The sequence below is a fragment of the Capricornis sumatraensis genome, chromosome 13, assembly GCF_032405125.1.
Source record: "Capricornis sumatraensis isolate serow.1 chromosome 13, serow.2, whole genome shotgun sequence".
NCBI lineage: Eukaryota > Metazoa > Chordata > Mammalia > Artiodactyla > Bovidae > Capricornis > Capricornis sumatraensis.
The window spans coordinates 26,921,441-27,174,567 of NC_091081.1; the positions used below are offsets into that span (position 1 = coordinate 26,921,441).

Genomic DNA, 253,127 nt, shown 5'->3' on the forward strand with positions numbered 1-253,127 from the left:
TTCTGCCAAAGAAAACATGAAAACAGGACCTCATCGTTAAGTTGCCAGTGTAATTTGTACAAGCCATTCATGACGCGTTTTAGCAACTGTTCATTATTGTATATAGGTTATAAGGTTCATCTCTTTTTTTTTTCTTCCTTTTTCAGATTATCCACAGGCCATATTAGTTAATATTCCATTTTTTCCCTTTTAAATACTATTTATAGGAACAAAACACATTTTGTTTTACTGGTATTTCAACCCCCTTTAACAGCCTACACTCCCTTGCCTTTTAGTCTCTAGAATCGCCATTCAATCACTGATTATGCAGGAACTGATTACGCTGGGTTTTTAGGTAGACCCCGAAGGCTGAGGTAGGCAGGCTGCCGTGACAAAGCCGAGTGTCATGACCAAGCACTTGAGAAGGTCTCATTTCATTCTCATGGTCTTTCCAGCATACTAATAAAAAACAGAAACCTTGTTTCATAAATGAGGTAGCCTCCTATTTTATATCTGTCAAAAAAAAAATAGTACCATGGGAAATTTCCTTGAATGTATAGAGGCCAAGGTAATTAATGTTTATGTTTTAAAATTATTAATTTTTAAAGCTAAAGTAGGCTACTGTATCCCAAATATCAAGGTTTGAGTGATTCAGAGATGTGGCAATGAATTGTTTCATGGGTCCTAAGCAGTCATCTGATAAAAATCCCTATTTATGGTAGTTTGGTAATAATGAGTCTTATGTTGTATGCAGGCTTCACAGTTAGCTATGGGGATTTGGCCCTTTATTCTTGAAAATTGTAGCCTATCACTTGCAGTGTATTTTTGAAACAAAGCATGAGTCTCTGTCAACAAGTAAAGTGGTGAAACCTGGCTGCGACTGTCATACACTCAGTGAGCCTGGAGCTGTCTGTTGCTGCTGTCTACCTTGTTATTTGCTCCCTCCTTGCAGCAACAGTGAGGTTTTCAGTTTGAAAACTCGTGAATAGTTTTTAAATATGTGTTTAAATTATTCACATATTTTTAAATTTTAGAGCTAATTTGCTCATACTTTCCATCCATAGCTCTAGACGCTGGGAACTTACTCTTAATACCATTCACCGTAAATTATAACCCAGGCCTAAAGCAGATTCATGAGAGACTGCATCCCAGAGGCCTACTAGATTCCCAGGCATCCTCCAGGGTATGTTCTCAGGGCTACAATTTAGCAAAACTTTAATGGAATATGAAAATCAAAGTAAAAAAAGTATGCTCTGAAAATATGTTAAGAACTTGACATACTTTCCTCTCAAAGCATTTACCTGAAATATTTAAAGTTTTATATGTTAACACAAAAGTTGACAATTATATGAAACTTCTGACTCCCCCACCCATTATAATTTTTTTTCCAGTGTACCATTAGAACTCTAAGTTGAAAGCTGAGAGCAAGCCATTCTCTAGGTTACACAAAGTTGGATGGGGTTCCATCCTCTGAAATCACCAGGACCAGTAGGTACTGCAACTAAGCAACCAGTGGAACTAAGCAAGGATAGTCATTGACTCTTCAGCAGGTTTTTGAAGGATGCAGGGAAGAAAGGGCGAAAGAGTGATAAAGACAGTATAAAAAGAGGCATGAAAGGGCATGAAAGTTTGCCACCAGGAAGTCTTCAGTCCCACCCATACTATAGGGTGCCTACCTCTATCTCTTAACACATTTTCTGTTCAGCCTTATTTATCATCAGGTTATCTGAACATGGGACAGCTTACAAGTAACAGTGGCACATATTTAAATGTTAAGTGCAGTTAAAGGAGTATAATTATCAGAAGTAAACATATGTTTACAACTAAGTGTCCATTTACTTTAGAAGTGTGGGAAGTTGAAGCTGATGGCATTTTTTTTCCCCCTTACTTGGACAGAGTCCATGGGATCATCTGCAAACATGTATAAACAGATAATGTCCGATCGTGAAATACAAATGAAGTCTTATTTCTATTTATGAACAGAATCTGAAGCTCAGTGTAAGCACTGTGCAGTTTTCAGGAGAAATTACAGGTCTTGTGGTAGGGCTATAGACTAACCATCGCAACTGTGACCAAAGAGATAAATTTTGAAAATGGTATCAGTAACCTGGGTGGCTCATGATTACTGACATGCACGCACCCCAGCGACAGGCACTGCAGTAACCTTGACCGGAAGTTTCTGGAGGCTCCGTGGGCGTCCTGTTACAGTAACATCCCATCCGGACTGTGTGTGAAGAATGATTGCTCCCCTTCTTTTATGCTGTTGGCCTCAAATGCCAGAACCTTTTTTAAATTTGAGAATTTGCTGAGTTCTTTAAAGATTTTATCTATTCTTTTAAAAAAGTGTCTTGGATTCAACAACAACAACAACAACAAAATGGATGTCCATCAGGTCACTTTACTGCAATTAAGTAACAGTCTTTAGAAATTAGGCCTTAGTTTGAAAGATTAAAGTAACATTCCTTGGCCTAAAACAAATCTTTGTGAATACCGGTATTTTTTTCTTAGGTTGTATATTTTAGACTTTTAGAACTTTTTGTACCAAACAACATATTACTAAATATGCATTTTATGTGGTTTAGCATCTTATCTTCTATACTTTTAACTTTATATTATTACAGCACAACACTCTCTGTAAGAGTCTGTTTTAGTGGAGCCTTCTCAGTGTTATAGATCCTGTTTGATTCGTTCCATTAGACTGAAGCTATATATGTGTAATATTATACACAAACACAATAGTCTGAGACCTAAGTTATATTTGTCATGTTGCTCTTTTACTATGGAAAATAAACAAGATCAAGTCTGAGTTTCAGGTAATTACTTTTTCCCCCTAATATCAGCCAAATAATGAAAGGAAAAACATTCTGAAGGTCTTTACAGACTAAGTTTTCCAGATCTATTCTTTCTGTAAAATCACAGGGTAGTCAGGAGTTTGTGCTGAAACTGTAGAAAAAAATAAGTATTTTATAGCGGCAGGTTTGATGATTGTTCATAGCTTTTGTATATGAAATGCAGAAGTGTTGGAAGTAGTAAGTTGCAGCTGTGTGTTTGGTGTAGTAAGTTGCTGAATATCTCTAAGATCAAAATTGTTTAAAGCTCTATTATAAATAAATTACATATTTAGTGTTTATACTGAACCTTCAAGGTTGCAGATGAGAAAGCTGATATTGAAGAAGTTACTGGGTTTTCTAGTTGTTTTTACTTATCAGCCTCACTTTGCTCTTCCTCCTGAGTGCCCTCCTCCCCCACCAACAACTACAAATCCATTTGTTTTACTGGCATCTCCATCCTCAGCTTGAGACAGGAGGGGAAGGACTTTACCCTTCACAAACGATCCAAGCTGAAAAGAAAAGTAGGGAGACTGCATTTCTCTCAGCACAAAGAATTTAAGAACAGGTGGATCCTGAAGGGGCTTTATAAAAAAGATGGCATCTTCCTAGGTTAGCAAGCCACATTTGAGGAGGATCTAATATACGTATGTATTGGGGCTTTAAATATGAGTTTGTGCATCATTAACTTTTAAGGACCTAAATACGAAACAAACGTACTAAAATATAATTTCAGGATGAGGGACCCATTTCTGTTTTTTTCTTTTAGTGGAGTTTAGGTCATGTCATGACTTTGGTTTTAACTTTAAATCTTTAAAACTTTAATTGCTTTCTTATATTTATATATAAATAGAAAAAATACAGGCAGTGTTAAAGGGGAACACACTAGGATAAATATATATGAATGCAAATTTTTGCCAGAAAGTTTTACCAACTTGAGCAATTCTTTCTAGCAGAAATAGATATTTTCTTCATAAAGACTTTTTTTTTTCCCATTTATGCCTAAAACTGCAACTTGATAATATGCTTGTTTAAATATCAGGTCCTAGTGCAACAAATTCAGAAGTCAGAAAAATTCTAAGCTAAAATTGCTAGAATATCTTTCAGTCATTCTATTTTACTGTTACAACTTAAACAATTCAGAAATCTGAGGTGTTTCTGGCAACTTGAGTAAAACACACTGCAAATCCAAAGGGAGAAAATGTAAATGGAAGAAATGTCTGATTTCTGAAGTGTTTTGCCCTTATGAACAGTATCCTGTTCATCTCACATATTGATTCTGAATATCTTGTGAGCACCTGCTCCAAGAAGGTCCCTTGACACTGGAGCAAGTCAGAATAACTTACTTTCATAGCTTATTTAACAGCAGGCAAACAATTTTTACACTGGCTTAAAATCTGTGTCAATCTGATATTGTCTAGAATCCAGGTTTAAATTTTGTAAGAAGTTTCCAAATACCAGAAGAAATTAAAACAGAGATACCAAAACTAAACACACCAATGTGAGACAACAAATAATATTTCCAGTCCTAATCAAACCGCAACCCTTTCAGTATAGCTTGAGGTACTTTTAAGTATTTGTACAAGCTAAATAGCATTCACAGTTTCGGAAGCTGCTTTTTTACTGAGATAGCTTCATATTCTCATGATAGTTGACTTTCAGACAGATTTTCTTGTATATGAAAACTGAGTCTGAGTCTCTGCCCTCAGACTCACGGAAACAGCGGACAGCTAGCTGTTCACTGGCAGCAAATGGTTCTTGTAGTAATGAGGGTTCTACTTCCCAATTATTGTGCTACTAAGATGTGATTAAAAAAATAACAAATTTGCAATTCATATATAAAAGGAAAACTTGCATCAGTTTCTGAAAGCAAGTCCAGTCTGGTGGAGGTATATAAGACATTAAATAACAGAGTCAGATTCCTTCTTAAAGATTGCAGATGAGCTTGACAGAGAGTTCTGGTTCACCAGCATTTTCTCCATCTTTTCTCCTCCAGTGGTTTTAGTGACCTCTCTTTGCTTCTTACTGTGGACCCATGGGATAAAACAAAGGACAGCACCTCCAATAAGGGGAGGGATTCCAGCGAGGTAGAATGCCACATTATAGGAGCCCAGCTTGTCACGGAGTAACCCTGGGAAGAGAAAAAACTGTCACCAAGAGAGAATAAGTATGACCGTTGGGGTCTTAGATTAGTCATACTACTGCCAACCTAGTATCTTCATCCCAGCAGGCTAATGCAGACACCTCAGAGAGCAGACATTGTTAAGGAAATGGGTCTGAAAGATAAACCTTTTCTGATAGGAGGAAAGAAAAGATGTCATTTCTTTAATCTTGTTGCAAATCTGTGACAGGCTTCTAGGTTTTCCTACCAAGATGTTACATGGACAGAACACGTGCAATCAAGCTATGGCTTTCTCAAAACCCTGCAGAGGCCATCTGGGTATTCTGACACATGGTGTTAAGGTTCTGTTTCGGCTGAAGGTGGATGGTCCACCAAGCTGAAACCTCTGTCATTCGCACAGGCTTCAAAATGTTCACATTTTCAGACTTTTCTTGGGCCTGTTTATGAAATAACATGAAGTTACTTAAAATTATAATCCAAAATCATGAAAAATTATAAATCTAAGAGGATGAAAAAGTTACATTGTTAAATACATTTTGGAAAGATACTAAGGTTTGTCAGCACCTGAGGGGAAAATGTAAGAATACAGATGTGGTATTCTAAGAGGTCCTAGGGCTCTGCTTCTGAAAACTGTCAGAGTACTCCTTATTTCTATTTTGCTAACAAAACCCAGATTTTAAAAGTTATCTTAGTGCTTCAGACTTTTACTGTACAACCTAAGTGACCAGAAATGTTCCAGGAACACATTATAATGAGTATCTGACTCTGCTAAATAAATAGCTGAGGATTTGTTCAGGTAAATACCAACACACTGGGAGGAAAAAAAAAAAAAAGTGTACAGTCATTCCAAATAGAAACCTAAAACATACAGTGTATCTACGTATATGCATTTCCTATCTGAATGAGACTATTCCATGTATAACTGAACCTTGCATCCTTATGAACACAGACTACGTTAGGCTGACATACTGTAATCCCTAGAACCTCCTGGTGTTTTTCTGCCCACTTTGGGAATTTCCTGTTACCCCCTTCATTCTTGATCTGTTATAGTCACTTCCAGTGGCAAACAGAAACACCACTTCTACTAAAGTGCTTCCTATAACTTGCTGTGGACTTGGAAACCCTAACTAAGCATGTAAGATGTAAAAACAGGTTGTTAACTGGGAGAGAGGGGAAGGACTGCAGGGTTCTCCTACAAGGAGACTGTGATTTTTAGAACTGATATTTCACTTCGTCTGCTCAGTAGTGGTTCTGCTTGCTTGATTCATGACTAGGTTCCCAACTGGCAAATTTGCTGATATGTGTGGTTCTGAATCTGAGAATGAATTGAACTGAACTTTCACTGAGCCACTCACATACAAGACAGATGCTAGTACATACATTTAAATTTCATAATATTTATATCAAATCTTATAATTTATAGTAGTACCCAGTTAGTACTGAACATGAGACAACTTTATACTATCATTCAGATTTCTAAAGGTAAAATTCACATAACATTAAATTAACCATTTTAGTGGCATCTGGTATATTTACAACGTTGTACAACCACCACTCTCTCTTTAGTTCCAAAATACTTTCATCACACCAGAAGAGAAGTCCACACCCAATATGCAGTTACTCCCTAATCCCCCTTCCCGCCATCCCCTCCCATCTGTTCTGCCTCTGAATTTATTCTGGCCATTTCACATAAATGGAATAACACGTGACCTTTTGTATCTGGCTTCTTTCACACGTAGCTTAAGGTTTGAGGTTCATCTACCTGGTGGTGCGTACCAGTATGATACTTCGTCCCTTTCTGTGGCTGAAGAACCCCATTGTATGGATAGAGCACATTTTGCTTACCCATTCATCTACTGACAGACATTTGGGTTCTCCTGTTAAGTGTTACTTTTCATTTAACTATTTCTCAGGGAGGACTATGATCTCTTACACAATTCATACATATTTAGAAATCTTTCAGAATCTTCACCTCTTGATAGAAAGAAATCACATTTCCTATTCCTCCAAAACACTAACATAGGAACTCTTAAGTCTTCAAGTCTAGAAGCTAACTGCTATACATTTCAGCGGGTGTTTAAGATATCAATAAGAGTAAGAGGACTCATCAGCAAATTTTTCCAACATGCCATCTGCTGGTCTTGGTAAAAACGTTATAGATAAGGCATATACAAGAGCAAGACACCAAAAACCAATAAATTGTAATATATTTAACATGTGAGACTCAGGACCGACAGTAGACAATGCTAGGACAATGTTATTTACCTGCGATGGGTGGGCCCACAGTCATGGGTATAGACATGAATCCGAGCAGAAATCCAATTGCTTGGGAGACGTCCTGGGCACCAACCAACTCAAAGGCAATGGGGGCCATAATGGAAATGAAGCATCCATCGAAGAGACCCATGATGAGGCAGACAGCAATGAGGCCCCCAAAGACTCTGCACAGGGGGATCATCATGGACATCAGACCGATGAAGAGAAAGGACAGGACCTGGGACAGGCACACAGTGTCAGCGCCGTGCTCGGAACAAGGCAGCATCACAGTTACCGCGCGACATGCGTAGGGCTTTTAAGCGGTTACCGGTTAGTCACCTCCCCAGCCCACTTCGCCTTGATTTTATATACATAATCAACTCCCACAGTCATCTTCCCTGAATTCCCCTCACACTTTCTCAGTATTTCCATTAAGGGATAAGAAAAATGTAAGGGTTTTTATATACTTACTTTCCTTTCCCGGCAGTGAGCTCTGAGATCAGAATCTATACAAAAGTCATCTTTGGCCCTACATATAATGTTTAAGGATCTTGTACCTGGTCAGTGCTCATTATGTATTTGTTCTTTGAATATCAGCTCAAATTCACTCATCCAACGTATGATTTAGAAATTTTACCTTTGAAATTATTTGCATTTTACTGGCATCAGTCCTCTGCACAATGAAAATATGCCAGCCAGACCTATCCTTCACCTCACAGAGCTTCCAGTTTGTTAGAATAACTAATAGAATCAAACATTGGATTTTCCCTGCCTTTGGGCAGCTCCTGTGCTCTGTTCTATGCACTGTGCTATGTGAATAAAACCTGGTTCATACCCTTGGGTTATGAAGAGGTGACTATGTAAATAAATAAGTATTCTAGATGTTCTAGTTGTATATTCAAAGCATGGTGGGTACAAAAAAGGAAGGAGTGGACAATTCAATTTTTTAGGCAAATAACTAATTAAAATTGTATCATTCACTCATTAGCTGGAACAGATGTTTTAAAAAGAATCAGCCTTTTTGAAAGTATGCATATAACAGAAACTATCACTTATTAAATGCTTATGAAATGCAGGCACTGTTCTAAGGACTTTGGCTGGTGACTTTATGAGGTGAGCCCTAATATTTTCCCCATTTTACAGAGGAAGCGAGTGATGCTGGGAGGTTTAGTAACCCCGGGTGGAGCCAGCCTGGAAGCCATGGCCTGCCTGGGCAGTAAGTAGCAGGGGAATGGAACAGTTCCTAGAGGGCTCCCTCTGATGACAGCGGGGCAGGGAAGGAAGGGAGAGGCCCCAGAGAGCAGCGCTCTGGACCTCCACCTTCATCTGTTGCTCTGTTTGCTCAGGGCTCACTGGGGGACACCAAGCTTGGCAGGGCCTCGGGGCAGCCCCCACCACCGCAGTGCACAGCAGGATCACCTGAAGACAAGGGACCCCCAACGGTGGTTTTCACAAGCTCCCCAGGTGACTCTGACACACGTCATCCACTGACCGCACAATCAGAAACGTTCTTGAAGACTTCAAACCCCATGCTGGGACTCCTCTGGCGCCCTAGTGGTTAAGGCGCTTGCTCCCGATGCAGGGGACACAGGTTTGATTCCTGGTCAGGGGATTACGATCCCACATGCCACTCAGTGAGGCCAGGGGCAAAAAAAATCCAAGTTGGTTTCTTTTCTGACACCACCGTATTATATAGCTGAGTAAATATGGCTTTATGGTAGAATTAGTTTAAGACTCAGAGTTGGCTATTTGAAAAAGAAGTCTGGCACTTCACATTTTTTCCTAAAGAACTTGATCTCCACATTCTGATGGTTTATGCTCTACTTAAACATCTTTTCCTCACATCCAATTTCCATTAAAGTGGAAGCATAATTCCTTAGTGCCACTTAGTGCTTTGGGCTTCCCTGGTGGCTCAGGTGATAAAGAACCTGCCTGCAATTCAGGAGACCTGGGTTCGATCCCTGGGTTGGGAAGATCCCCTGGAGGACGGAATGGCAACTCACTCTAGTATTCTCGCCTGGAGAATTCCATGGACAGAGGAGCCTGGCGGGCTTGCAAAGAGTCAGACACGACTGAGTGACTAACAGACACAGACTGGCTAAGCACTGGGCTTGCAGCCTTAAGGCTGGAAAGAACTAAGGCCCAGAGGACAGGCCCGGGTCCAGACCTCTGTGACCCTGGCAGAAAGATTTCCCGATGCTTCCCATCTACCATCTAGAGCTAAGGAGCTATTGTTATTGAAAAACTAATTAGACCAATCCTAATATTATTTATTAGATACAGTTTTACTCTATCTACAAACACAAAGGAGATAAAATTCCAGCAAACCTGGAATAAAATGTTAGGACATCACGGGGCCAGATTCAATGGGTTTAATGCCAACCACACCACTGTACTTATACTAGGTTAGCTCAGAATGCACTTCCTGTTCTTTTCATATTTTGTTCAGTACAAATCTCCATAAGATGACTAGAGTGAATGTTGAGAGCTTATAGCACAAGTCAGTTTCGCTGAGTAAACAAATGTTTTCTTGGACCGGATTCATTTAACACAAGACCCAGGCACTTACAGTGCTTATCCTGATTTTTCTATTCATTTTTGGCCCCTTCAAATTTTTCTTCTTTGTTCAGTTTTTTAAGAAATCATTCATATAAGAGTTTCAAGTTTATTATTGTATATTTTGAGCACATTATTACATCTTAATACTTTACCTGACTACAAGCTTACCTTTTCTCAATTGAAATTACATTAATTTATATTCTCTTTTTCAACTATTTGACAGTATTTAGAACTGTTAAATTTTAACAATAATTGTTAAATAAAAATTGTTTGTTATTTAAAGTAAAATTTCTTGGTTTTTCTTTAAGAATTGAATTGATAGAAATTTACACACTTATTCTTTAGTATCTCTCAGAAAATACCTGGCTACTTCTGCCTTATTTGCAGCTAAATAGTACTGAGAAATGCTGCTGTTTCTCAGCAGGTGTAATTACCCTAACTGTAGCTAAGTTCAGAGGTAGCAGGCTAAGCGGACAAGGACATACCTGTTCCCCACACTCAGGAACACTCCACCCACAAGTCGCACAGACCAAGGTTTAGCACACTGTGTGTGTAGGAAGCTCATCACTTCCCCAAATATCTACTGATCTGTAGATACAAGCCCCCAGTGTGAAAGGTGAGTAATTTAGTATTACAGTCTTTTTTTCCACCCCAAACACAGTAGCTCTGGTTAGATTTTAAAAAGAGATTCAAAGGTTCCTAACCCTTTTCTAGGCTCCGGCACTGAGCCTAGAATGTGTCTCATTTAATGAGACATTGACTTTTGAGAAGTCTTTCTTGCTTCTGCTTCTTAAAACTGTACAGGAAATATCTTCTGTCATAATATTACAATCTCTAGAAGAATAACCCCCTGCCTTCAGTTAGTTTATGTACCTAAGAACAACAACAACAAAAGTCCTTGCTATTACAGTTCCCATTTCTGTCACAAAGAACATTTTTGGAGGAAATGTCAGTGGAAGTTTTGCTCAGAAATCTAAGCATAATGACGGAAGAGGAAAAAATGAGCTGCGCCTGAATAAGCAGAAGGCACTTTCAGAGGCAGATGCAAATTATATTAATTTATATTCTCCTGTTGCTCCTATGAGTTTATTCAATATAAAGTTTGCAGACTCTCAGAGCCTCTGGCTAGAAACCCACTAGTTGGCAGCAGTGGTCTTCAGGTCCATCACACCAAAAGGAAGTGTTTAGGGCACAGCCGGGCATCCGGCTTCTTCTACAGCACGCAGTCCTGTGGAAGTACTTCGCCCAGAAGTCTGTTCGGCTTTCCTACTGCACATAAACACCACCATTTCTGCCTGGAGGAGGAACCAGCCCCAGTGCCACAGCCCAGGTGAGAAGAGAGAATCATAGTCTGATTCCTTGTTCAGGCAGAGCAACTGCGAAATATCTGGATACCATTGTAGAAGTAGCTTATGTTTGGTAAAGCATATACCTTTTATCCCAAGGTATCTTTCAGAAAATATAAAATACTAAAAGGGAACAAAAACAGCACCACCACCACCAAAACTGGGCAACGCGGCTCCGTTCATTCTACTTCAAGCAGAAGTGACTTCCAGAAGAAGACGGATCTAAAAGTGCTTCGTTTTTCTAAATTACAAAAAACAATTCTGCATTTCAAAAGTAACTCATGAATATATTCCTGACAAAATTCAAACTGTAGAAAAATGTATACAGTAATAAATGAAAGTCTTCCTTCAACCCCCTCCCACCTTCAACCCACACTCTCCTGGTCAGGAATAACCACTCAATAATTTGATGGTCCTCCTAGACCTTTCCTGTGCACACTCATCGAGGTTTGTCTGCTTACATACATGGATATGATGTCCACACTTTGGTATGTGCATGGCACAGAGCAATCTGACACAATGGGAAAGTGATCTTAACCCAAAGCTTTCGATTCTTTTCATTAAGAGTTACAACTTGCACACCTGTGAAACATTCACACTGTTGAAACAGGTACACAGTAAAAACAGAAATCTGCAGTAATGTACTGGTGACTAGAAAGGCCTGTGAAGCTAAGAGAGATGGCCAGGAAGATGCCAGGACACAGTCTTCCCTCTCCTAGTGAAGTACTCCGGGAATCTCTGCAGAGATTCTCTTCACCCATCATTATTCTATATAACACATTTCGATCACCTCTTCGCTCAGTATTCAGAATTGTTAGGCTGAAAATACTCGGTTACCCAAGACCTTGCTGGAAGTTTAAATTCAGAACTCTTTAGCAAAAGTGTAAGATATATTCCAAAACTCTGCTACCTATAAGGAAAGATCCCCACATCAGAAAAACCAAGGTCTCCTTTCTTGAGACCTGTTTCAAATCAGGATCTGCCTCAGTATTCAACAGAATATTAAAATCTCACAAAAGCAAGGATTTACTAGTGATTCCCCCTGGGCAGGCAGTTTACATAAGCTGTCACCATGAATCCTCACACAGCCCTCTGCAGGATCTGGAGACAAGCTGTATCTCACTTTAGAGTCTGTGCTTTTCTGCTCTGCAGCCTCCCCAAACCCAAGGTGACTGTGCCCTCAAAGCAGACCACATGGGATGCTGCAAACTGTGTCCCAGGCCAGGAAGCCACTCAGAACTGGTGTCACAGGGACAGGGAGGGAGGAGAACTGCCCCGACAAGGCTGAGCTGTAACAGAAGCAAGAAGCAGGCGTGTCTGAGAAAACCCAGCACCCACGAAAGGAAGGAGAGGAAGGTAAGCTACGGAAGCATTCCAGCCCTTAACGGCGGGGCCAGAGGGCAAACAGCCAGGCAAGGAGACAGGGAGGGGAGGAGGAATAAGCCGACAGGCAGAGCTGGACTTGATCACAGCAGAGAAGAGCCAAGAATCAAAAACCACACAACATTCGGGAGTTGGGGCAGGGGAGAGAGTGGGGAGGGCTGTTGGCGGCTCCCCGCAGCACAGGACGCTAATGGCCAGCCTTCTGCTCCACGGGCCTCTCTGGGCTGCAGCCACCTCGCCTGTGACTCAGCACACACTACCAGGTGTGACACTCGCTGTGCCACATTTGGATGAAGAAAACTAGATGCGGCTTAAAAGCAGCCAGGCTGTGGCCAACCTTTCATCCAAAATGAAGCTACTCATTCTGCACTCACTCCCGTGTAACTAGGCCACACGTGGGCCAAGTCAGTGCAGGCTGTTTTCCTTCCTCAGTTACATGAACTACTAACGTATCTGCCCCGTTACGTTGTAGATGACCCGACTGTCCACCTCTAGAGGGGAAACCTTTCTAAAGTCAAAGTTGTTTTGGAGTAAAGCGCTGATGTATAAAACACGCCGTGACCTCACCCATCATGTCACCACAGTCTGGGCTCCATCCTCTCTAACCTGGACTCTGTATTGTCGCCTCCCTGGTCTCCCTCCCTCTTGCACTCCCACTTCCCTCGCAGTCTTCAATCCTCCACACACGGAGCAACCACGCCGACTTCAAAATGCAAGATCACGTCATCCTCCAACAAGGCCTACTATGCTTAAAGTAAAATGTCTCCACTGTGTATTCCAAGGCTCTGTTTAATCTGGCCCCTCCTCTTCCTTGCCCTGCTCCTTCCAACCTCTTCCCAGGCCACTCTCCCTGTCTTCTTGAGTTCCCAATCACGCCCAGCTTTTCCCTGCCTCAGGTCTTGCTCTGGGAACTCAAGGACAATGTCTGTATCATGTTTGTATCACCCACCAGGGTTGGGGCTGGTGCTTGGGGCACAGTTCAGTTCAGTCGCTCAGTCGTGTTCGACTCTTTGCGACCCCATGAATTGCAGCACGCCAGGCCTCCCTGTCCTCTCTTTTAATAAATGAAAGGAAGCCGAAAGGCTGTAAGGCAACAAATGTCCACTAGAGGGCTCCCTTGACACTTGAGAGCAAGACTGTTCTGTTAAACGCTCGACAGAGATACCCACAGTTAAGGTGTTAATAAAAAGAGGAATGATCGTAACAGAAATACTTTCAAAGGTAGTACTCTCCCAGCCTTCCAGCTATGTGACCAGACTCCTTACTGCGCTGACCGCCTAGACCTATAGAGATACCCACAGTGAGGCAGCCTCTGTCTCCCCCCCGCCCCCCCCCGCCCCCCGAGTTCGCATCTGTAAGTGTGGTAGCACGCACCTTGAAGGGCAGGGCAAGGAGGAAAGGCGCACTTGGTTCACTGACCGTCACAAACTACTGTGTAGTTTTAGAATATTTATATCACCCCAGAAGAAACCCCACAGCCAGTAGCAGTTACTCCCCAGACCCTCCTTCGCTCAGCCACCAGCAACCACTGATCTACACTTTCTGTCCCTGGATCAGCCAATTCTGGACACCAGGTGTACAGGGAACCACACAGTACGTCGCCTTTTGTGGCTGGATGAACCCTGGCCCCGCCTCCTCTGTACTCACCCTTCACAGCTGCTAGGTTAAGCTTTATAAAATACAACTCTTGTCACGCCTCATATTAAAAATCCTTAATGGCTCCTGGCAGATTCAGGACCGAGCTCAGCCTCTTCTGTGCTCACAAAGGCCCTTCCCAATCTGACTCCTGCCTATTCGCCAGCCAGCCAACCTACGATTCTGTCTCTAGTCCACTCACACGCTGTCTCCTGGGCACAGCACACAATGCCACCTCTCCATCTCCTCGCTCATGTGGCTTCCTCTGCTTGCAGCTCTCTTCTCTGGTTTCCTTATTTATCTAACTGTCACCTCTCAACAGTCCGCCAGCCAGGGGAGCCTGCTCAGACCTCCTCTAGTGATTCAGCTGCTTCGTGCCTGTGTTTCTGTGGCCCGCCTAGCCCCGTTATTCCACTGTGCTGCAACACGGCTTTATCTGTCTCGCCCAGAGACCGTTCGTCACAGAGCACACAGATGGTGTTTCATCTGTAGCATTTAGCACAGTACCGGGCGTGGAGGAGTCACTTAAATACTTGTGAAGTGAACAACGGTATGGTCTCGGGACAGCACAGCCCACAACACCCAGAAGGCAATCTGCAGTGAAGAAACTCAAAAGACATGCACATCCCTGAATTTCACAGGGTACTGCAAAAGGCACATGACCATGAGAACTACGTCAAAAATAAAGCATTCTTAGAAAAAGCAAAAGATAGAGAACCATTCTGGTTTGGTGCAGTTCCATGACAGAACAAAGAATATTGTTTGTTCGCCAATTTCTCATGTTGAAAACCCCAAACTCTGGACTACCCTGGCAGTCCAGTGGTCAAGACTCGGAGCGCCCTCTGCAAACCGGGGCACTGGTTCAACCCCTGGTCGGGGAACTAAGATCCCACATGCCGTGCAGCACAGCCAAAGAAAAAATCCAGACCTCATAACTGATTTTGCCCTTTAAAAGCTGCTTGTTAAAAGGTCTAGAAAATAGTTCTCACGTTTACAGAATAATTTAAGTAAATAAGTACATATATGAGCCATTATGTGACAAGGATAAATTTGCTAGAGGAAGAAAGGCTTATTAAGGAAGTCCCTGTAAGGGCTTCCCTCGGGCCTCAGTGGTAAGGAATCCACTTGACAACACAGAGGGGACAGGTTCAAATCCCTGGTTCAGGGAGATCACACATGCCACAGAGCAAGTTCTATTGAGCCCACGCTCAAGAGCCTGGGAACCACCACCACTGAGCCCACATGCCTCACCCTCTGAAGCCACACACCCCAGAGCCTGTGCTCCGTGACGAGACATCGCCGCAATGAGAAGCCTGCACACCTCAACAAAGAGCAGACCTCACACAACCAAGAAGACCCAGCACAGCAAAATAGAAGAAAAAGAAGAATCAAAGCAACACCACAAGCCCATCTCCACTCGCAGAGGCTGACCTGAAGGCATTTCCCTTATACTTCTTAGCTCCCTTGGAAATGCATGCAATAGTGCTCGACACTGTGGGATGGGTACATGGGAGGTTCATCAGTGAGGTTTTAGACTTTACATAGTACAAGATGTTTAAAAAAAAAGAGAGTACCTGGAGATAAATTTTCTTCACTCCAGGCACATAATCCGCGATCCGGCCGAAGAGCAGCCGTCCGACTCCTGAAGTGACGCCGATGCACATGAGAACCACCTCTTTATTCTTCTCATCCTGAAACCTTTCATTCACATGTTTCATCTGTGGGCCAAAGAGAAAGAAGCCACATGAAATGCGGTAGGGAAACGTGGCGCGTTTTGAGGCTTTGTACAAATGCCTTTTTTTGTACATGTAATAGACTCTCTTTCCAAAGTCAAATTTTTATAAAAATTTGTCTACGATAATTTTTCATGAGAACACCCGAGGAAAACGCAACGTGGTTTAGCTTGTATAAATCAGAATTTTTATAAGAGGGCTTTAAAAACATTTTTAATAAAAGGTAACCAGCACACCCTTTATCAGTTATCACTGGGCCATGAGCTAAAGAGAAGAGACCTTTGAACACACCACACCACAAGGTCACCCAAGGACCCGGCCCATCATCTGCTCCCCTGAAAGCCAGTTTGAAGGCTCGATTCTGGAGTCTCATCTCTTCTAGGAGGACCTAACCCAAACTGAAGTTAAGTTACACTGGAGCTTCCAGGACAAAGGCATAAGGCTTCTCTGAGGATCTGCCTATTTGTGTGGCATTAGAACAGACAGAACTACAGGAGCGGCTTAACACAGTGGTTAAAAGAAAGGCATGAGAGACTGTCTGCATTTAAGTCCTGTTTCCACCCCTTATTAGCCCTATGACCTTAGTCAACTTCTTAACCTCTAGGGCCTCAGCTTCCTTGTCTGTAAAATGGAGACAGCACTAGTACTTCAAGAAGGTGCTTGTAAGGATTAAATAAAATATCTATGTAAAGAACTTAGGGCCTGACTCACAGTTAAGAGTGACATTAATTTTAGCCTTCTTGCTAAAGAAGCCTGCCCTCCATGTACTGTCTACTTAGAACAGTGACTGCCAATCTACAACCGACTGTTTGAGAAGGAGTGTGACCAGCAGGCGCTACACTGGGAGCTATACAGAGCCCGTGGCTCGCACCCACTGTCTAACACAAGCTTTGATCCCACAACCCCGAGTCCCACGCGTCCCGCTCCTTGCGCAGCACCACCACTTTCTCACGCTCACCTATCTGTGTTCATGGCAAGGAGAAAAGGCGTGTCTGTACTTCCACTGCTTTCTCTGCAATCACAGAGCGATGATATCAAACAGTTGTTTCAAACAATCAGACTCACTGTCCCCTACACCAAACACTGGCCTGAATTCTGACAGCCCGCAAAGCCGGTTTCCCAGAAAGCACGCTGGCCCAGATGGCCTGCTTGTGGCACTTGCAGCCTTTCTGGACGACACTGCCTGAGAAGACCTCCATTTTGCAGTTTTAGGCCTACGTGGGTAACCAGCACCATCACATCTCTCCTTTCCCTTTCAAAACTGGTTAACTGTTCTCCCTCACTTTTGTATTTTCACAGTGGTCCAGGATAACTCTCCAAGGAGATGGTCAGTGGCTAAGATGCTGTGTTCCCAACGCAGGGGGCCCAGGTTCGATCCCTGGCCAGGGAACTAGATTCCACATGCTACACAGGGACCTATCCCACATGAAGATACCACATGCCACAGGTAAGACCTGGCGCAGCCAAATAAATAAATGCCCAACAGCCAGAACAGAGCAACTCTCCTAAACACGGCGTCAGTCTCATCAGTCCCCCATACATCAGCTGACTACCTTTATACTCCTTACTTTGGTATGAAAAGCCCTCCATAATCTGTCACTGATCTATCTCTATAACTATGCTACCTACCAATCCTTGACTCAGAAAACTCAAGTGTCTACAGGATTCGGGTAAACAGCAGAAAGGAATAAAAGAGACTTGCTGGAGAGGGGCCGCGTACACTCTGTCCCATCATTACCATATAGCACCTCCTGTGCTGCCAAATCAACCTCCTGGCTGCCTTTTAAAGAAAAGTCAGAAATCTGGATTTTTTGTGTGGAAATGTTGGCATCTATCTTAAATTTAGAACACTACGTGATCCAACCCCATGTGTGCCAAACACAACACGTCTACAGCTTTGATCTCATCTGGCCCCGCAGGAAGGTTTAATCACGGTGTCACTGAGACACATCCAATACCTTCTCATCTGTCTGCATTTCTGCTGCTGCTTCTCCTGGTTCTCCAAGACTCTGCCCAAGTCCCGCCTTTTCTATAAAGCTGTCTTTGATTACCTAACCCTTACATCCCCTTTGGGTTTCTGCCTAGCCTTCATGGGCACCTTAAGTACTGAGTGCCTTCCCCAGCCCTTCTGGCGTCATAGGTGGCGCTAGTGGTAAAGAACTTGCCTACCAATGCAGGAGACAGGAAGAGACCTGGGCTCGACCCCTGGGTCAGAAAGATCCCCTGGAGGAGGGCACAGCATTCTTGCCTGGAGAATCCCATGGACAGAGGAGCCTGGCAGGCTCACAACCTTCCTCCTTCCCTTTCAGCCACCACCACTGCTGTTGACCCAGCCACCCAGGTAAAAACTGGACGACCATCCTAGACCACTCCCCTCCCGTCAAATCCAGTAGCCACCATCCAGTTCCCATGATCTGTCCTCCCAAACCTCTCAGACAGCCTCCCCTGGTCCACGCTCCCCACACTGTTTTTACTTTGGGCGATCACTCCTTCCCTGGATCCCTACACCCGCTTGAACGTGCCACGGGCCAGAGCCCTCACTCCTAAATTTCTAACCTGCGTTCCCTGAGACCACCAGATGAAGTTCAACATTTTAAAAAACACTGCTCCACCACTGTGGCCTTGCAGCCTTCAGGGTAAAGCTCAGACTCCTGGTTTGTCAGATGAAGCCTCACCTCCAGCTGCCGCCTCATGCACCCACATCAGAAATGTGGCTAATTTTAACTGAGATGTGCTTTAAGTGTAAAACACACAGAAAATTTAGAAACCTTAGTGGAAAAAAAATGTAAACTATCTCAATAATTTCAAAATACCAATTCTTTGTTGGAATAATACTTTGGCTATATTGGCTAAATAAAATATACTATGAAAACATTTCATTTCTGAGGTCTTTTTTCTTTTTTTTAACTTTTAAAAATATGACAAGAAAATTTTAAATGACATGTGTCTTGCATTATATTTCTATTGAAGAATGCTGGTCTAAGAAATTCCCTTGTGGACACAAAGATAAAACAGCTGTTGATAAAAGTGACTTCAAACTGGCAAATTCCTCCAGGTCCTTATCAGAGATGGATTCCAGCTCAGTTCTGAAAAAAATGAATAACCTGATCTGAGGCAGATGAGATATAATTACGGGAATTCATCAGCTTTATTTGGAATCTGAATTCAGAATCTCATGTATTAATCCACTTTAGGAATCACTCAAAGGCTCTCAGAGACACTCTATAGTATTCAAGCCAGACTGAATATGCCAGTCATTCTGATGAAACTAGGAACACATGCCTGCCAAACTATCATCCTTTATTAGTGGTTTATTTTTCTTCCCCCTGCTCTCACTTTGTAATCCTTAAAAGGAATAATGAGGATAAATGTCTGGGGGGTCTCGCGAAATAATGGTAAATTTGGTAAATTCAAATTATGCTTAAGTGGAAACTTACTTCTTCAGCTATAACGGGCCTTATTTCATTGAATTTTGTTATTGTTCTTGAAATAAAGCAAGAACTTCAGCTTCTAATACCTCCTTTCCTACCCTCAGCCAAAATTTTCAAAGTTAAGCTGTGGTTTATTTTGTCTTTTGGTTTTGTTTGGGCAGGAAGTAGGGAGCTGGAGAACAGCATGTGGGGAGGCGGCATCTACTGGTCCGACAGATCCTTCCTCATTGAGGAAATAGCCCGCGGGAGAGCTGGTGTATTCTACCAGCCTGGGCCCCCCACTACTGCTGCAACTATTCCCGGAATCCCCACCCATTCTTCATCCTCTGGAGACTGGCACACAGTTGAGTTTAGCAGAAGGCACAAGAACTGGCAAAACTGGTATTTCCAATGAAAGTCACATGGGTAGGGACATGAAAATGTTGACCAGATGTTCCCATATTTAACCTAACTTATTTAAACCAATACGAAGCTCTTATTAGAAGCCATTACCTACACAGGGATGCGCTTCGCCAGTGGCTTCCGCCTGCAATGCTAGAGACCTGGGTTTGATCCCTGGGTCAGAAAGATCCCCTGGAGGAGGGCGTGACAACCCACTCCAGTATTCCTGCCTGGAGAATTTCATGGACAGAGAAGCCTGGCAGGCTATAGTCCATGGGGTCCCAAAGAGTCGGACACAACTGAGTGACTAACACTTCACTTCAACAGGGGATAACATCATTTTTAGAACAGTGGTTTTAAGACCAACTTTATCCAAATGTGGAAGTGCCTTTAGGGCAGGGACTCGTCTTCTGTTTCTATTCTGACATGTTTACTCCAGGGCTGCGCACCTCTCAGGGATGACCAGAGCCTGGGTGCTGCCTGCTCTTGCAACATTTTCCATCATTCCAGCAACAACCGAACTTCATCAGTCACAGAAGCCATTTCTGGACTGGGTGAAACCTTCTTTTTGTTTTGTTATCCAAAGATAACCAAGAACTTAAATCCCATCCTACCTTCTCACTCCTTATCCACGGGTGAAAGAAGGGAACAAGACACGCGAGCTCACGGCTTACCCCCTTCCCTCCTATCCATCCCCACTTCAAGTACAGGGCAATTCAGCCTCTCTCCATGGAGGACACTATTCTGATCGGCCAAGTGAAAGGAAAAGTTCCTCCCCACTCGCTAGAGCCCAGAGCCAGTGCCTAAGAAAGTGACCCTCACACGGCGTTGGCCTCAGCCTGGCTTCTCCCCTCTCACCTCTTCCCGACAGAGAAGCCACAGTTACAGACACTGGGACATCACTGAGAAGCCAGGGTGAGTCTTCTGGCTCAGAGAGTCAACTGTGCAGGAAGCTCAGCAGGCAGCCATCGTGTGAAACCAGCTCCAACACAGCTGACGCAGTGCACTAGAAACTCAAGCTTCTCCTTGACGAATTGTTTCACGACAGAAGATGGCCCAACAGAAGGGAACCTCAACTCACTTTATCTACGGAAGCCCCTGAAATCCAGGGACGCTACGCGGCAGCAAAACAAGGAGCTCACCGGTCCAAAAGATGCAATAACTAGGGAATTCCCTGGCAGTCCAGTGGTTAGGACTTGGTGCTGAGCGCCTGCGTTAGATATGTGGTTGGGGAACTATTAGTAAGATCCCACAAGGCTGGCAGTGTGGGGAAAAAAAGGAAAAGTCCAATAATCACCTACAGTACTGCTTTCTAAGATTGCGTGTTATCTGGCCATGTGATAAATAGTTATTAGGCTCACTGTCCTCCCCTCCACCAGCACCATTTTAAGGGGATGGGTGGTCTTCATTTAATATCTTTTACATAATTTATTACAAAAAGATAAAACTTTGGTACATATAAGTTAAATTATGTATCATTAGGGGATAGCAGTTAAAGGAGGAAAACTACTGAAGACGTAAAACAAAAACAACTTCATTTCTGACAGCAGACTTGTAGTAACAGCTGACTGACTCAAGTAGCAAGTGCTAACAAAGGCAGTGTTTCAGGAAGGCCAGGAAAGCAGGGTAAAAGCAGGCCCAGGAGAGGACTGCAGGCTATGGCGCTAATGGAACCACCGCCTCTGCAGAACGGAGGGGAAAAACAAAACCCTGTTTATCACCCACTGTTGTTGCAGTTACTATGCCCTTTGGGAGAGAACAGATTCCAGGCAGCAGTCATTACCTGTCCTTGTCTGTGGGCATCTCAATCCCCGATCCTCTGCCCTCGTCAGATCCACACCGTCAAGCCGAGGAGGAGGCAGACAACAGGCAGTCCTGCTGCACTCCTTCTGGTGGGGACAAGGGACCTGTGTCGTTTACATTTACACGGTACCTTCGAAAACGGGATAATAAATGCTGCACCGTATTTTCAGGGGCTGTGGAACTCAGAATTTCCCCAGCTTCCTCCTTCCCCACAGGGATTCTGAGTTCCGAGCACTTCTGTCCTCTTGCTCTTCCTGAGCAAGCTAATCTCTTCTAACCTGAGGTTAGCAGGTTCAGCTTGTTGCTTCTTCCTTGCATGCAATTTAATTTCTAAGAACACATCCTTTCAACACCCGAAAAGCTACTCCATAACTCTTTAAGATGGAGTATTTAAGTGTATTCTACTTAAATATATACTTTTTTTTAAAGGCAAACACGAAGAAAAAGCCTGGTCCCTTTAAAAATTGCATGTACATCTGAAAGGCAGTAGAAGGCTGCTAGAGTAGTTAATGGATAATCTCAGATTTTGTTGCAAATCAAAACTTCATACTACCCTTTGACTTCAAAGAACGACGAACAGAAATCTGAATGGACTGAGGGTTTGGTTTGTTTTTTTCTTTCTTTTTTACAATAATTGTGTTTTCTCCATCTTTGTTTTTGCTAAGAAAGTAAGTCAGCACTGCAGGGCATTCCCTGAGAAAGTTTTACATGAGTACAGTACACCAGCAAGTCCAGTGAGGTGACTATAGATAGCAGAAAACTAAGCCTACAGATTTGGGTACATAAAATTAATCCCTTTACATCATTTAATATTGAAATAGGACTTTACAACCATTAAGACAAGTGCTGATTAGGACAGCCTCAAAATATCATTTTAACATGTTAAATCTGATCAACTGTGCTTTGAAGTAAAACAGCTCTAAGATGTACTTGAAGTGAAAACACAGAATCTCCTTGCCTGCCAACATTTTTAAGGACTAATATCTTAGGCAGCCCACTGTCTCTAATAAGGTTCCTGTTGCGATTAAAGCGTGGCATGGGTACTGCCTGCCTCCCCAGCAGCTAACCCAGCGGAGGGCAGACCTTTGGCCTGCCAGCACTCTAGGAGGCATGGGCAGCTGGCTCTGTTTGTTTTTTTAAACGGCCAGTCTTTCCATTTCATTGAGATGGGTTTCCATGGTGCCGGTAATCACACACGGCACTACTAAGACACATAAAAGTCAAGACTGAGAAAGGGTAGAGTTTCCAGGAACTTATTTAACAGCCACCAAGGGGGAGAAAAAGACGAGTTCTAAAGGAAGGAAGGGAGCTGATGGCTTGGAAACCCCTGATTTGGAAAACATTTTCTAACTCTAAAAATTCTTAAGACCTGATAATTTTTCTCTGTTTGTTTTTTCCAAAAATAATTTTCCTTTGATTTAAACAAAGTTCATCCTTGACACAGTATTGTTTAGATGAGATTTGGCAAAATGTTTCAGAGGAATTATCTGTCAAAACCAATCTGGATTTAGATGCTTCCCTGGTAGCTCAGAGGTTAAAGCATCCGCCTGCAATGCAGGAGAGCTGGGTTCGATCCCTGGGTTGGGAAGATCCCCTGGCTGAAGGAAATGGCAACCCACTCCAGTATTCTTGCCTGGAAAATCCCATGGGCAGAGGAGCCTGGTGGGCTATACTCCATGGGGTAGCAAAGAGTCGGACACGACTGAGCGACTTCACTTTCTTTCAAATAACCCTAAATTATAGAAGTCAAAATGAACTTAATCTTAAAAAATAAATCACTAGGGTTTTTACATAACTTGAAGTTATTAGTGACCCTGACAATAATATCCATGCCAGATAGTTCTCAAATTATCAAAAATTATTCTTGTCCTTCTTGAACTATGAAAGATGTTTAATCTGTTGATTTAATGTTTATTCATTCCACCCAAATCCAAATATGATTCTGAACAGCTTTCTTGGAGGCTCATTCTTGGCACACCAAGGTCACCACTCCCTCAGACCCCTGGTTCCTGGCTAGGTTGGATGAACACAGTGGACTGTGAACTGTTAAGACCTGGCCCATCTCTGAAGGACGTAGACTGCCTCTACTCTGGCCGGGATGGCTCGGGAAGGCTCCGCTGGGGTCCCTAGCATGCCTGCATGGCTGCCTAATGCTTCAGGACAGCACTTTGAAGGTACAAAGCAGTAGCAAGGTCTCCACAGATGCAGACCCCTGGTTGTGGTTAATGCTTTTCTGAGGAATCATTGAGTTTCCATGTTTTCATTTGTTTTTTTTTTTAAAGGGAGGAGGTGATACATGCTCTTCTAAACTTACTCCTGGATTCATCTGGTGATAAAATCACCCATCAGCTGAATGTACATGCAGATAGACAGGTGTGGGTTATGGAGTTTCTAGTCAACAGCTGAACTGCATGAATTTAGAAAAATCGTCCAAAATAAACAAATGCACCCAGCAAAAGGCTAATTCAATTAAGGCTGAATTTCTGAAGTTTAAGATAGACTTCGTCTTAAAATAGGAAGGGATAACTTCAGAAAGTATTTAAATCACTAGGATTCTGGGTAATTTGATAATGACCCTGGAGCATTATTAGTTCTTACATAGCTTCTTGATTTTGCCCTTACTTTTAAAGTGATAAAAGACTGATCCTTCCATGGAAATTCTACCTTCTTCTAACCTCTCCTCACGAGGATTCTTTAAGGCTAGTGATGCTGGCTAGAGAACCCTTTTACCGAAAGGCTTCTGGCCTCCTTTCTCCTTCAGTCTTTCTAAGGCACACCATAGAGCTTGTCTTTTTTCTAAGAGTTATCTCTTAAATTCTCTCCCTAGGATCACATCACATTTTTAAAAAGTTATCTGAATAAAGATCAAAAATCGTTGGGATTAGGGAATTCTTTGGCAGCCCAATGGTTAGGACTCCATACTTGCACTGCAGTGCGCATCAGTCTGACCCCTGGCCAGGGAATTAAGACCCTATATATGCCTCGTGGGAAGGCCAAAAAAGAAAAAGAAAAATAGGGTTAAGCTCAGGTCAGTCTCCCTTCCACTGCTGTCACCTTCACATACTCCTGAAACTGTCTATCCCAATTGTGTATCCCCTCTTTAAAGAATAAGACTGCTTCAGAGTCGGGGAGAAGTGGTGCTGACTAACATTATTTTAGCCATGTTCCGTCCTGTCTTGTGATTTTAAAACGTTCAGGAAGAAAAGGACCACACCTCTGTAGGATAGATAAGAAAGTAGAAAGCCTCACTGGTCTGGATTAAGGCAGCTGGCATGACTCTCAGTCTCTGTACAGTTGGAAGGCCTAGGCAGAGTAGATAAAAAAGTCTTTGAAATGGTGAGCTCTGTTCCTTATAGAGTCTAGGATCTTGGACATCACTTCCTTGGTTTCAGGTCGACACTGCACACTGCTTCACTCCCTTGGAGGGATGTTCTGGAAATCTGTGGAGGCTATTTTTATCTGATATAGTTGTGCCCAAACACTGCCTTTTTTCCAATCAATTTTTTTAGTTTAACAAATTTTTTTATCACATAACATTTACCATTTAAGCCATTTTTAAGTGTATACAGCAGTGGCATTAAGTACAGTCACGTTCTTATGTAACTATCACCACCATCCATCTCCAGAACTTCTTCACTTTCTCAAACTGAAACTGCAAACCCATTAAATAATCTCTCCCCTCTTCCCCCTTCTCAGAGTCCCTGGGAGCCCTCACTGTACTTCCATCTCTCTGAGTTTGACTCCCCTAGGTGCTTCATCTGAGTGAGATCACACACTTTGTATCTGCTTTATTCCATTTGGCATAATGCCTTCAAGGTTCCTCTGTGTCGTCACATATATCCCAAACATTACCTTTTAAAATACGTATTATTTCATCCAAAAATCACTTTTTATTTCTTTTTATGTTACAAGTGGGGCATTAATGATTTTTTTTTAATTGTGTGTACAGGTAGGTTTTATGACCTAGGAATTTGGTTTCAGGAGAGAAAAGGAGGCACCAGGTCTGACACACTACTCTAGATGTGTGACAGGGCAGCTGTGAAGGCGAACGTGACCCTGAACCTAGAAAGCACCTCACGAGGAAGATGCGGGACAGGGACCCCAGGACTGGGCACCCCGACTCCAGGACTCAGGGCGGCCCCGAAAGCTCGAGACCAGGAGCCAGGAGACACCAGCAGGGAACTGTGAGAAGTCCCTAGGACAGCTCCCGAGGAGTCAGACACGTAAAAGGAAGCTGCGTGTTCACAGGAGCAAACCCAGGGATACCCGATTTATGCTGAGGTTTTAACAACGCTTCATAAATTAAATAATCAACACATGGGAGCACTCTACATTCTACAGATGTGTGCAGGGGTCACGAGGCTGCGGCAGAATCTGCTAGTCTGTGTGGTGGAGGTCCACTCAGACATCCCATTCTCCTGGAAGCACACGGTACAAGGTATGAGAGAGGGTATTCCACCTTAGCAGGGCCAACTATATACTGACTATGTACCTCTAGCCACCCATTTCCATATCTTTAAATTACTCCACATCGACACTAGTCTAGATGAACATACTTTTATTTCTATTATTTAAGGTTTAAATGACACCTTGTCACTAATTACACGTGTGATCAGAGAAAGTCTCAAAACCAATCAACTCCTCTCCACAAGAGCTGAAGAACACAAAGCACAATTAGAATGGAAAAACTGTCAGGAGTAGGGAAGTTAGCACTAGACGTCATACTCCAGCAAGTCAACCAACCTATAAGCTCAGCCTCAAACTGGTCAAAACTATTGGCGTGCTGGGGGCTGGGATTCAGCAGTGAAGAGGAGGCTCTGTCCCTACCCTTGTCCCGCCTGCCTTACCTGGTTCTTCTTTATCATTTCACGAGGTGTTAGGACCCTCCCCACACAAAACACCCCAGTGTATGTTCTAGATAAATGCACAGTCTTCACCAGCCTTTCCCATACTTACACTGAACACATCACACAGTACAAGGGCCTAACCAAAACACACTACTGCTGCGTTCCAACTTAACGTAAAATCAGATACTCTTAAATGTTTGAGAATTTCTTTCTCCACCACAAATCTTAAATCTTTCAGCAGTATGGGGTCCACATTCTAGGGATAATTTTCATGCCTGAATAAACCATCCATCACTTCTAAAAACTAATGTTGAATTATTTGTAAATACATATTATTGTTTGTAAGTACATATTATTTTTGGCTAATTAAGAACTCCGGGAGTTGGTGATGGACAGGGAGGCCTGGCATGCTGCGATTCATGGGGTCACAAAGAGTCGGACACGACTGAGCGACTGAACTGAACAGAAATATAATTTGGAAGACATGACAAGCTTACTCTACCTTACTAAAAGCAGCAGCTCTGTTTTCATTTATCTGTAAATGATTCGTTTTCTAGATTTCTTATATATTAATTATGTATTGTCTTCCTGTCATGTTCCTATACTGCTGCTGCTGCTGCTAAGTCGCTTCAGTCATGTCCGACTCTGTGCACCCCCACAGACAGCAGCCCACCAGGCTCCCCTGTCCCTGGGATTCTCCAGGCAAGAACACTGGAGTGGGTTGCCATTTCCTTCTGCAATGCATGAAAGTGAAAAGTGAAAGTGAAAAGTGAAAGTGAAGTTGCTCAGTGTGTCCGACTCTTAGCGACCCCATGGACTGCCCCACCAGGCTCCTCTGTCCATGGGATTTTCCAGGCAAGAGTACTGGAGTGGGGTGCCACGACCTTCTCCGGATCCTATACTAGTGTACTACAATTCAGAAGAAAAAAAATACTCAAAAACCCAGCTAGCTTTTTTTGGATGAAACTGTTCTATAGATATGGAACTTCACCATTAATGAGTCACAAGTGGCCAGAGAAGTAAGGATCCTTATTCATCTCAAGTAGGAGAATGCTGGTGAATACTGCCTAAGGCACAAAACTGGTAAACGGGCAAATTTTCACTAACCTGAGTAGTCAAATTGCAGCAGATGGTGAGATCTGCAGGGAAATAAATGCAAGGTTAGAAAAGCACAGACACCACTGAAAAAAATCTGAAAAAAAGTGGTGATAAAGTGATGGTGAGAGGGTATCTACTCACTCATGTAATAACCGCAGGGGAACTGAGGGACTGCAGTTAGAAGATGTAAGTAGTGAATGAAGTATCTGCAGAAAAAGCAATGCTTGGGTCCTGTGCAAGAATTTTTCATTTCTAACATGCAGATTTTAATATAATACATCAGATAAAAATAAGCTGAATGAAAAAATTCATTGACTGTTGGCCGGCCTTAAAGACAGAAACTAGAGAATTTCCAAGCCACAGGCTTCTATGGGCAGCAGGAAGCCATCTCATTTTTCTGTCTTCTGAATACCTACTGCTGCCCTTCACCCAGAGAATGCGCCTACTAGCACCTCCTCAAAGAGGTCGTCACCGACTTTACAAACTGAGGTTACGTCCCACCATCACCTTCCACCTCATTTTACTGCCTTCAAAGAAAATACCACTATTTCGAAACTACCTTGTTTATTCACAAGGTTACTGTTTATTGAGCTCCCTGAGAGTAGAGACTACATCCTTTCTCAGCACTGCAATCCCACATCTAAAGGCACCCGCAGGTGCCCGGTGAGTATCAGGTATGCACTTGAATCTGCTCAATCTGAATCTGCACAACCGAGTCGCAATTCCTGAGAGGGAGGTCACACACATGCGAGAAAATACAGCAGAGACAGGAAGGAATAACTCACCCAGCTCGATCCTAGTAACACCCCTGCCCCTTACTGTGAAACTCTGAGCAAAAGAAAACCTCTCTTTTGGTCCAGGTTCCCATCTATTAGTAGGAGAGACCAGTATCAATGCTGCTTTCCTCATAAAAGGCTGCTGTGAGAGTTGAATCAGAAAATATATCTGTGAAGTGAATTCCTTCATATTCTTTGGGAAAGTCCACTGGGATGGGAATGAATGAATGAAATGAAATGGAAATAAATGAACAACAAAACATTTCCAGACCACATAATAGAGAAAAAATTTAGCGGGTGTGTGTGTGTGTGTGTGTGTGTGTGTGTGTGTGTGATCAGCACACAGTGAATCTTAATGGTTAATTCTGATATTTAAAACAATACACTATACAAAGAAATACTCTTGTTGTCAAGGAAATTTTATAAGCATGCTTTTAAATGAAAAAACCAAAATTACTTAAATTAGAAAATCTTGGTGAAAAGTCTTGATTATTTTTTATTCTGCAAAGTACCAAAACATTCTGCATAGCTAATAAATGTCAAAGTAACAATAAAGATAATCAGAATAAAAATCCAAAATCAAGAACAAAAAGAAGGGAGGAAGGGAAGGAAAAATGAAATTTAACCCCTAGTATTTAGACTTTATTGTTTAGCATCCAGGCTAAAAACAAAATTAAAATGTCAACTCTGCCTCTTTTATCTGGTTATAGTGCCAGAAGACTGAGATAGGGCAACTCTTCAGATTATATAATCCCATTGGAAGTCATTTTTTAAATGTTTCCAAAACTCTGCAATCACCATCCCAGGGCTGAGGACATGTAATGGGCCTCCAGGCCTTTCTCCTGTCAGAACCTTACAAGAAACAGATACACAAAGCAGGTGAGGTCAGCTCAGCTGCCCAGACCTGGCCCCATATACAGTAACCTTTGGTTTAGATGAATTCGGCTATGAAATCTGCATTCTCCGGGCTCAGCCACACAATAACTATAACTTAGAGCTCTAAATATATCCATGAAAGAAAGATGACAAAACCAGTACAATCGCTGCTGGCAACTTTGAAGACCTGGACTGTGTCAAGATGGTGAAGTGACCTCCAGATTGGGAAATGAACCCCATAAACTGATGAGGGTTGTGTTGGATAAGCCAGCTTCATTCCTCCAAAGATTCAGTTTCCACTACATACACATTTCAGGCTAGGATAAGCTTCCATTCATTTTCCATGGATATTCTTGCATGCTATGGGTGCCAGGTTCTACCATTTTTATAACTATGTGACTTCTGGCAAGCAACTTAACCTTTCTGTGTCTTAACTACTTTACCAGTTTTTTTTTTTTAATACCATTAAATGACCTGTACACTCCGTTCGACTCCTAATTTATTGTCATACTTTTTTTAAAAGGCATTTAAATATTTATATTTTACTTCAAAGCCACACATTTAAGAAGACCAGGCTCAAGCCTCAGCTGCACCAGGCGACCAGCCTTACAACCCTGAGCAAGTTGTCTTAACAACCCCAAGTCCAGTTCCTCTCCTGCTAAATGGAATCTGATCCTGCCCATCTCGTAGGGTGGCTCTGAGGCTCCAGCAAGAGATAATACTTCTGGGACAGTCTTAGAAAGTAAATATTAGTACAAGTGTGGGAAATAAAAATACTACGTTTAAAAGAAACTTAAGAGTTTAAAATAAACCCTCATGTGGCTATGATGACTGGGCATACCAGATGCTAAACCATGCTCTGAAGATTGAATGCTGCAGTTGTTCTGGCCCTGTTACTCTGAGAATAAATCAGCTCAACTTGACATGAATGCAGACACAGCTGGATTACGTAACTGCACATCAGTTGTCCATGTCTGCAATTCTGCCTCCAAACTAGCTACCGTTAAATGAGCTTTTCTCCAATTTGTTATGAGGGAATGTAAATTTTCTGATGATAAGTGAGTTGCCGAAAGGTAGAGGAGTGAAAAAACTAGATACAGATAATGGGGCTGGAAAGCAGGGAAAGCAAAGGGGAAAAGGGACAGATACATAAGAGACGTGCACCCCTCAAACTTTCTTTGGATCTAAAGACACTTCCCTACATCATGAATACGTAAGTTACCTTCTACCCTGATATTCTGTAATCACTGGAGTTAGTGTCTGTGAGAGCTTTTCCAAGGAGATGTCCCAGAACCTAGAGAGAAGGTTAAACTAGCAGAAGGTACTCTCAATTGATCAGACAATCTCTCCACCCACCAGAGCCACCTGGTAAATGCAGGGTGAAAGGCAATGTCCAGGTTTACCCTCATACCTTTAAGAGTCTTCAAATTAAGATTTCTATTGTGTTAATTCTCTATCATAACAATTTATTTTCTAGTTGACAGAAAAATCAGGATAGGACCCCTTATCAGCTAAATTCAGGGTCCTCAAACTTGAAAAAATTTTGATATTAATCTGACGAGTTGAAGGATAAAGCAAATATCCTTATTACAGTTAAAATTTGAGATTATTCCACAGAATATTATATTTTAAAAAATAAAACATGAGACAATTAAACACAAAAGACCTGGTGAAATTTACATATTAACAAGACAGGAAAACAGATACAGAGGATAAACTAGTGGCTATCACTGGGGAGAGGAAAGGGGCGAGGGGCAAAACAGGGAATAGGATATGAAGAGGTACACACTATTACACTTGAGCAAGCTGCAAGGACATACTGTACAGCGTGGGGACTAAAGCCAGTCTCTTATAATAACTTTAAATATCTTACAATAAATGTTATTATAGATTTATAAATAAATTTATATAGATTTATAATAAATGTATTTTAAAATCTATACAAATATTGAATCACTATGTTATATAACTGAAACTAATATAATATTGTAAATCAACTACACTTCAATTTAAAAAAAAAGAAAAAATTACTATAGATATGGGGAGGGGACAAGAGAAGGAACAGTTTCTCCAGTGCTTTTTGGGCCTTCTCAGGACACTTCAGTGTCTCAGGACACTTCACAGGGCTTCCCAAGCAGCACGAGTAGAAAAAAACACCCGCCTGCCAATGCAGGAGACATAAGAGACGCAGGTTTGGTCCCTGGGTTGGGAAGATCCCCTGGAGGAGGGCAACCCACTCCAGCATTCTTGCCTGGAGAATCCCATGGACGGAGGAGCCTGGTGTGCTACAGTCCATAGGGTCACAAAGAGTTGGACAAGACTGAAGTGACTTAGCACACACACACACACACACACAGAGGATACTTAAAGACCTATCAGGGTCTTCAGAGTTTCTATGTAACTCTAAAATTCAAGCAGTTTGTTTCTTCGCATTTTCCTATAATAGTACTCTCTTATCAGTCAAATACATTTGTACATTTTACTATAAATTTGTACATTTGTCCATTTTTTCTTCGGCTATGCTTAATGTTTATTGTATAAAATCAAACTGAACAAAAAGCTATGCATATTTCATGTTCCGCTTGTCACAGAAAAGCAATTGATTTTCTCATATTCACAATGTCCTAGAGACCAAAAGAGGAGACACAGGGGCTGAACAGTTACATGACACCCTGTCATTCACATCAGCCCATTTGCTCGGAGTCCTCTCCACGGCTATGCGGCATGCTCTGAGTGCCTGGATGGTCCAGCCCTGCTTCTGTGCTTAGTTCTGATAGAACAGAGGGGAAACATGCAAGCCAAAGAAAATCCTGGTCCCGGCCCAGTGCGGCTGAGGGTAGGCAGCACTCCACCGCTCAGGTGATCCAAAGAGGGAACAAAACTCTACAAAAAGAACACAAGACTCAGAGTCTGAGACCCATGTTCAAGTCCCAGCTCTGAGCAAACTCAGTGCGTGACCCTGACTAAGCATAGCTTATTTAGCGAAGTGGCTTCCTTGGCTCCAAGTATATAATTATTTATGAGATTTGTTACCCTCACCCTTGTGATGGTTGTGTGAGATTCTGTGGAGATGCTCGGCACATGACAGATTCTTGACAAATGTCACCTGAATCTCTGTTTGAGGAAGCCACACGGAGACAAGAGCAGGTCTGCTATTCCTATTTACACGGCTCAGCACCCTGAGCTCTACCCTGCGGTGATATTCCTGCTGTGACTACAACGTGGCCAGTGGTAACCTGGACAGTGAAGTCTAACAGGTACATTCCAGCACTGAGCCATGGGGCACCTGGCGTTAATCAAAGCCATAAAATCTCTCCTGAGGTTTTACATGCCCCATGGATTGGCTTGTTTGCCTACAGATTTCATTTCTAATTTAAAAACACAACTTGGTTGTTCCCAATTACAATTGGACTTGGTATCCACTGAATTGCCCTGTCAACAGGCAAATAATGGTGCCTTTAATAATGGTCTCAGATAAGTGGGATGTTCATACCAGATCAGAGTTTCTTTTGAGGACAGTTACTATCTGCCACAAAACTGACACATCTTATGGAGTTTTTTGAAAATGAGCTAATAAACACAAATTTCAACACATGAGTCAGTCATCTCTCTGATACAGAACTATGTGGGTCAAAGCTTAAAACCTAAAACTTCACTGCCGTATGTTCTGGACTCAAAGAACACAAGTGATGCTTTTCAAGGCGAGTAGTGGTGGAGAGACGTAAAAGCAATAACAACCAGGTCACCATTCCCATACTGAGCATGGGACGTTCTATGCCGCTGAGAAGAGGTGCATCGCTGCTGCCATTCACAGGCACTTATTGGCATCTGACTGAGGTGGCCCTGTGGCCAGTGCTCTGGGCCTGTATCCCCATTCTGTTCTCACTCACACCACCCAAGGCTCGGCAAGATTTTCAGCTGCTATGCAGGAGAGCACACACCAACTGTCTAGCTTTCCTTGTTAATGGGCACAGCCATTCCATCCTTCCACACACTCACAACAGGGACAGAGACACACAAAGTTCTTCCATTCATAAATTTTCAATTTCAACATGTATATAGAGCTATAGATCAAAAGCAAAATGCATCAACTCTTCTCTCCATCAACAGATGGCATTAGTGGTACTTAAGTCTGAGGTCTGCTGAGTTTGAGCTTATTGATTAACTGTGGAGTGGATATGAATACCATCATGTCCTATAGGCATAACATGTGAAACATCATTTTAGTATCATAGTAGAGAATTTTAAAGATCGAAATGAAGAGAAGATGAACAGTGCTTATATAGTGTCACTTTTGATTAATCCATAAGATATTTAGTCATTCAACAAATATTTGAGCACCCACTGCTGAGTTGGGCACTGTGCTAGGTGCTTGGGCTCATTCATTGAATAAGACCGAGAAGGACCCTTGGTTGGCCTCGACATTTACATTCTAGCAGAGGTATACACACAGAGAACAAACAATCACCATCACAATTAAGTTTCGTAACACATTAGAGGGCATGACAAAGAAGCAGCACGGCGGGGGAGTTTGGGAGTGTGTGGAGGGGAAATGGATGAAGGGAGCTTTAGCCAGGGGGTCAGGGCAAGCCTCATTAAAAGGCGAACAGGAAAGCCAGCAGAGTGTGTGAGGGGGATGGGCCAGATGGGGTCAGTGACAGGAGGGGACAGACCATCCAGGACTCTGAGTGAAGGAAAGTTAGGCGCTCAAAACAGCCTGGAGTTAAAACTCCCCTCTGGGTCCTCCCCACTATTCTCTACAAAACAAAGAACTCTCTCACCCAAAGAAAAAAATGGACATTAAGACTGATTGCGCCCAGCTCCCAGCCGGTCCCAGCCTCTGGCCAATCTCCAGAATTCCTTGCCCCAGCTGTTTAGGACATAACTACTCCGAACAACCTTGGAGAAGAACAGGACCCCTTAAGACAGTAGATTTCCACATATATGCCTATATACACTTACTCTTTTCTTGGGTTAGTGTAGCAACTCACTAATCTGACTGCTGCCCCCCTCCTCGCCTCTTTAAAGGTGATTTGTTCTTGTAAAGTGCAGGTTTCGTTCTTTCTCCAAACCTCACTTTCTCTAATTTCCTTACCCTACATTGAGAGCCTCCAGAAGGACATTAGTTTTTACTCTCAGAGCAATGGGGAGCCACTAAAAGATTCTGAGAGACTTATGTTGAAAGAACACCTGTGGTTTCTGCATACCACAGATTGCACCAGGGCAAGGAAGGAGGTGGGGAGACCAGATAGGAGTCTATTACAGTGATCCAGGCTAGGGGTGATGCTGGCCCAGTCAGAGGTATAGTAATGATGATGTTGAGAAGTGGACAGATTCTAAATGTATCTTGAAAGGAGAACCACCAAGATTTCTGGTCTGGATCAGGAGTATGGTGTGAAAGAAAGAGGCGCCCAGGATGCCTCCAAGGTGTGGGGTCTGATGGGATTGCCACTTCCTGAGATAAGGAAGGCTGAGAGCAGAACAGATTTGGAGGACAGGAGATAACCCTCAGGGCTCTTCATGTTAAATCTGAAACATCTAGCAGTCCTCCAAGCGGAGATATTAAGGAAGCAGTTGGCTATAAAAGTTGGGTGAAGAATTCAATCAAGGGGTTTAGACTAAATTCATACACATTTTGAGCCACTGGCACATACATGATATCTGAACTCGGGAAATTAGAAGAAATCGTCATTTGGCATTAATGCAGGAAACGATCAAGAGGCAAGTCCCTTGCTATTCAGAGTCAGGGTGAAAAGGAAGGAACCAGAAGAAACTATTAATAAGGGGAATGATGGAGAGGTAGGAGGAAAACTGAAAGCATGCTTCTGGAAGCTAGTGAAGGAAAACTGAAGAAGCAGCAGCCATAAAACCTTAATCCAGGTGACCTACAAGAGATAATCTCCAAAATATGCAAACAGCTCATGCAGCTCAAATTTAAAAAAGCAAATAACCCAATCTAAAAATGGGCAGAGGATCCAAATAGACATTTCTCCAAAGAAATATTAATATACAAATGGCCAAGAGGCACACGAAAAATGCTCAACATCATTAATTATTAGAGAAACGCAAACCAAGACTACAATGCCGTGTCACGTCACACCAGTCAGAATGGCCATTATCCAAAAGCTGCTGCTGCTGCTGCTGCTGCTAAGTCGCTTCAGTCATGTCTGACTCTGTGCGACCCCATAGACGGCAGCCCACCAGGCTCCCCCGTCCCTGGGATTCTCCAGGCAAGAACACTGGAGTGGGTTGCCATTTCCTTCTCAAATGCATGAAAGTAAAAAGTGAAAGTGAAGTCACTCAGTCGTGTCCGACTCTTTGCAACCCCATGGACTGCAGCCCACCAGGCTCCTCCATCCATGGGATTTTCCAGGCAAGAGTACTGGAGTGGGGTGCCAAAGCAATAAATGCTGGAGAGGGTGTGTGAAAAGGGAACCCTCTGGCACTGTTTGTGGGAATGTAAATTGGTACAGCCACCATGGAGAACAGTATGGAGGCTCCTTAAGAAACTAAAATAGAACTACCATATGACCCAGCAATCCCACTCCCGGGCATGTAACCAGAGAAAAACATCCTCCACAAGGATACCTGCACCCCAGTGTTCTCGGCAGCATTGTTTACAACAGCCAGGACATGGAAGCAACCTCCATCGACAGAGGAGGGGATAGAGAAGATGTGGGACTTGCATTCGATGGAATATTACTCAGTCACTAAAAAGAATGAAATAATGCCATTGGCAGCAACACGGATGGACCTAGAATGTCACAAAGAGTGAAGTCAGTCAGACAAAGACAGACAAATATGCTGTCACAGAATCTAAAAAAAAGTTACACAAATAAACTTATTTACAAAACAAAAACAGACTCACAGACTTAAAGAATGAACTTACAGTTACCAGAGAGGAAACACAGCGGGGAAGGGGTAGGAAGGGAGTTGGGGATTAACACGCACACACTGCTATAATTAAAATGGATAACCGACAAGGACCTGCTAACTAGCAATATGGAATTCTGCTCAATGTTATGTGGCAGGCTGGACGGAAGAGGAGTTTGGGGGAGAATGGATACATGTATATGTATGGCTGAGTCCCTTTGCTGTTCACCTGAAACTACTGTAACATTGTTAATCGGCTATGCTCCAAGACAAAATAGAGTTTAAACAAATAAAAATTAAGACAAAATGGATAACCAACAATGACACAGGGAACTCTGCTCAATATTATGTAACAATCTAAATGGGGAAAGGATTTGAAAAAGGATACATGTATAACTGAACCACTTTGCTGTACACATAAAAAACTAACACAAATTGATAATCAATACAATACAAAATTACACCAATACAAAATTAAAAGTTAAAAAAAAAACACCTTAACCTAGAAAACAAAACAAAGCAACTCTCAGGAAAAAAAGGGCAATTCAGAAAAGCTAAAGCAGCTGCTAATGGGAATGGTTATTTGGAAAGTTATATCTCATCAAAATTAATATATAAGATTTGTACCCTTACTCTATTTCTTTAATTTTCTATCTATGAGATATGGGATGTTTACTAGACTTGTTATGATATTCATTTCATGATGTATACAATTCAAATGATTATGCTGTATACCTTAAACTTATTACGTGCTGTAGGACAATCATATCTCAATAAAACTAGAAGAAAAAAGATTCATACCCTCACAGTAGAGATTACATCTGGGAAGGCTTAAAAGAGAACATCTGACCCCTTCTAGGAAGCAATATGACTCTTCATTTTTAAAAGTCAACTACTAAAAGAAAACTTTCAACCTTGCTCTGCGAGTAAGAATGCCACAAACCATATATATTTTCTCTCAAATCATCACATATAGTCTAATAAGCAAGTGACCTTAGAATTTTTAACATAACCATGAAAGCACTTCACTGTATTTCTGAATCCTTCAAAGGAGACCTAGATAGAGAAATTAGGGAAACTAGTTCCCTAATTAAAGATGCAGTTTTTACAGCAAAGCTCATGATTAAGGACCAATTCCAACCCTATGAAGCGTTTACTAACCACTTTCCCAAGAAGCTACCATCTTTCTTCTTTGACTCACCCACTACAACCAGACAATTCACCATCACATCATGTTAAATTTGAGTAACTCTCATTTTTTTACCAGAACTAGAGAGATGTTTTACATACATTTTTTTTTTGTCATCCTTACAACAATTCTGCAAAACTGGATTTATCCCTATTTTATAGATGCTGAAACTGATGGCTAGAGTCTGTAACCTAAGGTTACCCAAGTATAAAGGAACAAAACCAGCATCTGTTTTCCTCACTATGCAATACTGCCTCTTGCATGAAAGCAGGACACTAATAATTACCAGTCGCTGTGCCTTGTGACCCTGGATGAGTTTCCACACCTCTCAGTGCCTCATTCATGAAATAAGGATGATACACTACAGGTACTGCGCTGCGGAGATTATATAAGGTGATGTCTGTAAAATTCCTTTATAAGCTGTAACTGTCGATATTACTACTCAGAGTAGATTTTATGCTCCTAAAGCACAGGTTCTTATGCCTTACAGGCATTTTCCCTTCAGCATTCAACATGAATTGAACACCATCTTACCAGTCCTTGGAAAGAGTTCAGACACCTTTTCCCCCCTCTAAGGAGGGAGGTGGTGTCCCACTGCATGAAGTCTGGACTGAGTATCAAATATCCCTAAGTCCAAACCTTAAACTACATACAACACAGTGACAAACTCAGCGTGCTCATCAAACATGAGATTTAAACCACCTGCCCGGCATGTAACTGCTTTCCTCTCCACCACAGCTTTAGTGCCATAAGAGTTCAAAAGGGAGAAAAATCCCAAATGAAAAAATATCATATTTTGTAAGAAAACATGCCTGGAAGGAGGTAGAGCAGAATAAGGCCTGGTTTGTTATCGGAGTTAACAGAGACCTTGTTGTTCTGTGTACAATCTGATTTACAGCCTCCTGATGACAGTAGTAACTATAACACTGTCTAACTCATTACTCATTATGAAATTTCATTTGCTTTAAGAAAAAGACCAATAACATATTTACGAAACTTCTTAGGGAACACTCACTCCCCCTTCAATACAATGGAGGTATTCAGTGGTATATCTGAGGACGGGAGCTGGTATGCCCCGGAGGAAGACCATGCCAGGTGTGTTCTCCAGGTAAACACAGCAGGAGGGAACCAGCCCCTGCTCTGCCATGATTCTGAGGAAGCTGCTCAAAATCTTTGTTAATGATGGATCTGTTTCCCAGCCTGTAAATCATGAGCTAATATTATTTATTCTGCCTACCTCACAGGTTTACTGTGAAGGTCAAATGAAATAATATATGTAAATTAATTTACAAATTACATTACTAGAAATTACCAGAAGTAACTAGATAATCAACTACCACTTGTCCTTTGGTAAATGTCAGGTACTAGCGACTTAGCAGCAGCAGCAAAGCTGAGATATTGATTTCTCTAAGGGTTTTCACATCATAGTAACAGACAGAATTTTTTAAAAAAAATCTACTCATCTCTAAAAAGGACCCGACAAATGTTTTCTTATCTACGGAAGCTATGGAAGAAGTAACTGGTAAGGTTGATCTTCCCACAGTGGATCTATGTGTATATATGTATATATTCTAAATTATTTTCAGATGGTTTAACTATGTCTTCCTAAAAGAGTGAAAATGGACTCAGGTCAAGATGTAGCCACAGACTTCATATGTGATAGGCGTGACATACCAGGTCATTTTACCTAGTAATTCTGTCTCTGCAAAATGCCTGATGGTTCAGGGTCCTAAAAACTAGTCCTCTCCTTGTCTCCCCATTGTTCATCCCAGCTGCCTCCTTAAAACCTCTGGCAAAAAGAGAATAGGAGAATTAAGAATTCAAATTGTCTTAGATCCACAAAGGATTGATGATGTCATTTACTAGCTGACCCCCTGACCCCAGTAATTCTCTGAACTACCCTGCCAAATTGCACCAGAATTTTAACTAAAGAAAAATTGCACAAGCGTCCAAAAGTAGACTGAAAGGTAGAAAAATTCCAAATCACACAGTGTACACATAAAAGAAAAGCTTATCCTAGTACCATTTTTGTTTATCATTTATCAACTATGTTGAACTATAAATATATTTTCAGTCATAACAACAAGAATAAAGGAAGAAACATAATAATAAGCACTTTTGAGCAAATTTTGCCAGGGGCAAATTTAGACACTGCTTACTATTATAAAGAGGTTGAAATTTGCCTTTGCAATGTAGGTAAGCAATATAAAGTGCCCGAGCACTTGAAATCCTAATTTCCTATGAAACCCTTGCTCTCTCTGGTTATTTGGAACTTGCTAACATTTCTCAAATAATCCTGCAAACGGAATTCCCATTTTCTCAGAAGTATCTCACAAGTAGACAAAGTGCTTCTTTGTGTCAAAGTCACTGGCTTTTACTATTTACCTAATTTTTGCACCCCTTTGTTGAAAAATAATTTATTGGTGTTGACAAAATCATTGCACCATCTTTGTCCCTGATTATGATTAATAAGCCATTTGAACAAAAAGTGACCTGTCAACTTTTTTGTATAGATGACATTTGTTCCAATATTTTAGTGTTCTTTAAAAAAAAAACAAAGTTGGTTTGGCGATCTGTTAAATACCAAAGCATACCATGAAACATATTCTCTATGTAATGATCGGATGACTGTGCTGACCTTGTCTTAGGAGACCTGGACTTGCAAGGGTCCCTGAATTACAACCAGGATAACATTTAAGGCCAACTTCAATCTGAGCTCTCCTGCCCTTCTGAGAAGCTTTTCTGTATGAAATAATAATATCCGTTACCAGCAAAGCCAGAGAGGCGTACTCACCAAGTGAACATAAGGCACAAAGTACCCAAAAAGTGCAAGTGGTATTCCAACGGCCCACACTGCGTACGCTGTCACCTTGAAGATGGCAAAATTGAAAATTTTTTTTGGAGGACTGAACTTTCTCCTGGAAAAGAGGGAGAGTCGGTTGCCTCCTTTGGTTGTACTGTCTTTATCTTTGGCACTGGAAGCAAGAGGTCGGTAAGTGAAGCCAGCCAGAAAGAGGACAAACACGAAGATGCAGAGGACCCGGAGGGTGTGGAAGAGGCCCACGCTGTCGGTCAGAACCCTCAAAAGGAAAGGCAGCAAAATCGTGAAGATGCTGCTGCCAGCGGTGACGATGCCGTTCACCAGTCCAAGGCGCTTCTTGAAATAGTGTCCCAAAATGACCAAGGAAGGCTGGTAGGCGAAGGAGCAACCACAGGCAAACACGATCCCGTAGGTCAGGTACAGAGGCTCGATGGAGCTGTGCGAAGACGAGAAAGACGCAGAGCAGCTTTCAGTACTTTCATCACGTGCTTGGAAGAATAAAGCCTTACGGTCAAAGGGGGTTTCAGTTAATCAACATATTTTCTACAAATAAAAATTAACCAAAAAGAAGTTAAAATCTTAATAAGAATACAACACTACAATATTTTAATTTCATCTGAATAGATAATAAAAAATGCCTTAATATGTGAAAAATGATCAATAAGGTCCTCAGTGATTTGATCCCTCCTCCTCTTTCTATCGACCTTCAGGTGAACCATGCAGCACTGGGTAAAAACTGTGATGCTCTCCAACTCAGACATAAACAGTGGTGCCAGGAAGGGCCTCAGTGACACTGACAATGATTAAACTACCAAAAAAAAAACCTAGTCTCAATAAAAGCTTTTAAAAAAGTAGAATTTAACTATGAAAACTCTTTTCCTTCATGGAATTTTCCCAGGGACTTATTAATCAGCAATCTACTCAAAGAGAAGGCTACGTTTGATATTTTCTCCCCAGGCTTATGCGAGGAATGTTTGCACGGACAAGCAGTTGTGTGTCTGCTGCATTTTGCTGGCCTAAGGGATGCAGACCAACCTTCGCCCTGCGCTGCACTGTTCTCAGAGTTGTGCAAGATAATGAGAAATCATAGCCTGACTGCAGGACTACTAAACGAGGTGCATTCACTACTGATCCCAGTCTGTAAGCTTTCAGGCCAGGCAGGTCTCGACAAAAATAATCAAAGGTTGAGAATTCTATATTTAACCAAATAACTTAATTACACACTTCTGATGAAAGTAAAGGAATTCCCTGGCAGTCCAGTGGTCAGGACTCAGCACTCTCACTACCAAGGGCCTGGGTTCGATCCCTGGTCAGGGAACTAAGATCCCACAAGCTGCACAGTGCAACAACAACAACAACAAAAAGAAAATGAACAAAAGAAAAGAGAGGGCTAAAGCAAGAGGAGGCTGCAGAGCGGAGGAAATTTTTAAAAAAAGAAATTAAAGAAACATAGCATTACATTCTTTGAAACAATTAAGGAGTAAAAGAATGCTGAAGTTTTTTTCTTTTGAAAATTCAGAAGGCTGTGTATCAGTAGTAAAGGCAAGCTCTTTATAAAAAACTAAGATAGATAAAGTTGGTTAATAATTAAATTTTAAACAATAATTGTAGCCTAGCAATATGCTGAGGTAATCACAAGGAACTCTAGAATCTGATAAAATTAAGGCAGGCTGGCAGTCCCCTCACTCTGAGATGCCCTTTCCCCGCCTATTAATCTACATAAAAACCATCTTCAAATCAGGCTCAAGAGCCAGTCCCTAATTCTCCTAAATTAATCTTATCTAACTCTGATCACTCTTTACCAAAACCCCACTCTTATTCAATAAACATATTTAACAGCTACTATGTTCCAGATACTTGGTGAAAAAAATATTTTAAGTGTGGCTATGCCCTACTTCTCGTCTGCTTAGTGAAACAAGACACCTACCTGAAATAACAAGAATGTAAAACACAATATAAATAATATTTCACTCATTCTGCATCAGTTTTTTCAGATAAGTATTTTTCCAGATAACTGCAACAAATTTCTTAAGGTACCAATTTACTTTTACTTAACAATTTTAAAGGAAAAATCTAAATACAGTTTTCTCTGCCTTCTTCAAAGTGTATGTTAAAAATAGTAATGACAGCACAGTATTGTCATAAACAACGACAATATCTATAGTTACACTACATTATTGTAAAGCTGTCAGTTGGAAAACCAGAGAGCCACGGACATAAATCGAGACATTCTTTTGCACACCATTTAAATACGGAGTGCTTGTTAAGATTAGCCTTGGTATCTCTCCTGCAGAGTAAAATACATCAGCTTTGTGATGGCATTTTCACTGCTGCTGGATCCTTCCTCACTTCTGATTTTCACTTTAGTAACAGATGGTTCAAACTGTTGAAGTTTGACAACTGAGTAAGTGCCGTGCAAATCAGTAAGATACCAAGTATGTGTGGGAAAAGTATTCAAAGAAGAGACACTGATGCAGCCATCTGGAACTGCTAGAGAAGGCTTCCCTAAGAAGGCGGAATTTGAACTAGAGGAAAAGAAGGTCAGTCCACTGTCCAACACTTGGAATTTCTACCGCATCTCCCCTTGTTCCTCTGCATGCTCTCAAAGTACAGCAGCTTTGATCAGTGGGTTAAATAATGAAGCTGAACAGAAGATTTGAGAGCATTATATGGAGTAAGGTAAAGATCCCTTCAAGACAGTTTGTTTTAGTCAGGGGTGGGGATGGGGGAGGAAGAGAGAGAAAAAGAACTAGGTCACCACGTAAAATACATTTTATAATTTTTATTTCTCAGTGGTCAAAAAAGTTTGAGAAACACTGCTTGCTGTAAGTTGGTCTGTGTATATGAATTTTGTCTACTAAACTAGGTAATAAGTTCCATGAGTTTTTTATCTCTTAGTTTCTCTCTCCACCAAAGCCGGAGTGTTAATAATACTCCAGCACATGCTAAGGTCACTGACTGACAATGGGCATATGAGGCTTCCGGACCGTGCAGGGATCTCATGAGGCAGTAAGAGCACAATATTGTGTTAGAGATAAAGAAGAACCGAAAGCAAACGATCTCACAGGATCACCTCAGTAGAACCTTATCCCCCCAAAAAACTGGTTTTTTATTTCTTTAAAAAACAACTTTAGATTCTATAAGGAATGAGAAGGCGGTGTCAGTACTAATAGAGACTCATTTATGTATATATGGTCATTTTTACCAATGTTAAATTAGTTTGTTGTGGGCTGGCATGGATTAATTAATAACTACCATCTTGTATCAGTATCATCAATCAGGAATTTGGTTTCAAGATTCATGTAGTGACCACCAGATAAACTTTTTCTGTTTTTTTTGTATGCAAGGGGAACTTGGATATCCTGAAATAAAAAACTGTTGGGTTTTGCCTTTTGAAAAATAAAAATAAAAAATAAAAAACAGAAAAAAACTTTAGAAGACAAGAACGAAGGCAACTTTAAAGATGGAATATTTATCTTCTAAAGAGGAATAAAAATAATTGTTTAGAATCCAAATAAAATGTCTAAGGTGAAAGAAAGAGGCTCACTTTAGAGTTGAGGAAGGGGTATGTGTGGGGAGAGTGAGGGTAAAATCAGTAAACCAAGGATTCTGTTGATTCTGAATATTTAAAAATAAACAGGGTGGGACGTCCCTGGTGGTCCAGTGACTAAGGACTCCGAGTTTTCACATAGGGGCCTGGGTTCAATCCCTGGTTGGGAAGCTAAGCCTCCTCACGCTGTGTGGTGTGGCCAAAATAAAGATTAAAGAAATAATAAATAAACAAATGAACAGGGCAATGGCCAGTGAACACATGAAAAGATGCTCAAGATCATTAATTAACAGAGAAATGCAAACTAAAACTACTATGAGGTATCTCCTCACAGCAGTCAGGATGGCCAGCACCAGAAAAATCTACCAACAATAAATGCTGTAGAGGATGTGGAGGAAAGGGAACCCTCCTATACTGTTGGAGGGAATGTAAACTTATACAGCCATTAGCGAGAACAATATGAAAAAACTAGGAATAAATCTACCATATGACCTAGCAACTCCACTACTGGGCATATACCCTGAGAAAATCATAATCAAAAACAACACGTGTACCCCAATGTTGATGGCAGCACTGTTTACAGTAGCCAGGACAGGGAAGCAACCTAGACGTCCACTGACAGATGAGTGGATAAGGAAGACGTGCTACATACACACAATGGAATGTTCAGTTCAGTTCAGTTCAGTCACCCAGTTGTGTCCGACTCTTTGCGACCCCATGAATCGCAGCACGCCAGGCCTCCCGGAGTTCACTCAAACTCACGTCCATTGAGTTGGTGATGCCATCCAGCCATCTCATCCTCTGTCGTCCCCTTCTCCTCCTGCCCCCAATCCCTCCCAGCATCAGAGTCTTTTCCAATGAGTCAACTCTTTGCATGAGGTGGCTAAAGTACTGGAGTTTCAACTTCAGCATCATTCCTTCCAAAGAACACCCAGGGCTGATCTCCTTCAGAATGGACTGGTTGGATCTCCTTGCAGTCCAAGGGACTCTTGAGTCTTCTCCAACACCACACTTCAAAAGCATCAATTCTTCGGCGCTCAGCTTTCTTCACAGTCCAACTCTCACATCCATAGATGACCACTGGAAAAACCATAGCCTTGACTAGACGAACCTTTGTTGGCAAAGTGATGTCTCTGCTTTTCAATATGCTATCTAGGTTGGTCACAACTCTCCTTCCAAGGAGTAAGCGTCTTTTAATTTCATGGCTGCAGTCACTCAGCCATAAAAAGGAACGAATTTAAGTCAGTTCTAATGGGGAAAGGTTGAGGATAGGAGGAGAAGGGGACGACAGAGGATGAGATGGTTGGATGGCATCACTGACTTAATGGACGTGAGTCTGAGTGAACTCCAGGAGTTGGTGATGGACAAGGAGGCCTGGCGTGCTGCGGTTCATGGGGTCGCAAAGAGTCAGACATCACTGAGCAACTGAACTGACTGACTGAGGTAGATGAACCTAGAGTTATACAGAGTGAAGGAGGTCAGAGAGAGAAAAACAAAGTATACTAACCATATATATGGAATCTAGAAAAATGATATTGATGAAGCTATTTTCAGGCAAGGAATGGAGACACAAATGTAGAGAATGGACTTGTGGGCACAGTGGGGAGGGACAGGTTGGGATGAGTGGAGAAAGTAGCATTAGCAGACAGAAACTACTAGGTGTGAGATGGACAGCTGGGGAGAAGTTGCTGTGTACCGCAGGGAACCCAGTCTTGCGCTCTGTGATGACCTGGAGGGATGGGATGGGGGTGGGGGGGTAGGGAGGCTAGAGAGGGAGGGGATCTAAGTATAATTACGGCTGTTCTGCACTGTTGTGTAGCATAAACCAACACAACATTGCAAAAAAAACATTTTTTAATTTTAAATTTAAAAAAAATAGAAAAAAATAAACAGGGCAAGCAATGTAAGTTTGATGTTTTTTTTTTTCCTAGTTAACTACAATAATGCTTTTCAACTAGAGCTCGAAGATAGCTAAGGAAGAGAAAGGGACAGGAAATGAAGATAAACCACAAAAGTAGACAGAGGATGGAAATCATCTAAGGGTTTTCCTGTTAAGTGCAGCCTGTTAGCCAGAGCTACCCATTAAACCAGGGTTTCTCTATCTGGGGATTATCCTGACAATGAAAGAGGATTTGCAGGTAAAACAGGAGCTGGAGGGAGAGGTGCTTCCACGGTTACGGTGCCTCCCAGCTATCTGCAGTTAGCTCCTCTGCAGGGCTTCTAACAGACACAGGGAACAATGTTTTGATAGGAAGCTTTATTTTAAGCTGCATTTGATCACTTCATTTTGTCATGATCTTTTTAAATTTCAGCACTGTTCTTTCCCCCTCCCCACCCCCACCCCCAAAAACAGTGCAGGTAGGAATTCTCTACCTGGGTTGAAATAAACAGCAAAGTCTAGATCTCATTAATAAAAATATTTCACATCAAGCCTATGAACAACCACTTCAAAATATTATCTCTTGTACGCTTTGGAACTCAGAATGAGTTGATCTTAAATTAAGGCCATTGCTTTAGACAACTTTACTGCTAGAATTTGAGTCTTTGGGATTTTTCTGTGAATGGAAAAAAACAAAAGGAGAAATTTTTTTTTTTTTTGGCTCCAGGGAACACATGTACCCTGACTTGGCATCTCACTCTGAGGCACTGCAAGCAAAAGCATTCAAATTTACAAGCTCTGATTTGCTGCTGCGGACAGTTGCATAAGTGACATGCTTCAAGTTTTAAGCACTTGAAAAGGACTTTTTTCCCTTGTAAACAGCAAAGTTTCTGAAAGGAAATCTAGAAGATAGCTCACAGATTTTGAAAACATGAAGAAACCAAGTCCTTACCTTACAAAAGAACTTGATAAGAGTCCAACAAATCCAACAGCAGCACCCACGACAGCTGTTTTCCGACAACCGAATATGTCTGTGAAGACACTGACAATCGGGCAGCAGAAGAAAATCATCCCCATGGAGAGAGAACTAACCCATGCTGCAAGAGAGGGGGAGATGGGGGACATTATGACACGCGGAATTCTAGTTGTTCTTATCTCACAGAATGTAAGACATATTGAGAAAAGTACCAGTGCAGGAAAGATACTACTCAGATTGATGAATGGGAGGAAGTTAGAATAAGTAACAAATCTGAATCATAGATCAAAGAATTGGCAAGTACTCATTATAATTAGCAAAGCAATTATTTGTGTTCAGTGGAACTTCTGAGAAAAGTTTGTATCCTTAAATAAATCAAACATTCTCCTGGGACCTAATCTCTGTCCTGGTAACTATGGTTTTAAGCAACTTCTAATCTGTGGAAAGAAACCTGTCTGAAAAAATTGAAATATATTTAGGAACCCATGCCCAGGTGATCAAACTGCAAAGAAACGACCACCGAACTAAACAGTGGTGAAGCTTGAAGAAAAGGAGTTATATGGACACAGTAGTTAAGAATCAAACATCTGCCTAGAGTCTGGGCTTTGTGCTTTCGTTAAAGGAATCAAATCCACACAGGCAATTTGTTGACCTAGATAAGTTACTGTATATTCACTCTATTCATAAAGCCATACACACAGTTTATCTTCTTTTTTGAAAGTATGTTATCATTCACAATAGAAAAGATTTAAGAATCAGGTCATAATTTCCTGTCCTGATACTGTAAAGACAAAAACAAAAGGAAAGCAAAAGAGAGACACACAGAGTACAAATGATCACAAATTTGTGCCAAAGAAATGAGTGATCTTGTAAGACACCGAGTCTGTAAATTCTTAAAAACTATAATGAACCTAGGGAGCCCTGAGTGAACATGAGCTATAAAACAAACAAATCCCTCAAGTCCCCAGCTCTGGAACGATCCAACAAATTCTTGGGCAAATCATTTCCTCTGAGTCTGTTTTCTCACCTTGAGAGAGGATGGAACACAGATCTTTCCAGAATTATTAAAGATTAGAGAAAACGTGTCTAAACCTCCACATCTAGCACAGAGTGCTTAACAATGCAGAGTTTTAACAACAAGTTGTCTTACAAAATGAAATGATCTCCAGCATTCCACCCAGCTCTGACAGTCTTCTAGTAAACCGCTCTATTTCCTTAGCAAAGGAAGTTAAATCCAGACAGACCCTGTACAAATGACTATTTGCTAATAATGGTATCCAAATGGAGCTTCACCAGTCTAACAATTTCATTTAACTTTTTGCCTTCTTACATTTTAAGTTATTTATGTATATTTTATCAGCCACAATTTCTTTCCTTTCTTCCCTTACCAGAAAGGAGACAAAAACACAATGAAGAGACTGTACAAACAATGCAGGCTTAGCTTAGGTGTTGGTGGGAGGGATTTAGAAGTGGACAGGCTCAGGAAAGAGGTGATGGGCCAGATACCAGCACAACCACAGCCCCGGACGTACCCGCTCAAGGAGAAGTGTGACTTTTTCAGTCCATGTTATAGAAAAATGTTACTGATTTTTAATCATTTAATCTCATTCAAAAAAAATTTAGTCATCTATCATGTTGATGAAACAATCTAAACCAGTCTAGTCAGACTAGAAGAACAGCATCCTAACCTTTATTTTTGGATGAAGGTACTTGACAATTAAATGAAACACCAACACTTAACAGGAAATCACATTAAGAAATTCAAGAGCAAATATTTATATTGCACTAATGTTCAAAAAAAGTCAAGGCATGTTTCAAGAAGAAAAACAAGTCTTTACGCATTATCTAGGTGTTGGTCAACCATAACACCAAATGTGAAAAATTTTTACAGAATCTTATGTCCACTGAACAAGCACTAAGTGCAGGATATAATCAAATACAACTTTACTTTTGTCTCGACTATCGTCTTAAAATGTAAGCGTGGAGAAAATGTTCCCCCGCCACTGCATGAGCACTTCAGCAGGCCCACCTTGTAGCCAGTGCTGAGTAGCAGAAAGGCCTCAGGTGCTTTAGGTTACAAACTAACCTTCACTAGGTAATCAAATCTTTTTTCCTCGGGAGGAGAGGAAGATCAGCTTTGTCTCTTTTCCGTGGCCCTTCTTCCCCTCCCTAGCTATTGCTCTCTGCAAAGCGGGCCAGCATGAGACAGAGGGGTAACTCGGAGACAAGGCAAGGAGACTCCTGCTTCACAGGTCCTGCCAAAAGGCCTGAACGGCGATGTCCGAAGCGGACGCTTTCCCTCAGATGCACTTCTGTGGGTTCTTCCAAGTCTCACCTCAGAGTTCCTTCTGGCTACAGCTCCACGGACAAGGACAGTTCACTCTCCTCCTGGCTTTCTGGCTGTCACTTAAAAGACTCACTGTTGGAGCCTCGTTGCCCTTCTAGACGGTTTATTTGGGCAGGGATCAAAACAGCTCCTCTCTGCTCCATTCAGCCTGCCTCTGCTCTGCAGGAAATATTCATGTTTCCTCTGCCCTGACAAACACTGGGGTGTGGGCAAATTCCACAGAGCCCTCCTCTTGCTGTGGGAGCAGCTGGCTAGATGCAGTTCTCTCCTTGCTGGATTTCTCACGGGATTCAGACCTCAGTCCTCTGTATCCCCTAACTGAAGAGAATTCTTCAAACCTCTAAGTGGTCCCTCTAAAGCTCCCCTCACTAGGTTATCAAGTGAAAGGATGTATACCCCAACTTTTCCCATGAGGGGTGGGGTGGAAGGAAGCCACAGCATAATTTCATAAAAGAATCTTCACAAAATGCTCTTCCTTGACCCATAAATATCCTTCTTGTGGGTTTTAGAGCCTCTAACTGATCCTTGAACATGAACTATCCCACTTTTGAATTTCACACTTCTGTACCTTAATGCCTCAGCTAAATTCCCAACATCTTTTTTTTTTTTTTTTGGCTGCACTGCACAGCTTGAGGGATCTTAGTTCCCCTGCAATGGAAACAGGGGAATCCTAACCACTGGACTACCAGAGAATTCAAGAAATTCTCTTTTTAGAAATTTTTTGTTGGAGTATAGCTGACTTATAATGTTGTGTTAGTTTTGGACATACAGCAAAGTGAATCCGTTATACATATATTCACTTTTTTTTTTTAAGATTCTTTGCCCATATAGGCCATTAGAGAATACTGAGGAGAGGTCTCTGTGCTATACAGCAGATTCTTATTAGTTATCTGTTTTATATACAGCAGTGTATATATGTCAGTCCCAATCTTCCAATTTATCCCCCCATCCCCTGGTAATCCTAAGTTTGTTTTCTACATCCCTGACTATTTGTTTCATAAATAAGTTCATTTATACCCTTCTTTTATATTCCACATATAAGTGATATCATATGGTATTTGTCTCTCTGGGTCTGACTTACTTCACTCAAGATAATAATCTGTAGGTAAATCCACATCACTGCAAATGACATTATTTCGTTCTTTTTATGGCTGAGTAACATTGCACTGTATATAGGTACCATATCTTCTTTAACCATTTCTCTGTTGATGGACATTCAGGGTGCTTCCATGCCCTGGCTATTCTAAGAAGGGCTGCAATGAACACTGGGGTGCATATATCTCTTCAGATTATGGTCTTCTCTGGGTATATGCCCAGGAGTATGATTGTTGGGTCATATGGTAGTTCTATTTTAAGGAACTCCCATACAACATACTGTTCTCCATAGTGGTTGTACCAATTTACCTTCCCACCAACAGTGTAGGAGAGTTCCCTTTTCTACACATGCTCTCCAGCATTTACTGTTTGTGGATTTTTGATGATGGCCATTCTGACTGGTGTGAGGTGATACCTCACTGTAGTTCTGATTTGCATTTCTCTAATAGTGATGTTGAGCATCTTTTCACGTACTTTTTGGCTATCCATATGTCTTCTTTGGAGGAATGTCTATTTAGATCTTCTGCCCATTTTTTAATTGGGTTTTTTTTTTATATTCAGCTACATGAGCTGTTTGCATATTTTGGAAATTAATCCCTTGTCAGTTGCTTTGTTTGAAATATTTTCTCCCATTCTGAGGGCTGTCTTATTGTTTTGTTTATGGTTTCCTTTGCTATGCAAAAGCTTTTAAGTTTAATTAGATCCCACTTGTTTATTTTTACTTTTATTTTCATTATGCTGAGAGGTAGATCAAGAAAGATCTTGTCAAAGAGTGTTCTATGTTCTTCTCTAAGAGTTCTATAGTGTCTGATCTTACATTTAGGTCTTTAATCCATTTTGAGCTTATTTTTGTGTGTGGTATTCGGAAATGTTTTAATTTCATTCTTTTACATGTAGCTGTCCTGTTTTCCCAGTACCATGTACTGAAGAGACTATCTTTTTTCCATTGTATATTCCTGCCTCTGTCATAGATTATGTGACCAAAAATATTAATTCTTGAATGAATCTATTACTTGGCACTGTTTTTGTAAAATTTTAACATGGCATAACAAAGAATCCAAGGTTTTACGGATCATGCTATACACCATAAAATAAAAGAGCCTGTTGTTCTCTTCTGACCCTTCCAAGTCTGACTATGGTTACTATTAATAATAGAAACTGAGAAACTGAAAGACATAGTCACTCTATCCAGCATGGTAAAATTTTGTTTAAAAAATGCAAACTACCACTAATCCTTCCACATAATTTGACCAAACATCCACACAGGGTTTCCTAATACTGTTGAAGAGCAAATATTTTCCAATGGAAGAGATACTATCTAAAATATGGAATAACAACATTCTCTCCATTCCAAGTAAAAGCGTTTATTATGTATGTTCTCGGCACGATCATAGGCTCCTGAGAATATTAAAAAAACTAAAATATTTTTCTATCTTCCAATAATTTCCATCTAGTAATACACATATGGAAATAGAGGTCCAAACAGAACACCCTATACAATGAGCTAAATGTCTTAAGAGATATAGATTTCAAAAAATATATAATAAAGAAGGGATTAAAAATCTCCTGAAAATGTACCAGCTTAGAATCCCTAATCAGCAAAGCTTGTTACATACTGCTGTATCTTCTTCTCATTTGCAATACTGTTTTTAAAATGGATGTAGATGTTAGTAATAAAATTCAGATATTTTGAAATGCTAATGACTTCATAGTAGACCTCCTTGGCATTAACAGTACTTCTCAATGAATTGTACTTTTATATATTTACTGTTGTTACAGAGTGGCATACCTATGTGTGTAATGAATTGATTTTGAGGTTGTTGGCACTTCTATAGGATTCAAGTTAGCTATTACATAAAGTCCATTTTCCCTTAAAAAAAAAAAACAAGAAAGACAGACTTTAGAGTGTGTTTCTACACTCTTATTTGAATGTGTGTGTTTGATGTTAACAGAGAGAAACATCCAAAAAAAAGACCACGTAGGAAAATCTTTTTTATAAACTAACAATCAATGTGGTTAGCATAAATACAAATTCAATTCAAATCCTGTGTAACTGTTAGCAGTTATAGTAAGGTGATCATAAAAGTACAAATTAAATACAAATTTAAAAAAACAATAAACTACACATACACACACACACACACACACACACACACACACACATATATATATATATAAAAGTAACAATCAGCTTTCCAGTTTCCCCACTCAGACTCTCTTTGTTCACTACTCCATACTAAGAACAAATCCTCATTTCTCAGCATGGCCAAATGAAAATGCAAATCACTTGGAAGAAGTGGTTAGGTTTACTAAACAGTTTCCTGCATATTAAGTAACACAAAAATAAATGTTCTAACTATGTGGATATAAATGACTACAAGGACAAAATGTTTACAATTGAAAACACCCAAAGGGAAGACTTACTGTAGTTAGCTGAAGGCTGATAAATACTCTTTCACCCTGTTTTGAGAGTTCCAACCCCCATTTCCACTTGATCTTGGCCTTTTCACAACAGCTTTGCTCTATAATAGAACATTGGTCTAATAGCCTCAAATAAACATCTAAATATTATTTAACAAAGTTCCAATGACTTTTGGAGTGTGGTGTTGTCTGACAACCAAACAAAAATTCAGAAATGAGTAAATTGTACTTGATTTGACCATTTTATTGCCAATTGAAAGGTTATTTGGTAGGTATATTTCACTTAGGAGTGGTTTTGAAGTTATTTGCTATCAACTTCTGTTAGTGGCAGCAGAGTGAAGTGGTCAAGTAAGTCCTCTTACAGATAATAACTGTGTTGGGGGAAAAAAACTTATTTAAACACAATATGGAAAATGTTTTAAAACAGACAGAAGTTGGAGGAGAGTTTTCTTCCCTGGTGGCTCAGACCAAGAAGAACCTGCCTGAAATGTGGGAGGCCAGGTTTAATCCTTGGTTTGGGAAGATTCCCTAGAGAAGGAAATGACAACCCACTCCAGTATTCTTGCCTGGAAAATCCCATGGACAGAGAAGCCTGGCGGGCTACAGTCCATAGCGTCACAAAGAGTCTGAGAGACAAGCGACTGACCCTTCCTTTTCCCTTCTACACCTGGAGAAGCTGAATCTGGAAGAAATAAAAATTACCAGTGTGCGGGCCTTCTTGAAGATCAACAAGCTATGCAGACGCTGGGTGGACTATTAAGGGCCAGACTAAAGAAAAGCAACAGCTGGAGAGGAGAAAAAAAAGCAACCATTGGAAACTACATGAACTGAACAGAGACATCAGCTGCTACACACCACAGACAGAGAGACTCTGCAGTTTGAGTCCAGGCAAGGTAACTGCCTCCTAGGAACAAAAACTCAATCATACTTGGAAAAACAAAGTGGAATCAGAGTTGTTTCAAATATTATCTACAATGTTCAAGTATTCAACCTGAAATTACCAGACATGCAAAGAAACAGCTAATAAATATAAATGGACTCTGAATGGACTCAGATGTTGAATTCAGAAAACAAAAACTACAAAATGTCTATTATAATTATGTTAGAAGTATTGATATTAATGGATAATACTTTAAAAGTAAAATGCTGAATTACTGAGTGAAGAGATAGGGAATCTCAACAGTGAAATGTAAACTACAAGAAAATGGAAATTTTAGGGATGAAAAGTACAATAGCTGAAAAAAAACGCATTATGATACGCTCATACGTAAGAAAGAATCTGGGAATTTGAAGACCAAAATTACCTAATATAAGAAAAGAGGAAAATACTGAAGGAGAATGAACAAAGTCTCAGAGATCTTAGAATGGAAATCTAGGAGATTTCCACTACAAGAAATCTTAAAGAAAGTTCCACAACTTAGGTCCAAAGAAAGGACTGAAACATAGAAACACACACAACACACTGCTTTCTCCTATTTCTTTATAAGATATATGACTATTTAAAGCAAAAATTATAACAATGTATGTGCAGGAGTGCTTAGTTGCTTCAGGTGTCTGACTCTGTGACTCCACAAACTGCAGCCCGCCAGGCTCCTCTGTCCACAGAATTTTCCATACAAGAATATTGTGGGTTGCCATTTCCTCCTCCAGGGGATCATCCTGACCCAGGGATGGAACCCACATCTCCCATAGCTTCTGCACTGGCAGGCAGATTCTCTACCACTGAGCCACCTGGGATAGACGTATTATAATACATCTATGATACATCTATGATACATATATATGATACATGATAACAGCACTGAAGATGGAAGTAAATGAAAACACACTACCACAAGATTCCTACGTTTTATCTGAAGCAATTCCATCACCTTAAAATACATTGAGATATACGTTGTAATCCCTAAAGATGGCACTTTTTAAAAAATGCAGAAATATAGCTTGAAAGCCAATAGAGAAATTAAAATTGATTACTAAAAATTACTTGATTAATGTAAAGGAAGGCAGAAGAACAAGAAGCAGATGAGACAAATAAAACCAAATAGCAAAATGTCAGACCTAAATATGACCGTATCAGTAATGATATGAAGGAAAAATAAAGACTCCAAGCAAATGGCAAAGACTATCTAACTGGATTAAAAAAATCAAGAATCACTTATATCCTGTTTAAAGAGATGCAGTTTCAATACAAATACAAAAATAACTTAGAAATAAAAAAGATGGGGAAAGATATGCCATGAATTAATAACCCCAAGAAGACTGGAATGGCTGTACTAACACCAGACAAAACAGACTTCAAGGCAAGTAGTTTTACTAGAAATAAAGAGGGATTCTAATGATGAAAGGTTCAACACATCAGGAAGATATAACAATGACAAACCTATATACACCCAATATAACAGAACAACTAATCTCAAAAATATACAAGCAACTTATGCAGCTCAATTCCAGAAAAATAAACGACCCAATCAAAAAATGGGCCAAAGAACTAAATAGACATTTCTCCAAAGAACACATACGGATGGCTAACAAACATATGAAAAGATGCTCAACATCACTCATTATCAGAGAAATGCAAATCAAGACCACAATGAGGTACCATTTCACGCCAGTCAGAATGGCTGTGATCCAAAACTCTGCAAGCAATAAATGCTGGAGAGGGTGTGGAGAAAAGGGAACCCTCTTACACTGTTGGTGGGAATGCAAACTAGGACAGCCACTATGGAGAATAGTGTGGAGATGCCTTAAAAAATTGCAAATAGAACTGCCTTATGACTCAGCAATCCCAATGCTGGGCATATACACGGAGGAAACCAGAATAGAAAGAGACACATGTACCCCAGTGTTCATCACAGCGCTGTTTATAATAGCCAGGACATGGAAACAACCTAGATGTCCATCAGCAGGTGAATGGATAAGAAAGCTGTGGTACATATACACAATGGAGTATTACTCAGCCATTAAAAAGAATACATTTGAATCAGTTCTGAGGCGATGGATGAAACTGGAGCTGATTATACAGAGTGAAGGAAGCCAGAAAGAAAAACACCAATACAGTATACTAACACATATATATGGAATTTAGAAAGATGGCAATGATGACCCTGTATGCGAGATAGCAAAAGAGACACAGATGTGTAGAGTAGACTTTTGGACTCTGAGGGAGAGAGAGAAGGTGGGATGATTTGGGAGAATGGCATTGAAACATGTATACTATCATGTGAGAAACGAATCGCCAGTCTATGTTCGATGCAGGATACAGGATGCTTGGGGCTGGTGCACGGGGATGACCCAGAGAGATGTTATGGGGAGGGAGGGGAGAGGGGGGTTCATGTTTGGGATCGCATGTACACCCGTGGTGGATTCATGTCAATGTATGGCAAAACCAATACAGTATTGTAAAGTAAAATAAAGTAAAAATAAAAATTTTAAAAAAAAAAGAGGCAGTAAGATCTTGACGGGAAAAAAATAATAAATAAATAAAATATGCCACCAATAAGAAAAAAAAAGAAACACAAGAAGGAAATTTGATCTCTACTTTATACCATATTTTTACTTAGCTCAAAATGAATCATAAAAATGAAATTTGAAACTGAAAAGTATAAAACTTCTAGGAAAAAACATAGGAGAAAATCGTTGTTACCTTGGGTTAGGCAAAGATTTCTTAGACACAACATCAAAAACATAATCCTTAGAAAAAACTTCACTTCAGCAAAATTAAGAATTACTATTTGAAAGACACTTTTAAGAGAATGAAAAGGTAAGCCATAAACTGGGAGGAAAGACTAGCAAGTTATCTATCTTACCAAAAACAAAAAACAAACCCTGCACCCAGATTATACAAAGAATTCTCAAAACTCAATAAAAAACCAAGCAACCCAATTTAAAACTAGGTTAAAAAGATTTGAACAATCTCTTCACAAAAGATATACAAATGGAAAATATTCATTTTTGAAACGATGCTCAACATCACTAGCCATGAGGAAAATATAAATTACAACAATGAAAAAACTACACACATCTATTCAAATGGCTAAAATGGCTAATCATACCAAGTGTTGGTAAGGATGTTAGGATGTAAGGATGTCATAAACTGCTACTGGGAATTTAAAATTGGACAACCATTTTGGAAAACTGAGTAGGGATGTTTTTTCAGCTAAATAAATCCCTATTATATGATCCAGCCATTCCACTCCCAGGTATTTACCTAAGAGAAACAAGAGCATATGTCCATACAAAACTTACGTACAGATGGTTATGGTTGTCTTATTTCTAAAAGTCAAAAACTGCAAAGAGCCCAAACATTCAGAAATAAAGTGACTGGATAAACAAATCATGGTATGCTCATATAATGGAACGTGCAGGCGTATGTGCTCGGTTGCTTCAGTGGTGTCCAACTCTTTGCGACTCCACGGACTGTAGCCCCCCAGGCTCCTCTGTCCATGGAGATTCTCCAGGCAAGAATACTGGAGTGGGCTGCCACGCCCTCCTCCAGGGGCTCTTCCCCCACCCAGGGATCAACCCTCATCTCTCATGGTTCCTGCACTGGCCGGCGGGTTCTTCACCACTATTTCCACCTGAGATGCCCACATAATGGAATACTACCCAGCACAATACCAGGAGTGAACTACTGATAAATACAACATGGATGAATACCAAAATAGTCACACACAGTGGGAAAAAGGGAAAAAAGGGATATATAAAGCACGACTCCATTTATTAAAAATTTCCTAAAATTATAAGTCAACATACAGGACAGGAAGCGTATCAGTGTTCACCTCGTTGTGGAGAGGGGTACAGAGGGAGGGACTGTCAAAGACACAAAGAAGCCTGAGTGTGACGGACATGCTCATTATCTGGACTGTGGTGGTTGTGTCTCACTGGTGTATACATACGACAAAACGCATCAAATTACCTACTTTATTTCATGTAATACAGCTTATTTCATGTCAATTACACAATAATGTTGCTTTAAAAAAAAATAAGAGAAACCCTGTATTTATATGAGATGGTAGATGTTCACTAAACTCAATTGTGATCATCATTTCAGGATAAACTGGAAGGAAAAAATAGAAACCTATATGGAGGTTTTCAACAACAACAAAAAAATAGATGTCATAAAAAACGAACACACAAAACTGACAGAACTGAAGGGAGAACTAGACAAATCCACAGTCACAGTTGTGTATTTAAGCACATCACTCTCAGTAATTCATAGAACAGGAAGACCAAAGTATAAACGTCTGGATGACAACATCAAGCGGCTTAACTGACGTTTACAGAACACGATATGCAACACCAACTGCAGAGAGCTGTTTGCTCTGCCAGCGAAATTTTTAATCACTGATGAGGGTAGACTGGGGAGGAGGAAGATGGAAGGAGAACACATACACACAGAGTGCCACTTAAGCCATGGGTAGTGCCTGCATAAAACTGTCATCAGATTCTCAGGCAACACGGTGAGGCATTATGTTCATTTTAAAGATGGGGAAAAAACAGATGAGAGATATTTAGCAACTTGTCAAGGTTATTTATGCAACTCTGGTGAGATTCCAGGTGGAAAAGGGAATAAGAAAACATGCCCAAAGTCCTTCATTAAAAAACATCAACCAGACTTCCCTGGTGCGCAGCGGGTAAGAATCCGCCTGCCAGTGCAGGGTACACGGGTTCAATCCCTGGTCTGGGAAGATTCCACCTGCTGTGGAACAACTACGCTCACGCACCACAGCTTCTGAGCCCACGCTGTAGAGCCTGTAAGCTGCAACTACTGAAGCCTGCATGCTCTGGGCCCCAGGAGCCACAACTAATGAGCCGCTATGCTGCAACTACGGAAGGGCACGTGCTGTAGAGCCAGCAAACATGCTGCAGCTGCTGAACCTGTGCTCCACACGAGAGAAGCCACCACAATGAGAAGCCCACCCACCACGACAAAGAGTAGCCCCCACAACTAGAGAAAGCCCGTGGCGCACAGTAACAAAGACCCGGTGCATCCAAAATAAATATTAAAAAAAAATCCACCTGTGCGAAAGGAACCCTCCTACACTGTTGGTGGGAATGTAAATTGGTGCAGCCACGGTAGAGAACAGTATTGTTGCTGTTTAGTTGCTAAGTCATATCCGACTCTCTGCAACCCCATGGACTGAAGCACACCAGGCTTCCCTGTCCCTCATTATCTCCCAGAGTTTGCTCCAACTCATGTCCATCGCGGTGATGATGCCATCCAACCATCTCATCCTCTGTCGCCCCGTTCTCCTCCTGTCCTCAACCAGAACATTATGGAGGTTCCTTAACAAATGAAAAACAGAGTTGTCATGTAATCCAGCAATCTCACTCCTGGCATATATTTGGAAAAACAAAAACTCTAATTAGAAAATGCACCCTAATGTTCACTACAGCACTATTTACAACAGCCAAGACATGGAAGCAACCTAAGTGTCCACTGACAGATGTGTAATTTAAAAGATGTGGTGTCTGTATTTACAGTGGAATACTATTCAGCCATAAAAACTGAAATAATGCCATTTGCAGCAACACGGATAGACCCAGAGATTATCATACTAAGTGAAGTCAGTCAGAAAGAGGAAGACAAACATTAAATACCATATCACTTATGTGTGGAGTCTAAAATATGATACAAACAAATGTATTTACAAAACAGAAACACTCACAGACATAGAAAACAAACATGGTTATAAAAGGGGAGATGGGGTAGGGAAGGGATAAATTAGGAGTTTGGGATTATCAGATAAAAACTACTGTACATAAAATAGATAATAAGGTCCTACTATACAACCCAGGGAATTTTATTCAATATCCTGTAATAAACCATAATGAAAAACAGTATGAAATACATATGCTTGAATATATATATATATATATATATATATCACTTCACTGTACACCAGAAACTAACACCTTGTATATTTTGATTTTTAAAACAATTAAATAGCAAAGAAATGAAAGAATATGAAAGCAATATAAAAGATTAACAAAACTAAAATCTGGTTCTTTGGAAAGATAAACACAATTGACAAAACTTTAGCTAGCCTAACCAAAAAAAAAGAAAGGACTCAAATGAGTAATACTGTAAATGTATATGTACAGCATGGTAACTATCAGTTAACAGTACTATATTGTACACTTGGAAGTTGCTATGAGCATAAATCCTAAAATGCTTACCACAAAAAACATTGCAACTATGTGCGGTGATAGATGTGTTAACCTATTTGTGGTAATCATTTCACACTATGTATGAACTCCGGGAGATGGTGATGAACAGGGAGGCCTGGCGTGCTGTGATTCACGGGGTCGCAAAGAGTTGGACACGACTGAGCGACTGAACTGAACTGAATGTATTTAAGATAAACACACTGTACCCTCGAGAAAAAAAAAAAAAAAACCACCAGGAACCATACTTGATGCTGATAAAAACTTATCCCACTCTGGAGAAGCTCACAATCTAACTTAATTACATTATGGTTTTCTCCAGATATATGACCAGGAGTAGGACTGCAGGGTCATACAGTAGCTCTGCTTTTAGTTTTTCAAGGAACAGCCACACTGTTCTGCCTAGTTGCTGTACTAATTTACATTCCCAGCAACAGTGTAGGAGGGTTCCCTTTTCTCCACACCTTCTCCAGCAATTATTCTTTGCAGACTTTTTGATGATGGCCATACTGACTGGTGTGAAGTAATACCTCACAGCACTAAAGGAGAGAAAGAATTGTCTTAGCCAAATCAAAATTATCTCTACCATTCGGTTTAATTTCAAAATCAGACAGCTATTGAAAGGACAAGAGCGAAAAAGTAGACAGGTAACCAAGTAGGGCCTAACATGGGTGCGACGAGATGAGCTAGAGCCCCATAAGAGGGACCCCTGCCCTGGTCCCCCCATCAAACGGCACTGATACAGTGAGACTCATAACCCTGAACAGTCTTCCTCGCTCAGGCTTCAGAGAAGCACATCTCCACACCCGTCGTCCTATGTCCAGGAAGCAAAACAAGATTTCACCTAAACGTCATCAAGTAAGCTGTGGCTATGCCACTGCCAAACTCAGACTGGCACCAGAGCGGCCTCAGATGCCTGCAGAGTAGGCGCAGGCACTCAGCTAAGAGGTAAGAGAAAAGCAAATCTTTCCTCTTAGACCCAGCACAATCGATTCTTTCCTAATGAAGCATTACTCCAAAGCAGTGTTGCGTGTTCACTTCCTGTGCCATTCATGGCTCTGGTGTACTGACCAGCATGGTGGTTTTAACTGCTGGTGAATATGTACACATATTGGTGAACCTGTAATATGAATGACACATGACACTGCTTGTGCAGGGAATTAACAGACACTGAACACTAGAACACTTCTGATTTTATTAAACTATTTACTAAGATATAATACATTTCAAAAATAAATCAAATTCAGCTACGAAGAGTCTGTATTTCAAAATTAAAATTCTTGATATTCTGTATTTTGCCTTTTGATTTTTTTCTCTCGTGTAACAATTTAAAAGAGATATAATTCACACACCATAAAATTAGATCTCTTATAAAAGTCAGTGGTATTCAGTATATTCACAAAGTTATGCAACCATTATCATCCAATTACAGACCATTTTCCCCACCCCAAACAGAAACCCTGTACCGACTAGTAGTCACTCCCATTCCTTCTTCCCCAGAGCCCCTGGTGGCCAGTAATCTGCTTTCTGTCTTTATAGAATTGCCTATGCCATTATCCTTGCCTGGAGAATTCCACGGACAGAGGAGCCTGAAGGGCCACAGTCCAAGGGGTTGCAAAGAGTCAGACACGACTGAGAAATTTTTCATCATTCTGGACGTAAGGATTACCAGGTGGCGCTAGTGGTAAAGGATCTGCCTGCCAATGCAGGAAACAAGAGATGCAGGTTGGATCCCTGGGTCAGGAAAATCCCCTGGAGGAGGGCATGGCAATCCACTCCAGTATTCTTGCCTGGAGAATTCCACGGACAGAGGATCTTGGTAGGCTATGGTCCATAGGGTCCCAGAGTCAGACATGACTCAAGCAACTTAGCACACACACATTCTGGATGTAAAACATGTTTCCTTTTTTAAAAAAATTTTTAATTGAAGGATAATCGCTTTACAGAATTTTCTTGTTTTCTGTCAAACCTCAACCTGAACCAGCCATTCAGTTCAGTTCAGTTGCTCAGTCGTGTCCGACTCTTTGCAACCCCATGAATCACATCATGCCAGGCCTCCCTGTCCATCACCAACTCCCAGAGTTCACCCAAACTCATGTGCATCAAGTCGGTGATTCCATCCAGCCATCTCATCCTCTGTTGTCTCCTTCTCCTCCTGCCCCCAATCCCTTCCAGCATCAGAGTCAACTGTTCACATGAAATGGCTAAAGTACTGGAGTTTCTGCTTTAGTCCTTCCAATGAACACCCAGGACTGATCTTCTTTAGGATAGACTGGCTGGATCTCCTTACAGTCCAAGGGACTCTCAAGAGTCTTCCCCAACACCACAGTTCAAAAGCATCAGTTCTTCAGTGCTCAGCTTTCTTCACAGTTCAACTCTCACATCCATACATGACTACTGGAAAAACCATAGCCTTGACTAGACGGACCTTTGTTGGCAAAGTAATGTCTCTGTTTTTGAATATGCTGTCTAGGTTGGTCATAATTTTCCTTCCAAGGAGTAAGCGTCTTTTAATTTCATGGCTGCAATCACCATCTGCAGTGATTTTGGAGCCCCCAAAAATAAAGTCTGACACTGTTTCTACTGTTTCCCCATCTATTTCCCATGAAGTGATGGCACCAGATGCCATGATCTTCGTTTTCTGAATGTTGAGCTTTAAGCCAACTTTTTCACTCTCCTCTTTCACTTTCATCAAGAGGCTTTCTAAGTTCCTCTTCAGTTTCTGCCATAAGGGTGATGTCATTTGCATATCTGAGGTTATTGATATTTCTCCCAGCAATCTTGATTCCAGCTTGTGCTTCTTCCAGCCCAGCATTTCTCATGATGTACTCTGCACAGAAGTTAAATAAGCAGGGTGACAATATACAGTCTTGACACACTCCTTTTCCTATTTGGAACCAGTCTGTTGTTCCATGTCCAATTCTAACTGTTGCTTCCTGACCTACATACAGGTTTCTCAAGAGGCAGGTCAGGTGGTCTGGTATTCCCATCTCTCTCAGAATTTTCCACAGTTTATTGTGATCCACACAGTCAAAGGCTTTGGGTATACATATATTCCCTCCCTTCTGAACCTCCCTCCCATCTCCCTCCGCATCCCACCCCTCTAGGTTGACAGAGATCCCTGTTTGAGTTTCCTGATCCATACAGCAAATCCCCATTGGCTATCTATTTTACATATGGTAATGCAAGTTTCCATGTTACTCTCAACATACATCTCACTCTCTCCTCCCCTCTCCCGATGTCCATAAGTCTATTCTCTATGTCTGTTTCTCCATTCATGCTTCCATTTTTGTCTAGCTTCTTTCATTTAGTATAATGTTTTCAAAGTTCATCCAATTTGTAGAATATGTTATTACTTTGTTCCTTTTTGTGACTAATATTTCATTTATGAATATACATGTCACTTATCCATTCATTGATTGACAGACACCTAGACTGTTTCCTCTTTTCAGTTATTATGAACAGCACTACTGTGAATATTTGTGTACAAAGTTCTACGGGCACATATATTTTATTTTTTCCTTTGCTGCCTGTGCTTCTGATGTCATAGCTAGGAAATCACTGCCTTATCCAAGGTCATGAAGATTTATGCCTATGTGTTCTTCTGATAGTTTTACAGTTTCAGCTTTTTAAGTCCTTAATCCATTTTTAATTAATTTGTGTATACGGTATGAGATAAAGAGTTCATATTCATTCTTAATGTGGCTGTCCAGTTGTTCCAACACCATTAGTCTATCCTATCCCTCACTGAATTGTTTTGTCTTGCTTTGTCTTAATAATTTTTAATATTTAGGACAAAAAAATCATACAATTTTTTAAAAGTTTTATTTTTTACTTTTACATACATAACTGTTACAGAATAAATTGCACATAAAGTGTTCAGTGAGAAGCTCCGGTATGTATATGCTCATGCAACCACTTCCACAATCAAGACAATGAATATTTCTATCACTCAAAAAGTTTCTTCATGCCTCTCTGTAATTCTTCCCTCCTGTCACTTCCCATACAAACTGATTCATTTTCTGTCATGGTAGATTAGTTTGTGGACTTATTTACATAACTGGAATCATACAGTATCTACTTTGGTTTATACTTTTAAATTTATTATTTATTTTTTTGGCCACGCCGTAAGGTATGTGGGATCTTAGTTCTGCAACCAGGGACAGAACCTGTCCTCCCTGCAGTAAAAGTGCTGAGTCCTAACCACTGAACAACTGGAGAATTCCCACGTTTGCTTCTCTCTTTGGTTGCACTTGGGTCTTTGTTGCTGCACAAGGGCTCTCCCCGGTCACAGTGAGCGGGAGCTACTCTTCATTGCTGCGTGTGGGCTTCTCACTGCGGCGGCCCCTCCTGCTGTGGAGCACAGACTCTCGGCACTTGGGCTTCAACAGCTGCGGCACCTGAGTTCCGTAGTTGTGGCACAAGGGCTTAGCTGCTCCTCAGCAACGTGGACTCTTCCCGAACCAGGGATGGAACCCACGTCCCCTGCATCAGCAGGCGGACTCCCAACCACTCTACCACCCCTACGTTTACTTTAATTTACATCTTTGTAGAAAATTATTCAAAGGCTACAGTTTAATACATTATTTTTTAATCCTTAAATCATCATAAGACTGGGCCTTGTTACTAGAACACCAAAATATCTTGATAACAGTGGTTTTGCTGAAATATGGTAAATAATTTTATAGAATAATTACACAGTAAGTTTTGAACATCTGTCTTTATTTTACTTTATTACTCCTCCAAACATCACAGGTCTATCAAAAGAAAACACTTTAAATAATAACTGAACTGATAACTGAATTGATTGAATTCAATTATCTTTGATATTTTGCTTTCAGTTATCTAAAGCCACAACTTTATATATTTCCCAGTTTTGTTGCTATGAAGGTTGTCAACGTACAGAGCACAGCTTAACCATTTTCAGACATACGGTACGTAGGACTCCATTTGTACTTTAGAAGCAGGCTGGGTTGGCAACATTCTGTTTCTTCATAAGAGTGTTTATAATTATCTTTCAAAATATACAGGCAGGCTTTTGTTCTTTTCTGTACACAGGTTCCTTTGTGGCTCAGCTGGTAATGAATCCACCTGCAGTGTGGGAGATCTGGGTTTGATCCCTGGGTTGGGAAGATCCCCTGGAGAAGGGAAAGGCTACCCACTCCAGTATTCTGGCCTGGAGAATTCCATGGACTGTACAGTGAATGAGGGTCACAAAGAGTCGGACATGACTGAGCGGCCTTCACTTATACATAGGTTATATTTCACAGTAAAAGAAAGAGGAAAGGAAAACAAGAAAGGATCTCAGAAGGTCACAACACTGATGAACACTATATATCCTCCAACTAAACTTAGTATAAAGAATGGTGAACTTCCCTGGACGGTCCAGTGGTTGAGATTCGGTGCTTCCACTGCAGGGCGTGAGGGTTTGATCCCTGATCAGGGAACTAAGACCCATATACTGTGCAGCGCAGCCAAAGGGGGAAAAAAGAATGGGTGGAGTCACTATGTTCACTTTGTCTGCATGTGAATTCAGCTTTTTTTTTTTCCCCTACCACCTCCCACCCCATATCATCTCTCTGGATCATCCCCGTGCACCAGCCCCAAGCATCCTGTATCCTGTATCGAACATAGACTGGCAATTCGTTTCTTACATGATGTTTCAATGCCATTCTCCCAAATCATCCCACCCTCTCTCTCTCTCCCTCTCCCTCCCTCTATACATCTGTGTCTCTTTCGCTGTCTCGCATACAGGGTTATCCTTACCATCTTTCTAAATTCCATATATATGTGTTAGTATACTGTTTTGGTGTTTTTCTTTCTGGCTTACTTCACTCTGTATAATCGGCTCCAGTTTCATCCATCTCATTAGAACTGATTCAAATGTATTCTTTTTAATGGCTGAGTAATACTCCATTGTGTATATGTACCACAGCTTTCTTATCCATTCACCTGCTGATGGACATCTAGGTTGTTTCCATGTCCTGGCTATTAAAAACAGTGCTGCGATGCACATTGGGATGTGTCTCTTTCTATTCTGGTTTCCTCGGTGTGTATGCCCAGCAGTGGGATTGCTGAGTCATAAGGCAGTTCTATTTGCAATTTTTTAAGGAATCTCCACACTGTTCTCCATAGTGGCTGTCCTAGTTTGCATTCCCACCAACAGTGTAGGAGGGTTCCCTTTTCTCCACACCCTCTCCAGCATTTATTGCTTGCAGAGTTTTGGATCGCAGCCATTCTGACTGGCGTGAAATGGTATCTCATTGTGGTCTTGATTTGCATTTCTCTGATAATGAGTGATGTTGAGCATCTTTTCATGTGTTTGTTAGCCATCCGTATGTCTTCTTTGGAGAAATGTCTATTTAGTTCTTTGGCCCATTTTTTGATTGGGTCGTTTATTTTTCTGGAATTGAGCTGCAGGAGTTGTTTGTATATTTTTGAGATTAGTTGTTTGTCAGTTGCTTCATTTGCTATTATTTTCTCCCATTCAGAAGGCTGTCTTTTCACCTTGCGTATAGTTTCCTTTGTTGTGCAGAAGCTTTTAATTTTAATTAGATCCCATCTATGATCCACCTCCCAGAATACTGGAAATAAAAGCAAAAATAAAAAATGAATTCAGCTTTTGGAGGATTTGAACCAAACCTACAGCTCTCCAGGATGTCACTCGCTGAGGCAACCAGGGAGCGGAGCGACCTTCTACACAGACCAACTCCAATACTATCAGAAGGGCTGGGAGGAAAACCAAGGGAAAGAACATCCAAGCAGCACCGTGACAGGCCGGGCACAGAGCCAAGCGCTTTCCTCATACATATGTCATTTAAGCCTTGCAACAGCTCTGGCAGACAAGGACTACGGGCTCCATTTCACTGGAAGGAAAGCTAAAGCTCACAAAGATTACTTCTCTAAAAAGCCACAGAGCTGGTTAGTAGAGTGCTGGCTCAGGGCCAGCTTGCTGAGGATTCATTCACCAAATACATCAAATTGATTGACTCGTCAATGATGGAAGAAAGATCTAGGAATCGGAAAAACAACCAAACCATCAGATGAATAAGATGACCAACCAAGGGGTTCAAAGACCAGATTCTAGTCTCAGCTCCTTGACATCACACATCTCCCTGTCTGAAAGACACTCCTGCCTCCTGTATCCCATTTATTTATTTATTCCAAATCTTACTAGGTAATAATTATTTTTAAAAAAGCATTTGTTTCACTTTATGCTTATATAATGTGTACTCAGCTGGTAAAGAATCCACCTGCAATGCAGGAGACCGCAGTTCGATTCCTGGGTTGGGACGATCCCCTGGAGGAGGGCATGGCAACCTACTCCAGTATTCTTGCCTGGAGAATCCCCATGGACAGAGGAGCCCAGCAGGCTACAGTCCATGGGGCTCACAAAAAGTTAGACACAACTAAGCAACTAAGCACACGATATGTACTATAAGCCAGGTAGTTCTAAGTGTTTTTTTTCAACTATTAATCCATTTAATCCTCATAGCAACCCTATGAGGAAGGCATCATTAGGACCCCCCCTTTTACCTAAGGAAACCAAGGAACAGAGAAATTAATTTGCCTCAGATTGTGTGTGTGTGACAGTCGTTCAGTTGTGTCCAACTCTTTGTGACCCAATAACTATACAGTCCATGAATTCTCTAGGCCAGAATACTGGAGTGGGTAGTCGTTCCCTTCTCCAGGGGATCTCCCCAACTCAGGGATCGAATGCAGGTCTCCCACATTGCAGGCGGATTCTTTACCATCTGACCCACGAGGGAAGCCCTAGAATAATGGAATGGATAGCCTATCCCTTCTCCAGGGGATCGTCCCAACTCAGGAACGGAACTGGGGTCTCTCGCATTGCAGGCAGATTCTTTACCAGCTGAGCTACTAGGCAAGCCCTAAGATTACACAGCTAGTAAGTAACCTAGTCAGGATTCAAACACAAGCAGTTGGATTGTGCTCTTAACCACTATACATTGCTATCTATTAAAAAAGCAGATTATCCTGAAAAACAAGACAAAAACAAGATTTTTGCACCAGATTATCCTGGTGGGAAAAAGCTACTCTATTATCTTAGAGGACTCAAAACAGAGATGGGCAGGTGGCAGCATGGATGATGGCTAAATGGAACTCAAGTCTGGAGTCAGTGGACAAGGCTGCACTGGCAGAAAGAGAGGTCAACAATAGCAGCACACAAGAGTGGCCTCTCTGCCCAGTAAGACTGCAGCCTCCCTGAGGGCAGATGTAAAGCCTGTGTGTGTGTGCACAGAAATCTCAGTGTGCTGACTCCACTGCACTGCAAGTCATCTAGAACGCATTCTCCCAGACCTACACACACACACACACACACACACACACACACACACTCTCCAGTACCAACATGCACCTCATGTTTTTGTTGTGACAAAAGTAGAGAGCTTTTGTATACTCTATACAAAGAGGTGCTTTAAAGCAAACTAGATATTCTGATATTGTGATGTGTCTCATAATTAAATATTCCAGTTCATAACTCAAATGTTCAGTTCAGTTGCTCAGAGAGCATATTCAAAAGCAGAGACATTACTTTGCCGACTAAGGTCCGTCTAGTCAAGGCTATAGTTTCTCCAGTAGTCATGTTGGACTGTGAAGAAGGCTGAGCGCCGAAGAATTGATGCTTTTGAACTGTGGTGTTGGAGAAGACTCTTGAGAGTCCCTTGGACTGCAAGGAGATCTAACCAGTCCATTCTAAAGGAGATCAGCCCTGGGATTTCTTTGGAAGGAATGATGCTAAAGCTGAAACTCCAGTACTTGGCCACCTCATGCGAAGAGTTGACTCATTGGAAAAGACTCTGATGCTGGGAGGGATTGGGGGCAGGAGGAGTAAAGTGTGATGGTCTGAAATTAACATCAAACCTGATTTTTAAATTCTCGTTAAGTAAATTATTTCCCCTCAGGCAGATAGAATCCGATGTGCCAAGGTCCCTCTCTCTACCTCCCTCCCCTCCAAAAAAGCAAAATTTCAAAGTAATGATGGAGAAATGAAGACAAAATCTCTCTATCAATTCTCTCAGACCTTCTCCAAACAGGTTTAACAGGATTTCTACTGATTACTTTGTCCCATTGCTTTTCACTTACCTCTTGTCACATCCAAAAACCCAAGAGGAAAGGGGTAATTTGGATGGAGGAACTATCAATAAACATCCTGAATATGGGATTCCATCCTCAGGGTGCTTGGCTTTACATCCTGTAAGACTTGAGTCCCAAGTGGCTAGCCTGTAGTTATACAAATTTGAAACTGAAAAACCACTTTGAATTAAACTGAATTTAAATACAGAGTAACAGGTTTATCACTAAAATAGTATTTGTCAAGTATGTACTTTGTTCTTCCACTCTGATAAAACTGGCTTTATAAACAATAAGTAACTATTAAAGCCACCAAAAAAAGCAAAACATTGATAATTCTGACAAACCCTGATACACTGCCTGCTCACTAAAGCTTTACCCTCAATTAAAGCACCATATCAGGTAGGGATTATTTTTCCTCTTTTACAACACTGAACTTAACCATACTGTTAGTTTCACATGGCTCCAAATCACTGTATTTTTCCATTTCCCCTTGGCTCTCTTGGAAGCCTGACAGACTGCATGGAAAGATGAAGACTTTCCAAGGTCCAAACACACAGCTGCTCCTTCCAAGGCCGGCTCTAAAACTGACGTGGCTGCCTGGTAAGCATTATCCCAATCAATTATTAATGCCCTGTAGCCTTTTCACATTCCACTCTTCTCACTGGAGAGGCTTATTACTTAACTTAAAAACCCTGATAACATAATTTTAAATGAAAAATGAATACATTATAACTATGTACAAATTATACACAAATAAACACAAGAACTGGAAGTGAATGTGAAAAAATAATAACAGCTAATTTGCTAGGATAAAGATTTTTCTTGATTTATAAATTACTATTATTATATTGTTTCTGCAATAAAAACCACTAAAGAAGTAATAATCACAATCTGTCATTAGTTAAGCCCCCTTCTGTAAGGGATAACACATACTCTTTTGAAGAAACAGAGGTACTAATTTTCTCCTCAATAAACAGTGTTTTTTAAAATTTTTTATTTACTTATTTATTTTTGGCTCTGTTGGGTCTTTGCCGCGGCACATGGCCTTTCTCTAGCTGTGGCGATTGGGGGTTACTCTTTATTGCACTGTGTGGACTCTGTTGCAGGGCACCGAGCTTGCAACCGTAGTTGCTCCACGGCATGTGGGATCTTCCCGGACCAGGGCTCAAACTCATGTCCCCTGCATTGGCAGGTGATTTCCTAACCAGTAGACCACCAGGGAAGTACCAATAAATAGCCTTTCTTAATGGACTGCATTTCATATGCATACAGGCAGAACTCTTCAGAATAGAGACGCTTATTATATGGTCCATGGAATGAAGTTCTATATTCCTTCTTAAAACTAACTGGTATTCTCTTGATCAGCTAGTGCCACTCCCCCCGCTTCTTATCAGACCATTAAATAACCAATTAGTAACCGATAAATACATAAAAGTGTGAAGAAGCGATTAAGAGCATAGTCTCTACTCTATAGAGTTAAGCATGGGTTTGAGCCCTGGCTTCACCGACCTGCTCTGGGACCACAAGCAGATTAATTAAACTCTCTCTGCCTCATTTTTCTCAAAAATGGAAAGACCAGCACCTACCCTGGATGGTTCAGGGATTAGTAGAATAATGTAGGTAGGAAAGTGTATAACTAGCTTTCTATAAGCACTCAGTAAATGTTAGCGACTGTAATAATTATATATGATTGCAACATTTATTGATAATTATCATAGCTAAACAGATGGAATAATTCAAAGAAACAAACTTCTCAGGGACTAGAACCCTGTTCTGAAAAGAAAACACAGAAGTATGCCTGTGTCTCTGGCCTCGGCGGAGATGAGAAAATATACTGACGGAGCTTCAGACCACAGAGCCAAGGCAGCCGCATCAGGGTTGTGCTGCCTGAATTCACAGGGAACCTGGGAGAGAAGCGGTCCATGCAGGCTCCTTCAGGTCACCTCAAGAAGCCACAGTTTAAACAGCATCCCTCATCTCTGTGCACAAGAGAATCTTGCTTTTCCCTTCACTCCTGTACTTTCTAATCTCTACTTTCTATCCAGTGTTCAGAAACAGTCTCTTTACCCTCTCCCTCCACTCTGTCTCCCATTCCCTTTAGACAGCTTGTTAGAGACACAGGTAACAGGAATCCGTGGCGCTGGAGAGCTGACTGTGAGAACACACGAAAAACAGCATCCAGTTTCAGATGAGGGGTCGACCAGCTGAACACCGCGCAGTGCTCTAACTGCTTATCTGCTACAGACTAGTCTCACGACATAGAAGCCTGCCAGTTATGGGAAGAAAGAAATGTTTCGTCCATACCTTTGTCCCTTTCATAGCAGCTGGTCTGGGGCTTGCCCCCACGTGTACACATCCCTTCCCTGCTCAAGCCCCCACACTTCAAGACTCCCACATTTTTGTGGAGTGTACAAATAAATGAGTGACACCCTCTGAAGATGATAATGCCACCTACTAGTTACTGTCTTCTGCTTGCCCCCACCATTCTAAACACTTTGCACTCATTATCTCATGTAAACATTCCAACAGTCTTATAAGGTCCCCCATTTTACATATGAGAATACCGAAGCTCAGATTAAGAGGCAGGATCCTGGTCTGATTCGTAAATATAAGAACATATTCTTAGCCATGGTGCTGCACTATCTCCAAGTCAGAGTTCTTTGTCTGTAACATGATAATAACCATGTCATCTCACATGACTTAACATGTTTGTTTTGAGGAACAAATAAATAAAAACAGATTGGAAAACATTAAGTGGCTATGCGAATATATTACCATATCTTAAAATAGTCACAAACTGCATAGGATACATCTAACTAGGTCAAAAAGAAACTCAATAAGCAATAAAATTATTTAATCTCAAACTTCATCTCTGGCTGTCAGCAGCGGCATGAATCTGACACTCCAAGACACATTTTAGCGTCAGTCAATGCATGTTCTCTCCACTTACCCTTCAGCTGCAACTGCATAATCATGAAGTACGGGGAAGAAGCCAACCAAAGGATTAGTGTCCAGAAAAAGACCTATAAATACCAAGAAAATACTCCTGGCGAAGTCAGCTTCACCTTTATAAACGTAACCAAATACCAACACACTGGTTCCTCATTCATCATGTGGAGTAAACGGGATAACTGAAGCAGTCTTCAAAACCTTACTATCTCTGATTCTAGGACTCTAAGATAATTTTTCACTAAAACAGTAAGTGGTTCTCATCTGTAAATCTAAAACTAAGGCGCTACTGATTATAACTCTTAACATTCACAACAAACAGTATATACATATAAACATACGCCATAAAATGGGCATGTGTCTGTCGGATCCCAGTCATGATTGCCACGCGTGTCTTCACTAGGAATGTATGATCTAAGTCAATCTATACGGAGCAAAACAAGGAACAAAGAGTTTGGAGTCCAAAAATCCAGATTTATGGCCTAGGTTCTCCAGGTACCTCCTTTTTGAGCAAGTCTATCTGAGCCTCAGTTTCAACTGTACAGTGAGGATGAGGATACTGATGATAATAATAGTAACAATACCACCACCATCCTACGTGTTGGTCAAGCTAGGATTGAGGGTGTTATTTATGCGAAAATACACCAGAAAACCTAAAGCAGTGAACACACTTTACACTTTTTGTATAGTAGTTGGCAGTTCTAACAGCAAATATCCAGTAAAGATAAAAACTTTTATTGATACTCAGGAATGAAAAGAGTTGCAGGACATACTTACTTAACCATAGAAATATCCAAAGAATTACACTTCCTTATTCAGGCTATCTAGAAAAACTTAATAGAGGCAAAAAGATCTCAAGTACAGTTTGATGAGACATAGAGTAGTTTTTTAGTGAACTCAAGTCAGACAGTTTTTCAATGAGTCTTAATCCTAATATCTTCTTGTAAATATATCCTGGTTATCCAGAACATACCTTTCTAGCAATTTCAAGGAAGGTAAGAGAGAACCACGCCATGCCCATACACATTTATCAAAACATACTTCAGTATTCTTGTCTGGAGAATCCCCATGGACAGAGTCTGGCAGGCTACAGTCCATGGGGTTGCAAAGAGTCAGAAACAAGTGAGCAACTAAGCACAGCACAGCACAGCACAGTGCTACCAATCCTACAAAGGCTTGCCCTGAAGTACTTCCTTAGCCCTGGAGATGAAATAACACCCTGTAATTTAATAACACTGTTTTTAAGGTTGATAATGTGAGCGTTAAGTGTGGTTAGTTATAGAAACAGAAAGATCTTCGAATTAAAATACGTCTCTGCAGGTTTCATGATCTATTTAGATCTAGCTGAGGAATTTAGATACAAAAGTAAAGACTCATTCAGGGTTAAAATTAACTTCATTAATAAAATTTAAGATACTGTAATAAGACACTTTTATAGGGACTTCCCTGGTGGTCCAGTGGCTAAGACTCCCTGTTCCCAAAACAGGGAGCCTGAATTCTATCCTGATCAGGGAACTAGATCCCACATACCACAGCTGAAACATCTTGCATGCTGCAACTAAAAACTGGTGTGGCCAAATAAAGAAAAAAAAATTTTTTTAAGATACTTTTCTAACTGTATTTCATCTTCCCCACAAAGCAGTTCTAAGAAGTATGACTATCTTTAATATACTGCACTATTTAGCCATTAGCACTTATGAAGCCAAGCATCCCTAAAACTGATTTGCCTTACCAAGCTTATGATTGATCTCTCTATTCCCAGCTGGCTCAGACCAGTAAAGAATTTGCTTGCAATGCATGAGACCCAGGTTCAATCCCTGGGTCTGGAAGATCCCCTTGAGAAGGGAATGGCAACCCAGTCCAGTATTCTTGCCTGGAAAACTCCATGGACAGAGGAGCCTGGTGGGCTACAGCCTATGGGGTCACAGAGAGTCGGAGATGATGGAGTGACCAACACTTTCACTATTCAAAACTTTATTCCCTTTCGTGCCCTGTCTGACCTCAATCCCGTGCTAACTGAACATTAATCAACCAGAGTTTGATGACTAAGACTGCTGTTGTTGATAACATCATTAATGTACTAAAATTGCTGTTGTAGATATTATCATAAAGGTACAAACTCAGATCATCTCTCCAGGCCCAAATGAGCTCAAAATGTCCAGAGCCATGGACCACCTGGGCAAAGAACTGTAAACTGAGACACCCTGTCTCCTGAAATCACAACTAAGAAATGTCACAGAAATGTCAGAAGACGATGACTAACCCCAGATGCTTTGTTCTTCCATTTTAAAACATCTCCAACTCAAAGACCGAGCTGGAGTGGATCTGAGGCTTGTCTCCCACCCCCACGCTTAGGCCCCTGCACTAAGAGCTTCTGTTGTTTGCCGTCTCAGTCGCTAAATTGTGTCCGACTCTTCTGTGACACCACGGACTGTAGCCCGCCAGGCCCCAGTCCACGGGATTTCTCCGGCCAGAACACTGGAGTGGGTTGCCATTTTCTTCTCCGGGGGATTTTCCCAGCCCAGGGATCGAATCTGCCTCTCCTGCACTGCAGGTGGACTCTTTACCGCCGAGCCACTGGGGAAGCCCCTGACTTCACTGCACATGCCTCCTGTGGAGTTTGGCTTTCAGCGCCACGGGCACACAAGCACACTTTTGATTCAAAATCTTACTGATCAACAGAGGGGAAATTTTCCAGATAGTGCACAATGAACTGAACTCTGACAGTTATTAATGGATGAAATTGCAGAGGTAGGAAAAACAAACAACCGATAAGCAGGGTTTATAAATATTTATTTTTCCTATAGCTAGTCTGTAAAGAACATTTTCTACTACATGTCTTCAGAGACTTATTTTTACATCTTACTAAAGATCAAACTAAAAATTACCACCCTCTGCTACTCCCACTCAATAACTTAAGCCAGAATAAAGTTTTAGGGATTCAACGAAGGAAAAGCACTCTATTGGGGAAAATGAAAATCTTTTTTTCAAGCGTTAAGTAGAAAAGTCAGTTTCTCACCCATCAATCAATCCTGAATAATTAGGTTCAGAATAAGCAGATAAAAAGCCCAAACTTAAGAGTTGAAAGCATAGGATCCTGTATATTTCTATTACCAATCCCATCACCCAAAGTTTACTTGGGCTTCCCTTGTGGCTCAGCTGGTAAAGAATCCGCCTGCAATGTGGGAGACCTGGGTTCTATCCCTGGGTTGGGTAAATCCTCTGGAGAAGGGAAAGGCTACCCACTCCAGTATTCTGGCCTGGAGAATTCCATGGACTGTATAGTCCATGGAGTCACAAAGGGTCAGACACGACTGAGTGACTTTCACTTTCATTCACTTTCCAACTTTACTTACTTCGTGGCAACTAGGAAGCCCACTGCTAATCAAGAACCCCTCCACCTATACCTGGGGCTGAGATAACCCTGGACATAAAGCTCTGATTTTCTCTTAGGACTTCAGAGTGTGTGGCTTGCCCTAATGTTTCCTCTCACTGTGTCCTGGAGCAGAGCCCTGGAGCCCATGGGCTCCAGACTCAAAGTTGTCCTTTGAGCCCAAGTTATCCTCCAGCCCAAAGTTATCCTTTCCCACCTCCAACTGGATAACTTTCCTGCTTCTCTCATCCAGCCCTGATCCCCCGTTCCGGGCCTTTTTCAAGATTTAATAAAGGAAAAACGGAGGGGGGAGAGGGGATTTAAGCCAGAATCTCCCTGTCGATAACACAATGGAAATTGTACTGCTCTTTTTCTGATGAATGATTACCGCTGCCTTCTTCAGGAGGGCATTGACGTGAGAAAGTACCCTTTGAACTGAGGGTCACAGAAGTTTGTATGAAGTAGGACAAAAACAAATCCAGCACCCCAGGGAAACCACCTCTGATAAGGGGCTCCGATTCAGACTCCTATTTGCCTCTTAGACATAACAGCAGAATATTTAGGAACTTCTTCTGGTTGTTGGTCTACTGGAATACAGCAGAATCAGACGAGGTTACTGCAGCAGCTGCTAGCTGCTAATTCTGGGGCTCAAACAGTGAACCAAGTAACTGACAGGGCAGTAAGTCTCAGCCAGTAGGTTTCCCCAATTTAGTCCTCACTAGACACGGAGGGAGGAGGCTAAGGTCAGACACAGACCCTTCTCCAGCGGGAGCCACACCTGAGCATGGACATGAATTACACAAGTGAATAAATAATTGATCCACAGGCCAAAAGAGAAAGCATTCTTTTAGCTGTAGTAATCTGAAGAGACTTCTTTGACAAAGAAGAAATAAAAATCCAAAAGCGAAGTCACTGTGGAAACCAGGCAGAGATGACAGGTGGGAGGAACAGGCTAGAGTCTGAGCAAATGCCTGATGATAAGCACACACACAGAGGGAGTAATAAAATCCAGCTCCAACCGGCTCCAAGATCATGCTGATCTTTTCAGAAGGAAAGTTAATATGCAACATGTGAGTAAAAGGCAAATGTGAAAATATTATGCTACGAACAGGTGAGGCATGTTTATTTTCCAAATGAAATGGTTCTCAGCAATGATGAACTGGTAGTAAATAAAACCGGCAGCAGGATCTAGTCATTATGCTCAGCATCCCTCTCCCAGGAGATGGGCAACAGTCGGCAACTGAGGGTGAACTCCAATCCAGCCAACAGCCAATAAAGAACCCTCCAGTTCTCTCCAGGAAGCAGGAAGCAGAAGCAATGCTGAGTGTGCTAAGGACGTGATAAGAACCGGGCAACGAGAGCACTCACCTAAACCAAATGTTAAGTCTGCGTAGAAGAGCTGTACTTGAAGGATGGCCATCGTTTCCTGGAAGCTTTCAAGAGCACAGTGAGATAAAAGGGCCAGATTTCCTCCCTAGCAAGCCACTGTGGGGAAGGGAGTTCTCCCTGGTGTGCAGTCCAATGAGCATTAAAGTTTCTCTTGCTTGGAAAATCAGTGACTGAGTCCAGCCAGAACTGGAACTCCTTTCTGACAGTCAGCATATTGGGTTCCATCTGTAAAATCCCAAATCATCTCCTTTTTTCTATGCAACTGAGGTGGGTTTCTAGGGAATGCCAAGAAGCAGACTAAAGGGGCAGAGTCAGGCCCAGGTTCAGGACATACAAGAATAAGACACAGGAGGCTGTCAGTGAGTGGAGTGCATGAACGAAGGGCCAAATCAATCAAGACCAAGAGACTCTAAAGCAACAGTAAGGACAAGACATGGTCAAAAAGCTCAGGGGCTCCAAAAGTCAGAAACTATGACACTGACAGGCACAGGGACAAGAAAGAAACTCATTTTGGAGCAGAAATCATTCCTGGCATTACGTGCTCATGGTATAGACACCTGCTTAGTATAGTGAAGATGTGTTCCTGCGGAATTTACTGTGTATGGTAGGAACACAGTAAATTCCGGAGAATTATGCTTCTGACCAAAGAGCTTCACAGGTCCACTTTACTGCACATCAGATTTCATGCATATTTGTATCATCCAGCTTGAAGAGAGAGCTTCCCTGGTGGCTATCTGAAACAAATTAACAGAGGCCACTGAAACCATGCAGTTACAAGAAAAGAAAAATAAAAATTTTAATTAGTAGCATGAATTTTATCACTCTCTTTATGCTGTGTGATGCCAGTCTTAAATGCAAGTCTAAGAATGTTTAACTCATACACAGAATCACCAAGTTACACAATTCACACTTTACAACCCATCCCCAGAAGGAACCTGGAGCTAGCTAGAAGAGACAAATTCAAGCCAGATTCAGGAAGGCTGGTTGGTAGGAGGAAGAGGGGATGCCTTGGGCATGTAGCCAACCACCAGAAGCATTCCTCTGGGCACAAGGATACTCACGGAAAAGTGGGGACTCCTAAGGGGCGGGTGGTGCTCTAAGTATATCCTCAGGTCTGATGGTTGCTGGGTTTTCCCTTCTGATCACCGATCAGACCAAGGCTCTGAGGAAGCAGAGCCAGGCATCTCCCCTGCCCACTGCCCAGCCCCTACAAACCATGCTAAGGGATGCCCAAAGGTTGTTTAAACCTCCACACCTGGGTACAGTAGACACCTGGATTGGGAATGAGCTAGAGGTTGACCCACCAAACGTGCCAGTGTGCTTCCAGCCTGGGGCAGGGTTGGCTCCCACCACTCCCCACAACACTGCAAGACGTAGGCACCTGACCCCAACCCTCCCTGAAACAGTACCCAGGCCACACCAGGAGGTGCAGGGTGACAGCAGAACACAGGCCTCCTCCTCCCCAACTTGACCCCGTCACCAGCCCCAGGGGAAGGGTGGACATGGCTGGTGGCTGGGAAGGGGAAGCAAGGCAGGGCCTGGGGAGGCGGAGAGGTGGAACACCGCTCATGAGCCAAGGCCCCAGACCCCCAGCACAGGTCCAGTGTCCCACTGGGCCTCATTTACAAAACAAGATCAAATACAAAATTATCAAGAATTCGACATGCTGCCAGCAAAGCATTAAATGAAGCATGGAGCCCTTCTGAGCACAGAGCCCTGTGTGACTGCACAGGTCACATGCCCAGGAAGCCAGCCCTGCCTGATTCTCTGCTGTAACATGAAGAAAAAACTCTAAAGGCCATTAGTCTGTAGCTTTCCACGAAGTTCCTTTAAACTATGCTTTAAATGGAAATGGAAGAATAACATAGAATTTCTCTAAAAACTATGTTCTTCCAAACACAATGCAACCTTGATAATGCTGCCAAAGAACTAAACTAATAAAGGCCTGGACGGTAACTAGGCTGCTTCAAGTCCTCCAACCAAGTAAGGGGAGCATGTGTGTAATTATATCTTCTTGTCGCTGTTCAGTCCTCAGTCGTATCTGACTCTGTAACCCATGGTATGCAGCACTCCAGGCTTCCCTGTCCTTCCCTATCCCCCCGAGTGTGCTCAGATTCACGTCCACTGAGTCAGTGACGCTATCCAACCATCTTAGTCTCTGCTGCCCCCTTCTCCTTTAGCCTTCAGTGTCTTTTCCTATGAGTCGGCTCTGGCCCAAAGTACTGGAGCTTCAGCTTCAGCATCAGTCCTTCCAGAGAATATTCAGGGTTGGTTTCCTTTAGGATTGACTGGCTTGATCTCCTTGCTGTCCAAGGGACTCTCAAGAGTCTTCTCTGGCACCACAATTCGAAAGCATTAATTCTTCGGCACTCAGCCTTCTTTATGGTCCAACTCTCGCATCTGTACATGACTACTGGAAAAACTATAGCTTTGATTTTACGGAACTTTGTCGGCAAAGCGATGTCTCAGCTTTTTATTACGCTGTCTAGGTTTGTCATGGCTTTCCTTCCAAGGAACAAGTGTCTTTTAATTTCATGGCTGCAGTCACTGTCTCGATCCAATGAATGTTGGCAATTTGATCTCTGTCATTGTACCTTACAGGTCATTATTTGACACATGAGTCATTTAAACTGGAGGTTTAAGAAGACAGTTGTAATGCATACACAAAATCACTTGGCAATAAACATTCCAAATATATTTTGCATAAATAAATGAACAGAAATATTTGACTAAACACTTTATATTTTTTTCCATTAGGGAAATAAAATTCCTACTTGCTTCATATCCACACACACACACTCACACACACATAATTTAAAAATTATTCCCCACAAAATAAGCTTTATTTCAGAGAGGGTCAGATTATATCAGAAGTTCTGAAGAGTAAAAACAATCCTGACACCTAAAGATGGACTTTTATCAAATCTTTTTTTTTTTGGCCACATTACACAACAGGTTAGATCCCCTGACCAGGGATCTAACCCATGCCCCCTGCTTTGGAAGTATGGAGTCTTAACCACTGGACTGCCAAGGAAGCCCCATCAAATCAAATTTTTACTTAAAAAAAAAAATTAATCATTCTGCAGGGATTGCAACAACTCTAGTATCCTGTTCAAATAAATACTATTAATCATCACTATGACATGATGGTCATCCTCTTTTCAAAAGGATGTCAAGTAATGTACAGTCCCTGTTGGTACATAGCATAAGTTAAATTCACCACAACCAGTGCTTAAAATGGTCCATGGGTGAGTACTGGCCCATCAACTATTTATTAGAAACTCATAACAAGACAACTAAGGAAACAAGTATTTATAATTGTTTATACCAGCTTGAATGGGGAATTTTATGTCTGATAGATTTATAATATAAAATACAAACCCAACATTGTTTGTCTGCTTTTCCTTTTTTTAGTAATTTTGGACTGGAGATACACACACAGCAATAGATTCCTGTTGGCATTTTACTCCACTTCCATTTAAGGTGTGAAATATATACTGTGTCGAAATGCAACTATAGAAAAACATATGGAAAATGCAAAGACTGCCAGAGTTATCTGGCCCTAAGTAAGTCCACAGCCTAAGTTAAATCTACAACAGTGACACGTTGGAAAACTGACATTTATCAACTCTAACCTCTGGTGTAGGGGTCCATTTTTGTGTACTTATGTTTATTTTAAAACAATGTTAATGACCATTTTTCATGCTAGTGTTATGCCAATGATTGTAAGTAGACCCAGAGGAAAACGTCTTGATTATTTTTCCAAGAAGGTGAGAAAGTATTACACAGAGGAAAAGGAGAAATGGAAAAAAATGCTTCATGAAACCCAAACTAGAGCCGTGGGAAGAATAATGTCAGCATGTTTCTCTGAATATCAGTGTGATTCTGCAATATGAAGACATGTACTAATCACCTCTTACAGAAACAGATGCAAACAATACCATTATGATCACATTTTTAATATTTCTAAATATTTTGTTAGTTTTTATGATGGATGTTCCCATTAATACTACTTAATGGTTTAAACCAACTACATAGTTAAAAACTGCCCCAATCAGCTTTAAAAGAAATTCCTTCATTACGGAAACTATGAATGTGGATGCATAAAATATTTGGAGGAAGACATGCAAAATGATAAAAATAGAGACCAGAGTCCGACCAGGACCAAGTTTCCAAACTAGTAAGGTTACAGCGTTCTTTTGCAGTGTTTTTTAGTTTCCAAAATTCCAAGTCCTAGATAAGGCCTGGATATGATTAAGTTTCACACAACATTACATATATTCACTGTGACTGTTTTGGTTTTTTTTTCCTGACAGCCAAAGTTATTAGTAACAACCCATGGCACAGTGTGGTTGATGGAAATTATTTAAATACAAAATAAATGTATCTTACTTTAGAGGTGAAGACTCTAAGAGGTGAAGCTCTGCCTCTTTTTTTCTTATATTAGGGTATCTACCGATAGCCTAAGGACATTTGTGTATTTGATTATAAAATCCTACACAAAATATTCAAAATTTGTCCTGCCAGTACATCATGTTTCAAAATGTCCCAAATGCAAACAAACAGTAACAACAATTTCAAAAACACCATAAAGACAAAAAGCAAATGACAAACTGGGAAAAATAGTTTGCAACTCATATCACTGACAAATGGCTGAACTTTCCAACAAAGTAGAAATTCCTAAAAAACTGGCTTCCCTGGTGGCTCAGGTGGTAAAGAATCTGCCTGCAACGCAGATTCTTCCAGGGTTTGATCCCTGGGTTGGGAAGATCCCCTGGAGAAGGAAATGGCAACCGACTCCAGTATTCTTGCCTGGAGAATCCCATGGACAGAGGAGCCTGGCAGGCCACAGTCCATGGGGTCGCAAAGAGCTGGACACAACTAAACGATTAACACTTTCACTTCCTAAAAAAAATAAAAATAAAAAAACAAAAAAGCCAACATCCCAGTAGAAAAATAGACAAAGGATATAATAGGCAGCTCACAAAATGGAAATATAAATAAGTGACTGACTCCGTACACAGGAGAAGATCCTCAACCTTACCTGTAATTATTATTAAAATTACCCACATAAGATACCATAATGATTACCTACAACTGTCCATGATATAATTTTACCGAGAATAAGGAAAACATGTTATAATGAAATACCATTATTTCACTAACTGACTGTTAACTAACAGTGCTAGCGCAGCTAAGGGTAAACTGCACATGCATTCTCATGCGCTACTTTGGGGAATGTAAAGTGGCACCACCTCTATGAAGACAATATGGTAATTTTTATCAAAAGTAAAAATACATGCCAGAAGGCCTATTACTGGGTCAATGATGAAAATCAATTTGGAAATTAGAGAAATGTATCCATGTTCAATTTATTGAAGTTGGTAACTTATGGTTATATAAGAGGATATCCTTATTTTGAGAAAACACACATTTAAGTATTTAAAGGAAAGGGGCAATAATATATTCAACTTATACTTAAACAGTTCAGAAAAATGTACTTATATCTATATGCACATGCATGCAAACACAGAGCAAGAGAGAGGAGAGCAAATGATAAAGCAAATGGAATAAAATGTTAGGAGACGATAAAGGGTTTACAACTGTTCTTTATATTATTCTTATGCTTACAACTTTATTGCTAAATGTAAAATTTTTAACTGTGTGATAAAATGAAAAACCCTTTGACCCAGAACTTTCCCTTTTAGGATGTATCTACCAGTTTACCAACATGTGTCAATAATTTACATATACAAAAATATTTATAATAACACTGTTTGGAAAAGAGAAAGACTGGAAAGCACCTATGGTCCAGCAGAGGGGCCCGGTTAATTACAGGACCTCCATACAGTGGACTGCTGCTGAGATGAACTGCGTAACAGAGTGGCCACTTGCCACGTGTGGCTACTGAATGCTAGGAAATTAAACTTACACCTGATATGCACTTCACTTACTGGAAAACCTTTAGGTATGTCTGAAAATTTTTATTTATGTGAGTCTATTTTGTCCAACTGTACATTTTAAGAACTCTAAATACAAGATCAGCATCAAGCATTCAAAGTGAAATGTGCTATAACATGTTCAACACACGAATTTCAAAGACTTCATACAGGAAAGAAAAAGAATGCAAAACGGTAATCTTTTAACACTGATTACGTAATTGAAATAAAGTATTAGGACCTCTTCGGGCAGTCAAGCGGCTGAGACTCCACACTCCCAATGCAAGGATGTAGGTTCAATCCCTGGTTGGGGAGCTGAGATGCCGCATGCCACACAGTGCGGCTTAAAAAAAAAAAAAAAGGCATTAAAATTAGTTTCACCTGTTTCTGTCTACTGTGTAAAATACAGCTAGCAGAAGTTCTTGACTTACATTCATGGCTGTGTTATATTTCTATTGGCAGTGCTGCTCCAGAGCAGCCATCAACAAACTATTGCCTGAAGGCCAAATCTGCCCACTGTTCTTGTACAGTCCACAAGCTATGGCCTTTTACAATTTTAAATACCTAAAAAAAATAAGATAAAAAGAGTTGTTGTTTGTTATTCAATCAAGTATGTCATAACAAATGAAATTATATAAAACTGAAAGGGCAGTGGCCAATAAAGTTTTACTGAAACACAGCAATACCCATCACTTACATGCTGTGTATGGCTGCTTGTGCACAACAGCAGAGCGGAGTAGTTGTGAAAAACTCATTTGCTGACTCTTGCTACAAAAAATGAAATAGAGTGAAGCATCTCTGTGTGGTCAAAAGCAACACTTTTACCCTGTTTACTTCCAATTAGAATCTAAAGGGACCTGTTTGCGGGTCCGTAGTATTAAGTTCAATCCTCTTATCAGAACTCCTGGGCCCAGATAAGGTCTATGCAGATGTGGCCCTTGGTTACCAAGGACAGACAGCCCACTCATGCCCCTTAATCTTGGCTTCACTGAACCACACTTGCCCTCAGAGTCACAGCAATGTCCCGCCCCCATCTTCATCAGCAGGACACCCTCTAGTTACTGTGCTTGCCTTCGGCCCCACTCCTGTTTTGACGATTTTTATTCCCTGGTTTCATCTTCCTGGGGCCCTGTAGTATCTTCTGGATGGGCACGAGGACATTGCCTTAGTCAGATCTGAACCAGCTTCTCTGTGTGGGGCAGGGGAGGAACATAAAATTAGGTGTGGATACCTATTCTCAGGGGCTTCCCAGGTGGCACTAGGGGCAAAGAACCCATTTGCAGGAGAGGTTAGAGATGTAGGTTCGATCCCTGGGTCAGGAAGATCCCCCTGAAGAAGGGCAGGGCAACCCACTCCAGTATTCTTGCCTGGAGAATCCCAGGGACAGAGGAGCCTAGCAGGCTATAGTCCATAGCATCACAAAGAGTCAGACGCGATACACACACTCCTATTCTCAACTGCTTTGAGCGCTTCACAGCTTTCTTCCTAGTTGTCCACAGTCAGCAACTACCACCTGAGATAAATCACTCGCAGGTGCCAGATAGGACTAAGTGAATGAATAAAAAGAGGTGTAAAGCTACCGGAACTTTTATGAAATTCACATTCCAGGTTGTATTTTGCCTTTTACTATTAGTATCAGTTCTTTCTATTATAATTACATTTCCTAAAAAGAGAACAGACTGTTAGCAAGAAGCTGTACAATGTCAATGATCTGAATAATAAAGTTCATCTGTAAATGTTTCACCCTGAGGCAACAAGATGCATTTATTATTTACATTTCTTCAACAACGTTGCATGTTTTTTCATGTTATTGTATTTTTTCTTTGGTAAATTGTTGGCTGATGTCTTTTTGCTGATGTCTGCTGATATCTGTTTTGAGGTGCTAGCCTTTGTAAAAACTAACTTAAGATGAGAACGACATCATACCCAATGTTCTGTCCATCCTGAAAGAGTGGCCCCTAAAATGTCAATCATTTGGCTCTGCTCTCTCTCCCTTTTCCTCCTTCTCTCTTTGGGGAACAGCATAAACGACACTAGATTTGGAGCCCTAAGACATAGGTTCATCGCTAAGTCCTTGGGTCTTATCTACGACATATAAAGTAAAGGAACTGGATTAACTGGTCAGTAGGCCTTAGATGTCTAAAATTCTTTCAGTCTATTTCTAACCCTTCCCTGGTTATCACCAGCCTCAATCTACCTATGATGACAAGATGACTTAATTGTGAGTTAATTACAGGACTCTTTTTTTGGTAGCCATAAATCAATCAGCAGTGATGTAAAAATCAAAAGCAGGAAGTATAGAGAAAAAAGAAACGGTCTTTCATGCCCTCAGAAGTTTCAGTGTCTGTGTATACAATAAAATTAGTTAAGATTCTACCATCTCAGGGTCAGACTTTGGTTCTGTTCAGGATGTTAATGGCATTATTGCAAACAAATAGCTTCAAAGCAAATAACCAAATATTGACCAACCAGAACACAGTCCAAAATTTTGGTTTATTTGGTAGTGCAGAAGAATAAGTTAGTCACATTAGCTCTGATCCTCCCACTTCTTGTACCAATCCTCAATAATCTGATTTCCACACAATTGCCCTCAGCCAACTTAATTCTAAAAGACAAAATTTAAATAATCGATTTGTGCCTTGCTAAAGCACTTTTGGTTTAGGTTTTATTTTTATCATCAAAAGGGCCTCTACTCTGCATTTTTCTAATATCCCCTATCCTAACATCTGCCATTTTCTTAGAAATTCAAATTTTTCTTTAAAAGATCTGGCTTCCCAACTAAAACCAAAACAGTACACTTTTTTTTAAAACAAATACTGAGGGGAGAAATCCACTCAAAATTCTACTATTCTATTTGGGGGGGGGGGGGGCGGCATCCTGTATGGCATGCCAGATCCTAGTTCCCTGACCAGGGAATGAACACGTACCTCCTCCCAACAGTGGAAGCAGTCTTAACCACTGGCCCACGAGGGAAGTCCCTACCATTCTAATACAACTACTGCTTGTTTTCCCCTTATTTCCTACATCTTCATTCATATTCATGTAACTTTTTAGAGTCACATCATGTGATACATCCTGTTCTTCTCACAAAAAATTTTCCATGTCGCTACCCAGACATCACTATCATTATCAGTTAGCCGCAACGTAACACATAAAGTAGATCAACATCACTTATTTAACCACTTCTATATTTGAGGGCATTTGATTCCGAAGTCTTACTTTTTTACAGTAATGGTATGATGAAGATTTTCATGCATAATGCTTTTTTCTTTCTTAGGAGTCATTAGGCAAGATCCAAAGCAATGAGATTCTGGGTCAAGCGATGTGACTATATTTGGCATTTTTTAATAGACCCTGCCAAATTGTTTTTTCAGTCAAACAGTAAGAATTATTAAACATATAAGTCTGATGCTAAAAATAATATGAAGACTTCCCTAGTGGTCCAATGGTTAAGAGTCCACGCTTCCATAGCATGGGGGGACAGGTTTTGATCCCCGGTTGGGAAAACTAAGATCTCGCACTGCAGTGTGGTACAGCCAAAAAAAATAAATAAAACAAAAATGTTACAGGATATGAAAAATACTACCTTTTCATGGGTGTGGGAAGCTATGACCACTAAAGGCCGTATGATAAAACACCACACTCCTTCAGCTCTTGATTCCTCAATGCCTAGGGCATAATAAACAAACATCCTACTACATCTGCTGGTAAGAAGGGCAACACACTCCTTTTAGGATAAAAGGATAAAATGACTTCCCTTGTGGCTCAGCAGTAAAGAATCCACCTATCAATGCAGAAGAAATAGATTCGATCCCTGTGTTGGGAAGATCCTCTGGAGAGGGAAATGGCAACCCACTTCAGTATTCTTGCCTGGAAAATTCCATAGACAGAGAAGTGGGGTGGGGTACAGCCCATGGGGTCGCAAAGAGTCGGACACAACTGAGCAACTGAACAACAACGATAAAAAAAGTTTCATGATCTTATTTTGAAAGTACCTTTTCATAAGATTTAAATGTGGTAGTACTTATTTTTGTTCAGCTTGTATAATCATTTTTTCTTAACACCTGACTCTTCTCTAGACACCATGACTAAGAAAGAATAAGGGAAAATGTTTTCAAAGAAACAAATAATGGGAACACTTTCTTACTACTTATAAACACTAAGAAACAATGCCAGCCAATTCTATTCATCCTATAACATCTTAATCATTTACAACTATCTCCTTTTTATCATTACTAAGACAACACATGATACACCTTTTTAATTCATATACAAAAATGGAGATGTAGAAAACCCTTGGCTTTCCAACAACAGCAAAAAAAAAAAGAAAAGAAAAAGAAAAAATCCACTGCTGTGATACAACAGAAAGAACACAGAATCAAATACAGTCATCCCTTAGGATCTTCACAGGACTGATTCCAGGATGCCTCCTGGATACCAAACTCCAGGGATGCTTAAGTCCCTTGTAGAAAATGGTGTAGTATTCACATATAACCTATGCTCACCCTCCCATATACTTTAAATCATCTTTAGATTACTTATGCCTAATATAGTAATAGTTTCAGTTCAGTTGCTCAGTCGTGTCCTACTCTTTGTGACCCCATGGACTGCAACACACCAGGCCTCCCTGTCCATCACTAACTCCGGGAGTTTATTCAAACTCACGTCCATTGAGTCGGTGATGCCATCCAACCATCTCATCCTCCATTGTCCCCTTCTCCTCTCGCCTTCAATCTTTCCGAGCATCAGGGTCTTTTCAAATGAGTCAGCTCTTTGCATCAGGTGGCCAAAGCATTGGAGCTTCAGCTTCAACATCCATCCCTCCAATTCAGGACTGATCTCCTTTAGGATGGACTGGTTGGATCTCCTTGCAGTCCAAGGGACTCTCCAGAGTCTTCTCCAAATCACAGTTCGAAAGCATCAATTCTTCAGCGCTCAGCTTTCTTTATAGTCCAACTCTCACATCCATACATGACTACTGGAAAAATCATAGCCTTGACTAGACAGACCTTTGTTGGCTAAGTAAAGTAACGTCTCTGCTTTTTAATATGCTGTCTAGGTTGGTTATAACTTTTCTCCCAAGGAGTAAGAGTCCTTTTATTTCATGGCTGCAGTCACCATCTGCTGTGATTTTGGAGCCCAAAAAAATAGAGTCTACCATTGTTTCCACTGTTTCTCCATCTATTTGCATGAAGTGATGGGACTAGATGCCATGATCTTTGTTTTCTGAATGTTGAGCTTTAAGCCAACTTTTTTGACTCTCCTCTTTCACTTTCATCAAAAGGCTCTTTAGTTCTTCTTCACTTTCTGCCATAAGGGTGGTGTCATCTGCATATCTGAGGTTACTGATATTTCTCCTAGCAATGTTGATTCCAGCTTGTGCTTCTTCCACCCCAGCGTTTCTCATGATGTATTCTGCATAGAAGTTAAATAAGCAGGGTGACAATATACAGCCTTGACGTACTCCTTTTCCTATTTGGAACCAGTCTGTTGTTCCATGTCCAGTTCTAACTGTTCCTTCCTGACCTGCATACAGGTTTCTCAAGAGGCAGGTCAGGTGGTCTGGTATTCCCATTGGTTTCAGAATGTTCCACAGTTTATTGTGATCCACACACTCAAAGGCTTTGGCATAGTCAATAAAGCAGAAATAGATGTTTTTCTGGAACTCTTGCTTTTTCGGTGATCCAGTGGATGTTGGCAATTTGATCTCTGGTTCTCCTGCCTTTTCTAAAGCCAGCTTGAACATCTGGAAGTTCACAATTCATGTATTGCTAAAATCTGCCTTGGAGAATTTTGAGCATTACTTTACTAGCGTGTGAGATGAGTGCAGTTGTGTGGTAGTTTGAGCATTCTTTGGCATTGCCTTTCTTTGGGATTGGAATGAAAACTGACCTTTTCCAGTCTGCGGCCACTGCCGAGTTTTCCAAATTTGCTGGCATACTGAGTGCAGCACTTTCACACCATCATCTTTCAAGATTTGAAATAGCTCAACTGGGATTCCATCACCTGTACCAGTTTTGTTCATAGTGATGCTTCCTAAGGCCCACTTGACTTCACATTACAGGATGTCTGGCTCTAGGTGAGTGATCACATCATCTTCATTATCTGGGTCGTGAAGATCTTTTTTGTACAGTTCTGTGTATTCTTGCCACCTCTTATTAATATCTTCTGCTTCTGTTAGGTCCATACCATTTCTGTCCTTTATTGAGCCCAGCTTTGCATGAAATGTTCCCTTGGTATCTCTAATTTTCTTGAAGAGATCTCTAGTCTTTCCCATTCTATTATTTTCCTCTATTTCTTTGCACTGATCACTGAGGAAGGCTTTCTTATCTCTCCTTGCTATTCTTTGGAATTCTGCATTCAAATGGGCCTATCTTTCCTTTCCTCCTTTGCTTTTTCTCTTCTTTTCACAGCTATTTGTAAGGCCTCCTCAAAGAGCCATTTTGCTTTTTTGCATTTCTTTTTCTTGGGGATGGTCTTGCTCCCTGTCTTCTGTTCAACAATGTCACGAACCTCCATCCATAGTTCATCAGGCACTCTATCAGATCTAGTCCCTTAAATCTATTTCTCACTTCCACTGTATAATTGTTAGAGATTTGATTTAGGTCACACCTGAATGGTCTAGTGGTTTTCCCTACTCTCTTCAACTTAAGTCTGAATTTGGCAATAAGGAGTTCATGATCTGAGCCACAGTCAGCTCCCAGTCTTGTTTTTGCTGACTGTATAGAGCTTCTCCATCTTTGGCTGCAAAGAATATAATCAGTTGGATTTCAGTGTTGGCCATCTGGTGATGTCCATGTGTAGAGTCTTCTCTTGCGTTGTTGGAAGAGGGTGTTTGCTATGACCAGTGTGTTCTCTTGGCAGAACTCTATTAGCCTTTGCCCTGCTTCATTCTGTACTCCAAGGCCAAATCTGCCTGTTACTCCAAGTGTTTCTTAACTTCCTACTTTTGCATTCCAGTCTCCTATAATGAAAAGGACATCTTTTGGGGGTATTAATTCTAGAAGGTCTTGTAGGTCTTCAAAGAACCCTTCAACTTCAGCTTCTTCAGCATTACTGGTTGGGGCATAGGCTTGTATTACCATGATATTGAATGGTTTGCCTTGGAAACGAACAGAGATCATTCTGTTGTTTTTGAGACTGCATCCAAGTACTCCATTTCAGACTCTTTTGCTGACTATGACAGCTACTCCATTTTTTCTAAGGGACTCCTGCCCACAGTAGTAGATATAATGGTCATCTGAGTTAAATTCACCCATTCCAGTCCATTTTAGTTCTCTGATTCCTAAAATATCGATGTTCACTCTTGCCATCTCCTGTTTGACCACTTCCAATTTGCCTTGATTCATGGACCTGACATTCCAGGTTCCTATGCAATATTGCTCTTTACAGCATCGGACCTTGCTCCCATCACCAGTCACATCCACAGCTGGGTGTTGTTTTTGCTTTGGCTCCATCCCTTCATTCTTTCTGGAGTTATTTCTCCACTGATCTTCAGTAACATATTGGGCACCTACCTTCCTGGGGAGTTCATCTTTCAGTGTCCTATCTTTTTCGCCTTTTCATACTGTTCATGGGTTTCTCAAGGCAAGAATACTGAAGTGGTTTGCCATTCCCTTCTCCAGTGGACCTCATTTTGTCAGAACTCTTCACCATGACCTGTCCTTATCATAAGCCTCTTATCCTTCTCCATCAGAGGGCAGACAGTCTGAAAACCACAATCACAGTAATAGTTTAATACATGTAAATAACTTTTTACATGATTAATATGTAAATAGTTGTAAATACTATGTAAGGAGTTTCAGGCATGTGGTAGATTCAAGTTTTGCTTTTTAGAAATTATGGAGTTTTTTCTCTGAGTATTTTCGATCCACAGTTGGTTGAACTGGAGAATGCAGAACTGTCAACATGGAGGGCCAACTTCACTATACTAGAAAGTAAAACAGGATCCATTATACATAGGCTTTTGCAACTTTTTATGTAGCTTCTAAATATACCCTTTCATTATGAAATATATACAGCATGCAGAAAACTATAGGAACTCACCAACCAGCTTTATCTAATCTTAATGTTTTGCAATATTTGCTTTAGATTTTTAAAAACAGAATTGAAGCCCCTTGTGTAGCCTTCTATTCTCCTCCCCGCCTTCACAGAGATAAACTGCATGCTGAATTGGCTATATATTATTTCTGTGTGTTTTATATTTTTATTATAAGTATGTTTCAGTAAAATACATTTACCTTATTTAATTCCAAAATGAAAGCCTTTTCATACTGTAACATCTCTAAAATTGGAATATGTCTTACAATCCATAACAAAGCATTACATCACAATTTAATCTGCAGATTTTCCCTTTTGTCCGTATACCTAAAATAGGGGTATGTCTCAGCATCAATAGGGTTTTAGACTCTATGAAATGTGGTAGTATTTTTTTTCAATTTAATGAAACATAAATGGCATCAAATGAAACATTCTATTCATATTCATGAAACATTCATATTTTCATCCAGTACTACAAAGACTTCCTAATGTTGTAACATATATGCAGCATCTTTAAATGTTCCTAATTCATTGTTACACACCACAAAATCAGGAGTCCTTTAGGTAAGAATGGTAGCTAGTGGAAATGGCAACCATTATCGTTCAAATGTGTGTGCTTGGCTAAAAATCAGGGACTGACAAGATGAAAACAAGAAAAAAAAAGGGAAGGGAAAAAGATAAACAGAAAGGGCTTGCTCGATGCGTAAGTAGCGGGGACAGCTGACAACTGCATAATTGAACATAATGACTCAGAAATAAAAATGATGACAGGAGGAACTATTCCCAGGAAACCGGTGCTGTTGCTACTTCAGAGCCCAGATGGAGAAGCAGCCTGCTTGTGTCAGCCAGGCAGCACTAAGACCCCAGACCCTGCCTGTACACAGCAAACTCTTCTCACTCCAGCATCAGGTCAGGCCAGGCCACAGGGACAGAGAGACAAACAAGCGGCACCTACACAACAGGGACTGCAGCCTCGGTCCATCTCCTCCGCTTCTGCTCCTCCCCGCCCCTCCATCCCACCTCCTCCGCCCACGTCCCTCCTCGGCTCATTTGTGTTCCTCCTTTCAATTACTCACTTGAGGAAGTGCACTCGAAGACCTATGTCCACTGACTATCTGCTCTCCTGCACACATACACACACACAATCAGTCAGTGAAATGTCATAATAATCAATCAGGACTAAATTTTGCTGATGGGACATAAGAAAATTTCCATTACTGGGTCCTAAAGCCAAACTCTAGTTTTAACTTATTCTGAGTTTTAAAAGTAAGGAAATAATAAACCTAGAGTTCCTAATAACTTTTTCTTTTCTCTTTCCATATGACATAAAAATACCTTGATGGAGGCCGATTTTATTACCAATAAGAGCCTCAATGGCCAAATACACATAGAGAGCCCTTACCTTTATCAGAAGACATACTGCCATGATTCTTATACAGATGCAAATTAACACTTACATGTGTGTTTTGCCCCTTTATTTCCATTTAGCCATGAGCTTATGACACTACCTGATCTAACAGAAGCTGACAAAGCCCATATTTATGCATATTTCTTAAATAAAAATATTACTGAATTCTTAATAAATGGAGCTTTAAATGAAAAATAAAATATATTTTTTATCTTTAACAAAGGTTATATTTTAAACTCTAGTGTATTCTTTTTTCAGTTCAATGATGCTTTAATAAAATAGGATATAACAGAGAAATCATTGGGAATTACATGATAAGAGAATGGAGCCAAGCCTCTGTAATGATAGAAGGGACATTAGAAGATTACCCCAAGCATTCACAAGCAAACCAACTGCTTCCTTTCCCCCATGAGATGCCTGAGAAAGTTTAATTTTGCCTGAGTCCATCCTTATTGGGAGTCCATCTTTGTCAGCCCACTGATTGGGGGACAATTTACAGTGAGCAACAGAGGCAAGCGGTTTGTCTCAAGTGGAAGGAGGCCATCATATGTCTCCATCCAGACACTGTGAACATGTGTGTTATGCCTTCTCCAAACTCTCGACCTTTCTCTCCTCACTACTGGCTTCCCTTCCCCGAGATCTGTCCCCCCAGTGGACCCCCAGGAGGGTCCACCTCGGGATAGGAGACTCAGAAGCAGGGAGGACGGGGGGACAGCTGGATGCAATGGATCAAAGCCCAGGCTTTGGAGAAAGACAATCCAGGAAGAAATCCCAGCTTCTCTCTGGGTCTTGAGCAAGGGGCTTCACCTCTGTGAGCCTCCCCTTCCTCATCTTAAAAACAGAGATATGACTATCTGCCTCACATGTGGGAGCTTCATTGTCTCAGTAAATATTTGTTGGAGAAAGAGACAGACTTAGAGAACAAACTTATGGTGGCCAGGGGGAAAGGCATAGTAAAGGAGTTTGGGGTAGGCATGTACACACGGTTGTATTTAAAATGGATAACCAACAAGGACCTACTGTATAGCAAGGGAAGTCTGCTCAATGTCATATGGCAGCCTGCAGGGGAGGGGGTTTTGGGGAGAATGGATACATGTGTATGTTTGGCTGAGTCTCTTCTGTGTTCGCCTGAAACTATCACAACATTGTTAATTGCCTATACCCCAATACAAAATTAAAAGTTCAAAACATAAATACTTGTTGAAGGCCAACCATGCAGGAGCAACAGAGCCAGAATGAGGGTGAGGCAAGCAAGGCATTTTCTCTGAGTACAAAATTTAAAGGGGCACCAAAACAGTCCTCAAGATAGCTTCCTTTTTAATTAATTTATTTATCTTTGGCTGTGCTGGGTCTTCGTTGCTGCACTCAGGCTTTCTCCGGTTATGATGAACGGGGCCTGCTCTCTGGTCGAGGTGCACAGGCTTCTTGTTGAGGCGGTTTCCCTTCCCACAGACCACAGGCTCTAGAGCTCAGGCTCAGCTTTCTAAGTTGTGGGCACATGGGCTCTGTGGCCCCTCAGTGTGTGGAATCTTCCCAGGTCAGGGATCGAACCTGTGTCCTCTGTAATGGCCCTCGGATTCTTAACCACTGGACCAGCAGTAAGGTCCTCGTAGTAACTTTGTTTTTAATTGGAATATTTTATTTATTTATTTTTAATTAAAGGACAACTGCTTTACATCAACATGAATCAGCCATAGGTTTACCCACTAAACTCTAGTGCATTTTATTGCATACAAGGTAATAGAACCAAACAGTCCCCAACCATTTTATTTTCTTTCTCCAAAACATTCTATCAGCCATAAAATCCACATGTATTCTGGTATTTTAGAGCATTCTGCAACTAAAGTTCCTGTTACTTGCTGACATATTTGAAGTGTGTTTGAACATAAATTATCAGAACATTATTTCAACTTTGATTAACTCATTTTCTGTCAAGTTATCCTAATTAACCTACAGTCTTCAAGCTTTGGGATTACTGCTGCCAATTCTGTACAACCATTTGTTTAATGCACGGTCTGCTCCAATACCCTCCAAGGTGAAACTGCAAATATAAACCCTTTTTAATTTTTACTCATTAACTAGACATTGGAATGTGCCATGCCGTGTAATCTGTATTAATGTGTGAATACAAGTTTTGCCTACTTCATATGAAGCATTCAGAAAGAACTTATTAAACAAACTGTCTCAGCGAAGAAGGCCTCTCATTTGTTTAAAAACTTCACTGAACGCCTAGTATATGCCAAGAACTGTGCTGGGCAGCACAGATATAACTGTAAACAAGGCGGACACAGGTAGCCCCAGCTTTCATGGGCCTTACACTCTAGTAAAGAACACAAACATTAACAAACAATTACAGTCAAATAGCGAGAAAGCTACTGTCTCAACTGGTGCCTTGCATAGTACCTTCCAGAGTTAAGCTCAGTACATGCTGTTATCAGTACCTCAATTACTACAGTCTACCCAGTAAAGTTTCCCTATGTTAAGTTCATACGTCCAAGGGAAGAAGAGAGATGACAAAGTCGTGCTTCAGATTAAAACTGCGGCACAGAGCACTATGAATGTACTCAATGCCACTGCTGTGTACACTTAAAAACAGATAAAGGACTTTCCTGGTGGACAAGTGGTTAAGAATCTGCCTGCCAGTGCTCGGGACATGGGTTTGATCCTTGATCCAGGAAGATTCCACAGGTTGTGGGGCAACCAAGCCCGTGTACCACAGGTACTGAGTCCGCGAGCTCTAGAGCCCATGCTCTGTAACAAGAGAAGCCACCTCAAGAAGAAGCCTGCGCATCGCAACTAGAGAGCAGCCCCCATTCACTGCAACTAGAGAAAGTCATGGGCAGCAACAAAGACCCAACACAGCCAAAAATAAAATTAAAAAAAATTTTATTGGATAAAATGGTAGATTTTATGTTATATATATATTTACTACAATAAAAAAAACAGCACTTTAAAATCGTATTAGACTGATTAATCAGGTGAAGCCGATTCAACATTTAACAGAGACTCGGAACACGTGAGTACTCTGGCCTCTCAGAACGGTGCCTAAAGGGTGGAGCGAAGAGGAAGCCGTACTGCACACAGCTGAAAGCCGAGAGAAAATGTGAAGCTGGCTTCGCCTCTCTTCCAGCTTTACGGAACTGCTCAGTTCACCTGCTCTGCTCACCCCGCCTGGAGAACACAGCTGAAGGGTGGGGCGGCGGGGAGCCACACCCTTAGATATGGGTTTCACTACAAATGCACAATTTCTAATTTTGGTTCAGTTCTCAGAACTGTTCTCAATCCTTTTCCTTATCAGTAATCACCTCCCCAGTCTTTTTCACTCTTAAACCTGCTGCTCAATCCCACAGGCCATACTTCACACACGACTTCTCAGAGGAAGCACAGGTCGGTGATTCTCACCAGCCCCACCTCCATCTGCTTCCGTTCTGACTTTCCTCTCTCCAGGCTCTCCAGGTGCTGAAGAGATGGCACCTCTGGCAAATGCACGGCCCACCACACCAGCTGTGCTCTGGATTCCCCCATCTGAGTCCTGCTCGTGAACTTATTCCACCAGTTAGCCACTTGGTAACTTGACCTTCTCCCTCTCTACAGGTTCTCTCTCCTCAAGCTACTCCATGTTTAAAAAATTGTTATCCTTGCAACCCCCAAACCTAATTCGCTTCCACCAACCACCCTATTTCTCCCCTCCCTCCCTTCTTAGCCTGAACCCCCAGCCCTACCTCCCATTCACTGCTCCACAGACTACAATCAATCCCTGCTTCCTGCACACCCAGGCCAAGGAGTGTCTGCTGGCTGAAGTCATCAGTCATTTCCCACTGACTCATTTCAATGGACCTGTTTTAAAAAAGAAAAGAAAACCTCAGCCATATTTGACTCACTTGATTGGCAGTACCCCCACTCACCCAAAATCACCCAAGTGAAAAACCTGCCTTTCCAAAGTCCTTGCATGCTATTTCACCTCCTCATTCAGTCACACGCAAATACATATAAACACACAAATCATAGTATTATCTTCCTGTTAAAATTAAAAATACAGATAAGCATATAAAATAAAATTAAATAAAATAAGGTGCACAAGAGGCAAAAACATACGTCCATACAAAGACTTGCACAAAAATGTTCGTAGCAACTATTTAGAGCAGACATAACCTGGAAGCAACCCAAATGTCCACCAATACGTGAATGGATACAGGCAAACAATGGAATACTACTCAGCAATAAAAAGGAATGACCTGCTAGTACAGTCGTCTCAGTATGTGAGAGGAGTTGACTCCAGGACCCCAGCAGACACCAAAATCTACAGATGCTCAAGTCCCTCATATGAATAAAAAAGCAGCTACATATAACCTATGCACAACATCCTATATCCATGCATTAAACCATCTCTAGGCTATAACCCGCCCACTCCAGTGTTCTTGTTTGGAGAATCCCAGGGACGAGGGAGCCTGGTGGGCTGCCGTCTATGGGGTCACACAGAGTCGGACAGGACTGAAGTGACTCAGCAGCAGTAGCAGCAGCAGGCTATAACCCTGCAGGACTTCATGGGCCTTCCTGGGACAGACTCCTCCTGCATATCCTCTGCTTTAGCCCCTCTCTCGAGTGCACAGATAGCAGCACCTGACGCACGTCTCCTGAGCTGTTTTACAGATCTAAACCACTACCAAATGGAAGGAGTTAACTACTGGATGACCATAAGCACACAGCCTCCAGATCTAACTGGAGCCTAGGGAATGAAAATATTAACCCCTATGACCCCACCCTGTTAACCTCACCATCAGCCAATCGGGGAGCTGATCACACACCCTGGCCCACCCCCCTTTCACCTAGCCTTTAAAAATGCTTTGCTGAAACCCATAGGAGTTCAGGTGCTTTGATCACTAGCTCTCCTGGACTCCTTGCTCAACAATAAATGCTGCACTTCCCTTCACAATAGCCTAGTGTCAGTAGGCTGGCTTCATGGCCTGAGGCAGGCAGACCCAATCTGGTCCAGTAACAGGTTATGTATAATACCTAATGTACATGCTATGAAAATAGTGGCTGGCATGGGGTAAATTCCAGTTTTGTTTTTTGGAGCTTTCTGGAATTTTTTTTTCTGAATATTTTTTACATGTGGTTGGTTGAACCCAGGATACCAAAACCAGGGGTATGGAGGGCCAACTGCACATGCAACAATATGGTTGAATCTCAAGAGCATCATGCTGAGTGAAAGTTAGACACAAAAGAAAACACTGCAGGATTCCATTTATAGAAAATTTTAGAAAAAGCAGAACTACAGTGACAGAAAGCAGATCAATGGTTGTCAAGGGCAGAGGTGCAGGGGAAGACTGATGGAAAAGAGGCCTGCAGGAACATCGTGGGGTGATGGAAGGCTCGTATCATGACTGCAGTGATGGCCACCTTACTGTCAGAACTCAAACTGTAGACTTAAAACTGGTGAATTTTACCACGTGTAAATTACCCCTTAATAAAGCTGCCTTCTAAAGATTAAAGTGAGTCTTCTAAAATACACGCTAGTTAAAATCTCTGTGTCTACATTTATTTTCCATAGTCCTAATTCATATTTTCAGTTCTATAGTAATTCAGTCCTATACAGAGTATTTATAATAATGTGTTTCTTATAATAATACAAATCCTCTGACTGGAAATACAGAAAATTGTTTTATTTCCAGAAACCTTAATAAGGCAACAATTTGTTACAATGTGTGTGAACTTTGTTATTATCAAAATGGTAGTATCTTGATCATGGTAAATAAGTAGTAAGTCTCTGATTCCACTGGAATAGCAATTTTATGTACTCAGATAAAACGGTTCTTTGGGAACCTCTTAAATGAAGACCACAAATTCCAAAAGGTAAATACTGGCTGCCTTTCAGACACTGTACCCATGTGAAAACACAAAACAAGGACTTCCTCCTTAACTTTACTCCCTTGGGACTGAAATATCTCCTTTTCTTTATGCCCACCCCAACCTGAGTACCTAACATATATGATACTTTTATGTTGACTCCTTCAAAAAGCATTTAGTGCATAAATGGAATTGCTGTCACCGAAAGACTCACTTCCTAAACAATCTATATTCAAACTGATTTTATAATGATATCACAATTTCCCTAATCCTAGTAACCAGAAGTATACACACAAGTTGCAAGCCTTAACCAGTTAAGCCAACCCTATTAATCCTTACCTGGGGTCAACCTATGAACGTCTACTTGAAAACCACAAGACAGTGTATTACTGTATGTTCCCTGTGGTTCCACACAGTTTGCTGAGTTTCAGAATGATCACGCTATAATGCAAGGGAGAAAAGGTTGAAGGCAACTAATTTCCATTCACTTATTATTAGTCTTAGGAAAGCTGATTAACTATGACAGTTCTACTAACTCACCAACTTGCTTTCCAAAAAATTAAGGATATTTCCAGCTAAATACAGTAATTATCCAAAGATTAGTGGCCAGTGATTAATTTATCTTCTTAAGTGACCATAAATAATAGGGATTACAATGCCTTGACATTTTCCATAACCCATTCTCAGTTGCCACCAGACACCGAAAGTCATCATGATGAATTGGAGGAAGAAGACAAATTAATTGGATTAAGCATTACTTTCCGATTTTTTTTTTCCCGAAAAGAGTAACAGTCTGCCTTTTGCTTTAAGTGTCTCAATATTTGTTTCCTAATCAAAGCTACAAAAAATAACTACCACTAATTATATACCAACTCATTGTAATTTTGTTAGCATACACATAACAAATGAACACTAAATTACAGAAACCAGTGTATTTTGAAGTCGATACCAAAAAACATACACTGTTCTTTTGCTATTCCTGACCTTTAGTATTAGCAAATCTCTCCGGTGTGTTGGCATGAGATTTGAAAGACTATATGGCTCCTGTTTCTCAAACTCAGAGGAAAAAATACTTGACTTGGGACTTCCCTGGTGGTACAGTCAGTAAGAATTCAGCTGCCAATGCAGGGGTCACAGGTTCAATCCCTGATCCAGGAAGATTCTACGTGCCACAGGCAACTAAAACCTCTGCACAGTAACTACTGGAGCCTTCGCTCTAGGGCCCAAGAGCTGTGACTACTGAAGCCCATGCTCCTAGAACCTGTGGTCACAATGAGAGAAACCACTGCGATGAGAAGTGCACACACAGCAAAGAAGAGAAGCCCGCACTCGCTGCAACTCGAGAAAGCCCACATGCAGCAACGGAGAGCCAGCACAACCAGCACAAATCATTAATTAATCTTTTTTAAAAAACACTTGAGTTGGCCTCCCTTTTACCTCCCCTCCCTACGATTACTGGATATCAAACTGACTTGTCAGCAGACCAGTACTTCAGTTCACGCCAGTAAGCACAACAGCAGGCAAGCAAGGTCAAAATACTGCCTTAAATCCTGACACGTGCTTTAATACAGGCCTTGTAAATGAAGTCAAAAGGTACTAAAGATGAAACAGTTACTGGAAGGAAGGAGAGGGGGTAGGGGTGTCTTGGCTTACAAAACAGGCAGATACCGTCTTCTTGCACAACCATCAATTAAATTCCCTTTCACCCACCCCCTGCTTTTACTGGTTCTTCCTCCAGGGTCACTGTACTTCCAGCACCTTCAGCTGGGCTTCCATCACAAGAGAGCAATTCCCGGACCTGAATTCTGAGAGATTACAGCACAGCACGTGAGTCCACACACACGTCCACACACAGGGACTGGATCAACCTACTCAGTAACAACAGTGTCTGACCTATCTCAAGTGCGTTGTCCATCCAAAGCACTGTGACATTATCTTACCTGAGACTCACTGCTAGGCTGCGTGACAGGAAACCAAGGTAAAAACAGACCGGCGGGTAGCCAGGAATTCTTTTCCCTAAAAGCAAACTAACTCCATTTCTCGGCAGCAAGCACCACAAGACATATCCTTCTTGCAATCAAACCTCAGTTGTCTGGTGTTAGCATGCCACAGACAAGTCCTATTTCTTAAGAAACTGTATAATATATTCCACCCTAGTCCTAGTCAACAGAAAACTTAATTTCATTTATACTGCTTTTCTAGTAGCTTTCCTAGATGAATTTTTTAAAGAGTGAGCCTACACTGTTTTCATTATGAATTGTGAGAGAGGTGGCTGACTCAGTTCCTAGGCTCGGAAGGCTGATCTACAAGATAACACCTTTCTGTTGAACAAGTTTTCCACCACTATCAATACTTTACAATTAGAATTATATAAAGTAATGGAAATGATTCTAAGCTACTCTCACCACAGGCTCTTGGTCTAGAACATCTGGAAAGTAAGACGTAGAGACCAGCTTAATTCATTGTATCGTTAATGTAGAAACAGCAAATGCCAATAGTCTCAGAAGACATGTAAAACTGCAGGCGGGGCAGAAAATAAGTCTTGGGACTAAGTTTTGAAAATACTTCAGACAATGATAATAAAAAATACAATCTAAACTTTCAAAAGTTGCAAGTCTTAGAGAAATCTAAATGCTGAAAAGATTTTAAGGATGAAGTTGTGTTACTTTTAAATAAGATGATTTCAATGGAAACCAACCAAGCTACCTAGGAGCAGCCTCTGAGGCTTCTCGAGACAGAATTTCTAAGTTTCTATTACTATATCACATTCCTCTTAAAGACACAGGCTCTTTCCAAAGCTCGACCTCTGGCCTCAGCTTTGCTCTGAGGCTCCAGATCCACATTCCCAGTTGCCTGCTTGGCAGCATCCTCTGATGTCCTCTGGCATTTCACACTCATGTCTAACAACTTGAGTCAGCCTTTCCCTATCAACTCCTCCTCCGCACACTCCTGGTCCTATCAGTGGCACCATCCAGCACTGTCTACACCATTCGTAGGGCCAAGTACAAAACACAAACATGGGGCTCCTAGTTCAAAATTCAGATGCAGTCCCCAAGCAAAGGCATCATCTCAGTTTCCATGACGCTGTCCACACCCAGCACTTGCCAGACTACTTGATCTGTCTTTTCAAGTGTCTCGCATCTACCCTTCCCTGCCCACGTCCATCACTGCGCTGGCTCTCAGCCAAGAGCTCTGAAATTGATGTTCCTCTTTCCTTCCCTCAGAAACCCAGTCATGATTCTCAAGGCACACTTTTCAGAAATCCTTGGAATCTCCCCGTTGCCTATTAAATCACATCCAAACTTCTTAACTCGGCACTTAAATCTTCCCCTCCCCATTCTTTTCTGGTCTGATCTTCTGGGGGCTTTCCTCTACAAATCCTGGGCTCCAGCCAAACCAAATTCTTTGCCATTTATTTAAAGAGCCCAGTGTGTTGCTGAGTATAATGAACCTGGGTCCTGACCCCAGGGACTGAATTCAAATCCACCTTCAGTTGCCCATCTGAAACATGAGGCTCATAACAGCAATTATCCCACAGGATCAATAAAGCAATAACAAACATACAGTAAGACATTTATTATTAGTGTGTACCCATCCTAGGGATGCCTATTCTGCTAAATCTGCTGAAGAAAATTACCAATCCTTTGAAGTCTAACTTAAAAGCTACCTCCCAAATGCCTTCCCTGATCATCTCAGTCAGAAGCCATTTTGCCTTCCCCTAAAATCCAATACCGTGTTTACGCCACATTTAACACAGGCGGCATACTCTCTCCAAGTTACTGATGTACACAGCATTTTGTCTTTCCTCATAACCTCCCAAGAGTATGGAATATGCCAAATTCCTTTCTGTTTTGCTCATAGTTCGTGCTCAAATGACTTTTGCATCACTTTTAAAAATAAATCATTTTAAACATACAGCCAAATCAATGAATTAAAGCTAATTCCACAGAATTAGCTGGGTCTGGAAGAGACTGAGGCAAGGCCACAGCACAGATGGAGAATGAGACAGGGCTGCTTGTGCAGACTCGAGCCTCTCAAGGACAACATGTCACCTAAAGAAGTCACTAAGTCCTCATGGCCAAGCCTCCCAGATGGTTAATTTCCATCCTCACTCCCATCCCCACAAAAGGCCTTGATCAACACCTAGGCTGGGCTTAGAGCACAGAAGAAAGGGAACAAGGGCCTGCCTCACCTGCCAAGGTGTGTCACTTGAGAATCTAAGGACCAGAATAATCTCGGGCCTTTCTAGTGTTCCCACCTGTGGTTAAGAAAGCTTTACTCTAATATCTTCATTGGTAGGTGTCCTCTTGTATTTCCAGATGCCATTTACTGCTTCTAAAGGGCTCAAAAACTGGGAAAATACACTGCTCTAAAAGCAAGGAAATATGACCTCAACTAATTTTTAAAAATACCATTAGCAATTATCAAAGTAGCAAATATTAATAAAAATAAAACCTAACATTGGTAGGGTTTTCAGAAAGTCAGTATACCGCTGGGCACAGTAAACGGATTCAATTTCTCTAAAGACAGTTTGACAATGGGAGGGCATAGCAATCTACTCCAGTATTCTTGCCTGGAGAATCCCCATGGACAGGGTCAATGGAGTCGCAAAGAGCCGGACACTACTGAGCAACTAAGCACAGCCAACGTTATTATAAAGTTGTTCATGCCCTTTGAACGAGTAATCTCACTTTTGGACATATACGCTATGGAAGCAATTCGAAAAAGGAGGAAAGAATTTGTTCAAAGATGTATACAGATATGCCATTTACATTGCATAACACAGCCTGCACTTCAAACACCCAGCAAAGGAGGCTCAGCTGAGTAATCTAGGGTAGAGCAGTATGATAGCTGAATGTCACATTTACTGAAAACATGAAGCAGGTTTCACCATCTGATAAAGAAAAATGTACCTTAAAAGGAATGTCCACGGAGAAACAGAAACAAAATCTTCACATATAAATCTACAAATCCTTATTTCCAATTCTGAAATTCCAAACCCAAAGTCTTCAAGATAGATAGCATCAATACTCACTTGGAAGTAAAACAGGACCTGAACTGACATGAAGCTACTTATGGTCTCTATTTGTCCCAATTACTCTGAACAACCATACATTTTTTGGAAAAACATCTATTAGATTACAGGGTGCTGCCTCAGACTCCCAGAGGGGGAGGACTGTGTTTAAAAAAAAAAAACAAAAACACACACATGTGTATGAACCTGGTTTTTTTTTTTAATCCAAAAAATTCTGGCCCCAAAACACATATGGCCCCCAGAGTTCCAGATAAGGGATTGTGGCTCTGTATTAATGACATCAGTTGTAAATTTAAATAAAGAGTTCAGGTTTGGTATTCCTTCACTTTGTTGAAAAAAGTGTTTGAAAGGAGTGCATTCTCTCAGGAAGATTCCTTATAGTGCTATATCTGCAGGAGTGTATGAAAAGACAAACCATATCCCTCTCCAAATAATTACAATTCCAAACCAATCAAACTGAACTCATCATAATTTCTTTTTGCTTGGATTCCAGAAGATTTCACATTTCTGGAAAAGTGTCAGTCTTCTGTTCTACTGAGCATCACTTACAGACACAAGTTTGTTCAAAGAAATGATAAACACATTTTATAAAGAACACTGAGCTAAAATTTAAGTCAGTTAAAAGCATTACTTAAAAGCTTTTAGTTTAAATGATCATTTAATATGTAACCATTTTTCCCAAGTTTTTTTTTTCTGATGGCAACACATTTGTCTTTGAGACTTCTTTTCTGGTGGCCAGCAACAAAATGTGGGGAAATACTCTATTTGCCTTTGCCCCCATATAAGCAGCCTGTGTACCATATATATGTAAGAACCACCAAACAAGGGGATTTTAGACTAGTAGTTATATAATATTCTGGATAAAATTATGCATATAAACACAAAAATTCATCTATTATCTCTTCTGACCCTCCTCGAGTCCCCCTACAACCCCCGCCCCCCCAAAAAACGAGATACATTAATAAGAATTCCATGTGCCATATCTGTGTGGGGCTCAGGTGTGATTAACACTAGTCTTAGCAACTGTCCATCTGACATTACATATCTCCATTTTGATCCAAAACAAAACGTGGTCAAATAATGTTGCTGCTGTTGTTTAGTCACTCAGCCGTGTCTGACTCCTTGCGATCCCACAGACTATAGCCGCCAGGCTCCTCTGTCCATGGCATTTTCCAGGCAAGAAAAACGGGAGTGGACTGCCATTTCCTTGATGTGATTTGAAATCAGTTCTCTGGGACTTATCTGGTGGTCCAGTGGTTAAGACTCTGAGCTTCCAATGCAGGGGGCATGGGTTTGATCCCTGGTCAGGGAACTAAGATACCCCAGGCTGCAGGGCGTGGCCAAAAAAAAAAAAAACCTTTCCTCCTAATCTGTTCATATATGATTAACAAAAGATTTTCATTATAAAAATAAAATCAGTTCCAGTTATCAGTTCTAGACTATTTCATAATTAACATTTTTCTCTTGAGAAGAGACAAAACCTAACAATTACAATGAAAACTCCATTTATCTATCACTTATTCCTGTAAAACCACTTAATCTTAGGGCAAGTTTACTATTATAGTCATTAAAGTTAATATTCTAATGTTAATAGTTATTTTTAATATTAATATTTTTACTATTATAAAAGCAACACTTGTTCAACAAAGCAAAACTAAAAGCTACAGATAAAACAGAAAGAAACCTAAAAACCTGGCAGCGGGAGATAACTTTGGAGATGGGGAATTGTTGCCAAAGTTCAAGCGTTACACTACTATAGAACAACAACGCAACTTTCTGCCCCTATCTGCGCTAAAACATCAATTAACTGTGTGGAATGCCATTGTTTAAACAACCATTGACAAATGTGAATCCTTTGAGATGCTGCCATTTGAAATTGGAACGTAAACTCAAAACTAATAAAAAGGATAATTAAACAAGATGAAAAGGTTTTCACTATTAAAACCAGTCACCAGACTAACCCACCTGACTCTGGCATTAATACCTATCTAGTCAGAAATGTCAATAAATACATCTTTTAATGAGTAGTGGTTTTCTACTCTCATGAAACGTATTTCAGAACTGGTTTCTGGATCGAGTCTAAGTTGGTCACAAGACTAAATATTTTACTTTCTGAACACATGCAGAGCGCTGTTGATGCAATTTACTCCTCAGCCAAAAAAAATGGGTAACAGCTGAACCACAGATCAATGCGCCTTTCCCTGAGTTTTATACACTAATTTAACCGCTGACCTTTCATTTGGATTTAACTAATGATAGGAAAGCATGCCTTGAGCTCAATTCAAAACTCCAGTTACTGATTCTCAAGTTGGGGGGATGTAGGAGGAAGGCAGGCTGGTTTCCCCTTACTAATAAGAGCAGATCTAAGAGGCACACTTAGTTTTGAAAAGCATATTCACTATTATAACTTTGTCTTTAAAAACAAACAAACAAAAAAGAATCCTAGGAAATTCCCTAACAGTCCAGTGGTTAGGACTGGGCGCTTTCACAGAGCTGGCCCAGGAACTAAGATCCTGCATGCCTCGAGGTGCAACTAAAAAAAAAAAGAAAAAAGAATCCTAATTATAATAATGCAAGTAAAAGTAATGTGACAAAATCTTAGCTAGTAGAAAAACACAGAGAATGGCTTTATCTTCTGGGTATTAGGGAATCTCAAAAATTAAATTACCCTTGGAGGGGTGTATCAAAATTTTCAAGGGGTATGAGAAGAGTTTTACGTTTGGGAACAAAAGGGTTAGAAACACTGCTTTAGTACATGTACATTATTTCAAATATTTATTTCATGTGTTTCCCCATAATTAAAAGTTAGTGAAATGCAATAGCCAAGAAATGGAAACAGTCTATCAATAAACATCCACTGACAGATAAATGCATAAAGGAGCTGTGGTGCATATACATACTGGAGGACACTGGACTTCCCTGGGGGCCCAGCGGCCAAGACTCTGAGCTCCCAGTGCAGGGGGCCCAGGTTCGATCCCTGGTCAGGGAGCTAGATCCCACATGCTACAACTAAGACCCAGAGCAGCCAAATAAATAAGTAAAATTTAAAAAAAAAAAAAAAAAGAATGAAATAATGCCACTTGCAGCACCATGGACACAGCTAGAGATTGTCATACTAAGAGACGTAAGTCAGAACGAGAAAGACAAATACCACGCGATATCACTCATACGTGGAATCTGAACTAGGACACAAATGAACCTATCTATGCTAAAGCTCCAATACTCTGGCCACCTGATGTGAAGTTCTGACTCATTAGAAAAGACCCTGACACCAGGAAAGGCTGAAGGCAGGAGAAGGGGACGACAGATGATGAGACGGCTGACGGCATCACCAACTCAATGGACATGAGTTTGAGCAGGCTCCAGCAGACAGTGAAGGGCAGGGAGGTCTGGCGTGCTGCAGTCCATGGGGTCGCAAAGAGTTGGACACGACTGAGCGACTGATCAGCAACAACATGACACAGAAACACGGACATAAAGAACAGACGGCTGGTTGCCAAGGGGGGTGGGGGCGGGGCTGAAGGAGCGGTGGAGTGAAAGGTTGAGGTTAGCAGATGTACGCCTTTATATACAGAATGAATAAACAACAAAGTCCTATGCAACACAGCGCACTATATTCAGTATCCTATGAGAAACCATGAAAAAGAATACTTTATATAAATATATAAAGGAATCGCTTTGTTATACAGCAGTAATTAACACAACATTGTAAATCAACTATACTTCAATTTTTCAAAATATTAGTGAAATGAAAAAAAGACTTCCAACTTGGAATAAGGCAAGCCACCTCCTCAGTTCCCTAGTTTTAGTGCCTACAGGCAAGGTGGGATCTAGGCATTTTGCTGTTAATGAAGATGGCTTAGCTAAGAAGGTTTGCTCACACACATGTGGCACAGAGATGACTAACAGCACTGCTCTCCTCCATTGACCCAGTCCTGGGCGGTGCTGCTACCCAGTTCCCAGGAGGGCTGGACTTGCTCCTTCTAAAACGCTGCCAATAAAAACAGCCACAGTTCCCGCCTGGGTGGAAACAGGCTAGGTGGGTGCTCAGAGCTGGGGTGAGCCAATTGTCGGAGCAGTATCTGGGGTTTAGCTTGTTCTTGTTAAGGTTTATTTATTTCACTTCAAAATGAGACCAGATCTCTAGCTGGGTTATGCTAACTCTAAATGGGACGGACTGGACGACTTCACAGGATTTCTGGTAGCCTGGATAGGAAACACTACACAGGTCCTAGAGAAGATTTCGGTAAATACACAGAAAATAGCTTCAAGGGGATAAAAGGCCAAGACTGCACATCTCGAGACAACTTTAACAGAGGGACAGATTTTTGTCCAGCTAAAAAGATACTCTTACATTCAACTTAATGAATGTAAATACTGATATCACGTGGCCCAACCTTAAACTGTGCAAGCTGCGACTTCATTATCTATAGATGAGGTAACAACACACTACAAGGCCAAATAAAATCAAGTGATGTATATGAAAACCCTCCCTCTATGGTCTACACAAATTATCACTTGAACAAATATGGGTTAGCTTAGACAGAATGCTAGATTAGGATGGGCTGGAATTAGGTTGTCTGTCTTCCACTCTAAGCTGAATTCATAATTCGTTTGAATTCATGCTACCCCCAAAACATTCCATGTGCATCAAAAACATAACAACAGTTGTAAAAAAAAAAAAAAAAGCATTTTTTATTCCACAGCTGTGATCAAAGAAATAAAATAGCCAGGCCATTTCATCAGAATCTTATAACGACCAACAACCACACTAAAGAGAGGAAGTGGAACACACACAGAGGCAAAGAAGCAAGGCAGACTGGGGAAAGCGCAAGGCCTCCTCTAAGCCGGAGCGTAAAGTGCAAAAAGGGAGTGTCTTCCTTCCCTGGAGGTCCAGCGGTTAGGACTCAGCGCTCCCATTGCAGGGGGTCTGGGAACTAAGATCCCACATGCTGTGCAAGAAGGGAGAGCGGTGAGAAGCAAGGTTACAGAGTCAGGCAAGGGTCAGTGCTCAAACGACTCTGGTTTTCCCAGAATTAATGGGTATCACTGATGGCTTTTAAACAGAAAAATGATATGGTCTAATGTTCTAGAAAAATCACTCATGTGTCTAAACTGAGGACCAGCAGACCCATTAATAGGTTTTGACAGTAACTGAGGCCAAAAGTTAATAAAGGCACAAATTAATGCACGGCACTAAAGGATAAGATGGGGATTGACTTACGAGGCATTAAGGAGGTAAACACAAAAGGACCTTGTCTGATTTAACAAAATAGGAAAGAGAGGAAATAAGAAATTAAGATGGATACTAGGTGTTTGACGTGAGCAACCAGAGGTGTGATACACTAAGAGAATTCAGAAGGAAGGCTGCATCTGCCCACAGGTGACCTGATGTTTTTGATGGTAGGTGAAAACGCTATGTGGGGTAGCTAAAAAATGAGTTCATTTTAGTTGAGTATGGCATACTTGGGGCTTCCTGGTGGCTCAGTGGTAAAGAATCCACCTGCCAAGGCAAGAGACTTGGGGTTCGATCCTTGGGTCAGGAAGATCCCCTGGAGAAGGAAATGGCAACTCACTCCCGTTTTCTTGCCTGGGAAAGCCCATGGACAGAGAGCCTAGCAGGCTGCAGTCCACGGGGCTACAAAACAGTTGATCACAACTTAGCAATTAAACAACAATATACCTGTGCATCCAAAAGGAATTTTCCAGAAATAGGTAACATGGGTCCCGAACACAAAGAAATTTGGAAATAACAATCCCAAGATAGTGGTTTGAGCCACAGGGCATACGAGACACCCAGGGGAGGTAGGGAAAGTGAAGCAGGCACAGAGCCTGGGACCAAGTCTCAAGGAACTGCAACACAGATGCAATAAGAACCATATAAAATGATACAACAAACCACATCAAGAGTACAGGATACAACTCCTTACAAAAGACACCTCAAAATCTCTCCCGAAATAATCCCTACACTATTTCTGGTTGAGTTGGTTCTTTTGGCAGTTAATTCTACTGATAAAAATCCCATGCTAAAACACCACAGGAATACTCATATTGTTGTACTTAAGCAGAATTCATTTTACACTTTTCATGTTTTACACTTTTATGCTAAGGGCTTTATTTTGGTGGAAAAACCTGTCTGCATAACTAACCATTTCTGTGTTATAGGAAAGTTTCTAAATTCAGAAACATTCTGGAAATGGAGTATGAAATGCTCATACCATGCTCATTTCTTTCCAAAATTCTGAACTATTTTTGTGGTCTAACAACTTATTTTAACAGGCAGTCTAGATTAATTCATGGAATATAAAGTTGAATGTTTTAAGATGGAAAAGAATGAAGCAAATTCAAGCCTCATAACATCTGCCGTAAGAGAGTTTTCTTGGCTTTTCAACCTCTCTTTGAATGCAAGTAAGAGTCAGTCATTTTCCTTACAGTGAAAGATGTGTACAGTATGGGACCATGAATCAGATCATTTGTTCACTGTAACCATCTTAAGGACCACTACTAAAAAACTTTCCTGTAACACAGAAATGGTTAAGCAGACAGGCTTTTCTGCCAAAAACAAAGTCCTTAGCATAAAACCCAGACATGGAAGTTCAGTTCTGAACTACAGCCAAAACCTCCTGTAAGTTCAGGTGGAGCACACAACTGCAGTATGTATTTAAATATCAGCGTAATATCAGTACGTAAATGCAAAAACTTAAAAAAAATAAATAAACCTTTAGGAAAAACTGACTGACTTAAAAATGTCAGAGGTGCCAGTAAGAGTATGTTGAGGACTTCCCTGGTGGCACAGTGGATTAAAACCTGCCTGCCAATGCAGGGCACACACGTGTGATCCCTTGTCCAGGAAGATTCCAACTTGCCGCAGAACAACTAAGCCCGATCGCCACAACTACTGAGCCCGTGCTCTAGAGCCACACCTGAAGAACCCGTGTGCTGCAACTCCTGAAGCCCGTGAGCCCTGGAGCCTGTGCTCTGTAGCAAGAGAAGCCACCACAGTGAGAAGACCTCTCACCACAACACAGTAGCCCCCGCTTGCCGCAACTAGCAAAGAGCCTGCGCCAGAGCTGCACCGAAGCAACAGAGACCCGGGGCTGTCAGAAACAAATACATGAATAAAGACCAAAACAAAAAAAGGCTATGTTGAGAGGTGTTGCAAGATGCATCCATCCCTCAGTGCTACTAAAAATCCTACTTTGTGATTATGACTATCTAAAGGGCAATCTCCTTCCATGCAGGAAAGGTAGAGTTGTATTAAAGATGATAACCAAAGACCTTTTTGATAGCCCATTTTCCTTTAAAACTACTGAGTTTTTTTAATACCTTGATTTGTACTTGGAATATCCAAAAGAAGATAATGTGCAGCGTTTCCCAAACTTTTTTAACCACAAGCCTCTACGTTAAAGAAAGGCTATTAAAGAACACATTCTCGGAATTACTGGAAATAGTAGGGGTCTTTTTGACTCAGCCTCTGGACCAGAGTGACATAATTTCTTCAAAAGAATATCATTAGTGACCTTAAATACTGATTCTGAAAACATACTTGTTTTAAATAGATGTTTCTAAATATCAACATACCACTGAAGTATTTTTTCTTTTTCCAGGAAGAAAGCAGATAAGTAAACTAGACTAATACACTAGTAAGATCCCAGAGAGTGTCCTTTTAGAGCACTAAAAGAATCCTAGAATCTTTTTCAGTTTCATGAAAAAACTAAAAATAGGTTTTCCAATAATTATACTTTCTAAATTGTAAGTTGTAATTTCTACGGGAAAACAATGTTCCAGTTAACTGTAGTTATCTGTTTTAGTTTTCCCAAAAGTGTCTGATTTCCCCCACCTGGGCAAGAAGCAGGCACATATGAGCAGATAAATCTTAGATGAACAGAGACAACTCAAGCTCAACTTGCTCCCTCTGATGGACCTTTCTAACACAGCAGTAAGTGCAAGGCATATCTCTGAATGCCATGTCATCAGCAGCCAGGATAACGTGATGGGGCTGTGATGCACTCCACCGGAGTTCAGCTTTCTTCCCCTTTCCAAAGTCTTAATTTCACAAAATGAGATCTACTGCCACAGGGAAAGAGGCCATCAAATGTTTTTCCCAGCCTCCACCATTCATGGGAATTTCCTTAGACTTTCATCCTCTTAATCTCCCCAAGCCTGTGTCCTGGTATATTGCAAAGAGAAATATTCTATTTACTTTTGTATCCCACAGCAGATCAAAAGCTCCTTGGGGACAGTTGACCTTGTCTCTCTCAATTACCTCCTTCTATGCCCAGCACAGAGGGTGTCAAATACTGAGTAAACATTTGTAGAATGAATGAGAAGTAACATTAAGATGTGTAAACTCACTTATATCTTACTGTGAATGAATTTCTCCATGCCCGTTTCTGAGAAATTATGGGAGCATCATCAGTGGCGCAGAAAGAGATAAGAGAGCCTTGAAGAGCAGAAGTAAAGCCTGAGGAAGTCTCCTCTTCACTTAACATCTGGAAATACTGTCCTGCTATGGATCAGTCTAAAGGAGTCTGGTTCTTCAAAGGAAGCTCCAGACTCTGGCTTGAATGCCGTAAGAAATTACCTTGCTTTCCAATGAACATGTCCCTATACTTCAAAAATCTTTTTTTCTTTTTAAATTTTGGCTGCACCACTCGGCTTGCAGGATCTCAGTTCCCCAATCAGGGACTGAACTTGGAGCCACCGCAGTGAAAGCGCTGAATCCTAATCACCAGATCACCAGAGAACTCCCGAAAATCTATTTCAATGAGACATTAACAACTGGCAATTGCTTACTGACAGCCAAGTGAGATCAAGAAACAGAGATTCTGATCTTTCAGACTTCTTTTCTAACTCCAGAATTCCTATATAGTTATCAATTTCTAAAGCTTGAATTAATCAAACATAAAGAACGATGCATTACCAGAATGTTATCCAACCCGTGTAATATGATCAGTCATTAAAAACCTAGCTTCTGGAGTCAGATAAACCTGAGGTTGAACCCTGGTGTCCACTGCTTACTTAATCTCCATAAGCCTGAGTTTCCACATCTGAAAAGAAAGATTAAATAAAGCCTATCTCATGCAGTCACACTAAGGTTTAAAATAGGAAAACATGGAACGTGCTTAGCCCTGGGCCTGGCACATGGGAGGTTCTTAAGCACTGATGGTTATGAACCATCGTTTGGAAACCTAGGTTTCCATTCCACCACCACCTCCCTGTGTACCCTTGAGCTTATAACTATGAAGAAGCTAATGAGCACATGGAGACAGAATGAACTGACCTCTAATGGCGGAATTATCAATCATGAACAAGGTAATAGAAAATGGACCAAAACTTTGAAAAATTAAGTCTTAAATAATTCCAGATATGTTTTATGTTGTACCTGAAGCTAGCGCACATTTGATCACAGGTGACTCAGCATTAGAATATCAAAATAAAAAACCCGAAGAGTCAAACTTCAAAGCAAGCATTCTCAAACCCTTCAGTGCCTGTTGTTGATACAGACTTTATATGAAACACCTGTACGTATGTGTGTGAGAGAGCGCATGAGCAGAGGGAGATGGCGACGGCTGGGGGAAGAAGGGAGGGATGAGGGAAGCAAGAGAGACACAAAATGAGGGACGAGACAGAGAAAGGGAAGAAGGGAGGGAGAGACAGAAAATGGGGAGAGAGAGAAAGAAAAAGGAGGGAGAGCTTGCAGAAGGGAGGGAAAAAAGGAGGGAAAGACAGAAAGCGGGGGGGGCCAGGAATCTAAACATTAGTTGGCTTAAAGGCTATCCAGTCTCCATTTTTTCACCAATGAGGTGACCTCAGACCTTAAAGTTTATCTGCTGTACATGTTTCACGCATCAACCAAGTACAAGTACAGGCCGTTGTGCCATCTCGCTGGGGTGTTACACAGGGCCACTACAAGGGCACGGGCCCCTCTGCAGGAATTAGATAAACAGCACCCAGAGCACAGGCTGGTTCTCAGTCAGCACTGATCCTGAGCTGTGCACCTCTGTGCAAGGGCACAACCAACCACGTATGGCAGTCAGGCAGACCAAGTCTTCACTATTTAGCGTGCACACCTGCATACCTGTTTGTGTAGTACACACCCACTCACACACAAACAAAACTGAAAAGCCATCAAGGCTGAGTAAATGAAAATATTCATCAAAACTGAAAATACAGAGTTTCAAAAAGTTGAAGAGAATGGGTCCCTGTGGCCTCCCTACCCTTCAGCTACCCAGAATCGGGCTATCGTTGTCACTGGGAATCTTTGGGACCGAAGAGAGAGAGGCTTCGAGATCACAAAACTCTTGATTCCTGATGAAGCTACGGTCTCTCCAGCAACTGCTTGCTTGCTCACTCGCTCTCTCTCCAAAAGAAAGAGTTAGGAAGGAGAAAAAAATAAGACTTTCCACAAACAACAATGGATCTGAGTTTGCAAAACTTGTGGTGGACAAGTGAGTATTTTGTTTTGGTGTTCTGACTGCAATAAAAGTGTAATCCCAGGCAAGAATTTACTAAATGCTGAAAGAACTAGTGCTAAAATGTGGACTCTGAATTCTGCTTCAGTGCCCTTTTCTCTCCCAGATGCTGGCTACTCATAGAGAAAATACACCAAGTTATTTTTGTTTACTACTGCATATGCGTCTATCCTGCCAAGCAAGTACATGATACTATATTTTGAACACTTTTGTACCTAGCTCTGTGACCTGAAGAACACAACAGCTTTAAAAGCTATTTAAGGAACAGAAATTCCAGGTTAAATACGGTACCTGATTCACACGTGCAAAGAGACAATGTACAAGAATATGCACAGCAGCACTGTCTATGGTAATTTTGAAAGTAGCCTAAATGTTTATTAAAGAAAGAATGCGTATAAAGTATAATATATTCATACAATGGAAAACTAGGCATTAAAATGTAAAGAATTTAAGCTACCAGCTCATACTAAGAAGTTATGGGGATAAACTGCAAACACAATGCAAAATAGAAGAAAGCTGCAGAACAACGGTATAATACTCTTTAATATCAGTTTTTAAAACTCCCAACATTACCTCTCCTTTAGAATTTGTTATAACAGACTAGCTTATTTTTTTTTGTATGCACACTAAAGAGATAAGAAAAACACACTAAAAATAATTGAAAATTAAAGTTAAAAAAAAAAAGGGACCATATGTCACTGTTGTTTAGTCCCTAAGTCATGTTCTACTCCTGTGGACTGTAGCCCACCAGGCTTCTCTGCCCATAGGATTTCCCAGGCAAGAATACTGGAGTGGGTTGCCATTTCCTTCTCCAGCGGATCCTCCGAATCCAGGGATGGAACCCGGGTCTCCTGCATTGGCATGCGGGTTCTTTACCACTGAGCCACCTGGGAAGCCCTCGTTAACCACAGGGAGTTGCCCAAATGGCAAGGAGGGAGCATGTTTTAGTAATGAAAATCACTTGGCCCTTTAAATAAGATATGTTTCATCACCATTCTGGACTCATTAAAACACTTTATTTCAACAAGCTTCACTTTCCTCGCCTCAAAGGGGTTGATAACGCCTACCTCACAGGATGACATGAAATAATGCATGTAAAAGAGTTCTACACAAGGTCTTGGACTTGGTAGATCAGGTAATAATCATTTACAGGGAAAAAAATGTTGAGTCTGCACCTTTTTCATCTAATTTGGTATAAAATGACAAAGAACACAACAGGAAAGGGCAACCCTTCACCTTCCTCTTCCCAGTCCCTGATCTGGCTGCCTCCTATGCTTTCTATATTTAGCAGAGTGACACCCCCTTCCCCCACCCAAAAAAAAAAAACACCCAGCACGAAACCGTGTTTCCTACAGGGCTCCTTTCAGAACTCCCGAGTCCTTGCAATACAGATCTTTCATCTCGCCAACTCCGCCTCCCCCCAACACACACAGTCCTCTGCAGCGCCGGGGGCAGAAGAACAAAAACCCAACCGTCACGGTCACGAAAGAGATTGTAAAAATAACGGAGCGGAGTAACTAACTGGCTTTGGAAGGGTCTGTTTGTTTTCAAAAATTAAGAGAAAGTCTACCAGAGACTCAGCCTCTATCCTGCAGAAAGGGGAAGCAGGAAGATCTAGGCAAATAAGTTTTGTGACTTGTATCCAAATACAGTCCCTACGTCTGGATTCAACACAAAGAGAGGCGCACGGAGGCCCCGGGAGCCGCAGGGCTACTTTTGCAATTGGACAAACCCACCCCTCACACCCTTCACACAGAGGGACCCTCAGGGGCGCATCAGGCGGCGCAGAAGCTCGCTCCACACGCGGGATGCATCCCGCGCCCATCCCCCGGCGTGGCCGCGGCGGGCGCTGTGCCTCACCTGTCTTGAAGACCATCTTGCCATCGTCCTTGGACCCGAAGGTCTTCAGCATGGACACGAAGAGTACCCCGCAGGCGTTCTGGATGCCGAACACCGACCCGTTGCACCACATGGCTGCTAGCATCACCAGCCAACCCCAGCCGCCCTCAGGGGGCTCAAGGGGCTCGGCGCCCACCGACCCACCCAGCTCTACTTCCACCTTCTCGGCCGCCGCCGCCTCCGGGCCGTCTAAGGGTCCCGCGCCGGGCAGCGGAGCGGCCCCCGGAGGCGCGGAGCCGAGCGGCTGCGCCTCGCTTGTCCCCCGCGCGGCAGCGGGCTCCTCCTGGGAGGGCACCATGGCCCGGGGCGGCCCCCTCGGGAGCCGGGGAGCGCGAGGGGTGCGAGTTCCCGGCGGGCTCGCGGAGGAGCCGCCGAGTTGGGCGGGCGGGCGGGCTAGCGAGGCCGAGGCGAAAGCGGCGGAGCCCACCGTAGGCGGGCGGCGGCCGGCTTACGCGCGAGCCTCCGGGTCCACAGCCCAGCACCCGGACTCAGCAGGAGGCCGGACCGCCAGCTCTTAAAGACGCCCCCCGCCCCACCCCCTGGGGGCGTGGTCGGAGGCAGGACCTGCCCCGGAATCTCCTGATGATTGGGCTTCGGGAGAACTCGGGGGGGCCCACCCCCTGCCGCGGCGCGCGACCCAGGTGACTGCGGGTGGTTATATCTGCGCGCGCGCCAGCCGCCGGGCCTCCTCCTCTCCAGCGGGGGTCACAGATGTGTAGGTCACCCCGCCAGAAAGTGTTAACGGAAGGGGCACGTCTTCTCCTAGGTGCAGGCTACATTGGGTCATCGGGACCGCAGAATGGGACCTTGTTTAGTCTCAGTCCGTGACAGCCTGACCAGCAAACATTGTCCCTTTGTCTTCTTTTTGTTGTTGTTTTCTGGCGTTCACCTCTAATTACTAATTATAATACATAAGATACGTTATGCCAACTGCTGACTTAAAAAGGGAGTCAGAAAGATCAGAGGCCCTATTTAATTTCTCCTATATTCATATGTGATTTCCTATGAATACTTGGCATATTGAACAGGCTCATTTTGGAAGACACAGACTTATATCAAAGTCTTCAAGTAACAAACATTTTTGACAGACAGCGAGAAAACATTGCTTTTAAGCTACAGCACTGTTGTCTGCACTTCAGGCAAAAACTAGCACCTATATTCAACTTCTCTGTCTCCTTAAAGCATGGAACAACCATGTCTGTAAAAGAAATGAAGATTAACTAGTTGTATAATATTGGGCACAATTCTTAATTCCTCAAATTCTTAACTTCAGTCAAAATATGCTAATTACTTTATGACAGAGTCCATAAATGAGTGTGATTGATCACATTTCTGCCCCTACCGGTTCAAAAACTAGTAGGAAGAAGTCCTGGGATAGAATAGGAGTGTCATATAATAAGTGTTAAAATACATATACAACAAAAAGAAGTGGAATGGAGCCATTAAATTATCTTCAAAACATTAGAGAAAAGCTTCTACAGCAAACAGCCTTTGAGCTGAGCCCTGAATCACACTAGGAGCTTTCCTGGGCAAAGATAGAGGAAGGGTGTTCTAGGTAGAGAAGATAGCAGAAGCTAAGGGGAAGCAGGGAAGCTTGAGGAGCAGGGAAAAAAATCAAGCGTAATAGGTCTTAAGGATGGGATTAGAATGGTAAACTAAAGAATAGTCACACAAGCACACAAAAATGAATGTACAAGGATGTTATTCCAGCACTATTGGAAATAAAAAGTGGAAGCAAAAACATGCATCTGTACTACATAACCACTAAAAGTTTTGAAATTCACCTCTGTTGACTTTGAAAGTTATTAACATTTTATTGAGCAAAGAAAGCACATTCACACACACACAAAAAGGTATGGGTTATAGCACAAAATATAAAATAAATATCCATGATCTCTATTGATATAAGTAAATGATTAAGTACATAAGTAAAAGGGGGAATAAATACCTCCATGCCTGATTGTCTTTCTCCTTTTTGGAATGATGAATTCTCACTCTATCTTCAAGGCTTAACTCTAAAATGAAGTTACCTTTATCTGTTCTTCCTCCAGACTTCCATACTTTATTTAAACAGTTTTTGCAATCAGCTGCAGAGTGGTTTTCAGTCTCCTTAACTAGAGTAAGAATTTTCAGACAGGTCAGATGATGTCCCGTGGAGCTTTGAACCATGGCACAATGCACAGTGTAGGGGTAAAACAAATAATTGTTGAACCAAATTGAATTGGATTTTTTAAAAAAATTTAGAATCACGAAGCATGCAATTGAGCACACCAACTTGGTCCCATGTTTTCAAGTGGAATATTTTCAATATTTTTTAAACAACATGAATTTGTTTTCCAGTTGTAAAAGTAATACATGCTAGCTTTAGCAGTTACCATAAAAAATAATAAAAATTTTAAAATGTATTATTGCACCACTCAAATAACCTCTTTAACATTTAATAGTTTTTAATTATTTACATGTTTATGGAAGATAGAGCATCCATTTTGTAACTACCATTATCACATATGTCCCCTATAAAATATGGTATAGCATCATCCAAAAAATTATGAGTCTTTTTACCCTTAATGAAAATTGCTTCATCCAAGATAATGAACAAAACATAAAGAAGCCCATTGAGATGAGACTTTGCCATAAGCCATCTTCAAAGGTCCATTTGACTTAGATTTGTACATCTGCGAAGTAATTTACCAGTTACCACATATTATGAATCTTCAGGATTTGCTCACAAAGCCACAAATCTACTGTTTCCTTACAGTCTTTCTGTTGTTGTTTTCATTTTTACAAATTATTTTTTTACTTTCTTTTTGGATGCATAGGTCTTGGTTGCTGCACAGGGGCTTTCTCTAGTCTCAGCAAAGAGGGGCTACTCTTCATAGAGGTGCATGGGCTTCTCATTGCAGTGGCTTCTCTTATTGCAGAGCACAGGCTCTAGGCTTCATTAGTTGCAGCTCAGGAGTTATGGCTCCCAGGCCCCAGAGCACTTGGCTCAAGAGCTCTGTAGCGCAGGCTCCGTGGTTGTGTGGTTCATGGGCTTAGTTGCTCTGAGTCATGTGGGATCTTCCAGGACAGGGATGGAACCCATGTCCAGCGGGTTCTTATCCACTTTACCACCAGGGAAGTGTCCTGTATTTTTAAATAAAATCAGAATTACAATGCTGTGGACTGACTCTTTACCTCCCTGCCAAAAAAAAATCATATTTAAGCCCTAATCCCCAGGACCTGGGAACATGACTGTATTTGGAGATGTGGCCTAAATATGGGTAATTAAGTTAGAATGAGGCCATTTGAGTGGGCCCCAAACCAATCTGACCGATGTCCTTATAAGAAGAAGAGATTAGGACACAGAATGATACCAGTGAAAGGCCATGTGAGGTCACAGGAGGAAGGCAGCCATCTGCAAGTCAAGGAAAGAGGCCTCAGAAGAAACAAATAAAAAAGCATTGCTGACACCTTGATCTTAGACTTCTAGCCTCCAGAACCATGAGAGATAAATTTATATTATTGGGGCCAACCAGTCTGAAATATTTTGTTATGGCAGCCCCAGTAAACTAACATACACTGTTGTTGCTGATCTAGTTACTAAGGCATGCCCAACTCTTTGCAACCCCATGGACTATAGCCTTCCAGGCCCTTATGTTCCCAGGATTTCCCAGGCAAGAATGCTGAGGTAGGTTCCCATTTCCTTGTTCAAGGGAGCAACACAAGGGATGGAACCCATGTGTCCTGCTTTGGCAGGCAGATACTTTACCTGGGACCCCAGGGGAGCCCCAACTAAGATACATAACTAAGAACAATTTTGTAACCTGCAATTTTTTACTTAAACCATCGTATCATAAATAAGTCCCTGTGTCATTACATATTCCTCAAAAATATATTTAGTGGCTAAATAGGATTCAACTATAGAAATGGACCATAATTTATTTAATCATTTCCTATCATACATATATATATATATAATGTATATCAGGTTTTTCATCATTAAAAATAGCACTGCAAAAAACATCCTTACACACAAATCTTTACCAGCATCTGTTATCATTTTTTAGATACATTTCTAGATGTAAGAAGCATATGAATATTTTAAGACACTAAACATGTTGATAAATTTGAAAGCAATGTTGCCAATTTATACTCTCATGAGCACTGTATGAGAATGCCATATTAGTGCCCCTCAGGAAATGTGGAATAATAGGATTATTTTCATTTTTTTAGTTTTTTATAATTATTTTTAAAACCTGCCCATTTAAAATGAGAATGAAATCTCTTTATTAGTTTATTTTTCAAATCTTTGGTTATAAGTGACAAATATATTTACTAATCATCTGTATACGCTTTTTTATAAATGCTGTCTTGATAGTCAATCTCCACATTTTCCAACAGGAAAATTGATGTTTTTCCTTATCCATGTTTACTAACGTTTCTTATATAGGTTCCATGCCTGTCTCATTAGGATTATTTTCAGGCATTTCACTTTCATGTTTTTGTTGCTGGTGATGTTGTTGTCACTGATTTTGTGAATGGACTTTTTTCATGAGAACTTCTAACTGTTTGTTGCTAATACAGTTCACTTCAGTTCAGTTCAGTTACTCAGTTGTGTCCAACTCTTTGTGACCCCACGGACTGCACCACACGAGGCTTCCCTGTCTGTCACCAATTGCTAATACAGTAGAAAGCAATTGAGTTTTTATTTTTGCTCTGATCTAACTTTGACAATAAAGCATTATCTACTGGATTAAGATAATGCATACCAGCCTAATTTAAAAAAAACCTTATCATTTTATAGCTAATTTAGATCCAGTCCTACATCTTAAATGGATACACTTTAATTGTGTGTACACATTTACCCATTTTATATTCCTAATTGAAAGTAACTTCAACATTTCCTTTTTTCTAATGCAACGACTTCTAATGCAATGACTTCTTTCTTCAAGTATTTTATTTTTATATAAATTGTCTTTAAAAGCGAAATACTGTGCATCAGTGTTTATGCTGTTGATTGTTCCATAAGCCTTCTCAAACCCCTATTAGGGAATCCAAAACCAGGTTAAGAAGGTTGAATAATCTTCAGAGAAGATGTCTCTAAACTACTCTATGCTGATATCCTCCAACAGAAGACACAGGCTATCTTGGAATATCTTGGAATCAGATGATGAATTTCTGTCACTTCACCATCTGTGTGACCCTGGCCCAGTCACTTGCCTATCTGCAGGTCAATGTTTGAGACCTAAACACAATTCCTCAGGGTCTAATCCATCCACCCCACACTCCATTTTTCCATCATGACCGCACTACCTTAGTCATACTGCAGTTCATCTCAGATATGTTTTAGTACCACCAAAGAGGTTTGGGGAAACCCATTCTTTAGTAGCAATGTCTCTGCAAATATTTTGGAATGAGAATTGTGGATTTGATACTCAATCAGCTTCTTTTGCAGAGGGTAACATAGTCCAACTCTATCCCGAATTGTAGGAGTGTGTCCTCTTGGTGGCCTCTGGTTCTGCATGCTTTGTCCATCTACACCAAGTGTCCTCAAAGCATAACTGCCCAACACAGATCTGTTGACTTCAGCATCCCGCCATTTACACCCTGCTAATGTTGAAGCATACTAAAAATGAAATTTTCTGTCATGAGAAGGAAAAACATATTGATAATTTAAATTTGGTAACAGTAGTTCTTCTCCCTGTGGTACAATGGAATATAAGAGGGTTTTTGAGGAAGGAGACCTGAAATCCAGCCCTGGCTCCACCCTTCACAAGCTGCCAACCCACAGTCCCGAGACTGTTGAGATGAAGTGGGAAAATGACCAGAAGCTGTCTGTGACCTGTGCCTCCCTGTGGAGGGGCCGTGGCATACTTGTTGCTGAAAGAATGTCCTTAGTTGTAAATTTTTCTTGGAATTTTGTATTCTTGGAATTATACTTTATTTCTTCTAGAGAAGGGATCTTATTATTTTGTTTAACTGTCTGCTTAAAGCAAGACTCTCTTCTGAAGCATCGCAGCAGAAACAAAGAGTATACGACCTGTGAGAAACTGTGTCCATGTATAGAAAAGCCCATAGATGTCATGGAGTCCAACAGAGCTCATGCTTACACCTCAGCCCCTCCTCTCATTCTTAGTGGCTATGCTCAGCATGGGCTCAGTACAAAGACTGGCTGCTTGGGTTGAAGGTGTGGGGTGGTGTCATGGAAACTTGTTCTCCGAAATCACCATGGAGGTAAATCCCTATGGAGTGCCTTCTGCAAACACAGGAAAACCTAAAACACCAGGCAGAAGGAACCTCAGGAATCATGATATTTTTTAACCGTAATCCATAGTTAGAAACACATTCGATGTCATAACCCAGTACATACACTCACAGACGCACACGCACATTGGAACAAAAATTTAACAAAGCAATTTTTTACAATAGTAAGTACAACCCTTCATTCTGATCTATTTTATTTCATTGAAATAATCTACTGACAAAAACTCTAAACTGATTTTTCAACCCACTAATGACTTTTGATTTGAGGTTTGAAAAACACTGATCCTGTCCAATGCTCCCATCTTACAAATGAATAAATCTGAGTCTCAGAAAAAGGAAATGACTGACTATTCCAGAAAGACATACATTTCCAACATGACAGTGGCAAGGAACCAGGTCTCCTGATCATGGTCTTTCCTCAGAACCTTCTATTACTGCTCCTGGCTTCACGGACAGAGATATAATGTCACCTAACTCTACTTCAGAAACAAGAAAATAGTCCTCTATCAGAGAAGGGAAGAAGGGTCCTCCTTTCCCACCCATCTGCCCTGGATGTCCTGCAATGTTTTGGCTGCAACAGGGGGCCCTGTAAGTTCTTTTCCCAAAGCCTAACACACCAGTGACCCCAGAAGAGAGATCCTTCTAAGGTCTCCATGTCCCCTCTAGTCTTATGCTTGTGGGGATTTTTTCTTTGAATTAGTTCGGTAACACATGGAAAGAGTCATCTGAGAGCCTGTCCTTAGCAAGTTAAAATAAAGGATGGTTACTTTCTTTGGGAAAAGATGGAATGTGGGGAGAATCCTTCAGAAAACCGGTCTGTAACTAACTCTGGTTGATCAAAAGTTGTTTGGGGCAATTTGGCACTGTTCATGGAGAATCCATACCCCAAAGCACTTAGAGAAGAAAGACTGCACTGATTTACCCTTGAGCAATAGCTTCCTCTGCCTTCTTGCCCTAAGGCCATTCTGTCTTCTTCTCTACTCCCCTTTGCCTATCCTGCCAGAACCGCCTTTAAAGGGGATATATTTTTCAACCAGTAATTCCTGATGAAATGCACACTATCTTGTCCCTGTGTGTGTGTGTGTTTGTGTTAGTTGCTCAGTCTTGTCCGACTCTTTGCGACCTCATGGACTATAGACCACCAGGCTCCTCCGCCCATGGGATTTCCCAGGCAAGAATACTGGAGTGGGTTGCCATCTCCTTCTCCAGGGGGGGAATCTTCCCGACCCAGGGATCGAACCCAGGTCTCCCACAGAGAGTAGGCAGATTCTTTACCATGTGAGCCACCAAGGAGGCCTGAACACTATCTTAAATATGACTATTTAAAGGAATCAAGAAAACAGAAACAAAATCCAGAGCCTCTTTCTCTTATATTGGATTTTCCACAGGCAATACTTTTGAACATGAGGAACAAGACTGTGGAGATATAAAGAAGGAAGAAATGGTTAAAGACAGACAAATTGACTACTGGTCATGAAAAGCTTTTTTTTTTTTTTTTTTTTTTGCCAAGCCCCATGGCGTGTGGAATCTTCCCCAAACAGGGATCGAACCCCTGTAGTGGAAGGGTAAAGTCTTAACCACTGGACCACCAGGGAAGTCCACGAAAAGGTTTTACTCATCTTTTCCTAGCAAAAGATTGTGTAAACTCTAGGAAGTTTGATGTGGTTTTGTGTTTGGTTTTTTTCCCCCTAGAGTTTCAAAATACTTCTCTTAGTTCTTCTTTCTTCTCCCCAACCATCTTCCCAGCCTATCTCCATCCCACTTTCAAACAATAATACCCAGATACAGTTTGAGATAAGAAGTCAGCGACAGGAAGCAAAACTGCAGATTTGGCAGATTAGAGCCAGAAACCAGTTAATGTTGTAGAAAGTTCTGTCTCTCTCTGCACAGAACCAATGCAGCGCCTGCCTGGCACTCCGTAGGTGTTTCGTACATGCTGATAGAACAACTAATTAACACATACTGTATGAGAACAAGCAGAAGGTCTATGGAAGATCAGCTCAGAAACTGGATTCCAGACTCCAGAAATGCAGTCAGGAGACCAGGAAGTACAATCAGCAGAGAAGACTGAGCTAGACTCGAAATTCATACTCATGAGTCAGAATCAAGAATGGCAAACAGCAGGCTTCCCCGTTAACATACAATGAATTTCTCCCATTATGTGGCAAGTGTACTTATTCGACCAATGACAATGGATTGGCTCAGCCTCAGCTGGGGAATATTTCAAAGAACTAGAGATATTCACTACGGAGAAGAGGAAAACCCAGAGTAAATAAGAAAATTATCTTCAAATATTGAAGAACTGTCATATTGTTCCATGTGACTTAAGGGATAGAATTAAGCCCACGAGTCAGAGTTAGAAAAGATTCTAGCTCAAGAGAAGGAAAAACTTCTCCCTCAGAGCTATCCAGAGGTGGAATGGACTGCCTCATTAAAGAATGAGCTCTCCATCTTGTGGGTGTTCAAACAAAGGCTGAACACATGCCTTAAACACAGACATTAAAAAGCAAAAGAAAGAGGAAGAAAGGAGGTTTCTTCTTGTGAAAGAAAGGAGGTTATTTGTCAAATATATCAGGAAGGAGGTATGAATTCAAATATGAATGAGCAGTTAGACACGATGATCTTTGAAACCCCTTGAAATTTGAAGGATCTCTAACTCCTTCGATTGGTTTTCAGCCACTGGGTGAGAAATTCAGAAGAGAATGGGGAGTAGGGAAAGTGTACTGTTTTGAGCAAGATCAGGTGGAAACTCATGAAGTGACATGGTGAGAGACCGCTCCAGAGAAAAAACGAGGAAGGAAGTGGATGATTAAGCAATTTAACTGGAATTTTAAGGAGCAGAGGCACAGGGGAAAAAGGCGCAGGAGGAAAGGGGAATCTTGAGGAAAAGAAACTCAGAGAAAAGAAAGAATTGGTTTGGGGAGAAAAAATGATATATGAGTGGGAGCTTTGTGATAAAAGGTACAAATATAAGCCTCAATTTTTATTCTCCTTAACTCAACAAATGACCTAATAAGCACTTTTTAAGACAAGTCTGCTAAAATAGGAGTAGAAAAATAGAAATTGGGTATGTAACTAGGAGCTTGATAAAAGGAGAGAAAAAAACAGATGAATGTGATGAATACAAAACATTACAAAGGTTTTTTTTAATTAATTTATGTTTTAATTGAAGGATAATTGCTTTACAGAATTTTGTTTTCTGTCAAACCTCAACTCGAATCAGCCATAGGTATACATATATACCCTCCCTTTTGAACCTTCCTCCCCATCCCTTCCATCCCTTGTTACAAAACTTTTGAAAGAGCAAAGCAGCAACTATTTGACCACCCACAGAGCAAAAAATGTTTCTTCTTCTATCACCTATTCAATCTCCACCCTTCAACAGTCTAACAAAAATAACAGAACTATTTTGAAATAAAGATTGTATTATTCTCCTCTTAACTGCTTTAACAAGTTACCACAAATTTACTGATCTAAAACAACACATTAGTTCTCATAAAATTTTGGAGGTTGCAAGTCTGAAAGGAATCTTCTGGGCTAAAAGCAAGATGTCGTCAGAACTGATTCCTTCTGGAGGCTCCAAAGGAAAATGCATTCTTTGTCTCTTTCAGCTTCTAGAAACTGCTAGCATTCCTTGGGTCACAGCTACATCACTTCAATTTTTGGCTTGTATAATCATCTCTCCTTTTCTGGAGAAAACAAAACATTACAGATTCCTCTCATAAGGACCCTTGTGATTATTTTGGGCCCATTCAGTAATCCAGGATAATCTCACATTTTCAAAGTCCGTTTTACTATTTATGATAACATATTCACGAGGACTTCTTTGGGAATCCATTGTCTACCGTAAGGGTGGTAAGCATCTGGTTTTTACAATTAGAAATGTCATGTGAGCTTTTGAAATTGAGACCACTGATCAGGCATTTTTAGGGCATGTTATTACTAGGGAGCCTGGTGGTAGAAAAAGCGATGATTAGGATTCCAGAAGACGGGGTTCTAGTTCTATCACTGCCATTACCTAGTTGTATGACCTTGAACAAGTCAGTACCTCTTCTCTGGAATTTTCCTTGTCTATGAAATAAACCCTATCATTCTCCAGTGGGAAATTGTTGAACCAATGTCCTTGGCCCATTCTTTCTTCCTTGTGATTAAGGGTGTAAATCTTCCCTAAAAGTTAATAGTTCATTCACTGTTGCTAGGAAGCAAACCTTTCTCTTAGTAGCCAAGTGGTAAGGTTCCCAGACTAACTCTGGGGCACTCTGTGAAGCCTGTCACCTAGTCTTTGTGATAGTATCAGTCTACACCTTGTGCATGTCAGTCAAGTCTCTTAAGAAAACAATGTTCTGAAGTTTGTTAAGATAAGACCTCTGAACTCATGTGAGTACAACATCCTGGGCTTGTTCTCTCAAATAATATCTAAAACTACGATCTAAATACATATATTCATTTATTCAACTAACATTCATGGAGAACCTACCAGGTGTAAAGCACTGTACTAGGCTGCTGCTGCTGCTGCTAAGTCGCATCAGTCGTGTCCAACTCTGTGCGACCCCATAGACGGCAGCCCAACAGGCTCCTCTGTCCCTGGGAGTCTCCAGGCAAGAATACTGGAGTGGGTTGCCATTGCCTTCTCCGAATAGACTAAGTGGAACACTTGAACATTACCAGTCAGCAAACCATTCGATAATGTCTGTGAGAACTAAACACAGGAAATAAGAACTCAAGTGCTCTGACCTGAAGTAATACCATATAAATAGAATACATATGAACATGCCTTAAGATCAGGTTGCTTTTTTTTTTTTAAGTCTTCATTTTCCTTTGTATTTATAATTTTTAAAACAAGTGTCAGCCTCTACCCCTCTGCCTTTCCAGCTGCTGCTTTTTCTAGTAAAGCAATATAAAAGTAGAAATTTTGATCTTAGGTTCTAAGTATGTTTTCTGTTATAAATAGTATAATCCTACTTTTAATTTTAAAAGTATATGCGTGATTTTCCCTCATAAGATGAAATTTTGTGTTTTTTTCTCTTTTTCAAGTATCTACATTTTCTAAATTTTCAATAATGAACATTTATTTATCATATAAGTAAATATGTCAAACTGTTTTGATGCAAAATAAATAGATCCTTGCCACTTGTGACAAACTGACCTTCAATGTAATTTTTCTGTTGGAAAACCTGGATGTATACTACTTGGTGTTCACAGTAGTAGTACATGTCTATACAATTTGATAGCTTTGAGTAATAATTATAGTCATAAAGCATTTATGAGATTGTAAGATGAAGTTTTGACTTCTCTCCAGCTCATTCTGGAACTTGGGGAGTTGTTAAACTTCTCTGTACTGTGGTTTCTGACCACATTTCACTCCGGGATTTTTTTTCCCTGACCTGGCACAAATTAAGAGGCATATGGGCTTTGATGGTCAAATAGCCTTTGAAAACTTTCTATTTATTGTATTTCTATCTACTAATGGTCACTTTATGATATGTAAAAAATTGAGGGGCTTAATTTGGGACAGTTATTGCAAATCTCTTGAAACTAGCAAGTTTCAAAACCTGACAAGCTAATTGATTCCCAAATTAGATACTAAATCCTCGCTGCAGCTTCCTGAAGGTCAACCAGGAAAGACAGAACTAACGTAAGCACCCGCGTAAGGTTATAATTTAACCAGTGGTTCCCATTTGAGATGACCGCATTCTTACACAGAAAAGGAAATGTTTGTTCAACAGTTTTATCTGTTTTCTTTCATGGGATTTGAAGGACTTTACAATGTATTATTTCAACTTCAGCTACTTTCTTGAACAAACTTGAGGATAAGCCCAATTCACAAAGCACATCAAAGGTAGTAGTTTGAGGATAGGGTTGTACCCCTTTACTCAATCCTAAAGAAATCACGTCACTCGAAATCACATGATTATAAGAAAAGGACACTTGAGCACAAGAAGTTCCCAGTATCTGGAATAAACAAGAAGCCTTGTTTGACTGAAACACACAGATCTCCTCTTTAGTTTTCAGCCCCGACAGTCTCCTGTTCTCACATATTATAACTTGTTGTTCGGACCCCCTCTTTATTTTTTCATTCCACAGCCGTTTTTGAGCACCTGCCCATGCCAGTCACTACATTAAATGCTGGAAGAATAACCAACACATTGCAGTGCTGGGCCATTCACAAGCCCCTTTTACCATCATCGTATCATTTGGCCATGTAATGTGAGCTATTTACAATGTGAACCGAGACTCAGTCATCCTTACATCATCTCAGACTTAGTTTGGTGCCTGCTCGTACACTTAATGTTTGTTGAACGGATGCATTAATGTACATGAGGATGAGGAGTGAATATATAAAACCTTATAATCCTGGTTTATGCATTTTTTTATTGGCTATCAAGCATTCATTCACTTCTCTCCTTAACTCTTTTTTCCCTTGAAAATGTTTTCTGATCCTTCTCATTCCCTTCTCCCTTGTAGAGCATCTCCTAATGGTGCTCAGAAGCAACACCTCAACTCCCCAGAAGTCCCTCAACCTTCTGCCTCTGTCCCTTGGCTGGGATCTTTGTTATCTTAACAAGCTCTGGGTGAGGGGACCCTGTGGGTCAGTACCACTCTGGCCTCTTTTTGAAACAGATCAGCTCTTCTTGTGTTGGGGCATGCTGTACCATGTGACTTGTGAGACCTTAGTTCCCTGACCAGGAATTAAACCCAGGCCCTGGCAGTGAAAGTTCTGAGTCCTAACCACTGGACTGTTAGGGAGTTCCCAGAACTGACCAACACTTTATGAAGGTTTGGCAATTGGACTAAGATGCAAATTTTGTATTCTTATTACTGTTGTAGAATAATTTTAATTAGGATAAAAATCTGTGTAGATTTTCCTTGTTAGATTAGAAATCAAGATAGCCACATGTAAGAAACCTAGAAAACTGTGGTGGAAACCATAAGCTAAGCTCATATACATTTAGCACGCAGGGTGAGGGCAATAGGGAAAATCAGGAAATGGATGGTGTTTAGAGATTGCTAGAAATATTTCAAGCAGTTAGCTACTAGCCTCACAAACAGAAGGGGGTGTGTATGTGTGTTTAAGTACCTTTTATATCCACCTTACCTGTCTCCTGAGAAACCTGTATGCAGGTCAAGAAACAATGGTTAAAACTGGACATGTAACAACGGACGGGTTCCAAATTGGGAAAGGAGTACGTTAAGGCTGTATATTGTCACTCAGTTTATTTAACTTACATGCAGAGTACATCATGTGAAATGCCGGGCTGGATGAAGCACAAGCTGGAGTCAAGATTGCCGGGAGAAATATCTATAACCTCAGATATGCAGATGACACCACCTTTATGGCAGAAAGCAAAGAGGAACTAAAAAGCCTCTTGATGAAGATGAAAGAGAAGAGTGAGAAAGTTGGCCTAAAATGCAGCATTCAAAAAACAAAGATCATGGCATCTGGTCCCATCACTTTATGGCAAATAGACAGGAAAACAATGGAAACAGTGAAAGACTTTATATCCTTGGCATCCAAAATCATTCCAGATGGTGACTGCAGCCATGAAATTAAAAGACGCTTGCTCCTCAGAAGAAAAGCTATGTCAAACCTAGACAGCTTATTAAAAAGCAGAGACATTACTTTGCCTGCAAAGGTCCATGGAGATATTTATTCCCCCTTTTACTTATGTACTTAATCATTTACTTATATCAATAGAGATCATGGATATTTATATTTTGTGCTAAACCCATACCTTTGTGTGTGTGTGTGAATGTGCTTTCTTTGCTCAATAAAATGTTATAACTTTCAAAGTCAACAGAGGTGAATTTCAAAACTTTTAGTGGTTATGTAGTACCGATGCATGCTTTTGCTTCCACTGTTTATTTCCAATAGTGCTGGAATAACAGCCTTGTACATTCATTTTTGTGCGGTTGTGTGACTATTCTTTAGTTTACCATTCTAATCCCATCCTTAAGACATATTATGCTTAATTTTTGTTCCCTGCTCCGCAAGCTTCCCTGCTTCCCCTTAGCTTCTTCTGTCTTCTCTACCTAGAACATTGTTCCTATGTCTTTGCCCAGAAAGACAAAGACACCACAGGGCGATCAGGGAAGGAGATGCACTTTAACTGCTCCCCCAGCCAAGAGACCGGAGAGGGAGAGGGTGTGAGGTGAGATCCCAGAAGCAGGAGGCAGAGAGAGAAGGGCCTAAAGACAGAGGAGGCGGTGGGGTTTATCCTGAGGATGAAGGAGAGCCATAGGGGCAGCCGGATGGCAGGCCTGATGAGCTTTCACCCGTGCCACATACCAGGGCTGGAACCAAGTGAAGGTGAAACAGTGCCACATACCAGGGCTGGAACCAAGTGAAGGTGAAACAGCCGTCTCAAGAGGCACTAGAGTTACTCACCCCCTCTGCCTCATTTATCCGGACACTACTGTAGAGGATTAGCTTTGTCATCTCATGTTTTGTTATTAACACTTGACTAGCCACTTTCCTGTTGGTAAAGATTGTGCCAGGTTTCCCCTAAATTACCACATTAAATCATCGGGAAAACTGAAGGCCTGCCTCCCTCAGCGCATCTACAGGATTGTGTCTTGTTGAGCTGACACTCCCGTAATGGGTCAGGAAGAGGGCCAGGATGAGGGTTTTCCACAGTAGCTTCCACCACGGGGCAAACAAATGTGCCTGTAGACTTTGATCAGGAGGAAACGTGTATTCCTTCTCTCAGCATGTATTTATGGGCATTAGAGACGTGAAAACTGGTAAAATGCAGTCCCAGGCCTTGTGCTTAGTCACACGGGAGGGGATCAAATATATTAGATTCCAGTTCATACCTGCTGCCCCCTTTTTAATCCCTCATCTCCATCCACAACCTTCATGCATTTCTGTGATAGAGAATGGAAGAGAGAGCTGGGGCGAGACACAGGGAAGGGGGAGAATTGCTCAAGCATCGTAAACACACTCCAGCACCATTGTGCATAAAATCAGGTGTAAATTGAGATCCAGGTTGACCTATGGAGATAAGAAGGCAGGCTGGGACAGTGGCTACAAGCAAGGGCTCTGGCATCACCCCGGCCAGGTTTCCACACACTGGCCCACAGTGTGACTCCAGGCAAAGTACTCCCCCTCTTTTAAGTTTTAATGTCTCATCTTAAAATGGGGAAAATAGAACCTTCCTTACTGGATTGCTGGAAAGAAGTGGTATGTAAAGCATCTGTCTCGGAGCCTGACTACAGTGTTTAATAATTGGTGGCTTTCATCACCCCAGAAAATAAGAGAGGAGACCTGGATGTGGAGGCAGGAAGAGGTGGTTACCCTGGAAGTGTGGGAGAGGGGGTGCGCTGGCAAAGAGTGGGACAGCCAGGGTGCGCATGAACTGAAAATTCAGGCTTCCTCTGCCGTCCTGTGCACATGTAAAGCCTCAGGTCAGAAGAGAGGTAAGCAGGGCATTGGCACCAGGGAGAAGCCACCCTTCCTGTCCCGTCCCCACCTTTCCCTGCCCAAACTGCCACTAGCTGCTGCTCACTGAAGGCGGTGGCGGCACAGCTTCCACAGGGAGGAGACCCTGGGAGATGGATCTGTTTACTTGTCTTGTTAAGTTGCTGTCTTGTCTCCTTCAGCAGTTGTGGCCCACTTCATTCATCCAGTCGCACCGAGGAAAACAGATACCTTAAGTGGGTCAGAGGAACGCAGTGTGGCCCAGAACCTGCTGACTTTGCAGTCTTTACGTACACCACAAACAGTTATCAAATGTCTGCAAGTGTACATTTGGAAGATACAACGACACCTAACAGTGCCGGGGTCCAGCCCCGGCGGATCCAGGGAATTCGAAGGGTGGACGGCGTTGGCGTGGAAAGACTTGTTTATTTATTAATATAAGATTAGGTTAAGAAACTATAGTGCAGTAGGAAGATTAAGTGGAGAAAGAGGGCTGAATAGCTTGGTTTACGCGGAAGACCAATAAAATTCCAGACAAGGAATTTGCACCATCTACGTTGGGCCACCGGCGCCCGCTTGAATATCTAAGGGTGCTTCGCCTTAAGCTCCCTTTCACGTGGATCTTAATAACCGGGGCAAATAAGTAGACCTGGCGAGCCTCCGCGCCCCAGATGGAAATTCAGCCTGAAATTAAAGTAAAGAGCAGAGGGAAGAAAAGGGAGAGAAAAAGAGAGAGAGAGAGACACAGGGGGAGCCAGATTCCCAAGAAACCAGGCCAAGACTAGTCTGAGAAACTGGTCTGAGAATCTGGTCCCGTCCTTTATTGTTCAGAAGGCCTTTTATACTTTTGATAAAACATGGAGATCAATGGGTAACACAAAGTTATGCAGCGTTAGCAGTCCAGACTCTTATCAAAACCAGGCTTTTCTCTCTGCATACCTAATTGTATACACAAGTCTTAGGTAATTTACATCATCTTCCAGCCAAAAGGGCCAATTAACATTTTACAGCCTTTTTTCTGATAAGGGTTTGTCAACCACAAGACTTATTTGTGTTGATCTTCCCAAGGTCTGGTGCCACTCTCAGAAAGCACTAAATAAAGTTACATTCTTACACAGCAAGGATACAGCAACTTATAACAAGTAGAGGGAGTACAGTGATTTACAGCAAAAGAGAAGCAATTAACTCAAAAGTCTAGTGTTGCTAACATCAAAACTACTATGTATCTTTTTCTACATCCTGCTTACATTAACATCCTTCCAGGTGCCTAAAAGATAAAGAATAAGGAGGTCTGGCAGCAATCCTTGAGTCAACAGTGAAAAACCTCTACCAATATAATTTTTAACTCTTTAGAAAAGGCTCTGTATCTTTAAGATGTCTCTCGCGGTTGGGGGGCTGTAAGCAATTCACAAGCTGTAAGCTTTGTGCCTCTCTCGGTTGAGGGGCTGTAAGCAATTCACAAGCTGTAAGAGGTCTGGGGAACCTGTTAGGCAGGCTAGAGAGCTATCAGAGGGGTTTAACTGAAACATCCCTTTCAAATGCAGAAGACTAAAACCCTGAATTGACTTTTTCCCAGAGAATATCAGAAAAGTGGAAAAGCAGAGCACAAAAGCCGGCAGATTTTTGTTGGGGTACATGCTTAGGAATTTCCAGAGGGGTCCCTGAAGTCTGAGCACGCCTTGCGTATGTCAGCTTCCTTCCTCATGACCTTGTCACGGGCGGGATTCCTCACACTGGCTCCCGGCATAACAGGACTTGTACGAAGGAGCACTGGTGATTAGAGAAAGGGGAGACAGAGAGAAGTGAGCGCATTCCATGGGTATGCTGCGTGGAGCAAGTGACTTCTGAGTCAATGGAAAGGGAAGGCGTGTTTACCACAGAGTCTATTTTGTCAGGCAGCTCTTACTGAGAGAGATTGAGAATTAGCTAGAAGAAAACAGGATCAGAGATAGGTGTGTTTTAACACCAGAGTGACTTGGGCATGGGTGTGGACCGAGAGAGCAGAAGCGGCTGAGCTAGTCAGCTCTCCCAGGCACTGTGGGGGAGCGGGGTGGGACTAAGCAGAGGAGCAGTGGACCCTGCGATGGGGAGAGGAGGTGAGGTTAGCTGCTGCTGCTGCTAAGTCACTCCAGTTGTGTCCGACTCTGTGCGACCCCAGAGACGGCAGCCCACCAGGCTCCCCTGTCCCTGGGATTCTCCAGGCAAGAACACTGGAGTGGGTTGCCATTTCCTTCTCCAATGCAGAAAGTGAAAAGTGAAAGTGAAGTTGATCAGTTGTGTCTGACTCTTAGCGACCCCATGGACTGCAGCCCACCAGGCTCCTCTGTCCATGGGATTTGCTGTAAATGTAGGTAAAATGGAGGGGGACCAGGTTTTTCACACTTTTGAAGGTTCTTGGCTTAATTTTCTTGTGAAGCAGGGAGTCACCTCCTGAGACTGAATGAAGGAGGGTCGGTTGGCTGGGCCTGGAGAGAGAGGTGAAGCTATGCAAGAATCCCTGAAGACTGTTGACTGGGATGGAGGACCTAGCTGCTGCGTTGGAAGCAGAGGTTTTGTTAGGGTCCTAGACCTCAGGGGTGTGAAGTTTCTTTTAGCAAATGACAGTCTCTGTATCCCATAGAGAGAGGCAGACCGTACAGTAAGATGGGAAGGGGTGGTAAGTTTCAGGTCACCACTGTGTGTCAAGGCTGTACGGGAAAGTGGGAGGACATCAGGAGACTGGCACACTCAGACAAAGCCAGGAGACAGTGCGACTGGAGGGCCCCCTGAGGGGAAAGAAGAAATAATGCGAGGGGAAGGACTGTGATGAAGACTGAGGAGTCGCAGAAACTCTGTGCTGGTTTGAATAGTGTCCTCCAAAAGTCCATGCCCACCCAGAACTTCAGAATGTCACCTAATTTGGACATGGGGGTCTTTGCAGACATAATTAGTCAAGATGAAGTCATAATGCATTAGGGTGGATCCTAAATTCAACGACTGGTGTCTTCATAAGAAAACAGAGACACAGTAATACACACAGAGAGAGGAGGATGTCTTATAAAGACAGAGGCAGAGGCTGAAGTGACACAGGTCTAGGAATCAAGGAATGGCAAGGATTGTCAGCAACTACCAGAACCAGGAGAGTGACATGAAACAGATTCTCCTTCAGGATATCTAGAAGGAACCACCCGCCAGACCTCGATTTATGACCAACCTAGACAGCATATTCAAAAGCAGAGACATTACTTTGCTGACTAAGGTCTGTCTAGTCAAGGCTATGGTTTTTCCTGTGGTCATGTATGGATGTGAGAGTTGGACTGTGAAGAAAGCTGAGCACTGAAGAATTGATGTTTTTGAAGCGTGGTGTTGGAGAAGACTCTTGAGAGTCCCTTGGACTGCAAGGAGATCCAACCAGTCCATTCTGAAGGAGATCAGCCCTGGGTGTTCTTTGGAAGGAATGATGCTGAAGCTGAAACTCCAGTACTTTGGCCACCTCATGTGAAGAGTTGACTCATTGGAAGAGACTCAGATGCTGGGAGAGATTGGGGGCAGGAGGAGAAGGGGATGACAGAGGATGAGATGGCTGGATGGCATCACTGACTCGATGGATGCAAGTCTGAGTGAGCTCCGGGAGTTGGTGGTGGACAGGGAGGCCTGGCATGCTGCGATTCATGGGGTCGCAAAGAGTCGGACACGACTGAGCGACTGAACTGAACTGAACTGAACTGAACTGAATTCTCCAGAACTATGAGAGAATAAAAATTTCTGTTGTGCTATTTGTCACGGTACCCCTAGGAAAAGACTACAAAGAGGAAGAAGGTCATGGCTATAGAGCCAGGTTGATGGTGGCCACATCCCCTTTCCCGCTTTTGTGCTTTGCCATGACAGTGAGGAGAAAAAGGGTTGGCTGACATTAGAGAGAGCCAGTGAGGTGGACTCGGCGGGACCTGGGAACTCATTAGATGATGGCTAGGGAGGGGAAGACATGGACAAAAGGGGCCAAGAGGACTTGAAGGTGTCACAGCCAGTAAATGAGTGGCCACTGACCTCCTTGTCCTGTGACTGGCACAGCCCTTCTCCCCTGGAAGAAGAACATATGGTCTGAGAAGATTCGGGAGGCTGGGTGGAGGCTCAGGAAAGAAGTGGAGGAGGGGCCGTGCTGCTAAGTGACGAGTGAGTTTGTGGTGAGGAGGTAGAGATAATCAGAAGCGATGATGTCTTCCACAGCTGAGGAATGAATGAGAGGACGGTCAGGTAGAAAAGCTGTGCTCTTTGGACATCAGTGTGGCTTGTCTGCTAAAGGGTTACCTTGGACTCAAGAAAAATTAATATAACTGTCATTTTTTTCTCTCCCACCCCATGTATGTATATTACATAAATATTAAATTGAACTACATCTCTGCATCATAATCCTGACTATTCTAACCTCCTACCTGAGTTGGTCACAATGAAACAGAATTGGAAGAAAGCTCAAAGGAAAGAGCACATGACTGTGCCAATGTGTGTGCATGCACACGCGTGTATGCATGTGGTGAGGAGACGGGAAGTGCTTAGAAACTGGGTGTCTCATCCCAACAGTGTCCTTTGGTACACCGGTGTGGCTGATTTCTGGGAGGGTGGCTCCCACCGCTACCTGCCCCGACTCTGCCCGTGTGGTGCTCTCTCTCTCTGGAGGAGTGGCCATAGCACCCAGGAAGTCCTGGGTCTGGGTCTCCTCTGGTTAGCAGGGGCTCAAGTTCCCTCGGAGGGGATCACCACCTCCCCTGTGTTGTAGATCATGGCCTAGGCTGCTCCTGCTTCTTGTCGCTGCTGGATAAGGACTCATCCCTAATGCTGTGTTTTGTCTTACTGTAGCAGCAATTTGTTGTTCATCTTCATTATTTCTAAGTACAACCCCTTGGTCTACATTCCTGGCATAGAAACAAAGAACTGATTAAAGCTAATACCTTCTTCTAATGGAACCTGGAGAGCAAACCCAGAGGATCAGGGTAGGCAACTCTTCCAAGAGCCCGAAAGCCATTTTCCTTCCAGCACAATCTTGATGCTCTCCTTGCCTCTGTTTGCTCAGATAGTTCTTAGATGTAATAGAATACTCCACTTGCAGCTTGATGCCAAGAAAAGATTAATGCTTATTTATCAAAACTTCACAAAGAATAGAGTTAAGTAGGATGAAAATTAAGCACAGAAGCAAATACAGTTAAGTAGGATGAAAATTAAGCACAGAAGCAAATCAAAGCTTAGGTGTTTTATTATGCATACCGCCACCCACAGAGCCCAGGTCTCTTGATCAAGAGATAAAGCAGAAAAGTCTGGAGGGAAGAACCAGGGAAACCAATGAAGGGGATGTTTCCTTTGCTCCTGTTGTCAGCAGCTCTGTGTTGCCCAGTAAATTTCACAACATTTGAAGGCCAGTATAACACAGGAGGGATTCCCTGGTGGTTCCGCAGTAAAGAATCCGTCTGCAATGCAGGAGATGTGGGTTTGATCTCCAGGTTGGGAAAATCCCCTGGAGAATGAAATGTCAACTCACTCCAATATTCTTGCCTGGGAAATTCCATGGACAGAGGAGCCTGGAGGGCTACAGTCAATGGGGTCACAAGGACTCCAACATAACTTGGCAATTAAACAACAACAGCAACAACATAATACAGAGGAATACTGAAGAAGTGCAAACTTCTTATTAATTCATTCAATATTTTGAGCATCTATTGTGCACTGGGCATTGAGCAAGGAGAGCGCTGGGAATATAAAAAAGAATACAATATCTGTCTTGTGGTAGGCATTAAGATCCATACAAAGCACATAGGCGGGAACTACAGTTACTGTCTGGGGAAGCTGGGAAGGCTTCAGGGAGGAGGTGATAATTCAGGTAATTCTGCAAGATGAGTAGGAGACTGCTAAGTATTAGAAATAGCATGCACTAAAGTGCAGAGCTGTAAAGAACATCTTTTGTTCAAGGAACATTAAGAAGTTGAAGGCTGTAATAATTTAGGTAGTGACAAGGGATATGGCCAGAGATGCAGGCCTTCTACCAAACAAGAAAAATGGATTTTATCCTATGAAGGGAGCTCTGCTGGGAGTCTTTTAAGTCTCTGCTTGGTGATGGACTGGGCTAAACACTGGAAGACTAAAGATGAAGGGTGACAGGTGAGGGTATGGAGGGAAAAGAAGAACTGGCAAAACAAAGCGAAAGAAAAGAGTCAAGGTGAACTGCCAAGATTCCTGGCTGTGCAGCTGGGTGGGTGGTAATGCTATTAACAGAGCCGGGGAGTACAAGATAGCCAGCAGGTTTGGCAGGGAATCAGCACATTCACTCCAAACCTGTTTAATGCACCTTGGAGCACTCTGCAAAAAACTCAGAGGGAGTGGACAATACAAGACTACAGAGTGGGAGGCTGGGACTTGTAGTGCAGACAAGCATAGACCTACAAAGAGGAGGTCCACCCGCAAGTTGAGAATCAAGACAGGCACTACTGGGGACTTCCGGGGTGGTTCAGTGGTAAGGATTCTGCCCTTGCAATGCAGGAGGCATTGGTTCAATCCCTGGTCAGGGAACTGAGATCCCTGCACACCACACAGCGAGGAAAAAAGCAAGCAAACAGACATGGGCACAGTATAGGAATTAAGTATGACATCCTGAGCTACAAACTAGAAAGAACCTAGAAGAGTTGGTGATCCAGAAGGCTGGAGCACAGTAGATGGAAACTGCTTCAGGGAGCAGCTATATCCAGCCAGGAACACCTGACTCCCATCCTCCCACACAAGTCTGTGATGAAGTGAAGAAAATCCATCAGGTAGAAGGCACCTGACATCCTTTCTCTGTCTTTCTCTGACTCTGCCCAGTGCCCCTCAGGGCTTATCTCTGGTTCAAATCCCTTTGCATCCAGAAGGGACATCAAGACCACAAGTCATGGGGAATGGACAGGTGGGTCCTTTCCTGGATAGTTCAATTGCAACCTGGGAAGGGACAGCAATTTACTCTGTTAAAAGATTTTTTTTACCATTATGCAATAAAAGATATAATAAAGGAAAATTTGGAAATACGGGGAAAAAAGGAGAGAATACTTAGTTTCAGAAATCACCATTACCCTTGTGGAACGTTTCCTTCCAATCTTTTTCTATATACATAAAGTGAAGAAGAACTAAAGAGCCTCTTGATGAAAGTGAAAGAGGAGAGTGAAAAAGTTGGCTTAAAGCTCAATATTCAGAAAATGAAGATCATGGCATCTGGTCCCATCACTTCATGGCAAATAGAGAAACAGTGGAAACAATGGCTGACTTTATTTTTTTGGGCTCCAAAATCACTGCAGATGGTGATTGCAGCCATGAAATTAAAAGACGCTTACTCCTTGGAAGAAAAGTTATGACCAACCTAGATAGCATATTCAAAAGCAGAGACATTACTTTGCCAACAAAGGTCCATCTAGTCAAGGCTATGGTTTTTCCAGTGGTCTTGTATGGATGTGAGAATTGGACTGTGAAGAAAGCTGAGTGCCGAAGAATTGATGCTTTCGAACTGTGGTGTTGGAAAAGACTCTTGAGAGTCACTTGGACTGCAAGGAGATCCAACCAGTTCATCCTAAAGGAGATCAGTACTGGTTGTTCCCTGGAAGGATGGATGTTGAAGCTGAAACTCCAATACTTTGGCCACCTGAAGGGAAGAGAAAATGGGACTCATTTGAAAGGACCCTGATGCTGGGAAAGATTGAAGGCAGGAGGAGAAGGGGATGACAGAGGATGAAATGGTTGGATGGCATCACCGACTCAATGGACATGAGTTTGGGTAAACTCTGGGAGTTGGTGATGGATGGGGACGCCTGGTGTGCTGCAGTCCATGGGGTCACAAAGAGTTGGACATGACTGAGTGACTGAACTGAACTGAAGAGTTTTGCTTATTTTTTGGTTATTGCTAGCATATGTACTCTTGCCTGGAAAATCCCATGGACAGAGGAGCCTGGTAGGCTGCAGTCCATGGGGTCGCTAAGAGTCAGACACAACTGATCAACTTCACTTTCACTTTTCACTTTCATGCACTGGAGAAGGAAATGGCAACCCACTCCAGTGTTCTTGCCTGGAGAATCCCAGGGATGGGGGAGCCTGGTGGGCTGCCATCTATGGGGTTGCACAGAGTCAGACACGACTGAAGCGACTTAGCAGCAGCAGCAGCATATGATAAGGTTAGGTTTAATTTAGTGTTAGCATACATATATAATGATTCATTTAAAATATTATAAGCTATGTTATTGTACACATTTCATAAATACCACTTTTAATGATTGCATAAATTGCTTTGATTGAAACAATAATCTATTTGAGTCTTATAATATATACATGGTAAAAATTCAAAATGCAGAAAAGGTATACATGAAAAATAAGTCTCTCCCATCCCTATCTCCCAGCCCTTCAGTTCTCCTTAAACATAAAACTAGTTCCATTCTGTTGTGTGTTCTTCCAGGGATATTCTACATATATCCAAATATGCATTTATAAATAAATGTAAATAATATTCTTTCTTCTCCCCCTAATGGCAGCATATTATACACAATGTCTGCAGCTTGCTTTTTTCACTTATCAGTGTATCTTGAAGTCTGTTCCAAATTGCCAAATTAAAGCTGCCTTGTTCTTTTTATTAGAAAAGCGATTTCTTAGTAGGCAACAAAGGGTGGCTCTCCTAGGAGCAGCGGGACCCTCCCTTGGGCCAAGGTGTCTGTCAGCCAGGTCTGCTCCTATGAGCCAGGAATGTCAAGTCTGATATCTCCATCTCCCATCCATAGGATAGGGTGACCCAGAAGCCCAGGAGGCAGGAATGTTTCTCGTTAACGAATGGAGGCTGACTGGAAGACTGAACCTTGCTCCAGAAATGAGGCTGTTTTCTATTTCATGTTCACTGGCTTGTGAAAGCCCACATGCTCCAGGAAACCTCCCCAGGCCTCTCTAGCCATCAGTCTCTCAAGTAGATCAAAGGCAGATCTCTCCAGTAGATCTCCAGGGATGGCGTGACAACCTTGCTACAGACATCCCTCCATCTCCTGGCCACAGCTCTTTTCTCATAGTTTTCCTGAAATTTCCCAGTTAGAGGGCCAGCCTTCAACATTAGATCTATCCTGCTCGTATTTTAAGGAGTCTTACTTTACTAACTCAATTAGTTCACGCATTTAATATTCAGAAAGATAACCAAAAATCTGAGAGGTTTGATAAAATAATGTTAAAGGCCCAAAAAGAGAGGGAGATTATTGAAGAGAAATATGGACAGTGGCCTAAAGTATTTGTTGGAAACACGATTTTCCTGTTTTCCTGAACTTCTAAGACCTCCTCCTACTCAACCCCAGATAAACAGGAAGGGTGGATTTCTCGTGTTGATAGTGCTGAGGGGACCCAAAGGGTCACACTGTGCAGCTCTTGATCTCAAGGAACCTATAATCCAGTGTGTGCCAGGCACAGTGCCAGGCACTATGAATAGATACAGTGAGGTGAGGAGGGGTTCATGGTCCAGATGGTAAGACAGATATCAGTGCAACAGATATCACTAGTGAGTGAAGAGTGGAGGCCCAAAGAATGATAGAGGTTGAGTTTTCAAACTGTGGTCCTTGACTCACTGGTGGATCATGAAAGCAAACTTAGCAAACTCAGGCAGACGCTTTAACCTCTGAGCCACCAGGGAAGCCCCATGAATGTGATCAGGATCTTTTTTTTTTTTTTTTGGCTGAGCATGTCTTTGTTGCCGCTTGTGGGATCTAGTTGTCTGATAAGGGATTGAACCCAGGCCCCCTGCACTGGGAGCATGGAGTCTCAGCCACCTGGACCACCAGGGAAGTCCCTAGGATCTTTTTGTAAAAATAGTAGAATAGCATGAAAAATCCTAAAGCTTGTGGCATATATTTTGAACACCGCTTTGTGAAACTTTTCTTTTCCAGTTACATATCAAGTTATCCGAGTTTCAGTCATCCTTAAAAATGTATTTATTACTGTGGATTATGGGTATAAAGTTGAAAACAACTGACTTCACAGGAAAGAGTGATTTATGTACTTGTGAGTAGCCAGGGGAAAATACATCAAAAGTACAGGACCCAGCACTGAGTATGTGCTCAAAAATATTTACTGAAGCTGTGCATGCTACAGGACTTTAAGGGAAGGCCAAATAACGCAGAGTGGGCTCAATAACCCTAATCCTTGGGATCAAATGTGGGGGCTACTCAGGCAATATTTCATATTTCTTACATCTGAGATCCTTCCACTTTGTTCCAAGATCATTGCTGCCATTCTAATGCAAGTCCTCATCATCTCTGGGCTAGACTCTGGCAAAGGCTCTAAACTGGTGTTCCTTCTCCCCCAGCCCTCTGTACCAGACAGTAGTGTATTCAGCTATAACAGGAATCCCTACCTCAGTGGTTTAAACAAGTAGCGATTTATTATTCACATGTAACAAAAAGTCTGGATATAGACTAACCAGAGCTTATATAAATAGTAGCTCAAGGGTGTGATCTGAAAACCAAGCTCCTTCTATCCGCCTGCTCTATATATCTTTAGCATGAAACCTTCATCCTCGTGGTTGTAAGATGTCTGCTGTACCTCCAGGCATTATATCCTTTTCCCAGATAGAAAAAAAAAAAATGTAGAACAAAGAAACATACCTTTTCATCGGTAAAACAATAGCCTTCCCTGAGACTACTGATGTCCACTCAGTAGACTTCCAAATTATATCTCATTAACCACTTATACTGTAACATACCCTCCCAAGGGCTTCCCTGTGCCAAGGGAACCAGTGAGTTTGCGTTTTTGACTGAATACATTGAAGCCTTCAAAGAAAATATAGGGTTTTGTTAGAAAAAAAAAAAATGATGTCTAGAATCATCAGCTACATCCCTTTTAACATAACCCTTGCTTCTTATCTTTCAGAGGTTTTCCATTGCTCTTAAGAACATATCTGAAAGCCTTAATGTTGCTATTATGGACTGATCATGTCCCACCAGGCCCCCAAATTCATGTGCTCATATGACTAAAAGATAAACTAAGGCATATTAAAAATTTTAAGAGTTTATTTGAGTAAAACGCAATTCGAGTTGGGCAGCAGCCAATCTAGCAGGCCGAAAGGAGCTCTAAGAATACAGAATGAGAGACTTTTAAAGCCCGAAGGGAGCAGGACCAAGGAAATTACACTAGGCAAAAAAGTGTGTTGGCTATTTAAGCTTACTTTACTTTAGGGGATGACAGGGGTCTCTCATGTAGATTATCTAACTAGTGCTGATCAGGCAATTTCTGACTGACTGGTTCAAGATTCCATTTCTAGGAGAGATGAAACTGTAATTAAGTCTCAGTTTGACGACATGGGGTTTAGTACAAGCAACTCCACCTGGGGCCTGGTATTTTTTAATATCCCCGTGGGCCTTAGAAAGCATCACTACGAACAAGGCTAGTGGAGGTGACGGAATTCCAGTGGAGCTATTTCAAATCCTGAAAGATCATGCTGTGAAAGTGCTGCACTCAATATGCCAGCAAATTTGGAAAACTCAGCAGTGGCCACAGCACTGGAAAAGGTCAGTTTTCATTCCAATCCCAAAGAAAGGCAATGCCAAAGAATGCTCAAACTACCACACAGTTGCACTCATCTCACACGCTAGTAAAGTGATGCTTAAAATTCTCCAAGCCAGGGTTCAGCAATACATGAATTGTGAACTTCCAGATATTCAAGCTGGCTTTAGAAAAGGCAGAGGAACCAGAGATCAAATTGCCAACATCTGCTGGATCATTGAAAAGGCAAGAGAGTTCCAGAAAAACATCTATTTCTGCTTTATTGACTATGCCAAAGCCTTTGAGTGTATGGATCACAAAAAACTGTGGAAAATTCTGAGAGAGATGGGAATACCAGAACCTCTGACCTCCCTCCTGAGAAACCTGTATGCAGGTCAGGAAGGAACAGTTAGAACTGGACATGGAACAACAGACTGGTTCCAAATAGGAAAAGGAGTACATCAAGGCTGTATACTGTGAACCTGCTTATTTAACTTATATGCAGAGTACATCATGAGAAATGCTGGGCTGGAAGAAGCACAAGCTGTAATCAAGATTGCTGGGAGAAATATCAAAAACCTCAGATATGCAGATGACACCACCCTTATGACAGAAAGTGAAGAACTAAAGAGCCTGTTGATGAAAATGAAAGAGGAGAGTGAAAAATTTGGCTTAAAGCTCAACATTCAGAAAACGAAGATCGTGGCATCTGATCCCATCACTTCATGGGAAATAGATGGGGAAACATTGGAAACAGTGTCAGACATTATCTTTTTGGGGCTCCAAAATCACTGCAGATGGTGACTGCAGCCATGAAATTAAAAGACGCTTACTCTGGTGGCTCAGAGGTTAAAGCGTCTGCCTGCATTGCGGGAAACCCGGGTTCGATCCCTGGGTCGGGAAGATACCCTGGAGAAGGAAATGGCAACCCACTCCAGTATTCTTGCCTGGGAAATCCCATGGACGCAGAAGCCTGGCGGCCTACAGTCCACGGGGTCCCAACGAGTCGGACACGACAGAGTGACTTCACTTTCACTTTCACTTTACTCCTTGGAAAGAAAGTTATGACCAACCTAGAGAGCATATTCAAAAGCAGAGACATTACTTTGCCAACAAAGGTCCATCTAGTCAAGGCTATGGTTTTTCCAGTGATCATGTATGGATGTGAGAATTGGACTGTGAAGAAGGCTGAGCGCTGAAGAATAGATGCTTTTGAAGCGTGGTGTTGGAGAAGACTCTTGAGAGTCCCTTGGACTGCAAGGAGATCCAACCAGTCCTTTCTGAAGGAGATCAGCCCTGGGTGTTCTTTGGAAAGAATGATGCTAAAGCTGAAACTCTAATACTTTGGCCACTTCATGTGAAGAGTTGACTGATTGGAAAAGACTCTGATGTTGGGAGGGGTTGGGGGCAGGAGGAAAAGGGGATGACAGAGGATGAGATGGTTGGATGGCATCACCAACTCGATGGATGTGAGTTTGAGTGAACTCCGGGAGTTGGTGATGGACAGGGAGGCCTGACGTGCTGCGATTCATGGGGTTGCAGAGTTGGACATGACTGAGCAACTGAACTGAACTGAACTGAACTGAGACAGGGGCTTCCAAGGTGGCTCAGTGGCAAAAAATCCACCTGCCAATGCAGGAGACAAAGGACACTCAGGTTAGATCTCTGGGTCGGGAAGATCTCTTGGAGAAGGGATCTTGGAGAAGATCTCTTGGCAACTCACTCCAGTATTCTGGTCTGGAAACTCCCATGGACAGAGGAGCCTGGTGTGTTACAGTCCATTGGGTTGCAAAGAGTTGGACACGACTTAGTGATTGAACAACAACAGTGTCTTTAGTAGAAGAGATTAGTACATACAGAGACACCAGGAATGCACGGACACAGAGGAAAAGCCACGTGAGGACACAGTAAGAAGGCAGCCACCTGCAAACCAAGGAGAGAGGCCGCAGGAGAAACCAAACTGCCAACAACTCCATCTTGGAGGTGTTCCAGCTTCCATTTCTCCACTGTGAGAAAATAAATTTCTGCTGTTCAAGCCAACTAGTCTGTGCTATTTCGTTATGGTAGCCTGTGATATTGTGATTTATAATAAGAAATATATATTTGGTTTTCCTCCCCTTAATGGCACAGAGCTCCTAAAACCCTTGGAATTTTCAAAGTGATGAGTGCAATAAAGGTGTCTTTTGTTATGTTAATGAGGTGATTTGGGGAAGGCTCCTAGGTAACCTAAGGATCTGGGTTAGTTGCCAGGGGAACCAACCAAGGGATTAGAGGATTGGAAACTTCAGCCCTCTAAAGAGGAGAGAGGGGCTGGAGATTGAGCTCCATCACCAAAGGCCGATGATTTAATCAATCTTGCCTTTCTAATGAAGCCTCCATTAAAACCCAAAAGAACCGAGTTCAGAGAGCTTCTGGATTGGTCAACATGTGGAGATGCAGTGACTGTTTCTCTCACAGAGCTTGGAAGCTCCTCACCCCTTCCCACACACCTTGATCTAAGCATCTCTTCCATCTGAGTGTTCTTGAGTTATATCCTTTCGTGCTGCTGCTGCTGCTAAATCGCTTCAGTCGTGTCTGACTCTGTGCAACCCCATAGATGGCAGCCTACCAGGCTCTGCCGTCCCTGGGATTCTCCAGGCAAGAACACTGGAGTGGATTGCCATTTCCTTCTCCAATGCATGAAAGTGAAAAGTGAAAGTGAAGTTGATCAGTTGTGTCTGACTCTTAGCGACCCCATGGACTGCAGCCTACCAGGCTCCTCTGTCCATGGGATTTTCCACGCAAGAGTACTGGAGAGGGGTGCCATTGCCTTCTCCACATCCTTTCATAGTAAGCCAGTAATCTAGTAAGTAAAATATTTCTCAGTGTTCTGTGTTTGATTCTAGCAAATTAATCAAACCCAAGAGTGGTGTATATGGGGGGTTGCACCTTGTAGGACTAAGCTCTTAACCTGTGGGATCTGAGCCTATCTCCAGGCAGATGGTGTCAGCATTGAGCTAATTGTTTCACAGTACAGGAAAAACCAAACCAAAACAAAACCCACAAATCTTTAGAGAAGAGAATGGCAACCCACTCCAGTATTTCTGCCTAGGAAATCCCATGGACAGAGGAGCCTGTCAGGCTGAGTTGGACATGAGTTAGCGACTAAACAACAACAACAGTAAAAAACAAAGCAAAACTCACAAATCCTAGGCCCTAACAAACTAAGATAGTTGCTTAAAAGAGCTGAGCATGATCTGGATCCCCACTAACCTTGGGCTCCCTTACTGTCTACCTTCCAGACGAGCTGGCCTTCTGTAGCTACTAGAACAGGTGAGCCCTGCTCCAGGCTTTGGACCTTTGCACACACTCTTCCTTTTCCCTAGTGCTCCGTTCCCCTGCTTTTTACATGACCAACCTCTTGTCCCCCAGGTCTCCACTAACATTTCACTTCCCTGAACAGTCCATGTGACAGAGGTGGCTTCCTGATGTTCTCCATCTCAGGCCATGATGTGTTTCATAAATCTTATGAAAAGTATTACTATGATTTATACTAATTTTTTTGTTTACTTTTGTATGTTCTTTAAGTAGAGGATCTCAAGCTCCATCAGGGTGGGAAGATGTCTAGTTCCTACTTGTGTCCCCATGGCCTAGCACATCCTGTATCTTCCATAAATAATTTCTGAAGGAGTGAATAGGATGTAAGTTATCTGGAATTATCTGGTTGGTTAAATTTATTTTTAACTATGTGTGGAATGACAGGAGGAAGAGCAAGCCTGGCCTTCCTGGATGGAGGATGGGTAGCAGCTGTATACAATCACCACCCACAAATATGCTCCTGGGGTTTTGAAGGGAGTGGCACTCTCCTGCTTCCTTTAAGTCATTTAAGACCTTTCACTGACCTTGCTGGCATGGAATGAAGATGATCTTCCAAGCAGGCTGTTTGTTAGTGGTTCTAGTAACGGCTTGGTAAAGGAGGTTAGAGGTAATCCCATGGCCTAAACTGGTCAGAATCTCATCAACTGCAGTGCACCCTCTTTCAACTCTGTGCCAAACTCAATCTAGTTCGTTAAATGAAGACACACAAGCGTGTTCCTTTTCAAACAATTGGGCAACAAAAAACAAAACCCAAGCTATTTTAAAAGCTTTGTAGAAGGGAAGGTTACTCCAATCATCCCATATCACAAAGGCTGAACATCACAAAGGACGGTCAAATGGAAACTGGAACCTACTCCAAGTCTCTAAAACTGGGCCAGAAGTAAAAAGAGTCTGTTACAGTCTCTGCATCTAAGGTGAAATCTTAAGATGCAGAGCAGCAATTACCTTGACACACCTGGCCATAAATCTCCTTGTTTGAAAAATTCATACCTAAAAGATTGTTGGAACAATGCAATATTATTTCAAAACATCCAAGGTTATGCAAAAGCAGTGAGACTAGCTAGTCAAAAACAAAGATATAATAAGAGTTCCTGGAGTTCCATTAATAAAATTTACCTTAAAAGGTATTCTGTACCAAAGGTTTCTGGGCCTCTGAACATGTTGAAAAGCAGCAAAAATATTATGCTTGCATGTTTTTGCTAAATGAATAAAATGTGGGCTAATCCACATTAGAGTTGGCTAATCCTCTCAATAATTAGATCAGGACTTTACCTCTAAAGGACTCGCCTGGTGGCACAGATAGTACAGAATCTGACCTCAATGCAGCAGACTTGGGCTTGATTCCTGGGTCAGGATGACCTGCTGGAGAAAAGAATGGTAACTCACTCCAGTATTCCTGTCTGGAGAATTTCATGGACAGAGGAGCCTGGCAGGTTATAGTCCATGGGATCACAAACAGTCAGACATGACTGAGCAACTAACATTTTACCTTTAAAAGAAATCCAAACATTAGCTTTCCCCTTTTTCATTTTATAAACAGAGGTGAACCTTATTTTAAAATACATTGTGCTCCTGGAAGAATGTATGCAAACAATATTTTTGGAACTAGAAGCATATAATATCTAAAGATTCCAACTATTTTAGGGCTCCTTATTCTGATTTTTTTAAAAAAAAATTAGTAAATGTGTTTGTAATGAAAATACTCACTTTCTAATTCTTCCATCTTTGTAAAAGCAGATTTTAGAGGCTCACATTTGTATGTCTCGTGGAGTAAAAACAGGATTATACACCATGATCAAATAGGATTTATTCTAGGAATGCAAGATTGGCTTAACCTTCAAAAGTCAATTAATATAATATGTCACATTAATAGAACAAAGGCCAAACCCTACAGGATCATCATAACAGATGCAGAAAAAGCAGTTAACAAAATTTAAGACCACTTGATGATAAAAACACTCAACAAACTGGGAATAGAAGGAAATGACTTCAACCTGATATAAAATATTTATTGAAAAAAAAAACCAAAAACACAAAACCCACAGTTAACATCAAATCAGTGGTGAAAGACTGGCTATTTCCCCCTAAGATGAGAAGCAAGATGAAGATGTCTGCTGTTCTCATTTCTATTTAACATTGCGTAGGACATTCTAGCCAGGCAATTAGGCAACAGTAAGAAATAGAAGGCATTCAGATTGGAACACAGAAAATGAAATAAAGAAAAGAATTCCATTTACAATACCCTCAGAAAGAATAAATACTTGGTACTAATTTTAATAAAAGAAGTAAAAGGCTTTTAAGCTAAAAAAAAAAAAGAAAGAAAGAAACTACAAAACAGCATTGAAAGAAACATAAATGGAAAGATATCTCATGTTCATGGTTTGCAAAAATCCCTGTCAAAATCACAGCTGACTTCTTTGCAGAAATTAACAACTGATTCTAAACTTCATGTGAAAATTTAAGAGACCAGAAAAGCCAAAACAATCTTGAAAAAGAACAGTTTGAAGATACATTTCTCCATTTCAAAACTCACTACGAGGCAACAGTGTTCAAGACAGCATGGACTGGCATTATAACAAGCATATGTGTCAATAGAATAAAATTGAGAGTCCAGAAATAAAGTCTTATATTTACTGCAAACTGACCTTTGACTAGGATGCAAAACTATCCAGTTGGGAAAGAACAGTCTTTTCAACAAATGGTGCAAGGCCGCTGGATATCCATATGCAAAAGAATGAATTGGAGTTCCCTATCTCACATAATACAAAAATTAACTCAAAATCAAAGACCTAAATGTAAGAGTCAAAACTCTAAAACCCTTCAGAGAAAACATAGGAGTCTTTGTGACATTGGAATAGGCAATGGTTTCTCAGATATGAGACCCAAACACACTCAACAAAAGAAAAAATTAATAAATGCGACTTAATCAAAATTCAAAATTTTCATGCTTCAAAGGACATCATCAAGAAAACAAAAAGAAAACTCACAGGATAGGAGAAAATATTTATAAGTCATATATCTAACAGGGGACTTGATTCTAGAATGTATGAAGAGCCCGTGCATGTATGCGTGCTAAGTTGCTTCAGTCGTATCTGACTCTTTGTGACCCTATGGACTGTAGCCTGCCAGGCTCCTCTGTCCATGCAATTCTCCAGGAAAGAATATTGGAGTGGGTTGCCATGCCCTCCTCTAGGGGATCTTCCCGACCCAGTGATTGAACCCACACCCCCTGCAGCTCCTGCATTGCAGGCAGATTCTTTACTGCTGAGCCACTGGGGAAGCCCATAAAAAGCTCATTGTTGTTGTTCAGTCACCCAGTCATGTCCCACTCTTTGCAGCCCCACAAACTGCAATACACAAGACCTCCCTGTCCCTCACCATCTCCCAGAGTTTGCCCAAGTTCATGCTCATTGCACCAGTGATTGCACGGATGGCTAGACACAGCCATCTCATCCTCTGACACCCACTTCTCCTCCTGCCCTCAATCTTTCCCAGCATCAGGGACTTTTCCAATGAGTTGTCTGCTCACATCAGATGACCAAAATACTGAAACTTCAGCTTCAGCATCAGTCTTTCCAGTGAATATTCAGGGTTCATCTCCGTTAAGATTGACTGGTTTGATCTCCTTGCAATTCAAGGGACTTTCAGGAGTCTTCTCTAGCACCACAGTTTGAAGGCATCAATTCTTTGGCAATCTTCCTTCTTTACCGTCCAGCTTTCACAACCATAAGTGACCACTGAGAAGACTATAGCCTTGATTATACAGACGTTTGTTGGCAGAGTTCATATCTCTGTTTTTCAATACGCTGTCTAGGTTTGTCATCACTTTCCTGCCTGTGGGTCAAGAAGCAATAGTTAGAACCCTGTTTGGAATAACTGATTGGTTCAAGATTAAGAAAGGAGTAGGACAGGGCTATCTGCTGTCACCCTGCTTGTTCAACCTATACTCTGAGCACCTCATGAGAAATGCTGAGCTGGATGAGTGACAAGCTGGAATCAAGATAGGCGGGAGAAACATCAACAACCTCAGATACCTGGATGATGCCACTCTAATGGCAGAAAGTGAAGAGGAACTAAAGAGCTTCTTGATGAGGGTGAAGGAGGAGAGTGAAACAGCCAGCTTAAGACTAAATATTGAAAAAAACAACTAAGATCATTGCATCTGGCCCATTACTGCAGGGCAAATAGAAGGAGAAAAGGTGGAAGTAAGGACAGATTTCCTCTTCTTGGGCTCCGGAATCACTGTGGACAGTGACTGCAGCCATGAAATCAAAAGATTTGGCTTCTTGGCAGGAAAACAATGACAAAGAGCCCATCAGTTCAGTTCAGTCACTCAGTCATGTCCAATTCTTTGCAACCCCATGAGTTGCAGCACGCCAGGCCTCCCTGTTCATCACCAACTCCCGGAGTTCACTCAAACTCAGGTCTATCAAGTCAGTGATGCCATCCAGCCATCTCATCCTCTGTCGTCCCCTTCTCCTCCTGCCCCCAATCTCTCCCAGCATCAGAGTCTTTTCCAGTGAGTCAACTCTTCACATGAGGTGGCCAAAGTACTGGAGTTTCAGCTTTACCATCATTCCTTCGAAAGAAATCCCAAGGCTGATCTCCTTCAGAATGGACTGGTTGGATCTCCTTGCCGTCCAAGGGACTCTCAAGAGTCTTCTCCAACACCACAGTTCAAAAGCATCTATTCTTCAGCACTCAGCCTTCTTCACAGTCCAACTCTCACATCCATACATGACTATTGGAAAAACCATAGCCTTGACTAGACGGACCTTAGTCAGCAAAGTAATATCTCTGCTTTTGAATATGCTATCTAGGTTGGTTATAACTTTCCTTCCAAGGAGTAAGCGTTTTTTAATTTCACGGCTGCAGTCACCATCTGCAGTGATTTTGGAGCCCAAAAAAATAAAGTCTGACACTGTTTCCACTGTTTCCCCATCTATTTCCCATGAAGCGATGGGATCGGATGCCATGACCTTTGTTTTCTGAATATTGAGCTTTAAGCCAACTTTTTTACTCTCCTCTTTCACTTTCATCAAGAGGTTTTTTAGTTCCTCTTCACTTTCTGCCGTAAGGGTGGTGTCATCTGCATATCTGAGGTTATTGATATTTCTCCCAGCAATCTTGATTCCAGCTTGTATTTCTTCCAGTCCAGCGTTTCTCATGATGTACTCTGCATATAACTTAAATAAGCAGGGTGACAATATACAGCAACTGGACATGGAATAACAGACTGGTTCCAGATAGGAAAAGGAATACGTCAAGAGCCCATACAACTTTGTAATTAAAAGACAAACAGAAAGTGGAAGTGTTAGTCGCTCTTAGTTGCATCCGACTCTTTGTGACCCCATGGGCTGTAGCCTGCCAGGCTCCTCTGTCTGTGGAGTTCTCCAGGTAAGAATACTGGAGTGGGTAGCCAGTCCCTTCTCCAGAGGATCTTCCCGACCCAGGGATCCAACCCAGATCTCCCACATTGCAAGCAGATTCCTTACCCTCTGAGCCACCAGGGAAGCCCCCAAAGACAAATAACCTTGTTGTCATATGAGGAAAGGATCTAACAGACATTTCTCCAAGGAAGATTTACCAATAGCCAATACGCACATAAAAAGATATTTAACATCACTGGTCATCAGGGTAATGCAAATCAAAACCGCAATGAAAAGTAGCTGTCTGAAAACAGCTTATGGTAACCTGTTATTTACTGGCAAAGAAGTATCTCCTTTTGTGGACAAATGAAATAAATTAAATACCACGGAAAAATAAAAAATGCAAAACACTAAATGGGTGGCACCCCACTCCAGTACTCTTGCCTGGAAAACCCCATGGATGGAAGAGCCCGGTAGGCTGCAGTCCATGGGGTCGCTAAGAGTCTGACAGGACTGAGCGACTTCACTTTCATTTTTCACTTTAATGCATTGGAGAAGGAAATGGCAACCCACTCCAGTGTTCTTGCCTGGAGAATCCCAGGGACAAGGGAGCCTGGTGGGCTGCCGTCTATGGGGTCACACAGAGTCAGACACGACTGAAGTGACTTAGCAGCAGAAAAACAAAAAACTACAAGTTTTGGTAAGAATGTGGAGAAATTTAGAACATATTATTAACACATAATTCACTTATACCATCCCTAGTAATATATCTAAAAGAATTAAAAACAGGTATTCATACAAATACATGTGCACAAACATTCATAGCAGCATTGTTTACAATAGCTAAATGGTGAAAATGATCCAAATGGCCATCAACAGAAGAATGAATAAGCAGAAGGGGGCATATCCATACAGTGAAATACTACTTGAATAAAAAATCGATGAAGTACTGATACAATGTACAAAATGGATGAGCCTATAAAACATCATGCTAAGGGAAAAAGGCAGTCACAAAGGATCCCATTTCATATGGTTCCAATTAAATGAAACATCCAAATTTGGTAAATCCATAGAGTACATAGATTAGTAGTTATCTTGGCCTGGGGAAGAAGAGAGGAAATGGAGGTTAAGGAGTAGAAGGTTTCTTTTGGGATAATGAAAATGTTATAAAAGCCTTTGAATCAAACATTTTATGACTGAATCATACATTTGAATCATACATGTTAAATGAATGAATTGTACAGCATATGAGTTATATCTCCATGTATCTATTTGAAAAATTAACACTAAGAACTTTTTTTTTTTTTTCACTAAGAACTTTTTTGAAAAAGCAAACTACTTCCTTGGAAGAAGCATTACTATTTCTAGTGCTGAGACTGGAGAGACTAAGACAGGTGTTCAGAGAATGTCCTACAAGATGTGATAAATGACAGTCCCGGTGATATCTTTCAATGCAACAACATAAGGATGTTCTTAGAATCCTCTTTAATAAAGGATAGGGCACTAAAGAAAATGCAATTCAATGCTCTCGGGCTTAATAATCCAATGAGGTACTCTGCAGAAACGAACAACCTGTGCATCTTTCAGGAGAACTTCCATAACTATTTTTTTCAGCCTTGTTTCCCCCTTCTTTCACATATTATCAATATTTACACATATAATGATGCTCACTGAGAAAACTAGAGATAAGTGAAAAGAGAAAATAAAAATCACCCATAAGTTTACCACCTAGAAATGATCACTGTTAGCTTTTGAAGTTGGAGATAACCAGTACTGGAAAATAGTTGTTTAAAAGAAATTCATTTAAAACAAGAGACAACATTTCATAGTAAATCGTGTGTGCGATGCGGAAGAAAAGATCTGATAAGAATATTATCTTAAAAAATAAACCAATAACTTATAAAGATTTATGCAATTTATATTGCTTCTGCAAGTATGAGTGAATCGAATTTCCATTTTGGAGACGTGTAATTTATGAACATATTTATTTGTTTAGTAACTTGATTAGACGATCTTCATTTCATCATTTGACCTTTACAGCACAATTCCATACAGAGCATTGCTGTTCATATATATATATTTGAGTACTTTACTCATTTTTCCAATGGCCTAACTGTTGAATACTGAGTGACAGTGAGTTCAAGCTAGTATATCGTGCAATGGAACACTATTCAGCCACAAAATGGACTAGAGTATTTATACATGCTACAACATGGGTGAACTCTGAAGACATTACGCTAAGTGAAAGTTAATCACAAAAAAGCACATATTGTACCATTCCGTTTACATGAAATGTCCAGAGTAGGCAAATCCATGGAGATAAAAAGTGGATTACTCAGAGGAGGGAAGAATGAAGAGTGACTGCTAATGGATATGGGACTTCTTCTCGAGGTGATAAAAATGTTCTGAAGTTAGTAGTGATTGTTGTACAACTCTGTGAATATCCTAAAACTACTGATATGTACATTTTAAAAGGGCAAATCTTAGCTGCTACTGCTGCTAAGTCGCTTCAGTCATGTCTGACCCTGTGCGATTTCATAGACAGCAGCCCACCAGGATCCTCTGTCCCTGGGATTCTCCAGGCAAGAATACTGGAGTGGGTTACCATTTCCTTCTCCAATGTGTGAGAGTGAAAAACAAAAGTGAAGTTGCTCCGTCGTGTCTGACTCTTCACAACCCCATCGACTATAGCCTACCAGGCTCCTCTGTCCATGGGATTTTCCAGGCAAGAGTACTGGAGTGGGATGCCATTTCTTTCTCCATTCAATACATGAATATATCCCCCTAAACATTATACTCTCTGGCAAGTTCTTGGAAAACAGCTGTCCTCTGCTACTGGTAAATGAGTTGCCTTCTTGCACAAATTGAGGACCCTGAGGATGACCAGGGTTGGAAAAGTAGGCTATACCACATTCCCTAAAAGTGATAGGACCACAGCTTGAGGAGCCTGCTTGGAGAATTTTATCTTATTCCTATTCTTTATGCACTCTTCCCACAGCAAAGAAACAGCCAAGGAATTCTCCTGCTGATGACCCTAAATATACTGCTCATTCAATAAGGAATTGATAATTGATGATATGCTTTATTGAATTGATATGATACAAAGCCATATAGCACTAAAAACTTGCCTCACTCTTACCTGATTATTATAGAAACAGCTAGGCAAGGACTCAGGATGTGGTGGAAGGATGGAAGCAGCAAGTTTCTTATGGTGAGATGGTTTTCTCTTCCTCCCTGTCTTCCTCTTCTTTCTTTCCCTCTTTCTCCTCCTTTTTCCTGTTCCTTTATTGCTCTTAAGTTGGCACAGTATTATGAGTAATTTATATAATTATAGTATTACAATATCTAATACATTTTCCAAAAGACAGCATCTTTTATCTACATTAATACTTCGGTAGATATCATTTAATTTCAAATCATTATTTTTAAAAGGACAGATGAAGGTAAATGCTGAAGGATTATCCCGACTTTTATTAACGTGTCCTCACACTTCCTGTACACTAACTATAGAAGGTGTCATTTACCTGAAAGAAGATAATGTATCCTTCCCCTCCTGGCCTCTCAAGGAATACCTGAATATTTTCTAAGTGCCTATTGTTAAGTCCCAAATGAGTAGAAAAACGAAATGTTTTTTCTATCAATTGCCTTACAGATGGGTACAAATTTCTGCAGCTGCTTTTTGCTTTTTCATTTTTCTTAAAACTTGGCTGCCACAAGCCAGTTCAATTAGTTTTAAGTTAGATTTATATCTGCTCAATAATTCACTTTATTAAAAAATTATATTTCTATTTATTTATTTGGCTTCCCTGGGTCTTAATTGTGGGATGTTCCCTGACCAGGAATGGAACCCCGAACCCCTGCATTAGGAGTTCAGAGTCTTAGCCACTGGACTACCAGGGAAATCCCAATAATTCACTTTTTGAGAGATCAAAGTCACAAGTTAGTTCCAGGTCTATCTAGTTGTGGTTATTATTCAAATTAGTAGGAAAGGACTTAATAACAACAACAAAAAGAAATAGAGAACGCAAACCATCAACAACAACAAAAAGAACTTAAAACTTGATCCTTTTCCTACCCCCAGTGTCCTATGAAAAGTTTTGCCTGAACTCAAACTTTTCTCCATATAATGTCTGCTCACTGGTCATATTTATGCCTCTAAAGTTTCATAGAATAAATGTAATCCTCTTTCCTCGTGACTGTTTTTTGAACATCTGGAGACAATTGTTACATCCTTCTCAAGTACTTTGCTCTTTTCCTGATTCCTGGTAAGTGCTTTCTCAAACCTTCACACATGGCTTCCTGCACATTTACAACTCAATTTAAAGGTCACCTCTACACAGATATCTTCCTTAGTGGCTTCCCTAGTGGTTCAGTTGGTAAACAGTCCAGCCGCAATGTGAGAGACCTGGGTTCAATCCCTGGGTTGGGAAGATCCCCTGAAGGAAATGGCAACCCACTCCAGTATTCCTGCCTGGAGAATTAAATGGACAGAGGAGCCTGGTGGGCTACAGTCCATGGAGTCACAAATAGTCAGACATGACTAACTGACTACCTTTCTTTCATTCTTTCTTACAGAGATATCTTCCCTTGTTATTCTAAGATAACCTGTCTTAGTCGTTTCATCAACTCTTTTATCATCCTTGTATCATTTACCACTTTCTTAACTTATCCATTTGTGAACACTTACTGCCTGCCTCTTTCCCTCCTAGAATGTGAGTCTGGTAATCTGCCTCTCTTGTTCACACAGTTCCTAGTGGAATTGAGTGTTCAACAGGACCCAGCCATTCCATTCCTAGATATCGACCCAAATGAAATGAAAATATTTGTCCACACAAAAACTTGTAACATGAATGTACAAAGCAGGTTTCTCCATAATGGCCCCAGACTGGAAACATCACAGATGCCCACAATCAGATAAATAGATAAGCAAAATGAGATACATCCATAAGGTGACATACCATTCAGTAATGAATTACAGATAGATGAAGCAAGATGTGCAGACCTCAAAATCTTCAGGCTGAGTGCAAGAATCCAGTCATAGGAGCCCTGCTCTATTTCATTTCTATAAAATTCTAGAAAATAATAATTATAGTGACAGAAAGCAGAGACATTACTTTGCCAACAAAAGTCCATCTAGTCAAAGCTATGGTTTTTCTAGTAGTCATGTATAGATGTGAGAGTTGGATTATATAAAGAAAGCTGAGCGCCGAAGAACAGATGCTTCTGAACTGTGGTGTTGGAAAAGACTCTTGAGAATCCCTTGGACAGCAAGGAGATCCGAACTGTCCATCCTAAAGGAAATCAGTCCTGAATATTCACTGGAAGGACTGATGCTGAAGCTGAAACTCCAACTTTGGCCACCTGATGTGAAGAAATGACTAATTTGAAAAGACCCTGATACTGGGAAAGACTGAAGGCAGGAGAAAGGGATGACAGAGGATGAGATGGTTGGATGGCATCACTGACTCGATGGACATGAGTTCAAGCAAGCTTCAGGAGCTGGTGATGGACAAGGAAGCCTGGTGTACTGCCGTCTATGGGGTTGCAGAGTAGGACACAACTGAGCGACTGAACTGGACTGACTGACAGAAAGCAGATCAATGGTTGCCTGGGGCCTAAGGTAGAGGGAGAATGGACTACAGAGAAGCATAAGGAATTTTTTGGAGTAATGAAAATGTTCCCATCTTTATTGTGCTAGTGTTTTCATGGGTTTATACAAATGTCAAAACTCACCAAATCATACACTTTAAAGGGATATACTTTATTGTACAAAAATTATATTTCAATTAAGTTGATAAAAATAAATTTGTTTAGTGACTGCCTTTTTTCCCCCTGGCAAATCATCTCCACCCAATCTGGCAAGGTTTGGAGATTTTTCATTGCTCTTGTCACCATCTTCTGAACACAGTCCAGGTAGCTCAAGTTCCTCCAAGTGTGTGCCCAGAATTGGAACCAATGCTGCAAATGTGGTTTGAGCAGATTAGAGAACAATGGGTCTCTGTTCTTCCACTTTTTATTACTGTATACTCATATCAGGCTTTGCTGTTTTCAGACTTTCTTGTCTATTTCAGGCATTCTATTTCAGTCAACCTGAATGTTGTACTTCTGTCAGTGCCGCTTAAATTTCTGTGGATCTTTCTGGAAGTCTGCTCACACTGATGACTGACATAGTGTTTGTCCCCTGGGTCATTTCCCAACTGTAGAACCACATCTCTCTTATCCTAAAAATGTTCATATATATTTCCCCTCTAGGTACTGAACTTTTCATTTATCAAACTAAATTTGTCTTTTTGGCTTCAGGCCATATTCCAAGCCTGCCAAGATATTTTACATTTATGTCTTCTAATAGCCCCACTGCTTTGTCATCCACAAATGTGCCCTGTCTTCATTCAAGTGGAAGATAAACTTGTTTAAGGAGCAAAAGTCAACAACAGAGCCCCGAGGCTTGCCAACAAAGATTTCCTTTGTAGATATCACAGATTATTCATCATTCATCAGTAGTCTTTGGGTACACTAGTCCTTCAAATTGCTTTGAATCAGCCTGAATGCTTTTTCAGTTATATCACATTTAAAAAAAAATTAATGACAGGAAAACACTTACAATTTGATACTGATTTTAAGAGCAGGGTACCTAGTAGTTAACCCTAGTACTACTGGGTCATGACTGAAAGGGGTATAAAGGGCTTCTAAAGGGCTTGACAAAATTTCTTTATCTGGATAATGGTTATAACAGTACATTCATTTTGTAAAAATTCATTGCATTTACTTATCTGAATAATACCCCATTCCCATTTGTGGTATTAATGGGAAATTAATGTGGTATTGAAAAGCAGAGACATTACTTTGCCAACAAAGGTCCGTCTAGTCCAGGCTATGGTTTTTCCAGTGGTCATGTATGGATGTGAGAGTTGGACTGTGAAGAAAGCTGAGCACCAAAGAATTGATGCTTTTGAACTGTGGTATTGGAGAAGATTCTCGAGAGTCCCTTGGACTCCAAGGAGATCCAACCAGTCCATTCTGAAGGAGATCAGCCCTGGGTGTTCTTTGGAAGGAATGATGCTGAAGCTGAAACTCCAGTACTTTGGCCACCTCATGCGAAGAGCTGACTCATTGGAAAAGACTCTGATGCTGGGAGGGATTGGGGCAGGAGGAGAAGGGGACGACCGAGGATGAGATGGCTGGATGGCATCACCAACTCGATGGACGTGAGTTTGAGTGAACTCCGGGAGTTGGTGATGGACAGGGAGGCCTGGCGTGCTGCGATTCATGGGGTCGCAAAGAGTTGGACACGACTGAGCGACTGAACTGAACTGAACTGAATGTAGTATTAATTAAAAAATTTTAACTTTAAAAAGTTTGTTTTTTTAAAAAAGCAGAACTCCAAATAATATAGTAAGATCATCTTAAGAACCTGCATTTTTAAAGCAATAAGATGTAGCAAAATGTTAATAGTAGTATTCTGGGTGGTGAGATTACATGACTTTTCTCTTCTGCAAGTTTCTCTTCAATAATCAGAAAAATGATGTTTCTTATAATCAAGGAAAAAAAAGTTTTATTATGATTGATTGATTTCTGGGCTTGTGGGAGCCTAGTTCTTCAACCAAGGGTCAAACCCAGACCCCTGCAGTGGAAGCTTAGAATCCTAACCACTGGACCACCAGGGAATTCCCAAAATTGTATTTTAAAGAAAATGCTTTCTAAATTGAAAACATACGTGTAAGGTATTGTTCTAGCATGACGCCTGAAACATATTGTTGTTGTTTAGTAAGTTATGTTCAACTCTTTTGCTACCCCACAGACTGTAGCGTGCCAGGTTCCTCTGTCCATGGCATTTCCCAGGCAAGAATACTAGAATGGGCTGCCATTTCCTTCTCCAGGGAATCTTTTGGACCCAGGGATCAAACCCTTGTCTCCTGTATTGGCAGGCAGGCTCTTTACCACTGAGCCACCAGAGAAGCCTCTGAAACATAATAATGCTTGATAAATGAGTGAATGACCACTTCTCTATCTGCCAGGCAAGGACTCCTTTCGAAAAAGCAATGTGATCAGTTAACACTCTCAGCTCCCAGAGAATTCATGCTAGCTTCTAGCAATGACTACCTTCTTGTCCGAGTAAGTGCTCACAACCCACCTGTGTAATAATTCTCCCCAAAATGTTGCCAGGACCAAGTCTGCCTCACTCTGCTTCCTCATAATTCCTTCAAGATTAGCTAATGGTCCTTTTCTGGGATCAAGACTCAGATTCTTTCAATCAGCCTGGTGCTTTCCATACTACATCTCATCCACCTTGAGGTGAGGACTATGGAGCCCCACTTTGCAACCATGATGGCTCTGTTCCTCTCACTTCCTAAGCATGGAAATCACTTAAGAACTCTGCCAGCTAGTACTGTACCACTTGCTTTATCGGGGCCTCTTTAAAGATATTACTTGCCTTTCTACTGCTATGAGCACAAAACAAAGCCTCATTTGTTTTCTTTGCATTTCTTGAAAAACTAACACTTCTAACATTACTTAGGGAACCATACCACTAATTGGTATTGCCAGTGGTTTTGACTGTCTTTAATTGGATCCTTGTCTTTTTAAATCTTAGCTGAGGGCTCAGAGAGCATCAGGAGATGATGTCACTTTCTTTTGAGGCCACAACTCTGTCCCTAACATTGCTCTGCCTGCAGTGTTAGGCACTGCCTCCCGCATATTCCACTCTTGAGGAGCTCCTTGGCATGTTTGCATTTTTTTTTTTTTCATCTTTTACTTATTTAATTTTTGGCTGCACTGGGTCTTCACTGCTGCGCACGCGCTTTCTCTAGTTGCGGTGAGTAGCGGCTACTCTTTGTCAAGGTGCGCAGGCTTCTCATTTCGTTGGCTTCTCTGTTGCGGAGCAGGGGCTCTAGGCACACGGATTCAGTAGTTGTGGCTTGCAGGCTCTAGAGAGCAGGTTCAGAAGCTGTGGTGCATGGGCTAAATTGCTCTGCACTATGTGGGATCTTCCCGGACCAGGGATTGGATTCATGTTCCCTACCTTAGCAGGCAGTTCTTACCCACTGTGCCACCAGGGAAGTCCATGACTGATTTTTCGAAATTCAGTTTAATCCTTCCCCAAGGTCTCCCTATGCAGAGGAAGGTGCTGGGCATAAAACTCAAACTTGTGACTAGACTATGAATCGAATGGATGGAAAGAGGCCTAAGGGGACAGCAATGCATTCTCATGCTCTTTCCCCCAGTGCCATAAACCCTAGGATTGCCTCTTACCTCCGAGCCAGAGGCAATCAGATTGTCTTCTAAAGTGATGTCTCAATTCAGGTCTCTTTGCCACCTGCTTTGTCAGCTGACTCTGAGGAACTAGCTTCTAGCTAAGGGGCTGGGAAAATAAACTTCTCAGGTTGATGTATGTGAATCTTCCAAGTCCATTTTAAATGTGCCTGCTAACACTAAGCAGGTAGTGCTTTGCCCTCCAGAAACCTCTTTCTGAGCTTGCCTGCAGTGTTTCAGAGGGACAGAGGGGATCCCTGAACCCAGCCTCTGCTTAAGCTCAACTCTGGCTCTGGCTGCAGGTCCTTTTCCCTGATCTGGCATCCAGAGCCAGGGCCTCTGCAGCCCTGGGTTCCAGCTTAACAGGAGGGCATGCCTCATAGAGCCAACACTTGCCACTCTGCTTCTAGGTGAACCTGTCTGAGCTTGAGGAATCAATTCCAATCCAGTAAGAGACTTAAAAGCTCAGGGGCCTTGCTCCTTGCTTGGCAAAAGCCGTAACTGTTGAGTTCTAGAAGCTTTCCCATCACCACCACCCCTTTTTTGTTTTAATCTTCTTTAATACAGACTCCAGCCCCACTGGAGATTTCCCTCGTGGCTCAGATGGTAAAACGTCTGTCTACAATGACAAAGCCCCAGGTTTGATCCCTGGGTCGGGAAAATCCCCTGGAGAAGGAAATGGCAGCCCACTCCAGTACTATTGCCTGGAAAATCCCATGGACAGAGCCTGGTGGGCTACAGCCCATGGGGTTGCAAAGAGTCGGACACGACTGAGCAGCTCCACTTTCCACTTTTTCCAGCCCCACTAACAAGCAGGGGCCTGTGGTGTGAGACCTTTCTTCCTGTGTTTAGAACCTACTTTCTGGTGCTCAGAGTGTGACAAGGCAGGGTGGGAGGTGAGAATGGATTGGGGGAGGAACGGAAGTTGTTTCAAGGAAGCACCATATCAAGAAAATTAAATATGCTGAAAGGCTTACCTTATGTTTATGCCTTATTCTAAAACTTTTTCCCTAAGAATTTTGAACTAGAAAAGGTGCAAAGACTTCAACTCAAGCAAGGCAGTCAAAATTTTAAAACATGGCATAATATGGTCCACTCTGGGTGGTACAGAAAAAAGTGTTATCTTTGCTGTTTTTAAACTTGAACCACTAAAGTTGTTGGTATGAGAGGAAAACAATATACATATAAAAGCAAGTTGACTTTCTTTTCACACCTGGCATAAGCCTTGAGCCAACAAATCCAATTTAACTTTCTGTTCACAGTAGCTTATTTTTTTTTAGTAGGTTATGTATTTTTGTAAATATTTGGCTGTACCAGATCTTAGTTGCAGTATGTGGGAACCAGTTCCCCAACCAGAGATAGAAGACAGGTCCCCTGCATTGGGAATGCAGACTCAGCCTCTAGATTACCAAGGAAGACCCAACAGAAGCATATTTAAATGGATGTGAACAGTCTACACAATTTCATAATGTATATATATATATAATATACACTAGAATATATATATGTATATATCCTAAAATATATTTGCCTTTCATGTAATTATGAGGTGTTTTGATGATTTCTATGATCCATCAAAAGTTCATTAGTATAATAATAAATACTGTGTATTTTTGTAGGCTCTTAATTTCATAATGGACAAAGTACTGATATTGAAATTTCATTAAAAAACAAACCTTCTCTTCTTGGTCAAATTTAGCAGTGGTTTGTGATTTTAACTTCTTCCGTTTTAAAACTTCTGTGAATCCTTTCCTGCCCTCACCTTTGGGTGGGGGGGAGGAGAAATGGGTAAAAATATAAATGAAAGAAAGAAGAAATCAGAAGAAGCTAGATAATTGAAAACTGACTTGGGCTAAGTTCGCCTCCACCCGCTTCCTTTATTGATTTGGGTAATAACACCTCTACTTTGGACTATGTTCAATACCAAGATAATAAATAGCATTTAAGTTATAAAAAGGAATCAAACTTCATGAAATTGTATATACCTTGGTATTAATATTAATATCCTAGAAAATATATGTTTTGTATTTAAAAAATAATAATAATCTGCTTTTCTCATCTATCAAAAACCAAATTTAAGTAAAACTTAGGACAGGGAACTTACCACCTTTACTGAAATGGATACATATTCTCCAATCAATGTATGTGTTCTAATGTTCAAGGACAAATGGAAATTAAAATGCACTTCCCACAAAAATGATATAAATGGTGAATCAAGAGTTCCAGATAGTTGAAAACTACAACAAAAAGTCTTTGAGTTAGATTTCAGTAATACTATGTAATATTCTCTTATGAAGAAGATTCAAAGACTAAAAAACTGCACAGGAAACAAGCTGTTTATTGCTGTTCAGTAGCTAAATTGTATCCAACTCTTTACAGCCCCATGGACTGCAGCATGACAGGCTTCCCTGTCCACTACCTCTGAAGGTTACTGATTAAAACAACAAAACACTTTTAAGACATCACATCTGCAGAAAATGTGGCGATCTTTACATTAAGATTAGTTGAAATGCTGAGGCAGGTCTTCCTGATGGAGAGGGGTCAAGGTGTTATTGGACAGAAGGAACAAAACATGCCCACCAAACTGAGAAAATATCTTGAGACCAAAAAATGAGGCTGGACACTTCATGCGATCAGATTATAGGGTAGTTTACTTAGAGGGTAGGATGGGATGGATGACATCCGGAAACACTGGAGATTTTTATAGTTAACCTAGGGTATGAGGGTACGTGCTTGGAAAACAGGAAGTGCGTTCCAAAGTCAAGATTTATGAACGGGTAACTAGTCTCTTGGGTACTGGGAATACGTCAGCCAAAGGTCTTCATTATTGTTTGGAGCCTAACAATAATAAAGAGTGCAGAGGCCACCTGGACCTAATGATCACTAAACAGTATCTATTCACTACAAAGCCATTGACAACAGAGATTCACTACACAGTACAACCCTAGGTAGGGTCAGCTGAAGGACAGGAGGCGCTGAACAGGCCCAAGATGGCATCACGTTATAGCAGCCATTCAATATGGCAGAGGGTCCTTCTTGTAAGTGACTGGTGAAAAGGGCCCATTGCTTTGCCTCCTGAATCACTGTCTTCATCAGTGTTAGTTGGACCTGTCAGGGGTCAAGCACTGGGCCAAGACTATACTCCTATCATTACCGATGCTCCTTTCATGACTCCCTTTCTCCCCAACTACTGTCCATCTACTTGTAGATAGCAGGACATGAATCGTTTTAATTTAACCCTCTCTCCCCATTTAGACATAATCTGCCTACTTCAGGTCTAGATCTCCTGGAGAAGGGAAAGGCTACTCACTCCAGTATGCTCACCTGGAGAATTCCATGGACTGTATAGTCCATGGGGTCACAAAGTCGGACACAACTGAGTGACTTTCACTTTCACTTTTCTTTTTTCAGGTCTAAAATTATGTAGTCTTGGTTAAATTTATAATCAAGGACTTCCTTGATGGTGCAGTGGGTAAGAATCCACCTGCCAACGTAGGGGACACAGGTTTGATCCCTGGTCTGGGAAGATTCCACATGCCTTGGAGCAACCAAGCTCATGTGCCACAACTATTAAGCCTGAGTGCTGCCGCTACTGAAGCCTGTGTGCCTAGAACCTGTGTTCTGCAATGAGAAGCCAAAAAAAAAAATAAAGAAAAACAATGTATAATCAAGCAGCAAGTGCACATAAGTGATACTAACGCCCTCCTTTTTAAGAGGAGAGTATCAGCCATCTGGAAAGGGATGGGGAGAGGGAAGGCTAAGGAATGGGTTTACAAAAGAGAAAGGATAAAGAAAGTAAAATTGAGATTCCAGTTTTTGCTTAGTGTCAGCAAACTCATATAAATGCATGCACACACAAAGACATGGAGGAGCTCCTTGACATGGAATTGAAAACAAAAGCATTTCTATTTCATATAACACACCATGGTTTATGTATGTTTGTTCTTATACAGCATAATTGGGTTGTGTAAAGGAGGCTTTTTGCCAGGGACTCAATCAAGGAAACTAAAATTTACATTTAGGGAAAACAAGTTTGCAATACTAGGAATAGGAAGTAGAAAGCCTTTTGCCATTTTTCTAGGCACAGGGCCAGTCTTCAAGAAAATTTCAAAACAAGCTGTTTGGCTTTGACTTACTCCTACTCAGTATGTAAACACCCAGGGCCTTCGTGTGCCCTTTACCTAGGGCTACCTGGTACCCTCAAATGTCCTCTGCCTTAACTTACCATTCCTCTTTTCTCACTTCGACCCTTAGCAAAACTTCTTTTCTCTCTGAGAAGATGGATAAGGCTTCATTTAGTAGTAGAATCTCTTGAAATTAAAATAATCAGTAGTAAGGCAATATGTCGGGTAGTAGACATCTCAGAGATTTATGTTCTAAGACATAAAGCTTAAAATCTCAAAATGAATCTCTGGTAGAATTTTAGGCAGAACAACAGGAAAGTCAGGTTGTAGGTATATGCTGGGAGATGGGGTCACGTTTCCAAGCAGCTCACACTGAGCATGTATACAGTTACTTTGGAACATTTACACTTTCCATGACTTCCTCCCTTTATCTAAGGCTTAACTCAAAATTCTCTAAAATACCACTGGTTGTTCTGGGGATCCTTCCTCACTTATCCACCCAATGAGACAGGGGACATTGTAGAGGGTGGGCAGAGGGTAATGTCACATCACAGAAAGAAAATGGCATACCTGGGTATAACATCTCCAGTAAAAGTGTAACTTTCAACCTAATACTAGTATGTTACTGTTCATAATGTATATAATATATATAGTTTAGGTAAATTATCAAGTTATAAAAATATATAATAAAATCTTATAAGAAACTCTGAAACAATGGATGCTTCATAACTACAATAAAAATGCAGCTATTGGCTAAATTCCATCAATTCTTTTTAATTCTCTTTGATTTGTTCTCCTCATCTTCTGCTTTCCTTTCTGCAGGTCGCTTCTTCAGCCCCTTCATTTTCCTGGTTTGTAGTTTGCTTAGGTCTTGCTTTTGCATATGAATTCTTCCATAAGTTGTACCAAAAGTATCATGAGAGATATTTTTCTTCTTCTTTGGCTATGAAACAGTAATATATGAAAAAACAGTTGAGTCTACTATTATGAACTGATAAAAATCTAGTGTACAACAACTACTGTTTAACAACTTCAACCTAAGAAACTAATCATTGTCATGCACCAAGAGAAGTTCTTATGTTTAGCTTAAGGATTATGACTATCATTTCAAATATTAACTGGCATTCCAGAGATGCCATTTCTACTTGCTTTTTAAAACCATTCAAAAGTCAAAATACATTTTATGGAAGTATGGGTTATACATCCTAGGCTTGAAATTACATTTTCACAATGCCCAAAATGAGACCTATTTTTGCTGAAAACTGGCAGTCCTGGCTACCAGGAAGCACTCAGCAACACTTGATGCTTGGTTTCTACAATTTTATTATCCTTTATGATTGGCTTATTTGCTTCTTCCTTCTTTCTTTGGCTCTGAAAGTCTAATTTTATCTATTATATTGATCTGTTTATATATGTCCTTTAATATAATATGCTACAAATCCTTTTTGGAAAGAAGAGAGGAATATACAAATAAACATGGCACCAAGCTGCAAGTCATGTACCTTCAGGGCTTTGGGCATTTTCATAGATAATTTATAAAGGTCATCTGATGCTAGGTGTGTCCGCCTCAGAACCAAATCCAACGAGGGTCCCATCTCTTCCAATTCAATCCGTGGTGTTCTACAGCCAGATTTCTTCAACAGCAACCTTTATGAAATAGCAAAAAGAAATGTTGCTTTGACTTTGATAATCAAAATCCCATTCCTCTGAATACTTTTGTTCTAGAGAATTATAGTTCCATAAAATAACAAAATGTTTGGAAAGCCTAATTTTAATACTTTATATACAGATAGTCCTCCTAAGAAGTGGAATCTTTTATTTGATGTCTTTATTTAAGGTTTACATAATTATATTAAAAATTTTAAGTGGATCTTTAAGACATTATATTTACATAATTAACAAATTCTTATTTCTCTAAGATCCATTCAGAATCAACTTTTCTCCAAAGCACAGACACTGATCTCTATAGACTGGAATGAACGTAACAAAACCATGACTTTCTGGATACCATATGTATAAATAACCTTGGATCCGAAAGCATATGAGGAATACAGTGCGGGGAAGAAGGGAGATTCATTTAATTCTTTTTTGGGGGAGTGACATTGTAAGAACTGCTCAAAGACTTGAAGGTTATTTGTGCTGAAAGACTCAAATTTGTTACAGTGATCAGATCTCCACACAGAAAAGGACTAAATAATAATGTTCAGAAAAGATGAGCCTTTTCACATAAAAGTCAGGATGAGAAAGAAGTAACAAGTGACACAGAGAACAGAAAGAAGAGGAAAGCAGAGTAAGTAAAACCCAGGAATAAGAAAATACCAGGAAGCAGGAGTGAAATGTGTAAAACCTTATTAAAAGCCCTGCGTCACATGAAGACAACCAACCAATACAGTCCACTTACAGGAAGTGCTTTTACTGGCTTCTGGAAGAGTCACAGAGATAGGTACGCTGTATCAGACACAGTAGTTCACACTCAACTAAACAAGGCAAAAAGGAAAAACGAAGCAAAAAACCCCACAGCCTAGGATATGTAAAGAGCAGAAATGTTAAACAAACAAAAACATACAAACATTAAAAGATAAAATAAATGTTAGTATGGGGCTTTAAGGGAGCAAGCACAGGGAAAAAAGGAGCTTAAACAAGGGCCCTTAAGCCACTCTCCTCATGGGGATTCTGGGCGAAGAGACCTGAGGGAAGGCCTGTCTCTGGCCTACTGAGGGGAAAACATTTTTAGGAGCTGAAGATGGCTGACATCATGCCATTGTCCTTAATATTTCACTCAAAGCATACAGGGACAGTGACCATGTAACTGTTTTATATCACAGGTTTTCATTTTTTATTCTGCAATCGCCTCTACATCTTTCATATCTTAAATAAACTGTATTTATCATGCTGAACTCGTATCAAGACTAAATCTTGGGAATTCCCTGGTGGGCCAGTGGCTAGCACTCCGCACTTCCACTGCAGGGAGCATGAGTCCACTCTCTGGTTGGAGAACTAAGATCCCTGTACGCCGAGTGAAGCAGCCAACAAAAGAAATGAAAAAAAAAAAAAGACTAAATCTTGATTAATACCTTGTGAAATCAAGGAAATCACATACATAAAATTTCAATGAAAAAAATTTCTGCCACTTAAAATGCTGCTGCTGCTGCTGCTAAGTCGCTTCAGTTGTGTCCGATTCTGTGCGACCCCACAGACGGCAGCCCACCAGGCTCCTCTGTCCCTGGGATTCTCCAGGCAAGAATACTGGGGTGGGTTGCCGTTTCTTTCTCCAATGCATGCATGCATGCTAAGTTGCTTCAGTCGTGTCCGACTCTGTGCGACCCTATGGACAGCAGCCCACCAGGCTCCTGTGTCCACGGGAGTCTCCAGGCAAGAATACTGGAGTGGGTTGCCATTTCCTTCGCCACTTAAAATGCTAATTTCAGCTAAATGGAAAACCTGTCAATACAGAACAGTTCATGGCATGCCTGATGGAGTCCGATTACCCAAGGACCTTTTTATTTATGCAAGTGTCCTCCCAACAGAGTAATCTTTTGAGCAGTATAGAAAGTTAGTAAGATTGTTTCCATGTAACTACATATGCTGCTACTTACTGATGAATTAATTATAGTGCCATACTAGACAGTATGTGTGGATGATCTTAATCACTTCATTGAGTATGCTTATTAATCTATTTCTACTTGATAGAAATAGAAGGAAACTTACTCCAGCTTTCAGTTCTCTGCATATGGTTTCTCGTGATAGAGCTATCATCTTTTCATTAACAGAATTTAATCATGAAATCTAGAATCTAAAATCATTAAATGTTAATCTTTAAAAAAAAACAAACAACCATCTATTTACACTTTCTCAGAGGAAATGTATTAAGAGAATTTATAAAGGATTTTTGTGATCGTACTAAGGAAAATACATGAAGACTCTATTAAATATCAACTCTTAAAAAATAAAATTAAAACCATTTCCTTTACCCTCAATGCCATCATAAACACTGCACTTCTTTTTAAAGCAGACATTTTGATTCCAGGCTTTCGTATTTCCAGTCAAATACCTACTACTGCCCAGAATATTTACACCCCATGTAAATCTCCATCTCAGATCCTAACCTCAAGCTCTGTTTTTTGTTTCCCTATAAGCTCTAAATCAAACGTGACTTTCAGTTCTGGGAGACTAGATGGTATACAATGCAGGGATACAAAGACAAACAGAACCCAGTTCCTTCCCTCTCAGATGGGTTTAGGCTATTAGACATGTTAATCAGTAATCTCTATATGTATTTACGCATGACTTGCCTATTTCTTGAGAAAGACTGGCATTACCCTCTTGTTTAAATTGTAATTTCCTTATCTTTCTTTCTTTCACATCCCTCTCTTCTGTTTTCAGTACTTAAACTCCCTGCCCAGAATGCTGTTTGCTTTTTAAGGTATGCTAATACTTCCTGTTCTGCATATTTCTCCCCATAAAACCTACCCGATGCCATGGCAAAGGCATACATGGCAGTTATTAAAGATCTTCTGTTTCATATTAATAGTTCCGGCCCTACAGTGAACAAAATTCTCCAAGGAATTAATTATTATTGGATATACAGGAAGATGCCAGTAACACTATGATTAATTTCCCCAAAAGGTCTGGTCAAAATTTCTATTAATGTAATTTCATACTCACAGTTCTTTTCATCCAAAAAGCACAAAACCATTTTATAATCCTTATTCATCTTCACAAGTTAATAAGTGTCAATATTAACTACTGGGGTTCCCCCCCATGGTGCAGTGGTAAAAAATCTGCCTGCAAACAGAGGAGACTCAGGTTTGATCCCAGGGTAGGGAAGTCCCCTAGTGTAGGAGATGGCAACCCACTGCAGTAATTCTATCTGGAAAATTCCATGGACAGAGGAGCCTGCCGAGCTAGTCAATGGGGTCGCAGAGTGGGATACAACCAAGTGACTGCGTACACACATTAACTATCACCTTAACTTTGCCTATGGGCCGGCTGGAAGAGGGCAGGACACCCAAGAGCAGCCTGTGAGAATCCTGAGAAGCCACACGAGGACAGAAACTCTTTTCCAGCACATTCCTACCTCTGTCTGCACCTCTCTCCCTCTGAAAAAAGGAGAATTATCCATCTCAGAGGTACCTCAGAATTACCTACATGGTATCACTACACTTTGCAAAGAAAAAACAGAAGCCCTGAGAGGTGACCTGACCATGTTCTGTGGTGAAGCCTGGCACAGAGCCAGGTCACTAGGCTCAGAGCTGATGTTCATTCCAGGGAACACCTCTTCCTCTCCTAAGCAGAGCACAGCCCTAGGAGGCTAAGCTAATCCACATAGAGGGATTCTCCCACTAGCAGCTTGCTCTCAATCACAATGTCCATTTTCTATTTCAAGTCAATAGCTAACAGGTATTAGGGGATATAGATATGAAAACCTGGGATTAAAATTTTACAGCAGGGTTTCTAATTTTAAAAATTCAAATCTTTTTTTTTTTCAATGGGAGATGCATTTCAACAATAATATACTTCTTAAAGTAAGTGGGTGGATGGTTATTTATAGTTACACTGTCAATTTATCCTTGTTCTTAAGTCTGATTTACTAATTTTCTGTCCATTTTGCTTTGTTTTTTTTTATATCTTTCTTTTCTTTTGCAAATTAATTTTTCCTTTCACTAAATACAATTTAAAAAAAAAAACAACTTTTGGTTGTACCGTGCAGCATGTGAGATCTTATTTCCCCAACCAGGGATTGAACCTACACACCCAGCATTGGAAGCACAGAGTCTTAACCACTGAACCACCAGGAAAATCTCACTAAATATAAGTTCTGACATAAGAGAATACTTTCTTTGAAATTGTTCACCATGAAAGAGTTTTAGATTATTATTACTATCCATTTCTCTTTCTCAAAGATTTTTATCTTTACATTTTCAGTTCCACTGTATCCCCAGGGTCTCCCTGTTTAACATAAGTTTTCAAAAAGATTTTGTTAGTGAGTTTTCATCTTTCATTTCTTGCTCTATACATAGGAGTCACCTATTTTGTATACATTCTTTTTTCTTAATATATGTATATTTTTTATTGAAGTATAGTTGACTTACAATATTTCAGGTACACAGCAAGGTGATTCAGTTATACACATATATTATCTTTGAAATTATTTTCTATTATAGGTTATCACAAGATATTGACTACAGTTTTCTGTGCTATACAGTAAACCATCATTGCTTGTTGCATATCTATTCTTTTTACTCAAAAATCTAGCATTCTATTTACACTAAATAAGTGGAGTCAAAATATCATAAATAGTTTAGTTAGGCTTTTAGTTCTTAAAAGTCCCAAAACCAAGTTTGAAAGTTCAAACAACAGACTACAGGGGCTTTCAATCTCAACTATTTATAAGAAAAAAAAACAAAACACAGAAAAACAGAAATAGAGGTACCATTCATGGGGTGAAAAGAACTGAATATCTGACTCCATACACACTTGAGAAAAAGATGGAAATTACTGACCAAAAAAAAAAACCAGGTGAACATTTAGTTCATTTAGATGTTCACTGGACACAAGCTGGTCAATCACGTATTCCACTGAGACAAAAGCAAAATTAAAACCATGGATGAAATGCTGAAGTCCACACACAGCCGTACAAATAGCACACTTGCACAGCAGACACTGCCAAGCCCGGGCTGCCAGCACTCAGGCTGCACTGCCACGGCACAGTGCAGCACAGACACCACTCTGATGTCAATGTACAGGCAGTTTGTGGGAGTCAATGTATTCTTTAGCAAAGTGTGGGCTCCATCATCAGCGCTAGAACTTTATTTTAAATACGAGGGGGAAAAAGTCATGCTTACCTCAAATGCTCAGTTGTAACATGTCATTAGATTTTTAATGAAAACAAAATCAGCTTGTTCAGATTTTTATTTATATTGTGTTGGGGGTAAGGTAGAAGGCCTGGGCTGGAGAATGAAGGTAAAATGAATCTAGTCATTGAATGTTCTTATTCCCTTCAACTCCATTTTTTTAGACTCAGGGTTTTGAGATTTGCTTTAGCTGGCTTAAGACTTGTAGCTTGGTGCTCTAAGTCCAGTCAAGAAAAATAAGGAAATACTACATAAAAATAGGGCAAGTCAAGACTGAATATGTGTTTTGAGCTCAGAGAAAGTGTCTGAGGCTCCAGAGTGCTGGAAAAGCAGGGTTTCCGAGAGGCAGAAGTTAGCAGAGGAGTGACAGACCTGAGGATCAGCACACAGCTATTTGTCACTGCTATTTTGCAAACTCTCCAAATAAACTTCTGGTCAGACACCAATTCTCAGTTTGAGCTCTATTAAATAGTCACACTAAAATGCTAACCTTGATGATTAATAAAAACATGTAAATGCACTTACTTATAGCTTCGAAAGTAAATCTTCCCATTCAGGGCAGTGAAATGTAGAACGTACTCTAAACCAGCCAGGCGGATATTTGATACTGTGGGGCCTCTGAAGAAATCTAAAAGCACACATTAGGTCGTTAAAAAAAATTTTTTTTAAGACCAACATACCTTTAAAATTCAGTTACAAATTAGCTGCATTCTAAACAAATGGAACTCTTTAATGTCTTATCTAAAAAAGGTAAGTAGCACAAAACTGATCCCTGAAAAATGTGATGGTCCCATCCTTCTATCATTTAATCTCATGACTATATTTCTGTGTTTAGTTCACTGAGCCATGTATTAGGTTGGTGCAAAAGTAACTGCAGTTTTTGCATTGTTGAAACTTGGTGTTTGATATCGGAATACATTCTAAATAAATGTGGTTATACTATATATCATTTTAATGTGAATTTCCTGCTTTATGGTTTTATGCTTATGATTTATTATTGCTGTTTATTTTATATTTATCCTAGACTATGGAGATGATGTTAGACAAAAAGCAAACTTGAGGGATTTTCTTATTTGAGTTCAAAATGGGTCATAAAGCAGCGGAGACAGCTCACAACATCGACAATGTGTTTGGCCCAGGAACTGCTAACCAACGTACAGTGCAGTGGTGGTTCAAGAAGTTTTGCAAACGAGACAATAACCTTGAAGGTGAGGAGCATAGTGGTCAGCCATCGGAAATTGACAACGATCAGTTGAGAGCATCATCGAAACTGATCCTCTTACAACTATACGAGAAGTTGCCAAAAAACTCAACATCAACCATTCTACGGTCATTCAGCATTTGGAGCAAATTGGAAAGGTGAAAAGGCTCTATAAGCGTGTGCCTTGTGAACTGACCGGAAATCAAAAAAATTGTCATTTTGAAGTGTCATTTTCTCTTACTCTACGCAACAACTGAAACATTTCTCAATCGGATTGTGACCTGCAACAAAAGTGGATTTTACATGACAACTGGTGACGACCAGCTCAATGGCTGGACAAGAAACTCTAAAGCACTTCCCAAAGCCAAACCTGCACCAAAAAAGGTCATGGTCACTGGTGCTGCCGGTCTGCTCCACCACAGCCTTCGGAGTTCTGGTGAAACCATTACATCTGAGAAGTATGCTCAGCACATCAATAAGGTACCCTGAAAACCGCAATGCCTGCAGCTGGCATGGGTCAACAGAAAGGGCCCAATTCTTCCGCAGACAACGCCTAGATACACGTCGCCAATCAATGTTTCAAAAGTTGCACAAACTGCGCTACAAAGTTCTGCCTCATCCAGCATATTCATGACCTTTCGCCAACTGAATACTACTTCTTCAAGCATCTTGACAACCAGCAGAACAATGCAAAAAATGCTTTCCAAGAGTTCACTGACTCCCGAAGCAGATTTTTATGCTACAAAAATAAACAAACTTATTTTTTGATGGCAAAAATGTATTGATTGTAATGGTTCTTATTTTGATTAATAAAGATGTGTTTGAGCTAATACTTATAATGATTTAAAATTCACGGTCTGAAACCACAATTTTGTACCAACCTAATAATTTTTCAGTTTTGAAGTTCTCCTTCTAAACCAATGCTCAGCACAAGAGTATATCATGTTTACTGTGATTATTAATTTTTTAGAAAATGTAAAACAAGATATAAAATTTTAATCTACTAAGACAGATAGGTTAATATAGCAAAGGTCTATAAAAATGGCTGTTCAAACTTTGACTATTAAATTGAACTAGTGTTTGTTATATGGTGGAGGCCAACAAGAAAACGTCAACAAAGAATCTCAACTATATGAGCAAAGTAAAGCAACCTGAAGTGTTCAAGACAGAAAAGAACCACCAAGATAAGGGAGTAGATTGTTTTCTCAGAGTGGTAGTAACACCCAAGTGGCACATGAGACAATTTTAAATGATATACAGGCAGATATAACCTACAATGCATTATTTATGTTATTATATACCATTTTCCATTTAGAGTAGGAACATACAATTTCTTTTTAAAAAGAGAAATCAATTTAAAGAAAAATCTCCAGTGAACAACACTATGGATATTACATAGACATGGCTAAAGTTATAAAGATGACACATGAATGAAAAAAGTTTGGAAAATACATTAGTGAAGTTTGGTCACCTCATTCTGCACATAAGAAGACCGAACCTGAAGGAGGCTAAATGGAAACACACGAATAACGTTCAGCTGAGACAAAGTTATGCATAAAAAGTCATCCAACTTAATTACTTAGGAAGAGCTCCCACAAGACAGATGATGTCATGAACAGGAAATATCTCATATTCTGTCCCAAATGCAGCTACCCAGCACTTTTCTTCCATCTTCCCATTAGCTCATAAGACAGGAATAATCTCCATGTGCATGGACATATACATCTTTTGTAGTTTGCCTTTTCCTTCTTATGGATAACTAAGAAAAAATCACATTGCTAATGTATATAAAACAGACATAAGTGTGCCAACACAGGTACATAATACCTTTCCTTACTACTCCAAACAAATATTCCTCAGGGATACTTTTATAAACCAAATATACTTTTTAAATTCTGCTCTAAAACTTGATGAGAATAATGGCAAACTTTCTCATAATTTTACCAAACCCCGACTCTTTCAGTGGCGAAGTTAATAAAGCCCCACTCACTGTTGTGGCAGCATTACTGAAGTCATAGTCATTCTGGAGAATAACATATGTAAATTCCAGTCTCCCCTGAAACAGCTTTTGCAATGCAAACCATACAGGCATGTGTTTATCCATAAGATTTTAAGGAAGAAAGAAAAGAAAACTGAAATGAGGTAGCAAGTTTTAAGAACATTACCCTTAGCTCACACCATACACAAAAATTAACTCAAAATGGATCATAAATCTAAACCTAAGATATGACTTCAACAATATATATAATATAAATTATTACAAATTATATATATACGCACATATATATGAAAAAAGTCTTTGCAACCTTGAGATAAGCAAAGGTTTCTTAAACAAAACACTGCATAAACATACCATTAAAGGAAAAAAATGGATAAAGTAGATTTCACAAAAATTTAAAACTTCTGCTCTTTAAAAGAAATCACTGTTTGCAGATGACAGGATACTATACAAAGAAAATCATAAAGATGCCACCAAATATCTACTAGAGCTTATCAATGAATACAGTAAAGTTGTCAGATACAAAATTAATACACAGAAATCTGCTGCATTTGTATACACTAACAGCACACTAGCAGAGAAATTAAGGAAACATTCCCATTAACAATCATGTCAAAAATAATAAAATACCTAGGAAAAAACCTACTTAAGGAAGGTAAAAGACCTATACTTGGAAAACTGTAAGACATGGATGAAAGAAACTCAAGATGACACAAACACATGGAAAGATACACTGTGTTCACGAACTGGAAGAATTACGTTAAAATGACCATAATACCCTATAGATTCCAATGCAATTGGATTCCTATCAAATTACCAATGGCACAGAACTGAAACAAACAATTTTTAAATGTGTATGGAAACACAAAAGACCCAAATAGTCAAACAGTTGTTTCATGTCCGGTTCCAACTGTTGCTTCTTGACATGCATACAGGTTTCTCAGGAGACCAATAAGGTGGTTTGGTAGTCCCATTTCTTTTAAGAATTTTCCACAGTGTGTTGTGATCCACACAGTCAAAGGCTTTCACCATAGTCAATGAAGCAGAAGTAGATGTTTTTCTGGAATTCCCTTGCTTTCTCTATGGTCCAACAAATGTTGGCAATTTGATCTTTGCCTTTTCTAAACCCAGCATGTACATCTGGAAGTTCTCAGTTCATGTACTGCTGAAGCCTACCTAGCTTGAAGGATTTTGAGCATAACCTTGCTAGGATGTGAAATGAGCACAACTGTACGGTAGTTTGAATATTCTTTGGCATTGCCCTTCTTTGAGAGTGGAATGAAAGCTGACCTTTTCCAGTCTCATGGCCCCTGCTGAGTTTCCCAAAGTGAAAGAAGGTGTTACTCAGTCATGTCCAACTCTTTGTGACCACATGCACAGTAGCCCACCAGGCTCCTTTGTCCGTGGGATTCCCCAGTCAAGAATACTGGAGTGGGTTGCCACTTCCTTCTCCAGGGATCAAACCCAGGTCTCCTGCATCGTGGGCAAATTCTTTACCATCTGAGCCACCAATTTGTCTTCTACCACCTTAGTTCTGTTTAACCAGGATAAAAACTTGGTTAAACAGAAGTAAGGGGGTAGAAGACAAATCAGTTAGAGTCAGAAGGAAAGCCCCAGTTTGAAAATTTTTTCAATGGATCAATTCTAAGCAAAAGTAACACCTTAAGTGTGACTGTGTCCATGAGTAAAAACATTGGAAAAGGGCACAGTAGGTTGATCACAGTGTTGATGAGAAATACCAGGAGATTTGCAGTCAGAGATTAGATCAGATCCTGATTCTGCCACTTACTACCTCTTCACTCTGGACAAAAGTAAACTGGTCTCAATTTCTTCATCTACAACATGGGAATAATATTACCATAATGAATCAAGTGTTGCTTAATTTCTAGTGTGGTTACATTTGGAAATGAGGCCTCTATGGAAATAATTCAGGTGAAATGAGGTATGTCATAAGGATGCGGTCCGATCCCATAGGATTAGTGTTTTGAAAAGAGACTAGAAAACTTCAACCTCTCTTTCCTCTTCTCCCTCCTTCCCTTCCTCCCCAAGGAAAAGCCTTGTGACCACATAGCAAAAAGCCAGCAAGAGAGTCCTCAGCAGAAACCTGGACTCTTAGAACCGTAAGAAAATAAATTTCTATTGTTTATAAGCTACCCAGTCAGTCTGTGGTCTTTTGTTATGGCAGCTTGAGCAGACTCATAGAATTACCTTTGTAAAAGCTGTAGAAAGGATTACATTTAATAAACTATCTGACCTAATCTCTGGTAGTTATTTTCATTATTATATATACATTAAAGTAGAATAAGAATTAGGAAATGAGAAAGGTTAAAATAAAACAACGACCACAGATGTAGAAATGGCCACTAACACAGACAAAGGCAAAGAAGGAAAAAAAGGAACTGAGGTAATTAGGTTTATGACAGACTTTAAAGGAACACTAATTAAAACTAACCTATTACTTGATTCATTATCATCTTTACATACAAGAAGTTGTTTACTTTGTTGTGTTAGTCACTAAGTCATATCTGACTCTTTCGTGACTCCAGGGACTGCAGCCCACCAGGCTCCTCTGTCCGCGGGAATTCCCAGGCAAGAATACTGGAGCGGGTTGCCATTCTCTTCTCCAAGGGATCTCGACACCCAGGAATGGAACCCACATCTCCTGCTTGGCAGGTGGATTCTTTACCACTGAGCCGCCTGGGAAGCCCTATACAAGGAGTAGTCACACTTAAAAGTAACCATAAAAATAAGGATGGACTGGGAGTTCCCTGATAGTCTAGTGGTTAGGATTAGGCACTCTAACTGCCGTGGCCTGGGTTTAATCCCTCGTTCTGGTTGGGAAACTAAGATCCCACAAGCCACACAGTGTAACCAAAATTAAAGGAAAAAAACCAGGATTAACTGAATAGAAAAGCAGGACCCACTGAGATTAACTACAAATCTATATAAATATTTAGGGCTTCCCTTGTGGCTCAGCTGGTAAAGAATCCGCCTACAATTTGGGAGACCTGGGTTTGATCCCTGGGTTGGGAAGGTCCCCTGGAGAAGGGAAAGGCTCCCCACTTCAATATTCTGGCCTGGAGAATTCCGTGGACTGTATAGTCCATGGGGTCACAAAGAGTCAAACATGACTGAGCAACTTTCACTCACTCACATTTATATAATATTTAAGGAAGCAAAAGAGAAGCAAAATTCAGAATGAGCAAAATAGATACCTGGCATGAAAATACTGAAGTTAACTTTTCTTTCTGGCCAATTACAAACAAAAACACCTTCCTAACAGGAGAAAAGCCCCTGATAAATTCTCTTTACCTACTGCTCTACATGTGAACACACAACACCAACCAAATCTGCAACTTTCTTACTCCCTATTTACATTAAAAACTCAACTCTAAGTGCCGGACAAGCTTACTATCCCTCTACCTGTATTTCTTTTTTCCCTGTGCCTTTGTGGTTTTTACTTCCTATTGCTCATCACTGCATTATGTGGTTATTCCTGCCACCTACTGGAAGCACAGAATAATAAGATGACCATTTAAACAAAAGCAACAAAGCTGTTTCTGACAAATTATAAATACTTCCCTCATTAATAGTAATTAAACGTAAGAACAAGGAGAGAAAAGCTGGAAATCTGGGCCAATGCAGTACAAGTACTAGAAATCTTGGCTAAAAAAAAACCTCCCCTGATGTTCCTAAATATGTAATATTCAAAGAAATATTGGTCCTTGTCTTCCATGTATTTTTTTTTTTTTAATCCATGGAAAACAGAGGTAAGAACCTAAAGTAAAGACTCTGCAAAGGAATTATTTACCATGGACAGTATGAAGAGGAGAAGCAGAAAGCACAAGCTTTGGGTTTTGATTCTGCCCCACCTGCTTAATAACACTTAACCTCTCTCAGCCTCCATCTTCCCATCTATATATTGAAATGTTACCAAACTCAAGAGCTTTAGTAAGGATTAAGGAGGTAATAGAAATACTTAGTTTTTCAAAAATAGCCATTATTAATAAAAGAAATGAGAAGTCCTGAAAACTGTATTCCCAACAGGACCATAAATAATTCCAATAAAGTAACATAAAAGCAATGTGTCTGCCCACAAACCTTCTTCAGTTGGCTCAGATTTGTAAAGAGCATATATTTAATTTATTTATAAAATATATCTGAGGAACTTTTCAAAGTGATCTAGGGCAAAGTATGTAAAAACCCAAAAGAAGGGCAACCAAAAAAGTTAAGGCATAGCTTGTAATAATGATGCAAAAAATGCTAAACTGAACACATTATTTAAATTTAAGAAAATTCCACTGAGTATCAAAAGAGTTAATATCTCTAGGGATAAACTAAATTACTTTTCAGAGTTAGAATACAGCTGTGGAGATGTGATCACAGAGTATTAAGTATTAGTAACCTTTAAGAAATCATAGAGAACAATAATGCCAGCTTTTCCACAAAGAGAAAAAGTGGTTTAAAATTGGTAAATCTAACAGCAATCTCAGGCAATAACTACATTGTATACTGGAATTTAAGAAAGTGACCTGTGAACGCATAGAAAGGGATGTTGTCATTAGATAAAACATTAGGAATGAATATTGTTCACTAAGAAGCAGTCACCTATAAAACAACCTTAGGAGGTTTTTTGTTTTTGTTTTTAAATGGAAAAGGGAGGAAGGAAATTGGTGGAGGTCAAGAAAGCAAATTATATAGGGTTACAGTGTGAAGTGCCTTGTATATCTGACTAAGAGAAACTAACAGAGGTTTTTGAATTGGGAGTAGATGATGTATAATAATCTTTAAAATAGAACTTTTCAATTTTCTAAATTTAATAATACCAATAATGATAGGAGATGGGTGCAAGAATGTAGTAAAGTATAAAATGCCATATAAATAGGTTGGTACCAAAGTTACTACACTAGCAGAAAGAAATAATGATCTATAGAGTATAATATCCCTTTAACTCTCTCTGTCTAGTGGGGAATAAACAAAATAATCAAAAGGAAAAAGAGAGATCAAAAGAAAAAAGCTGTTTATCCAGAGTGAAGCTGCAAACTGCCACCACCAATGACAACTCTTAGAATGCCTACTTGAGCTATCCTGCAGACAAGAATTAAAATACTTACCAATAAGAAGACTTTTGAGTCTTCTGTAGTCTTCTGTTACATCAAAATCATCACCTGCAAATATTAACATGGGTTTTGTTCCCTCAGGACATTTACTATTCTAGGAAATAAAAAAATGTAATTATATAATTATCAGGTATGAACTGTTTATATGCTGATTTTCAAGTAGTCAATATTTATAGCAACCCATTTTCATATTTTCTTAACTGTCCTAAAACTATATCTATGAACACTGATTTTACTTATCGTTCTTGGCCCCACTGCAAGGCATGTGGGATCTTAGTTCCCCAATCAAGAATTGAACCTGTGACCCCTGCACTGGAAGCACGGTCTTAACCACCAGAATGCCAGGAAGTCCCTATGAATACTGATTTTACTTAAAACTAGAGTGGGGATTTTTTCATTTATACATTTTTTTATACTAAAAAATATTTTTTTCATTCTACTTTCTTAGTATCAAATTAATAACTGATTAAAGAATGAGGTAAGCTACTTTCTATGCAAAGAATAAAATAAAAAGCTAAGCTGGAAAACAAACACATCCCTCTAACGGCCAACATTTCAGAGCTGAAATAAATTTAATTTCTTTGAATTATTTGTAACAATGTGCTTTTCCTACTGCGTCATTTGTAGTATTTTAAAATGTCATTTGTAGTATTTTAAAATGAAAACTAAATAAACTACCAGCTAAACATTCACATGGGAAGCAATATGTTATACAAGCTACAGAAAATATGGGCAGTCCTCACTCAACAGAATCAAAGCTCTTACTACAAAAAGTGTTTTGTCTAGTTCTGGCTTTTCTTTTTCTTTTCTTTTTTTTGGTTGCACTACATGGTTTGTGGGATCTTAGTTTCCAAACCTGGGATTGAACCCAGGGCCCTCGGCAGTGAAAGCTCAGAGTCCTAACTGGACCTCCAGGAATCTCTCTAATTCGAGATTTTCAATACCAAAAGGAATTGTGAATTTTTGTTTCACCAAAGTGAAAAAGAAACAAACAGAAAAAATTCTTTAACTAAAGGATTAATTTAGGGAAGAAAAATGATTGTTGGTCTGAGCTTTCCATTGATTCTAATATCTCTACTCTGACACTAATCAAGGATTTTCCAAATTGGGGGATGAGGAGGTGATAAGACAACAAACAAACAAACATCCTCTGCCGCTGGACCAGAGGGCATTTGTTGCTTCCCTGGTCACCATGACCACTCTGGTTGACATTCTCTGCTTTCAACCTGAACCTGAACTGTCTACTTAGGAGATGGGCTAAGTCTGATTGAGGGCCTGAATAGACCTTCCAGACCCACTGACTCTTCTGTGTTCATCTGTGCCTGAAAAATTAGTCAAAGTTAAGTTGCTCTGTCATGTCCGACTCTTTGCGACCCTGTGGACTGTAGCCCACCAGGTTTCTCCCTCCATGGGATTCTCCAGGCAACAACACTGGAGTGGGTTGCCATTTCCTTCTCCAGGGGATCTTCCCGACCCAGGGATCGAACTCAGGTCTCCTGCATTGCAGGCAGATGCTTTAACTTCTGAGCCACCAGGGAAGCCCTAACTAACCTTAAATTTTAAATAATCTCATTCCTTAGACTTATTCTATGCAGAATAACCACCCCTAGAATTTTGATCATCTTAGAAAACAAGTTTCTAGATTAATCACTCTATTTCCTGGTAGTGTCTAATCACTTGTTGCTTAAGTATTAACAAAAGGATGAAGCTTGGCAATAAAAGTGGGCAAGTCAGAAAAGAAATGCCTGGTAGAGATGTCTTTAAAATGAGGAGGTAGAAATAAAGAGGAAATAAATCTGGAGAGAAAGTGCAACAAGACACGCAACTTCAAAACAAACCAAAAATATAAGCTTGTATAATAACCAAATAACAGGTCATAGTGAAGGGGACTGGTTAATAGCCTATGTAGGGATTGCCAATGTAAGCACATTCTCATTAGTTAATGAATTTTATAGTTATGGATATGTTCCATGAGTGAAAATTTAGTACTTAATTTAAACAGCTCTTGCTAAGAACAAGCCTGCCAAACACTAATGATTTTGTGGTCCAGTTTATAAGCTGCACAGTGACAGGGTATGTCTTTGCTCTGGAAGGGAAGTACAAAGAGCAGAGGGGTTGGCGTGTAGCCAGCAGCGGCACTGCTCATCTCCAGAGGTTCATACACAGCCCCAAAGAGGACCCGTAACACGCTGTGATAACATGACAGCATCCACAACAAGGCATCACAGTTTACATAGTTTTCAAAATACCTTTCAACATATTATTTTCACTGATAAAAATTTTCACATATATTATCTCATCTGACATTGTTACACCTATTTAACACTGGACTGCCAATTGTGGGCCAGGGAAATAACTGACTTGTCAGGTCACAAATGTCACCTAAATGACAAGCAAAGGCCTCAAACCCAAGTGTTCTGTCTCTAAATCCAATCTCACTGTTCTACCCTGTACCTGAGGAGGCTCATGTAGCTGATCAAGTGGGGATCTAATAAAAGCTCTTTTTTAAATCTATAGGAAATCTAGACGGCATGTCCTCTTCTTAGGGGAGGCTGGGAAAAGGAGTGACTATGTATTTGCTATAATTCTTTCAACTATACCAAGATCCTCAAAGATCCATAAACTGAGAACAATTACATAACCTTCCATTAAAGACTTCAATATCCTTTCTTTCAAAACTCTTGAGTCCTAATGCTCCCCGGCCTTTTGGCTAAGATCAAGTATAGTACCAAATTCCTTGAGTCCTAATCTTAGTTGTACCATTTACTATATGTATGACCCTAGGTCATCAACGGAATTCCTTTGGGCCTCTGTCACCAAATCTGTACAACAGGGAAAATAATTTTGGCCTTAGAAGGCAGCTAAGAGCTTACAGTGAAATGTTGTGTTTGCTGGACAAGATCAAGCCAAGAGCAGAGGTCAGAGCGAGCGGAAGCCCAATTTGGATCCAGGAGCTGCATTAGGACAGTTTTTTTGCCTTTCTGAAACTATTTACTACTTTCTATTTCATAATCCCAAACAAAGGAGACACAGAGGTGTCAGTCCTCCAGGGGAGAAGTGAGCTAGCAATTTGATGGCTAGCAGCCAAAATACTCTAGGATCACCCAGAGCTTCCCAGGTTTAAAACAGGGTTCACTTTGAAAATTTTGAAATTTCTGAGGTTAAGGATAGCACTTCTACTAAGAGCCTAAGGAAGAGTTAGTAACAACTCTGAATTCTAACTGCCTACATATGTGTTATACACTGTAAATATCTTCTTTTTGAAGATAAAATGAAACTGTGCTTTTTAGTTTTTAGAGCACACTAGCATAAAAACCAAGTTCTTTCTCATTTAAGCTACAAAACTGTATCCTTGCTCTTCACCACAAGATGTCACTATTGCCCAAGAGCAACATAAAATGCTTATTTTAAAAAAATCAATTATCTTACCTTAATATCTTTAAGGGAGACAAACTTCTCAATACCTAATTCAATCATATCCAGCACATGGTAGTCATACATACGACCTAGAAAAAAAACACATTCTCTTTTAATCATTTATTTTTCCAAAAGAGCTGCCTTATATTCATCTACTTATCTGCCTCTTTTTTTTGTCCTTTAATCTCCCAGACATGTTCCTTCTTTCTTAAATTTTCAACTCCACCTAGAATGAACTGTTACAACCTTGGTCCTAGAAAGGATCTTGAAAGATCACCTAGCCAAACTTCCTTATCTTACAGAAGAGCAAATAAAAGTCCATGGAGGGTAATGAGCTTGCCATTGATTCACTGACTATGCCAACCCAAGTCTCAATACAGAGCAAGGGTTTATTTTCAAATATGTTTATTACACAGGTATTTATTAGGAAAGGGTCACTTTATGTGAGTATGATGCTTTTTTTTTTCTAACTCTAATACTGATTTTAGGATATATGTTTTATAGTCATAAAACCTCTACAACTTGATTGAAGGTGATATTAACATACCCATCCTTTACCTGCAGACTGGTAGATAAATAAAAAACTAGCTTAGTGTTTACTGGTTACTCCTGAATACCATCAATATGAGCCACAGAACTGACTCTATAAAATAAAAGTTTTAAAAAGTAAATGACATTTACCTATTACTAGATTATTTGGGCGCTTCTTATTATGGGAGCCAAACATGAATAAAGAACAATCTGACTTCTTTGAAAAAAATTCCTGTAAAACCAAAGAAATTCCATTAAATCAATGCATAAATATAAGAACTTTAAGAATTGTACTTCTCTGAAATAAAAGGTACTCAAACTGGAAGGGAAGGGGTAAAACTGTCATTATAAGCAGAAGACATGCTACTAAGCACAGAGAATCCTAGAGTCCACACAAAAACTATTAGAACTGATTGATGAATTCAGCAAAGTAGCAGGATACAAGATTAACATACAGAAACAGGCTGCATTTCTTTATACTAACAAGGAAATACCAGAAAGGGAAAGTAAAAGAAAAAAAATCCCTTTTTTATCACATAAAAAAAAAACCAACAACAACTTAGGAACAAACCTGCCCAAGCAAGTGAAAGACTTAAACTCTGAGAACCATTAAGTCAGTGACAAGGGAAACTGAAGATGATTTAAAGAAATGAAAAGACATCCCACACTCTGGATTGGAGGAATTAATATTGTTAAAATGGCCATATTATCCAAAGTAATCTACCGATTTAATGTGATCCCTATCAAATTATCCACCATATTTTTCACAGAACCAAAACAAATAATCCTAAAATTTATATGGGACCTATATAGAAAATTTAGGTCCCTATATGGGACCTAAAGATCCAGAACTGCCAAAGCAATCCTAAAGAAAGAGAATAAATAAAGCAAGAGGCATAACCCTCCCACATTCCAGACAATACTAAAAAGCTACAGTAATCAAAACAGCATGGTAGCGGCACAAAAGCAGACTATGCATCAGTGGAACAGAAGACAGAGCCCAGAAATAAAGCCACACACCCACGGTCAATAATCTTCAACAAAGGAGGCAAAAATATACAAGGGAGACAAGACAGTCTCTTTAGCAAGTGGAGCTAGGAAAGCCAGACAGCTGATGTAAATCAATGAAGTTAGAACACACCTCACATAAAATAAACTCAAAATGGCTTAAAGACTCAAATAAAAGCAAAAATAAATAAGATCTAATCAAACTTACAAGTTTCTGCACAACAAAGGAAACCATAAACAAAATGGAAAAAGACAATCTGTAGAATGGGAGAAGATATCTGCAAACAATGAGGCCAATAAGGGCTTAGTTTCCAAAATATACAAACAGTTCATACTACTCAATAACAACAACAAAAAACAACCCAAACAATGGACAGAAGACCTAAATATTCATTTCTCCAAAGAAGACATACAGATGGCCAATAAGCACAGGAAAAGACGCTCAACATAGCTAATTATTAAAGAAATGCAAATCGAAACTACAGTAAGGTACCACCTCACATAAGCCAGAAAGGTGGTGGTGTTGGTGGTAGTTTAGTCGAAAGTCATGTCAGACTCTTGCAACCCCGTGGACTGTAGCCCACCAGGCTCCTCTGTCCATGGAATTCTCCAGGCATGAATCCTGGAGTGGGCTGCCATTTCCTTCTCCAGGGGATCTTCCCAACCCAGGGACTGAACTTTAGTCTCCTGCATTGTAGGCGGATTCTTTACCAACTGAGCCACTGGACAAAATGACTATTATAAAAAAGTCTAGGGGACCTCCCTGGCAGTCTGGTGGTTTAGACTGTGCCTCTGCTACAGGGGGGCATGGGTTCCATCCCTGGCTAGGGAACTAAGATTCCACATACCACATGATGCGACCTGCAAAAATAAAAAGTCTATGAATAACAAATGCTGGAGAGAGTGTAGAGAAAAAGAAACCCTCCTACACCATTGGGAATGTAAGTTGCGTGCAGCTACTATGCAAAATAGCATGAAGACTCCTTCAAAAACTAAAAACAAGGGCTTCCCTGGTGGCTCAGTGGTAAGGAATCCACCTGCCAATGTAGGAGACACAGTTCAATCCCTGGTCTAGGAAGATCCCACATACCACGGAGCAACTAAGCCCGTGTACAACTACTGAACCTGTGCTCTAGAGCCTGGGAACTGCAACTCCTGAGCCCACATGCCTGAAGTCTGTGCTCCACAAGAGAAGCCACTGCAAACAGAAGCCCCAGCACTGCAACCAGAGCAGCCCCTGCTCACCACAATTAGAGAAAAGCTTGCACAGCAACAAAGACCTAGCACAGTCAACACTAAATTAGTTTAAAAAAAAGCCACCAGCAATAACTAAAAACTGAGCTACCATATAATCCAGCAATCCCACTGCTGGGCACATATCTGGAGAAAACTCTAATTCGAAAAGATACATGCACCCCAAAATTCATAGCAGCACTATTTACAACAACCAAGACATGGGAGCAACCTAAATGTCCACTGACAGATGAATGGATAAAGAAGATGTGGCGCGCGCACACGCGCACACACACACACACAGTGCAATACCACTCAGCAATAAAGAATGAAATAATGCCATTTGCAGCAATATTGATTAACCTAGAGGTGATCATAATAACTGAAGACAAAGACAACAGCATATAACTTGTATGTATAGCCTAAAATATGACACAAATGAACTTATTTACAAAACAGACTCACACACACAGAAAACAAGCTTACAGTTACCAAAAGGGAAAGAAGGTGGGGAAAGGATAATTTAGGAGTTTGGATTAGCAGATTCAAACTACCATACATAAACAACAAAGTCCTACTATACAGCACAGGGAATTATATTTGATATCCTGTAATAAACCATAATGGAAAAGAATATGAAGAAGAACATATATATGTATAAATGAATCACTTTGAGGTATACCAGAAACTAACTCAACATTGTAAATCAACTACACTTCAATTAAAAAGGAAAAAAGAATTGTAACTCTAAACTAAAAATAAGATGTCCATGACTCTTTTCAGTGGAAATTAAAGAAGACATAGTAAACTAGATAGAAATAAACAAAGGAAACGGTCCTTATTTGCAGCCTTTTACTTAAATTTTTTAAAATTTGAGGTACTTAGGGAAAAGATGTGAGTTTAAGACCAAAATGAAAACTGCTGCTGCTGCTCCTGCTAAGTCGCTTCAGTCGTGTCTGACTCTGTGTGACCCCATAGACGGCAGCCCACCAGGCTCTGCCGTCCCTGGGATTCTCCAGGCAAGAACACTGGAGTGGGTTGCCATTTCCTTCTCCGGTGCATGAAAGTGAAAAGTCAAAGTGAAGTCACTCAGTAAGTGTCTGACTCTTCGTGACCCCATGGACTGCAGCCTACCAGGCTCCTCCGTCCATGGGATTTGCCAGGCAAGAGTACTGGAGTGGGTTGCTACTGCCTTCTCCAAAATGAAAACTACTAGGTTAATAAATTTTAAAAGGCCATTTATTTTCAGTTATGCTGTTATTTTGGAACAGCACATGAAGTATTCCATTACAGGACACACATGAATATACTACGGACTTACGTGAATTAATCAATATGGTGTTTTTGGATATTTATAAATGTACTCATGTGTTTACAAGGCATTTAACTACTTTTCACTGCAAACTTCATCCATGCAGGAATCTTGCCCCAGAATCTCCACACCATCCCAGCTGTGACTAGTTCCACTTCGTGTACCAAGCAAGGACTAACTGACAGATCTATGATGTTCCTACCAGTAAGAGATTTTCCGCCATTTGGCTCTCAAAAGTACTGACTTCCATTACAGATTTGAGAGAGGTGGAAATAGTTATGGGGTATCCTAGACAGTTTCTTCTACATTAGTACCTATACTTTACATCCCACATATTGATACTTTGATTCAGTTTACAGAGATTCCCAATCTCAGCACAAAAATTAGATTGAATGTGTTCCAGGTTAGTTCCAGCACAGTTGGAAAAGCTTCCTAAATTTATTTATTCATTTATTTTTGGCTTCATCAGGTCCTTGTTGTGGCACATGGACTTAGTTGCCCCGCAGCACGTGGGACTTTAGTTCTCTGACCAGGAATGGAACCCACATTCCCTGCATCTGAAGGCCGATTCTTAGCCACTGGATCATCACGGAAGTCCAAGCTTCCTAAATTAATGGCAAATAATTAAAGAACATGTGAAGCAACCATAATCCTCAACTTCTTTACTGAGTCCAAGACCTGAGGTGTGGGCCCCTAGTTTGGTTATCATTCATTCCAGTGTTGAAAGAAGCAAATGGGACAAACAACTTCCTACTTGTCTTTCTACTCCCTGTGTAGAGGATAGAGTCAGAAAGTCTAAGAATTCTGGCTTTGCCATTTACTATGGGATCGGTCGGAGAAGGCAATGGCAACCCACTCCAGTACTCTTGCCTGGAAAATCCCATGGATGGAGGAGCCTGGTAGGCTGCAGTCCACGGGGTCGCGAAGTCAGACATGACTGAATGACTTCACTTTCACTTTTTACTTTCATGCACTGGAGAAGGAAATGGCGACCCACTCCAGTGTTCTTGCCTGGAGAGTCCCAGGGATGGGGGAGCCTGGTGGGCTGCCGTCTATGGGGTCGCACAGAGTCGGACATGACTGAAGCGACTTAGCAGAAGCAGCAGCAGCAGCATGGGATAGGTCAACCTTTCTGAGAATCATTTTTATCATGTAAATCAAAGACAGTAACACCTCCTGCAAAAATCTGCAAGAACCACATGAGATATTATATGTGAAAGCAATTTACACTGGGTCTGACACCAAACAGTTGTTAAAAAAAAAAATTTGTTTTTACATTCTCATGTTAACATCCCAAAGATTTCCATAAACTACCTTTCACATATATGTATATATGTGGCGTGTGTGCTAAGTCACTCAGTTGTGTCCAATTCTTTGAGATCCCATGGACTGTAGCACCCCCAGGCTCCTCTGTTCATTGGGATTCTCCAGGTTACCATGCCCTCCTCCAGGGGATCTTCCCAACCCAGGTCTCCCATATTGCAGGCAGATTCTTTACTGTCTGAGCTACCAGGGAAGCCTATATATAGTACTTATCTGTCATCCTTCTCCATAAAGTCAACTTTTTATTAAAATTCTAGAGCAAGAGAAGTCAAATTATCTCCAAAAGGCCAGATAATAAATGTTTTAGATTTATTATATACTTAAAAAAAAGAAAGCTTTAAAAATTTAAAAACCACCTTAGCTTGTGAGCCTCACAGGAACAGGGATTCAGCCCACAGGAAGTATATTCCCCAGCTCCTGTGCACAATTCCAAGACTGCAGTATAAGAAGTGTGCTACTGGGGGATGGGCAGTCAGGAGGAAATCAACCAAATTTCTAACATGACCACTGTTTCCACAACCATTTGGAGCTCTAGCAGTATGAAATGTATTACAGTCAATGAAATATCTCCTGTTTCTGGAAGTAGAAGATCAAAGAGGGTAAAAGCCATAATTTCAAGTGTAAGAAAACATGTCCTATCAACATTAAATTGAAAAAAAAAAAATACAAAATGCTACAGATTCTACAACATAATACTCCTACACAGTGACCACTCAACTAAAAGCACCATGGTATTACAAAATAAAACCAGCCCTGGATAAGTCATGTATAGAAGAGATAGAATTCTGGGCTAGACTCTATATACATTTTTACTTTCACGATCTATTCAACAAATGACTGTGAAAAATTCAAGACTGTGATAAAAGCAACTTAATTAAAAAACAACATTTATTTTGAGAATACTTTTCTTAATATATTGTAATTTTCACTGCAGTTAGATGCCATATTAGGATGAGATGCTCAATTTCAGTTTTTTAAGTAATCATTGAGATTCTATTAAAAAAAACTTTTCCTATTAAATCCACTAACTAAAAGAACAAACTATGGGACTTCCCTGGCAGTTCAGGGGTTAAGACTCCGAACTTCCAAAACAGAGGGAGCAGAGTGGGTTCAGCCCCTGGTCAGGGAAACTAAGATTCCACATGCCACGCAGCAAACAAACAAATAAGACGAGCAATGGTATTCCTGCCAAGAGAACGTAATCACGTTCTCATGGTTCGCAAAAAGTCAGGTCGTGCTCCCTGTTTTAAAAATATTCGAAAAAAGAAAAGTAAACTTTTTAAAAATCAAATTTGCATTATAAAAACATCCATAGCAAACTTCCTTTGGACAATTCATTAATTACCCACCTAAAGTATAATTAACTCTTTAAAATTCTATCAATATACATGCAGGCAATGAACACATACTATCCATAGTGAAGCATAAGATCTATAGTAATATTTTTGGAAATAAAAAAGTCTTATTCCCTCTTTATACTGCATCAAAATTTTGTAACACAGGATGATTTCTAATTCAAAGTCATAAGTTAGGACTACTATTAAATTAAATGAATTAGGGTGAATAATCACTTGTATGCCCTCTTAAATCAGAGATTCTTATACTTACCAATGATGTCTGATCCTCAAATGGCCTTGTAATGTTTTTCCTAATGTTTAAAAAAAAGTGACTGTAATTTTAATAAGCAATTCACTCATAACAATAAGGTAATAATATTAAATAAAGATAATTATATATTCAAATGATCAAAAAAAGAAGCTGGAAGATATTTATTCATTCAAATATTTATTTAGTGCCAAGCACTGTTCTAGGAGCTAGGGATACCATAATATCATGTCAAACAAGATCCCTGCTTTCATGGAAGTTACATTCTAGAGGAAAAGTAAACAATTTCAAAAAGTTCTAAGTGTTGTGACAAAAATAAAGCAGGGCACCATGTTAGTATGAAGAATGGAAAACGATTATTTGAGCTGAGACCCAATAAATGAGGAGTTAGCCATGGAAGAGTTTTGAGGTTAAGAGTACTCTAGGAAGAGGGAACCAAGTAAGGAAAGATTCCGAGATGGAAACAAGTGTAGACTATTCAAGAAACAGAAAGCAACAAACATCACTGGAACTTAATGAGCAAAGAGTTAATGGTGGGATATGAAGTCAAAGATGAAGACATGGTCCAGAAAGTGTGGGGCCTTGCTGGTTCAGGTAAGGAATGAAGGTTATTAAAAGGGTAACAGGAAGTATAGGGGGATTTTAGACAAGAGTGATATGACTGGATTCGAATGTTCTTTTTAAAGGGCTGATCTGCCTACTATGTGAGCAGGGAATGCAGCACAGCAAGAGTGAAGAGGTCAGTAGGCAGCTATCACAGTAATCCAGGAGAGAAAGAAAGTGGGGGGCTGGGCCAGCAGTGGCAGCAGTGGAGATGGACAGTGGATAGAGAAGCGTAGAATGCTATCTTCCCAGGCAAAAGGTTTGTTCAAATATGCATGAAGAAATTCTGCTAAGATACACAAAACACTAATGATGCAGGTTGTTCTAAGGAGAGTGTGTGCATATTTATACTTTCACTGTATGTTTTTGAATTTTTAGTCACATAAATATAATACAGTTCATAATTTTTACCAACTTAAAGAGAAAAAAAATCATATATACATGATCTCAATTTTGTTTAAAGAAAAAAAAAGATGTATAGACACAAAACTACATGAGGAGAAAATATACACAGTGTTTATCTATGAGTGATTATTTACTCTTATCCCAATTATTTAAGATAATATATATTACTTTTATAATCAATAAAAAATTATTTAGAAAAATTATGCAAAAGGAAAAATTACTGCAGCATTTATGATTAACAGCCAAAAGCAATTCACAAGTAAATAGAAGACAGAAATTACAAAGAAGAAAAGGAGAAAGGCTCAAATGAAGTCTCTGGTATTGGAGTAGAACTGAAATTAGTAGTATGAACCCATGAATTTTTAGCAAATATCAATATCAACTCAGGGCTTTTAAAATATATAGATAAATATAAACAAACACAGACGTGCATACATGCATAGGTTAATGTACCTATGTACATTTTCAAGCTCTTGTCTGCTAGAGGACTGATGACACTTCAGTAGCAACTGACCATACTTAATGCCCAGATCTCTGTTTCTAAGTTATCTTTCTCCAATATATGGAACCAGGACTGATTCCAGGGCTCTGGCAATGAAAACTGCAAGATGAGCCTAGAGCATCTTGTGATGCCAGAAAGGAAGTGCTCAAACACAGGGGCACTTTGAAAGGGCACACAAGCCAACCTGACAGAGATTCCAATGGCCAAAGAGAGAACAATTTAGCAACAAAATAAATCATGACAGCACTGAACCGCAAAGAACGTAATAAATATATAGTCCACACTGACATAAATAAGTAATTTAAACAAATGGAGAAGAAGGGACTGATTTTCATTACAGAATCCCAATTAATAAATGTAGAGGGAATGCAGGGAAACAGAAAACCACTACACCACCACAGTAATCACTACTGTAGACAGGATTCACTGATGGATGTTAAAATGAATAAGCAAAAGTTTGAGGAGAACTAGGATTACTTGAAAACGTGTAAGTATCTCCTCTAAACATCTGTTAATTACAAAGGGGAAAATATCAATAGCAACTTTATAGTGGGGAAATCTAGCAGACACCACTTTAATCAAATTTAACACCACCAGTAAGAAGATATCAAGTGTTCCTTGGTAAGATATACTGAAAAGGCACATCACTTTTATGATATTACTGCCAAAAATGTACAATCTCAATCTATTCATAATATAAGACAAGTTCAAACTGAAGGATATTTTACAGAATAACTGACAAGTGCTCATCAAAAGTGTCAAGGTCATCAAAGATGAGGAAAGGTTGAGGAATTGTCATAAATTGGAGGAGACTAAGAAGACATGACAATTAAACACAATGTGGGATCCTAGAAGAGGAAAAGAATATTAATGAAAAGACTGGCATGAACCAAATCAAGCCTGTGATTAAAAAGTAAGTGTGTATAAATTACTGTCCCCATGTTCATTTCTTACTTGTGATAACTGTGCTTACAGAAGTTATAACATTAAGAGATGTGGGAGAAGGGTATAAGGGAACTCTACTATTTTTGCAACTTTTCTGTAAGTCCATTACTATTTCAAAGTAATACATATATGCTATGATTACAACTCTGTAAGACTGTTCAGTACAAATGAATACACAAATGGGAAAGAAGTAAGTTTGGAAATACGCATAGCTATGTATGTAAGGCAATGTAATATTTTTTAAATAAAATATTTTTCTAAGTTTCCCATAAAGTGATTGGTTGTTACTTTTATAATGAAACAATATAATTAAATAAGTAAAAGAAATCATACTTACTTTTTATACAGAATGCCATACGGTTTCTTCAGTGCATACTGTAAAACATAATTTATAGCTTTCAAAACAAAACATATTCTGAAAAGCAGAGGTAAAAGTGAAGCACTGTAACAGTCATTATGCAAGGTTATCCTAGCTCCTGAATCCTATTCTGATATCTTCTGCATGGCTCCCCTTTGATCACATATAACTTCCAACACAAGCTTAATATTTTTAGACAGGACTTTCCTAATTAAAAATTTCTATGCCCTTTCAATATTCTATCCAATTTAAATGATTCCCTTCACTTCCTTAAATTCTAGCTTCATTTAGCCCGCTTTCCTTTAACCACCCCCAATTATTTGCAATTCCCCAAATGTATCATGCTTCTTCACACTCCCTTTGTGCACAAGCTTTTGCCTCAGCCTTGGAAGCCCTTCTCTTCCTCTTCCTTTTCCTCTTCTCATTTCAACTCCTTCAAAAGGAAGCTTAATTGTCACCTCTAGGAAGCCCACCCTGTGTGGCAACCCTCATGGGATTTTAACTCAGCCTCCCATCCTACTCCATGACAGAGGAGGAGACAGTTGGATGGCATCACCGACTTGATGGACAGTGAGTTAAGAGTAAGCTCCAGGAGTTGGTGATGGACAAGGAAGCCTGGTGTGCTGCAGTCCATGGGATCTCAAAGAGTCGCTCAAAGACTAAGCAACTGAACTGACTATCTGACCGACTCCCGTCCTACTCCGTGCATACCTCCAGCACAGCACATCACTCACAATGCTGTAACTTTTACTCTCTCATTAAGCTCACTGAAGGGAGAGATTATGTCTTATATAAATATTAATCCCCAGCATCCAGCACAGTAGTTGGTATTGTTGAAAAAAATAAAGGGATATAATATGCAGTTAGCTCATTTTACAAATTAGATATGTTCTTGAAATGTGACGAAATCAAATTCCAGTCATTGAAATCAGGTGAAATTTACTAAGGGAGCTAGAAGGAAAACCAGTAGTCAGTTCCTTGGCAAGGCAAACAATCTCCAACTTTAGCCTTTTTCTAAGGTTAGCATTTCTTAAGGCAAGGCAAAGTTTTCTATATATTTCTCAGCAGCCCAGTTAGTATGCTAAAAACTTTCTAAAATGATTTCAACACCATTTAAAAAGTGTGCATATATATAAATATACGTACCACATCTCTAAGCACTTGTGTTACTGTTGAATTTGCATTTCCCCCTTTAATCAACATAGCATTTTTGATATTTTCACTGAGTTTTGGTTCTCTCTTCTCAAGGAATCTCTTGGCTCTTTTTGTTTTGGGTTTTCTGTTGCAAAAAATCACAATTTATAACAACTTAAGACATTTTCCTCATATTACAAAACCAAGACTTATATACAAATTCTTAAATATCAAAGAGATATTACATAACATTTACTAGTTAGGATTCCACAAAATCTCATTTTTGGGGAAATATTAATAAAATATATTCAGTTATTACTAGCAAATGCAGTAATTACATTTGGTATTTAAAAAGACTTCCATTTTTATATTCCCAGCATTCTATTACTGTTTTCTAAATCTTTTGTTAAAAAAACAAGGACTCAAGTGAATACTGTTGCTATTTTTACCCTATTATTTTTTCTTTAATCTTAAAGCAATCAAACCAGTACTCTGCACCTGAACACAATGAACTGCACACCAACTGCCAGTCAACTTGTGGGCATAGGGAGGCTAATTACTTCTTATCTTTCCTCCAGGTATAAGACCACACTGCCTGCCAGGAAGTATCCAATGTCCCACTCCAATATCATTGCTGATGAAGTCAAATACTATTGCCACCAACTGAGAATAATAACAACTGACACTTCATTACAGTTAGTCTATTAAGGCCTAATCTTTTACAGATGAGTCAGCTGACAATCTGTCCAAAGCCACACAGCTTGGCATGTAGGCCAATCTTCAAAATGAGCTACATTTAAAAACTCACCTAGACCAATCATCCTGCAAAATATGAAAGGAAAACAGAGGCTTCCCTGGTGGCTCAGAGGTAACGAATCTGCCTGCAATGCAGGAGACCCAGGTTCGATCCCTGATCCGGGCAGATCCCACATGCTGCAGAGAAACTATGCTTTGGCACCACAACTGTTGAGCCCAGGAACTGCAGCTACTGAAGTTCCTGTGCCCTAGAGCCTGTACTCCGCAACAAGAGAAACCAATACAATGAGGTACCGGAGCACCACAACGAGAGAGCAGCCCTCACAGCAACAAACACCTAGCACCATACACATACACACTTATACTATATATGGGAAACAAATTCATTATTCTGATTGTATTGTCACATAGAGTAGAAGGCTTTTATACACTGCCTTGTTCACCTCCACTTACACTACAGTGAGATTCTTGATTTCCCATCTGCCACCTACAGAAATAATTTTTCTCTTAAATAACTATGATCCTCCCTTCTTCTGGTTCCATGTACACTTCGGGATGGAAAAGAAAAACAGAATACACACACACATACTGTACCATACAGACTTTAAAAAACTCTCCTCCCGATAAAATACCAAGCACATATAAAGCTTCTAATCATTTACTGGTTGATAAAGATACACATTATTTTTTAAGTCAAACCAAGAGAGATTTAGTGCATCCATAACCCAATAAAAGTGCTGTATGTTGCATATTCCGCTGTATGTTGCGGACTTCTGATTAACCAGCAACTTCATGGCAAATAGATGGGGAAAAACAGTAGAAACAGTGGCTGACTTTATTTTCTTGGGCTCCAAAATCACTGCAGATGGTGACTGCAGCCATGAAATTAAAAGAAGCTTACTCCTTGGAAGGAAAGTTATGACCAACCTAGACAGCATATTAAAAAGCGAAGAGCCCAGTCACTGAGCCGCCGCCGAGGACTCAGCAGCCTCCCCCTTGAGCCCCCTCGCTTCCCGACGCTCCGTTCCCCCTGCCCGCCTTCTCCCGAGGAAAAGGAATCATATGGTATGTCCGCTATCCAGAACCTCCACTCTTTCGACCCCTTTGCTGATGCAAGTAAGGGTGATGATCTGCTTCCTGCTGGCACTGAGGATTATATCCATATAAGAATTCAACAGAGAAACGGCAGGAAGACCCTTACCACTGTCCAAGGGATCGCTGATGATTACGATAAAAAGAAACTAGTGAAGGTGTTTAAGAAGAAATTTGCCTGCAATGGTACTGTAATTGAGCATCCAGAATATGGAGAAGTGATTCAGCTACAGGGTGACCAGCGCAAGAACATATGCCAGTTCCCGGTAGAGATTGGACTGGCTAAGGACGACCAGCTGAAGGTTCATGGGTTTTAAGTGCTTTTGGCTCACTGAAGCTTAAGTGAGGATTTCCTTGCAATGAGTAGAATTTCCCTTCTGTCCCTTGTCACAAGTTTAAAAACCTCACAGCTTGTATAATGTAACCATTTGGGGTCTGATTTTAACTTGGACTAGTGTAACTCCTTCATGCAATAAACTGAAAAGAGCCATGCTGTCTAGTCTTGAAGTCCCTCATTTAAACAGAGGTCAAGCAGTAGGCGCCTGGCAGTGTCCAGCCTGAAACAAAGCAATAACAGTGATGTTTCAGCAAAGTCCAGAGCCCCAGGATCACAGATGGCTATGTCTGGCCGGAAGCTCCTCGGCAGTCCCTCTGCAAAGTTCCCTGCCCTGAGAACATGTCACCACCTGAAAAGTCCTCGATGAAGTGGAGAGTGGAGGATGGGTGAGGCAGCTGTACTGCTAGAGGGTGCCTTCGGTGGTCAGGGAAGGATCCTGTGATGTCTCCAACATGACTGGGTGGGCAGGGCTTAGAGCATCCACCCTTCAGTGAGGTGACAGGACATCTGGCTTGCCACCAAGGTCTTCATGACCAGACAAGTCCTAGCTAATCAACATCCAAACTAGAATGTGAGGCCAACCTTCTATCAGGTAAACTTTTGACAAGGGAACCAATTTCAAACCAATGTTATCAGTCACGTAGCTGTAGAGCTTGCAACTTAACTAGCAACAGCTGCCCAATGCCTTGTGAAGTAAACTGGTTTTTTGGTTTTTTTCCCCCTCTTCAGTTTTAATGTTATGTAATGTATTTAAACCCTTATTTAAATAAAACTTGTTTTCAGAAAAAAAAAAAAAAGCAAAGACATTACTTTGCCAACAAAGGTCCATCTAGTCAAGGCTATGGTTTTTCCAGTAGTCATGTATGGATGTGAGAGTTTGACCATAAAGAAAGCTGAGCACCAAACAACTGATGCTTTTGAACTGTGGTGTTGGAGAAGACTCTTGAGTCCCTTGGACTGCAAGGAGATCCAACCAGTCCATCCTAAAGGAGATCAGTCCTGAGTGTTCACTGGAAGGACTGATGCTAAAGCTGAAACTCCAATACTTTGGCCACCTAATGGGAAGAACTGACTCATTTGAAAAGACCCTGATGTTGGGAAAGATTGAAGGCAGGAGGAGAAGAGGACCACAGAGGATGAGATGGTTGGATGGGATCATCGACTCAATGATCATGAGTTTGGGTAAACTCCGGGAATTGGTGATGGACAGGGAGGCCTGGCGTGCTGCGGTTCAGGGGGTCTTAAAGAGTCGGACACGCCTGAGCGACTGAACTGAATGAACCAGCAACTAATGCAAACACCTTGTACGTTTTCTTAGCTGTCTGTTCCCCAATGAGTCAATAAACTAGTCTTACTCATCTTCGCAGCCCCAGACCTGCAGAGTGTACAGCAAATGCAAAAACCCCTGAATTAATGACCAAACGAATAATTTGTCCTTTTGATTATACGTTAACCCAGGTAAACAGCAAAAAAACCCATAGCAAATCACGTAACTATTTAGGAGATCGAGAAACACTTTCTGGACGAATTTAAAGCAGCGATTAACCAAGGACAACTCAAGAAACATGTACGAGTTTGGGAAAAAGAGGAAATGAGCATCTCTCTGCGCTGCAACAAAGCCTTTACCTACATTCTCGCAAATAATCCTCACATTCTATGAAGAATGACTATTATAAATGCTACTTTACACAGCAAACTGAAATTTAGGGAGGCTAAATGACCCAACCACAAAGCTCTAAGGGGTCTGTCACCTCAATCTGTCAGATTCGAGGGCTGTGCTCAGAGCTCCTCACTCTAACGCCTTTCTCACACATCTGCGGAAACGAAGGCATTCCCAATTGTCTAGCATAAAAGCTGCCAAAGCCTTGGTGCCACCGCCACCTCCGGGCTCCCACACGCGGACTTCCCCGCTCTCCATCTCCCCTCAAGGAGCTCCAGCTCCCTCCTGGAGCTGCTCCAATCCACCCGGACTGCCAACGGGTGTGAGGAAGGAGCATAGGGGGCAGAAGCGCTAACACCCCATCCCGCTACAGGAGCCCCCTTGCGCCAACGTTACCGGGGAAAGAACCCAGTGCACTTACACAACTCTATCCAAAGCGTCCATCGCTACCTCAGGGGGAACCGGGTGAACGCACGTGTACCTCCAGCTTACGCGATAGGGCTGTGTGTTGGCGGAGGCGGAACCAAGCTTCCGGAAACGGAAGTTGCGTCTGACGCCACTTCCTGGGGCCGAAGTGGACTCCTGGAGATGCTATTGGCTGTGGAGGAGGGACTATGTTCCCTTGGTTACAGGTTTTTGCGTGGGTTCTTTTCAGTAAGTTAACGCTCGCTTCTAGGAGCTTGAGGTACACACCTGTATATGATACTGGTCAGGGTTCTTGGCCTTCCCTCAATCAATAGAAATTGGAGAGGCCAGCGAAGAAATTAAGGCATCTTTGCAGATACACTAAAAGGGGGCTACTGCGCCTGCAGGAGAGACTAAAACCAAGTAACAGGTTCCCTTGCTTGCTGGGAAGGGGGCGGGGCAGGTGAGCTGGTTCCTTATATGGCGTGAGGACACGGTGTGTACAGGGGTGGTCTGGAGGGGTGGCTCACCTCTTAGGTGGTGTTGAGTGCACTAGCATAGTTTTGCTCCCAGCTCTAGATAAGTGGCAGCTGGGTTTTGTGTGTGTATGTGTTTTTTAAAATCTTGTCCATAAGTTGCTCCAACTGCCCATGCACATATTTTTAATCTCTTATGGTTTCTTATGGACAGGTGTTATTCATCTGGAAATCCCCCAGGATGCTAGAAAGGTTGATAGAAAGGTAGGTACTCACACAGTCACTAAAATGATCAATGTGCAATATGCACCGTTGACAAAACAGTGAGATCAGTGAGTTAGAGTTTATAACTGCCATGGTGCCCGGCACATAAAAGGTAAGGAGAAAATAATACTAAGATCGTTACTTTCCCCTGTGTTTCAATTGTATATTTCAGGTACTATGTTAGTCCTGTAAAGTGTACAATTTCTGTGGTTTTTAGTGTTATCTGCAAAGATGTACATCCACCACCACTAATTCCAAAACATTTTTATCACCCTTATAACCATCCTGATAACCTCTAATCTATGTCTCCATAGATCTGCCTATGGAGAATATACCATATAAATGGATTCATACAATACGTGGCCTTTTTTGTCTGGCTTATTTCACTTACTGTGTTCCCATGTGCTCATGTTTACAGTTCACATGTATTGTAGCATGTATCAGTACTTCATTCTCAGTACATTCATTTATTTAGAACTGAGTAATGGTCCATTCTGTGGATATACCATGTTTGCTTATCCATTCAAAAATTTGTGTTTCCACTTTTATAATCTTAAAGATTATACCTTATGATGCTTTGAACATCCATGTTGAAGTTTTTGTGTAGACTTTTGTTTTTAATTCTCTAGAATTGCATATGGCCACCCTGTTTGATATTTGGAGGAACTGTAAAACTTCTGCCTGCACTGTTTTAGATTTCTATTAACAATGTAAGAGGGCCTGGAATTGGTTTTTCTATTGCTGCTGTAACAAATTACCACAAATTTATTATCATAACACAAATTTATTATGTTAGACTTCTAGAGATGGTTGCTCCTTGGAAGAAAAACTGTGACAAACCTAGACAGCATATTAAAAAGCAGAGAAATTGCTTTGCCAACAAAGGTCCATCTAGCGATGGTTTTTCCAGTAGTCATGTATGAATGTGAGAGGTGGACTATAAAGAAAGCTGAGCACCCAAAAATGATGCTTTTGAACTGTGGTGTTGGAGAAGACTCTTGAGTCCCTTGAACAGCAAGGAGATCCAACCAGCCCATCCTAAAAGAAATCAGTCCTGAATATTCATTGGAAGGACTGATGCTGAAGCTGACACACTCAATGCTTTGGCCACCTGATGCAAAGAACTGACTCACTGGAAAAGACCCTGATGCTGGGAAAGATTGAAGGTGAGAAGAGAAGGAGACGACTGAGGATGGGATGGTTGGATAGCATCACCAACTTGATACACACGAGTTTGAGCAAGTTCCAGGAGTCGGTGATGGACAGGAAAGCTTGGCATGCTGCAGTCCATGGGGTGGCAAAGAGTCAGACACTACTGAGCAACTGAACTGAGACCTCTAGAAACCAGAAGCCTAATTTTACAGGTCTAAAATTGTCAGTGGGGCTCCATTCCCCCTAAAAACTGGAGGGAGAATCTTTACCTTTCCAGGTTATATAAGCTGTTTGCATTTCTTGGTATTCCTGTTATCTTGAAAAGGCATCACCTGAACTTCTGTTTCTACTGGCGTAACTTCTTTTTCTGTTACTTGTTTGACTCCCTCTTATAAAACTCTTGCAATTACATGTGGCCCACTTGGATAATCCACCATCTCAAAATCCTTAACCTAATCATATAACAAATTCCCTTTGGCCAAGTACGGTAACATATTCACAGATCACTACGTTTACAGCGTGGACATGTTTTGGGGAGAGCATTATTCTATTAACCACAGGTTCCAACTTCTCCACTTATCTCCAAAATTTGCTATTGTTCATCTTTTTTCATCAAGCCATCCTACCTAGTGGGTATAAAGTGGTAGGTCATTGTGGTTTTCATTTGTATTACCCTGATGACAAGTGATTTTGAGCATCTTTTCATAGGTTGATTAACCATATCTTCTTCCAGAAAAATGCTCAGATCCTTGGTCTTTTTATTGAGTTGCAGTAGTTTCTCATGTATTCTAGATACAAGTCCCTTATCTGATGGATAATTTGCAATTATTTTCTCCAATTGAACAGATGTCTTTTTTTCTAGTGTCCTTCAAATCGAAAAAGTTCAATTTTGATGAAGTCCAATGTATCATTTTTTTCTTTTGTTGCTTCCACTTTTCATGTTTTATCTAAAAGACCATTTCCTAATCCAACATAATAAAAGATTTATACCTATATTTTCTCCAAAGAGTTTTATAACTTTAGCCCTTACATTTATTTAAGCCATTAATCCATTTTAAAAAAAATTATATATTAAAAAATGCATGTATTTATTAGGCTGCACCAGGTCTTAGCTGCCACACTTGGGATCTTTGGTTGCGGCATGTGGGATCCATGGCATGTGGGATCTAGTTCCCCGATCTGGGATCAAACCTGGGCCCCCTGCATTGGGAGCAGGGAGTCTCAACCACTGGACCACTAGGGAAGTCCCTGTTGGCCCATTTTGAGTAAGTCTTTGTATATAATATGAGATTGGGGAGGGGTCCCACTTCATTCTTTTGCATGTGGATGTCCAGTTGTCCCAGCACCGTTTATTGAAAAGACTCTCTTTGCTTCATTGTATTGCCTTTGTTCCCTAATCTAAGATCAGTTGACTGTGTCTATTTCTGGCCTCTCTATGCTGTTCCTTTGACTTACTTGTCTATTCTTTCAGCAATTCCCACTGTCTATATTACTACAGTTTTTACAGTAAGTCTTAAAGTCCTACTATATTCTTTAACATTGTATTGGCTATTCTGAGGTTTGGCCTCTCCAGATAAACTTTAGAGTCAGTTTGACAATATCCATAGAAAACTTGCTGTAGTTTTGTTGGGACTGCATGGAATCTATAGATCAAGCTTGAAAGAACTAATATCTAGAAAATAGGGCCACTTTCATATACACAAGGAAAGCTGCGCACACTGCTGCTGCTGCCAAGTTGCTTCAGTTGTGTCCGACTCTGTGCGACCCCACAGACGGCAGCCCACCAGGCTCCCCCATCTCTGGGATTCTCCAGGCAAGAACACTGGAGTTGGTTGCCATTTCCTTCTCCAGTGCATGAAAGTGAAAAGGGAAAGTGAAGCCACTCAGTCGTGTCTGACTCTTAGCGACCCCATGGACTGCAGCCTCCCAAGCTCCTCCCATGGGATTTTCCAGGCAAGAATACTGGAGTGGGTTGCCATTGCCTTCTCCCACCTGAGTAAATTCTGGGATTCTGTTACAAAGAGAAAAAGGAAGACCAGATATTGGGGCAAGTAATTAGCAGTCTCTCCACATACATATGGTAGAAAAAAATGTTTCTGATTAAAGGAAAGCTGAGACTAAAGTCATATAAAAATTGGGAGGATATACATGCTTATGGTTTGGAAATACTTTTAATCAGGGTATGTTGTTTTGAATTAAATAGGAAAAAAGTTACAAAACTTATGGAAGGAAAAATTTTCTCATCCTAGAACATTAATTTTCTAGTCTGTCAAAACAAAGTTGTACCTCCAACAGTTGATATCATTTTTTAAAATTTTTAATGGGAGGATACTTGCTTTACAACATTGTGCTGGTTTCTGCCACACAACGTGAACCAGCCATAAGCATACATGATCCCCCTCCATCCTGAGCCTCCCTCCCACTCTCCCATCCCACATCTCTAGGTCATCACAGAGCACTATGAGATATAATTAATGTGAGGTGTGTTTTATTCCAGCATAAACCATATAAAATGGCTGGGTTATATAGTCAGAAACAAATACTGGTAATTTCATATAGATCAACCTGTATCAAAGTTTGTGAATAATTTACTTAAAAAAATACTAGTTAGAGCAGATCTAGCTTATCACCATAATACTTAATTTTTAATTGGAGGATAATGGCTTTACAATGCTGTATCACTGTAGTAAAATGACTGTTACAGCTGAATTCCAGTCATCTTTCTTCAGTAGGAAAGGAGTGAAATTATAGCTGGAATATCAGGAACTGTACCTTCACCCTTAAGCACTTCTGAATTCTTCTGTTCTCAGAATTGTAATATTGATCTTGGTAGACTAGAAGATGTCCCCCCCGCAAATATTTTCATGCCATAATTTTCAGTGTTATGCTTGTTTAAATTACATGGCAAAATGGACTTTGCAGATGGAACTAAAGTTACAGACCTTAAAATAGGGAAGTCAGCCAGATGTGCCCAATGTAATCAAATAAAAGACAGAAGGGTCTAACATCAATAGGATGACTGAAGTAGCAGGAGAGAGTCAAGGACTGAGAGGAACTTGACCATGGTTGGCTTTGAAGAGAAGGGGCTATGAGTCAAGGAATGCAGGGAGCCTCTGGAATATGGGAATGGCTCTTGGCCAACAGCAAGCAAATGGGACCATGATCCTTCAATTGCAAAGAACTGAATTCTGCAAACAACTGAATGAGCAAGGAAATGGAGTCCCCCATCCCACCTCCAGAAGAGAAGTTCTACAAATACCTTGATTTTAGCCCAGATGAGACCCATCTCAAACAGCTGACCTACAATACACTTCTGTAGCTTAATACACATAAGCCATTAAATGTGGTAATTTGCAATGGCTGCAATAGAAACTTATATACTTACCTCAGTAAAACCTCCATTTTAAAGGACTCATCACAGAATGGTCCCTATAGTCCTTGAAACCATATTTTTAAAAACTCATATATTTGGTCCTTAATGATTCTAGTATATTAAACTACTAGAAACTGAAATGTGTATATAGCTAACAAAAATTAAAATTGTGACCTACAAAGTCAATTATTTTATATAAAAATTCTATAAAAAGTTCATGACTAGTTATTATGAGAAACATTTCATCTAGGAGTGATTTCTAAGGCAGTTTCTTGGGTATCCATAAAAACAGACCCTTCTGTCTCAAAAGAAGGGATATCAATAAGAGGGCCAGAATCCTCTATCTCCAAGTTCGGTGGTTTCTCCTGTTCATAAATCAGGTTTGAATTATCTTTCATTTGAGTCTCATGCTCTTCCAACTCCAAAGATTTATCTGGATCTGAAGCTACAGCTTCATCCTCTTCATGTTGATGCAGAAAATTACAAATCATGTTGGGTCTATAGGAGAAATCATTCTCCTTGATTTGCAGCCATTCCACACCACCTAATAGGGGAGGGTGTGGGTGGGGTGAGAAACCAAGAAATATGAGAAAGGAATTTTAGTTACTTACAAATATTTTTAATTTAAATGTTCATATGAATATTTATCAAAATAAAACCCCAACTTAAAGAAAGTGTGCCTGAACCAACTGATAACAAACGTGTAATTTTCATCTTACATGGAGACCTTGGAAAGCCTGTAAGGTATGCATTATGAAAATCACTACTATTCTAAGCCCTTTCTCCAGAGTCCAGTTCCCAGCTCATTCTGAGAGATAACTGATCTTCCACTGCCATCTCTTGTCTAGAAGAAAATTGTCACTTCCCTACAATTTTCTTCTTATTCAGTCAGCTTTCAAATACGGTGGATGATACCACTCTATCGTCTTCCAAGTCAACATTTATGTGTCATTTTAAATTGAAGAATCCAATTGTGAAATAAAAAACCTCTCCGAAATAAAATACCTCTCCAAAAAAATCCTTGAAAAAAATGTTTGTTCCTTTTCATACCTACAGTCAAAGCCCTAATCCCTCAATGAACACCCATAATCAAGAATTGCTTCAATAATGCTAGCCATTTTTTTCTCTTATCCTTTTGACCCTTTCAGAAAGCCAAGTATTTTCATAGATACTTAAAACCCAAGCTGTTTACTGTCACTGTCAAAGTTCCATTAGGTATCTGTAAGATATCCCAACCTATCTTGTCACCCTGTTTGAGCATCCATCTGTCCTATACCCCACCATAAACTAACTCTTCTGCAGCTGTTTGTTGAAACATCCTTACTGTTGACCCCATATCTTCTCTCTATAAAGTCTCCCTCTTTCAAAACTTGATTAGTCCCTTCCCTCCAGCTCAGCTTCAACTATTGATTTCTATTAAAAAAAAAAAAACCTATTTTTTGCTTCCAATAACATTCTAAACATAGAGAATAACATTATTCTAAAAAAAAAATTTTTTTTTAAGTCATCAAGTTCAAAATCTTAAAGCCACCCTAAAGCCTTCTCTGTTATTTAGCATAATACTTGGCACATAACAGATAACTAAGTTGAGTGAAATGGGTGTCGGATCATAGACATCCATGTCTGTCTAAATGTGATTCACTTTAGAGTACAAGCTCCTAGAAAATAAGGACTACACCTCCTGTCTACCTTGTTCTGCTGGCATCCAAGATGGTCCCCAATGATCCTCACCTACCTGACACGCATGCCCCTGTGTTGTCCCCTCCCACACAGATAGGATATCAAAGAAATGACAGAATGTGACTTCTAAGGCTAGTTCATAAAAGACATTGTGGCTTCTACTTTGGTCTTAAAAATCACTTGGTCTGGGAAAGCCAGCTGCTGCGTCAAAGGGCACTCAAACCAGTAGTGTGAGGAGCGCAAGGCAGTGGCGCCTCCAGCACAAACGCACTAGCCATGTGAGTGAGCCATCCTACAGTTAGATCTTTCCAGCCCTACTTAAGTCTTCAGATGACTATAGCCCAGTCAACAAAATGACTGCAACCTCATGAGAGACCCAAGCCAGACTACCTAGCTAATAAGCTGTTTCCCAATTCCTGATTCATAGAAACCATGGGAGACAGTGCTTCTGCTGCTGTTGTTTTAAGCCATTAAGTTTAGGGGCCACTTTTTATGCAGCAATAGATAACCAGTACAGCCTTGAATAGTTGGTTGCTAATCTATTTGATTAAAATACACCCAAATTTTGCACTTCCCTGGTGGCACAGTGGCTAAGAATCTGCCTTCAAATGCAGGGGACACAGGTTCGATCCCTGGTTTGGGAAGATTCCATATGCTGTGGGAGCAACTAAGCCCATAAGCCACAACTACTGAGTCTGTGTGCTGCAACTACTGAAGCCCATGTGCCTAGAGCCTGTGTTCCACAAGAGCAGCCACAGCGATGAAAAGCCTGTGTACTGCAAAAAAGAGTAGCCCTGCTTGCTCCAACTACAGGAAACCCGTACAAAGCTAATGAATAAATAAAAAGATGCACCCATATTCTCCCGAAGATCTATTAGATTATTAAAAGACTAGAGCGAACTCTGTAACTTCCTTCAAGAAGAATATTTAAATGATAGTTAAGCCATCTGATATGTATCTGCCTTTCAAGTTCATTCTAGAACTTCAAGTGCCTCCTTCCTATTATTTTCAAAGTGCCTAAAAAAAAGGATAGTTGTGGAATACGTAAGAACAAAGATTTGTTATATAGTTATGTGTAGCTGGTATAAATTTCTAGATGATGAATGTACCTTCAAATATTTGTTCTTTACAATAAATCAAGCCACGAATATTCATCATTAGGGTCTTATTTACTAGTGTTTCAAATATGTCTTTGAGCAATAAGCCTTGTTTTTGGTGGACAAACACATTTATTCTGACCATGTCCCAAATTCCCTAGGGCAACAAAAAGAGGTTGGTGTGGTGAACAATGGGCTTTTAAACCATCAAGTGTTTATTTGGCCATCTCTGCAAACATGTGCCTGCTACAGGTGCAAGAAACACCCATAAAGTCTCTAGTGTTGGATGACTAGCAACTGGAGAAGGCTAACTGGGTGTTTATTAAGAACTAGACTTCAGATTAACAACTGTGGTCTTAGAGTCCCTCCCTCACATATAAAGCCAGCTTCTTCCAGTCGTGAGCATCTTGGGGAAGGTCACTGCATCTCCCCAAAGCTCAGGAGATGCTGTGGGGGTCAAGAACTGCTACCATCGTATCTTTTGTACTTACAAAGTTTTAATGGTGGGGAGAGGAGTGGCTGCTGAATTCCTTGGGGTTGAAATCATGTCAAGTTGCTTGACAAACTCCTCAAATCATTTCCAATGCAAAGCAGATAAAAATTTCTCATATGTCTCCAGTGCCCCCAGCTATATGAGAATTCAACTAAATTTTAAAATCTATCTTTGGTACTTTTTATGGAGAGCTCTCAATTTGCACATACTTAACCTATTACACATAGTTATTATTATGAAGTACAAAGAACATCCTGGCAACAATGTGTCATAAAGCCAATACTGAATCATCTATTTTCAGAGAAATAAGTGAACTAACCTATGTTTTCTTCTCCTTCCTTCTTTTCTGTCAGAAGAGTCCTTGTCATGCTGAGCTTCTTCATTGTGTGGCATTTATATTTAAGCACTGTTTTGTTACTGCCTTCTGCATCCACTAAAATACAAAATGAACACTATTATACTGCTTGATGGCATCAAATAATCGTGTTAAGCCTCAATGGTTCCAGTTTAGAGAGCTAAACTACTTCCTATCAAGATAATGCAGTTAAGTTCAAGATTTAACTCATTCCTCCTGCTCCAGCCACAGAGAAGTAATAGATTAAATACTTAAGAACTGAAGATACAAATGAACTCAAAGACAACACACATCTACAGGGGACAGAAACCCGAAGTTAGAGTAAAGCTACAACGCTGGACTGGAAGAAACACAAGCTGGAGTCAAGATTGCCGGGAGAAATATCAATAACCTCAGATATGCAGATGACACCACCCTTATGGCAGAAAGTGAAGAGGAACTAAAAAGCCTCTTGATGAAAGTGAAAGAGGAGAGTGAAAAAGTTGGCTTAAAGCTCAACATCCAGAAAACAAAGATCATGGCATCTGGTCCCAGCACTTCATGGGAAATAGATGGGGAAACAGTGGAAACAGTGTCAGACTTTATTTTGGGGGGCTCCAAAATCACTGCAGATGGTGACTATAGCCATGAAATTAAGACGCTTACTCCTTGGAAGAAAAGTTATGATCAACCTAGATAGCATATTCAAAAGCAGAGATATTACTTTGCCGACTAAGGTCCGTATAGTCAAGGCTATGGTTTTTCCAGTAGTCATGTATGGATGCAAGAGTTGGACTGTGAAGAAGGCTGAGCGCCGAAGAACTGATGCTTTTGAACTGTGGTGTTGGAGAAGACTCTTGAGAGTCCTTTGGACTGCAAGGAGATCCAACCAGTCCATTCTCAAGGAGATCAGCCCTGGGATTTCTTTGGAAGGAATGATGCTAAAGCTGAAACTCCAGTACTTTGGCCACCTTGTGCAAAGAGTTGACTCCTTGGAAAAGACTCTGATGCTGGGAGGGATTGGGGGCAGGAGAAGGGGACGACTGAGGATGAGATGGCTGGATGGCATCACGGACTCAATGGACGTGAGTCTGAGTGAACTCCGGGAGTTGGTGATGGACAGGCAGGCCTGGCGTGCTGCAATTCATGGGGCCACAAAGAGTCGGACACGACTGAGTGACTGAACTGAACTGAACAGGTCTATTAGGTGCCAGCCCTGAAGTGGGAAAGCGGGGTCGGGAATTTGGGTTTGCTGGGTAATGAGATCTAAAATTCTGTCGCTCAAAATGAAGCACCAAAGTCAGACACTACTTGAAGCCAGACTGGAGTGAGAAGATCCCCAGTCAGGAGAGAAAGCTGAGAAAAAAAAATTGCTATCCACCTGCTGCTTGGGGTCACAGCTTTATAAAAACTGTGGGTGTAGGTGGGAATGACGGATGAGACTCTGTGCTAAGGATGTGAAGCATGCTGAAATCCTGTGTGACTACTGATACTACACTTTAGAGAGCAACACAGTGGTGTCTATTAAGTTGAACCATGTAAAACTGGCAATATTCAGCCCAAATTGTTAATTTCAGATGGTTGAATCTACTACACACACTTATCAATCTAACAGTTCCGTTTCTAAGTATATACCCAAGAGGCATTTTTACATAGATGCACGAGACATTTTTGTGATGAGTAAATAAGCATAATTAAGAAAACAGGCTCTGGAGCAGACCATCTTGGTTCCAGTCCTGGCTCTGCTTCTAGGTCTATGACCTTGAGAATGTTTTTATCTCTCTGTGCTTCAGTTCCTTCAAATATAAAATGAAGATAACAATGCCCTCTACCTCACAGACTCGTGGTGAGGATTCAGGACATTTATACTTGGAACACTTAGAACAGTGCCTGACATACAGAAAGCACTCAATAAATTTCAGTAGTTATTAATAAAAACGGAAGCAACCAACATGTCCATTAATTGGAGAAAAAACTGCAGTACAGTCACAAATCGCAACAGAGAAAAGTTATATATACGTATATATATATATAAGCATGTAAAAAAATCTCAAAACGTATCTCTGATTGAAAAAAAGATAGAGAATGATACATTTATCAAATGCTACAATTTATATGAAGTGTGAAAGTATCCAGAAAGTGCTATTTATTGTCTGCTGATACATACATATGTAATATAAAATCAGGTGTAAGAAAGATAAACACCAAATTCAAGAGAGTGATCACCTCTGAAGACAAGTGATTACCTCTGAAGACAGAAGGGAGTAATTTTGGAGAGGGATACACAGGGGCTTCAAATGGACCTGGAATGTTTTTTAACTACCTAGCCAAAAGGGATGATTTGACACAGGTAGACAGTGGGTACATGAGATGTTTAACTTTAATATCCATCATATACAAGTATGTCTGAAATATTTCACAACAAAAAGAGTTGAGTCAGCATAGCAATCACTTACCATATTCAACATTTTCTTCAAATATAACACAGGTCCCAACAGTGTCTGCAGAAAAACATTAAGGCAACTTGTTGAAATAGCTGCTTTCTCCAAAAGGCATGTAAAAAAGGGAATTTCACCTCTCTGACATCCTCCTACCTTCATACTCTCCAGCAAAGACATAGCTGTCCACTTGCAGAATGGGCCTTTCAGTATCAATTCCCTACAACAGAATATAGGACCATTAAAAAGTCATTAGTAAAAACAGCCTTGGGAGTGGGGGAAATGGGTAAAGAGGGGCTCAAATAATACCAACTTCCAGTCATAAAATAAATAAGTCCTGGGATGTTCTTAACATCACGGTGACTATAGCTAGTACTGTACTTTATATCTGAAAGTTGCTAAGACAGTAGATCTTCAAAGTCATTACCAGAAGAAAAAAAATTTTGTAATTATATATGTAGTGATGGGGGTTAATTAGACATTGCGGTGGTCACTTCACAATACAAATACTAAAAATGTACAGCTGAAACTAATATAATTTAAAAAAAAAACTGTTGTACAATCCTTCAGTCATGTCTGACTCCTGGCAACCCCATGGACTGCAGCACGCCAGGCTTCCCTGTCTTTCAGCATCTCCCTGAGTTTATTCATACTCATGTCCATTGAATCAGTGATACCATCCAACGATCTTGTCCTCTGTCGTCCCCTTCTCCTCCTGTCTTCAATCTTTCCTAGCAGCAGGGTCTTTCCCAATAAGTCAGCTCTTCACATCAAGCGGCCAAAGTATTGGAGCTTCAGCATCAGTCCTCCCAGTGAATATTCAGGGTTGATTTCCTTTAGGATCAACTGGTTTGATCTCATTGCTGTCCAAGAGACTTTCAAGAGTCTTCTCTAGCACCACAGTTTGAAGGCTCAATTCTCAGCACTCAGCCTTTTTTATTGTCCATCTCTCACATCCGTACATGACTACTGGAAAAACCGTAGCTTTGACTAGATGGACCTTGGTAGGCAAAGTAATGTCTCTGCTTTTTAATATGCTGTCGAGGTTGGTCATAGCTTTTCTTCCAAGGAGCAAGCGTCTTTTAATTTCATGGCTGCAGTCACCAGCTGCAGTGATTTTGGAGCCCAAGAAAATAAAGTCTGTCACTGTTTTCATTGTTTTCCCATCTATTTGCCATTAAGTGATGGGACCAGATGCCATGATCTTAGTTTTTTGAATGTTGAGTTTTAAGCCAACTTTTCACTCTCCTCTTTCACTTTCATCAGAGGCTTTTTAGTTCTTCTTCGCTTTCTGCCATAAGTGTGGTGTCATCTGTGTATCTGAGGGTATTGATATTTCTCCCAGCAATCTTAATTCCAGCTTCTGCTTTATCCAGCCCGGCATTTCGTATGATATACTCTGCATGCAAGTTAAATAAGCAGGGTGACAATATACAACCCTGACATACTCCTTTCCCAATCTGGTTGCAAACTGTTGTTTCTTGACCTGCATACAGGTTTCTAAGGAGGCAAGTAAGGTGGTCTGGTATTCCCATCTCCTGAAGAATTTTCCATAGCTTGTTGTGATCCACACAATCAAAGGCTTTAGCCTAGTCAATGAAGCAGAAGTAGATGCTTTTCTGGAATTCTCTCGCTTTTCCTATGATCCAACGGATGTTGGCAATTTGATCTCTGGTTCCTCTTCCTTTTCTAAATCCAGCTTGTACATCTGGAAGTTTGTGGTTCACATACTGTTGAAGCCTAGCTTGAAGGATTTTGAGCATTACTTTGCTAGCATATGAAATGAGTAAAACTGTGTGGTAATTTGCACATTCTTTGGCACTGCCTTTCTATGGGATTGGAATGAAAGCTGACCAGGTCAGTTTTATAAAAAATATTTTATTTTTTATGAAAATTATATATGATAAAATAATAATTTATTTCTGTTTGGCTGTGCTGGGTCTTCGGGGCTGTGTGGGCTTTCCTCTATCGCAGCGAGCTGGGGCTACTCTCTAATCACAGTGCTCCGGCCTCTCACTGCAGTGGCTTCTCTTGTTGCACAGCATGGGCTCTATGGCACTCAGGCTTCAGCAGCTGTGGCTGGAGGGCTCGGAAGCACTGGGCTCAGCAGTTGTGGCGCAGGGGGCTTAGTTGCTCTGGGGCATGTGAGATCTTCCTGGATCAAGGATCAAACTCTGGTCTCCTACATTGGCAGGTCGATTCTTTTCCACTGAGCCCCCAGGGGAATCTAGTATAATATTATATGTCAATTATTTCTCAATTTAAAAAAGAAAAGAAGGATTTCCCTGGTGGTCCAGTGGTTAAAATTCCATTGCAGGGGGCACAGGTTAGATCCCTGGTCAGGAAGCGAAGATCCCACCTGCCTGGAGTGGGCACAGTAGTTGCAGCCCAGAGGCTCTTTAGTTGCGTCCTGTGGGCTTCAGTGGCCGTGGCACTGAGACTTAGCTGCCCCAGGGCATGTGGGATCTTAGTTCCCCGCACCAAGAATTGTACCCCTGAGCCCTGCATTGCAAGGCAGATTCTTAACCAGGGAGGTCCAAAAACACTGCATTTTTTTTTCAAAATTTCATCTTCCATTTAAAAATGCCACCCCCTCCCCCACAAATCTTTAACTCTTCCCAGCCACACATGCAGACATCAGGCATCGTTGTTGATGCTGTCAACTACAAACTGGCACTTGCCAAGAGCACTGCCAATGACTGAACAAGGGCATCTGCCACCTGCCCCTGTGGAGACGGAACCCTGTGCTGCTGCAGCTGCTGACCTTCAGCACCCCCTGAGAGAGCTCAGGGTGCAGTGAGGCACTGTGTGCTCCAGGGAATCTGGTGCGACAGATCTTTAGATAGTTAGATCTTTTCAGGAACTGATTTCATGATCCAAACCCTTGCATCTCCTCATACCTGGAAAACCACTAAATCCCTTCATGGTGACATCAAATCCTTATGACTAGCCGAAAACCTTGTGTAATATGAGTGCTTAATGGTACTGAACTCCCCCTTCACCATAATCTTATATATTGACCCTTCCCCACTGTCTCTTTGGAGCAGTCTCTCAGAACTATCAGAGATGCTGCCTCCCTGGCTGCAGTTCTCATTTTGCCCCAAATAAAGCTTAACTCCCAACTCTCAAGCTGTGCATCTTTTTGTAGTCGACAATGCTGTAGAAGCTGGGCATTAGTTTTCTCCCAGCTGCTCCCATAGCTCCCTGTACTGTGACTGTCTCCAATGGTTCACTGCTTTGTATACCTGGAATTAATCTATTTTAAGGGGATGCTTTTGAATTGTGGCATTGGAGAAGACTGCGAGAGTCCCTCGGACAGCAAGAAGATCCAACCAGTTCATCCTAAAGGAACTCAGTCCTGAATATTCACTGGAAAGACTGATGCTGAAGCTGAAACTCCAATACTTTGGCCACCTAATGAGAAGAACTGACTCATTTGAAAAGACCCTGATGCTAGGACAGACTGAAGGCAGGCGGAGAAGGGAACGACAGAGGATGAGATGGTTGGATGGCATCACCGCAATGGACATGAGTTTGAGTAAGGTTTGGGAGCTGGTGATGGACAGGGAAGCCTGGCGTGCTGCAGTCCATGAGGTCGCAAAAAGACACGACTGAGCGACTTAACTGAACTGACTCAACTAAAGCGGATGGGTATGTCACCGTTCATTCTTGTTTCAGATTTAAGAAAACCTACAACAACCCACCAATTCTACAAGACTCACCAAAATCTTGCATTTATTTTCACATTTTGAGAGCAAGTCTGAATCAAGAATTCCTGATAATTCCACCATAACCAACTGCTCCTGGTGGAAGAAAGAAGGGTTAACGCGTTAGCCTGTGAGAATGCAGGAAGAGGCAGGCAGTTAAGGAGAAAAGCCAAACAAACACTCGCAGTGAAACGACTCCACTTTTGTGAAAATTAGGTTCTGCTTTCAAGGAGAGGAAGCGCGCTCCGTTAACGAAGGTAACCTCCCTCCTTCCCCCTAGAACGTCCGTGTGGCCCGCAGGGCTGTGGGCAGCTGCTTTCCGCCCCGCGCCCTCGGGGGCACAATCCCGCCAGGCGCCCCGGGGCCGCGCCTCGACTCCCTGCCGCGCACACAGCCACTTCCACCCCCGCCACCACCGCGCGGGCTTCCACCGTGGCACTCACTGTTTCCTCCTCCTCCTCTTCCTCCTCTTCGTCCCAGTCCACCCAACTCGGCTCCTTGGCAGCTGTCGCCATGCCGCCGCTCCTCTGCGCCACCAGAGAACCGTGGGCCCCGCCCGCCAGGGCCGCCATCTTGAGTAAGGGCAGCGGCTCCGGCTGCGCCCGCCGCTGCTGCCAGCACGCGAGATGGCGGCCCCCGGGCCCACGTGGACCTCCTTGTTCCCCTCCGAGAGCTGGAGCCAGGACTCTGGCCTCTGTCGGGCAGCTTCGGCGACCTAGGGAGCCCTCGGACTCCGGTCGCTGGTGGGACGAGCCCACTGGCGAGCGAGGCAGAGGAGATCAAGAAGGTGCAGGCAAAGAGGCCACCGTGCGCGAGGGGAATGGAGAGGCCTAGAGTATCCCCATCCTACATTGCTTTGAAAGAAATTCTTTATGTTGTGTAAACACTCATCCTCAATTCAAGTTCTCCCCGAGCCAAGCTAAGGGCACACTTCACTGCGCTAGGAAGTGAGCTTGGGTTTCAGGACCCTGCAAAAGCTGCAGGCTTCGCAGGTGGCGCTAGTGGTAAAGATACCGCCTGCCAATACAGGAGAAGGGGGTCGATCCCTGGGTTGGGAGGATACTCTGGAGGCGGGCATGGCAACCCATTCAAGGACTGAGGAGCCTGGCGGGCTGCAGTCTGTAGGGTCCCATAGAGAGGGACACGATTGAAGCGACTTAGCACGCAAAACAGATGTAGGAATGGCAGATGGAGATCCGATTGCCCTAAGCGCTGTAAGAGACAGAAATTGGGGAGTACTAGACGAAGGAGCCTGGTGGGCCGCAGTCCATGGGGTCGCTAAGAGTCGGACACCACTGAGCGACTTCACTTTCACTTTTCACTTTAATGCATTGGAGAAGGAAATGGCAACCCACTCCAGTGTTCTTGCCTGGAGAATCCCAGGGACGAGGGAGCCTGGTGGGCTGCCATCTATGGGGTCACAGAGAGTCGGACACGACTGAGCGACTTAGTAGTTTAGTAGTAGTTAGTAGAGACTAAGTAAAGTGAAGTTTCAAACAGGATTTTTCTAAAACTAACTTCATGGATTTTTCTGATTATAAAATAAATGACCGTTGTAGAGAGACAGGATGATCTACCTCCATAGAGCATGAGAGTTAGGGTCTGATACTTGTCTGATTTTGCTGCATTATTAACTGCAAGGCTTTAGGCAAGTTGGTTTTTGTGAGGATTAAAAGAGATAATACCTGTAAAACGTATTTAGCCCATTGTCTGGCACATATTAAGCACTTAATATGCATTTAGTCTAGTCATGGTAATAATGTATACAAATTTAGATTATTATAACTTTAAAAAAATTTTTCAGGGAATTTTCTGGTGGTCCAGTGGTTAAGACTATGCTTTGTCTGCGGTGGCCTTGGTGGGGGAAATATGATCCCACAGGCCATGCTGTGTGGCTGAAGAAAATGAAAAACAAAAACATTTTCCTACACAGTTTAGCTTTCCAGCTTCTTTCTACATACACAAACAATTTTTATTACAAAAATGTGTTCAAACTATACATCTGTTTAAAACTTGCTTTTCTCACTATATGTAGTATCATGGATGTTTTCCATGATAAATATAGATCTATGTGATGGTATTTATTGATATTGCACAACACTTTAGTAAACATTTTTGTGCATTTTTACCCATTCCTTCATTAAATGAATGGGATTTCATAGCTTTAAAAAAATGGGACAAGTACTGGACTTCTTAGAAGTTGTAGAACTTAGAAGTTCTACATCTGAAATATAGTAATTGTGATCTGGCACAAGCTGCTGTGCTTCCTCATCCCCTGTGTTCTTATTTATTAAATGAAGATAAAATTATTCATCCTTACTGTATATTTTTTGTTTGAAGATTAGATTGTGTCTCAAACAGTGCTTTACAAGTTGAGAAATTAAATGGTCAGATATTATTGGGGATCAGGGAGAATAAAAAGGAGAACAATCCAAGCTGAGGGAGCAGCAAAAGTGAAAGTTTGAGGTTTGAAAATACATTTTATGAGGTCAGTGTAATGCCTCAGGATGTCCCTTTCAAATAAACAAGGCTCATACTTCTAGTCAAGGTTAGTACTGTTTACTGTTTAAGACATAATTGTTAAGCTTATTTATTTTGAATGGTTTATGAAATGATACAGACAGAGAAGTAAGCCTTCCATCCCTGTCTGCCAGCTCCCGTTTCCATTACTGTTGCTGATCAGTCATGTCTGACTCTTTGTGACCTCATGGACTGCAGCACGTCATGCTTCCCTGTCCTTCACTATCTCCCAGAGTTTGCTCAAATTCATGTCTGTTGAGTTGGTGATGCCATCCAAGCATTTCATCCTCTGTCGCCCTCTTCTCCTGCCCTCAATCTTTCCCAGCATCAAGGTCTTGTACAAGGAATCGGCTTTTCTCATCAGGTGGCCAAAGTATTGGAGCTTCAACTTCAGCATCAGTCCTTCCAATGAATATTCGGGGTTGATTTCCTTTAGGAGGGTTTCCCTGCTGGCTCAGATGGAAAAGAATTCACCTGTAATGCAGGAGACCCAGATTCAGGAAGACTCGCTGGACAAGGGAAGGGCTACCCACTCCAGTATTCTTGCCTGGAGAATTCCATGGTCAGAGGAGCCGGGTGGGCTTCAGTCCATGGGGTCCCAAAGAATCGGAAACAACTGAGTGAATTTCACTTTTCCTTTAGGACTGACTGATTTGATCTTCTTGCAGTCCAAGGGATTCTCAAGTCTCCAGAATCACAATTCAAAAGCATCAATTTTTTGGCGCTCAGCCTTTTTTATGCTCCAACTCGCACACCTGTATGTAACTATTGAAAAAACCTTTGACTGTGGACCTTTGTCGGCAAAGTGATGTCTCTGCTTTTGAATACGCTGTCTAGATTTGTGATAGCTTCCCTTTCAAGGAGTATGAGTCTTTTATTTTCATGGCTGTAGTCACTGTCTGCAGTGATTTTGGAGCCCAAGAAAAGAAAATACGTCACTGTTTCCACTTTTTCCTTTTCTATTTGCCATGAAGTGATGGGACCAGATGCCGTGGTCTTGGTTTTTTGTTTTTTTTTTTTAATATTTATTTATTTAGGCTGGGCTATGTCTTAGTTGCAACATGCGGGGGATCTTTGGTCTTCATTGTAGCATGCAGGATATTTACTTGCAGCATTCAGTTCAGTTCAGTCACTCACTCGTGTCTGACTCTTTGAAACCCCATGGAATGCGGCACTCCAGGCTTCCCTGTCCATCACCAACTCTGGGAGCTTGCTCAAACTCATGTTCATTGAGTCGGTGATGCTATCCAACCATCTCATCCTCTGTTGTCCCCTTCTCCTCCTGCCTTCAATCTTTTCCAGCATCAGGGTCTTTTCAAATGAGTCAGATCTTCCCATCAGATGGCCAAAGTAATGGAGCTTCAGCTTTAGCATCTGTTCTTTCAATGAATGCTCAGGGTTGATTTATTTTAGGATTGACTACTTTGATCTCCTTGCAGTCCAGGTGATTTTCTCAAGAGTCTTTTCCAATACCACAGTTCAAAAACATCAGTTCTTTGGTGCTCAGCTTTCTTTATGGCTCAACTCTCACATCCATACATAACTACTGGAAAAGCCTTAGCTTTGGCTATATGGACCTTTGTCGGCAAAGTAACATCTCTGCATTTTAATATGCTGTCTAGGTTTGTCATAGCTTTTCTTCCAAGAAGCATGCAGACTCTTAGTTGTGGCACGTGGGATTTAGTTCCCTGACCAGGGATCATACCCAGGCCCCCTGCATTGGGAGCTCAGAGTCTTATGCACTGGAACACCAGGATAGTCCTCATCTTAGTTTTTTAATCTTGAGTTTATGCTAGCTTTTTCACTCTCCTCTTTCACTATCATCAAGAGGCTCTTTAGTTCCTCTTCAGTTTCTGCCACAAGAGTGGTATTATCTGCATATCTAAGGTTGTTGATATTTCTCCTGGCAATCTTGATTCCAGCTTGTGATTCATTCAGCCTGACATTTTGCATGATATACTCTATACATAAGTTAAATAAGCAGGGTGACAATATACAACCTTGTCATGCTCCTTTCCCAATTTTGAACCAATCAGTATTTCCATGTCTGGTTCTAACTGTTGCTTCTTGACCTTCATGAAAGTTTCTCAGGAGACAGATAAAGTGGTCTGGTATTCCCATTTCTTTAAGAATTTTCCACAGTTTTTGTGATCCACACAATCAAAGGCTTTTAGGTAGTCAATGAAGCAAAAGTAGAATTTTTTTGGAATTCCCTTGCATTCTTTAAGATCCACAGATGTTGGCAATTTGATCTCTGGTTCCTCTGCCTTTTCTAAACCCAAGTTGTACATCTGAAAGTTCTTGGTTCATGTAGTGCTAAAGCCTAGCTTGAAGGATTGTGAGCTTGCTAGCATGTGAAATGAGGGCTATTGTATGGCAGGTTGAACGTTCTATGGCATTGCCCTTCTTTGGGATTGAAGTGAAAACGAACATTTTCCAGTCCTGTGGCCACTGCTGAGTTTTCCAAATTTGCTGACACATTGAGTGCAGCACTTTAACAGCATCATCTTTTAGGATTTTAAACAGCTCAGCTGGAATTCCATCACCTCCACTAACTTTGTTTGTAGTAATGCTTCCTAAGGCCCGCTTGATTTCACACTCCAGGATGTCTGACTCTATGTGAGTGACCACACCATCATGGTTATCCAGGTCGTTAAAACTTTTTGTATATTTCTTCTGGCTTCTGTATATTCTTGCCACCTCTTAATCTCTGCTTCTGTTAGGTCCTCACTGTCTCTGTCCTTTATTGTGCCCATCCTTTCAAGAATTAGTCCCTTGATATCTCCAATTTTCTTGAAGAGATTTCTAGTCTTTCCCATTCTATTGTTTTCTTCCATTTCTTTGCATTGTTCATGTAAGAAGGCTTTCTTATTTCTCCTTGCTATTCTCTGGAACTCTGCATTCAGATGGTTATATCTTTCCTTTCTCCCTTGCCTTTCACTTCTCTTCTGTTCTCAACTATTTGTAAAGCCTCTTCAGACAACCACTTTGCCTTCTTGCATTTCTTTCTCTTTGGGATGGTTTTGGTTACTGCCTCCTCCTGTACAATGTTACGAACCCCCATCCATAGTTCTTCAGGTACTCTGTCTACCAGATCTAATCCCTTGAATCTATTTATCACCTCCACATTATAATCATAAGGGATTTGATTTAGGTCATACCTGAATGGCCTAGTAGTTTTCCCTACTTTCTTCAATTAGAGCCTGAATTTTTTGACAAGGAGCTGATGATCTGAGCTACAGTCAGCTCCAGGTCTTGTTTTTGCTGACTGTATAGAGGTTCCCCATCTTTGGCGGCAAAGAATATAATAAATCTGATTTCAGTATTGACCATTTGGTGATGTCCATGTGTAGAGTGTCTCTTATGTTGTTGGAATAAGGTGTTTTCTCTGACTAGTATTTCTCTTGACAAAACTTTCATTTTGTACTCCAAGTCCAAACTTGTCTGTTACTCCAGGTATCTCTTGACTTACTACTTTTGCACTCCAGTCCCCTATGATGAAAAGGACATATTTTTTGGTGTTAGTTCTAGAAGGTGTTGTAGGTCTTCATAGAACTGTTCAACTTCAGCTTCTTTGGCATTAGTGGTTGGGGCATAGACTTGGATTACTGTGATGTTGAATGGTTTGCCTTGGAAACGAATCGAAATCATTCTGTCATTTTTGAAGCTGCACCCGCGTACTTACTGCATTTTGAACTCTTTTGTTGACTACGAGGGCTACTCCATTTTTTCTAAGGGATTCTTGTCCGCAGTAGTAGATATAAGGGTCATCTGAATTAAATTCACCCATTCCCATATGCTTTTGCTCACTGATTCCTAAAATGTTCACTCTTGCCATCTCCTTGACCACGTCTAATTTACTTTGATTCATGGACCTAACATTCCAGGTTCCTATACAATATTGTTCTCTACAGCATCAGACTTTTACCACCAGACACATCCACAACTGAGCATCGTTTCACTTTTGCCCAGCTGCTTTTTCTTTTTGGAGCTATTAGTTACTGCCCTCTGCTCTTCCCCAGTACCTTATTGGACGCCTTCTGACCTGGGGGCTCATCATCTGGTCTCATATTTTTTGTCTTTTCATTCTGTCCATGGGGTTCTCATGGCAAGGATATTGGAGTGGTTTGCCATTCCCTCCTCCAGTGGACCACGTTTTGTCAGAACTCTCCATTACAACCTGTCTGTCTTGGGTTGCCCTGCACAGCACGGCTCACAGCTTCACTGAGTTATACAAGCCCCTTCGCCATGACGAGGCTGTGATCCATGAAGGGATCACCTTTCCCTAGGTAGCTGGGTTTTTGTTGTTGTTGTTTTACCAGTTTCTTATGTATCCTTTCAGAAATACTCTATGTATTTTCAAAAACACACTTGTATACAAAATCTGTAAATTTTGATATTATAATGTAGCACATAGATGAAAAAAACATTCCCTTGGGAGGAAACAAGACCTTTTAGGATTGTCTCCATGGCCTAAAGCTTTGAAAATTAGCTTAAAGATGGAAACAGCTCTCAGACAGAAAAAAGAAACTTACTGAGCAGAATAACCCATCAGCGTCAGCTTTTGGTGACTGGAATTTCTGACTTGTAACTAGAATCCATTCTTAATACCTTCTCCTCTCAGTCCAAAGAGATCGTAAGACCCAGGAGCCAGCTTTAAGAAACTAAATTACCTTTGCTTAAAAACAGACAAAAAGAGAAGAGGGCTGCAGAGGATGAGATGGTTAGATAGCTTCACCAACTCAGTGAACATTAATCCGAGCAAACTCCGGGAGATCATGAAGGACAGGGGAGCCTGGCTTGCTGCAGTCCATGGGGTCACAAAGAATCGGACAAGACAGCGACTGAACGACACCAGAAAATAGAATTAATAAACAATACATGTTGCATGTATATAATGTAATCTTATTTAGCAATAAAAATGAAGTACAGATACATGCTACAACATGGATAAACTTGAAAAGTACTCTAAGAATCCAGAAGGCCACATATTGAATAATTCCATTGATATGAGATGTCCAGTACTGGCAAACCTATAGAGAGAGGAAATAGATCAGTGGTTGCCAGGGCCTGAGGGGAAGAGGAATTGGAAATGCCTTCTTTTGGGGATGATGAAAATGTTCAGGAATCAGTGGTGATTGTTGCATGTCGCTGCGTGTACTAAACACCCCTGAATTACATACAATTGAACAAACTTTATGGTATGTGAATTATATTTTAATAAAGCTGTTTTTTTTTAAAGACAACAATAATAGAAGCACTAGTTTAAAACTGAACAGGGAAGCAAAAATTGCTTGTGGCAATTGCTTTTTACTGACTAATATGGAAGAGTTTCAATAATTTAACATTGGATGTGCTTTACCAGCAGCTTCCCTTGTGGCTCAGCGGGCAAAGAATCCACCTACAATGCAGGAGACCTGGGTTCAATCCCTGGGTTGGGAAGATTCCCTGGAGAAGGGAAAGGCTACCTGCTCCAGTATTCTGGCCTGGAGAACTCCATGATCTATACAGTCCATGGGGTTGCAAAGAGTCGGACACGACTGAGCAACTTTCACTCCCCAATGGCTTGGCAGTAAAAGAATGCATCTGCAATGCAGGAGACGCAGGTTCCATCCCTGGGTTGGGAAGATCTCCCGGAGAAGGAAATGGCAACCCACTCTAGTATTCTTGCCTATATACTTTTATTCTCCAGTATAAAATCCCATGGACACGGAGCCAGGTGGGCTGCAGTCCATGGGGCTGGACACGACTGAACACACACACATATACATGGTTTACCAGTGCACACAAGCTAAATATCAGCCCTCAGCCGTGTAACGTCCATGTTATACATTAGGAAGCTGAGTGTTAGAAAATCAGGAAACTTTACTTGTCTAACTCAGTCCCCGGTAGTCTGTTATCTTTTCTGAGAAACTGGGAAGCATAACGGACCTGGTAGAGATGTCAGCCCTTGACTCAGGCCAGCTGCGGTGGAGGAATGACATGGAGTATCAAACCTTACAGAGTTGAGAAGGGAGACAAAGAACTTGGGGCGTCACACCTAATCGTGCCCTGTCATCTCTTCAGCAAGGTTTGAGTGACATCAGCGTCCCTCGTTCTGTGAACTTGTCCTTTACTGTGTTCCCCAGCTCTTTTTGCTTTGTTCTTTCTTGTATTGACTATTTCTTAGTATGTGAGTTGCAGTTGTAAACTTGGATATATTTAGAAAACCAAACAAAACATGTTTCTTTATTTTCTTTAAATCAAATTGAACTTAACTAAACCCCTGTCACATCAGGATGGCAGGAAATCTTAATCTCCCATCAGTTTCTTCCCTTTTACACCCTCTTCCCCCTCATTCCCAGATCATACATAGTATTTGAAGAGATTGTCCCAGCCTTCAGCCCACATTGGTTACTCTGAGCTGCCCGAAGTTGCAGCCTCACAGATCCTTGAAATGCAGGGACTCTGTTTCTGCAGAGCGCACCGCTGCTGTGTTTTGGATGCTTAGTGGTCTACCCTTTCTAAGCAGCCCACTGGCCTCAACACCTCTCCAGGGTGCTGCTAGGGAAATGAGGACCTCCAGTTCACACTCCTTCCCAGCTTAAAGAAATCTCCATTTATTTCCTCCAGTTTAAAATAAAGGCCTCTCTTCCCTTTTTCCTCTCAGACATCTATCATCATTTCTTCAGTGAGCTCAGACTCTAACAATAGATGGGAAAAGCCTCAGTCTTCAAGTAGCTTCAGCTTTCTGTCCTTTAGACATCCAAGACAAAGGAATACAAATGGCCCGGCTGCCGCTTGGAAGGGACCAAGTGGGAAAATGCAGCGTACTAGGATCTCCATAAGTTATCCTGCCATATTAATAAAACCTTTTGGAAGAAGTCAAACCTTGTCTTGTTGATTTTAAGAGTCAAAGGAGTCTGTTCACACCCTAAGTTAATATAGGCTAGGAGCTTGAGGGCTCAAAGTGCTCATTGAATAGGGATTTGGCGGCTGTGGCAATCCCAGTACCCTGGAGATCTTGTGTGGTTTCTGGGGCATCTCCAGAAAGCATGAGGTAGTGAGAGGAATAAGGTAAATACCTGGATGTTGCTGACATTCTATAAAGGAAGAAAGCTCAAAGTGTTCTAAGAAATGAAGTTCCGCTGCTAAGCAGTTATGGATAACAAAATGAGGGAAGATTTACAAGTCATATTAAAAAGAGCCACAGAAGAGACAAATTACATGGTTTTCTATAACTACAGTTGGAGCTAGTAGAGAAAAAGCTATGTAATTTGGTAGGAGGGCCAATTGATCTTTAAAAAATGTGTGTGTATGTATCATGCATGGACTCCAGTTGTGGTGTGCGGGCTTAGTTGCTCCATACATGTGGGATCGTAGTTTCCTTAACTCAGATCATACCTGCGTCCCCTGCATTGCAAGGCATACTCTTAATCACTGGACACCCAGAGGAGTCCCCAGGATCAGCTGATTTTAATTGTAATTAGTAAGAGGAACCTTACGAAAAAAGTTTAGAAATATAATTTCTGAGAAACATACATGAGGTGTCATGGTCAGTATTTAAAAGCCTGACAGTGCTGCTGCTGCTGCTGCTGCTAAGTCGCTTCAGTCGTGTCCGACTGTACAGCCCCATAGACGGCAGCCCACCAGGCTCCCCCGTCCCTGAGATACTCCAGGCAAGAACACCGGAGTGGGTTGCCATTTCCTTCTGCAGTGCATGAAAGTGAAAAGTGAAAGTGAAGTCGCTCAGTCATGTCCAACTCTTCGCAACCCCATGGATTCCAGCCCACCAGGCTCCTCCGTCTATGGGATTTTCCAAGCAAGAGTACTGGAGTGGGGTGCCATTGCCTTCTCCAAGAGCCTGCCACTAGGAGGAGACAAATGAACTAAAAATTGTTACTCTGCTCTTCTTCCCTTAGAACACATTTTCTAAATTAAGAGCTTGTATGAAAATTATATTTAGTACCAGAATCCTAGTGAAAGAGTCTTTAGTGAGTAGTAACATTTTGTCTTAAAAATGAACATTTTACTTAAATAGTAGTTCATATTCCATTAGGTTCTTTCTTTAAAATACATCTCTTACTCTTTTTTAAAAAGATATTTGAAAGAATTTTTAAATTAATAAATCAATTTATTTATTTTATTTTTGGTTGCACTGAGGCTTCATTGCTGTGCAAGGGCCCTCCCTAGTTGAGGTGCATGGGCCTCTCATTGTGATGGCTCCTCTTGTTACGCAGCACAAACTCTAGGCACATAGGCTTCAGTGGTGCAGCATGCAGGCACAGTAGTTGAGGCTCACAGGCTCTAGGACACAGGCTCAGTAGTTGTGGCGCACAGGTTTAGTTGGTCAGCAGCATGTGGAATCTTCCTGGACCAAGGCTCAAACCAGTGTTCCCTGCATTTGCAGGCAGATTCTTATCCACTGGGCCACCAGGGACATCTTCTTACTCTGTCTTAAATTCAAAAACTAGACCCTAGGCCCTCAAACTTCAGCTGCATCAGAATCACAGCGGAGGACTTGTTAGGGTGCAGATAGCTCAGCCAGAGTTTTTGATTCAGCAGGTCTGAGAAATAGCACAGGACATAAAATATGCATTTCTAGCAAGTTCCTAGGCGATACTGATGCTGCTGGTCTAGTGAACACACTTTGAGAACCACTGTGCTAGCTAGATGACTGTGGAAAGTAAACGACTTCCCAGTAACCAGATTCAGTTAAATATTGAGAAGATAGTAATCAAAGCATTTCAGCTTGCAAGAAAAGTATCAGTATCAGAACAGTATCAGTATCAGTAACAGTATCAGAAATAAGATTGGGATGATCATTTTTGGGGGGGTCTGAATTTAAAAAGCCATATATACTTAATTTGGTAGCAGTATGGCACTACTGGAAGCTATTGGAATGTGTTTTAGGCAGTGATAATGGTGACTGCAGCCATGAAATTAAAAGACGCTTACTCCTTGGAAGAAAAGTTATGACCAACCTAGACAGCATATTCAAAAGCAGAGACATTACTTTGGCAACAAAGATCTGTCTAGTCAAGGCTATGGTTTTTCCTGTGGTCATGTATGGATGTGAGAATTGGACTGTGAAGAAAGCTGAGCACCGAAGAATTGATGCTTTTGAACTGTGGTGTTGGAGAAGACTCTTGAGAGTCCCTTGGACTGCAGGGAGATCCAACCAGTCCATTCCAAAGGAGATCAGCCCTGGGATTTCTTTGGAAGGAATGATGCTAAAGCTGAAACTCCAGTATTTTGGCCAGCTAATGCGAAGAGTTGACTCATTGGAAAAGACTCTGATGCTGAGGGGGATTGGGGGAAGGAGGAGAAGGGGATGACAGAGGATGAGATGCCTGGATGGCATCACTGACTTGGTGGACATGAGTCTGAGTGAATTCCAGGAGTTGGTGATGGACAGGGAGGCCTGGCATGCTGCGATTCATGGGGTCGCAAAGAGTCGGACACGACTGAGCGACTGAACTGAACTGGAACTGAAAGTAAAATGGCACAGGCAAATGGAAATACAGAGGCCAGAGAGACTAGGTGGGGTCCACAGGGATTCTTCTCAATCTAGGAAACAGGTACCCTATATAAAGTCCCCAATAAATGTAGAAAATGTACTCAAGGCATCAATATGGCTCACTGACAACTAACTAGAAGCTTCCTATAATGTTAAAGCAAAAATAGATGGATTTTGCAAAATCTGCCTAATTTTTGAAAGAAAACAGAGTACTTCCCTGGAAGTCAGTGGTTAAGACTCCACCTTCCAATGCAGGAAGCATGGGTTTGATCCCTGGTTGGAGAACTAGGGTCCCACATGCTATCAGTTGCAGCCAAAAGTTTTAAAATAAATCAAAATAATAGGAGTATAAGAAATTTCTCCAAAGTGGGTAGAGAAAGATTTAAAAGTTGCTGAGTTACATTCCCTAGGGGTACCCTCCCTCCCTACCACTTATATTTTTTTGCTGTTAGAGGTATTTTGTAGAAACATTTGAGAAATACTGGTGTAGATCAGAAGTGGTTGATGGCTTAGACCATCATGATGACATTCGTAGTTGGAGAAGTGTCAGGTTTCAGCAAAGCCTGTGATATCTGGCATCACGGACTTGATGGACATGAGTTTGCGTAAGCTCTGGGAGTTGGTGATGGACAGGGAAGCCTGACATGCTGCAATCCATAGGGTCACAAAGAGTTGGACATGACTGAGCAACTGAACTGTGATATGTGGTAGAATCTGTAGAACTTGTTTTCTAATTAGATGGAGTAGGGTGAGGGGTGGGCTTCCCTCATGGCTCAGTGGTAAAGAATCTGCCTGCACTGCAGTAGCTGCAGAAGACATGGGTTCAATTCCTGGGTGGGTATGGAGACCTAATCCAGTATTCTTGCCTGGAGAATCCCATGGAGAGAGGAACCTGGCAGGCTGCAGTCCATAGGGTCCCAAAGAGTCAGACATGAATGAAGCGACTTAGCGCACACAAACGCAGGGTGAGGGGAAGAGAAAGAACGGGAGCAGATAGAAAAATTGAAGCTACTAAGATTAAGAGCCTGGATGACTGGTAAAATGGGTGTGTATTTTACCTGTTTATTTTGTTTTGTTTTTAAAAGAAGAAAAACCTAAGGGAGAACTTGTATGTGGAGATAAATGTCGAGATTGGCTTTGGACGCCAAGTTTAACTTTCTTAGAGTACAGTTAGCAGTCAGTAGTTGAATTTTGGTCATGGAACTTGAGAAGGTTTAGTGATTAATCTAGTTATTTATAAAAAAAAGGAAGCTGAAGCTTTTTCCTAACATCTGATCCTTTTATTCAGTCGCTAAGTCGTGTCTCTTTTTGAACCCGTGGACTGCAGCACGCCCTGCAGCCTGGCATTTCGCATAATGTACTCTGCATAGAAGTGAAATAAGCAGGGTAACAATATACAGCCTTATCATACTCCTTTCCTAATTTTGAATCAGTCTGTTGTTCCATGTCTGGTTCTAACTGTTTCTTCTTGACCTGCTTACAGGTTTCTCAGGAGACAGGTAATGTGGTCTGGTATTCCCATCTCTTTAAGAATTTTCCATAGTTTGTTGTGATCCACACAGTCAAAGGCTTTAGTGTAGTCAATGAAGCAGAAGTGGATGTTTTTCTGAATTCCCTTGCTTTCTCTATGATCCAACAGATGTTGGCAATTTGATCTCTGGTTCCTCTTGCCTTTTCTAAATCCAGCTTGTTCATCTGAAATTTCTTGGTTCATGTACTGCTGAAGCCAACTTGAAGGATTTTGAACATTACCTTGCTAGCACGTGAAATGAGTGTAATTGTATGGTAGTTTGAACATTTTTTGGCATTGCCCTTTTTTGGGATTGGAATGAAAACTGACCTTTCCCAGCCCTGTGGAAATGAAGAAGCCATTAAAAAAAAAAGGAAGTTTAAAAAAAACCTCTCCAATTATGAGCCTGAGAGTCAGTTCAGAAGTATGGTATTTACAACATCAGGTATAGCCCCATTTGCTGTGTCCAGACAGATAAAAGCGTGACTAACCAGACCAGTGGTTCTCAAATGTAGTCCCCAGACCCGTGTGGTGAGCTTTACTCAGAATTCAAATGCAGATTCTCAGACGTACCCTAGACTACTAAATCAGAAAGGCTTGGGAATGAAGCCCAACAATTAGTAGTGTAACACTCTCTCCAGGTGATTCTGATGCATACTTAACGGTGAAAATCGAGCTCGGTCAGAGTTTTCTTCCTTTTAAGAATTTGAAATGGGATCTACAGAGAGGATCAGTCTGTTGGTTGTGGGAGAGAAGCTGAAAGTTGGTCTTAGAGACTATGAGTAAGCTGGAATTATGAGTAAGCAGAGCTATAACTAGCTAAATGAGGTGGTAGGCTGGTAGTCATCGAGACAGAGGAATGGTGACACCCTCTGGTTGGGGAAAACTGCATTCCTGCTGCAGCCAAGAGTGACAAGTTAACCCAGTCTCTAGGCACGCATGGAATTTGTCCAGTTTCATGTTCATTTCAGTTCCCAATGGAAGCCCAATCATACTGCTATTCTTAGGTACCCATGATATTCTTATCTCTTTTTATTGTCATGTGCATCCTTAAAATAGATGGGCTTCCCATTACTTGAGATTTCCTGAGTGAGTCTGTGCTCCTAAAACATAAAAAGCTGATACAGCTCCAAAACAGATGGAGAATAAGTTTAATAGAAATAGTTCCTTTAATAAAACTTATGCATTTCTTTCTTTTCTTTCTATATGCATAACTATTGTTATGCATATATGTCCAGTGGTTAAGTATATTCACATTGTTGTGCAACCAATCTCTAGAAATTTTTCTTTCCTTATGTTTTAACTCTTTTATTTTTGGACTTGCTATGTGGCTTGCGGGATCTCAGTTCCCTGACTATGGATTGAACCCAGACCACAGCAGTGAAAGCACCGAATCCTAACCACTGGACCACCAGGGAACTCCCAGAACTTTTTCATCTTGCAAAGAATTGCTTTTTAAAGAACTAATTTTGGGGACTTCCTGATGGTTCAGTGGCTAAGACTTCATGCTCCCAGTGCAGAGGGCCCAGGTTTGACCCCTGGTCAGGGAACTAGATCCCACATGCCACAACTAAGAGTTCACATGCTACAATTAAGACCCAGCACAGCCAAGTAAATAATTTCTTTTTAATAAAGAACTAATTTTTTATGAAATCTATTTTAAGGCTATCGCCTTTCCACCTGAACCACTTCCTAACTTAACCATCGAGTCTGATGCTCAGGGTCATATTGGCAATTTTGGGGTTTGTTTGTTTTTACTTCTCTTATTGGCCTCTTTATTCAGGCAATCACTCAGAAAAAAATACTATTACTTTTAGTACTTTCAGCAGGAATATCTCTTGATCGCTCCTCATTTCCCTCAGCTACTGCCTTAATCCAGATCTAAATTTCCCACATTCATTTTCAACATCTTCTGTGTATGATGTATTTATCTTTTCTGTTTCTAATTATTTTCAACATCTTCTGTGTATGATGTATTTATCTTTTCTGTTTCTAATTATGTGCTTCACATTTTCCATATTGATCTTCAAATAATAACAGTTATGAAATTCAAATAGAGTTCTAAACATTAAAGATTCTATCAACTGTTGGTAAATAGGGCAGCTGCCAAATTAGCACTGTCAATACCTTAGGACTCTAATTTGCCTGGATCCTTGACCCCTCAGATTGTAAAAGACAGGTTGAATTAGAAGAGACCATCTCTAAATTTTCTCCATCCATGACATTGCCTAGACCATTTATATTTTTGCTTTACCATCTTGATGGCATTTAGTCTATTTACAGAATATTACTTATTTAAAGAGCTTGGTCTTACAGAATTAGCATTTTATTATCAATACATTTCAAAAAGGAAGTCAAAGTGCTAAGAACAAAATTACTAGGGTGTTACAAATGCTTTCATCTGTTCTAACAGTTTGGCTTGTATCAGAACGTACCATACCTTATCAAACCTCACACTCTACTTTTTCACCCACTAACATTTTTGTTCCAACCAAGCCAAACTGTTGAAAGTCTATATCCTGCTTTATTTTTTTCGCTGTTTGCCTCTGGGTCTTTGCTTATGTCATTTGTTCTGGTAGGCTAACCTTTGCTCCTTAGTCTCTGCCTATTACTTCTCTTACTCCAGGAAATTTATCCTGACTAGCCTACTCTATATTCATTCATTCAACTCACATTTACTGAACATTTAATATGTGCCAGGCCCTCCTTCCACTTTTCTTATCAGTTTCTCTGTGCAGCTCTTAAATTAACTAAACAAAAAGGACATTAACCTGAGGTGCTTCTAATTCTGTGGCAGCCTAAGAGTAAACAATCAGAGATCTAAGCCTGGTGCCGTGCCTCAAGGTCATGAAACTGAAACCTAAGGACAACCAATCACAAACGACCAGCAAGGCTTGAAGCTATAGCCCGCCAATGAATGCCGTACTTTGCTCCGTCTTCTGTGGACAGAGCACTCCTGACGAATTCCAGTTTGGCACTGCCTAATTGGAATTGATTTTTGTTCAAATTAACTCTTAAAAATTTTAATATGCCTCACTGTATCTTTTAAGACAATTTAAAATCATATTGCTCACATCTGCTTTGTATTTGTTAGTTCGTGTGTGTGTGTGTATGTGTTTTCTCAAGTTGATTTTAAGTGCCTTGAGTTAATTTTTTGACTTCTTTGCACAGTGTTGTGGCATTAAGGTTGTTGAATGGATGGATGGATGAATTAAATAATGTGAAAACTTGTTTAATTCAGAGGAATTTGAAGGAAACAACTAGAATTAAAAAATCTTAACTAGATAAAAGTCACTCTGAATGCAAACAGCTTTGAGGGTTATGTTGTAGGTGATTCGACCAAGTGACCTGTCTTTATACTGGGACTCCTCTATAAACATATGCACTACTCCATAAACATTTTTTACTGAAATCACTCAGTTCTGACCCTTACTCATTCACTGTTAACTATTTCTTCTCTAAGTGACTTAACTCAGTGACTGAGACATGTTCTGTTCAGAAAATGTTTATGTATTATTAAAAGGAATTAATATGTGTTGTGTTTAGTGTTTGCTTGTATAAGGGTACATGTTCTTTCATTGCAGGGACCCAGTATTTGAAGTAATTTCACATACATAGATTTCATAATTAATACAATTCTAAATTTATAGTGGATACTTAATACATGTTTCTGGAGTGGATGAATAAATCGCAAAAAAAAAGTTTTATCCTTTGAAAAAAAAGAGTCTTCTTTTCCTAAGTCTGTGTTTCTCAGTATGATACTGGACCACATATTTTAGAATCACTTGGGATTCTTGTTAAAAATAGAAATTCTTGGGATTTCCCTGGTAGTCCAGTGGCTAAGATTCTGTACTCCCAATGCATGGGGCCCGTGTTTGAGCCCTGATCAGGGACCTAGACCCCGCATGCTGCAGTGAAGATCAAAGATCCCAGTGCAGCCAAATAAACAAATAAATGAATAACTTTAAAAATAGAAATTCTTCAGCCACAGACCTAACAGAATCTTGTAGGGGTGAGGTTGGGTGGGTAGATGGAACGACCAGAAGTACACACTTTGAACAGGTGCCTCACATAATTCTGATGCTCCCATAAGTCTGAGCACCATTGCCCTAAGTATTGGGGTGGCCAAAAAGTTCATTTGGATTTTTCTGTTAAAGATGTTACTGAAAAACCGAAATAAACTTTTTGGTCAACCCAATAAAAGGTAGACCCATGAAGACCCATGAAGGTACCTGCTCAGTAGTCAAGAGCATAAACCTTAAAGCCAGATTGCCTGAGCTTATCACTAAACTTATGTTCTATGCATACTATTTAACCTCCCTGTATCTCAGTTTCCTCATCTACAAAATGGGAAGAACAGTATAATTATTGCTGAAAGTTATCGTGAGGGTTCAATGAGTCAATATAGGTAAGGTGCTTGGAACAGAGCCCAACACTGTTTTTATCACTTTCTAACAAAGGGGTACCTTTCTGTATATAGCGTGTCTTGTTGTAAGAAGACCTAACCCTCAGAGTTTGTCCTTTCTATCCCCTCTCCTTTTCTGTTTCCGAGGAGTAGACACTTCAGGCTAGGATATTGCCTTGTGCTGTGCTGTGCTGTGCTTAGTCGCTCAGTCATGTCTGACTCTTTGTGACCCCAAGGACTGTGGCCTGCCAGGCTCCTCTGTCCATGGGGATTCTTCAGGCAAGAAAACTTCAGTGGGTTGCCATGCCCTCCTCCAGGGGATCTTCCCAATTCAGGGATAGAAGCCAGGTCTCCCACACTGCAGGCAGATTCTTTACCTTCTGAGCCACCAGGAATGTTCAAGAATACTGGAGTGGGTAGCCTATCCCTTCTCCAGAGGATCTTCTCGACCCAGGAATCAAACCAGGGTCTCCTGCATTTCAGGAGGATTCTTTACCAGCTGAGCTAGCAGGGAAGCACGGATATCACCTTATTGCAGGGCAGACCTGCACAAAGAAAGCTTAGACCTTTTACCACGTGCTGCTGAGCCAGAGATCAGTATTCAGTCTTTTGTACAGCTTACCTGTAATTAAAATCAAATAAAAAGGGCAGAGATTCAAATGAGTCTAACATATTTTCTCACCAGAAAGTGTTTGGGTAGCTGCAAAGGGTAACAGAACAGCCTATTGTAGCCACTGCCCTACAGCCAAGTCATCTCCTATCCCAAGTCTCTGTGGAGAGCACCTTGATGGTGGGGTCTCTTCTTCCTTCCTACTCTTGTCTCAAAGACATTTGCCAGTCTCTGGTGGGTGGGAAAGCATTCCCAAGACCAAACCAGAGTTTATAACTCTCCCTCAGAGAGTACGATGAGCTTTGGCAACTGATCACTTGAGGATGAATCCTTGACAGTAGGTGTGCCTGGGAAGTTTAGGACGGTTTTTCAACAATGGGCTTTTTGTTAGCCTGTGACTTCAGACTGGATATGATTAATGAACTCTTTTATTTATTTATTTAATTTTAAATTTTTGGCCGCAAGGCACGTGGGAGTCTCATTCCCCCAGCCAAGGGTGGAACCCACATACCCTGCACTGGAATCGCAGAGTCCCAACCTCTGTACTGCCAGGGAAATCCCTGGACTCAAAATTTTCTCCTATCATGCGACTTCTAGAAAGTTACTTAAAATTTCTATTTTCCCAATTTGTAAACAGGAACTTAGAATGTTAGTGCTTAGAAGAAACATCTAAGAATTGAATACAACTCATTAAATTTTTATAAAGAAGCTAACTCCACAGAGGTTGAAGGACTTACTTAAGCATATAAGTGATTGGGTCAGCAATAAACATGAAGTTTAGTTAATTTTTGCTATTAAGAAAGGGATAAAATGGAGGAAATAATGAAATTTTTGCTTGAAGTCCAAACATTTTGATGTATTGCTATTTTGCCTTTTTGATATTATTTCTGACAATCTAGCTAATGAATAAAAGATTATTTTCTAGTATCTCATCTAATGAGACTATAATAGAAGCTTTGCCGTTAAACATAATATATAGAATTTTATGGTTTCTTTGGATATATCTTTTTCATAATAATTTTGGAGTTTATTTTCCTTTTAATTTATTTATTTTTGGCTACACTGGGTCTTCGTTGTACTTGAGCTTTCTCTAATTGTGGAGACCAGGGGTTACTCTTTGTTGCAGTGAAGAGGCTTCCCATTGCAGAGGCTTCTCTTGTGGAACGTGGCTTTAGGGCATGCGGGCTTCAGTAATTGTGGCACAAAGGCTCAGCAGTTGTGGCTTGTGGGTTCTAGAGTACAGGCTCAATATGTGGCACGTGGGCTTAGTTGCCCTGCAGCATGTGGCACCTTCCAGGACCGGGAATTGAATCAGTGTCCCCTGCTTTGCAAGGTGGATTCAACCACTGCACCACCAGGGAAGCACTTAATTGATGATTTAATGAATCAATTCTCTAAAAAAATTATTTCATTACGGTGTATGAGTATATCTCAATTAAAAATTATTCTAAATTTCCATCACTCATCAAAAGTATATTTCACTTCTATGAACTTCAATTATACTCTTAAATATAATTTCAGATATGTAGAAAAGTTGCAGAAATCGTATGAAGAATCTCCAGGATAATCTTCACTATAAAATATTACATATATATAGTATATTTCTTTATTTCTATTTATATATACACTTTTTTTTTTCCTGAGACATTTGAAAGTGAGTTGCAGGCATGATGCCCTTCTAACCTTAATTCTTAACTGGAAATAGTGTACCGCACCCAGCAACTCTAGAGTAATCCAGTATCGGTCTTTTCAGCAACACCCACTCAGGCAGATAATAATCATTGTTGATAGCATCATTTTCAAATTGTAGCATCTTCTGACTTGAACAATGGTAGATAAAAATCTAGCAATAAGAATAATTAATATAGCTTTTTCCCTCAATAGATATTTACTAAAGAGTATGTTGGTGCCCTAATGAGTGAAAGAATAAAACGTGTCTATATTTTACTCATTTGAAAGTTGCTGAGCTCAACAAAGACTTCTCTTCCTCCCTCTCCATTTCCCCCTAACACAGTGAAGCATTTTCTTTCGGAGTGAGAGGAGAATTGAAAATAAAATTGCATTTGCTTATGGATGAAGGAGGATCAAAGGATCAAATCAGACATCTAAAAAGACTGATTCTGAACTCTGGATGTAGTTTTGCTTTCTGCAGTTTGATTATTGTGTCAGCTGTTTCCTTTTTGCTGACGTTGGAGTGAAATTGCACAGTGTCAAAGAGATCTTTAAGAAGTTTCTCTTTCTTGCTTCTATTGCATTGCCTTCCAAATTATGTTAACTTTCAGTGGATGCTTACAGGACTTAAGGAAAACCCTTTCCCTTGTCACCTTGAAGGACTCATTCAGCCCACATCGCCAGTTGAATACTGATCGCCTTGGCATCAATAGCAACAGAATTTGTGAGATCCTATAAGGATATAGTGGACAATTAACACAAGTGCCCTTAGGTTAAAACAACCACAGGAGCTCTGAGTGGCAAAGAGGACAGAGGGTCAGCAATAATATATGGCATTTATTTAAGCACTTAAATTTCCAGTGTTGCCTTTTCCAAACAAAGCACCTTTGGGTAGAAAGTTAGTCGTCATGACTATATAGTTCAGTATACATAATCAGAGAGCAAAGTGGCCTGTTGTAAGTCCAACTCATCCCTATAAAAGGAGAGTTTTGTAGCAACAAATTGTTGGCAACAATTAGACCCTTATTCCTGGTTTTAAGCAAAACCTTTAGACATAATTGTTTCTTATGTTTAAGAGGACAAGCTTGTGAAATGTGTCTAAACCTTAATTATAACCTTATCCTTCTCTGTTCCCTGATGTGAAACTGGCCTCTTACCAGATGAATAGAACATGATCTGCTGTTTTACTAGCATCAGATATTGTGAGGGTACTGCCATCTTTTCAGTGCCAATGTGTCTTTGTTTAATTGAGGTCTGAAGAAAAATATAATATGAACACAAGTAAAATGCACTTTATTTTTATTGTGTTGATAGTCCAAAGACTACTGCTAAAAAAGAAAAAAATCCCAGGTAAACTTGCTGCCTTTTGTAGAAATGTAGTGTCAGTGAATATTTATCAAGCTCCCTTGCTACGTGATACTCTTTTACATATTCATGAATGTGGAAATAAGTTTAAAAGTTGATGCAATTTGATTAGTCTGCACTATGACTTATGAGGCTGTGATTTTTCTACAAAGATAATGTTTCTTTTCATACTTTGAGTGATACAGGATAGCAACTAGTTCAGGATAAGAGCTTCCAACATTAAACAAAAATTTTCCAGTGTTTTAAAAAAAGAACATGACTAAGTAGTTGTTATTGGGATGTTCCTCTTATTTTATTTCACCTCATTCTTTGTTTAAAATGACATGTTGACTAAGCAATGAGCACTACTAAGTATCATCTAGACTGGATTCTGCCTTTTTTATTTTTTTAGTTTATATTTATTTTCTCAGGTATTAATTCATACACCTGCCTTTCTGCAGGGAGAGGTTTTTAATTTTGTTTTAAGGAGAGAGGTGCTGGCTTCAGTGTCACAGAACTTCTCTCACGATTCATTGCATAATTTTCTATATGGAAGTCTAGTAGGTTGAGAACACAAACGGGCATCACCAATGGCTTTTCATAAACCTCTGATAACTTTAGATAATATTTTACTCACATTATGCTTAAAATTAACAGCATCTATTTATCTCTCATGAACTTGCATTCCATGAAACGTTGCCCAGTATCTGATAAGCAATTGGATAATAGAGGACTATGTGTTACTTATTACTGTGTCCTTCGGTGTTAAGGAAAAGACAGTACACCCTGTAGAAAATTAATACATATATATGAACACATATGGAGAAGGCAATGGCACCCCACTCCGGTATTCTTGCCTGGAAAATCCCATGGATGGAGGAGCCTGGTAGGCTGCAGTCCATGGGGTCGCTAAGAGTTGGACACGACTGAGCGACTTCACTTTCACTTTTCACTTTTATGCACTGGAGAAGGAAATGGCAACTCACTCCAGTGTTCTTGCCTGGAGAATCCCAGGGATGGGGGAGCCTGGTGGGCTGCCGTCTATGGGGTTGCACAGAGTCGGACACGACTGAAGCGACTTAAGCAGCAGTAGCAGCAGCATGAACACATTATTTCTATTCAAAAGTATATGGTCAAATTCATTTATTTATTTAAAAAAGTTTTATTGGAGTATAGTCAATTTGCAAAGTTGTGTTAGATTCACATGTATAGCAAAGTGAACCTGTTATACATATATATATATATATATATATACATACATACATACATATATATCTCCACTCTTTTATTTTGGGGGTGTTGTTTAAAGTTGAAGTTGGGAAAATATGTACTAATAAAAAATAATTTTAAATTTCTTATGTATTACCATTGTGTTACTTTGGAGAAGTAACAAAAGTTCTTTTTTAACTGCCATGGAAAGAAAGTGGCACACCACTAATGGGGATATGAGGATGGACAGCCAAAACTTCCCAGAGCGCTTAATTATATTAGTCTAACTTTCTGTCACCAGTGTCTCATCCTGGATTAGTCATGAGACAGAGAGTTTAAGAAATGTCTAAAAATGGCAAATTATAACAAAACTTAACTATAAATGCCATTATCATTAAAGAAATGAATGAAAGTAAAAGCCACGACCTTTAAGCATGTTCTGTAACAGACATCAGCTGTCTCATTTATAAAATGAGAAAAATGCATCCGATAATACTAAGATCCTTTCCACACAGCATGCTTAATGCTTTTTCAGGGATAGAAAGGCCTCTTGACTGAGACAAGGAATGGACAAAAATCAGTTCCTATGAAAATAATGGTAAGATAGAAAAATACATAGTATCACCATTCAGTGATGCAAATGGGTGGGCTTCTAAAGCTCTGTACCAGACACTCTGTTACTCACCTGATGTCAGCCACAATAGAGCATTTTTGCCAGAGTTTGCCCTTACAGGGGTTTACCATGTTCTGGAAATGGACTGTCCAGCAATGTGGCAGGTGGGAGCTTTTTGCTCCGTTGTGGAGTTCCAGCCTTCTGAGCTTCCTCTGTTCCGCAAGCTCTTTGACCAGTGTTTCTGTGTTGGTGCTATCCATTATATTGTAACCTCTCGCGGGGCAGGGGTCAGACCCCACCCAAGTCTGTGTCCCATTCTAGCTTGCCGAGTCCTTTGCAGATAGTAGCTACTCAGTAAATGCCATTGGAATGATCTCTTTGTCTAGGGAATAATAATGAAACTGAACTCTTAAATGGCAGTTCACATTAAAGAATATTCATATGGTATCTACCAGCTAAAATATTTGCTTTTTCTTATGTTCATGAAACATTTGACCCTTTCTTCGGAGTCAGGTCAGGTTCAGCTTTCTCCATGAAGCACTAACTGGTTGTTACAGGCTTTGATGATAGCTTCTTTTATATACAGAGAATTTTGTTTATTTTTAGTTTTGTCTATGCTGGGCCTTCATTGCCCTTCACAGGCTTTCTCTAGTTGCGGCGAGTGGGAACTACTCTTCGCTGCGGTGCACAGGCTTCTCATTCATTGCACAGGCTTCTCATTCATTGCACTGGCTTATCTTGTTGCACAGCACAGGTTTCAGGCACATGGGGTTCATTAGTTGCAGCATATGAGCTTTATTTTTTGTCCCTGTCAGGTGGCCAAACCATATTGGGTCTCTATCACATTAAATTTTGAGTTTATCACAGGGAAGAAGAGTTCAGTGTTTCCTTGTATCCTATAGGCTTGGTGCCATTACAGTATAGGTACTAAATAAACATCTGATGATGATCTTGGTGAACATAATGATCAATAATAGATGGTTTACTCTTAAGGGTTCAGATCAGTTTCTTATAGCAAACTTCAAATACTTCACTTACATGTTTTCTAGGAGGCCAGTTCTTTGAGAGTGAAAACTTTGCTTCTGTGTTGCTCCATACAGGCCTTCCTTCCAGACCTCTGCAGCCTGGCTCAGCTTGCACCCAACAGTAGCCTCCTCTAGATCTTATTGTCTTAGTTTTTCTGGAAGCCAAGGGATTTGAAGGACGATCAAATGTTTTAAAAAAAAAGTGAAAGTCAAAATATATTTCCATGAGTTAATTTTGAATATACTGTACAAAGGGTAATGAAAGAATAGACGTTATAGACACTGCAGGTTGTTATTATCTAATAGGGTGCTCTGGATACACACAATTGAAAATATGTAAGAATGTATAATATATAAATGCAAATATAATGCATCATATATGAACAATTGTATCTCTATACTCAGAGCCAAAAGTAGTCAAAGAAGGCCTGATGGGGACTTCCCTGAATCCACCTTCCAATGTGGGGGACGCAAGTTCGATACCTGGTCAGGGAACTAAGATCCCACATATTGCTGGGCAACTAAGCCCCCATGCCACATCTAGAGAGCCTATGCACCACAACGATGACCCAATGCAGCCAAAATAAGAAGAAGGTCTGTTGGAAGGAGAGAGGCAGGAAGAGGGGAGAGGAAGGAAGGGAGGGAGCAGGAAGGAAGGATGGAAAGAAGGAAGGAAAGGCGACATGAGAACAGGTCCCAGGAACAAGGGATGGTGCTATGTGAAGCTTTCGGGTAAGTGGGATGATGTCTGTGTAGTATATTTAGCCGAACCGGTCACTGGAGTGGCTTTCCCACTCCAAAGCAGGTTAAAAGACTGGTAGCAAGAGAAGGAAGAGGTCAACTGAAAAGGGGCCAGGAGGCTCAGTGTAAACAGTGGACAGTGTCTATGATTTGCAGATTTATGATGTATTCAAAGCAGCACTTGAGGAAGGTGAATTGTTTTATAATAATAATAATAATAGCTAACATCTATTGAACGCTTACTATATGCCAGATGCATATATGTAAGCACTCTATATTTTTGCCCATTTTATCTTACAGCATCCCTATGAAGGAGACACTGACATTTCTATTGTACAGGCAAGGAAACTGAGGCAAAGATCTGTGAAAGTGCTTCTGAATAGCAGATTTAGAATATGAATGCAGGCTGTCTAACTGTAAAAGTGGTGTTCCCATCCACTATGTGATGTGACCTCTCTTTCCATAGAGCTCTTTACATACTTGACAGAGAGCTTGGAGATTCCTACGGAGGTTGTAATGGTCCAAGGCATATAGTGACTAGACTGAGCGTGGACTATGATCACAGAAAAAGTGAGAAAGGGATGAAACTGAGAAAAATTCCCATTGGAGAATCAATCAGGGGAACTTTCCTGCTGATCTAGTGGTTAAGACTCAGCACTTCCAATGTAAGGTAGGTGGGTTCCATCCCTGGTTAGGAAACTAAGAATCCACATGCTGTGTGGGGTGACCAAAAAAATAAAGTTAAAATTTTTTTTAAAGAGAGGTCCAATCAGACTTGGTAGATATGCTTGAATATGCAGAAGAGAGCTATTAGGATGGTAAAGATGTTTGTGTCTATCTATATAATTTCAATCCAAAAATATTTCTTGAGCATTTACTATGTGCCAGAAACTGTTACATGCTGGCACAGGAAGAATGACTCAAATGCTTGAAGTCCCTGCATTTATGAACCAAGACTGTGTTATTAGTAAATATATATATAAAACAGCTATATATGTATAGACGAGAAGGATCACAATGAACTGATGACCTTGGTTGTTCAGGAGAGGAACAAAATGGACACAGGGGCCTGAGTAGAAGAGACACCAGTGTTATACCTCCTGGATTTTTACAACACATCACGTGTTATTGACTCAAAAGTTGTGATTATTTTAAAAAAGCTGGAATAAGACATATATGTGTATGTGTGTGTCTGTGTTTGTGTATTTGCCCGTGTATGAATATACTTTCTGGCATTTCATAGGAAGAACTAGCAAACCTGGATGCTCCTGGGGAAGGGAATTGGGCATGTGGGGAATGGAAGTAGTTCGGGTGACTTTTCACTCTACACTTTGGCATCATTTGCATGTTTATGATTCAGATATTGAATATATTATGCACATACAAGTATTAGTTTAAAAGTTGAGTTTTAAAACATAGTAAGCAGAAACCTAGGAAGAGAGGTTTTATACACAAAGGTCACACAAATTTTAAACATGTTTTCTATACTATTGTGCTTTCTCCAAGTTGTAACTTTACCAAACTTAGCATTCAAAGAAAAAGTGTGTGTGTTCACACTGGCTGCAGGTGAACCAGCAAAAACATTGGCATTTGTGAAGATAAGGGAACTGAAATATTTGGGCCTTTGGCTAATGTGCAAAAAACTTCTCAGCTATCAAAATTCTCTTGATAAGTTTTTAAAAAACGCCTGAGGCAGTTTCACTTGATACAACAAACACACTGTTGAAACAGGTTCAACTGGTGGCTAGCCTCCACCCATAGGCTTCAGGGGGTTTGTGCTTTCTTGTAGAACTAACCCTGACATGACAGCACTAGGCTTTAAATCTGAATTGATCTACTCAGTCCCAAACAGTTTGGATCATGAAACCCTTTTGTCTTTCACAGAAGTAGGATGGCCTAATTTGGTGAAGTAATGATTAGATTGGGCTTCCCTAGTTGTTCAGTAGGTGGTAATGAATCCACCTGCAACGCAAGGAGACCCCAGCTCGATTCCTGGGGCGGGAAGATCCCCTGGAGAAGGGATAGGCTACCCACTCCAGTATACTTGGGCTTCTCTGGTGGCTCAGATGGTAAAGAATCCGCCTGCAATGCAGGAGACCTGGGTTCAGTCCCTGGGCTGGGAATCTCCTATAGAGAAAGGAATCGCTACCGACTCCAGTATTCTTGCCTGGAGAATTCACAATGTTGCGTTAGTTTCAAGTGCACAGCAAAGTGATTTAGTTATACATCTATACATTCTTTTTTTCAAATTCTTTTCCCATATAGGTTATCACAGAATACTGAGTAGAGTCCCTGTGTTAAGTGTGTATATGTTAATCCCAAACTCCCAGTTTAATCCCCCCACCCAGTTCTATACAGTTTGATCACAAGTGGGTTCATGTAGCCACCACCCACCTTAAAATACAGAGTGGTTATATCATTACAAGCTTCTCATTTTGCCTTCCTATAACCTAACCAACCTCCCACCCACGACCTTTACATCGGTTTCTTTTCATTGCTGCGTAGTATTCCATTTTTTGAATTTGTTCATTTACCTATTGCTGGACATTTGGGTTGTTGCCAGATTTTGACTATTATGAATAAAGCTACTATAAACATTCATGTACAAGTCGTTGTATGAACGTATCCTTTCACTTCTCTTGTGTAAATATATAAGAATGGAATGGCTGATTCATATGGTAGATATAGTCTCAACTTTTTAAGTAACTGACAAACTTTTTCAAAGTAGTTGTATCCACTAGCAATGTATGGGAGTTCTAGTGGCTACACATTCTTTCCAACACTCCAGCCTTTTATAAAAATCAGTTTGGAGATATAATTTACATACCATATAATTCACTCATTTATTTAAAGGATACAATTACATTGTCTTTAGTGTGTTTACAGAGATGTGCATCTAACAACACAGTCAATTTTAGAACATTTTCATCACCCCCAAAAGAAACCTCTGTATCACAATGAGGTCACTCCTTCAGTTCAGTTCAGTCGCTCAGTCATGTCTGACTCTTTGCAACCCCATGGACTGCAGCACGCCAGGCCTCCCTGTCCATCACCAACTCCTGGAGTTTACTCAAACTCATGTCCACTGAGTCGGTGATGCCATCCAACCATCTCATTCTCCGTCATCCCCTCTCCTCCCACCTTCAATCTTTCCCAGCATCAGGATTTTTTCAAATGAGTCAGTTCTTTGCGTCAGGTGACCAAAGTATTGGAGCTTCAGCTTTAGCATCAGTCCTTCCAGTGAATACTTTCCCCAACCCTCAACACCAGTCCTATGCAACAGGTAATCTACTTTCTGTCTCTGTGGCTTTGCCTATTCTGGACATTTTACATAGATGGAATCGTACAATATGTGGACTTTTGTGATGGGCATCTTATACATATTATAGTGTTTTCAAGGTACATCCATTTTGCAGCAGGTATCTGCACTTCATTCCTGTTTATTCCATTGTATGGTTATACTACAAACCCACTCATCAGTTCATGGACGTTTGGGTGAATTTTAGCCTTTTAAATTGAGGCCATTCTTATGGGTGTGTACTGATGGCATCACCAACTCAGTGTACATGAGTTTGAGCAAACTCTGAGAGATAGTGAAGGACAGGAAAGCCTGGCATGTTGCAGTCCATGGTGTCGCAAAGAGTCAGACACAGCTGACCAACTGAACCACAGCAGCAAGTGATACTCATTGTGATTTTTAGTTTGCATTTTCCTAATGATTAATAATGCTGTATGTCTGGAAAAGGCCTTTTATTTTATTTGGCTTTTGAAAGATATTTTCTCTGTGTGGAGAATTCTCAGTTTAGCATTTTTCCTTTCAATCTTTCAGAAACGTTGCTCCACCATCTTCCAGCTTGCACTGACAACATACCTGCTGTCTTTATCTTTGTTCCTCTGTAGGCCATGTATCTCTTTTCTTCCCGCCCCACCCCCCCTGGCTGTTTTTAAGATCCTTTTTTAAAAATCACTGATTCTATGCAATTTGTTGTTTCTTCATGTTTCCTGTGTTTGGGATTATTAAAATTCTTGGAACTATGAGATTTTAGTTACAGCCCATCTCCCTTCAAATATCTTTGCCCTTCAGGAACTCCAAATACATGTACATTTGACCTCTTGAAAGTTGTCCTATGGGTCACTCTTTTTTCCTAGTCGTTTTTGTTTTTGTTTCATTTTGGATAGTTTCGATTGCTCTGTCTTCAAAATTCAATCATGTGAATTACTTCTGGGTTCATTTTGATAGATTTTTCTCCTCAGCATGGTTGTATTTTCCTTCTTTGCATGCCTGATAATGTTGTACTGGATGACAGCATTTTTTGAGCTTTGTTCTGAGATGTAGTTACTTAGAAGCAATTAGACCCCTTGTAGTGTTTTTAAAAGGAGAATCCACAGTGTTAAGACCTGATAATTTAATAAGAAAGAATCTGATCAAATTTCCTTCCAGGGCATGAAACAGTTAGCTACTAGATTCTATCTTGGCTAGAAGCATACATTTTATCTCTAACTTCTTAAGAAATAATGTTATGTGCTTATAGTACCATATTTTATTTATTTTAAAAAACTATTTATTTATTTGATTGGCCGGTTCTCAGTTGTGGCATGTGGGATCTAGTTCCCTGACAGGGATCAAACCTGGGCCCCTGGATTGCGAGCACAGAGTCTTAGCCACGGGACCACCAAGGAAGTCCCACCATATTTTATTTATAATTTACACTGGCAAAGTGGCAGAGATGGTAACTCTGACTTTACTACTTAACTTTAATTAACTTTTAAAATTAACTTTATTAATGCTCAAAATGAATGAACTCTTAGGTGTAACACATGATTGGCAATAAAAGATGGGAGGGAGCTGGGGGGAAGAATAACATTCCTCTCACCAAACAGTACTTCATGCCCCATCTCAAACTCAGATTCTCTTCCTAAAATTTACATACTGCATATCTGCTTGCCTCAAAGTCTACATCACTTTCTGCTAAGTGACAGTAATCCTAGCTATTATTGATGAAAGTTGGATTCTTTCTGGCAGTTTTGTTGCTTCCCTCCTCTAATATTTATTAAATGTTTACTATGTGCCACATATATAGTTCTAGGTACATTAGCTGTTACTCTGTTAAATAGCCCAAAATTTAGAAGCTTAAAACAACTTTTGTAAGTCCGAAATCTGGGAGCAGCTTAATTTCGTCTGGGTCAGGGAGTCATGAGGTTGCAGAAGAGATGTTGTTGACCAGGACTGCAGTCATCTAAAGCTTGACTGAGTCTAGAGAGTTTATTTCCAAGATGCTTTTTATGATCTTTCTTTGGAAGTGATACTCTATAATTTCTGCAATGTCATATTTGCTGCTTAAACCAGCCCCTGTCAATGTGAGAATATAACTGAGGGCCATCTTGGAAGGTGGCCTCCACACTTGAGAAGTAACAAAACAGATAAAAAATCTCTGCCCTCAAAGTTCACATCCTAGTAGGAGCAGCTGGACAATAAATAATAACATGATAAATTACTTAGCATCTAATGGAAAAAAAACTATTTATAAAGACTAAGTGATATTAGGATTGCTTTGGGGTCTGTTTGCAATTTTCAAATAAGATGTGCACAGTAGGTCTTATTGACTTTGGGTGGTGAGAGAGTGAGCTATGTAGGTTACTAAAGGAAGAGCATTCTAGGGCACAGTGCCTAGGTCCTGAGACACCATCATGCCTGGTGTGTTCTTGGAGCAACAGGGAGCCAGGAGTGGAGAGGGGCGGAGCATGCAAGGGGAAAGTAGATGAGGTTAGAGGTGAAGGAGTCAAACTGAGTGAAATGGGGAGCAATTGGAAGATTTTGAGCAGAGGGCTTTATATTTTTTTCATTCCCTCTTACTATGTCTTATGCTTCTGTTCAGTAAATATTTGTGGATTGATTTCAGTGGGAGCCTAAGTGAAAATGCTGACTTAAGGGTTAGATACTAATAGTGACAACTGCTGGACGGCGGTTCCAGGGCAGCCAGGAAGGGAGATGTTTTGAGGCAGACAAAACATAGTGGAAACTTCAGGCTATACCACATAGCAAAAGATATCTTAGAAATACCATTAAGATAATTCACACACTTAAAAGAAGGTCTTCAGTCCCACTGTCTCATTGTTTTGGACACAGATGACGGAGGTTTCCTTTTATCTACTCTGACACTTGATAGCGTTTTGTCCTATGACCACAAGCAGTGCGTCACAAATACAGTGTCACTGAGTGACAGTGTAGTGTTTTTAAAAGGAGAATCCCAATGTTAAGACCTGATGATTTAATAAGAAAGAATCTGATCAAATTTCCTTCAAGAATATGGAACAGTTAGCTACTAGATTAGTGACTTACTGGTCATAATTTTCAGGTGCAAGAGAGGTTACATTGTGAAGTAACCACTTTAATTAGGTTCTACAATGATAATTATTTAAAATGGGATGATCTACTTTTCAGCTGTTAAGAGCTTTTTATTCTAGGAAGTGAGTGTTGTTATACCTGTTTATACATATTTTAATAATGTTTTATAAATACCTAATAACTAAAATATTCAAAAAGTTACTGAGAATTATTCTGCCTTAGCATTAGAATTCATCTCCTCAGGACAGGTGGTAATAACACTCGAATGTTCTTTGAACGAACAGCCTCAGGAACGAGTGAGCTGCGTTGCAGGGTAGCATCTGCCTGAAATGCATTTGGATCCCTGTTTTCTTGATCAGAGTGGCATGACTTCCACAAAGACAAGGAAATGATCCTCATGTCACGCCTCCCCTCCCCTTACCCCCAGCTTCTACGTTCTAAAGTACATAGAGAGGCTTCCCTGGTGGCTCAGTGGTAAAGAATCTGCTTGCCAATGCAGGAGACACGGGTTCGATCTCTGGTCCAGGAAGATCCCACATGCTGCAGAACAGCCACAACTATTAAGCTGGTGTTCTAGAGCCTGGGAACTGCAACTGCTGAGCCCACATGTGGCAGCTACTGAAGCCTGCATACTTTAGAGCCTGTGCTCCGCAACAAGAGAAGCCACTGCAATTAGCCCACACACTGCAATGAAGACCGAGCACAGCCAAAAAAAAAAAAAAAAGTACAGAGCGCTATCAGCCCTACACAGTGCCTGCTGACTCATATCAGTTCCAAACGGTTACTGCTTTGCAACCAGATAAGGACAGAAACTGAAGGCAGCGTTTTAAGAGTTTTTATAGAATATTTGCCAGCTGAATTAATTTTTTTTGAATCAAGCTGTATCTTTTAAAAAATTCATTTTCATAGTAATTGACTTACAGCAGTTTAAACAGCCATCCATCCATAACAGATTGGAAATAAAAACTGGTCCTTCATGTCAAAAATTTTAGCCCAGATCCAAACAGAAAAAGATGTGGTGGTTCCCACATTAGTCCAGCCTTGTCTCTTTGAATGTGTGAATTCCACTGGCCTCTGAACCTGCCTGTTCTTATTGGAACCTTGGCCTCCATTCTATTTCTGCATCTGCTCTGAAATGAAGTAGGCTCAGCCCAGCATGTCTCCACAGGCCTGTGTCTGCCCAAAGGCAGCTATCTTCTAAATTCACACCGCTGTCCTGTGCTATAGACTATGATAGGTGGTTTCAGGGAAGCAGTGAGCAACAGCACGAACTTTTCTAGTAGATACTGTATCTACCAGATACAGTACTAGTTTTATAACTAGTACTCTAGTTTTATAACTTGCCTTTCTCGCTTCAGATCAGTTCAGTCAGTTGCTCAGTCATGTCCGACTCTTTGCGACCCCATGAACCACGGCATGCCAGGCCTCCCTGTCCATCACCAACTCCCAGAGTCCACCCAAACCCATGTCCATTGAGTTGGTGATGCCATCCAACCATCTCATCCTCATCCCCTCAATCCCTCCCAGCATCAGAGTCTTTTCCAATGAGTCAGCTCTTCACATGAGGTGGCCAAAGTATTGGAGTTTCAGCTTCAGCATCAGTCCTTCCAATGAATATTCAGGACTGATCTCCTTTAGGATGGACTGGTTGGATCTCCTTGCAGTCCAAGGGACTCTCAAGAGTCTTCTCCAACACCACAGTTCAAAAGCATCAATTCTTCAGCGCTCAGCTTTCATTATGGTCTAACTCTCACATCCATACATGACTACTGGAAAAACCATAGCCTTGACTAAACGGACCTTTGTTGACAAAGTAATGTCTCTGCTTTTGAATATATGCTATCTAGGTTGGTCTAACTTTCCTTCCAAGGAGTAAGCGTCTTTTAATTTCATGCCTGCAATCACCATCTGCAGTGATTTTGGAACCCAAAAAAATAAAGTCTGACACTGTTTCCACTGTTTCCCCATCTACTTGCCATGAAGTGATGGGACCAGATGCCATGATCTTCGTTTTCTGAATGTTGAGCTTTAAGCCAACTTTTTCATTCTCCTCTTTCACTTTCATCAGGAGGTTTTTTAGTTCCTTTTCACTTTCTGCCATAAGGGTAGTGTCATCTGCATCTCTGAGGTTTTTGATATTTCTCCCAGCAATCTTGATTCCAGCTTGTGCTTCTTCCAGCCCAGCATTTCTCATGATGTACTCTGCATATAAGTTAAATAAGCAGGGTGACAATATACAGCCTTGATGTACTCCTCTTCCTATTGGGAACCAGTCTCTTGTTCCATGTCCAGTTCTACCTGTTGCTTCTTGACCTGCATACAGGTTTCTCAAGAGGCAGGTTAGGTGGTCTGGTATTCCCATCTCTTTCAGAATTTTCCAGTTTGTTGTGATCCACACAGTCAAAGGCTTTGGCATAGTCAATAAAGCAGAAATAGGTGTTTTTCTGGAACTCTCTTGCTTTTTCCATGATCCAGCAGATGTTGGCAATTTGATCTCTGGTTCCTCTGCCTTTTCTAAAACCAGCTTGAACATCTGGAAGTTCACGGTTCATGTATTGCTGAAGCCTGGCTTGGAGAATTTTAAGCATCACTTTACTAGCTTAACATGTTACAAAAGTGTTATCATGCCAATAGAGACCTATGGGTTTTGACAGCATCAACATATTTCAATGTACAATTATTTTGTAAATTTTTATTTATTGTGTTGTGCTGGGTCTTTATTGCCGTATGCGGACTTTTTCAAGCTGCAGCAGGTGGGGGCTACTCCCTAGGTGTAGGTGACAGGCTTTAGTAGTTATGTCACACAGGCTTACTTGCCCCATGGCATGTGGGATCTTGCCAGACCAAGGATCGAACCCATATTCCCTGCACTGGCAGGCGGATTCTTAACCACTGGACCACTAGGGAAGTCTCTCAATGAATGATCATTTAACCAGTCTCCTACATGCTCACAGATTTGTTCTACCTGTGTTAAGCAATTCTTTCAAATTAGAAGTAAATACATTGGAGAAGTTTGCATAAAAGGTTATTCTTTATGAAAGTGCCCATAATCTCACAGTCCCAGCATAGCAAATTTGGATTCTTTTATCTACCTTTTGGCTCAATTAAATTCAACATATCCAAAAGCAACCCTGTTATCTCCTACCCCAGTCCTCCTCCGTTTCCCGAGTTGTCAGCAGAAGCAAGCCAGAAGACTAGATTGCCTTCTTTTTACCTCTTTCAGTTCAGTTCAGTCGCTCAGTCGTGTCCGACTCTTTGCAACCCCATGAATTGCAGCATGCCAGGCCTCCCTGTTCATCACCATCTCCCGGAGTTCACCCAGACTCACGTCCATCAAGTCCGTGATGCCATCCAGCCACTCATCCTCAGTCGTCCCCTTCTCCTCCTGCCCCCAATCCCTCCCAGCATCAGGGTCTTTTCCAATGAGTCAACTCTTCTCATGAGGTGGCCAAAGTACTGGAGTTTCAGCTTCAGCATCATTCCTTCCAAAGAAATCCCAGGGTTGATCTCTTTGCAGTCCAAGTGTGACACTGTTTCCACTGTTTCCCCATCTATTTCCCATGAAGTGATGGGACCAGATGCCATGATCTTCGTTTTCTGAATGTTGAGCTTGAAGCCAACTTTTTCATTCTCCTCTTTCACTTTCATCGAGGTTTTTTAGCTCCTCGTCACTTTCTGCCATAAGGGTGGTGTCATCTGCATATCTGAGGTTATTGATATTTCTCCTGGCAATCTTGATTCCAGCTTGTGTTTCTTCCAGCCCAGCGTTTCTCACGATATACTCTGCATAGAAGTTAAATAAGCAGGGTGACGGTATACAGCCTTGATGTACTCCTTTTCCTATTGGGAACCAGTCTGTTGTTCCATGTCCAGTTCTAACTGTTGCTTCCTGACCTCCATACAGATTTCTCAAGAGGCAGGTCAGGTGGTCTGGTATTCCCATCTCTTTCAGAATTTTCCAGTTTGTTGTGATCCACACAAAGGCTTTGGCATAGTCAATAAAGCAGAAATAGATGTTTTTCTGGAACTCTTGCTTTTTCCATGATCCAGCGGATGTTGGCAATTTGATCTCTGGTTCCTCTGCCTTTTCTAAAACCAGCTTGAACATCAGGGAGTTCATGGTTCACGTATTGCTGAAGCCTGACTTGGAGAATTTTGAGCATTACTTTACTAGCATGTGAGATGAGTGCAATTGTGCGGTAGTTTGAACGTTCTTTGGCATTGCCTTTCTTTGGGATTGGAATGAAAACTGACCTTTTCCAGTGCTATGGCCACTGCTGAGTTTTCCAAATTTGCTGGCATATTGAGTGCAGCACTTTCACAGCATTATCTTTCAGAATTTGAAACAGCTTAACTGGAATTTCATCACCTCCACTGGCTTTGTTCGTAGTGATGCTTTCCAAGGCCCACCTGACTTCACTTTCCAAGATCTCTGGCTCTAGATTAGTGATCACACCATCATGATTATCTGGGTCCTGAAGATCTTTTTTGTACAGTTCTTCTGTGTATTCTTGCCACCTCTTCTTAATATCTTCTGCTTCTGTTAGGTCCATACCATTTCTGTCCTTTATCAAGCCCATCTTTGCATGAAATGTTCCCTTGGTATCTCTAATTTTCTTGAAGAGATCTCTGGTCTTTCCCATTCTGTTGTTTTCCTCGATTTCTTCGCATTGATCGCTGAAGGCGGCTTTCTTATCTCTTCTTGCTATTCTTTGGAACTCTGCATTCAGATGCTTATATCTTTCCTTTTCTCCTTTCCTTTTCGCCTCTCCTTTTCACAGCTATTTGTAGGGCCTCTCCAGACAGCCATTTTGCTTTTTTGCATTTCTTTTCTATGTTTATATATTTTCTGTTTTAGTAATTTTACTGCATTAGTTGTAACATTTCTCACCTTTCCTCTTACAGGAGTCTAACCCATCTCTTGATATCCAGTCTTTACCCCCCAGTCAAATGGATTTCTGCAGTCCATTTTGAAGCTCCCTCCAGGATTCTTTTTTGTTCCCAAGTCAAGTTTCTTCAGGAAATTATACAGGAATTTTCCTCATTATATAGAAATCTTTAGCTGAGAACAATTTCTGGAAAGTCAGCTATGATCTGCCAGTAGCTAGCACTCTGTGGAGTGGGGAGCCAAGGGGGAAATGAAATCCAAATTTAGCACCAAAGTATCCACTGGCAATCTTTCCAGCATCTTAATCACTTTCCCCACTTCTTTCCCTATGCAGTCCTTCACCTAAATGGAGATTCTTACTATATCTGGAGCAAGCAATTCACCTTGATCTGTTTGAAAAAAGATCTGCTTAGAATACTACATTCTCTTGTTTCTTTAGTATATCCCCACAGCTATTAGCTCAAAGATGACCTCTTTCATTGAATCTGTCCTACCCGTTCCCACCCCAGGTAAGGGGCTTTTGCAGTACATGTCACTCTCAGATCGCTATTTATATGTCTACTTCCTCTACCAGAATGAGATCCCAGGAGGGCGAGCGATTATGTCTTGTGTGTGTGCCTGCTAAGTTGCTTCAGTCATGTCTGACTCTGTGCAACCCTATAGACTGCCAGGCTCCGTTGTCCATAGGATTCTCCAGGCAAGAATACTGGAGGGGGTTGCTGTCCCTCCTCCGGGGGATCTTCCCCACCCAGGGATCAAACCCTCATCTCGAGTCTACCTGCATTGGCAGATGGGTTCTTTACCACTAGTGCCATCTGGGAAGCCTGATTACATCTTACTTATTTTTATATACTCAGCATCTAGCACTATGTACTGAATTTTAATTCATATCCAGGATTTGTAGCTGACTAAACATTCATGCAGTTTTACCTAGTTAGTATAATGAACACATTTCCTTTAGCATTTTAATGTAATTGCATTGACAGTATAAGCAGATTAATCAGGACCCTAATTTTTGACATCTAGGTTGTTTTCTACAAACGACTTTGTATATGGCTATCTATCTACATATTTTCTCAAGTTAAAAATGCACTGCCACATTATCCTCCCTAAGAACTATTTCCCAGGCTATCATCACTGAATTGGTATCTTTTTCCATAAAAACTTCACAAGCATTTATGTTCAGTCGCTCGGTTGTGTCCAGCTCTTTGCAACCCCATGGACTGCAGCACGAGGCTTCTCTGCCTTTCACCATCTCCTGGAGCTTGCTCAAACTCATGTCGAGTCAGTGATGCCTTCCAACCATCTCATCCTGTCTTCCCCTTCTCCTCCCACCTTCAATCTTTCCCAGCATCAGGGTCTTTTCAAATGAGTCGGTTCTTCCCATTAGGTGGCCAAAGTATTGGAGTTTCAGCTTTAGCATCAGTCCTTCCAATGAATATTCAGGGCTGATTTCCTTTAGGCTTGATTGGTTGGACCTCCTTGCAGCCCAAGGGACTCTCAAGTCTTCTCCAACACCCCAGTTCAAAAACATCAATTCTTCGGCGCTCAGCATTCTTTATAGCCCAACTCTCACATCCATAGATGACTGCTGGAGAAACCATAGCTTTGACTAGATGGACCTTTGTTGGCAAAGTCATGTCTCTGCTTTTTAACATGCTGTCTAGTTTGGTCATAGCTTTTCTTCCAAGGAGCAAGCATCTTTTAATTTCATGGCTGCATTAGGTTCCTTATTTTCCAGGCTTTTAATCCCTGCAAAATAATGAGGGCTAAATTGGGGAAAATGAGGAGAGCCCATGAGCATGTGTGGAGCACCAGGGCGAAGGACATCACAGGGTTAATGAAGGCAGCTAACTATCCTAGAGTTCACTTCAACCTCCCTTACTACATTTTTCTGGAATAAAATCTTTATTAGTATAGTTGACGTACAGTATTACGTAATTATAGGTGTACGATGTAGTGATTCACAATTTTTAAAGGTTATACTCCTTTATAGTTATAAAATACTGGCTATATTTTTTGTACCATATATCCTTATGGCTTATTTTACACCTAATAGTTTGTACCTATTAATTCCCTACACTGAAACTAATTCTTGTTTTTGTAAATAAAGGAGGTGAAATAACTGAAATCCCAAGTTTCGAGTAGGTATTCAAAGGGAGACTTATTTAGAGAAGGTTTAGCTGAGGGGTTGCTTAGTGATTAAGAAAATGAGCCAGAGTTTTGAATCTGGACTCACCATTTCTACTTGTGCAACCTTGGGCAAGATACTTTGACAGTTTTGAGAACCTGTTTCAGTCATAAGGTTCCATTAACTAGACCCTCCCCAAGAACAGGAATAGTATGTTAACAGAATAAAGGAGACAAACCATATGGTCATTTTCAGTGGATGCAAAAAGTTGGGGAGGGGTGTCTGCCAAAATACAATACCCATTTGTGAGAAAAACAGAGCAAAGTATAAACAGAAGTATTATGTATAAAAGGTATCCATCTAGGCACCTACATAAAACCAACAGCATTCTTGACGGACTACTCTTTCCTTCTTAAAATTGGGATGCACAAGCCTTAATGGTACAAAACCCACCTACCAATGCAGGAGATGTGAGTTCGATTCCTGGGTTGGGAAGATCCAGTGGAAAAGGACTTGGCAACCCACTCCAGTGTTCTTGCCTGGACAATCCCATGGCAGGGGAGGCTGGTGGGCTACAGTCCATGGGGTCACAAAGGGGTGGACACAACTGAGCAACTAAGCATGCACACACAAAGGCTGAGGCGAGGAGAACTCCTAGGGAGCAAAATGCAAGGATGCATTTACTCCCAGATGCCCACTTACACCACCCTGATCTGACAGTACTCCTTGAATATCACTCCCTAGGTGTCTTCCCAACCTTACAATAGTCACAAGCTGCTCTTACCATTTATACTCAACATGTATTAGAGGTCCTAACAGGTAAACAGGTAAGAAAATAATTTTTCAAAACCAGTGAGCAACATAGAGAACAGACTTATGGACATGGGGAAAGGGGAAGAGAGGGTGAGATGTATGGAAAGAACATGGAAACTTACATTACCATATGTAAAATAGATAGCCAACAGGAATTTGCTGTATGGCTCAGGAAAAACGCTAACAGGGGCTCTGTATCCACCTAGAGGGGTGGGATGGGGAGGGAAATGGGAAGAAGCTTCAAAAGGGAGGGGATATATGTATACCTATGGCTGATTCATGTTGAGGTTTGACAGAAAACAGCAAAATTCTGTAAAGCAATTATTCTTCAATAAAAAATAATTTAATAATTTTAAATTTTAATTTTTATTAGCAAGGTCTCATGACACGAGAAAAAAATTTTAATTGTTATCTGTGAGCAAGTTATCAATTGGAAAAAAACCCAATTCCACTGATAGGTTTTTATCAAAAAATCTTAAAAGTTATGACAATCAAAATCACACAAAACATTATACCAAACATTCCTGAGAAAAAGATGACAGATGGATTCAACTCAATCCTAATCCATCATAGTGCCCGTCAGGACTTTAAAAGATAGAAATCAACAGACTTACTTTAATATTTGCACATAAATACAGAATTCATCAAAGTCAAAGGCTCCAAAGTAATTCAGTGGAAAAAGCACAAATGGTGCTGGATTTACCATATGGATAAAAACAAACCTCAACCCCTACCTTGTATCACAGAAAAAAACTGAGGTGGATAATAAGATGTAAAAGCCAAAAATTATAAAGCTTTTACAGGAAAACCCATGTCACCAACCCAATGTGGAGGAAGGCAAATTTATTATAAAAGATCCACTTAACAAGGTGGTAAATTATGACTGCTGAAATTTAAGAACTACTCCAGACACT

The 253,127-nt window shown here is 40.9% G+C and overlaps 3 protein-coding genes and 1 pseudogene across 3 annotated transcripts; 1 reads left to right on the plus strand and 3 right to left on the minus strand.

The window, feature by feature from the left end:
* Positions 1 to 4,708: 4,708 nt before the first annotated feature.
* Positions 4,709 to 115,122, minus strand: SLC16A10 (solute carrier family 16 member 10). Its single transcript, XM_068985447.1, has 6 exons — positions 114,786 to 115,122; positions 46,318 to 46,462; positions 39,910 to 40,372; positions 15,683 to 15,826; positions 7,195 to 7,423; positions 4,709 to 4,938 (listed from the first exon to the last, which is right to left on the minus strand). The coding sequence occupies exons 1-6, from the start codon at positions 115,120 to 115,122 to the stop codon at positions 4,709 to 4,711; spliced, it is 1,548 nt and encodes a 515-aa protein (XP_068841548.1).
* Positions 115,123 to 162,358: 47,236 nt separating this feature from the next.
* On the minus strand, positions 162,359 to 197,974 carry RPF2 (ribosome production factor 2 homolog). The gene is made up of 10 exons (XM_068985155.1): positions 197,891 to 197,974; positions 193,637 to 193,769; positions 192,470 to 192,507; positions 189,681 to 189,720; positions 183,347 to 183,428; positions 182,678 to 182,754; positions 179,243 to 179,342; positions 171,454 to 171,556; positions 165,577 to 165,721; positions 162,359 to 165,017 (listed from the first exon to the last, which is right to left on the minus strand). Exons 1-10 carry the CDS (start codon positions 197,911 to 197,913, stop codon positions 164,838 to 164,840), a joined length of 921 nt encoding a protein of 306 aa, XP_068841256.1. The 5' UTR covers positions 197,914 to 197,974; the 3' UTR covers positions 162,359 to 164,837.
* Positions 195,448 to 196,154, plus strand: LOC138089814 (eukaryotic translation initiation factor 1 pseudogene; annotated as a pseudogene).
* Positions 197,975 to 202,186: 4,212 nt separating the features above from the next.
* Positions 202,187 to 213,441, minus strand: GTF3C6 (general transcription factor IIIC subunit 6). The gene is made up of 6 exons (XM_068985294.1): positions 213,332 to 213,441; positions 212,904 to 212,984; positions 209,338 to 209,401; positions 209,200 to 209,244; positions 206,729 to 206,842; positions 202,187 to 203,683 (listed from the first exon to the last, which is right to left on the minus strand). Exons 1-6 carry the CDS (start codon positions 213,401 to 213,403, stop codon positions 203,382 to 203,384), a joined length of 678 nt encoding a protein of 225 aa, XP_068841395.1. The 5' UTR covers positions 213,404 to 213,441; the 3' UTR covers positions 202,187 to 203,381.
* Positions 213,442 to 253,127: the final 39,686 nt, after the last annotated feature.

Excerpts from the sequence above, each read along its gene's own strand:
- SLC16A10 (XM_068985447.1), bottom strand. The coding sequence starts at position 115,122 with ATGGTGCCCTCCCAGGAGGAGCCCGCTGCCGCGCGGGGGACAAGCGAG. Across the intron at positions 46,463-114,785 it reads CAAGATGGTCTTCAAGACAG|CATGGGTTAGTTCTCTCTCC; the intron begins GTGAGGCACAGC and ends CCTCTCTTGCAG. Across the intron at positions 4,939-7,194 it reads TGTGGGCCCACCCATCGCAG|GGTTACTCCGTGACAAGCTG; the intron begins GTAAATAACATT and ends TTCTCTTCCCAG.
- RPF2 (XM_068985155.1), bottom strand. The coding sequence starts at position 197,913 with ATGGACGCTTTGGATAGAGTTGT. Across the intron at positions 165,722-171,453 it reads ATTTACTTTCGAAGCTATAA|GTTGCTGTTGAAGAAATCTG; the intron begins GTAAGTGCATTT and ends TATTTCATAAAG. Across the intron at positions 165,018-165,576 it reads AAATGCCCAAAGCCCTGAAG|CCAAAGAAGAAGAAAAATAT; the intron begins GTACATGACTTG and ends ACTGTTTCATAG.
- GTF3C6 (XM_068985294.1), bottom strand. The coding sequence starts at position 213,403 with ATGGCGACAGCTGCCAAGGAGCCGAGTTGGGTGGACTGGGACGAAGAG. Across the intron at positions 212,985-213,331 it reads AAGAGGAGGAGGAGGAAACA|GAGCAGTTGGTTATGGTGGA; the intron begins GTGAGTGCCACG and ends TTCTTCCACCAG. Across the intron at positions 209,245-209,337 it reads CTTTGCTGGAGAGTATGAAG|ACACTGTTGGGACCTGTGTT; the intron begins GTAGGAGGATGT and ends GTTTTTCTGCAG.